Here is a 288,358-nt window from a genome sequence, read left to right on the forward strand (position 1 = left end):
AACCTAATGGTAGAAAATAACACTTATTTTGAAAACTGGCAGATGTTTCAAGAGACTAGTAAAGGAATGAGTGTTTTTCTTTAAAAAAACATAACAATCAAACAAACAGGAAAGTAAAATCCAGTCAACTTGATTAAAATTCCCAGAATGAATTCAAAAAATATTTGTCGATACCTGAAAACTAACAAAATGATAAATACCAACCAATATGATTTGTTCATAACAGTCTATCAAATCAACCTAGTTTTCTATGTCTGGTTCTACAAATAAATAAATACATAAATAAATTGAAGATCTTCACTTCAGCAAGGCTCTTCTGTTTCATTGACATTTTCACAAGAAAGATATGGAGATTTGATCTGGAGAGAAAATCCACCAATTTGATGCAAAACTGGTTGTACTTTGAGGATCACTATTAACAGTTTATATCAAAATGGATAAATACTAAATTTCCATCAAACAAAATTCCCTGTACACTTCTATATTGTAATCTCTTTGCAAAAGGCTTAGAGACCACACTTACAAACCTGGGGCTGCCCCCTGGCTGGGAGGTGCTGCAAAGAGGAGAAGCAAGAGTAGAGTTTGAAATCATTGCAACAGGGGGATGATGATTCTACAAACACTCAGCAAAGAAATCAGCTGCACAGAGGAGAGTAATTGTTGTCATAAACTTGCAGAAAAGAAACCAGTGGGCAGAGTGGACCACAAGCAGAACACAGCAAGTTCATGAGGTTGGAAAAGGCATGCACTCTGCTGAGATGCACAATCAGAAGAATTGCCACCAAGGTAACTTTGGGAAGTTGTGAAAAGTAAAAGAAATAATCTGTGCTTTTAATAAAAATCAACCCAAAAGAGAAAGACTGAAGAAAAATATGGTAACAGTCTCAATTTGTGCATAAAAGTGCTGCAAAAAGAGAACATTGTCCATATTCACTTGGAATAAATCAGCTGAACTGCAGCAAAAGGTATTTAATCCAGACATTGGAAAAAGGAGAGTTAAGGACTAGACTAGAGTGCCTGAGGAATGAGTGGAATCTGTGTTTAGCGCTTTAAGAACAGGTTATGCAAACATCCTTTAAAGTTGTTTTTATAATAGTTTATTGTGCCTTCTGGCAGGAGGATGACTGGGAATCCAGGTAAGGTCACTTTTGGCTCTCTTGGTTGCTTTTTATTTGGGGAGGGGACGTGTTAAGTGTAAAGCTTTAACAGCTCCATGACCTCAACCAACAAGCACTGAGGTTTAGGTATGTCAAGAAATCCCTAAAAACCAGTGCAGGTGCTGTATTTGTTATCCCTCTCATCTTCCTTCCAGAAATGAGACACACTGAGCTTGCCTTCACTAATTCTGGAACCCTCAGTGGGTTTTGGGTGTATTTGTACAAGTTTACCACAGCAAACCTGACAGACCTGATTAAAATTTTGCTGCAGTGCTGAATTCAAGGTTAGGTGAAAATAAAATAGGTCTTTTTCCATACAGCCATAAAAATGTTTCTGTAGTCTATAGTTAAGCTAGCATTCATTATGAACCTCAAAGTCAATCCTGTTATATTTGATGCTAATAAAAATGTCACAAAAGACAGCATAATCAAAAATATACAGTCTTATTTAAGATTGTTCTTTTTATAAAAACCTTGGTATCAACGGCAACAGCAGCATAACATAGCTAAGACATGCATGCAATTACCAGTCAAAACTGTGCTTTAAGGCTTCTGTGCATGTCTACTTTTAAATACATAGATTTTACCCTTTGTCAACTGATAACTACTTAATGAAAGTATTACTTCAGGTAATTTTGAAATGCACTTCCAAGTGCGGTTTTAAAAAAATAAAGAGAATAGTAACAAATCTTTTAGGATTCAGAACTTAATTTGCAATAAAGATTTGTTAAATAAAACAAGCATTCATTTTTTCATTTTTGTCTATATGTAATTTCTGAAGAGACAGAATAAGAGGACTGTTGTGACTTCAATTTATAGGTACTTAAATTCTGCCTCATTTGAAGATTTAGTAGGAGTTTAACATCTGTTGTTGACAAAATAACTTTAAGCATTTCCTACAGCAAATGAATGAAAGGGAACTAAGAGGTAACATCTTCCATTACCTGGGACAAGTACAGCCTAATAAATCATAAAAAGAGATACTTTGGTAAAAATTTATAACATTGGTATTGTACTTCTGGAATACTTCCAATAACAAACCGTTGCACAAACAGATCAATTGTTCATTTCCTAAAGTGCGACACACCAGTGGCACGCAGGAATCACATTTGTAGTTAGGCTGGGAAAGATTTCTGAGATCATGGAGTCCAGCCTGGGCTGAAATCAATGTCAGCAGGACTAAAGCACCCAGTGCCACGTCCAGCCCTTCCCTAAACACCTTCAAGGACAGTGACTCCACCACTCCCCGGGCAGCCCGTGTCCAATCACCTTTTCCGTGAAAAATTCTTCCTAATGTCAAACCTAAACCTCCCCTGCCGCAGCTTGAGACCGCGTCCTCCCGTCCTGTCGCTGTTCCCTGGGAGAAGGGAGCGACCCCCGCCCGGCTGCACCCTCCTGGCAGGGAGTTGTAGAGCGGTAAGGTCACCCCTGAGCCTTCTCTGCTCCAGGCTGAGCCCCCAGCTCCCTCAGCCGCTCCTCACAGCACAGGCGCTGCAGACGGCGCCCAGCCCCGGGGCTGTGCCCGCACACGGCGGGGCCGGGACGCGGCAGCCCCCGCTCCCCTCACGGGCAGGGCGGGCCCCGGGCGGGGCGGGCGCTCCGGGCCAGGTGCGCCGTTCCGCGCCTGCGCAGAGGCGCGCGCCGGCCGCGCTCCATCCGGGCACCGCGCTCATTGTGCGCGCGGCCGCCGCGCTCGCCCGCCCGCTCTAAAATGGCCGCCGCCGCCTCCGCTCCCGCCGCCGCCGCTGCGGGGGCTCCCGCGGCTCCCGGGGCGCCGCCCACCGAGAGCAAGAGGATCAGCGACCTGCGCGTCATCGACCTCAAGTCGGAGCTCAAGCGGCGCAACCTGGACATCACCGGCGTGAAGACGGTGCTCATCGCCCGGCTCAAGCAGGTGAGCGGCGGGCGCAGGCCCGGCCCGGCCCGCCCCGGCGGCCGCTGTTGCCGCCCGGCTCCGGCTCCGGGGGCGGGGCGCCGGCGGCCCTGCCGCTGGCCCGGTGCGGGGGGCGGGACCCGGCCCCGCCGCGCCGCCGGTGCCCGGGCCGGGGTCCGCCCCGCCGAACCCCCGGCGCTGTGCGGCCGCTCCGGGCCGGGCTGGGCGCGGTGTCCCGGCCGGCGGAGCTGCCCGGGCCGGCTGTTGGAGCTCGCCCGCGGCCTGGCGGCCCGCCCAGCGCTCGGCGGCCAGCCCCGGGGCGGGCTGCGGCTGAAGGGTGGCCGTGCTCCCCGCTGCCCTTAGTGCCATTACGGATGGCGGTGTGGCCTTCTGGTGTTACGTTTCCAAAGAGAAGCGTGCGGGTCCTTGATAAGCTGTCCTTCCAAAGTGTCATTTTAACAGCTGAAACTCTCTGCCTTCATCCTTACTGTTCCCTTGCTCTTCTCCAGCTTTAACGCAGAGTGTTCTGCTAAATATTCTTGAGATGCCGAAAGAACTGTTTGGCTTACAGACTTCTGCTGAAGTCAACCTGTCCAGCTTTCCACGGAAAGCCATTAAAAACTATTTTTTTTTTCTCATTTAGGCTATTGAAGAGGAAGGTGGTGATCCAGATAATATTGAAATAAGTGTTTCAGCTGACACACCCACCAAGAAGCCAACTAAAGGCAAAGGTTAGGATCTGTTGATATACTTCATATTCTTAGACAGTTTTTTTTTTGCATGTATCATCTTAAAGAAGGACTGGCGTATATTTTGGGTGTAGTTGTGACTTTACTGTTTATAGCTTCTGTCATATCAGAAGTCCTTTGCCTTGCATGTCTGTTGTCAGTAACTGTATGTAGACAGTGTATGGGGATGCTAGAGAAATATAGATGGAAATTGACTGGATTAAGAGATGTGTGTTCTGATGTAGTGGCTGTAGTGCCCCCAGCTCCTGGAGAGCTGTGCTGTGTGTGCTGTAGGTGAGCTGGGAGGGGTTTGGTGTGTGCTGTGCTCAGACATCCTGAACATGACGTGCTCCAGGTGAGTCCTGGCCACAAGGATCTGTGTGACAGCAGAGGCTCTTCAGCCATCAGCAGGTGCTCACTTGGCTGGAGATGAGGGCACAGCAATATGTGGTAGGGGGTCACTCCCTGAAGAGGGCTGTGTAGAGTGGGTGTGTTAGCATGCTCTCTACTGAAGACAGGGTTTATAAACATTAATTTTCTGAATAGGTGTTGAAGCTTCACAGTGGAATGTCTAATTAGGAGATTTTAGTGTTTCTCTTATGAGACATTAATATTTAGATTTTGTGCTGATCTGTTTGGCAGTGATTTTTTCCAGATTTTTCATCTCTGTTTTCTTTTGCCTGAGAATTTAAATACTGTTTTGTGAGTTTGGAGTAGGGGGATTTTAGTTTGTGTTTGTGTTTTCAGTTGTTCTGGGAGCATCTGTGATCTGTTAGTACTGGGAAAGGACCGGTCTGCTTCATGCACAGCATTTTTCATTGAACAGACACACTAAGAATGTTCACACATGTGCTACAGGGGCCTGAACAGTCTTATAGCACTGTCTCTTGTCATGGGCTGAGTTTTGTGGTGAAAATGATTATTCAGTCAGTCTGGTGCTGTGAATGGTGAAATTAGGAAGAAAATCTGTCTGCTTAGAAAGTTTGAATAACTTCTTGCACTTTTCACGCATTAGAGAAGTGAAAGGAAGTAAATTTTCAAATGTGGTTTCATTTTTTTTTTCTATGCCATTACTTTATTCCCTGCTTTAGAAAGGTAGCTGCTGATTAAGATAACTACATGGAAGCTAAATAAGGAAACTCTTCCACAGTTTTTCATGCAGATCTCAATGGCTCCATGTTCTGCTGTGGCAAACACTTCCCTTATCTGCTGCTTTTTATCCTCCTAGTCTCCAAACTAATATCATGATATGCATCATGTTCTTGAACTGGTTTCTTGGGCAGTGAGGCTGTTTTGTTTCTGCAGAGGTAGTTTGCCAAGCAGTGCTGCTGCCTGGGGCAGGGCTGCAGTGGCTCTTCCTGCCACCTCTCCTGTGCCCCAGATCCTGATGCATGTGTGATCTTGGTAAACCTCAAAGGAAAACACAGTTTGTGAAGTTCTTATCAGTTCACTTTGCAAGCTCAGGAGTTTCTCCTCATTACTTTTTAGATTGCAAAAGTCTTATGAACAAATTTTGTGCCAAAAGCACGGCAAGTTCGTGGTAGAGCATGAAAAATTTCATTGTTTTGTTTAGGGGAAGTATTTTTTTATGGTATTGGTTTATTTCTAACTGTGTGAAATTATATAGGGTTTGATTTTTAACTACTCACTGTGAGGTGTTTTTCCTCTTTACTGATTTTGCTGACAGATTGATCCAGGCCTTTTTGCTAGTGCTTGTTGTCCCCCCACCCTACAGCTTCAGACTAATACTGATGGGTCTTTAATTATTTTACTGCTGGACAGCAGTAAAATTAATGACATTACTGGTTCTGTAGTATCTTTCCTTGTGCTGTTATTGCTGTACAAGGGAGAGTAGGAGTATTAGGTACTCATTTACAAGGAAGATACATCTTCAGGAAGGGCCAGGGAGTGGAAGTGGTGATTAAACCTCAGAGCAGCCAGAAGGGGAGGCCAGTGGGAGGGAAGGAAGGAGGTTGTCCTTCCAGAAAGTCACTGAGTGTGTCTGGTGCCTGTAGGGTTTAGATGTGAAAGTGTTCTCTAACCAGTTTTACTGGAGCTCTTGAGGTCTGTGGCAAAAGTGTGATTCTGACTCCCTAGCACTGTGTTACAACAGCCTGGTCTGGAATATTTATACAGGCCAAACTAGAGTGGGATTGGGTGTGTGTATTGGGGAGGGAATGACACATTTGTTTCCTTGGTTGTTGTTGTTTTTTTTTTTTTTTTTCTTGTAATGTTTACTAAAAGGGAGGACAATACTCAAAAGATTAAGAGTGGGACTTTATTTCATCCAACTTAAAAAATGCTTGCAGAAGGATTCTGTAATCCAGCAAGAATCCTTGATGAATCCTCATGCAAAGTTAGTAGAACTTTAACACTTTTTCCAGGTGCTACTTTTATTAAATAATTAGGGTAGAGAACTGCAGAGCAGCTAATCAGGAGATTATTCAGGTATATAGGTAAGATCACTTGTTTTGCCAATTAAAGTTTGAAAGGAACAAATGTCAAGTGTTCCTTTTTTAAGTGCCTCAGCTGTGTCTCCACCCTAGCATTTAGTAGCTATGGAGGAATTTCTTTTTATAAAAAGATGACCGTTTTTGGAAAAAGCTTATCCTTTCAAGCCTGACCATTCTGCTGCCTAGTCTGGTATCTAGAGGAAGTTACCTTACTACTACTATGAAATATTTTTCTAATGTTTCTGATATGAATGCTCCTTTGAAGGATCTGCAGTCAAAAATGCTGTTGGATATTGAAATATTACAGTTGGTAATTGAAAGCTACTTTCCAGATGAGTTCTGGAATTAGTGTGGGTGAAGAACAGATTTTAGGCTGATAATATTTAACTTTGGAGAATTAATGTGAGCAAAGATGTTTATTTGCTGCTCTGCAAGTTTCTGAGGCCAGTTATAATCCTGTTAGTCTGTGTCTTAAGTCCCTCTCTAGTTTGCGACTGAATTTCCAGTTTGACAGTACTGTTTCTTGGATCAAAAGCTGACAGCTGACAGTGGCTGGCTGGTACTGTTGCACAAATAACTTTGACTTCTATATTAAAACTGTTTAGTTACTTAAATATAAGAACAAAACAAAGTAAACTAAGTTGTACACTTGGTTTTCGCAGACCTTTCTTTCTAAAAACAATGAATGCCTAAGAACTGTACTTTTTAGACACAGCAGAAGACTTAAATGTTCCTGTACTTCATGGTACCATTTCAGAATTAGAAAAGGATTGTTTACTTTTGTTAATATTGCGGAAAATGATACTTTTCAAGTTGCACTAGACCTCTTAATGCTATAGAAGGCTTATTCCATTGTAAGGATTTATCTCCTCTTTCCCTCTTATCCCATGTTTTTGGTGAATCTTTAGCATTAGTGTGACAGAACCCTGTTGGGAGTTTCAGCAGGAATACCAGAAGAAATACAAATACTAATTCTTCCAAAATTTTCTGATAAGTATGTGTCACTCTGCTTCTGCCTGGGATGCAAATACCTAGTTCAAGAGTTGTCCAGAATACACTCTTCTATAATTCTATAAACAGCCTGAATTTCTCACATGGAGGACCATGAATAGGTAGAATAATCTTGTGCTACTGTAAGGCTTATAAATGAAATGAAAGCTAAATCTGCATAATGTAAAACCAACAAAGATGTTATAATTCTTCTGCTTACTTATAAGGAGAATATTTGTTCTCTGTGCAAGAGTCTGTTGCAATTTTATGGTGTGTAGCAATTGCTGTTGCCAGAAAAGGGATTGAGCATGGCTTGTAAAGCAGTGCCATCACTGCAAGGTAAATGAGTATTTGTGTTGTTAAGCACCCAGATCTGTGGTGAATGCTGCATACACACTGACACTTTCAACAGCCACTGCTTGGATAAACCTGTACAGAAACTTGGGTGTTGACAGCTTGTGTGACTGGAGACCAGCTGTGCCTCTTGTCTGCAGAAGGCTCAGCTGCTCTGGCTCTGTGTATTAACTTACCCTTCAATCAGGTCAGCACTGGTCTCCAGTAAGTTCAGAGCAGCAGTCATTTTCTGCAAGGTGTGTGTTGCAATCTGATTTTAGTTATGAGAATTTAAGAGCCAAGTTTGCCTTTAAGCAGCCCACTGTAAATGACAGTCAGACAACTGTTGAATTTTTTGTGGATGCTGGCTTTTTGGCAAGTTACTGTACCAACATCTGAAAACTGTGTCAGAACCTTGAAATGCCACTTTTGAGTGGCGTAGTGTAACTCTAACTGCAGCAAAGTAACCTGAAGCACAGAACTTGAGAGGGAGAGCAAACAGAGACCACTTTCTGGCTTGCAGCTGAAAAGTGAAGGTCATTGTTCAGGTCTGGTTCTGCCTTGGAATACCTCTGGTACTCAGGGTGAATGGGACTTGCTACAAAGACAACAGGCATAGTATAGAAGGGCTAATGAAATCATTACTTCATCTAGCAGCAAATAAAATAGCTTCATTACTGACTGCTGTAACTTGCTCTTGATGAGGAGCAGTCAATAAATCACAGTTCTCTAGCTGCTGTTGCATAATGGTGGGGATAATTAAGGTAGCTTTGCCATTGGTTTGGTTTTCTTTTCTGTTCCCTATAAAGTCTCACTTCTAGTCCACCAGCCATACCTCCTCAGGCAAAATGATTTAAATTATTTAAATAGCTTTCATGATAGTCTATGCTAGAGAGTTGCCAAATGTGTTGGGCATCTGCCCTGTGTGCCTGCCTGTCTCTGTGAATGCTTAGCTGGAGATGGGATGCAGGAAAAACTTGGTCTTTCAGGTTTAACAAACAAACTGAAATGTGAGAGGGTAAAACAGAAAGCAGGAGTGTGTGTAGAAATCCTTGCTGTTTCTCATTGCTTTTTGTTTATGTTGAAGGTATCTGGGATCTGTAGATTCTATCACAGAATGCTAAAAAGCTAGCACAAAATTTGAGTTAGTCTTTGTTTCAGGCATCAGCTGTGGTGCACATCAGAAACTGTCCTTTCCAGTGGAAGTCCTCTTCCTGAGAAGAGCTGGCTTCCCTTAGCATACCTGTGCAGGGGGCTATTTGCACCAAAATCTCAACAAATCTATTGCATTACAAGTACAAAACTGGACTTTCTGTGGGTTTGGGGGTTTTTTGTTTGTTTGAAGTGAAATAAAATCAGTGACACCGACTTTAGATTTGAAAGTTTAAATCTCATGTTTTGCAGTCACAGAAATAGCTTCTGCCCTGTGCCTTTTCCTGAAGATCGGTGTGTGCCTGTGCTGAAAACAGCAATGTGCTTTTTCTAGGAGTATGGTCAGAGTGCTGCCTTTCAGGGAAGTGAGTAAAAGCAACTGGAATCCAAGCAAACCCAAAACAATAGTGTTGCTTCTTGCCCTGTAGTTCAGGACTGTCCAGCTTTGAAGTGCATTTAAGGACTGCATATGAAAGACCACAGAAATTAATGGCTGTAAAAATTGAATATTTCAGCTAACAGAGATGTCCATACTGTGTTGAACTTTGCCTTATGGTTTTCTTTTATATCCCTTTGGAATAACTATAAAGTTGGTTTAGCCATTCATTAGAGGTTGAAGGGAGGAGGGAAGATTCTATGCCAAAAATGAAGCATTAAGTGCAAATTATGACTGCCATCTCATTTGCACTTGAATTGACACTGAGTTTCAGTAGAAGATACACTAAAGACACTTCCTAACAGAGCTGCTTTTGTACCTTGTGCTACTGAAAACTGTTGCATAGGCTAATCTTTGATAGACTGAATCAAAGAGACAGAATGTTCTTCAAAGGCTGTGTTTGTGTGGAGATGTTTCTGTCTAGTGTTCTTGGGTCTTGTTTTCCAGAATAAGGAAATGCAGTGGGTTTCAAAGGGAGCTGTGTCTAGTCATCACCCCCACAGAGACATCTCTGATAGAGAAAAGTGTGCCTGTGCTGGAAGAGCAGAATTCCTCAATGGCACAGGCCTTAATACAGTAAAGCATATGTAGAGAGCATAAGTGCTGCACCTACTCAATTCTTCTGCCTCACTTCATCCTCTACTGAAAAAGGTGGCTTGGAGAGGCTTGTAATTGCCATGCTTGTGGATATTCAAAGATGCAGCTAAATAAAGCCCTGAGACATTCTGTTGTCCTTGGAACTCCACTGTGATTTTCAGCAGGCAGTTGGGTGGGCTGGATGACCTTTAGAGGTTCATTCTAACCTAATTTCTCAGTGATGTTAGTTACCCTCTAAAGCAAGACCTTTCCAAAGTCATGTCTAGTTAACCTCAGTAATTCTGGAAATGTTTAGTTTCTAGTTTAGTGTTCTCCTGAATTCCATTAGCACTCAAAGTAGAAGGATAGGTATTAAGATCACTAACTTGAATGTAACCACTTGTTTATTGAACAGAATTGATTGTTCATTCTCACTCAGCTGACATTTTATTTCCTTATCTTAAAAATTACTCAGTTTTTGGAGGGCTGTATTATAGTGAACAATCCAGCTAAACTACAACAAGTAGAGAATAATAAAGTAAGGCTAAACACAGAATCAGTATTAAAAGTGTGCTCTGCATAGCAGGTCTAGCCTCAGCATATCCCATCATTTCAGGTAAAAAGCAGGAAGCTGATGAATTGACTGGTGATGCTTCAGTGGAAGAGGACTCCTTTGTCAAGGTAATAAAAGTATGTAAAAACTTTTCCCATTTTGTATTTAAAGTCAGTGTTTGACTTCAGTTAATGAAAAAGCTTCCATTTTCTTTGTGGTAATTTATGTGGAAGTTTGGAGCTTTGTTTTTACTGCATTCAGTGTGATGCCTAAGGGTATGAAGCTGGGGGGTTTTTAAAACATGGTATGAATTTTATTGTGCACGTGAGACACGGATTCAGCAGTGAAACACTGATTCTAGCAGTGATTTTTTTAGACAAAGCTAATACTTTTAGTTATATTAAGTATTTGTGTTCACACCAAAAGGAAAGTGAATTGGAGACTCAAGATGCAAGTGATCAAGATGGAAATGATGAATTGAAAGACTTCAAAGAATCTGTTGAAGATGAGAACTTGAATTCTAAAGAACTACCATCTTCAGAAAAGAAAAGATACCATGACCCGGAGCCAGTGGAGACAACAGAAGATGTGGAGAAGGATTCTGAAAGTCAGGTACTTGGCTATATTTTACATGAACTTTTATCAGCAAAACTTACATTTTTTCCTTAGTGTTTTTTACTAGGAAGTCAGAACTAGTTTTTCAGTTTGTCTTGCTTAACTCTAAAAGATAGGGTTTTTTCTTTTTACTCTACTTTAATATTTTCTTTCTATTTGCCTTGATTTGTATTTGAATAGTCCTGAAACAAATGTGGCACTGATTGTTAAAATTCTGCCAGAGTCCATCCAGAGTTAGCTCCTAAGGGATCCTTTTCCCTTGTACTGGCAGTGACTTGTGCCTTTCAGTTCAGTGTTCAGATCCTTTACATCAGGAGAACTGCTCACGGATGTTCACATTGTTGAGTGTGTATCCACTTAAATGTTTAGTGATCTAATGGAATCTCTTGACCCCCTGAATGTTTGAGTGTCTTGTAAATAGTTTGCCTATCTTGTCCCTTTTCTATTTCTATAGGAAAATGAAGGTCCAGACATAGAAGATTACACTTTTCCAGCTGTCCATGTGAGTTCTATATCAATTCTCTTAAGCTGATTTTCACGTCTTTTTAGTTAGAAAAGATCACTTTATACTGGTTTTTCTGTTCCAGCATGCATTTTAGAGTCAGATGATGTAAGACTGTGAAGGTACACTGTATGGGAAGCTTTCATTCAAATGTTTAGTAATGCAGATTATTGTGATACCAGCTAAGTAGACCTATTTAAAGACACAATTCATGTCTACAGTTTAGGAGTATTCAGTGCATAGACTTCACAAAGAATATGTTTCACACTCCCTTAAAAACTTATCAGAGGGCTATGCCAGATGCTGTTGTACAGCCTGTACAGGAGTTTACAACTTCTGTTTTATGTAGAAGTTTGCCCTGTGGGGAGTGTGGAATGGGGCATGGTTGTTTAGGGATGCTTTTTGGTGTTAATACTAATATCAGATATCTCTAAGCTCAGAAATTGATTCTGAGTTCCATGGAACTGATGTCTGGAAAGTGACATCTCATACAGCATCTCTTGCTCTGTAAAGCTAATGAGAAATAAGTAAATACCCATCAAAATCAGAGTTTCATTTTAAAGTAGTTACTGCAGGGAGGCTGCCTAGTTTCTGACTTCTCTCTTCAGCTTTTAAAGCTAATGGACTGCTTGCATTTCTCTGAAAGCAGTAATCAGCAGCTTGGCATCCATTCTGAAGGCTTTGGTAAGACATGGAATAGTTTAGAAATGTCCCATTGAGTTGAGGGGGTAAGACAAGAACTGCATGTCCCAATCAACTGCAGACTGCAAGCGTTGCAGATAAATGCCAAGTTATTTCATAAAGAAGTTTCATAACATTTTTTAGTGATTTGACAAGGGAGGTGCACAAGTTTGGTTCCTGGACAATCTTTGGAAACAGTTTTCATTTCAGTATTTGCGTTCATACAATAGAAATGTTATGAAAAATACAAATTGTTCTGCTGAAGTTTAAAAATAGGAGACATTTAGTGTTGACTTCCTTTTCTTGCAGGATGGGGAAGATGAAGAAAATGAGAAAGGTATGTCTAAAGTTTAATAGAGTTCAGAGGTTTTACTCTGGTAGAGCAGGCAACTTTCTCTTGTAACATTCAATCTCTACTAATACTAGGCTTATCTCCAGCACTAAGTATCAGTTGTCTCCTCATTGAGCTCAGCACCTGGAATCACTGCAGTCAGTTTATTTCACTCCTAAGAGTTATTTACTCTTAAGAGTTGATTACAGTATTATCAGTTACTGTGGTGGATGTATAATCTAGTTGCAATACTATGATTCTTAATAAAAGCCATAGTATTCAAGGACTGATTTTAATGCACGGTAAGTGTTGATGCCAAAGCTCCAACTTGCACTGCAGTAACTGATGTTGAGTGAAATGCTGCACTCTCACACTGAAGTTGAGCACCCCACAAATGTATGGACCATCATATGCTTGGCTTACTGTCACTTAGAAATACCACTTGTACATAGGATGGTAAAACAGGTGTTTGCAAACCTGTGGAGTGGCACCATTTTTTATGCTGTGCTCATTAGTGAAACTATAGAAGGAACATAATGCATTTGGGCAAACAGACTTCCTGGACAGAAGTCATAAGGATTCTACATTTTGTGGACTCGAAAGGACATGGGACACCATCACTTGCCACAAGATGGAATGAACACATTACTGAAGCTACAGGATAAAACTACAGACTCCGTGTTACGAGGGACCCCGTGGCCGAAGTGTCTCACCTGTGCAAATCCAAGAAGATGGAGATGTCTCTGTGGGACTGAGATGGAAAATCTTTCCAGTGGATGAAGACTGAGACCATTTGTCTACGAACTCTGGATTAAGGCTCACCCATCCATGTTCTGCAGCAGCCTTGTACAACTCACTTGACTGCCAAGCAACTGCTTGGGAAGGAAAGGAGCAGCGAACACCGGCATGGAAGACTGGCTGGAATTCTCCAAGACTGTGATTCTTTCGGATTTGGGAAGGCTAGAAGTTCTGGAACCAGGAAGATTCAAAGACAGATTAAATCAAACTGTGAACATCCAAAGCAACTATGTTCTTCTGGTATGCTCAATCCTAAACTGGAAAATGGATACTTCTTATGAAGAACGGGTATCTCCAGGATGGAACCGTATTCTCCCTCCTAATGTTTTGGTATTTGTCTCTAGAAAATGTGTTTTGCCATGAAGAATAAGTGATCCTGGGTAAAGGATTTATATTTGTGTTAATACACCTTGTGTTTTTTTCTAACCTTCCATCAGTGCTAATAACTGGCTTTGTATTTTCTAGGTCCTATTCTAGCTTATGCATATGAAATTGTTTAAACTTCTTGTTTTGCCATATTTATTCCTGTTAAATCCTCTTAGATAAAGCAGGTTCTGGTGATGGTACACAAGAAGTATCTAAACCTCTTCCTTCAGAAGAAAGCCTAGCTGAGGCTGATCACACGGCTCATGAAGAGATGGAAGCTAACCCCTCTGTGAAAGAAGCTGAGGATGATAACATATCGGTTACAATCCAGGCCGAAGATGCCATCACTCTGGATTTTGATGGTGATGACCTCCTAGAAACAGGTAAAAATGTGAAAATTACAGATTCTGAAGCAAGTAAGCCAAAGGATGTGCAGGATACCATTTCACAGAGCCTGGAGAAGGAAAGCAAGGACTATGAGGTGACTGAGAACCATAAAGATGGTAAGAAGGAAGACTCCGTGAAGGGTGATCCCGTCAAGAAGGAAGCCAGAGAAAGTTCAAAGAAAGCAGAATCTGGAGACAAAGAAAAGGATACTTTGAAGAAAGGTCCCTCGTCTACTGGGGCCTCTGGTCAAGCAAAGAGGTTTGTTTTTCTATGTCAGTTCTTTACGATACTGAGTACCAGCATTCAATAAGATCACTCTACATTAAGGGGGTAGCAGCAAGAATCTTATAATTAGTATCCTATGCTCCTGCCTGTAGGTTTTTTGACCGCCATAAGTTACTTTTTAAAATTCAAGATCTTCGTATAGACACTATGTCCTACTGATTGCATTGTCGAATTGTCAGCATTTATTTATTTTTTTCAAATTGACGATTTTTTTAAATGTCCTTGTGATGATGGTAATGAACAGCTATCAGTTCTAAGAACACAAAATGAAGTCAAGTCCCCGTCCTGAAATCTGGAGAAGATTGCCATATATCCACTGAATAGAGTTGTCAGAAAATCTAGATCTTCAGGCATCTTGGGGAAAATCAGTGCAAGAATCCATAAGGGAATCATTTGTTCAAATATACAGTCTGGCCCTTTTTCATTTTTATTTTTTGAAATGTTAACTTGTCTGTTAGTGTTAGTAGTATAAAATGCAACACCAAATTCTGTAGTTTCAACTTTCTTCTGATTTTTTTAATTTGCTTCTCTAGCTCTACTAAGGAATCTAAAGAAAGCAAGACAACATCAAAGGATGATAAAGGTAACTATTCTGAATTAGAGTAGTATTTCTTGAACTAAATGCTTTCCTGATTGAGAAATTGCTTGCCACATAATAAAATGGTTTCTATGATTTAACTCAGCCATCTCTAGTAAATTATGCTAGAGGTACAGTAGGCATTTGCTATATGTATGTGTCCATATATTTTGTTTCTCTTTATGCCAGGTTTGTCATAAGATCAAAAATACTTAATTCTAAAGACTTGATGAAAATATGTTCTTCTATTGCAAAATACTTTTGGGAGCAAATTCATTTAACATTTCCCAGGTGTTTGTTTTGATGAGAAGCTATAATTTTCAGATAAGTCCGCTGTAACTTACAGCAAAACAAGCAAAAAATAATTGCAAGTACTTAGATGTAATGACAATTAATTTTTGTCTTGTTTGTAACTCATTTTTATTTAATTCTATTCTAATTTAATTCTAACTCATTTTTAAATAAACTAAAGTCTCAGACAAGTACTATAGCTGAGATGCCAGCTTGCAAAATTGCACTTGTGGCTGTTTAATGTATTAAATTTGAACCTTGGAGCCTTGGAGTTTCCACCTGTTTCCATAAAACCTTGTGTTGTGATTACAAATTTGAAGAGTGGAGCTCAAGAGCACATTAATGTCACCAGTTATACTGGTGCTTCATGGTTGAAGAGATGCATTTGTGTGAGCTCATGTGTCTCCTTATTTTACCTACTCCCTTTCTGCCAAAAACCTTTGTCAGAATTTCTGGCATAACACTAAGGAACAAATGAAACTTTACCTGATAAATGGATTTGAGAGGAAATTTTTTGTGGCAGACATAATTGGGTCTTCTGTAGATGCTTACAATGAAACTGAAAGCAGATTTGCTGTGTCCTCATTTATGTAGCATATGTGATAGCCTTACAACAGTTACTATCATAGTTTTCTTAATATACACAGCCAAAGCCAGGATAGTGGCTGATTCATGGTGTTTATTGATTAAGTGTATCACAGAACCACAGAGTATTATGGGTTGGAAGGGACCGTAAAGATCATCTCGTTCCAATGCCCTGCTGTGGGCAGGGACACCTTCCACTATCCCAGGTTGCTCCCAGCCTTGTCCAGGGATGGGGCAGCCACAGCTTCTCTGGGCAACCCATGCCACGGCCCACAGGGAAGAATTTCTTCCTTATATATCTAAACTAATATCAAGATAACCTCAGTATGATCGTAACTGGGATGTTGCCTTTTGTTCAGTTAATCTTGATGCATTGAAGAAACAAAACTATCTTCTCAAGATGGTTAAATTACCTTTTAAAACTCTGCATATCACCAGATTTTCCAGCTGTCAAGATGGAGACTAGCTCTGGTCTTGCCTGTAGGACTGGCTACATTTTAACATATCCCAAAGCAGTTCATTTATTTAGCAGCAAACAACAAGCTGAGCTACATGACTGAGGGCTGAAAGATACTGGGAATGAGATGACATGAATATCTTTTGAGTTCTTACTGCTGTGTTGTTGCAAAAATACCTAATATATGGGGTGAGGGGAGTATTTAAGTCACAAAGTGTTTTTCCAGCTTTTATTTAGAATTTTCTTTAGTATGTGGGAAATAATTTTGGTGGGTTGTATCTAGTTCTACATCCAGTAGTATTTTTAAAAAACTGCTCTGGATGAAGCCAATACTCTGAAGTTGTGGAAATTGATCACATGATTCTGGAGGCTGGGATTATCCAAGTCTCCTGTATTTGCCTTTCTGTTGTCTCTGGTAACTTGAGCACTGTACAGACATCATGATGGAGAAGAAATACTGTGTGCAAAAAACCCCTTTTTATGGATGGTAGCTAATGATAAGAGCCAGATATTGAAGCTAAATGTACATACCCAGATGAGGAGTAAAGCATGCCTTTAACAAAGATTTGTATTATTTTTCTGTCTCTATCCTTTGAATACAAGCTAACCAAACTGTTGGTCTCAATACCTGGTTAAATGAATGAAATCTTATAGCATATATTTTTTTTTTCTATAGAAATCTTTTCAAGAAAGGTAACCAGATAAACAATTACTTAGAGGTAACAGGCTAAGTTTCTCTTTTCAGCAACACTTTAGTAAAATATTCATGTTACCTTTGTCTCCTTAATGTTTTGGCTGTTTGTAAAACTTGTTGCAGGAAGCACGAGCAGTGTTAGTGGTAGCAGTGGAAGTTCAACTAGGAACCTCTGGGTTAGCGGACTGTCTTCCAACACAAAAGCTGCTGACTTGAAAAATCTCTTTGGCAAATATGGAAAGGTATTTTATGGGCTGTGATACCATGTGTGTGGCATGTGTCTATTCCTCCTCCTCTACTCAGTTACAGAAATTAATACTTGATTTAAATAAGGGTTTGAGAGGAAATGTCTGACCAGTGCAATCTAAAACCCCATATTGCAGCAGTAAGAGTGTATGCTTACAGGAAGAGCCATCTATTCATTTTATAAGAAATTTTTCTTCCTGTGGAGGTAAGATAAGTACAAAAGAAATTTCACAAATACTTGAAAGTTCTGGTCAGAACTGGCTTTTAAAATAATGATGGCTATGTTCCTTTGTAGCAACTGTAACCATGAGTGCAAGATAGCGTACTAACTGATAAAATTGTAATACAAATAGTGTTTCTAGAACATCCTGCTTTGGGAGGTTGTTTCTAAAATGTGTTCTGAAGGCTTATGAACGGGAAGAATTGGTAAGAAGATGTCATATTTAATGTATGATGCTTTAGGAACTCTTTCAATGACTTGATTTTTTTTTTTTTTTACAGTCTGCCTAAATTAAGTCTCTTTTCCCAATTTTGGTTAATTGAAACATACAAATTCCATAGAACAATGTAGAAATCTTGAAAGCTAAGCAGTCTTCTAAACCCAGGGTTCTCATTTTCCCAAAGAAGTTGCTGATAACTCTGAATTTGTAGTGTTAGTGTAAGCCTGTGCAGGTATGGCACTATTGTATCTTGGGAACTAGTTAGAACCTGAGCACTGTGACTATCAAATATGTGTATTGATTTTGGCATATCTGATGTTTCCAGTGAATTTAGTAGGTGATATTATTTAATGCATTCACAAGTATGGACACCTGAGAGTATATTTTGTTGAAACTTCCATTTACTTGGCTGTTTTCACTGTAAAGCTGGTTGGTACTTACATTTATGTAGCTTCCCAGTTTTAAAATTGATTGGGAAATATTTCATGACTGTACCATGACAGTCTAGACAGCTAAAAAGATAAAATTGATGGCAGCTAGAAAGATAAAATTGTTGCCTTTAAAGCATGACTATGGCAAAAAGACTGGCTCCAGTGGCCATGGAAATTCTAGCAAGGAGGAGCACAAAGGTTAATACCTTCTCAAGAAGCAGATGTCAGAGCTGACTGCTAAAATGGCTTAACTGGCACACTTGCTAGATGACTTTAAGAGTTGGCTCCCTTATTGAGTCACTACATAATGCTGCTTATACCTTCCTGCCATTAATTGGCAGCTGCTGACTTTCTTTGTGGGGGTTAATCTGTCAGAGATGAACCATCAGATTCAGGTCAGTGCTTTTTCTGTGAATGAATTTTGCCAATAACGGAAGAGTAGCATTTAGTTAATGGGCATGAGGAGGTGACTGGTCAAAACAGGATGCAAGCATTAATATTCCTTAATGTGCAAGTTGGGATGAAGTTCTCAAAGCTTTTGAGAATTTGGGAGTGTCAGTCAATCTTTGTAGCGGGGTGGGAGTTATGTTGTTGGTGAATTGAGTGGGTTGGGTTGAATTTGTTTTGTTTTCTTATATACTAGGGTAAAAATCTTACTGCAATACCATACCTTCCTTAGAAATGTCTCTCTTAGAACCTGAATTCTTCCTGTTTGCATAGGTACTTGGTGCAAAGGTGGTCACAAATGCACGAAGCCCGGGGGCAAAATGCTATGGCATAGTAACAATGTCCTCTAGCACAGAAGTGGCCCGGTGTATCGCACACCTGCACCGCACAGAGCTGCACGGACAGCAGATCTCTGTGGAGAAAGTAGGTTTCATTCCATGAAGACTTTACCCAAAATAGACCATCTTTGACAAGAATCTGTATTAACCTATTTGCTTTTGAAAAAAAAAAAAATAGGTGAAAGGTGATCCCTCCAAAAAAGAGTTGAAGAAGGAAAGTGATGAGAAATCTAGTTCGGGTAGGAGCGTAGGAGATAAGAAGACTGCATCAAGTGACAAAGCCAGCAAGTAAGCAATTTCACATCTTCTGAAATTGTGAAAATCCTCGAAGCTGAATTTCCCTCATTAGATTTTTGTGTTCTTTTTCCGAATAAGAACTCCGTCAACCAAAAAAGAAGAAAAGAAATCAGAGAAATCTGAAAAAAAAGAAAGTAAAGAAACCAAGAAAACAGAAGGTAAAGATGAGAAGAGTGATAATGGAACAAGTGGCCCTAATCAAGAATCCACTAAAAAAACTGAAGAAAAGAAAAGAATAAGTATGCCATATAGCCATATTTCCTCCTGTTGAATCTGTGTGTCTGACTTGTCTTGGGGGCATGTTCTTGCTCTTACTGGAAACCAGACAGTTAAACAACTGTTCTTTTTTAGACTCCAGTAACACATTTATTACTTCCATACTTTATACTAATATTTAATTACAGGCATGTGCTGGTATGCTTCTCCTACCAGTACCAGTTCACTTCAGAGATTTAGAAATTTCACTAAGAAGAATTTTTAATAGGCAAATAGACATAGCTGTGTGTGTGTTTTTAAACCTTCTTTTATTTTTTTTTTTGTTTCCCCCCTTTACTAGGTGGTAAAAGCCCAGGTCAAGTTGTAGTTTTAGACCAAACAAAAGGAGACCAAGGCCACACTAGGACAGTTAGAAGGGGAAGGTTTGATAAAGTAAGTATCTATAGATTTGATGCAATCCTTACCTGATTTGATCCTGCCTTGCAATTGATATTTGATATGCACTGAAGAGTCAATAAACTATCACTAACTGTTAAGCTTAGATAGAAGCTTTGTATGCTTTGGGATTGCTAAGTCATTAATCATACTTGAACATAGCATCCAGAAATCTCCCTAAATGAATGAGACTTCTGAAATAACCATTGTAATCTCTATCTATAGCCACAGATATTGAGGAACAAAGAGCGTATTATTCAAGAGAAAGTGAAATTCAGGGAATACAGGGGTAGAAAGGATATCTTGCCTTTTGAAAAGATGAAGGAACAGAGATTGCGAGAACACATGGTTCGGTTGGAAAGGATACGACGAGCTGTTGAACTGCGAAGGTAGTAACCCAACTTTTTGCTAAAGGCTATTGTATACATTAATTGATCAGATACTATATTTAGAAACCTAATCAGAATGCATTCTGTCAAGCCTTCTAACCAGATGTTAAAGTCTGGCACTCTATCTAACATAGATACCTAGGATACCTAACAGTATCTTTATGGGAATTAACAAACTCCAAAATTTTTGTGTAATCTTTTAATAGCTGTATATGTACACACACAGCTTAGAGTTTGTTACAGTGGGGGGGTCTATCTCATAAATATTACTGCATGCCAGTTTTCTTTTCGGAAAGGTGAGAAGTACACTAGGAGACAGGGCTAAAAGTAGTGTTTGGTATTTGCTTGTTTGTTTTCACACTGAGAATGTTATATGTCTAAATGACAAATCAAGCCTGATACAATCTTGACCCTTTAAATAGAAAGACCAAATGGCTTCACTGTTCTGTTATTCTGTTTTCATCTGGCCAAAAGCTTGCAAAGAGCAGTTAAATGAGCTGTGTTGTTAGCTGGGTTTCCCAAAACAATGGGAAACCGTTCCTAAACAAAGGAATTCCCAGCAAGCATAAAGCTTAAAGGAGAAAATGCCTTTTGTGCTTCCTCTAGGCTGTATTATGGGAGGTGAAAAGGAGAAAGCAAAATGAAGCTGTTCATGAGTCAACTCACCAGTGCAACTCAGTAATCATGATTGGCTGTCTGTCTTAATTTTTTGAACAGAAAACCCTAAGTAAATGTTTTGTTAGCTTGAAGATAAGAGCTAAAATAGCTTTTATTTTTTAGATCAAATCATATTCTTGGCTACTGAATACTGTTGTTGCTGTGTGCCACATGACAAATGAGAAATCCAAATTAAGAATAAAATACATCAAGAAATGATTCTTGAAATAACTTTACCTATCAGTTAATGCTAATGGTTCTGTAGATAAGCTAAAACCACTTTGGCTACTTGGGGCTAAAAGGAGTAGACTTGTGGTGCAAGGATTTCTGTGAAGAGCTTACTCTGAATTAACTTTTGAATGACTATATCTAAGGTGATGTTAGTTTTGGATGACAAAATTTTTCAGATGAATTTCTGCTCCCTCTTTTTTTTTCTTCAGGCGAAGAGAAATTGCGGAGCGGCGCGAGCGAGAGCGGATCCGGATAATGCACGAGCGAGAAGAGTGCCTGCAGAGGGAAAGGGAGAGACTGGAAATTGAGAGGCAGAAGCTGGAGAGGGAGAGGATGGAACGGGAGCGATTGGAGAGAGAGCGTGTTCGGATTGAACAGGTGGGCAGAGCTGTACTCTGGACTGGGCAGGAGCTCTTTGGAGCATGGCCCAGTTTGCCCTTGCAGGGAATTTTGCTCTTCACTCTTCTACCCAGTCCTTTTTGTTTCCTAAAAGCCAGCCAAACATTACATAATTCACATTGTACAACAACGGGAATCTTCATCTTGTTTGCTTGGGAGTAATTTGATGTAAAATGCTCGCTACTGTAGCAGCTTTACAAGTCAGTCTCTAAACATGAAGTACAATAGATCACTTTGTCTATACCACTCTTCCATAATTTGACTGGATTTTTCCTATAGAATACCACTGCAAACTTCAAGAAGTGTTTCTGGCCAATAAGTACAGTAGTAATACAAGAAATTACCTGGAGACATTTCTGTGTAACAGCCAACAGCATATTCAGACCTGTTGTCTACTTTTTTAGAGAAATTTTCCCTGTGCTCTTTAATCTTAGATGCTACCCAAGGATGAATTTTATCAGATAACTTTCAGCAGAAAACTGACAAGGGCTATGTTTGGATCCTTGCTAACTGTTCTCTGTGTATCTCTAGTAAAGAGCTGCTCTGTTTTTGTTCCTTTGGTGGCAGGAGCGTCGGAAAGAAGCGGAGCGAATCGCGCGGGAGAGGGAGGAGCTGCGGCGGCAGCAGCAGCAGCTCCGCTATGAGCAGGAGAAGAGGAATTCTTTGAAACGGCCACGGGATGTAGATCACAGGTAATTTTCAAACTGGTCATTTGCAGTGCATAATAAAAAGAGCTGCAAACCCTGTATCAGATTTGAAAATGCATTTGGACCTGAAGCAGGTAGTCTTCACAAAAGAACTGGATTTCTGGTATTTGTTTGGTTTGGCATTAGTTTATGACAAACATGAAACACGCCTTATCTGTCAGAGGGAGCTTTGAAATTAGAGAAGCATCCCATGAATTAATTCTTATTGTGTGGGCAAAAAGCCACAATCTAGAGCATTTGCTGAGAAAAGCTGTTCTGCCTTAATGGTTGAAACTTCTACTTTAAGAATTCATATTTCTGCTAAATGGATGGTTAGTTTTGGGTGTTTTCTTAAATGATTTTGTCTACTACTCTGTAAAGAGTCTACCTTTCAGTGGCTTTCCAAAGGTCAAATGAGCATCTCCTAAAATAGACAACTGACTCTCAACAATTTTCTGCATATTAGGCCTTGATTTGGCTACCTGTGACTGATGAGGGTTCCTTTGTTTTGGCTAAAGGAGAGATGATCCTTACTGGAACGAGAGTAAGAAGATGGCTCTTGATACAGATGCACGTTTTGGCCATGGCTCAGATTACAGCCGCCAGCAGAACAGGTTCAATGACTTTGATCACAGAGAACGAGGCCGATATCCAGAAGGTTCTGTTCCATCATCTTCTTTTGATAGGTAAGTTTAAATAATGGAGCAGGTACTTGTGTGCCAGCATCTCTGTGGATTTCACTCCTGACTGTTAAAAACTGAATGTGGTGCTAAAGGCTTCACACAGTTCTGATATAATAGAATTGCAGTACTGTCTTGACATTTCTTGTCTTCAGGACTGGCTACTTTTATAATGGACTCTAATCTGCTTTTCTCTGAGGACTTTAAATTAGCTACCTGGTGGCTTTTTTTGTGAGACATTTCAAAAGTATTTTTGCAATTATTCCTTCCTCTTTCACATTTAAATACAAGTTCCCGTGGATTACCTGTGTAATTTACTGTGCAATAAATGCTGGTTCCAGATGGAATGTCATGGTTCCAGTAATCACTAGTAAAGCTAAGACCACATAATTGTACCTTCTGGAATTCTGCTTTTAGATTGCAGTGTACTAGAATTGTAAATACAATTCTGACTTGAGAAATAGAGCATTCCTCAGTGGGCAAAAAGGCGGCTCTGTAGTTGCTTAAATTACACTGACCAAAATAGAAACAAATAAATGCATAAAGAAATGTTTAACTGGCTGTTAGAACTCAAGCTCAAAATTACAATTGTAGAAATAAATACAGTTTTGGGTGGGAAGGATTTCTGTTCCACATATATAATAGTTCTGTTCCACAAAGAACTAATACAAAGATGATGCATGTGCTTACATGTGCAGAGAAAGGTGAAAATGGGAAACAAGCAAATGACTCTTTCCTACTTTAACAACTTAGGCGAGATCGTTTTGTAAATCAAGGTGAGGCAAAAAAGACTCGCCCAACAGCACGAAGGGAAGAGCCAGGCTTTGAGAGATACCCCAAGACCTTCAGTGAGTCCAGAAGAAATGAACCACCACAGGCAAGAAGCGAACTGCGGGACACGGACAGGCGCGAGGTGCGGGGAGACAGGGATGAGAGGAGGACGGTGATCATTCACGACAGACCAGACATCCCTCACGGCCGACACCCCAGAGAAACCGCCTCCAACCCACCCCGGCAAACCAACTGGAAGGGCGAGGGAGGCATCAGCACAGACAAACGGGATGGCAGGTAAATGTGCTGACTGACCAGAGAAAGTAGTGGTTCTTGTAGAGTTCATCCATAATTCCTCAAGAATTAGTGTGTAAAGAGAGAATAGACCCTCTCCTCCTAAAGAAAAGCATTGTAGGGTATCAAATGCTAAATCTCATCTAGGAACTGATTGCTGATTTCCAGCAGTCTGTTTTAATCATGAGTAGCAACACAGAGTTAAGGAGGCTTTTGTGTAGAATGCAGGTATAAACAAGTAGCATGTGAGCTTGAATTATTTAAAAAGCCACACAGATTTAAAGGAATGTTTCTAAGTCACTGCAGGTTGCTAGGAACCACAGGAATCTCTGCTGTCTATATGTGCTGTGATTTGGTACCAGTTCAACTATACTGAAACCCAAATTTTGATGAAAGCAATTTTTACAGAGGTGAGCGGCCGGAGCGGTCGGGAAGGGAAGTGTCCGGCCACGTGAGGGGAGCGCCGCCCGGGAGCCGCAGCAGCGCCTCTGGCTACGGGGGCAGGGAAGGAGAACGGGGCGTGATGGGAGACAGAGGTGGAGGACAAGTGAGTCACCTTCTTGTGTTTGTGTCTGTGAAGGAGAGGCTGGAAAATGCAGGCTCATGCTGGAAAAATGACCATATAACATCATCAAAATGATTCACAAGCATTCTGCCTATTTTCAAATTAGTTTTCTTTTTGTTAAAGGCTCTTTTTTAATCATGCAAAAATTACCCTATTCTTCTTGTCTGGCATCTTTATGTTGTCGTAAAGATAACTTTGTTATCTTTATGATAACCTGCATATTGTTCATTATTCTTTTGAACAATACCTGAGAGAGTAGGTGATGAAGCTTTTGAGAATTTGTTGTCACCTTTTCAGGGTTTTAACCATACAGTCTCACTGCCTGCTATTTTCAGTGCAGTTTGTAATTGTAATTTGTAACGTGATACTAAGTGAAAATCCTTCTGCAAGACTTGTTTTTAAAGACTACAGATTAACTCACTCCTGCTGGTAACTCCTGAAGTATTTAAAAAGTATTAATGTGTGACAGTGTTCACAGGGGTCTTAGGATGAGAGAAGAGACGAGGATCTGACTCTGTTTCAGAAGGCTTGATTTATTATTTTATGATATATATGAAAACTATACTAAAAGAATAGAAGAAAGGATTTCATCAGAAGGCTAGCTAAGAATAGAAAAAGAAGGAATGAATAACAAAGGCTTGTGTCTGAGATAGAGTCTGAGCCAGCTGGGCTGTGATTGGCCATTGATTAGAAACAACCACATGAGACCAATCACAGACCCACCTGTTGCATTCCACAGCAGCAGATAACCATTGTTTACATTTTGTTCCAGAGGCCTCTCAGCTTCTCAGGAGAGAAAATCCTAAGGAAAGGATTTTTCATAAAATGTGTCTGTGACATTAATGTTCTCCTTCCTGAGTTTTATGCCAGTGATAATGAGTTCAGGGCAGAATTGGAAGTAAAGTATGTGTTTGTGGAACCTCACTCACTGCATACCCACACAATTGTCATTAAGTTTGTTACCTAGAAGTCACAGGAATATTGTAAACATGTGTGAGCAGCCTGTGGACTGAAATCTTGAAAGACTTGTGTTCATTCTATCAGCTGTAAGCGTATCTTTGTTGACAGCCTGTTCCTTGTAGGTGAAACAGTCCTTTCTTTGTGAGAATGATGTTGTGTCCCTTCCTCCCCAGCACTACAACGAGGACAGACACGTCGTAGAACGCCACAGTCGTGAAGCTGGACCAAGGAAAGAGTGGCATGGACCTAGTTCTCAAGGAAGTGGCTACCATGACACAAGGAGAATGGGAGATGGCCGTGGAGGAGGGGGCATGATGGCCCCACATACAAGGTACAGAAAGCACTCCTTCCTCTCCATCCCCTACTGAGCCCCCTGCAGGCTGTGGTGTCCTTAGGAGGTGCAGCAGTGTGGGGAGCGGCAGGGTGACCCCCTGGCACAGCCCCAGCCCCACCTGCCCAGCCAGCATAGGGCTCCCCAGGTGTGCAGCACAGCACGGAGGGACTTCTTGCCAAGTCTCTTCTCCTGCATGTTTTCAAGTCTCTTTTGAGACTTACAGTTTAACAGTTGATAGGAGATATAAGAATGTTATTACCTGTGCACCAGGAGTTTAGGTATGTATCATAACACTTTTTTTTAAAACTTCTGTTTCCAGTAACTCTTCACCCATTAATAGAGTTGTACAGATCACAGGCAATTCCATGCAGAGGGGAAGTGGCTCAGGATTTAAGCCATTTAAAGGTGGACCTCCACGAAGATTCTAAGATCTACAGCTGTTTGGTTTCAAGATAACTTATTGAAATTTCTTGTAAACTTTCTCTGATTAAGAACAGGAAATCTTGTCTGGAAATCCTGGTTAAATTTTTTTAATTTAACATGATTATTTTCCTCTCAATTTTGGAGGCATTTTCATAGTTACGTTGTAATTTTGGATAGTTTTTGTGTATCTTTGATAAGCATTTTCCCTGAGGCACTAGAGCTGTGTAAAAAGACATTGGAACCAAAATATTTGTTAATTCTGTACAAAAGGATAGTTTGCAGCTGTGTGCTAGTAGTTTGATTTGCCAACATTAGCTCTCTGGTGTCATGCTTTAAGGTTAGCTACTTCTCACAACATCCACAATAACCTCCATTTTGAAGGTTGTCCGGACTATTATCTCTGCTTTCTAATTTGTAGAGAAATAAGATTTGTTCCTTCATTACTGGGTATTATGTAACCTATTTTTGCAGAAGGTACTGTTACATTGAGTGCATTTATGTGTATTCTTGCAAATGTATTCTTTTGAAATAAACCTTCATATTCTGTATAGCTTCTAGTAAGTCTTTAAAGCAGTCTTTGGGGAAGGCAGGCAGAATTAAACAGACATGTTCGCATAGCAAATCAAAGCATGGGTGCATTAGGTTCTAACTAAGACTTGTCTCCTTCACTTAGTGAATTGACAGTAACAGTGTCAACAGAAGCACATTTGCTCACAGAAGAAAGATTAGAACCAAAAAATAGCAAAATACTTAAGCAAGGCCCAAAGAAACAATTTTAGTTTGCTCTTTGTGTTTAGCAAAGGTCTGTGGAAGTTTGAAGCAGCTGGGGTTTGACATCAGAAACCACAAATTCCTTGCAGGGCTTGGGGACTCCTGCAGCTGCTCCTGATGCAGCCCTGAGCAGAAGGCTGCATCTTGTTAACCTTTTGGATTGGGTCAGCATGGAAGAGCCTGTGTTAAACCAGGCCCAAAGAGAAATGCCAGGCAGCCAGGCCAGGACTCATTCAGCACCCAGCCAGGGTAAGGGTACAGCCACAACTCTGCTGTTCAGCAAGGGAGAAAAGTAATGAATCCCTCTTGGAAAAGCTGGGTGCTGGATGGTTGCCCAAATAACAGGGCACTCCTAGCAGAACAGAAGAGCTTAGGAAATAGTCCTTGAATAAGAGCTGGAAAGGTTCTGATCCAGATTGCCTGTGAAAGAAGGATTTCAGTTACATTTTTTAAGGCATGAGACAGTAAGAAGATGCTGATTTCTGCTTGCTGTGTGGAAGAACTGCTGAACACCTGCAGTGTTCCAGGGGAATCAAGAGCAGAGAATGAGTTCAACTAAACTGGTTTTGAGTAAGCAGCCTTTCAGGAAAGATGGAGAAGAGAGAAACTGAGAAACCTGCTGTGCAACAGCATTGTCTCTAATTAGTCCTATATGTATATTCACATCTGATAAATACTTAAGTTTAAACAAAACAAATGCAGTCTCAGCCAGTGTGTCACTTACCTTGATATAGTAATACATCTTATTCAAGTCTTAAAAATCTAGGAAGTTCAATTTACTGAATTTTGCTGCAGGAGTTTCCAAGAGGAAGTACAAATTCCCAGTGCATTTTCCAAAGTATTTGTGCATTTGGCTGCATTCTGTGCTCTATCAGGTGTGACAACACACAAAAAACAGATACCTGCTCCCAGATGAATTTATAGTGGCTAAGGGATTGAATGGGCAATTTCAAAGTTTATAACCTTAAAAGATAAAGCTTTAGAGAGGTACAAAAGTAAAACTTGAGATGTGCTTGGTTCCCTGTAAAAGTCTAGATATGCATTCCAACAGTTACTTAAGTAAATTAAAAATGTGGTTGTGCAGGTGTAATCATTTCACCTAAAATACTAAAACTCAGACAATGGGGAAAAAAACTGATTGAGAACAAATTGCTGAAACCTTTGAATTTCTCAAAAGCTGAAGAGCACCAGAAGTCTATCCTTTTTTTCCAGAGTGAGTTTTTGTTGGGTTATTGTTTGTTGGTTTTTAAGTATGTTTTTTAAAGTATATCATCCAACCTTTATTATTAGGAAAGAACTTAAATATCTAAATGAAATATTTATTTAAGTTTGCTCACTTAAATTTATTTACATACAATGAGTTTCAGAAGACTGTTAACCAAAATAAATCTCAGTTGGGTAAAGACCTTGAACTAGAGAGAGGCTGATAGCAGGAGACACTATTTAAAAGGTAACAGATTTTAACAGCTTTGTGGTACATAAACAAAAAGGGGTATCAAGATACAGAACTGGATTTTTCTGAAAACTATTTGTGTTCAAAATTATTTTAACAATTTACAAGGAAATGTTATTTCCTTATAGTCTTTAAAAACACATTAATACAATATAAACAATTAAGGCTTTTAAAATGCAAAACATTCAGTAGTTGAACTTGTAGATGCCATTACAGTGCTGGATAATGGTGTCACATGATGAGAAGTATTTCATTCACATACATTGGTACAAATGATACTGCATGACTAGATTTAATTGTGTCATGCACCTCTAAAACACAAGTTAAAAAAATTAACTTCTCCCCTCTCTTGGTCAATCCAGAGTCACTTGCATCAGCTTTACTTTGCATTTCCTTTTAAGAGAGATCAAGTAAGCATGGCATGACTAAGACTCACAGCTAAACTGCTGATTTAACACAGGAATTGCACAATTCTGATGGCATCTTGAAGACATTACTAATCTGGAACTATTTTGGAACTTTTCTAAAATATGTCAGGCTTTGTGGGGGAGGCTTTTTTAAAAAAAAATGTCATTGTAAAAACACCCAGTCAAGGCAGTTAAGACAACAAATATTTGACTTAGCACTGGAGAACTTGGGGTGACTTCTGTAGGATTCATTTTTGTATGTCCCATCAGTCATTTCTTCACTAAGCTTACGTGTGTGTGTAAAAGGTGATTATCACAACTAAGGGCTATGCAGCTGGTGACCAGATAAAAGGATAATTGAAAATTATTAAATAAAACCAAACTTTGATAAGAACTTGTTTTGCTGAAAGCTGTAATATAAACCAAAACTCTGTCATTTATCATTAAAGCTCTATCAGGTTATTGTAGGGAAACTGCTGACAGTATTTCTCACTCCCTTATAAAGAAGTTGCTGTAAGGAATTTAACATAATACTGAGCAAGATGTAACAGATTTAGAATAGATTTCTGTGGCACAAGTACTTGATACTTCTGTAGTTCTGAAAACTGCTATCAAAGTTGTAAACACTGACAACACATTGCAGAAACACAGGGAAAAGTTAATCACAGGTGCTCTGATCTGTCCAGTACAATCTGATACCAACCTGCATTAACTGGGGATGTTTTTGCAAATACAAAGCCCATCCAAACCAGAACCTGCTTATTTCATCAATGTCTGCACTGTAACTCCCTCACCAGTCACACTTTCCAGCAGAATGTTATAGCACTGGTCATTTCAAGAGTTATCAAACTACAAGTGAAGAAACCCTTGCTACAATAGGCTTGTCTCTTGAAATCACTGTACCTATGGTTACTTTTTAAAAGGGTTCTCTAAAATTATTTTTGCTTGCCAATCCCTAAGAGAAAGCATGTAAGCAATCCAGAAATGCAAGCATACCTGCTGTAACCCGAGTATATGGAATGCAAACATGTACTTATTGCAACTATTCATGATAAAAATGGAAAAGCTGGATTACAAATAGTTTAAAGTCCACAAGCAGGTTCCTTGGTTCACTGCATCCATCTGCAGTGTCTTGAAGATACCATCTGCTACTATGCTTTTCCAAGCAATGGAAGGATTTTATTTCCACAGCAATATTTTTTTTCTGTAGCTAATAGAATCACTGGTAACATATAACCATGCAATTGGCCAAAATCCCCTTACTGTTACAGAGAACCTGGTTTCAAACTTTCACTGTGAAGGGCTTCACTAAAACCCAATTGTGAACACAACTGTAATTAAGATAAACCAGTTTCTGGCTCTGGTTAATCTGCAATAACAAAAGCCCTCAAATTAACAGACCTGTTGCTGGCCTGATACCAAAATACTGGAGAGAAAATTGTGTGTTTTTGTAAATATTTTAGAGTCCCCCAAAACAAGAGATGAGCAAACCCAAGGGTGTTCCCATTACTCAGCTGATTTAAGTTTTAAAGTGATTTAAGACACACTGGTGTTTCTTTTAATTACAGCTTTGACCTTTTCCTTGGCATGTGCTAATAAGCAGGAACAAAAGCCATCACAGGGTTTCTGACAAAAATACAAGTTATCCCAGCTTTTTTGGAAACACATTCAGAAGAAATCTAAAAATGTGAAACTAAGGAAAAAGTTTCAAAACTGCTTAGCATAAACTTAACTTTTCAAAGTTACAGCTGAAGTTTTAACTCAAAAAGCCCATCCAGATTTTCCTAAAGGCTTCAACAAGAGAACATGAACTTCAAGACAGACAAGTATCCCATTATTTCATCCAGCTCTGTGATGGAGAACCTCAGTTTGTCTCAGCTAAAGGCTTTGGCTCCTGAGACACTGTTGGATCAATCCCCTATGTTTCACAACAGGTGTCACTTATGGTGGATGGGACCTAAACTGAAATTCAGTCAGCACTAAAGGAAGTTCAAGAGAGTAATTAAAAAAAATAATAAAACTTAGCTGAGTTTGTGTCCCTGTGCACCCCAAGGTGTCTGTACATTTGGCTGAGAGTCTGACTCTATCAAACATCCCCCATTTCACTCACTGCCTGTTGAGGAGGGCAGCCCAGGCAGTGCCTCAGCTCTGACCAGAGCAGCAGCTGCCTTGGATTCCAGCACTGTTACACTATTTGTAAGCACTCTGCAGACTGAGCTAGCAAACTTTTCAATTCCTTTGAGTGCTAAAACTTCATCTGAATCATTCCCTAGAATTTCCCAAAAATAACACTATTTTGTTGCATGTTTTTCTATGCTGTTGAGGCAGACATGGGATCTTGACTTTCTAAGGGTAATTAACTGAGTATTTAAAGACTTTAACCTTGAAAAACAAGGAGTTGCCCATTTCAGCACATAAAGCTTCTCCATGAACACAAGTAATCCTACAAACCAGAAAAGGAATGAGGAAGGCAAACTCCAGCAAGTTCTCTAGAGAGCTCTCCAGCAAAGAGAGCTCAGAGTGATAGGAGCTGACATTGACCAAAACTGAACAGTAGGCAACTGACATTTAATAAGAATATTTGGAGCTATCAGAGGATCAGCACAGCTAGTCCTGACTTTACAGCACAGTGAGAGTGAAGAGCAGTGTGTCCAGGGACAGACACTGCCAACCTGCCAGGAAATGAACCTGCTGGGCATTAGCTAGGTGAGAAAATGTCCCACTGCATGCTGTGCCACAGCTATTTGTGTCCAAAATTAAGGACAAAGCCTTAAACAATCTCTAGAGGTAGCATAGGGACTTTTTTGTGTTCCAGCCTCTCTTTCCTCCTCAGCATTCCCCTGTGCCATTTCTTCCCCATCAAAGCAGATCACAGCTGAGCTTGCAGCCACTGCTTTCCTACTGGGCAATCTGAAAAGAGGGAGCTGTACAGAACAGTGACCATCAGACAGACTGTCCATGCCATGGTGTGAGAAGGTGTCACTCACCTCCTCCCCTTTTCCCACTCAGCACTAACAGTCTCTGGCTAGTTATGCTTGATAAAAAAGGATGCGCATTTGTCAAGATGAAATGCCATTTTCAGGCCTTGCATGTGACATTTGCTATCCCTGGCCTGAATTAACATTTTTGAGAGTTGGATTTTTCTTGCTCCCAAGGTGCTCATCATAGCACAGATGGAAAAAATGGGAGCATTTTACTGCAACCAAACTACAGCTTGTTATTTTTGCTTTTCTGTAATATGCTTTCTCTAATGAGGATTCTCCATCAATTAATGTGCATTTCCTGAGTCACCCGTTCAAATGCTGCAACCTTTAAAAATCTACTTTTATATAAAATAAGCTCTTAATTCAGTATGTTGTATTGAAGGATGTACTTTGTATAAATTCCCTAATAAGCATCCTAATGCAAAGAGCTGATCCAAGCAATGAGCTGTTACAGAACTAGTGGAGCAGGAATGAAGAATGGTTCAGTTAAAAATACATCAGCCTTACCTTTCACTTTAGTATTTCCTGCTGAATGCACAAGAAAATTAATTTCAAGAACCCAAAACTGCCTTTTATTACATACTGGAAACTTTTTTCCAAGAGCTTGTGTGTACAAATTTGAAGAAACATGACAATGTGACATACCAAGTGAGTCAGAGCCTGCCTGGCAGTGCCAGCAGAGCCTGTGCTTCCCCTGGAGCTCGTGTGAACTCCTGGGAGCCACAAGAGCAGCTCTGCACAGAAACTCTGAACACTTCATTTCTTACATGAACAACATGGACAGCTAACAAAATGTAGTTTTTGCATTGTGTTTAAGTGAATTTTCAGGAATGCTAATTTCATTCTCTGGTGTTACAACCCTCTGGATCTGCTTTGCTGGCTTGCAGATTCCATGAGTGTCACGGGAAAACTGGTGGAGTTGAGCATTTACAAAGTGCCTTATAGAAAACATTTATCTCTACGGCAGTGCTCTGTTTTTTGCTAATCTTAAGAATACTTGTATGTAGCTTTTTTATGTCACAACTATAATGCAACAACAAAAATTCTATGATTCTGTTTTCTGTGCTAGCATTTATCTAGTGGAAAACAAGTTCTACTCTACTTTTCTGGACACTTTCATATATATTATGTAGGTATTTGGAGCATGTACATGCTAAATTGTATAAATAGATTTAAAGTATAAATCTATACCCTTTTGCCAGAACACGAGTTGGAGGATAAAAAAGAAAAAAGAAGGCAAATGAAGTAAACAGAAGCAGATATTGTCTTCCTGGTACTCCAAGATTAAATGGTGCAATATTGTTTTCCAAGCTCACTTCATATAGATAAAAGCAATTCTGTCCAGGTTTTTTGATCCTCAGATACTGTCAGAGGTACCAACTGTGACAGCTGCTTTTGGAATGGTTACTCCCAGTAGGGCATAAATTAAGCTTCCAGGTGAATTTCATTTTGGGTATTAGGAAGCTCAACTGCTTATAACTTTTGCCACTAACAAAACAAGTTCAACTCATGCAGCCCTAAATTTCAGGAATTCTTTACCTTTTTTCCAAAGCTTCAAGACCTGTAAAGAAAAAAGGATATTAACAGAGGACTGTTTTTATAGCATGCTTTCCATCTCAAATACCCTGAAACCTTTACTCCTCTATTGAAAGAAACTGAATTATCTGGAAGTTGCAACTTCATGATGAGCATTGCATTTAACTCTTCTTCCTCTGTGACCAAATGATCATAATTCCTCTAACTACAGTATATTAAGTTTCAGGCACATCTGTCTGAATCTGGAAATGTTACATGAATTCTTCTAATATGAACAAGTATCTTAGGCAAAGAGATCAACTCCATAGCCACAACAGCTAGATTCCTTCCAAAAGGAGCTGAAGTGGCAATACTGTCACTGAAAATAATAACAAACACTTAGCTTGACATATTTATTTTTCAAGGTCAATAAATAAATGTAAATACACAAAATTTGGAAAAATCTTAGTAACAGAATGTTTTTAAACAACATTCTGGCTTAAAGTCTCTGTTATTGACACTATTGGAATATTTTCTCATCTACTTAAAGTAGCTAAGTCATTATGTTGGTGATCCTCCATCACATTAATTTTTGAAGTTAGGCTGCTGCAAAGGAAAAAAAAGACATCAACCTTTGCTTTGACATAGAAAATTATCTGAACTGCACACATTAAGTATTAAAATTACTTCTCTGGGCATGACTTTTCTAGAGAAGATATTTTTAAATTTACAGTTTACATATTAGAGACCTACTGTTCATTACTTCATCATTATAAAAGGAAAATCGTAACAAAAGTGGAAGAAAAACAAAAGAGGAAAAGGCATGGAAGAAAAGTGATACAAATTGGCCCTTTAGTTGGTAAGACATTCTTCCTTTATCTCATTTTTATTCTAGGTTGGTAGCAGATGTGTGTGGTGACTGGTTGCCAGCAGTGCAGCCAGTGCAGTCTGAAATCATTGTGAAGTGGCTTTTTACCAGTGGATTGTGTTAGACACCCACTTTTGCAGACATTCTCCAAACACCTGGAAACAGGAATGTCATATTCCACCTCTTGCCCAGGTTATTCTGTGTGAACACTAAGGCTTAGAGCACAGATACAGAACTTGTCCAGGAGAAGCAGCCTTTTTCAAAAGTATCTACAAATCACTAAATAGAAATTTTTATCAAAAGGTTCAGCAAGAACTAATTGTTATTGATTTAATGGAAGTGGAGGAAGATTTGTGGTTCCCTCAAAATTCATCAAGTGTTCTGTTTCTGCATTCTATAAATACTACAAGATGCAACATGTTTATTTGGTTCCCATAAATTAGAAAAATCTGGTTTCCAAAAATTCTAAATTAGTGATTTAAAAAAACAAAATATTACACCTGACCACCTTTCAAACCATCTCAGAGAGGGAGCTTCACTCCTCTCTCACCCCTCGGAAGTGTGCTTTTTTAAGAATACATGATTTATAAAACAAACAAAAAAGTGTGTTTTTAACTACAGTACACTTGCTTAAATATACAAGTGGACATGTTAACGTCATGTTGAAGTTCAAGGTACTTCTGGATAAAAGGCAGATAGTTAGTTATTTTAACTCTGCATTCTTATATAGAATAACGATTATTATAGACTTTAGTTCCCTCTCATCATTCATCTATCATATGGAGAGGTCAATAAATAAAAGCTTATCTGGTCCAGTTTACCTACAAGAGAAAAAAATAATAAAAGAAAAAGAAGTTACCTATAAAATTACTTGTTTAACCCTGATAACATCTGAGTTGCCATACCCAGTTTGTAGTTGCAAGAAAAGCAAACAATATTCATCTTGCTTTTTAATAAATGCCCCATTTTCTTCATGACAATTTTCGTATGCTGCCTATCAAGTCACATATTCTTGGGGCAAGAAAGTTGGCCAGGAGATGCAGTGATAGCAGTAACAAGTATAAATCTGGGTTCAAAAAAAGAACATATCAGATCCAGAAGCAAAGAAATCTGGACACACTGAGGAGGCAATGCCCAGCTGTTATTTGGGCTGTCATGTCATGGAGACTATACCCAGCCTAAGATATAGTTTCATACTAAGGAAGTAACACAGAACTCCGTTGTGCTCGTGTACAGACTTCAGGAAAAAGCCTTACACAAAATGAATTATCTTTGTTTAGAGTAGAAGATAAAATAGCTTACTAACTGATGTAATGAGTAATGGATGTCACTATGACACAGGACTTGCCATGAGTTGTGTGTTCAGCTACAAGGTGCAATATTTCTTATGACTAACTCAAAGCACAGCCGCATCCAACTGCGGTTTGGAATTCCCTCTTGAGCAGCTCGCGCCGTGACTTTGAAGGAAGTCTGATTGGTACAAAGCCATCCATCCTCTCTTGGAACGTGAACAGAATCCATGGGGTAATCAGGCACAGGCGGCATGTAACAGGTTTGTCTTCCTTTCGACTCCTTGTTTTTGCTTCTGAGGACATGCACTTGGCTCCAGGTGGAATCCATGCTCTGTTACAAGAGAACACAGCTGTTCTTCTCTTTCTCCCTCTCCTTCTCTCGAGGCTCTTTGCGTTTGCGTTCGTTACTCCCGGATTGTCTTGTGCTGGCTGGAGAGGCAGCACCTTGTACCTGCTGTGTAGGGAAAATAACATGGGAAATAAACCCAGCCCCACTGCACATACAGCCTGAACTCCTCCTGTGTGTTCAAGTTCAAAACAAAAAGTTTAAGTATTATGCAAACCAGTAGAGTTCAGGTAGGGTTTTTGGTATACCTGCTCCAGGACCTCCACAAAAGTTGTGTATTTCTTGAAAATTAAGTCAGCTGAAAATATATTTGAAGTTTCATGTGTCCTTTCTGTTGTGTCCACATATACACATCAGTAGTTTCAATAAAATATGGTTTCAAGCATTTTCTGGCACTTCTGTATTACTGCACTGGAATTTTTTCTTGGTTTCTCTTATAAGTACATAATCCACATTTCACTATTTGCAAAGCCAAAGTGCTGGTGTGGACAGCAAGATAATGGTAAGGCAGCAGCTTTTTGTGACTACAAACTCTTTAATAACTTGGCAAGGGGGTTGGTATACAAAGGCAACATAAGTTTTGTTAATTCATCATCTATTCCCTCTGTTACCCATTCACAGCTGCAAAGAAGCAGGCTCTTAATCCTGTTCAGCAGGTTCTTCAGTTCCTCCTGCCTTTGGCAGGTATGAATCTGTGTCTTAACTAGGTACTGCTGGTTCTATTAAAGGAACAAACAGTGCAAATAACTTTTACCTGTCAAAATTCTTTTTTCATGCTTAACAAACTTATCAGTTAATGGTTCTGAATTACTCAGGCCAAAGATGTAGGATTTATGTTGATTATTTCTTACCTATTTGTAAATAAAAGCAGTTCTGAAAGCCCTCAGTGGTTAGAACCTCTCTAAATCCAAAACACCAGCTTAAATAAATATTGTCTCTGGCACAGAAGATTCAGTTAAATTGGATTTTTTGATAGACATGTTCATGAATCACATTTTCAGAAGATTTTGAAATCAACTGCTTATGGTTATGGGATGGAAAGGTGTACTGGGAGAAACTGGGAACTGCCTGATTTGGAACAACAGAATAGGTTCACATGAGATCAGAGTGTGAATCACCTGAAAATGTACAGCAACAAACTTCTGCAACACAAAATAAAGACAAAGCTTCAACTGTTATCAAAAAGTTTAGCTCAATGCTCTTCTGCAAGTAATGTAAAATACTAGCTAATACCATCTTTGTAACCTGACATATTAATTCATACCATCATTCCAAAATAAGTATAAATGAAACCCTAATTTAGAAGGCTAAGCCTGCTTTAAAGTATTTAAATGTTTGCAGTTTCCATATCTACATGCATACTCCAACAACTGTAGTGTATTCCTAAAGATTCCTATATTCACCTCAGGCTGAAATGTGTACAAGCACAGATGTATCTGTGCAATTATTCATACTTTCTAAAACTGATGATCATATTCTGTAGTACTGTTTTCTTACCTGGACCTGAGCAGCTGCTTGTTCTTGTTCCTGATAGTACTGAGAAGCTCTCCTGTCCTCCTCTTCCTGGAGCTTCTTTGCTAGCTCCAGATCACTGATTCCTTCTGGGATCTGTTCCCAGTTAATCTCTTGATTCTGCTGCTCTTGTTGTAGAGACAATGCCATCAGGTAATCCTAAAGAGTAAACTGGTGAATTAATGCTCTTTCACAGAGTGATGTCATACCAAGTGAATTTTTCACCATGTGCAGATGGTACTACACAGTACCATCACTTTTCTCCCAGCCTTATCTTCAAATGCAGATCAGGAATTTCTTTCAGAACCTGTCCATAACCTCAACTGCAGGAAGGCTGAGAACAGCAACTTTACACGTTTGCTTTCACAATAACTAAGCTGCAGCACAGAAGACACAAAAACTAATTTTAAAATGTTGCTTTCAGGTTTAAATTCTATTACCTAGACAGCAGCAAATTATCTGTCAGATTTTTATTCTGAGAGAGAGAATGATTAATTTTCCCTCAGTATGTAAAAAAATTAATGGTGATGACTATAAACTATAGATTTTCAAGGAACTTAGTCTTGCTCTGCATTTGTGCATTACCTGGTACAACTCAGCCCCACCTCAGACACGATTTCTGCAAACTCTGTGTCTCAGCAAGAACAACAAACACCCACCAGACACACAATGTGCTGTGGGGTCTGTCCTACACTCAGCCAAGTGGGCAGCAGAAGGCAAAGTTCAGCTATGACAATCTTAATGAGATGAAGGGAGTTTGTTGTGTAGGAAGAAATTCCACAGTCTGCTTCTGTTTCCATATACAAAACAGAGGTGACATTTCACCTGAGTGAGGACTTGCCACAAGTGGATTCTGAAAGATTAAAATCCCATTTTCCAAACTACTCAGTTGGTCTTACTTTTCCACCTCAAAACCATATTAATACATTCAAGTGGCACTTTTGGGAACCCTAATCTAATTACCTAAAGGAGTTTCATAGTCCCAGATATGCATGAGTATACACACATAGACATCTGTGGAATTACACATAAATATCACTAAAAATCAGTACTAACTCACAATGGAAAGGCAAAAATGCAGTACCTGATCTATTTGATCCTGCTGCCCTCTGTAGACAGTTTCAGGGTCTGATGGAGGCCTCAGGTGGAATTCAGAGTCACAGAAATTCCCATCACCATCCACATTGTGTAAACTTTCCCACACAACCTTCTCTTCTGTAAGAAAGCCCTGGTCTGTCACCAGCAGGTAAAGCTGACCCTACACAGAAGAACAAGGAAAACTTGTAAAACTAAAAAAAATACTTTTTACAATCTTAAGTAGCAGAAACAATACAAATGTTGCATTCCAATAAAACATTTAGAGTTTTTAGCACATTTGGCAATTAAATAAATCAGCATACAGCATTAAACTACCAGATACTAGTATTCACTGCTAAATTAACAACCACACCATTTCTGTACTCGATCTTGCAACTCTTCACTCTTAATGGAAGTTCATATTGACTAGAAATTATTATAAAACATTGAATATATATTCAATTATGAATATATTAATATGTATCAATCTATATACCTTGACAGCTCTTTAGAAACATACCTAAGAAGTGGATTTAAAACCTGGCAACAAAAACTTTAAATCCTAGAAGTAATCACATTAAATTCCAAAGGCAAGGTGTGGAGACAAAGGTGACCTTTCCAAACAATCCAAGAGGCATCACCTCAAAATGGCCACATCTCAGACTTCATCTTTCATAATGAGTTTTGATGGAATTTGAGGTCCATGTCAATTGAAAGCTCTAAATTTAAGATTGTTGCTATCACTTGTTACCAATAATTATTTTGTTGGCATTTTAGTAATTTTACAGTTCCATAAGGCCAAATTTCCTGATTTTAAAGTCTGAAATTATAAAATGGGCTGGTCTGGAGTGAAGGAGACAATGCTAACAAGGGCAGATACCAAGGCACTGGAAGGATGAAATGAAGCTTAGTATGAGGGAGTCGGAGAGGAGCTGAAATCAAAGGGAAATAACTGAGGGACAGCAAAGCAGCACAAAATACCCATTTAAATCAATCAATTTATTTCATCCTACCTTTTTAATCATGTTTTTAGGATTATACTCCAAATCAAGAATGTTGTTACTGACCATAGAGCATTTTAAGACTGAAGCTCCCATTAGTATGACTGAGTGTACCAGATCAAGACACTCAATACAAAACTTGAAGCAGTGGTTTAGCCATAAAAATCAAGTTTATTGTGACATCCACAAACATTTGGTATTTGTATTCCAGCAGCACACAAAGGGTTCTCAAAGACTGCTGTGCTGAAGCTGTACCAAAGCAAGAGGCAGATCCTGTTCTAATGATTTCTAAGGCTAAACAGGCAAGAAATGGAAACTCTGTCCATACTCAACACATACAGAACAAGCTCCCTGACTCCTCTGAAGTCATAAAATGACTCTCTAAGGGAGATACTGACATTCCACTCACGTCTCGTCAATTCCACTCTGTTTACAGCTGCCCCTGCTGGGGCTGGGAGGTCACTTGATGTAACAAAAATATTATTTGAAGACTCACATACAGTAATTACTCCAATATTACCTAATACCATAACATGCACTTATACACAAGGCCAAACAGAGTGGATAAAAAACCCAAACCAAAACCAAACAGGTAACATACTGTACGTTCAAGCTTTGGAATGGGAGTTAACCAGCACAGGGGGGCTTCACAGACATAAATACAGGTGTCAGCAACAAGTCTGATCACATAACATGATCTAAGGAATCATCTGTCCCTTGGAAACCTGCCTAAAAACTCAAACTCCTGACACTTAAAGTTACCTGAAGAAAATAAAAGGAAGTAATTTCGCAACGTTTCCAGTTTGCACAAAACACCGATTTCACAACATTTTGTACACAAGAGGTCTTCAAAAATATTTTTAAATATCCCAGAATTTTAAAGATAAAATTTATTTGAACTTTTAAGTTTTATTTTGAACAGTACATTGACTCAAACAAAACCTAAAAAAGGGAGTGGTTTGTGTGTCTCTCAGGTTTTCCTCTATTATGCCATACATTTTAATTACAGCCCATAAACTGTGCAGCTTAGTAATACTGAAATTGTGAAAATACTAGTTTTCCTATCTCCAAACTATTATAAGCTTAATTTTTCCACACACAAATATTAAGGTATATCATTGCCTTCATGCAACTAGAATCTAGCATCTAAGGATGGATTAACACTTGCTTGAAATGAAGACCTGTTTCAAATCTTAAATACAATTCATATTCTTTGTAAGAATTTCTCAGTAGAACACTGATTGTAAAAATGTCACATTAGCGTAAATAATACAAAATAAATGTAACACAGGTCCCTAATGAAAGGCAATAAACTGCATTACATATCACCACATTAGCTGAACACCAGCACTGCAATTCCAATACCAACTGCATACCTTCAGACATTCTGCTTCACTTGAACAAAGCTTAGCAAAGCAACAAACACAGGCTCCCTAGGACCTGATAAGGCACCTGATAAGGGACAGAGTTCCTGGTCACATTATTGGAATGAAAGGAAAATGGGAAATCACAGATCAGAGATCCAAAGTCATCCTTCCCTTGTTTTTAACCAACTTCTCTGATCTTTACATCATATTAGTATAATTACACTGGATTCCACAAAAAACCCCAACCAGGACCCTCACAATATTGCTAATATTCATGGAACCTTTGGCAATAATTTCATATAAAGTAAGAGGAGGTGGCTCTTTTGCTGCAAGCCGTAACGTAGCCTCTCATCATAGGTTTGTTCTTCCTTTGCAACAAGAAAATAGAGACTGGCTCTGCAGGCACAGTTTTAATGCCAGGCACGTTCTCTTCCCCATGCTAAAGGCCCAGGCCACACTCAGTGGCACAGCCCGGCCCCAGCAAGGCCTGCCTGGGACCCGACAGAAGCTCTTACCTTCCGAGCTCCGCGCTGCCCGAGCCGGGCCCGCACCGAGCCTGCGGCCAGGAAGGAGCCGCCCTTCCTTCCCAGGCACTTCCACAGCCGGGCCGGGGCTGCCTGCGAGGGACACGGACACGGCCCCGAGGGGGGACAGGGACACGGCCAGCCCCGGGGGGGAACAGAGACACGGCCGCGGGGCCTGGGGAACAGGGGACACAGCCCTGAGGGGGACAGGGACACGGCCAGCCCGGAGGGAGCAGGGACACAGCCCTGAGGGGGGACAGGGACACGGCCAGCCCGGAGGGAGCAGGGACACGGCCCTGAGGGGGGACAGGGACACGGCCAGCCCGGAGGGAGCAGGGACACGGCCCTGAGGGGGGAACACGGACACGGCCAGCCCGGAGGGAGCAGGGACACGGCCAGCCCCCGGGGGGGAACAGGGGACACGGCCCCGAGGGGGGACAGGGACACGGCCCCGGCCTGTGCACAGCTGACCAGGCCGAGCTCGGGACACTCAGGTAACCAATGCGCACAAAAATGGCTTTCAAATACCCCTCACTCTCTGAGAAGAGTTGTCCCGCTTTACAAAATGTTTCTACCCTCAGAAAATCTTAACTGGCCATTTCTAGAGTGCTACCAGATTATCTTTTAGGTGTTTTTTTGTTTTTTTGTTTTTTTGTTTTTTTTTTTAATGTGGGGTTTTTAACAAATACCCAGTCTCCCCATTGGGTTAACACTGGCCACAAAATGCCAGCATGTAATAGACAGCAAAAGTATCTGCTACTTAACTATAGTCAATAGGGAGTAAAAAAATGGAAGTCCCAGTAGACAGAGTTTACTTTAACAAAGTTATGACTAATTATTTATCCTAAGAATCGATACTTAGATATTGTAGACCAATGCCCAGATTTTATAGTTTCACATATAAACCTTGAAATAAAGCTGAGGATAAAGCAAGATAATTCTCCCGAACAGGGATCTCTCAGTCTTCTGGTTTGCACAAAAAACCCTCTCTGAAATGCACAAATATAGGCTACAGGGGATGTTACTAGATCTCCTTTCCCTGGATAATTTCATAATCAGATTAAATAATGAATGTTTTTAAACTACTTGTTCTAATGCCAATTACCAAGTTTCCAGCAATTCAGAAAACAGAAAACCAAACACATGTCCAATAGCTTTGTACAGTAAAGACAAACATTTTAAGCCTTATGTTTTGAATAGTATGTAAATATTCTCTTGGACTTCTGGATCAGATCCCTTTGTTTTTGTGAAGGTGCTTAAATTGGATGAATGAATGTTGCTTTAATTTTCTCTAACAGTTGAAACATTCAGATATACTAACATTAAAAATATTTTTTTAAAGAAAGTATGTACTACTGAATTCAGAGTAACCCTCAGCATAAGAACTCTACACTTACTAAGAAATTGAAAAATAAACACGTTTTTAAGCAGTTATATTCATTGCCTCTACTATGCCAATCTTAAATGCCCAAGGAAAAAGTGCAATTACTGTTTTAAAATACACTTGGTATTGGAATGAAAGTATCTGTTGAGTTCTGAAGCAGAAACACAACATTTATAAAGTAGAAAACACACATACTTAAAAATCCAAACAGGTAAATGTCTCGATACTTTTCAGTAAAGAACACAGGTTCTGTTACAAACAAGTCTGTGGGAAAAACATTCCAACTGAACTAAGATCTTCTTACCAAACTGATCCCCTCTTTACAGTCCTGTTTTTCCTTGATCTAGGGAATTATCATTTGATGTATTTATTATCTGCATAATGAAAAGCAAAGGCAAAAAAATAAAATCACATTTTTAACTGCTGAAAATTATTACTGTATAATTACATGAGCCAAGACTATTAGTATGCAATGAAAGGGACAGGAAGTAGAAAAAATTATTACTTGGGCAAATGGACAAGGTTTGGAAATCCAAGTCCTCACACTAAAATATCAACCTTAAAAAACCCATACTGCACTTAAAAATATCCCCAGTGTACAGGTCCTTGTATCAGCTGTACATTAAAGCTGCCAAATAAAAGTTTAAGTATTAGCTTAATTAGAGTAATAATTGCTAATTTCTTAAGCTGTGTTTCTAAAAATACACTGATTTTATTACATGTACAACTTAATAAATGTGTAATTCCCTTCTGGCTAACTTTACAGCTGCTTTATTTATGCATTTCCATGTATTGGTTTGGAGGGGAAAGAGAGAAAGGCAATATTAGAGAAAGAGAAAAACTAATTGCATCATTCTTGCCCTAGAAGTTCTATACCTCCATTTTCCCTGGCATATGTTGTATCTCCAGCTTTCCCAATGGATGGGCTTTTCTCCATAGTCCACCTCCTGCTGACTACTGCTCAAACTGTGAGGAAACTTCATCTGCAGGGTGAGCATTAAACCCAAGAGATGGAAAGAGTGGAGCAGTTGATAGAAATCTCAACTCTTCAGCAACAATGCATCTGGCACTCACAGGAGTATCCTGGAGGGCCAAAAATTTCTGGAGAGCTGATCTTGGCTAAAAGCCCAAGTTAAGTCTATTTCTGACTTGATACAAAAGACTCCCAAGACTTACAGCTACTGCAAACAGCTGGCTAGGTAGGAGCCAACAGAGTTACTGCTGGCCTTTCAACATCAATTTAAAACTGGCCTCTATTTAAAAATTTAGCATTTCAGAATTTTAAGAATTCTCAAAAAGCACAAGATTAAACCCACTGTGACTTAGCAGCAGCAAACCTTAAATATACAAACCACACTCATTTTAAAATACTTCAACTTATTATTTCTTAGGACTTGTATTTAGTTCTTACAGATAGAAGTCAAGACAGATTTTTACTCACTGCCTTAACCTGTTCTGTATTATTAATATTGGCTGAGGATATTTAACTCATTGAAGTGTTGCATTTTATTTCTATAAGGAAAAAGGATCTCAACTGAGAAGTAAATAAATGTTTACAAGTATGAAGCTGATAAAGTACAGACACATACCAGGTTCTACCCTTTAATGTAATACTGGGCTGCAAAAGACTACAAAGAGCCTATGTTTTACAAAACTAATCTGTATTTATAATCCACAGGTCAAAGTGATACTTACTGACTGTATTTACTACAAATAATATTTTAAAGGATTTAATAATATCACAAAAATGTGTTATTTCCAGGAGGATTTATGTATTTTATATGGAATGGCCTTTAAACAAAGTAAAAGAGCACCTGCACCTCTAGATACCATTTGTACCCAGAAAGTGCAGCTGTACTTTTACTATTTTTCTTTTTTAAAACCAAACCCCACTCCATGTAACAAGTGTAAAACTGAGTACAGGCTTGCTTCACGAGCTGCCACCAGCTAATCCAAAAACTAAATTTGGAAAAGCAGAGAGGAGAAAAACTATACTCAAAATTGGGATTTAAATGAGCTGCATCAGGTAATATTTGACCACACAGAGATTTATTTCATAGCTCTGGGTTATTTAAATGGAAGAAGGGAGGAGAAAGAGCCTTTTCCTTGCCCTACTGCTTTAAGTGAGTGGCATTGTACACACAGATTTAAACCACATCTCAGATGTACTCTAATCAGAAAACCAAATATGTTACCTGCTTGTAGAGTTAATCATTATTTATCAGGACTGTTCAGACCTTAAGCTCAGCTTATGAGTAGTTATTCAAAATGCCAAAGATTAGCACTGACAGTCAAGATTTACAGAGGGAGGAAAAAGGGACTAGTAGTAACAAATGGAAGTGTCATTCACATGAGGTATATGACATTATCAGATAATGGCAAAACCAGGGGTTTCTTAACTTTTTTCCATGTTACACACCTCTTCTTTTTTGCTTTTATTACCATTATTAATAAGCACAAGTGTACATGAAATTAAAGTCTTATTAAAGAATAGATAACCAAAACATAATTTTAAGAGTTCTATACAAGGGTAAAAATCATACACTACCATCCTAGCAGAAGTAAAATTGTTTTAGCATGAAGATGCTCCATAAATGAATGTAAACTTTCCAAAGCAGATTCTCCATTCCATGGAGGAAGGAGTCCCAGAAGCACTAACCAAGCTGACACTTGCTTTTTGTATCCTGGAATACTCCTTTCACAACTGCTGCCATATTGCTTCCCCAGATACAGATAAAAATAATTAAAAGAAATTCTCTTCCCTAACAAAGGGAACCAATATTGCAGCCCATTTCAGCTTCTCAAAACATTTGGGATTTTGCATATGGACCTATTCATCTACTGGCCAAATGTAATGCAAACTTTTAGATCCTCAGAAACAAGAAATTAAAGTAACCTTATCATGCCAACCACAAAGTGCAAGAAAATTTAAGCCGTGTAAGAAGTGTACATAACTATACCTAACCACAAAGAGTTAACACAGGGAGTAAAATGAAAATAAAGGGAAAGGCTACAAGAAGAGTTAAAGTAGTAATGGATCCCAGTGACTAAACCACTGTAATCAATAATTCCTAAGTAACATTTGCTACAGACCTTACATTCACTGTAAGTCATATTTATATATAACAACCTGGAATTTAATTCTATTTCAAGAAAGTAAAAAAGCATGACTTGCTTTGAAACACAAAACACAACAATAAAGACAAAAATGCTGGATGTACCTTGTATTTGGTCATGGTGCTAAAATGGTTGTTCCTGAAGAACACACAAAGCTCTCCCTCCTGGACAGCTGAAGTCAGCTCACACAGTCCATGGTATGTCAATTGTGTAGCTGTGTTATTTAGGAACTGCTCAGCTACAAACCCTACAAAAGCAAAACAATAGTAGTATTTTTCCTATCTTCCCCCTATGTCCCCATACTGCCACAAGCCTTAGGGAACACATAAAAAGAGGGGACAAGTTTCAAAGTCCTAAAACCACAGCATTGCAAACAAACCTTCCCCTGTTCAGAAATGCTGTATCCACTTCTAATATTACTCATATTTTCCCTTGTTGTAATGGAGTATATAACTGATACTCTGATTTATAGGAGCAAATACATAGCTAAGTTGAAATCTGAATGCTGCCACAATAGGGGAAGTTCTTGCCAGGTTTTGAAGAATTGTATTGAGTAGCTCAAGAGCATGCATTAGAGAAGCAGAGAAGACAAGCACAGTCCTGGGTGCCTGCCCAGGGAAAGCAGCTCAGCACACAGAATGCAGCTCTTCCCACTTGTATCTCTACTCAGCATCACCCACAGGGAAAATATCTAACTTGGATTTGGCAGGACACATACTTTGATAAAATACAGAAAAACATGGCTTACCTTCACTGACCAGTTCACTGTTTTCTGACTGTTTACAAGAGATTATCTTCTCCACCAGCTGATTGTAACTGCAGTTACCAACTGCTTTTACTATGTCAGCAACCTGCAGCAGGAAGGAACAACATGGAGGATTTACCTTTGAGAAGAACAGAACACAGCTGCAAGCCAGTGGCAATTATTAATAAGACAATAAGAATTCAATAAAGAGAGGATGTTATCCCCTTTAAAATGTAGGCCAAAACATTTTAGTTCAGAGTGTTACATATTTTGCTATTTCAGATCCTATTTTAAATGCTTTCATTAACCCTTAGCATCAAAAGCTAAGGCATGAACATAAGTTGGATCAGCAGGGCCAGGGGAAGAGAACAGCAACTCTCACCAACAAGGCATGAAAAGAAAAACTCTTAGGCATTATTATTGCAGCCAAACTCACCAGTTTCCCACTCAACAAACAATACCACTTTAGTGTTTATTAAATAATATAATTAAAAATAAATTACATGTTTGCTAAAGATGCAGTTCTCTCCAACCAGTTCCACCATCCTCATTTCTCAATAGCAGTGACTAAGAAACCAGAATTAAAAAGAGGAGGAAAGTAACTTTGTATTCCTTCCAAGTGTTCTCTAATAAGCCTTCAAAAATGATGACTGGAACACTGTATCTGGGGCAACTTGCTACTTCAGTCAGAAAAACAGTTCTCCTTTACAGAGTCACAGAAGGCTTTTAAAGTAGTTTGACTATAGACCCAGGCTCTGCATAGCTCCTGCACTAAAAAAACCACAGTTTGTATTTACTCCTCAATTTTTCTGACTAAATTTCAAAACTTCATTATCATATTCATTATTGACTTGTTAAAATTCAGAGATATCTCCCCTCCCACCAATAACACTCACAATAATATTTTTTAAAAATAATTGAAACAGAGTAAATTACCTGAGGGTCCACTAACCATCCATGGTACAAGGGGATATCCAGCAGATCAAACACTATGCATTCGGGTGTGTATTCAAATACTCGGACACCTGTGAACTTCACATTGACATCCAGACCCGTCTGCAACTTATGCAGAATTGCCATTGCATCACTCATATTCTGACAACAGAAAGAACAGAACAGAACAGATCACCCAAAACAGCTTTGGACACTTGGTGGTTACTCTTGTAACCCTTCATCATTCAGTACTCATCGACTTAACACTTAAAAAATAAAAAATTTAAAGGGTAAATTACCTAAACAAATGTTTCAATGCACATTCACTTCACATATTGTGCCAGGAGATACATGAAATAAAAGAACCTCCCTCCAGTGACCTCTTTTACACCCATAAACTACTTTTAGGCAGCTCTGGTTGCTGTTAGGTCTATTTCCCAAAGCCACAAGCCAGATGTTTGCAAGAAAACTGAATTATAAAGGAATCTTCAAGGGACTTTTCTTGAGGTTTCTTCTCCCCTTTTAAACCCTCCCTTACAAGTCAGGCCAAAGTACTTGTCACTACATAATGAATGAACAGTAAGAGCTACACAGACCCACTTGCCAACTCTAATTTCAGGGTTCAGTACTGAGAATCAGTCTTGAATTGTTCACTACTTTTTTTCTTTAATAAAAAACCCATTTTCTACCTTATTTTGGGCATACCTTTAAATGGCCTGTAGATTCTGCTGTTAAAACAAGTCATGAAAGTAGCACTTATTAATTATAGTAGTGATCCCAACGGAATCCTAAGGAGAATTATCAAGTTATGAAGTTCTAATCACAGAAAGGAAAGATGAGCCAAAGAAAACATGCTTTGTGAGACAGCTATCTTGAACCAACAGATAAAAAAAATTCCCGACATGGCAGGAAAAAGAATTTTCCACTAAGTGAGAAAAGTCCACAAGAACACAGTCAGAAAGTCTTGTGCAAAAGATTTGGGGAAACTGAGGCACTTTGTTGTTTGTTTGGGGGTTTTTGGGTTTTGCAACATTCTGTTGTTTAAGAGGAATTCAGGCTTACAACAATGAGAAAATAGCATGACAAAGACAGAAATGCAGATTGGACAGGAGATGGAGACAGCAAAGATTCACAGACAAACTACTGATGGTTAAAGACAGCTGCTTCTGCTGTCTTCTGATGAGAATCTGCCCTTGAGCATGGCTGCTACAAATGAGAGTTTTAATGCTTGTAGCCCTTTAGCCACTCTGCTCAGTCAAGTTTCCACGATCAGGAATGGAACAGCTCCCACTGCCTTACTACAAGTTGCTTCATCTTACTAACATTTTGCTGTCACAAGGTTTAGAATTTAGCAAGATTTGGAAGTAATCCTCAAGAGTGGCTTCACCTTTTAAGTTTGTATCACTTTAAAAGCAAACCAAGCCACCTTAACAAGAGCATGTCATTAGGAGGGGCCTGACATCAAATATGAAAACCTGTCTGTTTTGAAAGATATTTTGCCATAATCATACTGCTGAATGAATAAGAAGTACATAGTAAGTCAGCACAGTGTCATCCACAAATTCAGACCATACATCTACAGACAATAGCTGCATTTTTGTTAATGTTTACTTTGCAAACAAAGCAGGATTACATCAAACAGACCAGAAACCCACAGAAGTTTCTTGCTACAATTTCAACATTATCACTTCTACTTTAACTATTTCCGTACCTTCAAAGCAACTTGGAAGATTTCTAGAACAAAAGGCTTCTTTGAAATTACATGGTCAAAACTTCAGGTATGTGACATTTATGTTCTAAAGCCATATATCTGAGCATAAAAAAGCTATACAGGTTGTACTTTCACCAGGCATAATAGTTTTCATCAGCCTCCTAACAAGCTGGTTATAGCTATAACCTTCTACAACACAGAATTGTGTGGAAAAAAATAGCCAATTTCATTATTACAAAAGTAATTCTTATAATCTGATACAAATCAATCTCAAGTTACTCAGTTTGGTTGTCAACACTGAATGAGAACAAGAAAAAATGACCTAAGAATAAACAGAACTACCCTGAAACCTTATACCTATTAAAAAATTCAAATTCACTTTTCCATGAGTAACCAAAAAACCAGCTATGACTACAGACAGAACTCGGAAAATATACACTAAATCAACAAATTTTAAATCTAATAGCATTATCTTCAGTACAGAAAGAATTCTGTGATGACATATAAATAGTGGTCAGTGTAAATAATATTGCCTTTCATAACATGGGATCAATCTCTTTTTGACCATCATGATTAAGAACAGAGATCTCTGTTACTCAGTTTACATCCTCAGAGAAACTCTGGCAGGCACCACTGAACAGAGCAACTGAAGGACATGCAGCACAAGACTTCAAAGAGCAACCACCCTGTTACATACTTTTATTAGTACCTCTGTGTTACACTTCCTCAATAAAACCTGTTTTACTTCATTACTGTTATTTCATAACAGGGAAAAAAAGTGTCTTCTGTTAATAAATATTGAGTTTTTCTTCACTAATAGCACATATATAAAATTATTACTCTACATCAAGCCCAGACAAAAACAAACTGCAAACAATGGTCTGTATGCTTGTGGTTTTTAACAAGGTGACAAACCCTAGGTCAGAAAAGTAGTTTTAGTTCCCTCAGACATAAGTAACTGCTTTAGGAGCAGCTCCTTACCTGCTCATAATTAAGTCGCTGAATTTCAGATATCTCTTTAGGTTTTGCATCAAGAATGTAGTCTCCTAAAAGAAAGCAAAAATGAAAATAAATTTATTCCGCAATCAAAGCTTCAACATTTCTGTTAATGTTTCTGACTGAAGTGACTGATAATGAATACCACAACCGAAGTTTTCTACCAAATTAATGGGATCACACTGTTTAATAACCTGAATTATAATTATGGAGTGAAATATGAATACAAAAACTTAGTAAGAGCATATTAAGAAATAAAATTGAAATGGCCAACTGTTACTAAAGCAACATTTCATAATCTCTTGGGGTATCACATCAATCTCTTCAAGATTCAAAAATTAACCTCCCTCTGTGCCTCAGGTTCAAAACATAAAAAGGTCAAACTGTTCACAGTAAAGTATGTAATTCTGTACACATTTAAAAAGACAACCACTTATCCTGTCTGATACTGTGAATGTTTTGTCATATTTTATACACCAGTAAGTCTATAAAACTTGTGCTGGTTTTGACTGGAATATAATTCACTCTCTTCACAGTGGCTGGTGTGGGGCTGTGCTCTGGGTTGGTGCTGAACACAGGGCTGATAACACAGGGATGTTTTTGTTATTGCTCAGCAGGGCTCACTCAGAGCCAAGGCCCTTCCTGCTTTTCACAGGGCCACAGGAGGCTGTGAGGAGACACAGCCAGGACAGGTGACCCCCAATGAGCACAGGTGACATCATGCCCAGTATATAAAGTTTGGGGAAGAAGGAAGAAGGGGAACACTTGGAGTGCTGGATGGTGTTTTCTCCCCAAGTCACCACGTGTGACAGGGTGCTGCTCTCCTGGGATGGCTGAACACTTGCCTGCCTGTGGGAAGCAGTGAATTAATTCCCTGTTTTGCTCTGCTTTCCCTATATTGAGTCTTTACCTCAGCCCACAGTTTTTCTGGTTTTTACTCTCCCCATTCTCTACCTGATCTCTCTGGTAGGGGAGTGAGCAAGGGGCTGCCTGGGCTTAAACCACAACATTTGTATTCCACCTTTGTCTACAACGCAAAGGTAATAAATTAGTTAATAGTTAATCAACACACTGAGGTTCAAGACTTATAACATCTTTAGAGACTAATACACACTTTCCAGGTTTTATTTCAATGTTTTTGTACTTATTCCTTTGCTCCATTACTAAAGTCAGAAAAATATCATTATAAGCTTCCTAATTTATACTCTTTTAACTTGAAAGTGGTTGAAGGCTGTTTTGTTGGTTTTGGCTTTTTTTTTAGCTGTAGAAGAACTGCTAATCCTGTTGAGTGAATAGGAACCTAAATAATTTGAACACAGTTTTATGATTCAATTTAGTAAGATAATTTCAGAAGCTAAAATTTGCCTTCAAGAAAGAATACACATTTAGACAACTGGAATTATGTAGTGACTTCAGACAGTATTGTGTCACCAATGCAATTCTAAGAAATGCTTAGACACAGGGAGCAAGATTTCTTAGTTTTTGGAGAAAATTATGTAGGCAACTTTTTTTTCAACCAGAAGACTCAGCAATTTGCTTCTGAAAAGAACAAGCTACGTTCTTTGCAAGCAAAAATAAAGAAAATATTGAAAGGGTATTTTTCTCCTGCTTAAGAAAAATCAAGTCTAGTCTACTAAGTTCAAACATTTTATATTTGTCAGGCTACAAGGGAAGGAAAAGTGGTACATACAGCTTAAGTACTATCACAACTGCACTTTTAACACCTGGATCACCAGGGTTATTAAAGTTCCAGTCCTGTCAGATACACAGAGCTGCAGTTTTACTGAATACTGAATGTGATACCAGAGCAGTGCCTGCAAATGGGACCCCACTTGCAATCACTGTGAGGGCTACATTAATTTTTCTTGTTATTTTAATTAGGTCATACTTCCAAGGATTAGAGTTACTATAGACCACTAAAGACAGAGTTGACTTACTACATTCTGTCAACTATAATAAAGCAACACTGTAAGAGACATGAATAATTTTAAATCTGTCAATGTGTTGGTGCATTGAGCCATACCAATGGCACGAACCAGACCAATCACTTTGGAAAGCAGTGCAGAAAACTTCTAAAACCAGTTAAGGAAAAGCATGAGTAACTGCATACTGTAAGTAGTTTTCTGGAATCAAATAAAAAGCTGAATAAAATAGTAAATACATAAACCAGCTCTTATGTTGCTATGAACTACAAAGTACAACACACAAGTGGAAGTGATTTATTGCAGTTACTAACCTAAGTACTCCATCAGCTGTTCAGCCGTTATGATTTCCATCATCGGTGGCAGTTTAATCTGTCAAAGTAAAAGTAAATTCTCTTTAAAACACCAAAGCACCACAATTTAAAAACCACTGTATTTCTAGACAGAAGACTTCTGATTACATTTCCCCCACCATTTTATAAGGCCATTAGCATACTGGACCTCTACTAAACAGCAGCCACAAGAAGAGATTAAAAAGGCACTTTGGTTTTTAGAGAAACCACATGCCTGCAGCACTTTCTCCCAGGTGCACATCTGCATAGTGCTCCCTTCTCCCACCAAAACCCCCCTCCACTTCACAAGAACCCACACCACTCACTGCAGTGGCTCAACTACAAGCACTCAGAATTAACAGACTGGGAACTGTTCAGAAAACTTCCCTCAAGTCTTTGACTCCCTTTATTCCAATTCTTAACTGAGTATTGAGTACTAAGAGATTAATTTTGCATATTAGCTCAAAAAGTTCCTCTGTACAAAGTTTCTAAAGGATCTAGTGTCAGTAGCTGCTGGGACAGGGAAGCCAAAGACTTGTGCAGGTACAAGGAAATGACTCTCAGCCTCTCATCCCATGTTCACATTCCAAGGTTTAACCATTTGGTTTAACCCCACACAGAGCAGAGAGGCACACAGAACTCTGTGGTGAATATTCCATTCCCCTCTTCCCTGATTTATTCCAAACATCATCATATGCTAAAGCCAACCACCCTAGCAGAGCTAAAAGCTTCCTGCATTCTCATCTCCTCCAGCATCCTGGGTAAACATTTTGAACACTTTGATTTACTGCACGAAGAAAAGCAACAGGCAAAGCACAAACACATACAAGGACATGCTTCTGGCAATCTGAAGAAATACCACAGAAGGATACAGACCTTAAACATAGTGCAATTTTTCTCTGCATAAATGTGAATTTTATTTTTCTAGGGTTTGGGGTTGGTTTGTCTTGGGGCTGATTTTTAAGCTCTCTTCAGTTTTTAATTTTCTCATCCTATCTCCCTCCAACATCTTGCCATTCAAAGTCTACAACAGATATTTATTTTATCAGGAATTTTTTAATCAAGTCCCTCAATACTGATCACTGCTGTCCTTGACACATATAGAAAGACATGACAAGAGACTGTTAACTCATGGTTGAGATTTAATAGGTTCCACTTACTTTTCTGATTGTGGAGAAGGAAGAAGTAAAAATCCAGGGGATGGAAGAGCAATCTACATCTACTTCTACATCAAGCCTTTGATGCAGCACCCCAAACTCAAATATACAGTATAGCAACACACCACTTTGTTCACATTGTGATGGAGAGGGTTTTCAGTATGAAAACTGAGCTATTTTAATAACTTTGCAGGGAAAATGAGGTGTGATTGGGCTACATCTGTCTTATAAATTTTAATTACATTTGACAAAAGGTAAATGTGTTAAATCTATGTAATCACAAGAAATTTCATTATATGTGGAAGAAGAAAGAGACCCAAGTTTATATAACTTTCTTATTTATACTCTAAGAAATATGTCCCTACTTGGGTTAGAGTTGACATTTGCCACACATTGATCAACCCAGAGATGGTGGGCTTATAAAGAAGCTGGTAGTTCTGGGATCTGGGAAAGGAATTAAAGAAAAAAAATCAGGCATGCATGGGTACATGTTTTTTTTGAAAATATTTAATGAATGACAACTGATTGTAACTTACAGAACTATCCAACTTACCAACTCTAAAGCTCAATTACATGGCTTACCTCTATTTAAGCTCTATGTACAGAGCTTAAAATAGCACAACATATTATCCATATCACTGGTTAACAAATGGAACTTTCCCTCACAACTGTAAAGCTAACCATTTATTTTTTTATTGCAGAAAAAGCAAAGTGGTTTTACTCATATTTCCAGGATCTCTCAAAGCTGGATACTTTAGCAAGCTACATCTCAAAATTAACTGCTTGATTAAATGCTAAGCAAAATTAATTGGTTACTTCATGGCGAAATTTTAGGGCTGGCATGTGTAGTGGGACCTGGATCACACCTTTGAAGTGGGCTAATGGGGTTCCAACACATTCTGAGTACTTCTGAACAGAGCTGACTTTGGGATATACAGAGAACATGACATTTCCCAGCTGTTCAGAGCTTCACTGCAAGCACTTAAGCAACAGGAAATGCACAGTGAAGAGGAAATGGGAGAGAAAAATACCTTAGGAATTAAGGGAGAGCAAAACATTATACAGAACCACAGTCATTATCCAGAGAAATCAACAGAAGAAAACGATGTAAGCAACAGTAGGAGAAGCTGCTGTTGTCCATAACAATCTTTTATTTTGAGACACATTTTCGCAATAGGTTTCAATGTTTAGTTGCTAGATTTCACATCAATTCCACATTTTAGGAAAAATGCATTTCCTCAACTCCCACTCACTTCCTGCACCCCTCTAGTGCAGTTTCCTGGTCCTTTGCCCTGATGGCTCTTTCTAACTATAGCTATAATTTTCTTCCTACATTCAGGAGTGGGAAACTCAGTCCTTCTCACACAACTATGGCATGACATACAGCTGAGGCATACTTTAATTAAAAGACAAGACTGGTAAACAAATTTTCATATGGAGCAGATTGTCTAATAAAACTTACACAGTTTGTATGAATTAGACTATAAACCCCAAAACTACATAATACTAATTTTCCACTATATTCTTCCACACTACAGAAGGGCTTCAAAAAAATTAAGTGATATAGTCATGCACAGAGGATAACACTTCTGAAAATACCATGACTATCAAAAGGGTCCAAGAAAATTTCTAATGGCTTATATAATAAGTCTTATATAAGACTTAAAGTCTCAAAACATGTTTATCTAAAATATGCAACTCCTCTGAACACAGTGTTCCAGAGAGGTACGGGTAGCTTCAAGCAGCTTTGACAAAAAACAATTAATATTCTCTGCAAATAAGCGGCAGGAACAGTTTCATGAACCTGTGACAGGTCAGTGTGTGCTCCTCCATCTCCTCAGTGTCTCTCTGGAGCCAGGTCACCTCCAGCCCCTGAGGGGGCTCGTGGCTGTGCTGGGCACGGCTCCAGCTGCACCTGCGGGCTCAGCTCATCCCACAGGTGCCGGAGGAAGGGAGGCTGCCAAGCCCCGCTGAGCAATCTGTGCCAGCTCCGGCCGGGCACAGCGACAGCGACAGGGACAGCACATCACGTGTGAGCGAAGGGCCAGGGCCAGCCCCCGGAGCCGGCAGCACCGCTGCAGCCTCCGACAAGGCAGCGGAGGGATCGGAGGATCAGCGGGAGGGAGCTCTGCGCTCCGCTCCTCCCCAAAGGGCCACTTTAATGAAAACCTAACATTAAGAATTGCTGAGTAGAATTTTTTACTCTACTTCTTATCTGAACAGTCAGTTTGGATACATCTAAGCAAGAAAATGGTTATATAACATTTACTTACATAATTGTTATGATACCTGAATAGGTAATTCAGACAGTTCTAACAGTTTCCAAAATTTTAGTAGAACTAGGTGTGTAGGGAACACAGCTCCTTCCATTTGTTGAGAGGATTATGACACAAAAAACTTTCAAAGACATTTTCAAATATGCAATATCACTGTTCTCCTACATAAGGACATGCACTTCTCAAGACAATATTAATATTATTTATATTATAATTGTATAATGTTTTCCCTTTGCTTCTTTTATGTTTCACAATCTTCCCTGGACATTTCAGATATGTAATTTCTGTGCAACACGTTAATGTTCACAGAGTTCTTCAGGTACAAGACATGACATCCTACCTAAGAAGCACAGAGCAGAATCACATGGCACCCTCACTAAGCTTTAGCATCTGATGATTGCCACATTCCCCCTGCCCCAAATTACATTTAATGAAATGCCAGAAGTTATCAGAAAGTGTTGCATGAACTACATCTAACAAAGATCACAAAAGGCACTTAGAAAAGCCAACTTTGAATAGCTAAGCTTAACCACATAGTGAGCCACAGGCCTGAGTTAAAACTGAGCAATCTCCAGATTTAAATAAGCTGAAAAACAGTGTGCTACACTATTCTACATCAGAGGACACAATTCATGCTTGTACATACATTTAAAAATGCTTGTTTCAATCTCTACTTCTGCTTCATTTCCATCACACAAATCTAAGTGGTTACGACACTGTTTTGCACAACAGCTGTTCTGCACAACAGCTACTTTTCCAACTTGATATCATGCTTTTGTTTTTCTTCTTACAGCATTTCTCTAACACTCCTGTAGCAGAGCTCCTTGGCTCTCCCTCCTATAAGCTAAACTGCAAGTTACACTTAAGACAGGCAGACTGCAAAATCACTTCAAAAGAAAAGTAATTTCATAATTTTAATATTTAAAATACAGCTTCTGCAATCTGCCACCTCAAAGTATTTTGTATCCTTTGAAAGTGGTGGATAAAAGAGAGACAGCAGTTTTATCACAAGCTTAGTTCCAAAACCTGGTATTTTCAAAATGGAATTTGAACAGTCACAGTGGGTGCTACTATTTCAGAATTTCCAAAACCCCAACCACCAAATCAGTATTGCACTTCAGCTGGCTGAGACCAGATCTATCCACAGGATGACCACAACTCTCAACCCTGTCAGGAAAGAGTTCTAAAAAGGAAAAATGATGGCTGATACAGGGAATAGAACCCAAAGCATAACTGTTTAACTTGTTATTCCCTGTTGCGATTCTAGCTTTCCTCCTTATCTCCTTCCTCTGCTCTTTTTTCCCCATTACGTGTAGCTTCTTTTCACCTAATATGTACTGTGGTATTCTCAGTCTGCTTTTGCCTGTTTTCATCTTTCAGTCTGCCTTCTTGCTCCCAAATTATAATTACTTGACCCAGCCTAGTGTTCATGTTGGCTCAGGAGGAGCGAGAAGGTGGATGTCCATCCTCAGCCCTCTCATGTGGCAAGCTGCTGTCAGTGAGGTACAGATGAGCTGTCACCCCAACCACTGTGAACGTGGTTCTTGACTATGAACTGGGGAAAAGACAGGCCAATTTGTAGAGGCAGTAATTAGGAAAATCAATTACAAGCAACTACAATATATAACCAAATAAGAGGAAAACCCTCAAGCCTATAAATAATAACTTGTGATGACAGTTTCACCAGTTTAGCTGCTTGTCTGCAACTCATGTAAATTCTGCTGACATTTTACATAGACAGAACTACAGAAAACTTCCTGTAATCTGAGCAATAAGAAACAGAAGAGCATTCCCAAGGGGTATTTTGGTTTTTGCCTATTTATAAAACTGGGTATTACCTTAATTCTCACTAATGTAATATTTGATCCCAGCAGAATGTCAGTTAAAGTTCTGGTTGGAGAGCAGCAGAGGAGGGAAAAGGAAAAATGTTAAGGAACAAAACCTCCAAAAACTTGAATTCAAACAACAGGACCAGTGCTGTCCCATTTATATCTTTCATTAAAAGATTAAAAAGTAAGACCCTGTAACTAACAGTTTAAAATGTTTCCCCCAAAATTGATAAGGAATGGCAAGTTTTTCAAGTCACCCCCAGATGCCAAAGAGGGAGCACAGAAAGCAAGTGTTCAATACTGTGACAACATTCACACCCTCCCGACGATAGCAGAACCTACATAAGGCAATACCTTAAAGTCACACCCAACTTCCCTCTACTGCTTTTACTGATGCTTAAACAACAACATCACTGCACCCAGAGTTTTCTTTCTGATGTCTGAGCTGTTCTGCTCAGAAAAATGTGTAGAAATTGTAACTCAACCAAAAGCATTAATCTTCTGCAGTTACCTGCATCTAAACAAATTTCTTCTCATCACATATTTCCATTTTGACCTTTTCCTAAGTCACCTGTCACACTGCAAACAATCTCTTACTCTTCCAACACCAAATTTCTTCCCCTTGCTACTACAACATAAAAGCTATTCCTGTAAAGCTTTCCTATTTCAGGACTCTGTTCTATCAGCTCTTCAGTCTTCCGGAGCTGAATTGCCAGCATTTCCTGAGACGTGTCCCTCATCCTTGTTTTGCAATGCACACAACCTTACAGCTTTCCTCCAACAGATACTCCTTTCACAGAGACATGTTAATAACTACGTTATGGCTTAGATTTTAATTACTTAAAAGATTGGGGAAAAAATTACTTTAAGACTACGGGAAGTCCACATCCGCAATGGCTATGGAGAACAAGAACCTTCAGGTCTCAAGCTGCACTTGACCACTACCTGATTTATTCATTAGTTTAAATACAGTCTATACTGCATAACTATATTAATGTGTCCCTATTACTCAGGCAGCTACTCATACAAATCCTTATTTTGTACAATTCTGCACTTCGTACAACTCTACATACGCTTTATAATATGAAACTAACCTATTTTCCAAAAATATCACTTATGTACTCAGTGCTATAAATAGTAATCTTTACTTACTAAAAACCTGTACACATCAGTAAGCTATATGTTATATATTGTTCAGGTTAGTAAACATCATCGAGACATTTTATTTCTGTTTTAGGACAACGAAGTAAGTCTATATATGACAGCAGCATCTAAGTAGTGTATTGGCAACATACTGCACATACTTTTTGTTTTCCAAGTTCTGTATGTGAGACGTGCTTAACAGCAGAAATAAGCCTGAAATATTTACTAAAAGAATCGGAGAATGGTTTAGGTTGAAAGAGACCTTAAAGATCATCAGGTTCCAGACCCTCTGCCATGGGTAGGGACACCTTTTACTAAACCACGTCGTCCAAAGACCCAATAAACCTGGCCTTGGACACTGGTAGGGATGGGGCATCCATAGATTCCCTGCGCAACTTGTGCCAGTGCCTCATCACCTTCATGGGGCAGAATTTTTTCCTTGTATCTAAACCTGCCCTCTGCTAGTTTAAAGCCATTCCTCCTAGTCCTACTGCCACATGCCCTTGTCAGAAGTTCCTCTCCAGCGTTCTCGACAACGTCCTTGCCCTACACAGCACAAACTTCCCGCGGTGCCCTCACGCCGCTGTGGCTCGGGAGCCGCGGACGCCGCCGGCGCCACACGAGCCGCCCGAGCGGCACCGCCCGCCCGGCCCCGCCATGGCGCCCGCCCGGCCCCCCCCCCCCGTACCTTCCAGGCCAGGAGCAGCACGTTCATGATGGCCAGCAACGGGCAGGGGCCGTTCTCGTTCTGGGTGATGACGGGCGTGTTCTCCTCCTTCCAGCGGACCCACTTGATGTGATAGACCGACTGGCCCGGGAAGCGTTCCTTGGAAGCGGAGAGGAGCTGGGAGCCCGCCGCCGGCCTGTCCCCTTCGGGCTCCGGGGCCGGGCCCCCCGAGGAGGCCCCCGCCACCACCGCCTCGTCGGCGTCGCTGTTGAGCTCGGAGCTGCTCGGGCAGCAGGAGTGCAGGTTGGAGAAGGACTCCAGCGAGTCCAGGCTGCGGGACTCCTCCCCCGGCGGGCTGGGAGCGCCGCTGCTCCCGGAGCCGGCTCCCGCGGGACCGCTCTCCGAGGCGGGCGCCGCTCCGGGACTCTCCGGCACCGCCAGCCCCGCGCCTTCCGCCGCCGCAGCTCCCTCCGCGGCCCGGGAGGGGGACGCGGTCTGAGGGGCCGCGGCGGGAGCGGGGGCCGGCGGAGGGGAAGGGCTGCGCCGCCCGCCGCCCTCCTCGGCCTCCCTGCAGCCCCCCTCGCCCGCCGCCGCCTCTCCGAGGTGGAGACGGCTGGCAGCGCCCCCGCCGCCCGTCTGCAGCGAGCCCGGGGGCGGCGGGGGCTGCGCCAGGCTCTCCATGCCCGGCCCGGCCGCTCCGCTCTCTATTGGCACCGCAGCGGCTGCGCCTCCGCCCGCAACGCCCGCGACGCCATCACAGCAGCGGCGGCAGCTCCGCCCCGCCGGGGACGTGCGGGCGGGGGGGGAGCGGCCGCGGGTCACGGCGGGGCCCGGGGCGGGGAGGCCCCGGGGCGGGGCCGGCCGCGGGAAGGGGAGGGGAGGGAAACAGGTGAGTCCGGCTCTCCCGAGTGTTCTCCAAGGCGCTTTTCCTTGCGGTTTCTTAGACAGTCGTACTATAAAAACTACGGCTGTGGCGAGTGTAATAGATAACTTGAACAATTTGATTGTGTAGAGTAATTCAAAGAGAGGAAATTTAGGTTAGGTATTAGGAAAATATACTTTGCTGTGAGGGTAGTGAGGCACTGGCACAGGTTACTTAGGGAGGCTGCAGATGCCCCATCCCTGGAAGCGTTCAAGTCCAGGTTGGATAAGGTTTTGAGGAACCTGGTTTGGTGGCAGGCGTCCCTGTCCATGGCAGGGGGCTGGAATTAAATGTTCCTTAAATCCATTCCAACCCTTTAACATTCTGTGATTCTGTAAGATTTAATGTGGGTGTATTACTCAGACTTTACCCCAAGGAACCTCTCTTCTCCCTACAGAAATCTTCAGCTTTTAATAACAAATTTTAAATACTCTTGGGATAATAAGGATTTATCCTGTCATTTTATTCTCAGCAGGTCTCTAATTTGAAGTCTGTAAACACTTGCATCAGCTTCTGCAGCCTTACCTGAGCTACATTAACTGTAATTTTACATTCTATGTGCATTTCCATAACACTTTCTCTCATCTGTATCAGTGACAGATGGAAGTTGTTTTTTATTCTGACATGACAATAGGAATGGAAAAGCACAAATAAAAAAGGCTGACAGTAAACTGAGAAACTCGGCATCAACTCTAATATAAAAATAAATAAATATAACAGTGAGATGGCACAGTTGATAGAAGAATCAGCATAAGGACAAACAAGAGGAAACGTTTTGCTCAGATGTCTCACATTTGTATTTCTACGGGAAGATTTTCCTGTACCCTTGAATTGTGAAGAGACAGTCTCAGAATGACAAGTCCCTGTTCACTGGGGACACTGTAACGCTTCACATGTACAGCATCGGGAGAAGTCGGTGACTTAAAACTCTGAATTAGTTTGTGCAAGGAAACAACGTGTATCTGTTTAGGGGATGAAGGAAACCAGAGCAAAATTCTAAAAGTGAATTAGTTCTGTGCAAGGAAGAGCCGTGTACGCGGTGAGGGGACACAGGACACATCCGTGAGGTCTGTCGGTCTGTCCGTACTCCGGTGCGGTGAGGGCTGCGCTGCGCCGGCCCCGGAAGCGGCGGGAGAGGCCCCGCCCCTCGCACGCCCCCGCCCCAGGGCGTGTTCACAGGACCCCGCCCCTTCCGTCGAGCCCCGCCCCCTTGCGCGTGGGCGGGGCGGGGCGTTCCGCGCGCTCTGGGCGTGTCCCGCGGCCCCGCCCCGCCGGCGGCGTCTGGCGCGCGCGCGGGCGGAGGGAGCGGCGGCGCGCGGAGCGGAGGGAGGGGGGGCAGCGCTGCCGGGGAGCCGTCGATCCTCCCGGGCGATCCGCGGCCGTTCCGTGGGCGGGAACAGTCCTCGGGAGCGGCGGGGGACAAAGCGGAGGGAGGCACCCAGCTCGCCCCTCCCCATCCCGCCCGGCGCCGGTCTGGGGCGGATGTGCCGTGGGTAGGCGGCGGCGGCGGGGCCTGTGCCCGGTGGAGATGGATCTGGCGGGGACGATAATCCTGCTGTGCTCCTGCGCGGCGGGCGCTGGAGGTGAGGAGCCGCCCGGCCTCGCGGGGCCCTGCTTTGGGGCCGTCTCCCTTCGTCTCTCCCTCCCTCCTTCTTCCCTCTGTCTTTCTCTCTCTCTCTCTCTCCCGTCTCCGGCGCTCGGGGCCGGGGGCGGCGGGCCCCGCTCTCCGGGGCGCCCCGGCGCCAGGGCCGCGGCTGGGCCGCCAGCCGGGCTCCCCCTTTCCGCCCGCTGCTTCAGCCCGGCCGGGCCTCTCCCCGCCGCCCGGGGCCGGCCTGGCGCCCCGCGCCTTCCCCGGGACTTTCCCCGCCGAGGAGCGGGTCAGTTGTCCTCCGCTCTTCTTCCCCCTCGGGTCCTTCTCTCCGCGCTCGGCTGTGTTTGTTTGTTTTCCCCTCCCGGCTCCGCTTCCGTCCCTCAGGACTTCCCCCCGGTCCCGGTGGCCGCTTCCCGGCTCCCTGCCCTCGCGGCCGCTTCTCTCTCCCGAAACCGGGAAAGACGAGCAGGCGGAAAGTTCAGCTTAAGGAAATAAAAGAGGAGCCCGGGTTCTGCCCGTGACTTCCAGCAGGGTCTCCGCTCCCCCAGGCCGGGGCTAAACTCGCTTGTGTTTATGGGACGTGTAACTGTATCGGCTCCCGTTAGGAATTGTTCCTCGGCGTTAGGAGCTGGGCAGTTTCTCCACTGCGCCTGGTCGTGTTTAATTGACCAAATCATGGCAGGGAAAATAGTTTCGACTTTGTACAGAGAAAGAGTTTCGGGAAGGGTGGACTTGGGAGGGTGTTTCTAGAGAACTGTGGGTGGAACAACTGATAAAGACTTGTTTCCTCTGTTTCATTTGGCACCTCTCTGATTTATCTGGGCTCTGCCTTTGTGTGCATCAATATGTAGGTTTATTAACAAAGAAGCTAGCGCTAAATGCTGGTCTTCCACACTTTCTCAAAAAGTAACATCAAAGTATGGGAAACTTCAGTTGCTTGTATTTGTGGCTAAGCCGTGAGAAAAAAAGCAGGCTGATTTGTATGGTCAGAAGCCATCCTGTTATTTGTATGATTAGGAGTGGGATGCACCAAAGAATTTACGTTTTTCTTCGTGGATTTTTGTAAGCTATCGAGATATTTCAGACTTAATTGTTGGCATGCTTTCAAGGCGTCTTTGTTTTCTGAACTAAATGGTGCTGGCACAGAACTAACTCAAAATAATTAATTAACCAGTTGTGAGGGTTGTTTTCACTGTTTAGTTCCAGGCAGGCAATTGTGCCTTAAAAATCGTAGTAAAAATGTGAGGTGCAGTCCTCTGGATATATAGATGGAAGTTCATGAAATGTATTTCAGAAATTCCTGTTAATTTTTTCTTTGGGAGAGGAATAGGCATCGTCAATGTTTCTGGGGACTAGGAAGCACACCTCACTATTAGTTGGTAGAAGTGCATGTCTTTGGTATGTTACAGTGCAGGTAAATCTTTAAAGAAAGATTAATAATGCTGGATAGAAATCTGGTGATAGTGCCAATACACATCTCTAAAATATCCGGTGGAACATTTCTTGTAGAAGTCTGACTGTAATTATGAAAGATTTGCCATAGTTCTGTGTTAAATTAAAAATAGCCTTTAAGTTTAGGAAGGTCTATTTTACCTGTGTTCACATTTCTAGAGTTTCTTATATGCTGCAAATATTTTTATTTATTGAAAAATAGGTTCTTCATTTGCATATTTTCCCTTCTAGGCAGGCATTAGTATCTGTGTGGAAAGGGCAAGTTCATGACTCTTGAAGAAGTTACAGTGAGAGGAGTGCAAACTGCAAAGGACTGATAAGAACCCAACAATTAAATTTCATTTATGTGCAGTGCATCTGGTCTCATTAATCGTACACAGATCTTGAAGCTAAGTTTCATTTATCTGTAAAGTTGTCTGGGTTTAAGCCACATAGGTATTAAATAGTAATAATTTTGAAAATTTCATTAATCTGCACTTCAAAAATAATTAGGAGTTTGTATGTTTGGTCTAAGATTGGATTATATTTATGGGATACCCGAGGTTGAACTCTTTCAGAATTACACAAGTGAATGTGTACTGTGCAGGCACTCTACATATTCTAGATATAAAGGTATAGATTAATAGAACCAACTGTAGCATTACCTCACAGCTAAGTATGAATCATAAAATCAACTTCTAAAAAAATGGCACAGCATAATTTGCATGGTTTATTTGAAAAGGTTAAGTGAAATCTCTTTGTTTTCTTAAAAAATTATTTTCAGTTCTCGTTTATATTGTTCTTAAAATTGCAAGGGGAATGCAATTCAAAGCAATCAGTAGTGCTGCTGCCCTGTGAAATGTACTGCAGAGTCTGTCCTGGGCTGCTTCATAGTTTTGGAAGGTTGTGTCTGTGTGGTTAAAGCAGAGGCGTTATCAGAAGTTTGGCCTTAAATGCCCAGAAACATTCTTGGTCAGGTTCTGGTATTAGATCACTTTAGTGTTTTCTTCTGCTTTCTTTGCTTCCACTGCATAAATATCACCTTCATGAAACCAGTGGTCCAGCAGGTCAGTTTGGATACTGTTTAAATAGTATAAGAAGGAAAAGCCACACCATTTATTTTGTTTTCTTTCTGATAGTAATTAGGGAAAGCTAGAATTTAGTTTCTGGTATATGGTGTCTACTTGAGATAGGGTATATTGTACCTTGACTTTTAAGAATTCTTTTTTTAAAAGTGAATCTCAGCATCTTCCCAACACCCCTGGAACTGCTTGGTTTAAGGCATCTCTTCTCTCACTGCTGCTGTCATGAATTTTGATGTGTGTGAAGTGGTGCTTCAGTTGGGTGATATTATTGGCAGCTTTTTGCAGCATGCTTTGTTGCATGTGATGAGGATGCATACAGGTATATTAATCAGTACTTAATTACCCATACATAATGATGTTCATAGAGGAATGGAAATAACTAATTTAACCTCTCCTTCTACCTAAGAGTCATTAAAAAAAAAAAAAGGGAAAAAGCAATAGCAAACACAAAGGAGAACTGTTGAGGTCTCTGACAAGCTTGGGTTTAACAAGAGTGACCATGCTTTGGCTAGGCTGATGAAATGCTGAATATCATTGCAAATTTATGATAAATAGTTTCTTGTCCCTGGTACAACATGCTCTTTTTATGTTTCTTGGACTTCCAAGTTGTATCTTAGTGTCTTGTGCTGCTGGATGTTGAACTGCCTATTTCCCAGTGAGCATGGGAGAAATTCTGCTTTTTTTCTGGACACATGGGGGAGTTGTGGGAAGGCATTTATGAGTTATCAGGATCTGAGTGATTTAGTTGTGTTCTTATTATAAATTGAGAAGAACAGTAGCCTTCATAAATATGGCAGCATTCAGCCTCCAGCATTTATTTGGAGTTGAAAATAAAAACATTATGGCTGAGACAGTGCCTAGTCAAGACAGCTGTCAGATGGTTGTTTCAGAAATGCCTGTGGTAATTAAAAATAAATAAAATCAGATGTTTAGGTGATTGCTTTGAAATACTATTGCCCAAAAGCCTCAGAGTGCAGTTTGTTTATACTTTCAAAAGATGCAAAGGTTCATTTTGCAGTATGGCAGGGCTGCTGTACTGAGTTACTGCTGTCTGGAGGTCCTGCCCTGGCCCTGCAATCCCACCTCTCCTCCTGGCATGAGAAGTCAATGCAAAGAAAAAAAAATTAATCAGTTCCTGCAGATGTGTAACTAGAGTTGCTTTATTGAGCAAACCCAGGGCTGATGGGGAAGAAGAACTGGGACTTTCACAGGGTGGAGGGGAAGAAGGTCAATAAAAAGCAGCCACGTGCTGGCACTGGTGTTGCCATACTGTCTGACTGTGCCCTAAATGGAGGCCTCAGTGAAGGGAAATGATCCTGACTTGACTTCTTGATTACATGTTTTTCTTTCACCAAAAACTCACTTGACCAGAAAAGAGAATATTTTTGTCAGCCTGAACCTAGTGCCAGTGCAAGGGAAGAATGGAAACAGAGTAGGTGTAAAAGGGCAGCAGGGCCTGCCCTTCTGCTGGCAGTTTGGAAACAACAGCCTGAATAAATTCTTCAGAGAAGTCAAAGTCAGGAGGTATATGGTAGAATTTCTGCCTTGCTAAATCTCAATGCAGTGTACATTCTTTAATGTCCCATGTAAATGGAGCTTTTTTTGTAAGATAGATAAACTGTATGTTGAAAATAACTTGAAGCAAAAGTTGCTTTGATTATCTTAATTGAAATTATAATAATAATTCTCTACAAGATGTTTATCACATGCTGGCATTTTAAATCTGCCAATTAGTGATGATGCTTGCAGTAATAAGACTTGTCTGGTGAGTTAGCTTGGCTTCTGAAGAATTTCTGATACTCTCTCAAGTTGTGTTCTGTGCTTTATTCCACCCCACTAACAAACTTGAGTTGTGCTTGAGCTATTTGCATTTGTCATGCAAGTTTTAATCTGAGTGGTTTAATGCAAACTTCATCTTTTAGAACAGTGCATGCTTGATTTATCCTCTTATGGGAAGTTAAATGTTGCTCTGTTTTATAATGATGTGTATAGAATTATTAGATACTTATATTTACATGGGTAAACTTTCAGTACTCTTTATTACTAGTCATTTTTTTTGTGCATGGAGCTAGCTTCCATAAAAATGTTTTCCAGAATCTTCACAGACACAGAGATTAGTCTGACCAGCCTGTAATTCTCCAGGCCCTGCTCCTTGAAGATGGGGATGACATTTGTCAGGAGCTTTTTAGAAAGGTGATGGAAGCCTTGAAGTGGGTCCAGGCAGCCCCCTCAGCACTCCTGGACACATCCCATCTGATCCTGTGGGCTTGTGGATATCCAGGTGGCTGCAGTGTTCCCTTGCTCGTGTCATCTGCTGCAGGTGCAGGCTGGGAAGGGTTTGTCTGGGGGGAAAAGCTCTTCATGGTTTTCTCTGGGAAAATAACTGACCAGGGAATCCTTGAGCACATCCCACCAGAGAACTGCTCCATGTGGTTGCTCACCTTGTGCCAGGAAGCTCACAGCTACAATCACAGGGATGATCCAGTTTAGCCTTTGCATAAGGCTGGTTAGAAGGTGAGAGTACATGTCTCAGACTGCATACCTGTCCAGTGGGATTTGTTTGTTCACAGCAACAACAACTGTAGATGCTTCACAGCTCTCTAGGGATCCTGAAGAGTTGTATATCCCCACAGAAAACATCTTTCACAGGGATTGGCACACTGAGACATTTGCCTAAATGCTCTGCTGGATTCTGTTTTAAGTCCTTCCCGGTGTTTGGTTCTAAGCTGGTGAGAGTAAAGCTTCGTTCCTGCAGGGAATTTGTCGCAGGAAATGCCACATCTAGTTTAGCAAGTCTTTGGAAGACTGTACTGTCAAGTTCAAAAGCCATCCCCTTGTCAGTGTCTGATGTCTGTATCCTAAAGGGTTTCTGTCTCCCAGCTTAGTGTTTAGGTGGAGTGTAATGTTGTTTTATTCCACCAGATTGCCTGGAAGGCATCACGCTGTTTTGTTTTGTTGATGGCAACATGACACATGGAATTTGTAGAGCAGTTCCCATAAACTACATTTAGGTGTTCATGGTTCAGTGTTTGTTACTGCGGGCTTCCTGACTGTATCCTTAATTGAAAAGATCATTGTCATGCAATCTTTGTTAAAAAAGCCCAAACCCCAAGTTTTTCATTTACAGAAAATAGGGTAGTATTTGTAACAGAGGTTGGGATCTGGTGTGTGCTATCATAATGATTTCTTGGGGTGTGCCACTTCCAGATTCTGTCAAAGACTTCTTCCTTTTTGATGCAGTCTTCTAATTACACAAACTGGACCAGCTGTTCTAACTGCCTCATGTAACTCAGTTTAATGAACTTTTGCCTCAGAATCCTCTATAGATTCCTGTGTTACTATGGTTGAGCTACTTATTAAGCTACCTTTGTAAAGAAGATAATCCCTTTTGATAGGTATCTGATTTAATTACAAGGAGAGTGTGATCAGTTGCAGACTTTGAATGCTGTAGCAATGTTGACGTTATAGAGGTTTCTGGAAGTGAAACTGTTAATTTTGAAGCATTAAGTCCCTTTTTGGAGAAGCCATAATGCTCTAGGTGCTGTGCAGCTGCTCTGCTTAAGCAAAAAGAGAGCAGCAGGAGTGTTTGTGTTAAGTGTTTGCTATGAGAGTACTTAAAACATAAGGAGTTCTTTAGGTTTTGGAGAAAAGGAAAAGAAAGTGTTGTTTCCCTGTGTGATCATACCAAGTGTATTAATTTTTTGTTGTTGTTAAGAAGCAGTATCTTTGCTTAAAACCCTCTGCTTTTCCTTAGCAGAGAGAACAGTTATAAAACTTCTAATGTCAGTAGTCTTTGGCTGTCTTGTCACAGTAGTTAGCATTTAAAAACTATTCTTTGTGACTCAGTTAAATGCTGTCTCTCATCTTTTCACGTGGTCATGAGACCTGGATCGAGTGCCAAGTGTCATTGGGTCTTCAGTAAGTTGTCACACTTGGAAATATTTTTTTTTCTGGGTGCCTGAAGCTGTTTGAAGTGTCTTGCAATACTGAGAAGAGAAATGGTCTCTAACATTTTAAGGAGTGCATTATTACAAGCTTCCTTCAATTTAAAAATGATTCTGGAGCACAGGGGTTTACACATTCTGCAGTGCACTTACTCTCTAGTTTTGATCAAGTTCTTAAAGCAAGTTTTTAATATAATATTCTAGATTCGGGTTCATTTAACAATTAAAACTTAAAAGTATTAGCTATATCAATTAATTTTGAAGCTTGTCTTCTTAAATGTTGCCACTTCTGGGTCATACACCTGGAATTGGAAAGCGTGTATCTGTAGTCAGGCACATGCATATATTGTGCATGATCTCAGGCCAATCTGATTTGGTACATAGAAGTTCTTGGGTTATAGGAGGTGTTATAGTTCATTTTAGAGGGATTCTGTTGGAAGTGATGAGAGAAACAACAGAAACAGACAGCATCCTGCATCCTCACAACTCCTGCTAGTTACTGAAACCTTTTAATGCTCCTGTGTCTTACTGGGATTAGAATTAATGTGGACTTCCTTGAGCCACACATTTTAAACATTTCAAGGTGCCTAAGACACTTTCCTTTTTGGAAACCTGAGTGAGAATGGACATGTGTTTTGAGACTGAGAGGAAATTAGAATGAAGTTTTGTTATTGGAATGTATTTGCAGTTAACAATGAAGAGTCAACATTTGCAGAAGCCTACAGTACTGTGAGTAAATTTGAATGGGATTTCTCTGCAGTATAGCATTAATTGAATTTTAAACAGATACAGCAATATCATCTTGTGCACATGGCTGCTAAATGCAAGCAATGCAATTGAAAGTATTAATTTACTTGGCCATCTTTTAGATATCTGAAGAAAAATACCACATGTAGTGCCTGACAACTAGCATTTAGGTTGGTTTGAAGTTAAATTGATTATGAGATAGTATTGTTTCTTCTTGCATAATTCAGAGTTCCTCTAGTTTTCTCCACAAGTTGTATTTTGGGGCTCTTTTAGTGATTAGTGTCTCTTCCTCCATCAGGATAGGAGGGTAAAAATCTTTGCCATTTTCTGCCATGAACTCATTTTAACATAAGGCATAAATATTACCCTAGAAGGAATTGTACAAAATAGACTGAACTGAATCTACATCTCTGGAGATACATTTTAATAAAACTTTTCCATGTGGTAGAACATTCCATGTGATACAAAATGTGTTGCTAGGTGTCATGATTTGCTCTTAATTTCCCTGGATATTTCACATGTAGACTACCATCATTCTGAGCAGATAGTGTGGTGTCACGACTGCAGAGTGAAGTTGGAAGCGCAATTTCAGGGAACCTGAAGAGAGATATTCAGCTGTTGCACTTCTTATTTTGAATCAGGAGTGCTTTTCTAAAACATCTCTCAAGCATTCCTTTTGACAATGCAATGTAGTTTGCATTGTGGGGTAGTTTTGGAGTAAATGAACTATACTTGTATTGAAATTCAAGTAGAAGATGCTTTCAAAGGCCCATCTGATGCACTTGTAGCTGCAGATTTTGTGTCTTGTCTGTGGGACTAGAGTAGAATGAATCTGATGTGTACAAAGGAGAAAAATAAATTAAAATGGATAAAATGTGGAATTTGGGTCCTTGTTACCAGCTGCTTTGCACCACATGTCTGCCATGCCTGGTAGTATGGTTATAACCTTGCTTGTCTCTGTTTTCCAGGCCAGTATGGAAATCCTCTAAACAAGTACATTAGACACTATGAGGGACTGTCCTACGACGTGGATTTGTTACACCAAAAACACCAGCGTGCCAAACGAGCAGTGTCACATGAGGAGCAGTTCTTGCGCCTGGATTTCCATGCTCATGGAAGGTTCGTGATATCTTAAAGGTGTTTGCTTTAAATATTTTATTCATGTGTTTTAATTGGAGTGAAATGGAAAGGATTAAATGCATCCACCAAAATAACATCAGCTAGAATACACCACATTGCACTGTATGCAATTTCTGTGAATATTTTCTCTCATGTCCAGTTTAGGTTTGAAATTGTTACTTGCAAGCACTTCTTCAAGCATCTGATGGTAACTATTGCTACACTTTGAAGCTTAAATAATGGAATCATACTGGAAACAGAATGGTAATTGATTCTGAGTTTATAATGCAGTTTTGTGTTGCATATATAATTGGTTTTTTAAATTTTTTTTCCCAAGAATTGTGCCAAACTGCCTGAGAAAATGTAATTGAGAAAAAGTAACATTTCAAATTGCATTTGAAGCTGCAAGATAGGCCAAAAATTCTGTTTTGTGTGTACTGGTGTTACCTGATTTTCTGTGCTATTGTGAAATTTAGAAATTATTTGACATGAGGAAAGATGGTTACTGTTACGAGACTTGCTTTGCCTTGCATTTAACGTGTGAGATCCAGTATGAAGTTAGATATTCAGTGTGACCAACTGAAGTATAATTTGTAGGTTTTCACTTAGGTACATCTCATTGCAATTTGGAATAGCCTGCTTTTTGTATAACTAGGATAACAGGAAGAAAGTTATAATATTTGGGTCCATATCTTCGTTTCTGTGACTTCCTGCTTTGGGGTAACAGTCTCTTAATATATTTCAAGAATGTGTAATGCCCTTCTTTTTCTTGTTATTTCAGTTACAATTGAAGTATTTAGAACTTGATAAATAATTGTTAGCCATATACTGAAACAAAAGAAGTTTTACAGAGAAAATATAAACCTGGGTCTCCTGAATCTGTTTGGGATATTTTTTTCTGAGTAAGTGTTTTGGTTTTGTGCCAGCTTGTCATTTCCTCAGGGAATGAAGTGTTGTTCCTGGAGGTTTCTGATGTAATGACTGAATTTCAGTGCATGCTGCTGGAAGGCCAGCATTAGGGTTGTATTTCTAAATGCCGTGGAACTACAACCCAAATCCTGATATTGAAGCCCTCTCCTTAAAACCATGTTTTCAAGTGTGATTTTTAGTCCAAGGAATTTTATTGTTTAAAGAAGAGTCATAGTGCTGCTTTCTCTGCTGTAACTTCACTGGCAGTCTCTAGTTTTCCCTTTAAAATTGTTCTAAAAAACAAGCCTGCAGAGTAGAATGCTCCAGAGGCTCCCCACAGTGTAAACCTTGCTACTTTTAAATTTCCAGCAAGGTTTCAAGGCAGTGAAGTTCAGTTTGAACCTAATGCTGCCACTTCTAAGCTGCAGGCTGGTGGATAATTTAAGCTCACTGAAGTGTGCACTGCTGCAGAGAGAAACAGGCCTAACCACATTCCCAGCATCATCCTTGTGCTAGCACTGCTAGTGTTAAAGCCATGCCAGGAATAGCATCTGGAACTAATCTGTCTAAAAATTATTTGGGGAAAAAAACCCCAGTGTGACTTGAAGGAGTGATGGAAGAAGGATGAAAACACTCTTGCTGGGACCAGGCCACATTTCAGGCCACTTGAGCAGGCTCCTCTTGTCATTGGTAAAGATCCCATAATAATCTTCTGTAAGACAGAGCTGCTAGCTTAGGCTCTGAGTTCTCTTTGTGGTGAGAGGGGGGTTGTAAATCCTTATCCCGTAAAAATGGTAGTTGCACATAGGATAATGTTTTAAAAAACATTTCCTCTTACTTCACAGAGAAAAACCACACTTTAGTCAATCAGGTTTATAAATATTTTGGTAACAGCTACCTTTACTCATGAAGAAAAATGTTGGTGTTTATATGTGGAATTGATCATAAATCCCTATGGTTTGATGCACAAATCCATTATTAACTGAGGAGGCTGATTGGGAACTGACTGTAAGGTCAAGCCAGTCCATAATCTAGGAGTTGGGTAGTTTCCTGTGGCACATCTAACACTTCCTGCCAAAGAGAGGGTAGTTAATGGGATGTAAATTTAGTCCAAAGTTCCTGTTTATCAATTTGGATGAGTTCTTACAAAATATTTTCATTTTGCTTTAAATATGAATTAGGATCAAGTGAATTGGTTTTACTTCACAGAGTCTGTTTATTTGCTTTGAAGGTATGTAGCAGTTTGAGAAGCTGCATAAGTAGGATTGGCTTTTTGCAGTTGCAGCTGGTTTATTGTGAGTAACTAAGTGATTTATGCCATCACTGAGAGGGACAAAAGTAAAGCTTTTCTAGCAAGCATTGGAGTTAATTTGTGTGAAGGTAGGAAATGAAGCTTTTGCAGAACACTTGAATGATGTAGATATAGGCTGTGGGCTTTTAAAGTGCTGTGGCATTTAAAAACAGATGGTGAAACTTAAAAGCATTCAGTCAATATGAGAGTTGAGATTCTGAAAACTTTTATCTGATTTTTTTTTTAATGGCCTTTTACCACATGGTCTATTAGGGTTTGTCCAGGTGTAGTGGTTCATTGGCACACAAGTGTCCAACTTGCATCCCCTTAATAAATCTAGTAAACAGCTTCTACTTACGAGGACTGAAATGACAGTCTTGTGTTTTGATTTGGATTCTGATGGAATGGCTGTGTTTTGTAGCCAGGAAACAATGGGAAAGCTGTCCTAATATTTACTGCTGTTCTCTGCTGGCAGCAGCAAGTGAAGCTGGGCCACTGTGGTTCTCAGGCTGTGTCTCTGTGAGCAGTTGGAACTTCTAAACTTCATCTTTTGGTGTGTGCCAAAGGAAGCACCTGCTGCTCACGTGGCCAGGCAAGATGGGAAAGTGATTTGGCTGCTTCTTTTTCACTGAGGTTAATTGGTTCTTCTGTTCCGTGTAGAGGCAAATTTGCTTTAAGGAGGAGTGCAGAACTAAGCAGCAGTGGTGAGAGGGAGGATGCAGTACCAGCCTTTTCTGTGGCAGTGCTGACATATGCCAGATAAGCATTCATCAGACTTACACTTTCATTGTCCAGAAAATAGCTGGCAGCTACCAGTATTTTAGGATTGTGTTAGTAGCATCTGTTCTTTTCAGTGGGCTGTTTAGATTTAAGAACTGTATGTTATAGTACCCTTCTGTTGAAAAAGGAAAAAATAAAACCACAATTTAAATATTACTTATTTATACCAAATGAAAGGGACCATTTAACTATGGGCTAATAGTTAAATAATGAAATAGATACTGAAATGGTGGAATTAAACCCAAAGCTACCTTTTTTGTACCAGATTTAGTAATTCTACAAGTGAATGTATCATATGCCATCACTCAGAAACCTTCTCTGTTTAACTTTCAGATGAAAGTTAGATGCCACACAATATACTGCTCAGAATAGAAGTTTTTCAAAATCTTTGTTGTTTGGTAATACAAAATACATATTCTTAGGGTAAATGCAATGAGCCAGACTGAACCAGCCCACTCTTCAGTGCTGAAATACTAACTTAGTAGGACAATTAAAATTGCTGAAACTGAGCTACAAATCCTCATTAATTCTTTTTTATAATAAACCGTGTATTAGATTAATCAGCATTATTGCTTCCCCAGTAGTGTAAAATGTGCTTATTTCTGTAATGCTTCAACTTGGAAGGAATACGAAGATTTGAAATGATCCTGGGTGTGTATCAGAGCTCTTCCACCTGCCAGTTCATATTGAGTGTTCTAGTGTGATTTAATTTAAGGTGCCCTTTGAGTCCAGGAAAGACTCACACAAAGTTAATGAATGCACAGTATTAATATCTGGAACTTGGTTAATATAAAACAGTTTTTGAACCCATCCCACAGCCCTTCCCCCCAAAAAGCAAAATACAGCACAGACTCCCCAAAATATATGGATTGATTCAAAGAAGAAAAATGCCTTTGGCACTGTCTTGAGATACAGTGAAGCATTTTAAATAGAGTAACTTCCTTTTGCATGTCAGGGTAATGTCAGCAGCTTCAAAAAGGAAGTTGGGACATCACTCAAAGTGACATTGGATTTTATACAGTTTGCACCTGATCACAAAATGTGCACTTGCACTTCTTCACTTCTGACACAGCTCTTCCCCTGCAGAGAAACTGGAAAGTTTTCTTCCCTTTTTCAGTAGAAATAGTTGCAATATATTAATCATAGAATATCTTGACCTTAATTCCTATCCACTGTAGAATGTCAGAAATATGCTGAATACTTCATAGTGATTTTGAGGACAGAGCTTAAAAAACTTGGATGATGTCTGATAATCTAACTGTACTTTTTACCTAGTGACAGAACTGGGAATTCCTGAGATGCTAATGCATTCAGAAGGGAAAAGTTATGTCTGTGTATTGTTCAACTCTATTTTCAGTCAGCTTTTTATGTAATACATTACTAATAAATTATGCTTTCTAATTCTTTGCTTGAACCTGTTAATTGTCCATCCACACCCACTTTCAACACTCCTAGATTAGTTGATGACTCTTGCTTGGGAAAAGTGCCCACACAACTTGAGTGAACAGTTGAATTTTCAAGTGGTACTTGAACACATGATAACACCTGCTTATTATTAAATTAATAATTTCTTTAGGATGTTTTACAGTTTAGCTATATTTTCCTGTAGATTTTACCTAAAATTCTGTTTTTTGAGAAATACTGTAAGTTGTTCAGACATATTTGTAGGAATGTATGGTCTGTACCTGGTCCATATAGGAAAACTGTGGACCACAAAATTTCAGTTCTTAATTAAGTCTGAGGAGTTTTTTAAATTCTTGATTCTGGAGTAATCTGTAATCCTTCATATTGCCCTCATTACTCAGAACTGATAAGTGTGTTTAAACAACATAATTGTTGGCCATATTTGAGTAGTTTATGAAAACAAAGGAGGATACCTGCAGAGAAATAATACTTGATAAGCTGATTTTAATAGTGGTGTTCTGAGCATGCTGCCATGATGAGATGGACTGAAGTTACTGAGCTAGTTACTGTTGCATTAAAGAGGACTTTATACTGTCAACTTAAGGTTTTTATTACACTAGATGTTCTTTTTATGGCTTTCAATTTAAGTACTTTTTAAATTGTCCATACAGCACAGGGCTCAATTCATAAAATGGATCTGCCTTCTATGTTCTATGAGCCTGTCAGAACAAAAAGCAGATTCAGTATTACTGGACTAATCTGAAAATGTATGTTGTGTCTTTTTCAATTCCATGTGCACTTAAACACACCCCTGAACAGCTCAACTTCTTAAATAGATTGGTTCAGCAGTAATCACATAGAACCTACTGGTTGGCTTTGTAAGACTTAGACATGAATTCTAGTAAGTGAATTTTTTGCAAGATTCACTTACTGCAACTCATTTTAGGCTGTCCTGAATTTGAAAAGGAAAAAAAATTGATATCTTTAGTTCTTACTGTGACATTTGTAGTATTATTTACTGCTCTGTGGCAATTCTTCAATCATTAACTATCTATTGGACCTTTTAAGTTACATACCTTGACAGATAATTTATCAGACAAGACACCTGTGAATCAGGTGTCACTTCCTATATTTGTTTTGTCAAAAAACCCCAAAACCAAACCCACCTTATGTTGGTGCTTGTAGGTAAAGCAGTTTGATCTTGCAGAGAATTGGGAAGCATGGTCCTAAGTTCTTATACTTTTTTTAGCTGAAATAAAGTTAAAAAATTCGGAGAGCTGCATCTGTGGGTTAAATGTCTTGTATTTTATGAGTTTAAATACAGTGAGCTGGATTATGTGTAGCCCTCAGGAAAAAAAGGCATTTGAAGTTTGTCTGGGAGACATGTGGTACAATAGTGTTGGACAGGTTGGACAGCCTGGCTGAGGTGCAGCATTTCCACTGTTCTGCTTAAATTGGTATTAATGGTTTACAGCTCTACTCCCTGGCCAGCAAACTTCAGTAGACACAGCTGTGCTCTGAGGAAGTCACGTTCTTAAAATGTATATTTAAATGAATGTACCTAAGCTATGTGCTCTTATTATCATCTGGTGGGTTTATCTTCTGTGTCTTCACTTGTTTACCTAAAAAGCTTCTTTCCTAACTACTTCCATAGTTTGAATTAATGTAGTAACTTTGGTTGTGCTTGTATTTTAGTACATCTTTACCTCTTTTCTGATTTTTGACATCTTGTTTTTGTTAGAACATGGCATTGCATATAAATAGCCAACCTCATGTAAATACAAATGGGAAGGTTATTTTCACTAACAGGAAACCAGGATGTCAGCTCTGTGCTGAACTTCCCAAAGAAGTTTTACTGAAAGGAGTGGGGGGAAAAAAGTCAACCTCGGGTAAAGGCTGTTCTGCCTTTAAAATCTGTAGGCTGTCCTCTTCAGGACAGAGGGATACTTTCTCAGAGTGTAAATTAGCCAACATGTAGCTTCTTGTAACCCTGCTTGGATGGTTTCTGTTATCTAACTAGCTTGTGTTTGCAGCTCTGCATATCAAGAGTAATCAGTGGGAAATGCTTTGGAACGAGGGCTGCATCCTCACTGTACTGTTCTAGAATACCAAGTTCAGCAAGTCTGACTTCTGAAGGTCAGGAAGATATTTGAATAACCACAAGTGTCATCCCAGAGGTGTTAATGGAAAACAAGTATAAGTTGCAAGCATTCTAGCTGGGATGGCTGAGTGTTGTAGAGATTGGGATTTGCATAAACACTTACTAGGGGATGATTCTGTGTGCATCTAGGTGGATCAAAGAAAGAGTGATAAACCTGGAGACCCTATCATGTGCTGCTTCAAAGATGAATTTTCTTTAGTGTAACTAGCAGGACTGTGGGAATTATCAATTAAGTGATAAAGTATGTGGTGTGTGTTTAATTGCAAGTTAAAACAATAAAAAAAATCTTCAAGGGAGCTGAGTGGATTGTGGGATGCCTCATGGAAGCAGTTAGAAAGAAGAGCTCAAGTTGTTATCCCTGTCCATTTATAGGCCCCCCTTCCATTTTTCCAAGAAGAGAGTCTGAGTTCTTAGGTAGGAAAAGTAAAGATAAAAGACTTGCACCTCAAGCAGAACAGTATTTTCTAGATGCTCACTTGTGAGGAGGGTGATGGAGCCATGGCTGCGAGGATTTTTGATTTTTCTAGTTCCTACAGGGAAGAAAAGACTGAACCTAAAAATGAACTCTCCTTGTACTGAAGTCATGTTACATACTGCTGCCAACTCATCCCCTTTAGCTTCCTTTCCCCAGCCACTTCTTTCAGCTGTGGAGTAACTCCTCCATCTCCTTTTTTCCCTTTCTCAACAACCTCCTCTGGTCACTTAATGATTCTGTGTGCCTGTCAGCAGTTACAGCAATTTGAGGAAAGGCAGAAAAGGGACAGCACCAAGTGCCATTTTTTTATGCCAGATAACAGCTTTTTCTGCCACTTGTGTGCAAGTCTGCAGACTTGGTACCAGTAACCCAATATATTGGACATTGCTTTGTGGTGAAATCACTGATCTTAGAAGGTAACTCATATTAAAAAGGAATGGAATAATAGATTATGCATTAACTCTTGCATGTAAGCCTTTATATACCCTTTACCAAATGTTCACAGTATATAAACATGGCTTGTTTGTTTTTTTGGTTTTTTTTTCTTTCAAGTACCTGCTCTGATTAGAGCTTAGAATAACATAACTTGAGCCCATGGCAAAGTACTGGGTCTTAGCTAAGTGTGATGCTGTCAACTATAATTTTTTCTTTAATTATGACTGATTTGTTGTGTTACTTGCAAACTGGACATAGTCTCCCTGAGATAAGCTATAGAAAAATAAAAATCTACCTCTTGATAGTCTTTTGGGTACTGCCATTAATATATAAGATGTAGTTCATTATCAAAGCAGATGATATAATTTTATATGTATGTAAAGTTTTTGCCAAAAGTCGGTCTACAACCAAGTGGGCAGCCATACAGTAACTAATATCAGTTTTCAGATCTGTGGAAAACAGAAGCAGTAACAAATAAGCAAGGTCAAAACTTGGTCTTCATTGATTTAATTCTGTTCTAGAGATTGCTACTGCTGGGAAGTGTCTTCTGTAAGGTACAAAGTGTGTAAATAAGAGGCATTATTTTTCTGAAATTAGTTAATCTTCTGCCTGGTGTGTTTCTAGGCTAAAGAATAGCTTAGCTTGCACTAAGAATTTGGTACATGCTGTAGAAATTGTAATTGTCAAAAGGCTTATTTGTAGCTTCTTGTTTCTTCCGTTGTGGCTAATTTAGAAACCATCTTCAATAATTGTACAGACAGATTCATTTAACTTCCTCAGAGTCTCTTGTCCTCAGAACAATCATGAAGTTACTGAGTTTAAGCCAGGGTAGAATTTATGTTTGAAGTTTGGTGATGTGCTAAAGTTGTTAATTATTGGAAGTAGAGATTAATAGATGTTTGTTTACTCCTCCACCCTACTCAGCCCTTTTCCTTCCCACTGTCCCAAGTTGTCTTTTCCCTGCTTTGGTGGGGGAGAAGTAAAGGAGTATTTGTCAATTTTTCATTATTAAGAAGGTGAACAGTTTGTACAGATTATCCTGTTCTCATCAAGCATGTTTGAATGACTAAGAAAAGACCTGTTTAAAAATAGCTGAGAGATGATCAGGTTATCTAATAGTTTAACTAAGTTAAGAAATCAAATAGAGAATTGCTAGTGTGAAGCACAGCTGAGTTTGTATTTGTAATAGTTCTCTAATCCTACATATAGAGCTCATTTTATTAAGAGATAATCAGCGGCATGGGTTAGAATCTTTAGTGTTTATTATGTAGCAATGTGGAAAGCAAGGAGAGGGTAAAAATTAAAGGAGAATAAACAGAGACTTCCTAAATTTTAAACTGACACTTTTAATTTGCTACATAAAAATTTAACAGTCCATTTTGAAGTGAAATACAGGTAATATTGATGGAAGGGTATCCCACAGAAGGAACAACCATTCCCAGCTTCATTAAACTCTCTCTTTCCCCCAAAAAGAGCCCTGGATATGCAGGCAAAGCTCAAGACCGGCCCTAAATCCTGGCCACGTGGCCACCAAGAGTAGTCCATGGCTGCACCACCATTGTCCTGCTGGTCTGTAAGGGTGAGAGCAGCAGCTCAGGATTCCCTGGGTGCCTGCACAAATCAGGCCAAGGGCTCACCCATCTGTGGTTTTGGGGTTACACTAATTGTTAAATTACCAGCTGTCAGGCTGAGATCAAGTCCTGGGTTTTTTCCCTCACTTTGCCAGTATAGATGGGAGTTAATACATCAGAAGTCCTGCATTCTTTTGCACTGTGTATTTCAAAGCAATATGAAATTGCTGATGCAGTTGAGTGTTAGAGACAACTTCTCTTCAGTTTTATTTGCAAGATACATGAATACAACCAGAAAACTGTAATCTTAAAGAAATGGTGTATACACTTCTGAAAGCAAAGTACTATATAGGGTGAGGGTTTTTACCCAAAAAACTTTGATGAGGAAAGGTAACAAGTCTTCTATCAAATACTAGAGAAGGGAGGAGAGATTCTAATGGGTCCCAGATCTCTTGCCATTTAACTTCAGTTCAAATGCACTGAGTCTCACCCATCCTTGAGTGTGGCAACTCAGTCACAGGGAAAGCTCAGACTAAAACGGAGCTTAAATCTGTGTAACACCCTGAGCAGTGTATTGCATCCAAAGTGAGTACAACTTTTTCAAGTATTTAAATGAAGTTGGTCATATTCTCATCAGTGTTGGTTTTCATTTCTTTCTACCTGTTCATTTTTAACTTCTGCTCAGGAGAGCCACATAAAGTGGGTGCAAGTCTCTGCACTGCCCACCACCCCACCCTCAAAAAAATTATTGGGTAATCTTGTGGCATTCAGTCCCAGGTGTCTGAGTTTCTTGTTCATATTATTTCCTCTTCCTCATGAACCTCTGGGTTGCCAAAGGACTGTTGTGGCAGAGGTAGTAAAAAGATGAAGAGCACTAATTCTTATTTCTTGTCTCAGTGATGCTAGTATACAGGTGCACAGTGACCTGTTCCTTCCTTTGTAACAGGAGGATCTTCCTCATAAAATCCATCTCTGCTGAGCTGTGGTAGGAGCACTGCTGGGCTTGGCACAAAGCCTGAGTCTCAGGGATTGCAGAAGTTTAACCTTCCCCATCCACCAGCCACATCTCAGTTTCATAACCTCGCAGCAGATACCTGTGACGCATTGCCAGAGCAGAGTACTTGCTTTGAAGCTTTATTAACACTGTGGCAATAATAATAAATGTAGTTTGATTGTGAAATGCTGTTTGCATTACAGAGTAGTCAACATGAGTCACTACAGCCCTTCCCAGCCTCCAAGTGTAGGCAAGACTTTTTTTGATCTTGAAGTTTGCATCTTAATGTTTCAAAATACTTATAACTATGGTGTCATATTTAATGTGCAGGTGGAAACTGAAGATGCACTTTGTATGCTTCACTCATTAGTAAAAAGTAACTAGATTTAATCAGCTTTACACTACGGCTCTTAATTGCCTGGGTCATTTTGTTGGTTGCGTACTTATTTGGATACTAAATTTCACTGTGAAGGTCAGCTCTGCTGGGCATGGTTACTCGACTTACCAGAGTTACTTTTTGTGTAACAAATTGGTGACATAACTATAATATTCCTTCAATTTCTTCATTGTGCAGAGCAGGAAAATAAAGGAAGAAAATCAAGACTAAAATTGGAATGGCTGAAGTTTCAATAACTTCGTGATCTGTATTTGCACAAATGTTTGTACAAAATTTAATAGAATACCAAATGAAATTCTAAACAAGCTAATGGTTGTCACAGGTATGAATTCATATAGTGTCAGGTATTTTAAAACACTCCAGTTATGTTGCTTGAATGCAACTGCTGTTGTCATACAAACAAGCTGTTTAATATAAAGATTGGCAGTAGGATTTGCATTAAAGTATGTAGGGTTGTAACTGACCCAATCATTTAATGAACAGAGCTGTTTCTGTAATTGTTCATGTAACTCTAACAGTTTGAGTATATTTATTAGATGTTGTTGACCATCTTGTTTTTTGAGTTTCAGTTGAAACATTGATTAACTCACCTACATTTCATTTAAGTTATTTAAATCTTAGGTGTCATCAATAAAAGTAAAATAAGTGAAAGCTATTATTATCTCTTCTGCTTCACAGTGCTGTAAAGTAAAATAGTTGCATTTTTCCTAAACTACTCGAGTGTCTTCTGAAGGACTGGGAACTAGTGTGTAGTCCAAGTCAGCACTTTACAATTAAGTGTTTAAGTGTAATGTGTTTTCTGGCTTAAATCTTGTAAACTTAGCTACTTATATAGAAAGCAGGTAAAGAATCTTGCTTTAAAAATCCTTCTAGGCTCAGATCTAAATCAGTAAAAGCATTTTCTACAAATACATTTTACAAGGTCTGCAGATTGTTTGCACAAAAATGTCCTTTTGAAGTACTTTATTTAGTGCTCTTGTAGCTGAAGCTCAAAGCCAATTTACTATCTTGTTTTATTCATTTTAGACAATTCAACCTTCGAATGAAGAGAGATACATCTCTTTTTAGTGATGACTTTAAAGTAGAAATATCGAACCAAGTCATTGATTATGATACCTCCCACATTTACACTGGACACATTTATGGTAAGTATAGCACTTTAAAATGGATGAAAGTGCAGCAATTTTAAACAGGAATTTTCTAATGTGGAGAAAATTAGTATCAGTATTATTAGATTATTGTTAAACTTTAATAGTGCATCTATCGTATTTGAGCTCCCATCTGCTTTTATAGGAGTCACACTTAAATGAGTATTTTATCTAATAATTTTCATACCCATAAAACTTGAATTTCAAATCTGTTTATAAACATACTCTGCACAGAAGTCTGCATTAAAAAAAAGTTAGAAAAGTTGTATATATTGAAGAAAAAAGAAATCAGGTGCCATTTTTAGTTTAAAGGAGGAAAAGGAATATAGAGTTACTATCACTACAGGTAATATATCTGATTTTAGTAAATACAAAGGATAAAATTGATTAAAAATTAAGAAGAATTACAGAATTAAAAGCAGATGGAAAGAAGAAATGGACTAAGATTTACTCTGCCCCTCTTTGTACTGTTTGTTTGGTTTTCCTGAAGGTATTTCTAAGCCATGGTCTGCAGTCTTGAAGTGAGCATTTTCAGCTTTGAAAAGTAAAAACACAGGGCTTCATATGCATCTAGGCAGACCAACTTGCCACTTATTTTGAGTAGGACAGAAGGCTTTTTGATAGTGTGATTCTGAATTTTCCTCAATGGGGGAGTGTATAAGTATTGTTTTGGCAGAGTAATCTTTCATCCTTTATATGGGAAGGGCTGCTGCATGTTGTAGCAGTCAGTGATTAAACTTTGACAGTTGTACTTTCCCTCATTGTAACTGTTTCAAATACAAATTCATTCTATGCAGATTTAAACCTAGCTACAGTTTTAAGAGGATTATGCTTGAAGAGAACAATAGATGTCTTGAATATAGGGAAGTCCTTCTTTGAAAGTTTTCAAAGTTCTGTATATGCTCTGTTTTATTGTTTATTATTGCTAATTGTGTGAAGGGATGTGTAAGGACAGGATTTGACTGTAGAATTACATGCTGTGTAGGTACCAGTGTTAAAACACAGACTTGAATTCTGCCGTATGTGGTTTTTAAACATTTCATTTATGCACCTGATTGGGAAGCTTCTGAACTTAGTGACTGTGATTTTGCTGTAACTGTTTGTCTTAGTGATGGATAATCTTAGTCTTACAAAGGATTTTTGAAGGGTATAAAAAAGCTAATACACTTTGTCCCTTAACAGGTGAGCAGGGAAGTTTTACTCATGGGTCTGTTATTGATGGAAAATTTGAAGGATTCATCCAGACTCACAGTGGGACCTTTTATATTGAGCCAGCAGAGAGATACATAAAGGACAGAAACCTACCATTCCACTCTGTCATTTATCATGAAGATGATATCAGTGAGTACTTCCATTTTGTGCTACAGATGAAATACTTTTTTTATTAAATGTCAAAACCTGTATGCCATTCGTAAGCGTCAAATGAGACTTTGGCTGGTGTATGACACTGTAAATCATGCTGTCCTCAAGTGATTCATATACAGTTAAGGTGTGAGAGAGATTTATGGCAAACCAAAGTCAGCCTTTATTCTGCCATTTTAAGAAATCCTTAGCAGTCAGGCTTTAGTGGGCAGGCAGTGCATTTCCTACCCCATGGATACATGTTTGTTTGAAACACCTTCTTATAAAGATCCATACTGATTGCTCTTCCATGTGATCTGGAATAAAATAAAAGATAATTAAAGTTCAAGTCACTCAATGATGACATACATCTCATGAGGGTGACATTAGTGTGAAATAAAAGCTTCCCCTGTCTGTGTCTCTCACATGTGCATTCAGAGAGCTCTTAAGAAAAGGTGGTGGCACCCAGTATGTCCCATTTTACACAATAGCTGATGGAAGGGTACAGAGAATTTAATTTGACAAGTATAGCCCCAGAAATCTGGCTTCAGTTTCAAATGCTCAGAAGGATGAAAAAGTACCATGAAATACTTCTGTGTCTTCAGAACTGATCCACCAGAGTTCTCCTGCACTTTACCTGCCTGTTTATGTATGATCAGTCTTCAGATATAATACAAATCAGTTTTGTTTGATGCTTAAGCTATATTGAACCTCAAAAGTACTGCAATAAAGTTGTGATTCCAAGTTTGAATCCTTCAAGGATCAAGGAGGTATCAAAGGTAAATGTTAGCAGAGTCAGTTTAAGACTTAACTTTTGGTTATTGAAGCTAACAAAGTGTCTTTCCAGCTAACTTCAGCATGTCAGTCTTGCTTAAAAATCAATTTAAACCATAACTTAATTTAAAAATATGTCCCATCAGGCCACTGTGCAAACCCTAGAAGACTTGGGTTTGAAATCTCATTTGGAATTGGGTGAGGAGGCTTGGATTAGGTCACTAGAAATTACTTGAACCACTCTGTTAATGATATATGTATAAACCATTTTCATAGTATGTCATAATGATACTACATTGTGAAAAGAAGTGTCAAAGAATAGGAAGTTAGATGAGGAAAATTTCTGATTGTGACTTGACTTTGATTATTATAATTTTCTCAGTGCTGTAAACCAGTGAAAAAAACAGGGTTATTGCATATTGGTCTCCTTGATTACTTCTCTTGTGTGAATGCAGTGAAGAGAAATGATCTTTCTCCACTAAAAACTCAGCAAATTTGAGTGGGATTTTTGTATTTTACTTTCAGTGGCAGTATGTGTGCTGTCTCTGAGTATATTAAAATTGCTGTGAGCTGGCAAATATGTTTGTCATTCCTGTTATCTCATTCTGTAAATATGATTACAAACCCAAAAGCAAATAGAATTTCCATAATTTTAAAGAGCTTGTGAACGAAAGCATTTACTGGATTTGTGAGCAGTATTTGTTTTCTGACTAAGTGTATATTTTCCTGGTGCTTACAAGACTCATGCTTAAGAATAATTTTATGGGATAACATTCCATATTTTTGATTCTCATAGAGAAGCTGCAGCATGAGCTACATTTTCATCTCTGCAGAGCATTGTTGGTCAGTTCAGCTGGGGGAATCAGTTCAAAGAGGGGAGAGGGCAATTTTAGTTTTCCCTCTTAGCTGCAGTTGGAGTATTACTGGCTTTACTGCTTTAGCAGGAAAGTAGTGAGGGAAAAGTAATAAAAAGTTACAAAAGTTACAAGTCTGGTGTGGAACTGTAAGATACATCTTTCATAACATTTCTGTGAATAATTCACACATACTTCTAAGTTTTGTGTTGCATCTTACGGGTCTTATGAGCAGCTCACTGCTTGATAGTGAAATGTTGGACTTCCACTTATGTAGGACTTTGTGTAAATAAGTCACTGTCAGCTTCATAAAGGATTTTATTAACTAACTCTGTTGTTGAAAAGAGGGGGAGGAGGAAAGTGAGCAACATAAGGCAGTGATATGCCCAGTTTTCAAAGGTTGAGACAAGTAAGAAGATTCTCATGTCCCAGTTCCTTATGCTGTGAGTGACTAAAAATACTCTTCACTGTTATTGAATACTGACAGAAATAGAACTGTGCCTTAAAGAAGCAGATAAATTGATTTTATGAAAGTTACTATTGCTGTTTTGTAGGAGTGAGCTCTGTTGGAAGAGTAAATGGATTGCTTTGGGAACTGGAGAAAGTTATGTTGAAATTGGTTCTTACTAATGTCTTATAAAGTGAATGGGAGCAGGGTATGCTGGGATGTTTTTAATTATTCACGTATGGGAATGGTTTACTTCATTTTTTCTCTTGAATCTAGTGCATCAAAACCATCAATTAGAAACAAAATCAGATTGTCAGAGAGGAGGGTCTAAATCTATTCTGGTGAGGCACATGAAAGCAGCACTACAGTATGGCTTCCAAGTCACCAAGTGAGTGAACATTGCTGCTTGCTCAGCAGGGTTGAAAATAGCCCATCCTGGAGCAGAGTCTAAGCAGCACTATTTAAAAACACATCACTCCTCTTGGCTGCTGCCAGGGCAGTCTGATGTGCCTGTGTTCTGATTGTATAGAATCACTTCAGTCATTAGGATCATAGATGCCTCTAGGATTTCTGTTGTCTGAAATATCTGGAGTATACAACTGCTTCTGTCTCTTTCTGAAGAGTGCTTTGGAAGCTAAATTACTCTTGTCTTTCATGAGACCTATTTTTACATTGAACTGCAGCTCCAAAAAGCTCCACCAACTCAGAAAAGCTAAGCTTTGTAGTAGATTTGTCAAGTTGTTACTGCTCTAATCTAAAGCTAGCTCTCATGAAACAGAGTCAAACTGTCCCACTATCTTATGTAGGACAAAAGCAACAAAAATGGTCACATTTCTGACTTGGAGAGACTGAGGGAAAAAGTCATCTTTGCTTTAATTTGGGTATTTTTTTGCTCACCCATGTTTCAGCCTTTTGAAACAATATGCTTTTAGTGCTTTTCAGAAACCACAATGCAACATATGATTAGCATCTCAATGAGTTCTTTTTCAGTAGTTAAACAAAAGTTGTTTTGTAAATGGGGATTATATTGTCAACTTTATAAGGCAGCTTTTGTCTGTTACAGTGGATCTGGTGACCAGTGGAAGGCAGCCTTCTATTCATGACTTGAAACACAAGTTGAATGATTTTAGTTTCTAAACCAGTCTTGATCAAACTGTTTTATAATTTACAGTTAGAAAGATGCAAATTGCTGTTTACATTGAGATATTTAGGAAACATTTCTTTAAGGATGAGGATATATTTACTTTATTAAAATCATCTTTGCTTAAAGTGTATCCCTGAGTTCATACTGTAAAATAGAAAATCATTATTTCTTCAGATCAACAGTATACAGGAAAATCCTCTTCAGACCTTCCAGAAAATTAACATGGTCACTTAATTGTCTTCATGATCTTGGAAGGGGCATACAACTAAGAACAGAAAGTGAAGTGTTTGTAATTTTGCAAAGCCCTATCTGCTGAATAAGGCTGACCATTGCAAACTGTGTTATTAATGAGAACCTGGTTTCTTTTTCATCACACTGTGATGACAGTTGTCTTGGGAGCACAGCATCACAGAGTGCTGCAAATGAAATCTGTAATAAGGATTTTTTTTTTGTGTCTGCTTATATTTGAGTTTTATTCTGCCATTATGGCTTTTGCAAGTATTGGGCACATTTCTATGGCTGTTAAAGAATTGGGTTTTCATAATTTGTAATGGAAGTTTGATGTCATCCTTGCCCAAGATGCCTAAATTCAGTAATTATTAAGTGGTTAACCTAAATGCTTAACAGATCATACTATTAACTCATAATTAGAAGAAGAACCAAACGTTCAGGAATGTGTTTGTGGAAGGTAGGTAGTGCAAAAGGAAAAAAATCTTATTTTGAGCATCTGGAGTATATATCATTAAAAATCATCTGCCATCTAGTTAGAATAAGACATTGTAGTCAGAAGGTATGAAATGACAAGATTTTGCGGGTGGTTTTTAGATTCATTATTTTTTTCTACTCTTTATTATTTCTTAACATTCTGCCAGGATGTACAAAACCTGAAAGTGGACAGTACTGGAAAAGAAAAATTGGCAAATTTTTTGCCTAATAATTTCTTCTAGTTAGAAGATTGAAGCTGTTATTAACTTCTACAGTAGCTCTGTTGGAAAATGTTCCTGTTTTCTCAACTCTGCATTCAGTGTAAGCAATCATTTAATGGTGAAAGCAGGATTTTTCCTTTTCACTTCTCAGGGTTGTGGTAGGGATGGGCTAAGAAGCTCTCAATCCCAAAGAGCTGGCAGAGGGCTGCACAGAGAGCTGGCACATCTCAGAGCATTGAAAAGCTTCTCAACAGCATGGACAGACTTGTGTCTTGTGGGTCAAAACTGGCCAAGTCATCTGGCACCATGCAGTTCTTGCTTAGCTTCAGGTATTTAAAACTGGAACTGCTGCAGGGGATGGTGGAAATAGGAAGTCTCAAAAGATGACAAGGGAATGGTGCCTTCACAGTTTAGAGGTAGTTGAGCATTTAGCAAATAAAAACTTCATATGCAACTTTCCCTGGAAGTTAGAAATGGTTTCAAAGTGAACTATCCTGTATTACCTGTCTCCGTGATTAGTAGGGTGGATTCAAATCTGCCTCTGGGGGATTTGTCTTTTCCAGCACATGCAAAATCTTGGCAATTGCTATTACAGACTGTTTTGTGTTCATTTTTTTGTAATTTTAACCGTCATGGCTTTAAAGTGATTTTTACTAGATTATTACTTTTGAAGTGAGAAATATTTGAATTGCAGGCAGTCAGTATGAAAAATGTGTTAAGGGATTTCCTAACATCTTTGGGAAACGAGATAGAAAGAAAAGAGAGATCATTTTGTGTAATAAGCTGAGAGCATTTATTTCCAGTCCTGTTCTGACAGTTGTCATAATGCTTCAGAGTGGGGCTCCTGCAGGAGTTTCTTTCAGGGTACAGTGGTTTTCTGCAGGGGCAGTGTGTGGGGGAAAGGCAGGATGGGCCATTGCTGTGCCCCTGGGTAACCTGCTCTTGTTTCAGAGATAAACTCTTGGTGCTGTGCAGTCAGGTCCTAGGTGATGAAAATTTACATTAGAATAAATAGAGTAGAATTTTTTATACTATAGAGGGAGGAAAAAAGGGTGGTGGAGATGGAGAAGGGAAGGATCATATCTACAGTCCTTTGCTCATAGCTCCAATTTAATGATATTAAACAGGATCCCCAAAAGTAGAAGGTGACTCCAAAAGTGGTGCTTTTTGTTTAGTAGTGGTTGTAGCCAAATCAGCATTCCACTACCATGCTGGAGCAAATTGTGTGAGGTGACTTGCAGTAAGAGCATATTTTTCTCTCCATTCTTCTGACTGTGCTAGGGCTAATTGTGCTGGGAGAATGTGATGAGATAGCAGTTCAAAAATGGTATTTGTGTGGTGGTGGAAACTGAAATGAGGGAAACCAATATGTAGAAAGTCGTGAAATAAATTTACAAGGTAAGCTGTATATTGAAATAGTTTAGTAGGATCTTGCAGTATGACTGTAAGAAACCAGGTCAAAGATAAATAGAGACAGCTGTCAGATGAAACCATACAGAGCCTGTACTCTAAGGGAGCACATCTGCTGTGCTCCAGCTACTGCCAAGCCTTGACTCCACAGCCCAGACTAGAGCTAGCCCAGGGCAAAATCACCTGAAATGCATAGAATGTGGGCATCAGGTCCTTGGTGCCCAGGCTTTACAATTCTACTCTTCATATATATGTTCTATTTACTCTGTGAATTCGGATTTCCACTCTTTAAAAAATAAATACCCCCCATACCAAACAGAAATAAAAAGACAAATGAATCAACCAAAAAATCCCAAAACACAACAAACCTTGATAAAGTTTGAAGATTTCTGACAAAAGCGACACTCTGAGATGGTGCTAAAACTGGTTTGCCCTACAGAAACTGACTTGTTAATTATTCAGATCTGTATTCCATTATTTCTTACTTGGGCACCAATTTATGATGGGGTTGAATCTGCAAAGAAATCAAAGGGAGAAGTATTCAGTATTTCTCATCTCCAGAGGAAGCTTCTGCAAATACAGGTTACAAATCTGCAGTAGGTACTGTCAGTAAAAGCTGAGCACGTGTGTCTGAAACACATTCCCTTGTGCAGTGAGATCTGCACTGGCAACTGTTGCAAGAGTTGGCCTTGATAAACAGGTGATTGTGGAATATTCTCACTAGTTTGGATCTCCAGCTTGTTTAACTAACATCTAGTGGTTAACTAAACCATGGTTCTATCCATTAGCATTTCCCTTCTTATGTCTTGGTAGTTAAGTAGCATAAAGTGAAAACTTCCAAAAAATCCGTGGAAGATGAATAAAATAATAAAATCCTGTTAGAATGTTGGCAAGTTTTTTTTTAATTTGTTTACCAAATAGCATAAAAACCTTTTCTCTTACCCAAGCAGTCTTTAGTATACTTGATATCTAATAACTTTCCATTGTGATGTTATATTTTGAAGGCTGCTTTTAGCTGAAGTAAGTTGGTACAGATGTGTAAATAAAAGCTCTTGTTCTTATGATAGGCACTGCTCATAATATTTTCTTGTGCTGCCTGAGACAATAATGTTAAGAAGCAAATGTCAGTTTTGTTCTGTTTGTAAAACTAAGAATGTCTTAGTAGAAGTGTTTAATTAAAAAAAGCTGCATAGACCTTGCATCTTTTTATGCTTCCCTCAAACCACATGCACAGTATTGGACACCAGCTGAGTAAGTTGCACTGATGCAGCCGTATTTTGGACTTGTACTTGGAATTTGAAAACTCAACCTGGGCTTCCTCTTTTTAGAATATCCACATAAATATGGACCACAAGGAGGTTGTGCAGATCATTCAGTATTTGAAAGAATGCAGAAGTACCAGATGACTGGTATAGAAGAACCAACAACAGAGGTACAACAAAGGCTAATGGATTATGTTGATTAGTACTTAGTGTGATAACTTCCTATTTCTTGTATGTTGTCTCTTTTACTTTTGGTGAGCTATCATCCCTCCACATTGTGAGATACTTAAATTATTGCTGGAGGTTTCTTTTTAACATAATTTTTCTAAATTCTTTTTCTCATTGCTTCTGTAGCCCAGATGTGCTACTTACAGTCTTAATGAATCCTAAGTGATCTCAAATTTTTCAACAGTTAGAATTTCAGATGGATGTGGAAATCAAGCTTGAAATGAGGAATATACTTGATTGCAATTGAGAAGGAAGAGTTTCAAGATCCCTTGATCTCCAAGTAATACATTGGTTCTAAAGAGTAATAACTTCTAGATTTTCAAGTTATGGTAATAAAACACACTTGGGATATCTGAGTGCTTTCAGTGGAAAATTAAGTGATGTTGGTGGGAGGGTCTTCCTAACAAACCCTGTAAGCTTGTGGGGATTACAGGATGTTACAGGTTAGCTGCTGTGAGAGGTAAGTGTCCTGTGGCAGGAACCTATGTACCTGAGTGGAGTCCCACAGTGGGTCTGCACTCAGGTTTGCACCACATGTCACAAAATACTTTTTTTCCAACAGCAGGTTACTGAGTTTCTTTTAGACTTTGTTGTGTTCTGAGCTGTACCGATTCTTGGCATAATTTTGTGGTGTCAGCTAAATATATACCCAGAAAATGATGCAATAGGTTAAATAGCAACAGCAACTTAGTTTATTTATGTTGTGACTCTAGGAATTATCAACATTAATGCCCTTTTCAGCATTGGTAACAATAGCATGCTTTCCCAGAAATGTGCTTGTAAAACTTCATGGAGAGAGAGAGAGAGGGCCAGCAGGCAGTGAGTGCTGTAGGGCCAGGGTGCTGCTGCTACCTTGAGAGAGGCTGCCTGGAACTGAGGCCAGACAGTGTTACAGGAATGAAGCAGGGATTTGCTAAAAGGCCTTTAAAGGGTACACCTTGGGCAGTACAAGAGTTGGGCTGTAGCTCTACCCAAGATGGACTCTGAGTCATGAGTTTTCACACTTTTATAAGTCCATTTCCATACTGGGGTTAATTGTCCAGTTACCGCTTCAGGTTATGAAGTCCCATCCTCTCAGTTTGCTCTCCGCAATTTGGTGTTGTTTGCACTTTTTGGGCCCAAAGCTGCAATGCTGTCCCTGGTTCTCAGGGTTTTGTCTGACTAAACTGTGAAGAGAACTTGCTAGCACTTTTTATGAATTCAGAGTTACATACTAATGCAGTACAGAATCTGGAAAATAGGAAAGCTAAAACTTAAGGCATCACTACCAGATACCACTCTGCCTAACCAGTGTTCCTTTAGCCTCTTGTTCAGTGCCCCATTTGTTCCATTTCTGTTTGCTGAGGTAGCTCACTAAGGTAATAACAGTTTGAAATAACTGGTGTTAGGGAAGGTACAGTTAAGTACCTACAGTTAAGTACAGTTAAGTTAATCACCAGTGCTGATTTTTTTCCTAACGTACTGTTTGTTTATCTCAGAAAAGTATTATAAAGAAGAAAAATTCCAAAGATCACATGAATAAAAAACATCTATGTAACATTGACTGCCTTTTGTAAAATAAAATGAAGTGCAGAGAGAGCTTTTGCTAAGATTACATTCAAAGTATTTGAAAACTAAGCATAATGTACTTAATTCAAGATTCATCAAACTTTACAAGTTAAAGAAAAAGAATGAAAATCTATTTGTATTAGTGGAGTATGTTTAGAACCACTGTTATTTTTAGGTAATCTAGTGCAGCATGTGGAACTACAAAATTAATGTGTTTCTTCCCTGTGCATATGTAGAAGCCTGTTGAGGAGCCTAAGAAGGATGATCCACAGCTTTCGAGAAAAAAGCGTGCCACTCAGGCTGAAAAAAACACGTGCCAGCTGTATATCCAGACTGATCATTTATTCTACAAGCATTATGGAACCAGAGAAGCTGTGATTGCACAGGTATTTCCAACCCCTCTGTTTTAAATTGCCCACTTTTTCTTTGGGTAGTCCTGATAAATTTTAATGTAACTTATCTTTTTGCTTATTTACTTTCTAATGGCTTGTTTCCTTTGTTAAAGTGGTCTTGACATAATTGAAACAGCATTTTTTATTTTGCTAAAAAGATGCTGTTTCTGTGACAAAAGTCCTGGGCACTTGTGCCTCTTTAATGGCAGCTGTGATTTGTTTAGCACCTCTGAGCAGGACTTGCAGTCTGACTGTTCTCAGTTCTTACTCAGAAAAAGAATATTTCCTGAGAAGTTATGTCCTGTTTGACAGCCTGCCAAGCCTCTGTTTTAACACTTGCATAGGCTTCCCTTTGAAATTCTAGCTCAAAACACTGTGAGCTAATAATGCTGAGATCTATTCCTGTAGTATCTAATAGAGTGGATGGTAAAAAAAGCAGTGGCAGCTAAAGGCAGATGCTTTTCATTTGCCAATATACTTTTAACTGAGAAAAGGGTTGATATTATTTGCTAAAAATATATCTAGCATTTTAGCATACTTCTACTGAAGTCTGAAGTTTCACTGCCACTTGCAGATCTGAATTTTACTATTTATCACACTGTAGGTAGGCAATTCAAGTAGTATTTTTCAAAGCTCTGAAGTCACCTTTTAGTCACCTTTAGCTTTTTAGTGAGTTAGCATTTCTGTGTGCTCTTAGAAAAGGTAAATGATTAGTTTTTCCACATTTGTGTTCTACTAGAAATGAAAGACTAAATCTGTAACAAGTAAATTTTTTTCCTGAAAAAGAAATACAGTGCTTTGAATACAATTTAAATACAGTGCTGTCTTACCAAAGCAGTGAATAAAGGAGTATCACAAACAGCTATCTGGAAGTGGATAGAATTGTGTTAATAAAAATCAAATGGCAAAATCCTTTGGTGATGATGCAGGTAGTGATTTATTTCCATTGCGGGCCCTGATTTAATTCAAAAGGCCTCATAGAAGTTCGCACAGCACAATATCCCATATTGTAGGATTGTAGGCATTGCAGCTATTGCTGTTAAGATAAGCTGTAGTGTAGTGCATGGATCTCTGAACTGTAGTACTTTTGTTTTTGACAGATTTCCAGCCATGTTAAAGCAATTGACACCATTTACCAGTCAACAGATTTTTCAGGCATCCGTAACATCAGCTTCATGGTGAAACGAATCCGAGTAAGTTGGGCTGGAGAGGATTTCAGCCTCACTGATGCTGCTGGGAGGCTGTGTTCTTCAAATGTGCTGCTCTGTTCACTTGTACCCATTTATTGTTTTATGACTGTTCTTTAGCAGAAGTGTCTCTGCAGGAAATGGTGCCCTAAACCATTCATTTGATTTGCTTTTAGTGATTATTGTCAAAAGCCCACTCCTGCTGTTATTAAGCTGTGGTCAGTTTTTCTATAGGAATCAACTTCCTTTGTTTCAGCACCATTGTTGTGTGATGAATAGATATTATTGCTATTCTCCAATAACTTTAATGCTAAAATAGAGAATGGCTATCCGGTTAGGGACTTCCTTGTAAAAGTGATAATTTAGGAGGATAAATACAAGTTTTTGGGTACTCATGGAAAAAAAAGTGAAGGAAATAAGAGAATGGGGATTTACTACACAAATGCAACTCTTCATTTATTGTAGTGCTTTGTTTTCCAGTTATTGGGGTGGTAATTTACAGTCAAGGCTTTTAAATTTTACACATCTTTATAGCAAGGTACTGACAACAGTGAGCCTCTTATCTGGCATGTGCAAGTTGAAATGAATCCTGTCTTACAGTTTGTTTCAATTTCCTTTTAGATTAACACGACCATAGATGAGAAGGACTCTTCCAATCCCTTTAGGTTTCCTAACATTGGTGTGGAAAAGTTTCTGGAACTGAACTCAGAGCAGAACCATGATGATTACTGCTTGGCCTATGTGTTTACAGACCGTGATTTTGATGATGGAGTCCTTGGTCTGGCTTGGGTTGGAGCCCCTTCAGGTAATTCTATACAAGCCTTCAGTGCTATGAGATTAAGTAGGTATGCACTAGAAGAAAGGTAGAAACCACCTTTTAAACTGACAGCAATTACACAAAAATCAAGCTTTTCGCAATTTTGGTTTGGTATGGTTTAATTTTATTTTTAGTATATTGTGGCATTTCAATTAATCTTTGTGTATTTCTGATGAGCAGGATATGAATAGTAAAGAAAAACATTTATTTTGTTGCACAAAGGTGATATTACTTGGATTGCTTTTTATTTATGGTAGGTGTGAGTGACCAGTAAAGTGACAGGTGAAACAAGTATTTCTGCTCTATATAAACAGCTTACAACTATGAAAACTACACTGCAGAACCTTTAGGTTTTCTAGGTAGTATTGAAAGATTTTTTTTTTTTAAATCAGTGAGATCTTATTCTGGGAGATAAGAGAATAACTGGGATGACTCTTCTTGAACTGCTTCTCATTAGTTTCAGTCTAGTTGTGTATTTTGGGTCTAAAGTATGTCCTTTGATGTAAAAAAAGTCTCAATCGGTGAGACTTTGCAAGAGACAGGATACCTTAAATGAGAACATTGAGAGCTTTAACAGAATTGAGTGAGTAATGGTGGAAGAAACATGAAACTGTTCATACAAGGGGTAAGAGATAACAGACCCATGACTGCATTTGGTATGGTAGAGGACTAACCTTAGTGGCTGTGGAAGAACCATAGGAAAAGTAATGCCCAGAAGGTGAATGAGAAATTGGGTCTGTGATGACTATGCTAGTGTACACACTGAGCAAGGACAGGAGGAATTGGAATGTGCAGTCCATAAACTGCTTTCAAAACTAAATTTAATGGCGAAAAACTATGATCTTTGAGATTGTTATCCTTAACACATACTGACATATATTAAATGGGATATATCACTAAATCAAAATTCTACTTGAGAAGGGAAAACTACTTTAGACTGGTCTTTAGACACCATTTACATTAGCAATAAAATAGCTGGATTTTAGAACATTAATAATGCTTCAGTAGAAACTCGAGTTATGGAAAAATTTTGTGAAATTAAAGTCAAAATTTTGGGAATTTTCGAGACAGCAAGTATGATGCACTTGACTGCCAACCTTCTAAACATGGGTCTCATTAGCCAACACATCAAAAGCATTTTCAGCTTTAGGTTGTTTTTTTTTCTTTCTGACAATGAGATACTTACATACATATATATATATGTATATATATATGTATGTACTTATTCTGACAATGACATTTTATATAAATGCTCTTGCTATGAGAGAGGATCTCCAAATTTACCATGTACTTTTTCACTTGATGAAATCCAAATAAGATGTAGATTGAGGCTACTTCTGTTGGACATTGCACCCTGCTAGTCTTGTACTACAGGTATGGTGAAACAAGGGCTCATCCATTCAGGGAGTGCCCAAAATAGCTCTCAAAAGCTGTTCTAAACCAGCTGACTTCTTGTGTGAATGCATCCAATCAGTGTTGAGAGTGCTTGTGTGAATAAATCTAATCTACTTTCAAGGTTGTGCTCATATTAATTATAGAGAGCTGTTAGTCTGTAAACCTGCAGACTGTTGCTCTGGATGTCAATAGACAAGTAACACAACACTTCTTTCCCTAAATGTGTGACTTGTACTTTTGTCTGAATGCAGGGAGCTCTGGTGGAATATGTGAGAAAAGCAAATTGTATTCTGATGGTAAGAAGAAGTCTCTGAACACTGGAATCATCACTGTCCAGAACTATGGCTCTCATGTGCCCCCCAAGGTTTCTCATATTACTTTTGCACATGAGGTTGGGCATAACTTTGGTTCCCCTGTAAGTATTACTGGTGATCTGTGAACTCACTCTCAACCATTTCATAGGGTGTGATTTACAAGTGGAGGCTTTACTCCTTATAAACAAGGACAGCAGAATCCTGACTCCATGAGCATATGTGCACATACATTGTGTACAAACAGAGGGATGGCAACTGTGCATTTTGTGAATTGTTTACTTACATTAGTTCAGTCCCTTACAAAGGTACTTTATTATTGTTCCCTAAATACTTCTCTGTCTTTATGAAGAGTAGGGTCACACACACCTTGTTAAATGTACTTTATCCTGGAGGGGAGGAGGAAGCACTGCAAAATGGATTAAGATGACACTTTGTTCAGCAAGTGGCTCACGTTTGTTAGATGATTTATACTTACCAGTTGATCTAAGAAAATAGTGGAGGGAATTAGGATGCCAAGAAGAATATTTTTGAGCAGGACTGTCACCATTTAGGGATGCAGCTTGTTTGTGGTAAGCTTGAAAACATGAGGCTTTTTGTTTTGCCAGTGTGCAATGCATTTCATTCCTCATGCTGGACATTGTAGATGCAGTCACTGGCTGATTCCTGCTCTGTTTTGAAGTTCTCTTTGTACCTCCCTCAAAGCAAACAAGAAGAATGGACTGTGGTTTCTGTTAACTCCTCCTGCTTTTATTCCACAGAATGCTGATTACCCTTTTGTGATCATAAAGCCACTCTTTTTAGGAGATGGCAGCTTGTCCAAGTCAGTATTCATTCCAGTACATGCACCTGGGGGTAAACTACCAAGAATGCAAATAAGATGAAACTTAAGGAATTAGATTCTTGCTACTGTTGTCTTGAGGGAAACAAAAACAACAACAGAACAAAGAGAACCCAAAATTATACCTTGGGTTTACGTACAGTTTTTGTATTGCAAAGAACCTGAGAGTGTAAGATGATGGTTTATTTTATTTATTCTATGTTAAGGCTACCAAATCCAGGTTAGTTTTGCACCTGCCATCATTTAGATAGTTGTAAAATATTTGTTTTGCAGCATGATTCTGGAATGGAGTGCACTCCTGGAGAGTCCAAGAACTTGGGGCAGAAGGAAAATGGCAATTATATCATGTATGCAAGAGCTACATCTGGGGACAAACTTAACAACAATAAGTTCTCTATCTGTAGCATTCGAAATATCAGCCAAGTTCTTGACAAGAAGAGAAATAATTGTTTTGTTGGTATGTATTTCATCCTCCTGAAAGCCAAATAGCTAAAATATTACCACAATGCTTAATTTTAAAAAATATTTATTTTTGTTTATATTATTTTTTTAAAATTTGCTGAAAGATTCTGCAAGTAAAGAATTGAATTTGAGATTTCCAGTACTGTGTCAAGTTCTGGGCTGACCAGCACAGAAACAGCAGGACACACTGGAGTCAGTCCAGCTAAGGGCCACAAGGATTATTAAGGGATTGGAGCATCTGACATAGAAGGGGAGTCCAAGAGAGCCTGTTTAGTGTGGAGCAGAGAAGGTTGGGGAGGCTCTTCTCTGTCTTTGTAAATGCCCGGTGGGAGGGAGTAAACAAACAGGGTCAGACTGGTTTCAGTCATGCTCATTGTGAAAGGACTAGAGGTAAGGAGCACATATTAAATTGCAGGGAAATCCTATTTAGACATGAAAAAGGATTTTGCATGAATTTTTCTTTCTGGAATCTGATGTATGAGCTCTCACAAATTTTGTGAGCTCAGAGAGGTTTGGATTTTGGAGTAGTTGACCCCAGTACCATCAGCCTTTGCCTCAGGGTCCTGTGACTGTTAAAGGAAAGGATGCAGCTCCCTGGAAGCCTGATCAGAAAGCTTGTTCTTATACTCCCACTCTTATACATCAAAACCTTTTACTCAGAGGCTTAAAATTCTATGAACTGTGGGAATGACTAAGCTGGGTGTCAAGCAGTAATGCAAGTGACTTGAGCCCTAGTGTAAAGTCCAGTTTTACCAGGCTCTTTCAGTCGTGATTAGCTGGGTGCTTGTTAAGGTTTATAAGTATTTGCATATTCTTTGTGCTGCTTTGTACATAAATATACTGGCATTTTTCAGAGTCTGGGCAGCCCATCTGTGGTAATGGACTGGTTGAACAAGGAGAACAGTGTGATTGTGGATACAGTGACCAGTGTAAAGATGAGTGCTGTTATGATGCAAACCAACCAGAAGATAAAAAATGCAAGTTAAAACCAGGCAAAAAGTGCAGGTATTGTGCATGTGTTACACCACACTTTAATTTTGGGCATTTACTGGGGATTTCAGAATCTGAATCTGCTTACCTGCATCTTTATAAAGTACTGATTTTGTTTAATATGCTTTATACAATGAGTGAGATGTACATAAGCATAATTATGCTATGGGAAAAATTCTTTTCAAGTAACATTTAATTAGGACAAATCACAGATTTGTTGAGTGCTTGAGTAGGCTTCAGGGTGAATAGTCTGTTTGGAATGGTTCATGTTTTTTCTTGGCATCCTCAATCTGTGTTTGTTTGCAGCCCCAGCCAAGGCCCGTGCTGCACTGCCCAGTGTGATTTCAAATCCAGGACAGATAAGTGTCGGAATGATTCTGACTGTGCCAAGGAAGGAATGTGCAATGGTGTCAGTGCTCTCTGCCCAATATCTGAACCCAAAGAGAACTTCACTGTGTGCAACAGGAACACACAAGTTTGCATAAAGGGGGTATGGTTTTTACAGCCTTATGGAACTGCTAATTATTGTGAATTGATACGGTTTCTGTACTTACTGCACAGGAGTGCAACTCAGTCTCTTTTTCTGTATAGATGTTTGATTTATTGGTGTCAGTCAGAATAACAGTGAAGGTACATCAAGGATTAAGAAGTACATTACAAATCCCAGGGTACAGTACTGTCTGAGAAACTTACACTTTTTTGTAAAAGTCAGGATTATGAAAGTGTTTTATTTTCTAGTCCCATCTTTTCACTTTTCTTCAGTCTTGGTCAATAATTCTGTTGCCTTAGAAAACTGGATATGCTGTGAAATGAGGTTGAATTTCGTTTATTGGCAATGCAGTTTCTCCAGACATGTACATACAGCACTGATGTGCAAACATAAGGAATTAGAATGTTTCTGAACTGCAGTTAGTTTCCTGGATTAGAGAGAACATGGCAGTTGCCATGCAATATTGATGGGAAGCCTCTTATAAATTGATCTCTGTTTGCTTAGAAGCAAGCAAACACAAGCAAAAAACATCCTCTTTAAGACCTGTAACTTTTTGTGCTGTAAGTTTGTTTTCCACAGTCCAGGATTTTAATGAAGTACTGCTTGTAATATTTTTCAGCTAATTTATTGCCATCTTAAAGATAGAGGAATTGTTTTCATATAGTTACTGATTTTGAAACAAAATTGTAAATAAACTGAACTTGGAGTATAAAGGATCCTGACACAGTGAAATTAAATACAGATTTTTTTCTGACATTAATTTTTATTATTTTCCAAGAGAGATAGTGTGTATATGTGTGTAAGATTTATTTTTCTAACCATGATTTTGAGTAGTCATGTTTCAGTGTGAATTGTGGCGCTGTGGGTGTTTTGCAGGTTATAAAAGGTTATAAAAGAAGATACTGTGTTAAAAAATAAAATCAGTAAATCATCTTTTAAAAAACTAGAAAATATGCCAAAATATTGATGTTGAATAGCTAATAATTTTTTGCTTATAAGCTTTGGAAAAAAAATTGAAGCAGTTGATTTATTAATAAGCATCTTTAGAGCTATAATTATGCTTTCAGATATTAATTGTTAATATCTTTCCTGATGTCAGTGTACTTGGAAGTGGAATTGATTTTTTGTGTTGCTGTGCTTTTGTCTCCCACAGCAATGTGCTGGCTCTATCTGTGAGAAGCATGGCTTGGAGGAGTGTACATGTGCTAGTTCAGATGGCAAGGATGATAGAGAACTGTGCCATGTCTGCTGCATGAGAAAAAGTAAGATTTACCTGAATCATAAGTGTAAATAGAGCAGGAGGGGTTTGAGGAACCTGCTCATGGTGTTTGCACTTGAGTTTTTGTTAGCTTTGAGAGCATTTTGTTCAAACATAGTTTCAGACAGACATTGCATTGTATTGTATAGGAAATAAACAATACACTCTGCATTTTCACAGAGTATTAGAGAAGCATTTTAAGCCATTAAACACTAGGGTGGGTGTTCATGCACAGTTGTTTTAATACAATAATGATTTGCTGAATTTGTATTCACTTTTCAGTGGACCCATCTACTTGTGCAAGCACAGGCTCGAGCCGATGGCAGGAATACTTTCACCTTGAAACCATCACTTTGCAGCCTGGCTCTCCCTGCAATGATTTCAAAGGCTACTGTGATGTGTTTATGAGGTGTCGGCTGGTGGATGCTGATGGCCCTCTAGCTAGACTAAAGAAAGCAATCTTTAATCCAGAGCTATATGAAAATATTGCAGAATGGATTGTGGTAAGTATATTTTTATATTACAAGTCTAATATGAAATGTTCTTGGTAATCAAGATTGACAGTTGAAAAGTGTTGATATGCAGACTGCTTCAGCATTCTTCAAAGTATAATTAGCCCTTGTTTTACTAGATTTTCTGTAAGCACCCTGTGTGCAACAAATAAGTTGGCTAGATTGAAGGAAATTGAAACAAACAAATAAAAAGGCTCTGTTAATACCTCTATCCATTCACATTTTTAATTTACTGTTTTTTCATGTTATGACTCTTCATATTTGAATGCTCTGACTTCTTTTAAGAAACTAAATATTTTGATCTTTAGCATTCATCATTTTTATTGTGCTAGATGTCACTTTAATAATAATGCACTGGAAGAGGAGCTCGAGTGAAACACCCTTGGAGAGCTGCATAGGCAATTTTGTGTAAGCTGTTGATTGTTTTAGGCTTACACAGCTTTGCTGGAGTGTATCTTCTATGAAGAACCCTTTCTGATACTAGAATGGAAGTTTTGGAGCTTTTCTGTGGAAGAACTCTGGGGACGTTTCTTTCAAATGTTAGGCTGGATATTCTAGGTGATGTTTCAGAGAGCTTTTGGATGACTTCTAAAACACAGTGAAAAGCCATATTCAATGTCCTCTGTCTCTTGTGCATGTGTGCCAGCCCCCTCACAATCTTGTTGTTGTGGTTTTGTTTTTTAGGCTTATTGGTGGGCAGTGTTGCTTATGGGAATTGCATTGATCATGTTAATGGCTGGCTTCATTAAGATATGCAGTGTTCATACTCCAAGCAGTAATCCAAAGCTGCCTCCTCATAAACCACTTCCAGGTGAGTAATTCAGCTAATTATAGAGATATGTTTTCTCCTCAGCTGTTTAGTTCTAAAGGGAAATTTCAGGTGTTTCAACCTACAGTTCTTAGGCTGGCACTGTGAGACTACAAATGGAATTAATGCCAGTGAAGCAATTAATGAAAATCTAGTTCTTGTCTTATTTTCCTATAACATAATATGCAATCCAAAGAAAGCTTTAAAGACTTTTTCCAGCATAAGAGTTCCTTTTATTACCTATTCCATGCTACATTTTGTAAGAATTGGCCTGTTTAAGGAAGTACTGTTGAGATACTGAAATGTCTTCTGTGTCTCCTCCATGCAGTTACTCATCTAGTTAAAGCTTTGCAGGTCTAAATCCAAAACTTTCCAGAAAAATAGCTGTATTCAACTTGCATGGCCAGGACAACTCTTTTGGAAATAACTTGAGCTTTTAAAAATTAATTTTAATAATGGCTACTTTTCTTTGAAACAGGCACTTTAAAAAGGAGGAGACCACCACAAACCACTCAGCCCCCACAGCGGCAAAGGCCCCGAGAGAGTTATCAGATGGGACATATGAGACGCTGACTCCAGCTTTTTGCCTTGGTTCTTCCTAGTGCCTACAATGGGAAAACTCACTCCAAAGAAAACCTAATAAGTCATTGTCCCCAGTCTAACTCTCAAAAATTGAAGAGGAAAAAAAAAAAGCATGATATGCCCTCAAAACAAGTGGAAGTGGTTAATTTTTAATGAGAGAATCTTCCAGCTCAAAAAGAAGAAAAGTGTTTTTCTTGAATATTTTTAATTTAGTAGCACAAAGTCCTAGCATATCATGATTCTTTCCCCCTTCTGTGCTCTTCATTGCTGCATTTTCTTCACTTGCAGGCAAATATGGCTGTAGTAAAACTTTTACTCAAGAATTGAGAAAAAGATCTATTTTTCAACTGCCAGACAAGGCTAGGAAGCTAGACCACCTCAGCATTGGAGACATTACTTGTCAATGTATATACATTGTTATATGCAGACATGTATTTCTAACGTACACCCGTACTTGTGTGCAATTGTAAACAAGAGAATTGCAATATGGATGTTTCTTTGTATTATAAAACTTTTCCGCTATTAATGAAGAAATTACTGTTTAATTGACATACTCAGGATAACAGAGGATGATGGTGTGTAGTGGTCAAGGGTCCTGTGATGCTTTACACAGCAATTTTGAATCCAATCACACTTTTTTTATCATTATCAAAGTTGTTTCAAGCACTCATTTCATCTTTATCCAACAGCTGTTAAGATACAGCATACAAGCCTGGATGGTCTTAGACAGATTTAACAGGTGTTCTGCAAACTTTGCAAATGTCAGAATGTTTCAAAAATGTTTTATGTAAGTGTCTTCCTTGTAGCTCAGCGTAAATATTTTTAATTTGTCTGATTATTCAGTGAAATAATGAATAGTTAGATCCAATATTTTCATGCTTTATTAGAAAATTTTGCCTGTTATTCAACTTGTTTTAAAAATTACAACCACTTTATTTGGGCTGTTCAGATATTCTTACAGTTTGGTAATCAAGTTCATGTTCTAAGGGATGTGGAAAGAAAAAAAGCTGTAGTTTTTTATTTTCTTTCTTAATTTATCAGGTGTTTGGGTAACTTTTCAGCATGATACTGTTGATTGATAACCACTAAAGTAGAGTGATTTGCCTGGCTACTGTGGCAGAGTTAAAACTGTAGTTAGGACTACCAATTTTCCCACATTTATACCAGTAGTGAAGTTCAACAGCACAATGTCCCATTCCAGAGTTTTTATTACGAATGTAAATAATTGGCATTTTTGAAGATGAATAAAAGATGTCTTAAGGTGCTTACTGCTATGCAGGAGATGAAAGGGGGCATTACAAAATGTTTAAGCTTGTGATGTATTTATTGCTTGTTTTCCAAAAGCACCAAGCTAATTAGAGATGCAAATGGCTATAATTTTCCTGGCTTTGCTTAGGAGAAAATTTACTAAGGGTTGGACAGGCTTCCTTTGTTTTTTGGGTTTTTTTTTTTTTTTTTTTTTTTGGTTTTTTTTTTTTTTTTTTTTGTTTTCTTTTTTAAGAGTATAAGGTTTACACAATCATTCTCATAATGTGACGCAAGCCAGCAAGGCCAAAAATGTTACAGAATATAATGGGATCTCTTCCTTGTAAACTTGTACAGTATGTGGTAACTTTTTCAAAATACAGCTTTTTGTACATGGTTTAGAGACAAATTTTGTACATGAAACCCCAAGTCCAATAGACTATATAAATAATTCTAAATGATCTTAACTAGTTAGAAGTGTATGTAGTTGCTTTTAAGTCATTTTAAATACATTTGTTTTAAGACTGTGCAAAGATTGGAAGTGGGTTTGCATTTCTAAAATGGTGACTTTTATTCAGCAAGAGTTCTTAGTAACTTCTTGAGTGTGGTAGACTTTGGAACATGTAAATTTTTTGCCTGTAATGTTATCCTGTGGTAGGATTTTGGCAGACAAATGCTGCCCTATTTTATTTTGAGTCTAAGTTAAATGTTTTTTGAAAACAGAAATGTGCACTGAACTCTCCACTGCAAGTCAAGATGTGGTAAAGCCGAAAGGAAGTTCAAGACAATGAAACAGAAATACTACTGTCGATTTCATGTCCACTGTGTTTTATACAGTCTCTTTTTTGTTCACTTTGGAAATTTTTACTAAAAAATGCAAAAAATAAAGTATTGTGCAAAGATATGTAAGGTTTTTTGAAACTTGAAATGCATTAATAAATAGACTTGATGAAATCATCTTCTGAAGATCCATTTACTTGTTGAGCCCTGAAAGCAAAGAGGAACACACACATTCCACTTTGCTTGATTTTTGGCTTTTACTGTCATGCCAAACTGTAGTTGTACTATCTCTGTCAGTGTCCCTCTCAATTTTAACATCCTGCAGTTATATATACGAATAAATGTGTTTGTGTAACCTGTTTAGGGAAAGCCATGAAATTAATTTTAAATTACTTACATGATCACAGGAATAAAATTTTCTTACCTCCAAAATGAAAAACTAGTTGCTGGTGAGATGTTCAAGCCTGGCATCATCGTTACTGATGGATACCTTTAGAAATATATTTGGAGAGGAATACTGGAATTAATATGCAATGCTTAATACACAATAATAATACACAATAATACACAATTGGTGGATGAGACAGAAGGAGCAAATGTGCTTTTTGCAAGGCTAAGCCAGGTCTCTGGGTTTTTGTGTGTGTTGCATAGCTGATTTAAGTGATAAGACTGCTTTTCAAAGCCAGGTCCTGCCTGAGTCTTCCATTCTTCAGGCTGTTTGTTGAAGTGCCTGCCTGGACATCTGTTTCCCGAAGGGAGCAGGGTGCACTTTGATGTTATCAAAGCACACTCAGAGTTCCTTCCTCACAAAGCTCCCCCCACCACCCCCAGGACTTTTTATAGAAGTGCTTCTCCCTGCAGCTAAATAGCACTGTCTGTGCAAAGGGCATTAAAAGAAAATCCCTTGGAGCAGAGCCCTTCTGTAAATCCTCACAGAGGTGGTGGTGGCTGTGTTTAAATCTCTGTAAGAACACAGCCCAGAGGGGTGGAATAATGCCTAAGCAGCTCAAATGCAAGTTTCATGTATATTTTAAAGTATAAGTGAAACAAATCAGTACATAATTTTTTCTAGCTAATATTTGACAATCTTATTTGTACCTACTAATTTATTCATCTTGCATTTTTCATGTTCAGCTATTAAATGTATACATTCACCTCTTGTAGAAGCATATATAGAGTAGCCAGAATGGTGTGAGCATGACAAAGGCATCAAAGTCCTCTTAAGCAATGAAAACACTTTATACCATACCATTGATGTAATTTGGTTTTTAATTAGTGTTCCAATATTTCTTTCAGGAAAAACACAAAAAGGAAGGAAGAGGCTTTTATTTCTGAACATTGGAAGTTCATTATTACAGACAGTGATGAAAAGGACAGCAGCCATTCTGTTACTGAGCTGGGTGTGCTCTGACAGGAGTGAGCACCTGGTGGCTTCCAAGGTCTCAAGTCAGCTGTATGGAGAGAGACAGGAGTAATTCCAGTGAGCACAGAGTAAGGCACCACCTTAGGCACTTGAGATTGTTGGTATGACTTCAGTTTTATGTTCAGGCATGGTGAGACTGAATGTATTACAGCTTGGGCTTTATTCCATGTTTATATCAGAAATTAGTGTAATGGCTGCCAAAACAGGGACAGAATATGTTTGGTATGATTTGTGAAACATGGCATCAGAAGTATCTTCATATCTGCAAGAGTTCACATACTGACTGTTCCTTTAATTTTCCTACTTAGCTTTTTAAAACCTTTCAAATTGTCTTATCTGAAGATACACCATCTTCACTTAGTTGAGAACTGGAGAATGTTTTTTCACAAACTCTAGAAGTCATCCAACTCCCACTTCTTGAATTCCAGCACAATGTAGACACCTCTGAACATCCTTCCACCTGCTTCTCCTGAAGTTTAGATCCCTTTATCAGCCTCCTTACCAAGAAAGCAACAGTCATTTGCAAGAATGCCAATTTTGATTTCTGAAATGTTTCTAAGAGTGTAGTTTCTGTACTGTTGGAGTACAGCCCAATTCTTTTTAGCCTTTGTCTCTTGCTTTGTCATCCTTCAACTTCTGAAAAAAGCTTTTTTTGAGGAGTAGAGGTAGGATTTGGTTCAGAAAGCTTACAGAATTCATAGCTTAGAAAGTTGGTGATAATTGATGGAAATGCAATTTCAGTGACAGTACTAAATTCTCTAAATAGACAAGAATTTTATGAAAAAAGAAAACCCTAAAACAAAAGTAAGTGGCAGGTCTTTAGTAGCTTTTGCAGAAGCAACAATTCAATTCTAGAAACAGTCTAGAGAGATGCCTAATTTGAGTTAGCCACACATACTTCTGTCTCTGTTTACTCTCATTTTCCATTGTGCTTTGGAACACTGAAATGGCCACATTGTCATTTGTTCCTTGCCTGTCATTCTGCAGGACGTGGTTCATTGTAACTTCATGCCCCTAAAAATGCTCTCACTGGGTCTCCAGCAATTGAGTCCCTCCACTGGATTATAGCTACTGCAAATGTAAAAATGTATCCAAACAAAAGGCCTTGGTGCTTACCAAAGTCTCTCACATACTTTTGGCTGAAGTTTCCTTCTGTGTGCGTTCCTGATTTGACTCAGCTATTGTACTTCAGCAATTGATTCTTACACAAACACAGAATGTATTACAGAGCTCTCATAAAGTAATTATGTTGCAAAATTTAAATATTCAAGGTAGCAACCTGAAGCACGAAATGAATCACTTAAATTGTAATTTTTGACACAGAAGGTGGAAATAGTTTTGTGTTTAAAAAACCAGTTTGCTTCATTGAACAGAATCTTTCAAAGCACAAACCTTTGTTTTTAGTGAGGAGCAAGGATCCTTTTGCATGGAATCTGTATTTAAATAGATAAATATTTATCTAATAATGATGCTACTCCTGGGAGTCATTTTGAATATTGGAACAGCTTCTGACATGTACACCTCAGGATGGACAACAATTCTCATTTGAGATCTAAGTATGCTTCAGTTCCTGTTGTAGTTTGTGAGCCTTTCTGATTGAGTATTCCTGTTTATTTAAAGGGATGGTAGTTATTGAAAACAGCTTGTAAAAGGAGTTAATATTCTGAAGAGTTGGCAGAGATACCTGCATTCCACATCTGATCACTGTTCACTGCATGCAGGATCTGCTCAGTTTCTTCATTTGTCAGGCAATCTAAATAAATCCCACTTCATTCCTGATAACATCTGGATATTTTGATTAAAAATTCCCTGCAATATCTTGGTATTAAAAAATATGCTTTGCTTCAAGTCTTAGCACTTTCTTGCACATTTTTTTACCACTTAGAGAACATTTAACACAAATTACATTCAAAATTCAGAGTTCAAGAAACCTTAATTTTTAATTAATCTTCTGCTCAGCATTAAAGTGACAAATGAATACATATACATTAATTTCTGTTTCAGTATGCACAAACCATAGAATAAAAGCAATCTGAGACAATAGTGTTCCTTTCTGTTGTTTATATTCTGACAGAGGAAACAAGGGAATTGTATATGTGTGACCTTACAAAGTTTGTTTTTATGCTCTGAAGTTGTTTGAAGGTTTAGCCATTTTAATTTATTCTGGCAGTTTCAAGTCATGCCAAAATCTGGTATACAGAGATTTAGAATCTAAAAATCTCAGACTTTACCTGAATGGCTAAATATGATTTAAATGCAAAAAATTAACTGAACTTAGTTGTGCTAGAATTTTGTGTAGAACACTAAGCATCATTCAAATAATTAAATTGCTAGTAATTTAAATCAGTTATTTAATTAAATTAGTTAAATAGCAAAGCATTTTCAGAGAACAAGGTTTATTATAGAATTTTTAGATTATACTATTATTGGGGGTTTCGTATGGTTATTACAGCTTAAACATTTTCTATTTTTATATCTATGTGGTAGTGTTTTCTTTTATGAACTATTTAATTCTCTCTTCATTAGGAAATCATTTAGCAATGTTTTAACTGATAGTCATAGCTATTAATTCTTCAATGTATTTACCATGAAATGAATTCCTTTTTTCCCCTTATATCCAACAAAATTAAGTTTTTCAAAGGCTTATGATGATGATTTTGTCAAATAATATTTTTATTTCTGGTGAGCAGATGGTTTTTTCAGATTTTAAACAGTTGAAAATTGACAGTTGCCTTGATGAAGCTGCTCACTGATGATTTTCAGAGTATGCTTCTAGATGAACAAAGAGCATATTTCAGTTTACTCAGATGACAAAAACTAAATATCTTAATGTATTTTTTTACCATCTCTGAAACTGCTAGGATATTTGACTGTTAATTTTTAGAACATTTTACTAGATGTATCATATTTTGAATATTTTGGTGAGAAGTTGCCTTTTTGTGTTCTTGCTCATTTTCTGTTTTGGGTCTGGAAGAGATCTTCACAGCTCACAAATATCTTCTCTTGGGATGGATGAAGGTGAATATTGTCAGTACTTTGGGGGCAAAATGTGTTTCTGGAAAGAAAAGACAGCATGTGAGTACAATGTTGGTTAGAAAGTTTAACATTAGAGTTTCCCATTCTTTAGGCAGTTCTTTAGCCTGTCTTTTACAGGAAGGCAGCTTTCTGTTTTATAGACTTGTGAGGAAAAAGTTGTATCTGCCTGCCAGAGCACAGGGACAGAGAGAAGAGCAGCAGGCAGCCCCTGGGTACTGAGGGCATTGTGCTGTGTCTCCCTGGTGTCACTGTGGGTGTTCTCACAGGCACCTGGGCTTTCCTCTCAGGGGGGCATTGCTCCAATCACTGTTCCCAGCATGCTTGCCCTATCTGGGCTACTGGAATACTGGTATTTAGCTGGGAGGTTGCTAAAAACCAGCTCTGTAGGATGCTAACATCAGCAGCTGCATATGCTACAGAACTATTTGAAAGCAAATGTTGGAAGGGGGTATTTTATTGCTCATAATGGTCTGTTTGTTAACTGCTTTTTAAGTTTATGGTGTTACATCTCTACAAGTCTTTGCCATTAACTGCCACAAAGGAACTTTCATCATGTACAAAGATCACAAACATCTAGAGGTAGAGATACTACATGTTAGTATCTCTAACATAGGGATACGGATATGTGTATAACAATAAAATATTGTCAGTTCTTCAAATGCTTGAGAAAACACAAAATGTTTACTACCTTTTTTAATTATTGGATTTCCAAAATTGCTAATTCTGCAATACACAATGTTTGGTATTCTGAGGAAGGCAGAACTCACCCCTTTTTCTTTGAAGAAAATACTTTTCCTTGAGTGTTCTTTGTTTCTCCTTTTAGAACCACCTAATAATCTTTCATTCCCTCCCTAAACATTAATGCAGTATTTCAGTGATAACTAAATGTCACTGCCCAGATTGCAGAGAACAAAACCCAGCACTAATCAGTGTTCACTAAAAGCTTGGCACAAACTGCTTCCACTTGCAGCAAAAAAAGCTTCTAAGGAGCATTAGGTACCTGAAGCTACCAGCATTATTTTTGTCAGTATAAGAGCCCCCCTCACTTAATAATTTCCTAGATAAGGAAAGTAGAACATCAGCAGTAGTTAGCTTGTGCCAGGTTACTGGCACAGCTGCATCGGATAAGACCTTCCTGAATAGGAAAATGACTTCTCACCTTCATACCTTGTATCTCAAGGTACAGGAACCTGCACCTAAACAGAGCTCCCTAGTTTGCAATTTGTACTTTGCTTTAATTTGCTTTCAATACTGATTTTGGGTCGTGGCTTTTAAAATAGCAGGAAATGTTGAAAAACTCCTTTAATTTTTATGGCAGGAGCACATGCCAAGTGCCAGGTTAGGAAAACACCTCAAAAATACATTTTTAGGAGGATATAACCTAGGAGAATGTGATCCTTCCTCTGCCCCCCAGCACACACAGATTGTCTTATGAAATGCCTCTTTCAATTGTCTAATTTGTTTTTTGTGTCAATATTAAGGAGATGCAGCTCTGCCAGTAAGAGCTGTTCTGCAGGAAGTCTGCACCAGTTGTGGTGGTAAGAAAGGGAATGTACCAAGGAAAAACTGCCTTCTAGGACTGAGCCTCAGTTAAAGGTAAAGTGCTTTTCTCATTAACCTTAATTAAACTGCACAATTAGAATTTCTACAAGGATTAAAGCAGTGAGAATTATTATAATTATTTTATTCTGTCTTCTGGCTGAAATTTCTCTGCATGAGTAGGCAGTTTCAAATGTGTTAGCATTTCTGTATGTAGAGAACAAGGCTGCTCAGATGTGGTGATCCAGTTTCAAAGCAATAAACAGGGGAAAGAAGAACACTAAAAATAATCAGAGGACTGTGTTGTACAGCACATGATCCTTCTAATGAATATTTTCAAGAATGGTGAAGCTGAGTTTCTCTTGGAAGTAAGTATTGAAAGTCAAATAATTAAGATTTTGCATATTTTTTTGTAAGTAGGAATCTGAATATTTCACGATGTTAATGTTGAAATCATTGTTTATCTTGCACAGTATCTTGTTTCATTGAAATTTCATATGGTCCTTATGGAGGGAGGTAATTACATTCATTGGTGTGACTGCTGGGGCTTGGCTGCTTGTGTTTGAACTGGGATAACCTGGGTGCCAAACACCTGTGGAGTTACTGAGTACTCTCATTGCACTTACTTTTGCTGTGTTTCCCCTGCTTTTACTCTTATTTCCTTCACTATAAGTCCTGGTCGACGAGTGCCCTTTGTCCATGGTATTATGGTTTGAAATGTGTCCCAGATATTTCCCCAAAGTGGAGGTAATTCCCATTTGAACTTGATCATTATGATGTCACCAATATCATTGTCCAGGGTGATGAGAAAGGAGTAGGTTTTATTCCCAGTAATACTTTCAACTCTACGGAAAACAAGATGAGAATAATGTTGTCTTAATTATTATGAATTAAAGTGAACAAAACAGCATTTTTTTCCTGTGAAAACCAGAGAAAGAACTATGTTTGCTTCTTAATGTCTCAAGGATGTTCTTCCTCCAGGTGCAAAAAAGTGATGAAATATGACAACATGCTAGGAAAGAAGCAGAAGTGGCAGAAGCTTGAACAGCTGACAAAGCAGTAGTGGTTTCTGACAGCAAAAGGTGTCCCATAATAGCATCTACGTTACAACTTCTGCCTGCTAGAGCAAATGCACTTACACACACTCTTGCCTTTGCTTTCATTAATACAAATAGTGTTCATCATGATAAATATCCAAAATTCTTTATCTTAATTACAGCTGATTTTTTCATTTGTGTTTCAATTGATTATACCTCCCTGTCTTAGCCATGGGATGGACCAAAGTAAGTGGACAGAAAAAATTCCAAATTTACTGTTTGTATTCCAACAATTTTTTTTCTGCACAAACTGCATCATCATTGTAAGAACTTGTGACTTTCAGGGAGAATGAGTGAAGTGAGTACAATTTCCAGTTCATGTTCACTTAGCTGCACTAAACCATTTCCCTCATAGCATGATTATCAATGTGGTATATTACAAATTGTCACATGCACAATTACATGTGGTACAATACTCACAGTGGGATGTGCAGGTTTTTAGCATCTGCCTTAGTCCCTGTCAGAGACATGGTGAAAGCTGGGTCTATGGGCTTGCCTTGGATTTCATTGATGATGTGGATCTTGAACTGATAATGATACACTGTAGGAAGGAAGAATTGGCAAAAAGTGGAAAAATTAATGGTCAAATAATCAATAGTTTTCTTAGGCAAAAGAATTTTGCCTTTCAGAACAGAAAGTTGATGGTTATTTAATATTATTTTTCAACCTAATTTGTTGAAATTAAAACATTGTCATTTTTCCTAGTTGTTGCTGTGCTGTGCTATGTAATCTGTTAGCATTTGTGGTCCTGTTGCTTTATTTAAAGGATGGAGAAAAAGGTAATCAGTGTTGAGTTTCTTTTTGGGATAAAATATTCCTCCATGGGAAATATTTCAGCTTTTCTGGAGTTTAGTTGTCAGAATTTCTGGGAAGTCCTCTATCTAGTGACCAGGCAAATCCTTGTGACTGGGCATGACTAGAGATGTATGATACAGATCAAAGACCTTATGAATGTGGTCAGGCTGTTACTCTGATCAACTGGAAAATTGCCCTGCAAAACAGATGACTCACAAACTTTCCTTGACTGCCTAATGATATGTTGTGCTTTACACACATCTGTTAACAATGTCATTAATGCTTCAAGGTCTGGGGAGTTTCTAGAACACTGTTTAGGAAAGTCCGAACTGAGTATTGTTAGCATAAAAAATGCCTAAGTCATCAGTTTGATATTTTGAAAATTATGAAAAAGAAAACCCCAACAACATAGATTTCAAGTATGTGCATACAGATACTGTCAGCTACATTTGAATGTCCACAACTCTTCTATCTGGTCATTCTTCCAGCAACTTTCTAGACAAAACTGATAGATTTTGATATGAAGGAACATTATTGCATGCTAGTTTTTGAGTGGAGACTCTCTACTCACTTCAGTCTTCACTACATCTGAGAATGGCTCCCCACACCACTAATGGAATCATATTTTCATGCACATGCACAGATAGGGGTTTTTTGTGCAGCTAAGAGTGCTCATGATGGAAAGCATTTGCTGGAACAGCTATATCCTTTCATTATTTTATAGTTGTTGTGTTAGTGAACAATGTATTTTCTTTTGAAAATGTATCCCTCAGTAGAAAACAAAATGGCGGATTCTGTGCCACAAACCTGATGAGGATCAAGGCAGAGAGGGTTGTTTACAGATCACTTTTATAACTAATCTGTCTTTCTCTGGGTTTTCTCTCTGTAAAAACTGATTTTTCAGTATATGATCAGACACAACCTAAGGTTTTGCTGTGATTATGGTGCTTACTTTAAGGAAAAATCATATAAAAACTCAGAGTCCCATCACAGCTTTATTATAAATGTTAATTTCCATGAAACAGACTGGGGGTTTTCTTTGAGCTGGACTGATGTATGCTCCAGAATATAATGTCATTAGCTTGAAAATTAAATGTTAGATTTTCTTAAGACACAGAGGATTTGTGATGTGTAATGTTGAGTTTCCCAAATTTCTTCTATTTGTGCTTCTCACATGATCTTCAAAAATTTTTTTTTTTTAAAGCATTACAAAGATGACTTTGTAAGCATCTTCCCACAGTTGCTGTTTTGTTGGGGAACTTTTGTGAAAGGAGATCATTGTCTGGGGTACTTTATCCACATATGTGCCAAGGATGGGTTTTTATGCAAAACCAGTTCCAAGCATAAAAATGCAACATGTTTAATTGCAATCTAAGCCAATAGGACAGAGATATTTTACCCCAAACTGAAACCAGCTCCATATCCAGAGAGGAACACAACACAGTGATCTCCATGCCCAGGTGTGGGAGCAGCAGGCAATGCATCCCCAGAACCTGTCCCTGTCATTCTCTGGTTCTGGTGAGGACCTGGCTCTGACTGTGCTGGAGCAAGATAACTTCAGGAACTAGACACAGCCTCTGGAGTTTTAAAATCCACTCCAAGTATCTTCCTGAGCCATTTTAAACAGTATTAGAAGAAATTCAGCAGGTTCAGCTGCTCTGAGTATCATTCAGGGCTCTGTAGATCCCTCTGGAGTCATCACTGAATATTTCACAGCTGTGCTAGTGGAAGACTTCCAAAATTATTTTAAAAGTACCTGAATTTTTGGTTTGGTTTTGTGGTTGTTTTTGGTTTGTGTTTTTTTTTTTTTTTTTTTTTTTTTGGGGGGGGGGGGGGGGGGGCTTTGTTTTGTTTTGTTTTGTTTTGTTTTGGTGGTTTTTTTTTTTTTTTTTTTGTTTTGAATCTATGATAATGCATCCGAGTAACCGGACGCTGTGGGGAGACCAGCTACATAATGCAAGCAGCCTTTTAAAGCCTCACCTCATCCCTTCAGTGTTCCTGCCTGGGCGCACGAACATGGGAAGCGCTCCCCAAGCCCAGGGCCCAGGGCGAGGGGCAGGCGGAGGCAGAGCCCTCCGGCAGGAGGGAGGCTCCGGCCCAGCACAGCCCGGCAGCCGCTGCGGGGGTGCGGGACTCCCGTGGCCGGGGCTGTGCCGGGGCTGTGGCGAGAGTGTGGCGGGGCTGTCGAGGCGAGAGTGTGGTGGGCTGTGTCGAGGTTGTGGTGGGGCTGTGCCGGGGACAGGCAGCGCCTCAGCCGAAGCGGAGCCTCCTCCGTGTGTGTGCCCCGTGCCTCGGCCCGCGCCCGCCCCTCTGCTCCCCACACGCCTCATGGCAGCCGGGGAAGGAGGTGGTGAGGGGCAGAGCCGGGCGGCGGGACGCTGTCGCCCCTGCACCCACAGCCCCTCAGGAAAAGACTGCCCCACATCGTGCTGCTTGTTCCCACTTTTAAAAGTACGTGAACCTTTCCAGTGGCGAGGGAACGTCTGCTCAACCGCAGCAGTGGGCTCTGGCGGCTGAGAGCAACGGAGACTGGTAGGAAGGGCCTGCGCCCCCTGGCAGGCCATGGCCCCTCTGTCTGATCATACAGCCAAAAATGCACGCTGACTCGGTAAAGTAACGTAGTAGAGCTAAAGCCAGAGTTCCAGTCTTAATTTTAGTGCTACAGTTCAGCCACGTAAAAGTCCATGCTATTCTGTTCTCTGTCCATTGTTTGGAAAGTGGTAATTTATATGTCATTTCATAGTCTAATTGCAGATAAAATTTGGGCAAACACAGAGCGTTTTATAGGCCTCCCAGAGTAATTATGCAGCTTTTTTTGGCTTGGCTGTATGCCTGCATATGTTAGAATAAACCTGCACAATCCAGTTGTAGGAAAATCCTGCAGATCAGGACCCTGGGCATCTGCGAGCCCTCAGCTCCACAGCTCGCCTGGGGCTAGCAGGCAGTGTGCTTTTTCCCACAGAAATATGAGAGCCAGGGTCTGGATGAAAGGGCATCAGGATAGCCTACTGGGACTCTCAGTTGTCTCAGCAAATTGATTATTCTCACAGATTTTATAAGCTTTAATGAATGAGTATATAGGATCACAAAGCTTAGGCTCAGACTTCTACTTTGTGATCAATCTGGACACTAAAAAGTATTTCCACTAACCTTTGAAGGGCATATGCGCTCTTGTTTTCAGAAAGAGTCGTCTGCTTTTGGGCAGCCTTTCCTCCCTGATGTTGTAGCCCAGGGTGTTACAGCGGTTCTTCTTGCAGCTGAGGCACAGCCCTTTGTTGAAAGTGTTGATGTCGTTGCACCAGTACGCTGTGCTTTGCTTGTCCTTGTGCAGCAGAGAGTCGATGAACAAATGAACTGACCTCTCATGGGCACATTTCACAGTTTGAGTGATGCCTGAAAAAATGCAACAAAATTTTACATGCCCTCGGTTTTTTTTTGGGTTTTTTTTTTACCATTTCAACTGCAGAGTAGTACTGTAGCCAACTATAAACATATGATATTGTTTCCCTCCCCCCACCCTTTGCATCATGGTTTGGCTCAGAAATCATACATTGTAGCAATTTTACTTTTAGGATCATTCAAAAATAGAATGGCTGAACTTCCATGATAATAAACTTAAATAATTTCCTGCTTAAACTGCTCTAGGCTGACTATATCAAACTGTAAATATGAACCTTGATTCTGGCTGGTTTTGTCAATAGACAATTCAACCTGAGTTGATGTGCAGTCTTTCAGATCATGCCACATTAAAGACAGCAGTCTCATTTGGAATGGCTGAATACTCTTGGATTTGGATGCTTAGGCAGCAATATTTTGTCCCTATTAGACTGACTTACTAATGTTGAATTGAATTTTTCTTGCAGTTGCTGCTTGGAAAAAAGGAGCAAAAATTTTATTAAACTCAATAAAAATATTAAATAAGTCTGCCATTATGAGAAATATATTCTTAAAATGCTATCAAATTGCAAAAATTATTTTGTGCAAATAGGATGTTTTATGTCTCTATTGATAAGCTTTGAGCTGATGCTTGGTTTCATGTTTGTCATGATTTATCTTCTAACAAGTAATGCCCAGATTTAGGCATTGTATGAGGATACTTGAGAAGTGCTTCTGCAATGTCATTGCTGGGTGAGCAGGGCTCTTTGAGGGTGTTCAGCCAGCACTTTTGGTTGTCACTGCACATCAGGACCTTTTTCAGTATCTTGCATCAGTTTCTCTGTAGGTTTATGTTTAGGTACATTGATAACAAGCTTCTATAAATAAAAGCTAGCCTGGAACACTGGCACTCAGGTCCTGGAGAGAGCATCATCTGTGCCACTGAAGGACGTGGAGTTGGAAAAGATGAGCTATGGAGGTGAGTAGTACAGACCTGTGTTTCATTTGATTTGATATAATTAATGGCACACTAGACAACCTGGCTTAATTAGAATAAATTGTCTCATCTCTTCTACTGCTGAAACAAATACCATTAAATTATTCAGAGGTGCCTGACAGCAGGATGCTCATGGCCTCATTTTCAGGAGTGCTAGGCAGCTCAATTCCTTGCTGGAGTCAGTAAAACCAATATGAACTCACAACACGTAAAAATCAGATAATTAATCTCTAAAGAAGAAAATACCTTGCATATAAGGGTGATAATGGTAATCCTTAGATGCTGTTTAAGACCACCAGACAGGCTCAGTTCAGCTGCCCTGGTGGCTCCCACTGTGTGCCATTGGTGCTTACCAGCAATCCCCAGCTGTGCAATGTGGTTGTACACGTGCAGGATGTGACAGCCAGGCTGGAAGGTGCCTCCGTTGGGATAAAAGTCAAAATGAGCCACGGGCTGCTTGATGCCAACACTGAGGCCCATGTGCTGTTTGGTGAAGGTATGAATTGCATCCACAAAGTTTGCATCATCTGGAGATAAACGGTCTGTGGGTGACATTCCCTCAAACAGGGGCCCAGCAGGGTCAAGGCCTGCAATAAATGCAAATAATCCCATTGTCATATAGTGCACAAGGGATGTTCTACTGCTCTAAGTCTGGGATAAATGTCTGAAAACAGGCAGCACCTGGTGCTTTACAAGGTCTTTCCCTGATGGAAACAATAACAACGCTTGTTCCACAGAGGGTTACACCTAAAGCAAACACAGGCCCTGGAACAAACACTAACTGGGACCTGCACAAGGACACAGCCCAGAGACAGACGTGTTTGTCAGAGACAAACTGTGCTGCTGCCAGTGACACTTGAGGGACCTTGACATAATTTTGTTCTTTGAAACTCAAGAGGTTGTGTGTTTCAGAGGTCCTTTGGAAGACACCAGTCCTACAACAAGATTGACTTTTAGCCCACATGTGGGACCTAAAACCTTATAAAGCTCCAATTATTGTTTAAAAGCCCTGTATGCCTGCTAGATTTTATTTATAATAATTCTTCAGCTTAAAAAATCTTCAAGGCAGATTATTACAGTATTCAGAGAAATAATACTCCACTTGGGGAGTCTTGCTGATTTTTGTTTTCTGGACTTTTTTGCATGGTGGTCTTGGTTGGGAATTGATTCAGGAAGAGAACTTTGTGCTTAGTTTAAAGCTGCACTCAGCTTTGAGGACAAGCTTCTAAATTTTATATTCTTCAGTTGGTATTGTGTAATAATATAGTTGCATACTACAAGACTAATAACACAGGCAGCAAGTAAAATATTTTTTCTGATAAATGTAGCTGATGTGGGTCTTGTGTAAAATGCACTTCTGCTTTAATTTTGTTTGGGTTTTTTAAGCTGTCACTGTGTATTAGATGAGGTACTGTATATAGTGTATCAATAATATGATAAATGTATTTTCATTACACTCATAATTAGTACAGTTACAAAACATTACAGAAGGTTCAGAATGTCACTAGTTAATCAAGTTTTAGGGTTAACTTTGTTTACTTTAAGCATCTACTAGGGATACTCTGATGATATGCTTGTTGTAAAATGTAATCCAGAATTCTTATTTTTGCCACACAAGAGCTGTTTTGAATTCACTATATGGGCACTGTCCCACAATTGAAAGCTCCAGCACAGTCAGACAATTTCCTTAAGATATTTTTTAAATTACTCGCTAATAATGAGCAGTATTTGAGTGACTTTGGGTCAAGACAGTGGCCAAAGATCCAAGGTTAGTGGCTAACATTTAGTTTAAGGTGTTACTGGGAATGGATAAGAGACAAATTTAAGCAACCAGCAGCTTGAGGCTTTGGTTTATTATTTCTAGTCCCCATGCTTGTGTATTCTGTATGCCATAATCAGACTGAGGTAGGAAAGATCAAAGATAGAAATGCTATGAGACCTAATCTTCAAAAATATTTTCATTAAGTTTCTAAATCTAATTTCTAAACCAATGAGATGAAACTTCTAAACTCTGCTGAATATTGCTATTCAACAGCTAATTGTCAATATGACATTGATATGTCAAATATCTTCATAACTTGATTCAGTTGACTGTTAGTTTTTTTAAAGGTATAAGTCTTTTACCTGTAATTCTTCCAATCTTTTTTGTACCATTGATAAAACTTCCAGCAAATCCTGAAACATGAGCTCCCAGGCTGTATCCAATTAGATGAGCATTGCTTCTGGAAAATTGAACAGATTCCTGGAAGATAGTGGCACCTTGGTTTAGATGAAGAAATGTGAAAAGTAAACAGTGAAATATCTATTACATGTTAGGAATACTGGGAATTATAACACAAGGAATTTGTATGTTGATGGTGGCCAAACGAGGTGCATGAATCATTCAGTAAATTCTTGTTGGAATGTTATTCCTTGATTCTTTTTCATGCAGCAGGAAAATGCCACACATTTGGGCACTGCCACTTATCTTCTATGCACAGGAAAACTATCAACACAGTGGAATTTTTCTTGTTGTTTGTTGTCAGTCATTTGATGCAGGTGTTCACTGCCTTTTGTCAGCAGCATTTGGCTTTCCTATTATTATAAAATGGACTTCTGTTCTTTAACTTAAGAGTAAAATAATCCCCCACAAAAAGTCTTTTTTTTTTTTTTTTTTTGCCTGAGATACCGTCACAAGTCAAACTAAAGGGATCAAAATATTGATCAGGCATGTTAAATGATACAGCAGTGATATTTCTTGTACAAAGATGTGTGTCTGATTTGTAACCAACCAGTTAAAGCAGAATTCTTTCTACCTAATCAATGGTACATCTTAAGCATTTCACCTGAGCTGCAAGGTTTAAAGTTTATCTGACTTGTAAAGAAAAATGTGGCATATTTTGCTTGCAGGAAAGGCAAACTTCACTTTCAATTTCTTTGTGAATGTTGCCTGTCTCCGTGGAGTGGCTGTGCAGTCTCAATACCAATCTCTTCTGAAAATGAAGTGAAACTTGGCAGACTTCTTGTGAGAGAGACAGCTCTTAGAAATCACAAGATCTGACCAATTTTCTTGTCAGATGATACTGAAATGGATGCTATTGAGGCTGTTACTGATCATGCCCTACACTTGAAATAAGAGCACTAATATTTACTTATTGTTTGCTCCTTATTCTTTATTAAAATGTTGTGTGGCACTGCAGGTTTTGTTACATCCATTGAGAATCTTTGAAATAATTATCTGCCTGTAAGCAGACAGAAGCATAGCAGAAAAATAATGGTGGGAATTGGATTGAAGGGGGTTTAACTGTTAGACTCTGGAGGGGTGCTTCTCAATGTGAGAAACATTTGCTGGTTGGAGACACTCAATGCTGTGAAAATTTATGGTATATTTAAATTCTGGAACACATCACAGCAAAAGAGTAACTACCTACAATACTCGAGCAAGGAGTAATTTATTCAAGCCTTGGTTTGTTTGTTGACACTGGGAAATCACAGAATGTCTTTATTGTTGATAATGTGGTATGTCCTCCTGGGAACTGATCAAAGTCCACCCTTTGATTAATTCAATAATTAAACAGCTTCAAAAAATTACTTTAGGCTGCAGCAAGTTAAACTATATTTGACCAAGAGCTGAAATTTCTTCTAATGTCACAATGAAAAATAGTGACTCTGACTTTGCTGCTTCCTCTTTTGTTCCTCTTGTCCCTAACTGGGTGTGGTATCTGACAGCTCCTTCTAGCCCTGCTGTTCCTGCTTAGGCCTTTAAAGGTATTTGCTCCAAACCTTTCAGCCTTGCAGTAAATTTCTCTTCCACCTTAGGCCTCACCATATTTAAAATAATGTACTCAAAAATTCATTGTCAGGTATAGAAGCATAATTTCATTTCAAATTAAGTACTTAATGTTAGAGATTGATACAATAAGAGTCGCTTGGAGTTCCTGGTTTGTATGAGTGATTCTCATTCTGCTGTTTGCTTTCTGCCTTTTCTTAAATTGTGCTGGAGACCAGTGATCCTGTGCAGACTCTGCTGCAGCTTTTTCAGTCCAGCCATGGCCCTGCTCCCATGTAGCAGGAGTTTTGATAAATAGTCACTGCATTAGTGTGGCTCTGTACTCCCTGCTGCCTCCATGTCATCTGCTTTGTGAAGCATGTCTGTCCTCTTGAAAGGTCTCCCTTTACATTCTGGATCTCTAAGCCATTATTTTATCCTCATCTTTGGGAAACTGCAGCAAAAATCAGACACAGTGTCGGGATTGAATTCTGCATTAAAAGCAGAAGTTGAGCACAGATAACAAACTCATTTTCCTGTACTTAGGTCTTGCAAATGGTGATGTCTGCCTGTTCTCTACATATGGAACAGTGTCAGCTGCCTACACATATGCTATGGAAAAATCAAAGTAGCGGGAAACTATCTCACCTCTAAAGAAATATAAAAATATTTTCATAAACAAGACCACTTGCTTTGACCTCCTGCATGATGAGAGTTTTACAAAGTCCTATGAAAGTTTATGGAAGAAAAACATGCACTTCATTAAAGAAACGTGAGTGATGGAAAAGAAAGCATTAGCAAGCCCAGTGTTTCAGAAAGGTTGCGGAAGTGTAAAACCAAACATCTTTTCCAGAGGAACGTGTCGGTGCGGGGTTCTCACCTCCAGCCACTGCAGGAACCGCGCGATCTCGTGTCCCGTGGTGCGCGTGTTCCGTACAGCAATGGGATAGTGCTGGTGAGCCAGGGTCAGCCAGTCTGCAATGACCACGTTCATGGGGTCAGGGTGAGCCTTCAGAGCTGCTGCCATTTTCCAAATCCAGCTTTCCAATATCCCATCCACCTGTTACAGTTGGGAAAAAACCCCAAACAATAAGAAAACCATTGTTATGGGAAAGCAGTCTCTGCCAAATATTTCATGTGAAAAACATGAAACAAAAAGCACAATATGAACAGGGAGAGATTAATGCTGATAACTAGAGTTTAGGGGCCCCAGCCTGCTTCAGTGCTGAGAATCTGTAGGTTTTGTTGGACCAAAAAAAAAAAGAGTAATATAATAAGGGTATAATAGTGTGTGTTTTTTAATAGGATCTCTTATAAGTGAAAATGATGTCCCCAAATACTTTAACTCATCCAGAGATAACTGGTTAATAGGTACTGGTTAAAAGTACTGGTTAAAAGACAGACATAAGTGCCCAGGAAATGTCTGATTTCATTCAAGAGCAGCTATCCCTTTAAGTATAAGCTAAAAAAATTGGAGAAGGGAAGCTGGAGGATTGCAGACCAGCAAGCATTTGTCATCTCTAGCCATTCCATTTGGAGAGCTGCTTGTTTTGAGTCATTCTTTTTTGAATAGCTGGTTACAATTTTCTTGCATCAAAGCATGTTTCTGGTTTTATGGACTAGAATTATTATTAAACTATCAGACTTAATTGTTATTCTATTTCCTCAATTGATAAAATAGCCTTATCTCTTCTATTGTATTAGAATTTGGGAGTCTCAGGTCTGGGTTTCCACACACACTCCTCTAAGGATCCAACACCTCTGCAAATTAAGTTAATGTGAATGATGAATTTCACTGGCAGCAGCTTCAGGCCCGTGGTTTGAGGAGGGTGTAGGTTTTGAACTAATCTAATTTTTTTTGCAAGGGAGTTTAATTTTTTTTACTAAGGGAGTTAAATGTATCTGTCTCATTTGTTAAGGGAGTTACATGCATCACAGGGGGTGTACAAAGTTCCTCTGCATATTTGCAAATGTGCAAGAAAGATCCATTGTGCCACCTTATGTGATTGAATTGGTGCTGTGAGCATTTAAGGATCTGTTAAAATTACTTTTTTTTCTTATCCTGCCTTTTCTTTTGTTTCTTTTCCAACTGAGAAGCTGATGAATTGTCACTCTTACTATTGGCATGCTTTTGAGAAAGATTTTTTATGGTGAATTAGTTTTTTACAGTTTAACTGGAAGAAGTTCAGTGATAATCGATGTTGAAGGCTTTGCTTCCAACTGAAGGGGCTTGTGGAGAAGTTCTTTTTAAAGGTGTATCTGTGAGAAAGATATGGGGATATTGTGGCCACTTTTCAAGAAGTGTGTAAATATCTGCCAGTGAACATATCAGAGAAATGATACTGATGTTCTGCTCTCCAGGGCATAGCACATTAATTCAGCTACTTGTTCAAGCTCTGCTGGCTTTAAACCAGGGCTGAATTTAATCCTTGGCATGGGAGTCTCATGTGAAAAATTTCTTGTAGACCATTCCTTCAGAATCTGTCAGGAATATGCACTTTGTATTTTTTCTAGTCATGATAGGTACCAGTGAAATCTATTGTCTTTGTATTACGACCTTATTTCTGAAGTTGCTTCTATAGCATAATGAGAAGGAAAGTATATGAAATCAGATGTAGCAAGAATTAAAAATAAAGTGTGAGCTCATACCGACCAGCCATGGACTATCATCACCAGAGGAAGAGAGGCATTGAAATGGCATTTGTCAAGAGTCTCCAGCTGATTAACAAAAATCTGGCAGCTGCCTCCAGCTCTGTCTGTATAGAGTCGAAATCTGGTTTCGAAGTTTTGCTGATCTTTCTTTCCTCTAGTAAGTTCACTCCATGATCTCAGTGCCTCTGAAATGAAATTTGTGACCACAGCCGTAATAGGAAGGAATTGAAGACCTGGAGCAGTTACTAGTGCAACACAGTTTGTCAAACAGTAAATGGGTGAGCTTGGAACTCCTCCTGTGTATAATTGTTGCTTGTTCCAGTGGGCCTAAGCTGTACATTTTGGGTCAAAAAAGTGATCTCTTTCAAAGTCTGAGATGGTCTAGATGTGCCTCTGAGTCCCTCTATGTGAACAAGAGCAGTTAACACAGGAATGGGGATCTGATTGCTACAGGCCCTTGCAAATGCACAAGGATTGTAAGATCACAGTACAGGTGTTACCACTTGACCATGGAGTCATGCACAGACAGGGACATTCAGAGGCTCTTATCTCTGCAGAGCATTTCTACTAATGTGCTAGTCATTGCTGAGCAAGCATCATTACAGTAAAATAACCATTTTGTTCAGGGCTATAACTGCTTAGAGACCTGGGTGACTGCTTAAAACTATTAGACCACATCATACTTCTTTTTTTTTTCCTCTGAAAAGGCAAAACGGCATGTTTTTATTTTAGTTGTAATATTTTTTATGACTTTGTTTTCAGGTAAAATAGCTTATTCAAGGTTTAATTTCAGTGTAATGATAAGACATGATAAAACAGCATATTTAATTTGTTTAAGTGTGTAGCAGTTCTGGAAGAAAACTCCTAAACTGACCTGCACTGGATGTGCACTTGTTTCTATTTGTTGCTAATTGTTGTTCATTCCAATAGACAGGCAATGTTATGTTTCACTGCTGGGAAACATTATTGAAGAAATCTATTCAGCCATGTACAAGAGCTGGAATTTAAAAAGCTTCAAAGTTACAGAAGGTTTGGTAGATAAAATTTGTAACTTCAATGTCTAACATTTTCCTTTCAGGACACTTTTAACTGCCATAGGAGTAAGTCTGGTCACTTCTCCCTTACGATGTCCACTTTAAAGAACTTCTGTTGGATTTTTTTTTCTCTCATGCAGAGGAACATAGTTTCTGAAGTAAGTAATGTCAGGAAAGGGTGAATCTACATAAAGAACTGAAAATTAGAAAGAGCTTTAATGATGTTGATATTTTTATTGGCTGATTTATTCAGCCTTTAGTGAGTAGTCTCTACACAAAAGTAAGCATTGTGTTCTATTTTTAGCAGAAAAAGAAAAACAAACAAAAAAAAGTAGCTTGTGCCTGTTCCATTGTACACATCCTTTCTTTGTTTAACGCCTTGTTTTCATTTTCTTTTTGCTCTCTCAGTGTTTGTGCAATGCAAAGGCGCTTTGTCACTCTGTACTGTTTGTACAAAGTATAGAAAACAAGTCTGATAAAAAGCTGTTTTCTTCAGACACTGCTGGAAAGTGCTGTGGTGCTTTAATGGCTGAGCATTGTTTTGCTGGTAAATCTGGGAGAGGGGATTAAAAACACTTCTTGAACTTCTTCTTGGCTGCCAAAAGTTAGAAGTTCCTATAGGATCAGATGTGTTATTCAATAAGGAACTGCTTCAGTCTGTTAATCTGTGTAATGACGTGGAGAAGGAAAGAGTGTCTGAAGAGCCAGGCTCCCACAACAGCCTCTTGCTGCAAATGTCATGGCAGTGACTCAGTGACATGGCCACAGGGAACTGGGAAGTTTCATAGATCAGTTTGCAAGAACAACACAATTCAACTGCTAAAGATTTTTTCATGGTAATTACATTTAAGTGTGCAGAGATCTCTCTGAGCCTCCAAAGAGTTTTGCTTTGGAAAAATACCAGGTGAGCAGGTTGCTGATTAATTTCCTTTTCCTTAGAATATCCTACTCTGACATGAATTCTTTCAGTAGAGGCAGTGCAGTGTGGCCACACTGATCTGTGAGCTTCCATAAATTACCTTCCCACAGAGCAGCTCAGTAATCATGAGTGAGAAAGGCTTTTGTGAGTTCTTGACACCCCAAAGTAGGTTCAGCCCTTTACCTTTACTTTGTATTAACAGTATTTCTGTGAGGTGCACTGGAGGCTGGGTTTGTAAACATCACTTCATTGCAACATAGCAGATTCTTGTGAAATGTTTTGGAGTTAGTTTTGGGCAGACAAACCAGAGCATTTTTATATTTGACTTGAGATGTTTTTCTTATTGAAAAGCAAAATGAAGAGAGATTCCCTTTTGAATAAGCAGGTTAATCCAGCAGGCTGACTTGGATTGAATCACCCCAAAAGATAAGAAGGAATTCCTAAATATAGAATTGTGGAGTCCCTTCTGAAATTTCCAGATGTGGTAGCACTGCTTTAAACTTGTTAATGAAAACTCTTCTGGAAACTATACAAAGGTCTAGATTCTGTCCAGGGTTTGAAGCTATAAATACCCTATGCTTTTCTGGGAGAGAGATCCACAATTGAAATACATTTATGTATTGTGTCTGCTTAGGTATAAAAATACAGCTACAAAATACCTGCTTCATAGCACAAAAATTGCCTAAACATGAGAAGTAATGAGGATGAAGTATAGTAGAAGTATCTAATGTTAAGAGCAAAATTTTAGTATTTACTAAGTCATACACTTTAAATTCATCTTACAGTACAGCATAAAAATTTTGAGTAAAATTAGCATTTCCAAGTAAGGAAAGTAGCTTTTCCACTTCAGAAAAATAATGTTCAGCATCTGTCTTCCTGTCATGGAGCTTGGCTTGAAGAGGATATTTCAGTGGCTCTCACCTAATCCTTAGACAATTGAAAATTTAATTCATTAAGTCAGAACAGAAGCTGAAATTTAGGACCAGGAGATATGTGCATATCCCTTGGAACCATTTCCCGTATGCTGATACTCTCGTGAGAGGTGTACATTTTGATTTTTAAAAATAGGCTGTCTTGCAATAGGTAAGACAGTTTTTGAGTTGTATTTTAGGGTAGCTGTCCTGGAAGTGGGAGTTCATTTTCTTCCTATGGCCTTACATTTTTTGTTGTGATCCTGCAGTGAAATCACTTTCCTGGTGCCAACTTGCTATGTCAGAAATTCAGCATGACTTCTGGAACACAGCATTCCATTGCATGAGAAGTTAAATACATGCACCAGGAACATGTGTTTAAAACACAAAACCAGAATAATGAGAAGATAGAAATATCAGTATCTTTAGAATATTAGCACAGGAAGGCATTGCTGAGTAAAACTCACTTGCTGGGCCATGGGACAGCCCTGCAGGGCAGAGAGCTGGGTAAGAGATTTATTCCCTGGAAAGCAGAGCTGACCTGAGGGGGGTGGGTGTACAATAGTCACATGTGCAACCAGCTTGTCTGCACAAAGTTAGTCAGTTGTGGGTTTATTTACTTTTATGTTTGGTTTTTGTTTATGAATTTTTGGTTGTGGCTATTCCAGCAAACTCTCCTTGTGAATATTTCTGCTTGGCAGCCTTCTGGTACTCAGAAAGAGACAAATGAATGTCTCAGTTTGTAGAAGGGCAGTGGGGAAAATGAGAGGTCAGTAGGGCCTGGAAGATGATTGAGTGCAAAGGAGGTAGGAAAAAAGGGAAAGTGGATACTCCAGCCTTAAGTGGGGGAATCTGCCTGGGTTGAGTATAATTAAATCTCAGGCTACCAAAGTGGCCTTTGTTCCATTCAGGGAATAGGACTAAGCATCTAAAAATCTTATTCTGAGTGGTAACTTGGCATCTAGTCCCTTCAAATTTTTCTACTTCCAAGAAACCTGTGTCTTAGAAGAAATATTAGGAGAATTTTAAAGGATGTGTTCTATTTTGCTTTAATCTCCCTCTCCTCCCATTCTTCTTGTCTCCTTTACTCTTGCCTCTCCAATATGTTCCTGTTTTTTTCCATTATGTCCCTTGATTTTTTTTAAATAATTATTTTTTAAAAGAATAAAATTGTTTTGTTTTACTGTTTTTGTCTGAAAGTCTTAGTTAAACCAAAATAACTGAGGGGAAATCCTGTTTTTGCAGCAGATAAAAACTTTTTGCTTTGACAGTCACTAGGTGTGTTCATCTAAGCAAGAGTTTGATGGTTTCACTGATATGGTATTAAAAGGCTTTGATCATTTTAAGTGTATCCTGAATTTCTCCAAACTGATCTTTTACAGTAGATGCCTGTAGATATTTCTTCTAAAACCTCTGTAGTGCACACTGTTTACAAAAGTTATTTCCATACAATTCTGTCTAGAAATTAGACTTTTTATCAGCTACTGAATGAATTTGTTTTCAAATGAAACTCTTTAAGAGGAAGAGGAATTTACTGGGATTTATTTTAAGTATGTTCTGTGTACATAATGAGTCTTAGAACTTTTATTAATGCTGTCATGCAATTTTTGTTTCAATTTTCCTTGTACAGATGAGCCCAGAGTATAACAATTGCCATCACCTGAGTTCACAAGGCATTTCTCAAGTACTTTTGTTTAGTGCTCTAGTACAGCTCTCTTCTAGTAAAAGGGGCCTCACAATGATGTCCTACAAAGATTTGTCTCTGTAAGTTTGGGGTGAGCCATTATGAGAATGGGCAAATTGTTGCTGAGCTCTGTAGGCCTTTCCAGAAGTCCAGTGAAAGCTGTTACAGAAGATTCCATTTTGTGGAATACTTGATACTATCTGCACAGGACAATGCAAAGTGCTGCTGAAACTATTAACAGCACAGAGAACTTCTAATAAGAGTTTAATCCCTTCTACCCATAACACCAGGTACCTTTGCACATTGTGATTCCAGTCATAGGGAAAATATGTATAAAATGATAAAAACTGCTTTTTAAAAGTCATGATGCTAAGGTCCAGTGAGTTAGATTGCCAGACATGTGATTTGTGTCTTACTCAAAGCCTTAAATCTCAATTTCAAGTGAAATAAAGCTGCCTCTTGGCAGCACTGCAAGGGCACACAGGGCTGCAATTTTAACCTATTACTGCAGTGACAGGGAGAATTCAGTTTCTGGGCCTCTGGCAGAATTTGAGGTTTGGGTGCAGAATTCCAAATTTGAGAAGAGCAGAGAAAAAAATATTTGTTTCATTTTGTTTCCTGGTAACTTCAAAGTTTGTAGGATTTCAAGGTGTTTTGGGACAAAACCTCTGGAAACCAGTAGAGGTAAATACCTATTAGAGGGCAGCAAAGTAGTGCTATGTAATAGGATAATGATGTGTTAGAATATAATATGTAAGATAATTACATAAATTACACAGCTGTAATGGACAATTATGAACCACAGTGTGTTGTGTAAAGTGCAAACACACATATAAAGTGTATATCTTAAAAATATATACACAGTTGTTAAATGCTGTTTGTAAATACTACAATATTTACATGCACTTGATAAAGCATGTGACATTTCCCCCATTATTACAGTATTTAATGTGAGTGAAACATTACACTAGGCATTTGTCTTAGCAGATTCAAGTGTTTAATATTCAGAGACATATACATAAAATATCCAATTTCTAAATCTTTGCTGTGCATCCATGCATTGCTGAGCACTTTTTCCAGGCCCAGAGCATGGTTCTTAATGCAGATGAAGGAGATGTGAGCCCAACAGCTGCAGTAGGTTGGATAACCTTCAAAGCGCTTCAAGGCATAAGTAAACTACTAAATTTCAAGATATATTTAATTATTTTTTTCTAGACCATTCAGAATTGATATATCTCTGATCAGATTGTTAGGGTGTCTCTGGTTAGATCTGCTATTTCAGTTCCTGTAGTCCTAGGTATTTGAATTTTGCAACAGTATGTCACATTGAAGGAAAATTTTTAACATTCAATTTTTATTTATATGGGCTTTTTAGCAGTTGTACTGACATGAACCAAACTGGGAAGATTTAAGTTGCTTTCCACATTTTGAACACAAAGAAATTGATTAACAAAATCACTGTGTTCCAAAGGGAACAACAGTATGATTGTTAATGTAATTGATTTTTAGGCTATCTGAAAGCACACATAACTAAACCTATTGTGCTAAACCTATTGCCAAACAACAGGAAAAATCAGTGTATAATCTGCAAGTATTACTTGGAAATTTGGAATTCCTGTTCCAAGAAGTGTCTCCCAGTAATTTGCTCTAAGCAGGAGTGGACAGCAGCATGAATGAAAGCCAGGAACAGACAAAGGGTTCTGCAGGGGTCGAACATCCCAGGGTAGAACAACCCCAGATGCTTCTGTTCATGCTGGTTTTAGTCTGTGAACAGGAATTGTGAGTCCCCAAGTCAGTCAAACCCTTCTTGTGAACAACGTATGCCTGATGCTAAATACTATAATTCAAGTAAAAATACCTTCTCCCCGCATTTGATTTGTTTTCCTGCTTGGGATGAGGTTTTATTTTATAACTAGCTTCCATAGTTGGAAATACAAACTTTCTTATTTAATCAGCTGCCCTTGCTCATTCTCTTTAGACTTCCCACCTTCACAAGTTTCTGAATATCAGAAGATAAATCATTCCCTGGAGTTTCTTTGATCTCTGCTTGTGATGTCTTGTTGATGAGAAATTTATCATAAACTAGCTGAACTATGAATGAGTTGTTGAAATTTTTCACACATTAGATTTGCTGGTGGATGTTTAATGAAGCAGCCTTGTGTTCTGTCTCCAGGAGCTGTTCAACAGAATCCAGAAGGGCAGCACCATGAAAGTGTGCAAAGCAAAATGGATCTGCTTTAGAGAAAAAAAATCAACAAGCATGGGCAATGTTAAATTTTACTATAAGCTTGTGGTGGTTTTAAGTTAGAAGCATTAAACCTTTGCAAAAAGAGTGTCTATTTTGCTAAGTGAGGCCTCATCTTCTAGGAGTAGGGATTTTGATTGTGATATTTTCTGAGATTAAAACAGAAAATCCTCCATAAACTTAAAGGTGAGGATGGAATCATTAAACAAGGAATGTATTCAATCTGACAGTCTGGAAAACAAACAAAGTCAAGAATTCAGTTGCCAGATGCTGCAAGGGAAGTTGTTCAGAATTGATCTCACAATGGAAGGGTAACAAGAAGCCTGCAAATTTCTCTTTGAAGAGATTAATTTAAAATATTGTGAGCAATGTGAAGAAGTAATGGATGTGTTTATGCTGCCTTGTTCTTCCTAAATGTTAATTTTTAGATTGAGCCTATCTATATTCTACTTGTATTTTAAGATATTAATTTAACAGGACTTTCTGGACTCATATAAATAATCCATGTAATGTACATATTAGTACAGCACAGTAATCCCCCTAAATCTAATAACTGAGAGTTGTTATTTGCATTCTGGTTGTACCTAGAGGCTTGTTCAGGATAGGAGCCCCAAAAACTACCAACCATCCAAGATTAGGGGATAAGTTTTTGTTCCCCTGAGGATCAAAATTATTTAGCAGAATTTTTTATGAATCTGACTTGTGTCCTTGTCATGTCCTTAAACTTCAGTTCTGGGGTCTTTAGGTATGTGTTCTTCTAAGTTAAATTTATATTCTTAACTCTTTGTTTATTATTTTCCATCTTTAAGACAACCTTATGTGTTTGGGTGGCATATTGGGGCTAATTTAAAGAAAAGAAGTGAGACTGTATGTAGCAAACCCCAGTGGGAGCAGCATCCAGGACTGGGAGTGGAGCATTCACAGGGAGCCACTGCTGTTCCTCGGGGTGCTGGGGGTACTGCAGCTCCCCAGGAGTGAGGATCCCTGCTGAGCTTTGCTGTGCAGGGGTGCTCTGCTGCCTCTTGTAGGTGTTGTGACCAAGCCTTGCCAGGCCCTGCACTGCCAGACTTTGCTCTGTAGGCACAGGAGACTGATGAAGATTTTGCTGGTGAGGGAGGAACCCCAGCTCGCAAGGCAGGGCAGGCATTCCTGGTCCTGGGAATTGTACATCCATGGAAGTGATAATGAGAAATTCAGAGCACCCAATTCCCCATACCTGAGCAGTTCAGCCATGATTCTTGCACTGTGATTCAGTCCACTCAGCCAACATGTGAAAAGGAATTTTTCTTTCTGTTGGCTTAATTTGCTGTTGGCTTAGCAAGCTAAAAAGTCTCCTGCAGAAACTGCCTAAGTCAGCATAAGGAATAAGAAAAGAGATCACAGAATTGATCAGGCAAATTCTTCCAAAACCTCCAAATGTGAAAATCAAATGGAAGCAGGGTGCATCTAAAGACTTAAGCAAAAGCTTTGTCACCCAAAAGCAGTGATTGTAGAAAAATTTACATTTTAATTTACTCAAGATTGTTCTGTGAAAAATATCACAGCCCACTTAAACCTTTTCTTATTTTTCTATTAGCATAAGAAAAGGTATCTTTGAAAGTACCTGGAAAGCTGGTTTTATAATCCCTGTATTCATTTGCCTAGCGCAGAGTATGTAGCCTCAGAAGTTAAAAATTCTCCAAATAGTTACAGACCAATTGTATTTGGGCAACAATGTGAAAGTTTCTATGATGTGGCTGAGAAAACCTAATGAGACATTCCTCTGTAGTGCTTGAGAGCACAGCACAACCAAAAAGCCTCATGGATGCAGTGTGGGGGAAAGGAGCAGCTTGTTATCAGTCCAGAAACAGCTATCTCACATGCACCAGCCCAGAAGAGAGATCAGTGCCTCAGTTTTGCTGCTTGGTGAGCAGCTGCCCTGGCTGAACACAGCAAACCTACAAAAGCACCAGGACCTTGTCAGAGGGGCAGTTTTTTTCCAGCCCTTCTCTGCAAAGTGTGGATATGTGCCACATAAGGGTGTCAAGGAGCTGCATTAGGGCCCACAGTAGGAAGGGACAAGGCTGACCTGGGGGCTTGTTCCTGCAGTTCTGTGGGACAGGGACACTCCACAGGCTGCAGCAGCAGCTGGGTGCACTGCAGATCAAAGTTTGGAGCTCTGCTTCTCTGGGAATGGGGGGAGACAGCAATAACTGGGGAGCCAGAAACCCAAGTGCACAAAAGTGGAGATCACCTTTCTGCATTGTTCTGTTAGCTACTCAAGTTTGTCAAAAGCTGCTTTACCATATTGTGCATAGGTGGTGCACATAACACCAGAGCTCATGCTTCTGACTTTGGTTGGCATGTTTTATCTAGAATCTGTCATATTCTGTAATGCAAAGAAAGTGGAACTGCTATTCATATGCAAAGAATTAAAGACACAAAATGGGAGGGAGTCTTCTGTAAAGCAGTAGTTAAAGGTTCTTCTAGAAGGCTTCTTTTTTCCACTATATATAAATTCATTTTTCAGTTTGAAAATATATCTTTTTTTCTCTTTTTAAAAAAAAACTTGTGTAACAATAGAAACCAAACTATTTGGATGCAGACTTTCCTTTGTATGTAAGAACCTAAATGTGCTTTAGAGTGTATTCAGATTATAGGACTGGCATCCTTGTCTGCATCCATCTGTACCAGCAAAGAGGTTACCACCTCCAGCTTTTTGTCACCTCCCACCTGCCAGAAGTTCCCACCCTTACTGTTCTGTTGTCAATGCTCCAATGTTGCCCATTTGCTGCAAGGAAAACGGGCTAGGTTACCTCACATCACCTGTTTTAACTGTTTAAACTGGTCTCATTTATCTTGCTTGGAAGAAATTTGGGCATGTTTATGTGAACTGATCTCCTACAGGAGTTGGATGAAAGTGGTAGCTGTGAGGAAATGATAAAAGTGGGTGGAGTGCCACCCAGTAATCCTTGACTGACCAAGGATGTTGTTCATGGCCTGAGACACATACATGCAGTCAGTTGTTAACTTCTGGAAAACTGCTTTACTGTTAGTTATTCTTCATTCCTTACACTTTCAGGTGTATTGGCTTGTGTGTGATGCTCACTCAGTTTTACTGTGGACATTAGAATCTTTTCACTATAGTATAAATATACAGAAATTAGCTATAAATAGAGAGAAACCATGTATTGTCATCTTCTAGCAAGCAGTAATATTTTGTGCCCAAAAATAATTTCTAATTGTTTGCTTTTATTAAACAACAGAAAGCTCTGTAATTACCCCAAGGCTTTCTTTCATCTCTAAGCCATCATTTTGTTCATCTCTAGTGACCAGACTAGAGTAGTACAGTCAGAAGATAAACAGTACAGATAAATAGAATTATTTGCCTCCTCATGTCATGCCTGGAACACCAAGTAGGTGAATTTATCAGCCTCAGTTATTTGGCAACACATTTGAGTTCAACCTAGAATTCTCAGAGCTAAGTTTTTACACAAAAACAAAGCTATAATAGTCATAGTTTATGTGGCTAAGTCACAGAAGGTGATAATGTATTATACACTGCCAGAACATTTTGTTTTCCATGTCTTCTCTCTCCAGTTCATTGCATAATTTCCTTTTCCCTCTGGTCCATCCCTTCAAAGCTCTGATAATATCCAGTAAACATTTATAGCAGATCCTAATTTTTAAAAACACATTGTGTTTAATATTTGCTTATGAAAATACAGCCTCCTATTGCATTGTGCTGAGAAAATCCACATGCCCAAACAGACAATTCAAATGTTCTCTGTCGTATAGCAAAGCAACTAAATCTAGCCCAGTGACAAGTGTAATGCTGCACATGGGACATTCATCCTGTCCTCAGAGCAGGTTCTGGAGCTCGGGACTCTCCAGTTTCCCTGAATGTCTTCATGACTTGACACTGAAAAACCAAACCAAACCAAACCAAACCAAACCAAACTCATCACCACCTCTGCTAACTTCATCAGTAAAAGTCTGCATGATGCAAGAAGTGATCTCAGAGTGGACACTGCTTTTTAGGCTGGGATAATGTGAACAGTTCAGTGCCAGCTGCCAGCACTGCCTTTGTCCACAGCAGTGTCAGCTCCAGCCAAGTTTGTTGTTGTTCCTGTCTGCATCTTGGCTGGAGAATGACATTTCTGGTTAAAAATAGGAAATAAGCTGAGCATCACCAGCATACTAATGAGCCCCAAATTCCCTTGCAGCTGCTGGTAGGCCAGCAATGAACCCCACAGCACTGTGACAAGGTAGCATGTGCCACAGTCCTCACCACCCAGTTCTCAGGCTCTCCTGAGAACTGTTCCTTCCTCAGCTGAAAAATGCAGGAAAAAAATCTACAGGAAAAACCTTTTATTCCGACAGGGCAACGGTTTTCTTGGGCTTATCAAAGGCTCATAAGTGTAACAAAACCAGCATGGACAGTTGGATACACAATTTACAGTTAAGAAAATGAGCAACAACTGCATTCTGAGCTTTACTGACAGGGAATAATGATAGCAGAAATATTCTGTGTCAATTCACTGTTCTTGTGCTCTTCATATAGCCGTGGGGAGAGGGATAATGTGCATCCATACTGATATCTGGGACAATGTGGGAATTAATGATAACAGGGAGGGAAAGGTCTGTGCATCCACCTTCCCTGGCACAGCACATCAGACTGTTCTTGCCTGTGCTACTCAGTTTTCCCTCTCAAAGATGCACATCATGCACCTCAGTTTTAATAACTATAACTATTTTCTTTCTATTCTGTAATGAGAAAAGAAATGAACACAGGATGATTTTTAGCCAGGCAGTTATGAGTGTTGTTTTGTTCTCCTTAAAAGCTAACATAGTATGTTTAATTTAAGAAAAACTGTTGTTCAAGATCAATAAAATGTAAAATGTGGGCAGTAGGTTTGGAGGATACTGGAGGAAATCTTGGTCAGTGAGTCCTTTTGTATTGACCGAGCATGTGGGTTTGGCCATGTGGCACAGCAGACATGAGATCTAGCTCGGTAAGTTTACTGCTGTCTTTTCTTTTTTCCAAGTCATAATTTGCCTCTGATGTGAAAACTAAAAAAAATCCCCAACTTTGTTCTAATAGAGTTTCTGGTAGCTATAGCTATGGTAAACAGACTGGTAGAATATTTGAATTATTAGATTTATAGAATTACAGATTTTCTATGAATTTTATGTAAATATTTCTCAGTATCAATTGAGAAATTATGTTTATTTTCCTGTGAATGAAAATGCTTCTGTATTTCTGTCAAAATGTTAGAAAGGTACTTAACTAGCAATTTCTATAATTATTTATTCTGTAGACCCTTAATGATTAAAGTGACTTTACCTTAACCTAAAGAAAGAAAGAAAAATCAATAACTTCAATCAACCACTGAGGGTGTGACAAGCCAGTGGAAAGTGCCAGAAGATGGTTTAGGATAATTTCATCATAGAAAGAAAACCCCAGTTTATACTGAGCTAATTGATGAAAGGACAGTCAAAGAAAACTTAAAAAAAGCTAAAACAGCCCTCCAACACCACCACTCCATCCCAATTTTAGTTCAGTGCTGTGTTTGTTGCCCTCCCTGTTTTGAGTGTTACTGGTGTTACCTGGAAAATGCAGACAAAGTGGGAATTTATAACCAAATTCAGTGTGGGGCACACTTGGGCAGCTGTCTCTGTTCTGCACTTTGCAGGCATCATGTCCAGTATTGCTGATGGGACGTTGTTGTGATTGCATCCAACGATTAAATTGACATTTCAGACTGTGCTGTTTGTCAGATTGGTCTGGGATTTGGGGGTTTTTGAGTTTGTTGTTGTCGTGGTTGTTGTTGTTTGGGGTTTTTTGGCCAATTGGGTTATGTTGTGGGGTTTGGGTTTTTTTGTTTTGGTTTCGCTTTTTTTTTTAAACATGTCTCTCTGAAAATAGATAATCCACATGCAACTGTGCTGATAGCTGGTGTATATTATTGCTTCTCAGGCCCTGTATCTATCAGCTGGAGATACATCATGTGTTTGCCATGGGGGCTGGCTCAGTTGTTAGAAATGAAAGTGAAGCTCTTTCCTTCCTTATTCATTTTGTTTTGCAGCACTGTCTTGGGTTTTATTCAGATTTATGGGAGACTGCCTAGACTACACAACTTCCACTACAGGCAGCAAAAGTCATACTCTATTCAGTTCATTTTGAATTAGAACCATCTATTACCCCTCTACTGTGATTTTAATAACTCCCATATTTTTCTGCTATAGATTCACATAAAGGGCAGGTTATTTTTAAAAGATAAATACATGTTCTTCTACCTGGACCTGACAAATCTATTAGCCAAACCTTCCATTAACAGAAGAAAGAGCTGCCTTTATTTTGCACAAGTTCTTTCCTAACCTTTAAGGTAATTAGCTGTAATTATGCTTCTAGGTAATGACAGGGCTGATATTCCAAGTGTTCTGAATTTTAACTTTAAGCAGCACTAACTCTAAATTCTGTGGTGCTGTGCAGACCTGAGGTATTTCTCTGTGTTGTAGCCACCTTTGGGGTTACATTTATTGAAATATGGGGAGAATTATTCCTTAAAATGGATATTCATTTTGTCCTAAGCATTGTTCTTAGTCTCTCAGCTTTATTGCTTCTTTTATTAGCAGCTTTATAATTTACTTAATCCTGCTTTTTGGGAATGGAAGTAGCGATTTTTTGGCTTTTATTAACAAACTTAGTACTCTTACACTGGTATAAGATTATTTTTGGGGGAGGATTATATTTGTGGAGGCTCTGCTCCACACACATTTTGTAGCTGCCACCCTATCTGGACAGAGCTCTTCAGGACAAGTAGAATAATGGGGTAACATAAAAGGTTTGCAGTTGTTTGTACAGCCTCTGTCATAGTGGTTCATTTGGTAAAACTGTCCTGAGAGATCCTCAGCCACCCTTGTCAGCTGAACTTTGCTAGGCTGCCACACTGAACCGAGCTGTGATTTTCACATCAAAATATTTTGATGTGTATTTCCTGGTGTATCAGACTGAGCTTCAGAACATGCTGGAAGCATCCCAGAAATCCTGAGAGGTGACAAGGCAGGGCACTATTTCTCACAGTGCTTCACTATGTTTGCAGTTCCAACTAGAATTGAGTGGAAATGAAGTAACTATAAATTTATCAAAAATTTGTGACTTTTAAATTTAGTTTTAGTTGTTCTTTATCTGTTAGAGTCTATTCAGTGATTTGCAGAATGATCTCTGTTTCCTTTACATATGCAGAATAATTCATTTATTCCCAATAGCGTTGTCTGAGCTCAGCTTTTCCTGGCAAATATAGATAATAAAATGTTATTTATGTGAAATATATGTCTGAAATATATGTGGAAGAGAAAATAAATATAATTTAAATATTTCCCTTCAAATTCTAGATAGAATTAAATTATTCCTTCTTATTAGAGATGAGGAGAATAGAAGGACTATAAACACACCATGAGAAAATGAACTTCTAGTCCACATTTACTTATCTCTTTTGTCCCTGACGTAAAGTTGAGAGAAACAATCCTTGTATTAGGTCAAAAGTTCCCAGTGGAGTTCTGATCATCCATTTATGTTTCTGCTATCCTGAAATCCAGGTGGAAGCAGTCCAGTCCAAAGTTGGTTCATCATCTTTTAAAGGCATTTTATTATCTACTGCAATAAATAAGAGTCCCCAGGCCAGTCCCAGCTAGGTCTGGAATGGAAGTTGAATGGGGAAAATTATGAAAAAATCTTAATGGATTCCTCATTCATTTCTCAGATAGGCTATTAATAAAACCTTAAAACTGTTTGAGTCATAAATTTGCTGTAGTTCTGTTTGGAGTGTATATTCCTCTGAGCACAAAGCATGGGCCATGGGGTGTCTGCAGAATCATCCCAAAGGGCAGACACAGCCTCGGGTGAGGTGTGGGGCAGCAGCAGCCACCAGGAATTCCAATATTCTACTAATTCCTCTGTTCCTTCAGCAGAGAGCTGCTCTGTTCTGTTCAGTGCGGTTTGGCTGTCAAACATACAAATCTCACAGTGGCATCTCAGCCTGGGGCAGGGAGCTGCTCCCTGAGGCACCTAAACCTCCCAGGCAGCAGATCAGAGCTGAGTCAGCCTCCTTCATCTTGTCCTTGGCTCTGCAGGGTGGGATGTGTCAGCAAACAGAGACTTTGGCAGCGTGCAGGGAACATGCCCAGGCAATGGGGATCACTTTGCATTTGCAGGGGATGTGCTGTAGGTGTGCAAACACTGATTCCATCAGAGCAGCTGTCCTGCACCTCCTCCTGCCTTCCCACACCTACCAGGCCTAGCACTGAGCTGCTGGTGTGCTTTGCTCTCTGCAGCTGGGACAGAAAACTCTGGAGGAGAAATTAAAAGTCAATGTAGCTGTGAGATATGTGTAAGAGCCTTTATGAGTTTAATCCTGCTGCTGCTGTATTAGTTTGGGACTAGACAGGCCCAGGGCATGTTCTCTGAACATCATGCATTGGAACAAGAGGCTGCAGTGCTTGTGCACGTGATACTAAAAGTGAGTATTTCAGAAAGATGTTGCTGACTCAAAAGCAGTATTCAGAGAGGACACAGTAGCTGACCTTTTGCCAGCTTGAATAGAAAGTTAACTTTCAGTAGGACTGTGCAGACTGTACTGAAAAGGAGGCAAGAGTATCTTGTGGAGAATGAAATATGAAGCCTGGAGACAGAGACAAGCTTTAAGTGACTTATGGGATCTCTGATAAAACTATTGCTCAGCAAATAAGGACTTTGTTTGGAGGATCCTCTATTTGTATTGTTCTGTTTGACTTTTAATCTAATTGCAAATCCTAAAAGTTGTGGATAAAATGTATTAGTACACAGAGCTGAGGCCCACAGTCTCTGTGGTGGAGGGGATAAAACACCTTGGGAAGAAGAGAAAGAGAGCAGGAATCTGAGTCAACGTTATTACAAAATGAGAGAATAAACATCTCTTCAAACAACAAACCTTATGGAGGATGCCTAAAATTTGCCTAGGTGGCTGGGCCCTGGGCCTTGTTCTAAAAGCTGTCTTGCAACAGATTAATTAAAGCAGACAAGCTTGATGGAATCACAGAATATGCTGAGTTGGAAGGGACCCAGCAGGATCACTGAGTCAACTTCTGGCCCTGCTTGGAACCTCCAAGAATCCCACATTGTCCCTGAGAGCATTCCCCAAATACTTCTTGAACCCAGACAGGCTTGGTATCTTTTTTTTTTTTTTTTTTTTTTGCTCTGGAGACAAACCATTCTCTTTGTAACAGCTTCTGATGTTCCAGACAGCCATTATGACAGGATGAAATACTTCTCTGTATTTAATTATCAAGTTTTTAATTTGAATTTATCAGTAGACTGGTTGAGTAGAGTCTGCAAAATTGTCAGGCAAAGGAATCTTCTAAAAATAAAATGTTGTTAGCAAGATACTCAGTGTGCATAAGATGAAGGAATTTATAAATAGATTTGGGAAGAATTGAGCTCATTATAAAATAAATCGAAGAAAGATTTTTAGGGATACAGCCACATTTCATAGTTATTTTAAAGGAGCCTAAATCTCCACTGTGGAGACTTTGTCTCATTCTTTCTCTGGCACCAGGTGTTCTCCAGCCCTGCAATGAAAGGAGGGAGCCTGTGTGGCAGGAGGCAGGCACAGAGCTGTCTGCAGCACCAATCAGCAATCAAGGGATCTCATTATTAATGAGCTTTTATCTCCTCCCACCTCCTTTTTGTTGCTGTTGGTTTTTTGTGGTGGTGGGTTTTTTAAATCAGAAGTGTCCTAAGTGTCCTGCCTGGAAGGAAAGGTGCATCCAGCAGTGGGGGTGGCTCCCAGGGATCTGTGGCTGGTTGGTGGCTCAGAGGAGGAAGGTTTGCAGTGCAGGCTGCAGTGGGAGCTGTGCCTGCTGTGGGAACAAGGAGTAGCAAAGAGAGAGAGTCAGTGTGAAACCATTGAGTTTTGTGAGAGCAGTGCTACATTTACTCAAACAAAAATTTACCTTCAAGGAGATGGAAGGGATTCTTTATAAAAAAAATTTTTCCAGATGTACCAGCAAGGGAAAGAAAAAAAGAAACAAGCTGTACAAATCATTGTTAGAAAAAAAAAAGTTTTTTCTGTTAATGATGGTGTCTCAAAAAATCTCACAGTGCTATGTAACTGTATTGTATCCAATTACTTGCTGCTTGTTATATGTTTCAGCCACAGTGTAAAATCTGCTTAGACATTGTAAAAAACATTTAAAAAACCAACAAAATTATGCAGATTTGACATATCATCCTTTTAAAAGTGAAAGTCCTGCTCAGCCTGGCTGTTATCCATTCATCTTAGCAATGAGACCTTTTAAAGTTGCTTTTGACTGAAAATTTATCTGGAAATAAAATTATTATCTGAATTTAATTGCATTATTTCAATTTCCATTTCAAGACTCATGATTTACTAATTCCTCCTAATTGGAAAGATAAGCCTATTCTTATGTTCTCAATCCAATTAGATGAAAAGAGCAATGCCTGGGCAAACAGTTTGTCTGTGTCATGAGAGGAGAACAGAGGCATTTTGCTCAAATGGAAGTACAAGAGAGACACAGCTATGAAAGGTTTCTGTTCACTCCAGGATGAGTGAACTCTCCAGGGGTGCACTTTGAAGCAGCCCCCAGTCTCCCCATGCTTTGGTTTGATCACTGGGCACTGATCTGGGCACACAAAGCAGTCTCCTTAAAGCTAATCCACACAAAGGCTGTGCTTTTAGAGAGCAGCTGATGTGCTCCAGCTTCCCATGAATCCCCATCCCAGAACGAGAGCAGAACCAGTCCACAGGGGTTCCCAGCTCTCCCCTGCCCCAGAGGCCTCTGTGGGCTCACCTTGGTGTTTTACACCAAATGTCTCCCTGCTCTGACCTGCTCCTGTCACACTGCAGGACATCCTGCAGTGGCATGATCTAAATGTGGTGAATGATGTAATTATCATCTATAGCAAGATTAATAGCTGCAAGTGAAGAAGAAATAGTAAATAGAGCAAATACAAAAATTTTAAAGATAAAATAGATTAAATAAAACACACTTCTGCTGTCTTTCTTATACACCATATTCTTTTATTATTTAACTTTATACTGTCGTAGAAGCTGAGGGAGGCCATGGATTAAATACAAAATTCTTTGTTTTGTTTTCATATTTGGTCACAATACTGCATTGGAGTGTGCACCAAAGCAGAAAGAAAATGTGGTTTTATTAATTGAATATTGGGGCCTTTTTCTTGCTTATCATATTTGGGGAATTTATATTCAGTCTCAAGTGAGATATTTAATAAAAATTAGTTTTAAACCCAGTGAAGAAGTAAAAAACAAGAAGGAAATAAATCTCTTAAATTGCTTTCAAATTCTCCTGTTGGCATGCCATTTTCTATTACTTTCATTCACATTTAGCCCCTGTATTGCAAGCAGCACCAACAGCCTGCCCTTACTTATTTTTTATTTGCAGTTCTATTTGAGAACATGAATATTTTATCTGACTACTTCACAAAGCAAGAAACTTCTCAGAAAATTGCATCATGTAAGAACTTGGTTGGGATGTTAAGAGTGTAGCTTGATTTCAGGGGCCTAATCTTAATGTAATATTATGTTCAAGAATTGTCTTTCTGCTTTCTGACTTACTGGAGATTGTAGGGAATGCCCATACTTTAAAAAACACCTAATTTTAAAAACTACCTGAATTTAAATCTCTGAGCAAATCTCTTTTTGTGTCCTTCCTCTGATGGGATTATTTCCTTTCCAGGAACAAACTTGATAGAAATGATGAAGTCACTGAAGTTTGGATTATATGTGATTTTTATGGAATGGAGCAAACTGCCAAAAATCACTGGGTTTGAACAGATCCAGAAAACCAGAGTGGTCACATGAGAATCATTCATGTAGACTTTTATGTAAAATTTTATCTGCTTCCCTTGAATGCTTTTCTCCTGACTGTAGAAAGATGCCTTGGCCTTGTTAAGAAAAGATTGTTGTAATTTATCAAGTAGTTTGTTTTTGTGTAACTCCTAATAGGGAAACTGAAAGTGATCAGAGGGAAACATTCTTCTTGGTTTGAAAAGTAAGGAATTGGAACATTTGGTTTTAGTAACAGTGGAAACTGCAAACAGTTCTTGGCCTTTAGAATCCATCTCTCTCCATGATGAGTGGCTAATGATCAGTGTCATTTCATTGTGTGGTGGCTCATGTGTAATGATGCACAGTAGATTACAATATGTGTCAATGCTGATGAAAAGAGAGAACTGATTTTTCTAACAGAAAATGTCACTAAGAGCAGTTAAGATTGTATTCTTCTGATATAGGAGAGAGAATTTAAAGCATTATTTTAAACGTGGCTACCTCAGCATTGTTTTCCTCAATTTTGCATAAGTGATGAAGACAGGCTGGTTATATATCTTGACATTAGAGATTAAGTATGAAAAGCAAAGTCTGCAGTTCTTTTCTTGGTGGTTTTCTATGTGGTTTATAATGCCCTGGTTGTTACCATTGCTTTTACTCTGCTGACCCTCCCAGGTCACCAGGAGATCTTCTGGCTGCCCGGGGACATCAGGCCAGCAGCAAAGTGTGCCAAAGCAGATTCTTATAGGGCCACATTCCTCCTCTGAGATGACAGCAGTTGTACTAAAGTATATTTAATGTCTTAAACATTTGAACTGATACATGCTAAAAGGTATGGGAAAAGTTCAAATATACAGCAGCAACACATGGCTCTCAATTTAGTGGAAGTGATTTTAAGTGAATAATCCTTATTAAGTGAAATTGTGAGCAAAACTCCAATGCTTATACACAGCTTAGCTGAGTTTGGTTGCTTATAAATATGCATTGTACATTTGATTATTTCACTTTTAAAGTTCTTCAGTGAACAGGGTGGTACACATGCCTTCGGTCCTGAGATACCAGAATCACAATCCCTCATGTCACAACAACAGAGATTTTTGTTTTCAGTTCTCTAATTTTGCGCAACTTTTTTGTTGAAACAGGCTGGAAAACATATATAATGTCTTCTAAAATAAGCACTGCCCTCATTCTTTGAATGTATCCAGCTCCTGTTTATTTGGTAAACAGAACCTCTACGTGGATATCCAAGACATCCCAGGACCTTGGTGTACTGTCAGTGCTCATCAACCTTTACTTGACTTTGTAACTTTATAAATGATTTGTCAATGAGCCAACTGGGTTAGAATCATCACAATGAGATAGAAAATTAATCTTTTTTTCCTTTCTGAGAGTTAACTATGAGTTAGTAGTGCTTGTTTCTGTAGAGAGGTTTGTCTCTGTGAGGTAAAGTGGTCCTGGTACATTTGACATTAATTTCTGTCATAGTGTTTAAAAGGCTTGATTTTACTCAGATTTCCAGAGATTTGGTTCCAGAATTCCCATTATCCTAGTCATTTCACAGAATGAAACTACTCAATGCATGTCCAGGCAATTATCTTACCCTTCAGCTGCTGGCATGATACTAAAAGAAATAGATCACATCATTTATTCATTCCCAAAAATACACCTTGTTAGCAGTGCCCTGGAGTCAGGAAATCAAGTGTCTAAATAATGAAAATGCTACAAATGTGCATTGTTGAAAATTATGAAAAAAGACTGATACTCTGTTGTCAGCATCATGTCTCAGTTTGTGGCACTTCCTTTTCAAGACAAATAAAAAAGCAGTGACCTTGATTCATCTCCATAATGGTACTGTCACTTAGAGAGTGCAGGCCAGAATTGTGATGCTCTTTGTATCTGAGTTTTGGAGGAAATGCATTGCTGTCTTTAGTGTGACTAAGAAAGCTATTCAAGAATGGGACAAGGAGGCTAAAAAGAAGGATTCCATTGTCACACTAAATACTCTCATAGTAGCTGGAGGCTCAGGGGGTTTTGGTGTCTAAAAGCAGAGGTAATACTGATCATGCTAAAATAACCATTGATGGTCACAATTGTGACCATTGATAGTGTTTCAGAACTGTGCAGTTTGTTAAAATATTGAGTGCACCTTACGGATGGCATAAAAAGCAAAGGGGCTGGCTGACTAGTGCAGCCACAAAGCTGAAGTGTGGTGTCATGTGGGAGGGACTGATGCACATCCTAGGGCCTTATTCCCACTCTGTGAACTGACACTTGGCTGTATGAAGATGTGGGAGAGTGCATTGCCAGGTGGGGAAGCCGCAGCCTCTGTGACAGACACAAATTTGAACACAGCTCAGAGTGACACAGGCAGCTCCAGTTGGGTGACATTGTCAGCTTTCAGCTGGTGGGTTGCATGTCCAGCTGCTGAAGAGCTGCCACTTGTCTGCACTGAGCTGGGCCTGGGATTTTTTTAAAGCAGCATTTGTTCTGTGTTTCTCATTCTCTGCTTTTCACTTTGAAAGGATTGGTAGCTGGGGACACATCTTGTTTATTGTCTTTTAAGGCTTCCAGTTGTTTCCAGCTTCTTGCCATAGAGAGGATAGTGACTTGTTTTTGGAGGTGAATCCTTTAGGTGCCTGGTTCCCACATAGGAAGTTCTATAATAAATATTTGCTGGTTTTATTTTGGGTGATATGTTATTCTTTTGACTCCTGCTACAATTTTGCTTACCCTTTGTAGAAAATTTATCTCTAAAGGTCATACTGGCAGTTATATCATAGACCCAAAATAGCTGATTTTAACACATTTCTTTCTCTCCTCTTTCAAATAAATCCTGCAACTGCTCTGAAGCAGTGCTTTTGACTAATGAGAGCCATTGCCAGGCTTCCCTGTTATGACACATTGTGAGAAATGTGCCTAACATACAAAAGTGATGGCTCACTGGGCTTTCATCACTTCTTAGCCACTGTCACAATTAGGATCAGTGTTTTATTTGGAGCTCAGTGATTCAGTTCAGATCTCTCTAATCCTCAATGGAGGCTGCTCACAAGGACAAAAATTCAGTTTTCACACAGACTTGTCTCCAAAGTCTTACGTAAAACACTATGGTAAAAGAACAGCACTGTAACTGGGTGGGGTATGAATTGTCTGTAACCTCGTCAAAAGGTAAAATACAGCACCACCACATTAAGTAAGACCAGATGTCTTCCTTTTCTGATAAGAGTCTGTTTAGACATTTGTAGAATTCCTTTGTTTTGGAACAGTTTCATCATATCTCTCCTTCTGTAGGTAATTTGGTACATGGATCAGATACAATTTTATCAAAGGCCTATTCACATGCAATAGAACAGTCTCGTGTTTCTAAAGAGGCGCGAGTTCTCTGATGCTTTCAAAGATGAGAGCAAATTCTGCACCATATTGAGTGCCCTTTGGCTGCAGGTGAAGAATTCAACAGCTTGTGGGAGTGCTAATTAGTGCTAATAATAACTTCAATGACCTGCCTTGGCTTTCAAATGCCTGACAGAAATTGCCCTGTCCTTGAAGGACAGAGATTTTGTTTCTGTGTGAGTCTGATTAGGGACACTCATGCCTACATGTTTCTGTGTTTAGTGATCACACACAATTACCAAGTGAGTGCTTGTGTGTGAATAAAAAAGAAGTGGGTGGTGTGGGGGAATCAAGAGGAAAAAAAGGCAAAGACACCTCCCTAAAATACTACACCAGAATTCCATTACTAAAGGGATTTCTCTTGTAGTCTAAATAGCCTTATTAAAACTAGAAATAGTAATAGGAAAGCATTAGATTAGGAATTGGATTCTTCAAAATTAAACCTTGTCTGTCCAATTTCGGTACTTTTTCTGTTGTTACTCTGCTGAATATGTATGGAGGGTCTGAGGAAAATGAAAGCAGTAGTTTGAGCAAGTGCAAAGCTCCAAAGTATGAAATTTTTATTTCATCTGGATAATAGGTTGCTGATGGTGCAGAAAACAATTGTATTTTCAGGGATATTGCCCTAGACCTTTCTAATATATATTTTATTAACACTAGCCAGAAAAATTAATTACTTTATGAGCTGGAATGATAAATTAAGGGGTTTTCTGACTTTCCTTTCTTTTGCTAAAGTGATTTTTGAAAATCAGTCAAATTCGAGGAGAGGAAAGGGTCTTAAAAATACCAATAGAGGCATAACTGGATGATGGAAACAGTGTTAAGGTAGCAGATTTATTTATTTATTAAATTGAGGATAAAAATTTGAAGTTAACAAAATGTGACTCAGTGTTGAGTTCCTAACTAAACATTTGGCTTCACTGCTGCCCAAGCAACTCTAAGCAGACTTGTTCCCTACCCTGCTGCCACCCACCCATTCCTGACCTCCTGTGGTCCCATCACTGCCCCAGCACAACTGGTGCCCTATTGCAGAGTGAACAAGATCAGGGAGCTTATCCAGCTAAAAAGGTGGGATGACCAAGAAAAAATAGGCTAGTTTTTCAGCTGGATCAGTTTGCAAGCTGACTGGCTGCAAGAGGAATTGTGGATCACTGTGTGGCTGCAGGGAGCTGTGCTGGCCCCCTGGGAGCCCTCTGGGCAGCAGTGGCCAGAGCTGAAGCTGTGGATGCCACCACAAGGGTCAGGAACTCCAGTCCTTCCCTTTACATTAAGGTGTCTGCCATCACTGCACACTGGTGAAGTACAAAGCACAGAAAGTCAAGTGTTTGACACCTTGCTTTTCCCCAGAGCTGCAAAGATGCAGAATGTCTTTAGTCTCATTTTGATCACTGTTAAAGAGTATCTTAGAAATCAAAGAGCAAAGAATATTCACATTTGATTGCCTTATTACAGCCAATTAACCTTAGTCAGGAACACAGAAGTGTTTTGAGGGACTAACGCGCTGCACAGCAAGAGGGAAAATACTGGTTTACTACATTTTCCAGCTACCCACACCATCCCAGAGAGTGCAATACACGACCAAGGCAGAGTCAGCTCACAGAAAGTCTGAGGGGAAAGCTACCACATTTCACTGAAATGAAGAGACGTGTGAAACAAGCACCTTCCATCCGGAGGTTCTGCGATCCAGAGTGTTCTGCAGTACAGCAGTTTAGTTGTGTGGCTGTGCTGACTTTGAAAAACAGAAACACAGGTAGCCAGTAGCCAAATTGTGACAGAGTGGATTACAAAGGAGCTGTAAAAGATCCTTCAATCACTTGTTATAGACACAAGTGTCTGAAAGGGAGATCAGAAGCAATGGAGTGCTGGGTTTGCAGGGTGCTAAGTGCTGCTCTGATGCCTGTACTGTGAGAAATCCTTCTCAGCTCAGAGCACCCAGGCCCTGAGCAGATGTCTGAGAATTTGGTTTCCTCCTGCACATCAGGATTATCATATTCAAAGTATCCAAAGTGATTTTTTTCTAAAGTCAGTGTAGGAATAGCATTGATACTTCATAGATGGAAAATAACTAATAATTTAAATATTTTTGGTAGGCCCATAAATATCAGCTCTTTGATGGTATTCAGGGGAGTAACATTTTATTGAAATGAATAGCAAGAGACATCTTAAAGCCAAGCAGTTATCATCAGTGGAATTAATTGACTAGCACTTAATGTTCTGTAAAGTAGAACATTTTTAATGAATATACACAATCTTCATAACCTAGAATAGAAAGATAGAAAGGGGCATGGGATAATAAGAGAAATACTAATCCAAGGTCTAAATCCTATGAATTTACTAAAATTCCAGAGATGCTTTTGGGAGAAGGAATGTTCAAAAATTCCTCTCCAATGGAATAGTACATCATACTCCTGGTTTTATTTTTATTCTCTAAGAATCTCAGTGGTAGTTGTGCTAATTTCTGCTACCTGAAATTTCAGATATAACACAATGTATTCAGCAGCCCTTCCCACTGCCACTTCCTGTGAGCTGAATTAGGGAGATTAAAATAGTAAAATAGCACAAGTGTCTCCTCTGGAAGCTGGATCAAAGACTGTAAGTTTGCTCCAGGTCCAAATCTCCATTGAATTCTTTAGGATGACACTGACACTACCAAGCCAGAAGGTTCTGACGGACACATTTCTTGGCTGAAGTTTCTTACAAAAGTTGCAGTGCCTTTAAATTAACATATTAAAGCAAAAGATCACATTGTGGTCACAGAGCATGTGAGAAGAGACTGAGGCTGTTTAATGGCATACATCAGGATCAGGCTGAACTCCCTCTCCAGGAAACAGTGTGGGGATTGCTCTTGGGAAAGAGGTAGAGTTCTGACAGAGAGGGAAGGCACATCAAGTTTTTGAAGGCATCTTTGCCCTAAGAAACACGTGGAAACCTCCCAGTGCTCTGTGGGACACACTGCTGTCCTGGTGTAGAGTGGAGGCAGCAGAGTAAGCAGAATCTCATGCTTAGCACACATTCTCTGTGCATTTCACTGTGTTTGAAATGCTGTTGCCTGAAGGATGCTTTCAGGGTTTCTTTTTCTCTGCCTACCTTGGTGTGCAGTAAGTACAGGTCAGCTGGAACAGGGCAATTGTCTTTGTGGTGAGGGCCCAGCTGCTGTCACTGTCCCATGGCAGAGCACAGAGCAGCTGTGGAGCCTGGGGACAACGAGGCTCTCACTGCCCAGCTGGAGGAGAGCTGCCTGAATTGCATTGTAGGGGTCAATGAAAAGCAGAAGTAACTTCAGTGCTGCTCACTGAAATGTTTAGTGTGGGAACCTTTCCAGAGCTTTATTGGGATTTCTGGTCAAAACACCTCATTAGTACTTCAGCTTTCATGACCATTTGATGTCATCTACTAAGAAAACAATGATTTATGATGTTCCCTGCAAAAAACCTGTTCCCAATTAAAAGAACAAGCTCTACTTTCTATTCCTGGGTAAGCAGAAGGTAAGCATGATGGATAGAGACCACAGTAGATTTTCAGATGATGTGCCAGCTGGCTTTCTGTGCAGTTTCTAGTGCTGCAGAGATCCACTCACTAATGCTTCATGCTGGTAGCTGTGTTTTTAATATTTGAGTATTCTCCATTCCCTTCTTTCTTCCTTTTATTCCTCTAATTCTACAGTCCACTCTGCTCATTTCTGTACTGACAGTAGAGCAGGGCAGAGAATTAACTTTCATCCAGTAACAGTTGCCTCCATTTGCTCTGTTTCTCGAAAATACACAGAAACTGCTTTGGAGTTACTTTCAAGTGTTCAGAGAAGACTCTAATTGTCTCCTGGTTGCAGCTGGTCCTTAACTTGAAAAGCAGATTTGGGGAATCCTGCACAGATGTAGTCTGTGAAAGTCCTGTTCTTGAACCTCTGCTCTGGGTCATGCTTCATCCTGTTACTCTCATTTGCATAAACACATTAAATGCAATTAGGGCTGTCAGGTTTCCTTGTAGTTTAGCTAAGCACTGTGGTATAGGTGGCAATTTATATGTTGTCATAGACAAGCTATTTTAGTCAGGATCAGTTAAGAAATTGTTCAGATATTTGAAAGGTCATGAAGGTGCTGGCTCTAGTGACTCCCACAAGAGTGATATTGAAGCATTAATAGGGACTGGAGTCTAGGATGAGACATCAAAAAGGAGTTCAAGTGGATACCAAGGACTTGATTCAATACCCCTAGAAGGTTTTGGGGCATTTTTATGTAATGTAATTCAGTAAGAAAGATGAATAGTTTACAGAGATGTATTTGGCACAATAAATGACTTAGCCACTGAAGGCTAATTCATGTCCTCATGTCCTAAGAGCACTGCTAATTCATATTGTTATTTCTTCCTCAATTTTCAGGCACTGAAAGTAATGTTCTGCTTCAGTAAACAGTAATCAGTTTCAGAAAAGCAGTAGCTCTCATGTCTTTCTGAAAATAATGATAAGGTTTTAAATAGTATCCAAGATTCTTACAAATAATTAAACTTTTAAAACAATTTTTTGAAGATTGTAAGCTCTCTAGTGAAAGCATTACCTGGATAATACCACTCAAAATATTTTTTTGTAGTGAATAATTGTTGCCCAACCATTTCCTCCTCAGAAAGAAAATCAGAGCTTCTTCCATCTCCCTTCCCGTCCTAGAGTCAAACCCTAAAAAGCAAACCTTGAAGGCATGTGTACTGTCATCCTAAGTCAAAAGTACAAGTGACATAAATATGAAAACAAGCAGTACTATTTCACTACAACACAAAAAAAATTAAATGGAAATATAACAAACCAAAATACTAGCCTCTTCACTATGTATATAATTTTTTAACACCTTTTTTGTCAGAAAGTCCACATAATTTTAATTATTTGTATTTTTATAACAACTCATAGAATTCCAGTCAAAGGTAGGTTCTGGACAAATTTTAGTCTCAAGACATGATAATTACCTGGACAGTGAGTATTTTACAGTGATTATACAGTGATTTGCCTGGTAAATAAATTAGAATGTATTTTGATAGTATATATATATATATAAAATTAAAAATATGTACTATATATATTTTATATAATATATAGTATACTATATAATCATATACTATATATAATTTTTATATAGTATATACATATATATATATACTAATATATATATATATATGTGTATATATATTAGTACAACTAAGGAACACACATACACAGCACTGCCACCCCCATTTGACAGAATCTCTAATTTGAGTGACTCTTTTGGAAATGCAGGTTGGCAAACATGGAGTTAAACCTTAACTGATGTCCTCCAACATCCCTTTTGACCCATGGCTGCTGAAAGGGAGAAGAGTGGTGCTTGAAACAGTAAGTAAATTCTTCACTCTGACACTATAGATTACTTTGAGCCTGAGATGCATAAAGTAGAGCACAAGTGATCTAATATAGACAAGATTTTCAAATGAAAAATTTCCTCTCAGTGGTGTTTCTATCTAATGGTTTCCAATGGTAGCATTAAGATATAGGACAGCATGCCAGTATAGCAGAATTTTAGGGCAGCTTTTCAATTCCAGACACAAAGCCAAATCAAACATATGTGTATGTTTTTATTTTTGTCTTGGACTAGCTCTGTCACCATCTCCTCCATGGTTCAGTGCCTCCCTCTGTAAGTAATATAAAAATTAGAAAATGCTTTTTGGATCAAATATTTCAAAACAGCAGAAGTTCAAATGTTTGTCTCATGAAATTTGGGTTTTCAGATTGGACATGTTTGTTTAATTCCAGAGAGAATTATGTGTATCAATACCTTGTTTCCTCATATTCAATATTTCTACATCTCTTTTTTTTTTATTTGTTGTACTTGAAGCAACACCAGGAATTCTGGAGGCCAAAAAGGAACCCAAATATAAACAGTATTATTGATAAAAGATTCAAAAGATTTTACTAGACTGGGCAAGCAAACCAGAGAATTTCTGTAATTTTAGCCAACAACTCCTGTTTGTGCAACCATCTTGTTTTAGAAGCATTTCAGCACCATCAAAAGCTTTTGTTGGCTGATTATAATGGGTATGTGGAAGGGTGTGCAATCCTATGCAGTTAATGCTTTCTGAGGATATTAGCAACTGTAGCAATTTTTAAATATTGAAAGGAACAAACAAGAAAGGTATCATAGTAATATAACTTTAAAACCAGTATATTTTTATAGAAGAAAGGGTACAGAGTGTGAAAGAGGTCATTTTAACTTGGAGCATAGACATTAAACAATTTTTTGCAAGAGTCATAATTCACATTTGGCCTATGGCCAAAGCAGTGAACTTTATCACCCAGTCTTGGCATGTGCAGATAGATGGTCCCTTCTGTCTCTTTTGCCAGTTATTGCTCATGCTGCCAGGAAATCTTAATCATGCTGCTTGGAAGTGGCTGCTGGCCCACCCCCCTGCTGCCAAGCTATTCCTCTGTGTAAGGAGTCCAACTCAGCTTCAGCAAACAGACTCTGAGCTCCCTCTAACACAGGAAAAAAGGTCACTGTGCTAAGGCCACTCAAGGGGACCATATGGTGGCAGGACTTACATCATCACTGTTGCACTGCTGTTGGTGCAACCCTATTAATAACCCTGAAGTTCACACAGACTTGGCATAACTAGGTTTTCTGAAAGGAAATGTGTAATATAAACCTAGAGTGAACCACAAAATAAGAAGAAAAGAGAAATGCTCTCTTTAATAATGAGTCATAGAATGGTTGGAGCTGGAAGAGAGCTTAAAGATTATTTAGTTCCAGCCTTCCTGCCATGGTCAGGGATGGCCCTCAGAGGTCAGACTGCTCAGGGCCCCATTCAGCCTGGTCTTGAACTCTTCCAAGGATCAACTTAACTAAAAAACCTCTTTCAGTGCCTCACCATGCTCTGAGTAAAGAATTTATTCCTACTGTCTAATGTAAAAGTACCTTCTTTCAGTTTAAAACCACTGCCCTTTGTCCTGTCACTATCTGCCCATATAGAAAGTTCCTCTCCCTCCATTTTATAAGCCCTCTTAAGGTACTGAAAGGCTGCAATGAAGTCTCTCTGGAGCTCTCTCCAGGCTAAACAACCCCAACTCTCTCAGCCTGCCTTCACAGGGGAGATGCTTCAGCCCTCTGATCATCTCTGTGGCCCTGGGCCCACTCTAACAGGTCCACATCTTCCCTGTGCTGAGGATCCCAGAGCTTGATGCAGTATGTTTTCATTGACACTTCTTTTCCATTGAAACTTCAAATTTGTGTTTAAAACTAATCCTAGCCTTCTCTAGTTTGAGAAGAAGGAAGACAATCAGTTAAGCAGTTACATTGCAGTGCCACATTACCAAGAGCTGTTCTGTATGTTCAGGTTTCTCTAGTGTCATATGCAAGCACTATTCAGGCAGCAATAGTCTGAAGAATGTAATGCTCAAGTCATACAAATTGCAATCCACTGGTGAATTTAAGCTCCTCATTAAGATGTTCAGTCACTTGCTTTAGTAGAAATATTGAAAGTGGTTTCGTGCATGGATAGTTCCTTTCTCACTTGGGTTCCTGTTATTGTCTCTTTTAATGAAAAAGCAAAGGGCCTTCTGTTAGCTAAACTATATTTATATTTTACATCCTCTAGTGATATTTATATCTGAAATTATATTCATAGGTTTTTCCCAGGTGACAGAAGGAAAAAAAACTGGTTTAGATCATAGAAATTTTGGTAGAATTCTAAGACTCTTGGGAGCAGTGCAAATCCTAAACACAGTCAGGAAATGGCAGCAAATAGTTTTGCAGGACTTCTCCTGAGAATATCATAACATAGATCATTAGTGTAACTGGTATCTGAACTTCCAAATTCCAGGACTTCTTAGACCATTATTTTTGTATGTCACAAAATTTAGCTTCTGAATCCCTGTTTAAGTGATCTACCTGGAAGTGATGTGAATTTAAACTTCAGAGGTGATCAATATATCCATTGAGGTAAATAAGAAATACTGATAGTTTTTAGACTTGTTTCTATGGGCTAACTTTAGTTCTCTATCTCTACAGTTTAAATGGCTTTTGAATTTTCTATGCTTTTTTGTGTTTTAATGGTTTTTCAGCTATAAAGAGGTAGAAATTATTCTTTTGGTAGTTTTTTGGATCTGATAGGGTATACCCCACACACTGCATTTTGTTGAGGAATTTTATATAGACTTTGATATATATTTGCTACACCAATCATCTCTTGCATCTGTTATCCATTTGGGGAATGAAGAAAACACAACAGCTATTCAGATTTTTGTGCAGTCCATTCCTATGGCAAGTGTGTAATACTAAGGTGATGACAGCACTTAAAACATAGCAGAACTGGATGACAACTGAGATGCTACCTTCTCTTTTGGACAAAAAATGTGCAGCTCAACTGCCAGCTGTGAGACTGTCAGGTAAAAAGTGCTAGCTCAACAGCATGCATTTTCATGTCAGCTACTGTATAACTCTGCTCTGCACAAGGAAGTGGAATAATGGAAAATATTCCCACCTACTTTTACGTTTACAGGAGAAGAATCAAAATAAATAAGAGCTTATGTATTTTTCACATGCTTGTAGAAAGAATCATCTTGGCTTAGTTTCAGGGATGTTATTTTTAGGTGCATATTTCTCATTCTGGGATTCTGCTTTTAGATAATGAACCTTTGGCAAAAATGCCAAACTTCTTTCCTGCTATATAAATGCACAAGAAAACCATGGCATTTCAGAAACCCTCTGTGTTTTTTTTAAGAATAACCCTGTGTGTGTTTTAAATTTGGTGTTGTTTTTGCTTGGTAATGCACTCCATCTTATTCTACTATAATTAAGTATAAAATAAGAACCTACAATATATATTTTTGTACATAACTTGATCAACTTACAAACACTCATCCAAATTGATTTACCTGCTGCAGTCTAATTCCTGTAAGTTCTGATTTTGTGATGTGATTTCTTTTACTGTGTAGGTGGATGCAATGGTACAGAAAAAAGAAATTGAAGCAGTTGTTTATTTTCTGGTTACAAATGAATGAGTAGGACTTTTACACAGTGAGAGAATGGTTCTTTCATAGGTAATTGCTTGTGTTAGAATTATGTACCAGACACTTATCCCTGAGGAGGCTTTGCACTCCTGATAGTTGTGCTGTTCTATGCTGCAGTTCCTGCTAAAACAAGAACAAGTGAGCTCCAAGGTGGAAGGATTTCCAGGTAAAATAGATTCAATGCTCATGGAAAGCTGTCTCCACCTGACAGCATTAAAAGGTCTCTTATCCAGAGCTAAAAGCTTTGCTCCCTTCCTTAGTGTGAGGTGATGCACTTGCATCTGCCATTGTGGCAAATGAATCTGCCTCACTGACAAGTGGAATAAGGAAAATGAGTCCCTGAGGTTACCAGGTACAGCCAGCACTCCCAGAACAAGCAGAGCTTGGCTGACAAGGCAAATGGGTACAGAAATAAGGCAAGGTTTGAGAACTTGTTCTGGCCAAGGCTGCTGTGGCTGAGGTTGGATTGGAGCAGGATACCAAGGGAGTGAAAGATGCAGAAATATTAATGCACATGGGCAGCTGGAATTGGAATTGGACTGATTTAAAAGTGACAAGGGATGAGGGTCTTAGTTCAACATAATGGAATACCAAGGTCTGTAGCCTGGTAACTACCCCCTATAGCCAATCTAGTTAGGCTGTAGGGAACCTCTAGAAGAAAATACAGTAGATTTTTTTGCATTTTTAGAAATAAACCTTCTTGGCTTCTGAAATCAGTCTCTTGCCTCAACATACCATGAGTTGGCATATCTGCAAGTGCCAATATGACATGTGACCTATTGTTTGTGCCCCACAAGTAAGAAGCAATGAGCAAACAAGTGAAGTCCATGATACTGGAGTCCTAGGTCATGAGGGGAAAGGGGATGGAGAGAGTGAGGGACTGACCTTGCTACAAATGGTGCCACAGGTCGTGGGGGTGAGGGAATGTGAGCTGCATGAGGCAGGACCTGTGGCTGTGAAAGAACAGGGGGACAGTGACTTCCTCTCTCTGCCTTGTGTATCTCTGGGGAGCTAAACTTTGACCACACACAGTGTGGAATCTGAACAGATCTGAGCAAAGATGATGGGAGAAGCCTCGAACTAAAGTTTGAGCTCTTATTTTAGGTTCTCTCAAAAATACAGAATTGGTCAACTTTTCTAAATAGCTTTCTAAAGTTCAGTGACTGTGAAGGATGTGCAGGCCTTGTCTGGTAAACCAGGACAAGTTATGGCATTAATTGAAGTTTCTCACAGTTTTAATTCAGAGATTTTATATTGTTCAAAGTTAAACCCAAGGGGAAATTTAATGTGCAGGATCAAAGAAAGGTGGTCCTGCCTCCTGTAGATTGAAATCAATATATTTTATATAAAGCATTTGTGTAGCAAATGGTTTCTAAAACTATTAATATGAATTAACAAAAATACAAAACACAGCTGCTGTAAGGGGCCATACTTCTGTGAATGTGCATATCTTACTTTATTTCCAGCCAAGAGGAAAACTTCATTTCTCCCCTCCAGACTTAGAGTATTAGAAATGCAGTTAGATAAGAAGGAAAACTAGTGCTTGCTTTGTACACATCAATAATGAGGTCAAACATGGCACTGTCTTTGTCAATCACATCAGAGAGGTTTTAAGAAATGCAGTTGTTTGATGTCCTGTCTTGCTCAACAGTCACACAGATACTGACAGAACGTGCAGCGTCACAAATGCTTGTGCAGCCATGCCAGTGAGGAGGACCCTTCAACAAAACCTACTGCAGGTGTAGCTCTTTCACTCAAAGATATTCATCCACTTGAGATGAAATCCACTGCATTAGGCAACTCAGCAAATGAAAGCTTAAACACATTTGATTCAGAGTAGGAGACTAAATCTGTCACACAAAATAATTCCACCTCAAGAAGATTATAACATTATCAATTCAGTGAATATTTTCAAATTAATGCATTTTAAAATTAGCTTAATCAGAAGCTTTGTTAAAGGTCAAATTACCTTAATTCTGTAGCCTCAACATGTATGGGTTCCCCTGGGAAACATTTCTGGTAATTATAAACAACTACATTTTCCAATAAATACAGACAGGTATAAATGCCATATTTTAGGAATATAGCACACAAACCCAACATCCTAATGATCAGACAGTCAACACTACTAAATTTTTATAGCATAAACATTTTTTAAAAGTTAATGATCAGTATTTATATTTAATAGTATATTACCTTTTTTCTTTCCTTCATATGTATTTGCTGAGATGATGATACAAGAAAGCAATAAAAATGAAAGTTGCAAACTTCTCATTTTTTGTTTCTTTGAATGAGAGTTCTGCTAATTTCTGCCAAGAGATGGGAAAAGGAAAGAATTAGCAATGCTTTGCAAGAAATTCTTTGCCCATTAATCATTAACTTTGATTTCATCTGTCCCCTGCTCCGGTTTTTCCTTTTATGGAAAGGAAATTGGAATTTGCCTATTTACAACCTCTTAATTTTTATTTTATGCCACGTGTGGCAGAAATAATTTGGAGCTGGATCCTCTTACCTTGCTCAACAGTGCTCAGCTCTGAATACAGACTTGAGGGCATTTGTTCTCTGAAATTCTGCTAAAGGCCAGGGTAACCAACTTGCATTCAGCTGGTCGACAGCTCAGTCTGAACACATTGCAAAATAAGGGCAAGAGCTGAAGGTTCATCTAAATATTTCATTAACATTGACAAATCCCAGCAAGGCAATCATCAAAATTTTATATATATTAACCACTCTCTTATTTCAGTGATTCAGTCAGTACCAGATTTTAGATAATCACGAAGTCTTTCCTTTCAAATCAAGTGAACAATTTTTAACACATAATACATTTACTAATACAGCACAATTAACCAACATCTCTCTCCACTTCCAATAAAAGAATCATAAGAAACTGTAGGTACTAAATGTAGGAGTCATTTCAGAGGAAAGGTTTCTACTCAAATAGTATGACTTATACTGGAAATCAGAGCAGAATTTTAAGAATTTTAGGTTTTTTAAGAACTCTAGTTCAGTGTCAAATTAAATGACTGAAACAGAGCTTAAAAGTTGAAAAAGTATCTTTTGAGCATTCAGTGAATCCCAGCTTCTTTATGAAGCCTCTTTATGTTAATTAATAAATCTAGAATACAATAAATGATAGCCATACCATCCCAGCCTGAGGAATTTTCAATTTTTCTGTTGTTTTTATAATCAGAAATTACTTTAAACTATCCCAGATAAAAGAGTTTTCTCTTTTTTTAAAGACTAAATCTCATATGACCAATATGCTATAGCAGAACTGACATGTGAGACAAAAACCCCCAGTATTTTCAGCAGGGAAATTCTGCTGTCTTGCTTGATGCATTGTTCAGGCATATGAGAGCAGGCTTTGTGGGGAGGGGTCCATACTGCATGAAGGCAGGAGAAAAGTGCAGATCACTTTCTTTCCTTGCTCATTCCAAGCAGCTGTGAGTCCAGGATACAGCAGACAGCTGGAAAACCCCCAAGCAATCTCTAAGGTCAGACCAGCCACTGCAGCTGGCAGTGGTCTTGGCACAGTAACATGTGAAGCACTGTCAAGACTGATTGATTAGTGTGTGTGTGTGTGTGTGTGTGTGTGAAAGTATACTGAAACAGAGGACACACAGAAAAAGGGGTGATAGGATCAAAATTACTCTTAGTAAATAAAAAATACTGATCACAGCAGTATTGTAGTGAGCAAGAAAAGGAGACAGGAGATAGAATTTGGACATGAATTTAGGCTTTGATGCTGGACATGAAATGCTGTATTTTAGTGAAGTTAAGACTGGTGGAAATTACTAGTATGATTTAGCAAAGGCTTGCAGTGAACTTAGAATAATATTGGCTAGAGATGATGTGAAGATGACAGGTCTGACTGACAGGTTGAATGGTAACACTAGGCACAGTAATCAAGAAGGTAGAGAGCATTTAGAGGAGAAAGATTACAAGTTTCACTTTCTGCAGACCGGAATTGTTCTGGAACAAGGTGGTAGACCTGTCAGGGCAGAATTGGCTGTTGGATCTTTGTGAAGAGATTGCCTGAAAATAAAATCTATAGGGATCAATGTTTGGATTTACTTCTCACTATGGAACCCATGTAGGAAGCCAGGATGACATATGAGCATTTTATGAAGGATTGCTTAAAGTGGTAAAAGGAAAACTGGGAAAAAAAGATGGAGGAACCTGCCTTCCTTTGGCAGGTTTTACTTCATTTGGCAATTCTGTGTCAGCTATTGCTGATATTTATTTGTCTTTCCAGTATTCACAGGATGTCAGCAATAATGATGAGAACACTAAGCAGTGTTGTGGGAATAATTGTACAGGTTTGAATGAGAGGTTTCACAGTGCATGTTGAGGATGACTTTATGTAGCACTGAATTGCCTGCTATGGCACATTAGTCTGCAGAGAGCAGATGTGATTGTGTTCCAGGGGAAGGAGCTGCTCCCAATGGCCTGACAGCATTGTCACACCATGTGTCTTCAGAGTGGGCATTTGGGTTTGCTTTTCTTCTCCATTTGATTTACATGAGTAATTCCAATTACCTTTATTGTCTGCTCAACGAGAAAAGAATGGGTCTTCTGCAAATGTAATGATCATTAGAGGTAAGAAACTGCTGGTAAATAATTTTCCTGTGAATCCAAATATTGAAATTATAATCTTTGCTATTTGCAATATGTTTATCTGGTCAACTGATAACTACTTTGCTTAGATGGGTTAATTGCCATTTGTATTGTTATTGCATATATAATATTCTATGAATATATAATCTAAATTATTTTAGGAATTAGTTGCCCTAATGCAAAAAGCATAACAAGAAAGAGTCTTTGGCACATTATGAGGATAGAAAAAGTGGAGCCAGGTATTTACCAGAAGCAACTGTGCAAGTGCTACTCAGAGTTACTGGCAGCATGTTGCATCACCTACTAAAATGGCTTTTTCAGCCACATTTGAACTGCATGAGGTGTAGTGATGGGAGCTGCAATATTCCAGGTAAAAATCACTGCAAAAAAAAGAGAATCCTCTGGGAAAATGAGGGTGCTCTGGGTCTTCATTTTATTCCACTGTTTGATCATAAGAATGGTGAAACTCTGTACCCCTGAGATACTCCCAGTGTTCTGCCAGAGCCTTATGAGCTGTAAGGCTGCTCTGCTGCATCCTGCACCACTGGCAGGGACAAATGTACAACACAGGTACTAGAAAATCAGGGAACTGTCATCTCAGGGACTGTAACACAGCCAGGGAGGCTGATGTAGGAAATGACACCTGGAACATGCAAGCTGCACTGTGTCGTGATGCTACTTTCAAGAGTGAGTGGAAAGTTTAGGATTGGATATGTTTGCTACTCATGCTCTGAATAAGGAAAGTGGATAATTTGGTATTTGCAAAAATCTTGATTCTTAAAAAATGCCTGAAAATAAGTTGTTTAAATTTAAGGTTTAAATATGGTTATGGTTAAATATGTTAAAATACTGTAGATATGATTTCACTTTTCCATAACAACCAGCATTTGCAATTACTTCATTTTCTGCATTGAGATCACTCATACCTACTGTAGTGATGTGTATTCCAAAGTTAGAAATAGATATTCCAAACTGCTCTCTGTGAAACAGACAGAACATGTTTCATATTGCATGGAGGCTACTGCTTTGCCAACTTCACATTAAATAGAATCTTTTCTTAAACACACAGTGGTCAACCCAAATTTGTGGCTTATGTGAATGTGTTTATTTGTAGTTTGCATGCACTGTAAGGGGGCCTGACAACCTTCCCTCTTCTGCTGAGCTGCTGCTTGTACAACATATACCCAGGAGGTAGACTCTCAATCACAGTCCCCATCTGCTTCCTGGCTAATGTTCCAGTTCCAGTTAGACCTCTTGCACATATTCACATCTAAAAGAAAATTGATGGTTCACTATTGGAAGCAGTGTGTGACTAATGATGCATTGTACCAGGCAGCTTTTTGCTTGAATATATCTTTCTAATCAAGTTAAAGAAAAGAACACAGAGCAGAAATTTGTCAGGCATACAGTGCTGCTTTTTTTCCTGAAACCACACTGTTCATCAGGATGCTTTTCAATCACCTGAAGACCTGTTATATTGTAGTACAAGATGTTCTTTCTCAGGTTTGGAAGAGATTTTATGGGGCAGAGCTTCAGCTAGCATAAATTGGCTTCTGTGCAACTCTGATGATTTTTACCAGCTGAGGATCCACCCTGTGTTCCTATAATAACCCCAGCATCTGAAAAAAGATTCATGTGATGGTTATGCTAATACATCTGAGGTTATAGAGCAAGAAAATTTTTATGTGGTTGAATTTTTAATGCACTTTTTAAATCCAAAATTTATTCTGCCTGTTTGATCTTTTCTAGGATTTTTTAATATCAAATAACTCTGAAGAGACATTTTTAGATGGACTTTTGTGTGTAGATTCATGGTCTATGTCAAACATACAGCAGCTGCACTCAGATGAGTCTGAAACCTCCTTTACACCTGTAGCTGTTGAGCCATCAGACTTTTCAGTATTAAATTCAAAACTAGATAATTGATCAGCAAACTTTGTTTTCTGATATGAAAGAAAACCACTAATTTGCATGGGCATAGTGTTGTAAAATATGGATTTCTCATACAAGATGAATTTCATACTCTGTATTCCCTGATAAGGTAGTCTTCTTCCATGACTCATCACCCAGAATATTATCTGACTTTCCTTGGAAGCACATTTGGGAGTAGGAATGGAATTCTTGCAGTTTCAAGTTCAGCAGATTTTGTATATTTGTGCCTTTCAGTAATTTTGGAAATGCGCTGCACTGAGTAATTCTTATTATAAACAGCTGTAAACAAAGAAGAGAACTCAAATACAATTGCCAAGCACAAATATAATTGTATAATAAGTGGGACATCTACTTCAAACTTTAAAAAAGGCAGTTTTTGTTTACTTCAATGTTCGTGGAGTCTTTTTCATAACAAAGCATTACTTGTTTAATTGCCTTAGAAGAATGCTGTTTCTTCTGGGTCTGTCTGTCTTTCTCACATGTACACTGTGTTGATGTGGGACACGTCTCTGAAAGCTTGACAGATCAGAAAAACACAGAATTGATGAACCAAATAAAAGGGGAGAACAAATCCCAATACATCTGGGCTGCCCATACTCTTCCATTTTGTGTAGGATATTGGCAGTCTGCATGATTATACACTACTGGAAGGGGTAGTGCAGCTGCAGACCTTTTATCCACCTGGATTCTGTCTTACTGTGGATATTCCCTGTTAGTGTCCTGTTTCAGGGATGACCTGTAAATGTTTGCATTGAATTTTTTGTTGTTAAAGCAGCTTTTACACAGAGCTGTAACACATAGGAAACTTTCCCCACATCAGCACTGGGGTGTCAGTAGATGTAACTGTGAAGAGCTTTTGGAAACCTCAGTGTGCCTGCAAGGGCATTTCCCTTCACTGCTCTGGGTAAGAAACAGCTGAACATGTGCAGCAAAGCTCCTTGGAACACTGAGATCCAGCCCATCTCCTTCCCCCCTGAGGACTGAGCTTTATGGTTTTAAGCAAAACCAACATTAGAGCAATGCCTTTTGAGGCTGCCTTGCTTGTTCACCTCCCCACATCAAACAGAAGCATGTCTGAAACAAATGAACACAGGAAAACCAATAGTGCTCTCTCCCTTGCTTTTGAGTTACTGTATTTAGGAGGGAGAATTTGTAACACAAATAGAAAGCAGACTTGTTTCAGATATTGATTGATGGCTCTTATGGATATAGAAGGAAGCAAGAACAAGCCAACCAACCAGGGCTTCTTGTAGGTAACATATTTGAAGAGGATACACATGAAGGCACTTACACAAAAGGCAAAGAACTATGCCAAAGTAAAGAAACTTGAAAGACACATTCAAAGGCTGATTGATGATGTCTCTTAGAACTTAACATGCTCACAGGAGCAAAACCCAGATCTCTGTGAAGCTGCTGTCGTTAAAATTGAGTTTTCATGAAAATGGAAGAACAAACAGACAAGAAAGCCAAAGGAGAAGAATAGGATTCATATATACAGAGTAGATGAGGGGGCAGCAGACTGTTTGAGGTGGTTAATTATCAACCCTAAATATTTTGTTTGTTCCAGGACCTGACACAGCTCTTGCTAGTTCTAGCAGAACTTCGATACTGGGGTGGATAGACCCTTGGGTCTGATGTATTGTGGCAGTTCCTACATTACTAAAAGATTAGAGGAGATTATAAGAGAGAAAATTGGCTTAGTTGAGGGATGAAGAAGCCTTAAATACTTTAAGCATCAGTTAGGATAAACATGCATTTAAAATCTTCTCCAAACTTTCTGAAAATCTGGTCTGAAAAAATGCCTGAAAATGTTACAGATTGGTAAAAGAATTGTGGACTTTGTTCACAAAAATAGAAGTGAATGTAGCCTACTAGAAAGAATTGAAATAGTTGTTTCTCTGTTAGTTCTGGAACTGCAAATATTTGATGTCTGGATAAACCATAGGATAATTGATTAAATACATTGGTTTTCCAAAATCCATAGTTGTTGAAATGATTTAGAGCAGGAAATCAGTCAGTATTAGGTTTGAAGTGACTGTGACCATGAGTACAAACAATTTCTTGGTAGTGTCCTGTAAATACTGATGATCCACAACTGAAATGGAAAGAGCTACTAAACACTGTATTTAGCACAGATGTTTCCTGTTATAACAGATCAGTAAAATTTCAGTATTCAGTGGGCCTTTAACACCCACCCTCCATCTGTGTTATTCATTTTTAGCATTGTGGAATAGGCAAAAAAAACAGGCATGTAATTAAAAAGAAGCTCCATCAGGGTGTTTTCTCTAACTCAATTTTTTCGTTTCCCTAGCTGTGTTCCTTGATTTGTGTGTGGAAACATTTCATGGGTGGCAAAATGGATAAGACAAAGCTAGTTCTGCATCTGAGAGTCACAGCTATTGCACTAAGTGCACTGCAAAGCAGCCCTGGAGCACGTGCTGCATCCAGGAGTGCTCACTGAGAAAGGCTGATTACATCAGCTGGGGAAGAATAATATTCTTTGCCAAATGACCAATTTGTGCTTGTGGCTTTTAAGTAGCTGTGGTTCACCAAAGTGCTTGAGAAGTGCCTTTACTCTGAAGAGGAAGTTGAGGAAAGGGCTGGAGGCAAGCAGTGCTGGGGGACTGGATGGGCACTGTGGGAGTAACAAAGTCAATATCCCAGAGAGCTGTCACAGATCCACTCAAATGAAATGATGGTAAAGCTCATCTTTGAGTAAATTTCTTGGGAGACAAAAAAGGAGAAGGAAGCAAGCAGTAAAGTGACTCTGACCATAGCATGCGTTGCAAAAACCTTCAAAATTTACAGTGTATACCAACTTCTCAAGTTTCTTTTATGTATGTTTATTCCAGGTTGAGTGTTCCAGAACCTTAACATGTGGGGTGTTATTTGTTGAATAACCTGTGGGACAGAGCACAGGTGTCAGTCTAGTGAATTTTCAAGTTAACTCCTAGGTTTGTGGTGATTGGGGAATAGGTAAGGAGTCTAAAATGTATTTACTAAGGAGAAGAGCAGTGCCATTGCAAGGGCCTCATCCATGGGATGCAAACCCACACTGCCTGTAGCACATGGACCTGTACCTCCTTACCTGTGTGTGTTCCTTCACTCTGCATTATGGCATGAAATCCAGGGCAGCCACCGCTAGCCTGCACTGCCCTCACCCACCCTTAGGAAGAGCACAGAGACAGGCAGCTGGCCTTTACATGGAGATTTAATAGCTCCATATCCTACTCTGTATTCCTTGGTTTTCTGTCTTCTAATTATAGCTTCAAAATTATTACTAATGTCCTTTTAATTTCCAAATTCCATTTGGCATCTTACATTGATATTTCCTGCAGAGAAAGAATTCAAACGATTGGATAGAAATCTTGTCATATTCCCCCACAGATGGTCCAATCTGCTCTGCAGTTCATGCCTGACAGCTAGTGAATCTGGTAGTGTAGGGACACAATTTTAAAAATGCAGGTTCTGGCATCAGCCTCAGGCAAGCACCTCAACTATGCTCTGTACCCTGAAATTGAGGAATTCAGGCTCTGTTCTCCTTAAAGGTGTGAGGAGTGTGTTTTCCAGGTACAAGGTATACTGTAGAAGATAACTCTGAAATTGAGATGTAACCAGGAATGTTTGTACTGGTGCAGAACACTAACAATGTTTTCATACTTACACCACTGGCTTAGGGCAGTTTCCTAAAAGTGACTGAGAAAAGCAAACTCATTCATGGTAGATCTGAATTTGTTACTCATAGACTTTCATCTCCTCTAGAAAACAAGAGAAGGAAGCAAAAAGATTGAAAAATGTTGCACTATGCAAAATGTATTTGAAACTTTGGCAAAGCACTGGATAAATGCTTTATGCTATGTATTTGTTAGGTCAAATTTTGCTCTCTATCTGGTTAAACCATTTTTGTACAAACTTTATCAAATATTACTGAATTGCATGTATGTGTTTCTTGTCATGGACCCTGGGAAGTCTCATAAAAAATAGAATAAGAAAGCAGAATATATTGTGGAGGGTTTTGTCTTAGTGGCACATTATAGGAATACACAATTTATTATAAATACGGTAATTTCCCTTTGATACAACAAATATGCACCTTTGCTCAGGACCGTGAATCTTAGGTCTTAAACATATTTAGAAATTAATTTGTGAATAAAAAATTAGGATTTTTTCTTTTATTTACTACAGGACCATTTTAATCCTCTTAGTATTTTTAGATAAACTTATTGTGTTTCTGGTGACCATCATACTGTTGTATTAAAATTGTGTCTTCCAGTCTGTTTTTTTCCAGATTAGTGGAATTACCATGTCAGATTCTACAAAAGTTATTGCACTTTATTAAAGCAAAAGAGATAAAACTAATTTTTCCATTTGCTCTGAAATGACAGTCTGAAAACGGCAGCAAACAAATTTTTCAAAATGCTACCTCTGGTTTGTCCTGTCCATTCTGTACGGTATTTGTCGAGAGATAATGCAAAAATTCATATATGTCATTTACTCAAACTTTAAGGCTAAGTAGTACATTTAATATCACATTTTCCATTCATTTTTGATGCAGAAATAAGAAATCAAGAAATGAGGATGAGGTTATATTTTTATAGGTCATATATAATGTAAATTCTGAAATGGGTGCAGAACTCTTCCATAATTCTTTATAGCAAAAAAAGTCTGCTTAAAAGCTTTTACAACTGTCCCTAGGGATCCCAGTGAGGTGATGATAATTTTTCTTATGAATTAATCTTAGAAAATTTCACAGCAGCAAAAAATTGTGAACATTTAAAGAAATAATGAAATTTCAAGAACAGTTCTGAAATATTTCAGCTAGCATAACCTAAGGGCTGGCTTTCAAAGAAGCTGTATATTCCTAGTTTTAATTGTCTTCTAATTCATCTCCTCTGAAAAGAATCAATTTCAAATGAAGGAGAGGCTCCCCAGGTAGTTTTTACAGGAATCCCTCATTAAGAGGAGCATTAGCATAACTCATAGAACCATAATACAGTCTGGGTTGGAAGGGCCCTTACAGACCATCTCGTCACAGCCCTGCCATGGTGGGTGAGGGGGTTCCACAGAGCCCCAACCAACCTGGCCTTGAGCACTTCCAGGGATTGGGCAGCCAGAGCTGCTCTGGGCAAAGAATTTCTCTCTAATGTTAATTTAAATCCTCCCTCTTTCAGTCTGAAGCCATTCCCCCTTATCCTACCACTCCAGGCCCTTGTCCCTGCAAAGTCCCTCTCCAGGTCCTTAGGAGCCCCTTCAGGCACTGGAAGGTGCTGTAAGGTCCCCCTGAAGCCTTTTCTTCTCCAGGCTGAACAGCCCAGCTCCCCCAGCCTGTCTGTCCTCACAGCAGAGGTGCTCCAGGCCTCTGATCATACCTGGGACCATGCTGTGGGCTTGCTGCAGCAGCTCCATGTCCTTGTTTTGCTGGGAGCTCCAGAGCTGGATGCAGCACTCCAGGTCTCTCACAAGAGCAGAGCAGAGAGGGACAGTCCCCTCCCTTGACCTGCTGCTCCCACTTCTTTTGGTGCAGCCCAGAATATGATTGTCTTTCTGAGCTGCAAACACACGCTGCCAGCTCATGTCCAGCCCTCATCCACCAACACCCCCAGTCCTTCTCCCCAGAGCTGCCCCCACTCCTCTCTCTGCCCAGCCTGTATTGGTGCTTTGATTTCCCCAGCCCAGGTGCAGAGCTTGCACTTGGCCTTGTGGAACTTTGTGAGGTTCGTGCAGACCGACCTGTCAGGCCTGTCAGGGCCCCTCTGGATGCCAATCCTTCCCTCCATTTTTTTTCTATTGGACTCAGGCAGGTTGCTCTAAGTCAAAGAACTGGTGTATTTTCCAGGTTATCTTTGCTTTAGCTATAGGTGCTTGATACTCTTTTTCCCTTTCTCAAGGCTTTGTTTTGTGCATTGTAGTCTTCTTGCCCTTTGAGAAGAACAATATACATAATGAAATTAAGTTCTTACTTGGAATTACAATGAAAGGGTATAATTTTTCAGATTTCATAGCAAGGGATATCTGGGCTGTATCACTGGCAAATCACTTCAGTTGTAGTCCTTAGAGAGCCATTGGGTACTGCTATGGAGCATATCACATATAGCCAGTGTTCATCAGGAATTATGACAGCCCAAGGAAGGCAGGTTTTGACATGCCATATTTTGCTTGTATTATATTTTGAGCCATGTATCTCTGTATTTTGCTGACAGATTGTCAGGGAAGTGATTAGTCTGGATTACATGGTGATGATTTCATTTTATAAAACAAAACAAAAAAAGCAAGCAAAGAGGAATTGCTTTTGGCTGAAGATGATCCCATTACTTAGAAGAAAAAAAATATTTGATGTTAAATTAAATGCTTATCAAAATGAATACAACAGAATATGACAACAAATAATAGATGATAACTAGTTAATAACTCTGAAATAAGGATTTAGACAACATTTTCTCTTCATTCACTGCTAAATCAAAGCCATGTAAGCAATGTTGCCTTGAACATTTGGCTTCATAGAAATAGCTGCTGGTAATGCACTACAGGGCCCAGCTACTACACATGTGACAAAAGCTGGCATTCTATAGTGTTGGCAGTATCCTAATGTGTAAAATATCTGGGTATACCATAATTTCTGGAAGGAAGTGCTTCCCTGCAGGGCTGCCTATTTTCACTGAGGCCTTTGAATAGGACTGGTGCTGTTCTTTAAGGAAGTTGGTTTGGCATTTTGTCCAGGGAAATTGGGTACATTGAGACTAGTGGGTGCAGAGAAGGAAACCTCCCAAAAGCCCTGACTTTTAAAGAGTTGAGCCTGTGTCCCAAGGACTGAAGGCAACATGCAACTGGAGAATTGTGCTGGAATGCCATAGGTGCAGCAGTGCTTGCTCCTCCGTGGAAGGCAGCTGGTCCCTGACCGCACCTCAGGACTGCAGAGCTCTGGTCACCTTCTTCCCAAGCAGCAGCAAAATGCCATTATGATTGTCTTCTGCAACAGGCTGATTTATGAAGAGAAAAACTTTCAGTCCCAGAAGAAGGTAAATAAAATTCCTTAAAAAATGTGGGCTGCCCAAAAAGGAACTACTATAATACATATAGGCCATAAATCTATTTAAAGTGCATGGGCTGCAGTGTTTAGTATACTGCCTTCTGGGAAATGGGATTCATTTTTCTATTTCTTTCAAGACTTGTGCTGTTTTGACTGACAGAAGCTCAGGAACATTTCAGGAGTGAGTATGTTCTTTTCCCTGGGCAGGCACTCTTGGTCACTTGAAGGAACACTGATCCTGCTCCTTTGGTGATGACAAATCAGATGGCCTTTAAAAGTATTCCTAATCTATATTTCTATTGCAGACCTGCTGGGGAGCTGCTATGGTGAGCTTTCTAGATTACAGTGGTATAATATCTTAAGTAAAGGCAACATAAACATCACATCTTTTAACTTCAACTGCTAACTTGAAGCCAAAAAACATCCTTTGAGTACAGTTCTTGGGCTTTGTTCAGTCAACCTTGCAAGAAGGAGAATGTGCCTTTTGTATAAATCAGGACCAGACTTAAACATATGGGGCAATTTGCTCACTGCATTTGAAGTTAAAATTTGACATAACAAAGGATATTACAAGAAACTGCAGTGAAGTTTAAAAAGATCAGTAGTGACCTAAAGTTTATTGCCAGCACTGTTCCTGCTGATCAAGGCTATGCTAATGTGGTCTAGGGTTACTTTAATATTTTGCAGCCTCTCATTCCCTTGGTGCATGTTTTAAGCATGCATATCACTCACTTTTATAATAAAATATCTTGGTAAAACCTTCTGCTTTGTGCTGGTCTCCTGAGGTAAAAGGTCATAGATATGTTAAGTCTCACATTGTTTGTTCCAGCTTCATTATATTTGATGAAATATATATATATCTTGATAATATAACATAGAGTAATCCTCAGTAACTGGATTGCTGTAAGGAAGGACATTTTTCATTTGAATAATGAAATTGTATCCTAGTTATTTCTCTGGTCTTCTTTGTAAGACACATGTAGGAGATTGACAACGTTAACTACTATTGCACAGCATGATGGAAAACTTTGAAAAGGACTTTTTGTCTTTAGGGATGGATGAGTGGAATCTTTACAGTCTTCCTGAAAGATGTGCTGTGCAGCTTTTTATTCTCTGTGCAGGAAGAGGTGTGTGTATGTTCTAAATATAATTATGGGTCAGAGTGTAAATGTTAGGTTGTGTGAAGGCCATGACTGAAAGCAGACTATCAATTATGCCAGTGGGAGGTTACTGCCAAGACCAAAAGTAGATTATAGGCCTGGCTAAGGCTGTACTCACACAGCTTTGCTGGTGCCTCAGTGCTGATGTGCTATCCTAGCAAAGGAAAGGAGCCTGACACTCCTGTGGAGGCAGCTCATTCTGGTTGGCTGTGAGTAAAAGATGCTCCTTGGAAAAGAAATGCTGTCCATATAACAGCCTCTCTGCACTCAGCTTCTCCTGATGCTAACAGCCATGGGTCACTTTGGTCCATGTGCATGTCTGAAGCACTCACAGCTCTGACTGGTGATCAGAGAAGCCTTCAGCAGATGAACCAAGCAAAGCCCTTGCCCTGCTCCATGGTCAAGAGGTTGAATAAACGTAAGATTCTCTGTGTAATGTGGGACAGGGATAGAAACAATTATTCACCTGGGACAACCACTTGTAATTCTAGGCCATCCAAATTCCCAGTGAGTCATCAAGTTAAAATTAAAAAGGACCCTTTTCTTTCCAATCTTTGTTTTGGTAAGGAAGCAGAAGCAAGAAAATCAACTCCTGAAATAAACTTAATTTGGTCTAAAACCATTAGATAGAAAGTTCTTGATTTTCCTCATAGATATAAGACAAAATTATTAGTTTTAAAAATCAAGGCTTTTCAATGTACAAACTATGCTAAAATTATTCCAGTTTCTTCACTTTGGCCTCACTAAATCATGGGGTTTATAACTAAGGGACTGCAAAGCACTGAATGTAAAAATATTGAGACATGATGAATGCAGAATCTTTGTTACACAAAGAAGTAGAAAGTATTGATCAAAAAAATGCTCTGAGGCAAACCAATTAGAGACCCATTGACAGCAAAATGACCTGCTCATCCATCTTTCAAATGAAATTTAAAATCTAGGCCCACATTATTTGTGGCCATTTAAAACTCTTGAGCATTTTTACTGAAGTCTGAATGCTGTTCATTTTGGTCTCCTGGCCAAACTCCAAACTGAATAATTATTCTGCTTCTTTCCTAAATTACAGCAGCAGCTTCATTAGAAACAAATGCATTCATAGTTTGCTGACCTAAAGTGCTCTTATATTGCTAGGCACTATTAACTGTTGCTGCATTTCCAGCCAAGGCTGGCTGCATGTCCATGATTAAATGACCTCTGGACAAAGCATGTATATCTTTAGCTTGTTTCAAAGGCTGTGGGATAAAAGATGCTGGATATATAAATGCTATCAAAGAAATAATTTTAGGCCCAGGACATGCAGGTCTTGAAGTGTGTTCACTGAACAGTGGGAACTGCTGGCAGTCAGTGATGGATGAAAGACAGAGACTATCTGGGGACAGAGGGTAGAGACTGTCTGGGGACAGAGGGTGTTTGCTTCTGGGCTGGAAAGCTTGTAGCCACTGATAATCATGAAAAAGGCAGTTTCATTGAGAAGCATTGCAAAATTACAGAACAAAATAGGAAGCAAAGGGAGAGTGGAGATTTACTAAAACCAGAGGCTCAGTGCTTTCTGGATATGTGTTTCTGGATAAGGAGGTTAGCTAGCAAGATACATGATGTGTTTTTTTCAGAAGTAAAAGCGATTAAATTGTTGAGGAGTCCAATGAAATATTCCAGACATTCTATGCATGGTTTCTTATGGCTCTATATTTTGTTATAATTATGTTGTAGCTTCTTTTAAAAAGGTCCACAGTGTCTGAAAGGTGAGGGAAACCCTGAAACAGTGTGAGATAAGAGCAGGATGTTTTAGTCTTTATTTTTCTACTGTGCTGTTTAGCTACAGCATCACCCTTGCTTTCCAGTGCTTCCAGTGTTGTACAGTGCTTGAATTAGTTGCCTAAAGTGGTTTTAACTACCAATTTAGTGGGAGATGCTCAACTGCACAGCTGTTCCTAACAAACCCCAGAATAGTCTGAACATAAACAGCTAACAGAAAATGTTGTTTATGGGAAACTGTTCCAGTTGTGGGAGAGCCACATGGCAAGAAAGCTCTCTAATCCACAGGATGGTTACAGTGACAGCAAGGAACAGATTTGAACCCCAAGGTCTTGGCTTTCATTAACCTTTGTCTCTGTGCTGTGAAGTAGAAACACTGTGTGATCCTTTCATATAGCTTGGAATCAGACTATACTGTAGGGCTGAGCAATTTTCTTTCTGTAGATGAGTTCAACAAGTACAAAGCAGAACTGTGCTCCCATTCTCTTAAGTGTAAGTGGGTTCTTTCACTAGGTAGTAGATTCAAAGTCAGGAAAAATCACAAATTTCTTTCCAGCACAAAAGCTATTACTAAAAGATACTTCTATTGTCTTAGGAGTCAGAGCCTTGGAATAAAGTGCTATATTTGGTGTGCTCTGTGCAGTGTGCTATATTCAGGTGTTCTTGGTAAACCTGAGTATGACTATTCAGTATCACCTAGTTGTTGTGTGACTGGTACCAGAACTCTAAATCCCTATATTTATTGTTTCCCAACAGTGAAACATTTATACCAGAAGTGTTCCGTTCATAAATTATCTGAAATTATTGTGATCATGCTTCAATACTTTACTAGGATTTATTCTTAGACTTCTTCATTCCTGTTTGGATGTATTAGTGCTCTTTCTTTTTTATTTTCTGTCTTAAGAACTGTAATGGGGTACAGTGTTCTTTACAAATAGAAAAGTATCTATTCCCTCCAAAACATCAACATTTGTCATCAAGTAAAAGAATAAAAACCAGTTACTGTCATGGACATCATCAATCAAAGCAACTGCTGACCATTGTGGATGGTCTCCTAATCTCTCTCAAATGAAGAAAAAGTACATTTAGAGAGACTGAAGCATCTTTGAACAGTCTGCTATGAGTCAAACGGGTTTGTTTTGCAACAGATTTTATTTGCTATGAATAATTTGATGAGCTTGATTTAATTGGCAGACACAACAATAACCACCCATATCACATTTCCCATAGGCTCCAAATCATGTTTGAGCCCTTTTGCACAGTTAAATGGTTACTAGTTTTCTTCTTTCAACATCTGTTTTAGTCAGCCTTGCCAAGTATCTCTTCATTGCTGTTATAACAAGATGTTAAATATTTAGAATTGCGAAACAGCTTCACAATTGTGCCTGAACACCTTTTAACTGTCTGATTTTGGATTTTGTAACTTTGTATATAATTTGCAGAACTTTAGGAGAAAACACAGAAATCTGTTAATAAAAGAAAAAGGGAAACACAGCGAGTACATCATTAATAGTTTCAACAGAATTACAGATTCTCACTTAGATTTCAGTAGAATATAGACAGCTAAAGCACTTATAAAAATCAGCATTTCTTAAAATTGAAACAAAAACAATCCACAGCTTTCTCCTGCCTTGCAATAATAGTCCAGAGCACTGATGTTAATTATATTGGAAAACCTAGTAAACCCAAGTAAAATGTACATGTCTGCATGTCATTGTTCTGGTGTGGTGGATAATGGAAACCAACACTGCAATACTTGAGTCACAGGATGAGTCAGTTCTTTTTGACTTGAAGGACCAGCACTGGATATTAAGAATAAAAGTAGATTTCTAAACTTCTCATACAAACCAATTAGTCTTTTCATTAATATTCTTAGTCATAAGCAACAAGAGATCTTATGTTAATTCTAAGCCTTAATTCTAACCCCTCTGTATAAAAGCAGCTTAGTAAAAGACTTCAGTCTAAACAGAATTCAGACCACAATGTACTTCTCATTGTATACAAAAAACATGTGCTTACCCAACTTGGCCTTACTTGATGATATGTCCCAGTTTGGCATAAACTATTTTATAAAATGAAAATTGAAAATAGACGTTAATGAAGACTGTCTCTTTAGAAGCAGTGGATAGGTTATATCACAAGCCAAGAATTCTCAATTTTATACCCTCTTCCACAGAAGGCACAGCTCTGTCACATATTTGAATGGCTTTTTTTTTTCAAAATTGGCATGTTTTTCAAAATATTGCTAAATAAGATCATTGTGTACCACATTCTTGTGCCAAAATATACAAAATGCACTATATCAGTCACATGTGTAGCTAGGCATCCAGGACAGGACTCAGAACTGGCTTTTTTAAACTGGAAATAACAAGCCTCTATTATGACCTAAATGCTATTCTGTCTGTGAGACAACCATAACGTTTATTTACCCAAACCCAGCAGAATGGCTTCCCTTAAATTATAGCGAACTGTCAGAGACAGAAGAGAAAGACAGAGAAGATTTAGGCCCAGACCATGGGCATTTTTAAATCAAAGGCTGATCTCTCATTCTCTAAGAGACACCAGTATTTTGCCTGTAATGAGCAGTTACTCTGAAGCTGGCTTTGTGGCTGACTGAAAGAATAAGGAATTGTGTATGAAGGAGACCAGATTTCCTGCTATGACAAAGGATACATAAGCTGGTGTGTAAAACAAAAAAAAAGTGCAAAATAGTCTTCTATATACTGGATCTTGTACTAGAACACAGGTCCATGTAATTTGATATGAATTTTGAAGGAAATAGGATTCAAAATGAAGCCCTAATATGGGATTTAATTGATCTGATACACAGTAAAATACAAAACCACTGTTCAAGGAAAAGGTTTGTGACTTGTTAGCATACCATTAGTTGTGACTGAGAACATAATAAGTTTATTTTACAGGATTTCATGAAGGAATAACCTGCAAAGCAGAATTTTGTGGAAGGAAATAATCCTGGGTTTCAGATAGAAAGGTTTTACCTCATTAGTTTTCTTGCCTTTCAAGGATACATTATCACAGCTGTGGCTGGTGTGAGTGATGCAAGGCATGAAATGCTGTGCTTGTGGAAATAGAAAGAAGATATTACTGTGCCTTAGTAATAATTGCACAGCAGTAGAAAGAGCATGCAATGGATAAAAATTCATCTTTGGACAGAAGAGTGGGATTATTAAACAACTGCATGTTTCCTTAAGGATATGAGATCAAGCTCTTGTTTATCACTGTCTCTAACTACACAGGATTGCAATATCAATTTTAAAGCAATAGCAGTATCAATTTTCAAAGAAACAATTGCTTATGAAACCAAATCTGAAGGTAAAGAAATTGCAGAATAATACAACAATGTCCTAGGAGAGTTATCTATTTAAATAAGTTTATTGAGGAGCTAAAGGATCAGTCAAGCACAATGCAGACAAACTTAATAATCTCAAGTTTACATAAGTACATATTGCATGTGTTAAGAACATGTTCACAGTAAAACTGAGTTAGAGGATTTGAAGAATTCTGGCTGCTTTCATCTTGAAAAAATTACTTGAGCAGCTGTGTCAGTGGGTTAGAGAACTGAACCCTGCAGAGGGTTTGAGGTGAAAAGAGGCTTAGCTAAGAGTTTCTGAAGAATAGATTTCCTAGCCTAGTGAAATAATATGAAAATTATACTTGTCAAAAGTCAAGGAGAGTGGTCTTGTTTGCTTTCCTGGGAGAATTTGTATTTTGGGTTAGATGAGGGAATCCAGGGGTGTTTAATCGCAGTTTTGGATATTTTGCTCCAATACACAATGCTCACCTCACTAAACTGAAGGCCTGACTTTCCACAACTTTTACAATTTCCCTTCTGTTAGGAGCCCAGTCTTTGAATGTTTGCAGAGCAGAATGTACTGAAGTCTCAACCTGTGAAACACTTTTCTAGGAAAGAGAATATTCACAGCAGTGGTGAAGGAAATAAAAGCAGGGCAAAATACAGTGATAAGAAGAGGCTGAAGAGAAGTGTTAAACTTTCCTCTGTAGTTTGTGGGGTAATTGCAGGCCACTCTACGCTCTAGACACAGCTCTACCTCTCCAGGTTTCATGAAGAGACAGGACAATCAGGCTTAGAGTTTAATTTGCATCCCTGGATTTTACTCCCCCACTACACTGCCCTCGTGTGGTCTTAGTTCCAGCACAGAAACTGTGCTGGAAGCACAAAGGAATTTCACTGGGGGTTTTGGAGAAGTGTGAAGCAGTCACATCATAATTTGGACCTGATTCAGGATGTTTTAACCAATCTACTGTTCTGGAGTAAAATCCCATGGTGCAGATGTGATTCTGTTGTTATTTCATTAGAACAACAGTTCTTAATCTGATTGTCAGCCCCTGTGCTCTAAGAGCACTATGATCTAAATGCCAGTTTCTTACCTTTTTATTCTCTGACTTTATGTCTCCTGGTTCTGTTTGTGGCTTATGTGAAATGAGTGGGTGGTTTCAGACCCGTGCACAGGAGATAGGTGGTTATATAATGAAAATCAGTGTCCAAGCATATGGCATAATTTGCACTATCAGATCACTGGAACAGAGAGGAGAAGGCTTTGAGGATAGTGGCACTGCACCACTTTCTCTCAAACATGACTCCTGCACTCGAGTCACCAGTTAAGTTAAAACTCCCCCTCACTATAGAATGTGCTGGATGTGTTTCACTGATCTCTAGAAGAGTTTTGTCTCTAATGCATGAGTCCTTTCCAGCTCTGAATTGTCGGGAAGCATAAAGGAAATGTGGCAGAAGGTGACTGTTCATGGTGGCAGTGCCATCCCAGGGCAATCCTGTGCTGTCACCCCAGCAGTGTCTGAGCAAGGTCTGACTGGAGCCCACTGGAGCCTGCTCATGGCTCTCTGTAGGATTGCAGGCAGTTTTCCTCTCTTTAAAAGACAGGATTGCCTGGCTCTCTGCCTTGTGCTCTTGGCTGGGTTGCACCGAGTGCTGCAGAAGTAAGACCCCTGTTTTCCAGGGATTGAGGCTCACACTGCCTCCAGTATAGGCAAATGTAACTGTAAATGTAAATAGCAATGTGCTGTCTCATGCTGAATTGTGGCCTAAATACTTCTACACCAGTGATTTGCTAGGCAGAGTTTTGCTTTAGCTGCTGCCTTAACTAATACTAAAATGCAGCATGGAGAGGGCACTCAGCCAGAGCTCTGCGTTCTCTTCCTGGCTTGGCCACGCTCATGCTCCTTCTGATTTGCTGCTGTCACACAGGAACAGTAATGCTGAAATTCCCTTGTAAAGTGCTTATATAGCTACAACCACTAGGTACACATTCATTATTATAACTGTAGACTTTGGGAGCCAAATTTTGACCTTTCCTTGCACTCATATGTCATCAAATTGCCATAAGCCTGTCTGAAGAAATAATTTAACCAGCAGGCTGTAGTAGAGCAAGGGCTCCAAAAAAATGCTCACATCAGAGATACAATTTAAGGTTGTTGTCCTGCTATCAAAACAGAACAGGAGAGAAGAGATATAAACAACAGCAGGTCTTAGGAACCATTTCCTACAATCCCTTCTAGGAGAGGTGAACTGATGGAAGTTCATTTGTGTGTGATTTGAAGAAAAATCTCAAGAAAAGCAACAAGATAAAAGAAACAAGAGCTGTGAAACTGAATATGATGAGGCCTGTTAGCCACGTGACCCTGGCTATCTCTTCAAATATTTTTCTGCTTGTTAGCGACTGCCCCTTTCCTTCAGTTCAGGCACTCATTTATTTAGGCAAACACAAACAACAGCTATGTACTCTTGTCTAAGACACACAGCTAGGAAAGCAGAAAGAACAAAAGTAACTTTGCCATGAGAAACAACAGTCTGATCTTGAACAGGCTTTAGGGATTCAGAGAACAAAGCAGCTGATGCCTCTGCTACCAGGCAGAGTTCCTCTAGCTTTACAAGAAGGAAAAGGCGTGGGCATTTTTGGCAACCCATCCCATGCTCTGACTTCTACACTTAAGAAAAGGCAAAGGGTGCTGGTAGAATACATCAGAGCAATACCCTTAGAAATTAGTAACAGAATGTGGAAAAAATCAGTTTCAGTTGTGAGTCATGATTTCTCAACAGTGCATCAATTACACAATAAAATACTACTCAACATACCCTGATGGGCCTAGTTAATCACTGAGGAAACATTTCAACAGTAACAAAAAATGAAGGTACAATTATTTGAATATGAGCTGATAATGATTGGTTTCTGGAAAGAAGGTTGGATGTTGGCAACTCTTTCCAAAGAGGATTCCAACCGGAAAAAATATAATTTGCAAATAGCCATGATCTGTACATTGCAATTATATCAGAAAAGAAAGCATCTGAAATACATGGCTGTGGAAACAGAGATTTTACAGCTCTTCTTCTAATTGTTTCCCTAATTTTCTGCAAATTTCATGTTATGACCATTGTTCCCCATTGTCAGCCCCAGGCCCTTTTCCCACTAGCACTCTTAATTGTCCTTATTGCTCCCTTCATGCTAAATTATATACAGGTTGCCACAGGTTCTTCTAGCATCTTTGATTGTCTAGAATCACAGTGATTATCAATAAATAGGAGAGTGGACTAGCAATGGTTAAGGATTAACTGGACCCAGAAACATGAGAGTGCAGGTAGCAGGACAACTTCCCTGCTCAGGGATCCTGTGTGGACAGAGACCTCATATTTTGTAGCTAAACTATGCAGTGAATTATTGTAGAAGGTACATTTCATTCATTAGCTGTGGAAATAATCTGGTGGTAAAAAAAGATGAAGAGTCTTCCATGCATTTTGGTGTTGCCTAGAATTTGTAGATATTTGTGGGTTGGTTTTGTTTTACAGTGTAGTTTTTTAGGTGATATGTGTAAATGTGTATGTACCTTTCCTCTTTAGAGATGGACACTTTTTTTTGTTACCCTCCTCCTTCCCATTAGCCACTGTCAGTGAAAATGATAAATTCTAATGTAAAAACTCAACTACCATGTATTAATTTTAGATGGCACCCCTGTGCTACATTGTGCTAAAGCCTGTTCTCATTGTATCTGGAGACTTTTTTGCTTTAAGACTCCTGACAGTAAAGCTTTTGACTAAATCCACAACAAAGCTCTGTTTAAGTCAGCAATCTGTTCTCCATTATCCAGTTGGACTTTTCCTTTGGGTTGTGCCCAGAAGTTTCACTGCAACTGTTTGGGCCTAAAGTAGACATCAAAGTGGAAAGTAGACTTTAAGAAGGAAGAAGGAGCAAAGAAAGATTACTACTTTTATTCATAACAGAGGTGCTTTTGTGTGTTCTCAGAAAGGAAAGGGAGCAATTTTAAATCCAGCTTTTCAAGGTGAAACTTTTCAAGTTCTTTCAAATTCAGATCATACTTCAGTGTACTTCTAAGGCAGGTCCCCCACTTTTAACAGAACAGCAAATCACTGCATCACATTATAACTGTGCAGGTGGGAAGCTTTTCTGATGCTTTGTCCCAGTCCCACAACAAATCAACAAGGCTGGTCACAAACTGACTTTTAGCTGCAAACCCTGTTGTAGAGCTTTGTGCTCCCCAGAATGGGCTTGCACTGAGCTGTTTTCCACCAGTGAGATGAAGAACTTGCAGGGAAGAAAATGTCCCAATACATTTTTCCACTTGGAAATGGGTCAAATTTGCCTTGATTTCCCTGCTGTGAGTCAGAAATGGCTCAGTTACATTACTGTAAATTGGATAAACCTTACTGGCATCAGTGGAATGACTGAATTTGGCCCATTGCTTTACTACTGTGCTATTAAAACAGTCAATCTTAGGGCTGCAAGGAATAATATTAAAAAAATAAAGTTTACATATGTTGGGATGTGCTCTGGATAGCAGTGTAACAAGACAGAATATCAGACTTAATCATGTTTTGTGCCACAGTGCTGACAGCATATGTGTGACAGCACTGCAGAAAAAAACAGCCTCCTCATTATTCTCAGTGTGTTTTGCAGCACACCACAGCATCTGGGCAATGAGACTCTCAGAACCATGTAAGGACTGGAAAAAAATTTGCCTGAAATGAGGTATAAAGATGAATAAAATATTATTTCCTTGTTTTAGCTTGAAGAAATGTTGTTGGATTTTTTTTTTCAAAAAAGCAGGAAGATAATTTGAAAAAATTTGTATCTAATGTGAACAGTTCCATGTAACCTCAATTAACAAAAATAATACATCAAAATTTATGATGGATTATGTGTCTCCTTGGTTCTGGTTGCATTATACATACATCTGAAGTGGAACCAATGCCATTTATAAATAATTTAATGAAAATCATGACAAGTATTATTTTTGTCACATGGAAAACTGGAAACATTAATTGAATAAGGCTGAGAATCATGAAATGCAATCTTAATTACTAGAAACTAGAATAATCAGCTGAACTGAGGCAAACAGGACAACAAACTTTTTAGGAAGGAGTTTACAGCTGCTAGGGTGGAACTAACATCTTAGAAGAGTTAGCAGAGTCAGTACTTTGAAGGACACAATATTTTGAAATAAACCATTAAAGTAGCATAGGATCTCTTAATTTTGCATGTCTTTTGAATATTCTACAGCCCTCATAGCTTCTCCCCATATTTTATGTTCCTGTTGTCTGCCAGCCCCATGGCTTAGCAGTAAATCTCCAAGCCAGTACTTCTTCATGGTGGTGGCTGAGCAGTCATCAGGTGAAAATATGGAACAGATGCTGCCCCTGGATCCTTGCAGGCATTTCTGTCCTGTTATCCCTCTGCTAGCCATAACTATCAAGGTCTGCTTAACAATGAATAAAGATTCCTGCATCTTGGACTCTCCTGGGAGGAACTTCTCTGGCTTGCCACACAGAAACCTTCTCCTGGTTTCCTGACTGTCCCCTACTTTAAAATGAGGGCATTTTTTTCAGCTTCTTCTCTGCTCAGGTTTTTACCTGATGTGTTTAAAGAAAAAAAAGAATACTTTTTGTACTATCAGGATAAGCAAAGAAGCTGTTGGAGTCTTCTCTTGTAAGATGGACTCAGCTTTCCCTTGACTATTATTTCTTGTTTGATTTCATCTTTCTTTAATACTGGTACCAAAATTGTACAAATCTTTCTGTCTGTCTGTAGAGTGGGGCACTTTTCAAACTGGGTCACCCTCTGCAAGGCTTAACTTTTACTCCAAGTTCAAAGTCAAAAGCATCAGAAAGCCTAGAGTTATAACCCTGAGGATAAAATACACAGAGCTAAACCATAAATGCCATCCATCACAGCATCTCTGTTACTACAGCAGGCCAAAGTGACACTGTCTGCTTTGCCAGTGCCACTGCCTTTTCCTCTCATTGTGTTAGTTTCTCTGTTTTACAGTCTCTGGTACCTCATTTCTAACTCACTGTATGAACTGAGCCAAGGAATGGGAGCAGAGAGCTCAGCTTGGTGTTTGCCTTCCCTGCAGCCCCTGCTCACTGGGATAGAGGAGTTTCTCAGACTCTGGAAATTGCAGCAGAGCTACAAAATAAGCAAAAATGTGAACTGGGGAGAGCTAAAATTCTGATCCCTAATTACAAACGTGATGGGCAAACTTTGACTAATTAACACTCTGAAGAAATGAGATGTTTTAATAATAATTTTTTAAAAGTTTGGCCTTTTGAATACAGAATAATAATTAAATTACGTAAAATATTCGCCAGCATCACAATTTTTCTTTGAAATTTAAAACGATTTGAAATGAGAACGAAATGAAGAGGTTGTTTGATTAAAGCAATAAAACTCATGGGGAAAAAAAAAATATATCTCCGTGAGGTGCCACCTTGTGCCTGCGGAGCGCCATGGCCAAACCTGTGCGAGGGCGGGGCCGGGCCGGGCCAATGCCGCAGAGTTTGGGAGGGAAAAAAGCCGGAATAAGGCTTTAAAATCTGTGTGGTAGCTGGCACCTGTCTCTCAGAACACTGCATCCCGGAAAGGGAAACAATTATTGTTAAAACAGTTAAACCGAGTCTTTCTCCCTCAGAAATTATGCATTTGCACAGACTTCGGAGGGGACAGTTCTGATTTCCCAGCTGTCCCACGTGCCGTTTGTAAGCCACCCTTCCCTTCCCTTCCCTTCCCTTCCCTTCCCTTCCCTTCCCTTCCCTTCCCTTCCCTTCCCTTCCCTTCCCTTCCCTTCCCTTCCCTTCCCTTCCCTTCCCTTCCCTTCCCTTCCCTTCCCTTCCCTTCCCTTCCCTTCCCTTCCCTTCCCTTCCCTTCCCTTCCCTTCCCTTCCCTTCCCTTCCCCCTTCTATCAGTGCACAGAGCAGTGGAATGCTGACAGGAATGGGAATTCTTCCCATCTTTGTAGTCTGCTGTAAAACATTTTCTTCTAGGTTTATTAAAAATTAATTTTTATGGTTTTGTTTTTAAAACGTAAGCACAGATTTTTCTGCTCTTGGCATATTCTGTGTGTATCAAAGTTTCCCTTCTCTTTTTATTTTGTGATTTGTAATTAAGGTTTTTTAGTGCAATTCCAGCCTCGGGGAATACAAGGAGAGTAGAATTTGGTCACATGAAGTGCTGAATTAGTACAAATTTCAGCAATATCTGAAATGTCTGTACTCCTTAGTTTGAACATATGGGATCTTTATTAGGTTTTATTTCATTCTGTATACATTCATCAGCTCAGAGTCACTTCAGCAATGGCAACTTACCATTACCAAGTCACATTTACCAGGAGCACTGATGTTTTTATGCTGTCAAGAGAAGAAGATGGATATACCAGGACTGTTAAATTTGCTGTTCATGTGTAACATGTTTGTTGTGAAGATAGTTTCCATAAGAAAATGTGTGTTTTTTTCCCTGGAAACCAAAATATTATTGAACAACCTTGCATACTAAGGATCACATAAAAATTTCTAGTGGTTTATATGGTACATCTCTTATTTTAAAAAGTATTATTCCCACAGTGAGTTTCAGTGTTACTCAACAAGGGCTTACAGTAAGTTTTAAGGACAGAAAATAGAGTTGTGCCTTTATATGGACAGAGGGCTGATTTCCTGGTAGTACTGATGAGCTTGTGTTTGTACAGAATTGATCAGTAATTAAATTCAGACTTTGGCTCAGTTTGAAGTGTTTTATGGAAGTGTGAGTCCATGGTGTTTTCAAGATAAGAATGTGGGAATCAGAAAAACAACCACTTTGCAGAAATGAGAATCCAAATTGTGTGGACTTCTATTTGCAAGTGTGAATCCAAGAGCGATGTTAGTTTTTCATGTCCCCTTCCTCCCCCAGCTCCTTCTCTTTCTCTCTGTCCGATACTCAACCACTCTCATATTATAAATGGAAACAAAGGCTTCATACTGAGTGTAAGTAGATGCTCCAACCCTTCTTCTTCAAGAAGCCTGGGTCAGATATCAATTTTTCTTCTTGGCTCTGGCCCATAGTTTGATGTGGTGGAGTGTGAAGTCACCCATTCACTTTTAACCAGTGCTATGAATGCAGAGCAAGGGCATCAGTTTGTAAAGACTACCTACAGAATGTGGTATTGTGGTGCCCAGAGAATAATCTAAGGCTGGAAAACACAGAGGAGTCACTTTCTAGTTTACCAGAAGTCTTTTAAATATTGCTATAAAGCAGAAATCCAATGACTACTGTGTTAAGGACTCAAAGCATGCTGGCAAATTGCCTGATAGGGCAAGTAAGGACATCTCACAATCCAGGCTTCACAATCCATCTTAAACAAGAGGGAGCAGCAATTTCTTGCTTTCTGTCATTTGGCAAATACGCAGTTCTCAGATGTAACAGTCCTAAGTATTTTATTGAAACTTCCAGACATCAGCCTGCACTCTCCATATGTTCAGGGTTTTACAAGCTGTTTCCATGACAAAATGAGATTGATTCTGGAGCCAGATAGTTAATTGGTTAAGTCCATTTTATTTACCAAAAAATGTAGGCAAAACACTGTTCTCTTCAATACAGTAGACAGATTCCTTTTTTATGTTTCCAAAGCTTCTTTTCCAAAAACTACTCTGTTATAAAGCTTTCTCTGAGGAAGATGGTTCCTTCACTAACTTTTTGTTGTGTTTGTTGTTTTTGGTTTTCTTTCTTAATTACATTTCATTCATTAGGACAAGATTTTTTTTACCATATAGAACTTCTAAATCCAACCTTTTAAAATGCCTGTTCATTTCTGCTGTCTTCTGTAAGAGTGAAACTCTTAGTTAGCCTATATTTTGCATGAGATACTAATAATGGATCTATAGAAAGAATAATGTCCACTGTCTGTATCATTCATGCACATGTTGGAAAGTTGCTATAATCAGAATGTGTTTCTGGTTTTTGTTGTTTGGTGGGTGTTTTCTTTTTTCCTTAAGGATGAGCAAGACAGGAAAAAAATACTTACTATCCACTGACCAAGTGGTAAACTAGGATATGCAAATCCAAACATAAATCACCCCATTACTGATCACAGTGGTGTAATTGCTATTGTGAAGAAGCTAATTTTGGATTCTTTAAAATTGAAATCCACCCTCTTTGACTTTCCAGGGCTTTATAGCCAGCAGACACAGAAGTGAATTTCAGGGAGGTATTTTTTCACTCATGCTGCTTTCTGTGAAGCCCAGATCAAAGCCTGCTCTGGAAAATGGAGTAGGCCAAAGCCACAGTACCAGCTAAGGTCTTTTCTCATCCTCTTGTTACAAAGTCCACTTTGAACACTTTTTTACCTCATCTTTTCAGTGTGTGAGGCACTGGAACAGGTTTTCCAGAGAAGATGAGGATTCTCCATCCCTGGAAGCGTTCAAAAGCACTGGAAGCAGCTCTGAGCAACCTGGCCTAGTGGAAGGTGCCCCCGCCCATGGCAGGAGGTTGGAACAAGGAGATCTTTGAAGCTCCTTCCAACCCAAACCATTCTGTGATTATATGAAATACAGAGCATTATTTCCCATTCTGGTGAGCAGTGTTGTCTCTTGGAGACTGCCTCTGAAGAATGTCTCCATGACTTTTGAAGCTATAACTCTGCCCTGCAAAATTTGAGAAGAATAAGTACTCTGGGGTTTTTAGTTTTTAAATCAGTACCTGATGCTCCAGATAATCTAAGTTCTGCATAAGATACTTTTTTTTCACTAATTACTAATGGAGTGTGATATCTAACTGGCTGTTAGAAATCCATTGATTGAAGTAAAATGGTTACACATTTATCTTAAAATTTAGGGAAAATAATGTATTTGTTGGCAGAATTTTAAATAATTCTGTAAAAGAAAAAAGGGAAGACAGAGAGTTTAGTCATTCCTTTAAACTGATCTCTTCTGGAAAGTTCTTTGCATCACCATTCAGCTGACTGGAACTGTGTGGAAGAAAGTTTTTATTTAGAAAGGTGCAGCTGAAGGCTCAGTTTATGTGCTGATAGGTGTGGGGTTTTATTGAAGTGAAGCAGCAAACTCTTAGACCACTGTAGCTCATGTTATTTCCCAAAGCCTACAGAAACCCCTCCATCTCCCACCCACTGTGTGTGTTACAGAACAAACAGGAAAAGCAAACAAAAAGTGCTTTTGACTGGCCAAATCCTGCAGTACTTGTTTGCAATAGGTGGCCAGATCTACATCTCCCAGGATAAGTTACTGAAATTATATAAAATGATATATTCCCAAGTAAGGAGCACCCAGTTCTTCACAGGTCTGCCACTGACTGCACTGATAATCTACAGAAGGCCACACAATATGAAACTTTCTTGCTCTGTCTTTTTAATTCAAATGGAAAAAAAATTAGTTTGCAATGAATAGAAATGTTTCTATGGATTTCAATGGTCTTTAAATTAGGAGCTTGTTGTGTAATCAAATTCACAACAAGGATGAGAAGACACATGGTAAACAGAATGGTTTTTTCTATAGCATAGAGACTGAATTAGATTTAAAAAGAAAATGTGGTTGGCAGTAATGTAAGACTATTTTATGATGTTTGTTTATGACTTGGGAAAGGAGCAGTGTTTGGCAAGGAAATGTTTTGTCCTAAATCCTGGCAAGCATATTCATATGGCAAAAATGCTGTTTTGTCTACTTTTCATTTTTCTGAATTCTGTAGACAGCAAAAAATACTCAGATATGTTTGTGGACATGTATTCTATTGGGACAATGTAGATTCATCATATGAATATGAAATCTGAGGATTACAAATTAGGTATAGCAGCTATTTCACATGTACATGTTGGAAGCTTAGAAGTATTCTCAGTATGCATTCTGAAGAGAAAAATACACAATTCAGTAGAAATGCTGCCTCAATTTTCCTTTCACTTACGTGAATTTTGCATTTGTGCAACCTTAACGCTTTCATTTGGCTTACTTCTAATTTATCACATTGCAAATGAAAACTGCATCAGGTCTCTACACTTTTGCAGACTTTCACTGATTTTTTGTAGGTTGCTTATGTGGTTGCAGAGATATAATCTTAGGAGAATACTAATAAAATTATAATTTTCAAAACTCTCTCAGTTCCTTGAAGACATTTTGCATAACTTATTTGGCACCTTGGCTGGTTGGTGCTGTGGGTTACAGTCCGCTGCAGATAATACAAATGGTCTGCAAAGAGGTGGGAATTAGGTTTTTTTTTTAAATTTGAAATTGTATTTACTACAGATGATTTTCTTAACTGCCTTTGCAAATACATCAAGAGCCTCATGATAATGAGACTAAGCCATACAGTGGTTTTCTAGATGTCCATAAGCAGAAGCTGCATTGAAATGATTTTTTCTCTCCTAGAGCACCTGTAGCAAGCCTCAGTGAGAAGGACTCCTAAGGCAGGTCTACATGAACAGTTTTAAACCTTCCCATACACTGTATGAACAGCTGCCCCCAAGAATACAGCATCAAAGTTTCCAGAGCAGGTATTTCTAAACTATCACTACATACATTACATTTTTGTTTTATGTTCTTAAGACATGAAAGAGAAAGTGCAAATTCATGTTATAATAGGGGTTGAAAGCCTAAACAAGCAGCGCAAAACTTTGTTAGAACATTTATACTTCCCACCCTAACAGCATCTGGGGGAACATCCCATGTATGTTAGGTAGTTCACAGAGTCTGAGCTCTAAAGAAGCTGGCAAGTGTCCTTTGAAGGTGGTTTTAGAGCATAACACATCTCAACTAACCAGGCTCACAGGCACAGGAATTTTATGGAGTCCTGGCTTCTACTTCACCACTTGAGTTCCAAGAGCATTTGCAGTGTATTTCATACTGATGGGCAGTGAATAATTCTGCCCTCTGAGGCAGAATTCTGTCCCTGGTAGTGATTTTGTAGTGAGAAATGTCCAACCTTTAGCATCCAACACAGAGCAGTGAAAATTATATGCACAAGTATTTTAACAGCTTGTGTAGCAGCTGGCAAATTATGTGTAGGAAGGTTTGTTCTCTTGTCTGTGTGTGTGCTAAATACTTACTGGTTCCCACCTTTTACATATGAAATACTAAATAATGGAATTTAAAGAAACAGAAACTCTTAGGAAAAATGTGCTTTTGTGTAATATATGCCTCATATTTCATTGCGCAATGAGGATACACCTCAAATGTCAAGACTGCACTTAAAATTCATTCCTCACTCCCACACAAGGTGTCAACTTGGACTCCATGTGAATCCAAGGGCTTTCAAACATATTTTGAAAAACATTGGCTGGCCAGCTGTCTATATACAGCAAAGGAACTGAGTAACACATCAGTAGTAATAAAACTCCTATAAAATATTTGTATTAATCAACTTTAAACTTTAGCAAGTATAAGAGTCCTGTGTTGGAACCCCTAATAACTATTTTCTGCTACATGGAAAGGAATTACGAAAATAACTTTTAGTGCATGGTCTAAATATTTTAGTACCAGTAAATAAGTAATGTAGCAAACAGAAGAAAGTACTACTCAAGAAGCCATACCTTTAAATTGAGTTTATGATGAAATAATTTTGCATCAAAGTAAATTCTTATGCATTTCCAAAGGGAAAAAGAAACAGCCCACATCCCAATTCTGTAATGAATTATAAATGTAAAATTCTGAAATTAACATTTCAGAATTTCTTGTGTTAAAAATTTAAAGCAATTCATCATTGTATAGAGAATACAGAGTTTCTGATAAGTTATTTTACAAAACATTGAATGCAGAAATTATTCAACAAGAGTGTTTGCTAATTCCCAAAATGTGAGGTACACCATATAGGCATCTTGTTTCAAACCCTGTTTCAACTGTTCCTCAATACTCATTTGGGTTTCCTGGACTGACTTTGGACACCACTTGCTCCTTGCCTTTTTCTGGCAGTGTCTGGCCCATTGATGGAACAGCCACTAAATGTCTAAAATGTCCCAGCTCTGCTCTGCTGGCCCCAAGAAGCCGCCATGGGGCCCAGTCCTGTCTGCACTGTGGTTGCTCACAGCTTCCTTCACTGAGCATTCCTTCTCTTAGTGCTGACAGTAGATTCTCAGAAAAGACTTAGGGAAGTTCTAGAAAGTTGGAAAAAAGTAATTGAAAACAGGGAGAGAAGTATTAGAAAACATCAGGAACATCCCCAGAAAGCAGCATGTGAATTGCTGGAATACTCTCTGAAAATTGTGTAGGAGAAATTCCCAGAAAACAGACAGGACATTCCTAGAAAGTATCAGGATTTCTAAAATGTAAGGAAAGCCTTAGAAAGTAGCGGGAAAATTCCTAGGAAGCAGTGAATGAATTGTTAGAAAGCAGAAGGTCAGTTCCCAGAAAGGATCAGGAATATGGTTAAAATGGACTGGTGTAATGATCAGAAAACCCTAGAAGAAATCAAGAGAGTTCTTCCAGTGTTAAGGGTGTTGCAGAAAGCTGCAGGAAAAGTGCCAGAAAATACCAGCATTGTTTAAAGATCCAGTTATCCTTATAAATCTTCAGGGATTTATACCTTTATACCTTCAAGGACCATATCTTGCTTGTGTTGAAAACTCGATGCTTCCTTCTGGCCTTAAACAGTCTTCTTTTTAATTGTCTTATTGCAAATGTTCTTTCTTTCATCATGAGGAATTGCAATTTCACAGTCAGCAGCTTGTGGTTTTAGATGAAGGAGAAGTAATTGAACTTCAAGAAAAAGATAACCTTGCTGTCATCCAAATCTCCTTAATAAATAAATAACAGGGAAGAAGGAAAAAATACAGGCTCTCAGCAGACTCAGTGAGAGCTTTCCATAAGAAGTTACTGATTCTTAGTGAATCCCATGGATCTATTAAAATTTACTCTCCCTTTTTCAGTGTATAATACCCTGGCTTGCATGCAAAGTACATGACTAGTCTGATTTAAAATTAAGAGGATGCCAAAAGAGTAGTCATGTATAGATACATCTAAAGGGGAAGATAAATCTCCAAAGTAGTGCCTACCAAGACCTGAATATTTGTATCTATTTCTATGAAAGTTCATCTCTACCTTTGCTTTCCAAACTCCTGTTGGCTGAGATGTTTTTCCTTTTATTCCCAGCAGCTTGGGCTCCCTATCCCATCTCTGCCTGGCCCTGCTCTTGCTTGTGCTCTTCCAAGCAAGAGTTTCCCTGGCTCAGTTTATCTGTGTCTGCTTTCCTTTCACCCAGAGCTCCCCAACCACTGTGGAACACGGAGATTTAGGAGACAAAGGCACTGAGTACCTGGGGGTAAATAAATAAAAGGACATCTCCTTCAGGGAGAAATCCATTTCAGCAGGTTTTGTACCTGAGCAGGCCCTGCAGGTTATGCTCATGGGAACATTTCATAAATACACATTTCTTGGTGAATCTGATAATCATATTGTCATACCAATGACAGATGAATGCACCATAGGGCTTGACCTGGCTATAAGCTTTCAAAATATTGGCCATATTGAATAGTTACAAACAGGCATATGAATCTCTTGGGGCATATTCCTTCTAGATAAGAAGTTCTCCACTGTAAATGGTTTGAATGTTTTAAGGCACCAGACTTTGAATTTAACCTTTATAGGAAATGTATCTGGTTTTAATGTTAAATTAAAACATCCCATGAAATCTGTACTTTTCACTGTATTTCTTATTTATGTAAATTTTTGGAGAGCATCCATTGCTCTAAAACCAAGTTAATTGGAAACAGAGTAAGAAGCATGAGCACAGTCCCAGCAGAACATTCTCTGTTTGATGCTGAGCTGTTAATTTTTATTTTTTTCTAAGATATTGTCCAAATTTCCATCCTGTGAAATCTTCAGATGCCAGATGAAAGCACAGTCTTTTACACTGAATGTCATATTTTTTCCAAAGATTATTCCTATTCAGCAAATACTATGTAAACATTGTAAGTTTGACATAAAGCTAAGTGTGCTCTGGTGACTTGGGGCTTTGGCCTGCATTTGCAAGGTTTTGGGGACATTCAGAGTTCATCTAAGGCCACAAATCTATGTTGATTTGTGGGGGGATAGAATGTAAGAAAATAAAGATAGTGCAGAAGGCAATCTCACCCGTGAGGAGCTGCAGCTGTACTAATCACCAAAGATTAGGAACAGCCCTGCCCTTAATAGGCCTCAGCTGTGTCCAATAAGGAGACAAGTGCTACAAAAGAGTTGGAGTTAGCTGGTTGTGCTGAGAAGAAGGAGGAGTCAGTGCTGTGAGGAGTTGACCATGAGAAATCACCAAGAAGGTATGGAACTGTTGCAATAAGATGACACCATTGATTCACTCATCTATGGCCCATGGAATGTGCTTCTTTAAAAATGACAACTTACCAGGTAGGTCTGTGGCCTTCTGTGATGTTTCAGTGGTGCTGAATTCTGACACAAGGCTTTGTTCCTTGCTCCCCAGCTTAATACAAGGATAGCTCACTACAAGAGACCATTTTCCCCACTGCAGGTTTGTGTAGTTTTGTCAAAACATTTTCCTGCTTGGCTGAAATTTGGCTGAACTTCTTTCAGCAGAAAGTGGCCTGACATGTTTGCCCAGAAAACAGCACAGCAGCACCAACAGCAGGCAACTGTGGCTAAAGATACAGAGAATTTAGGAACTCTGTCTTGGCTGTTTTTTTCCTCCTTGGGTGAAATTGCTTTTTCTACACTGAAATGCTTTTGCCAGCCTACTTATATTGGTTTTAAGTTCAACAAATACAGGTTATAGAATGCCAGCACAGTGAGGCCAGCTCAGGCTCTAATGTAGTGCACACCTTAAACACAAAGTTAACCAGTTCTGTGTGCTCAAACTGTGACAGGTGCTGGGGTATTTTGCTCAAGGCAAACTCAGGCAGAAGAGCAAACCTGTGGCAGGGGTTTGAGGACTAAGCTCTCCTATGTGTAATGTGCCACTCAGCTAGCAGAATTGCTAGAAAGTCTCAAGATTATCTGAGACAACTGAAAAGTTGGTTTTCAAGCATCATAAAGTTTCCCTTCAGTAGGCCATGGTGATGACAGCAAGGGAGGAAGTTTGGCTGCAGGACTCCTGTGGCAGTCTGCAAATGCTAATTTGCAGAAAAAGCAGCTTTCATGGGAATGAGATCTATTTGCAGATAAGGGCTTTTAGTCTGTGATACTGATTTTGAAATCCTTGCAGGGCTGAGACCTTCCACATGCTGGAATCAGTAATTTCTCAGCCTTCAGTTGTTTAATCAAGACTTATAAATAGTACCAACAACTAACAGGATTTGTACTTTGTGATGGGAACAGAAAAGTTAGCTCAGGATAGCCCAGCCCCCAGCTGGGGCAAAAGGCTGGTGTGGACAGGGTGCCAGCAGGTGTTTCTTGGCCAGTTAATTGCAGGAACAGGTGGGGCTCATAAGCCCCAGCTGAAGCCCTGTTGATCAGTCTGTGTAACTGCTGAGACCCAAACCAGTATCTTCAGCCCAGGGTGCAAGGAGTGTGGTGTTGTCTCTGGAGAGCTGCAGCCTTTTTAGACAGCAAATCACGCTCAGCTGCCTGAGGACCCAGGTATGTGCATTCAGCTAAAGGCTTTAGCACTTCCAATTTTAAGAATTTTTGCTCCAAGTTTTCTTCTCTCCCTTTTGGCCATAGCTGCATTATATTTGCTTTGCATTTTAACAAGTATGGCTGGTCAGGCTGAAAAAGCAGAGAGAGCTCCTGATTTCACCAAAGAACTGCCATGTTTTATGGGGGCGTCTGCTTTCTGTGTCCCTGAGTTTGTATGGCCTCTTTCAAAATCCATGACTGATTTTGAGCTTTTTCTTCAGAGGCTATCACAGTTTTAGGGATCCTTTTTTTTCCCTCTGGGTCCTGTAGATTTTACCAGGCACCTGACTCCTTTTTGTGGCTTGCCTTCTGCAGTATGGGCACTCAAACATTGAAGAGACTACCTCTATTTTCTTCTCAGCCTTGCTTTTGGATAATGGGTGAACCTTTAAAAAGTGTCCACATTACTTCATTTTTAGTCACATCTTGGGATAAAATTTTCATTTAATGTAGAACAGACAGTACTTGATTTGTGGTCTTGACTTTTGAAGAATTTGAAGGAATTAATGAGTAAGCTATAGGCTAGTCTTTAGAAATCAGTTCAAACTAGGAAATGAGATATAAATTTGTATCACTTGCATTTGAAAACTGAATCAATTAGGTCTCTTGAATTTGAACTCAAAAAGACCTGAGCATTTAAATCAATTCATAATCCTGAAAGTGCTGGTTGGGTGTTTTCCCCAATGAGAGAATGAATGTGGTATTTGAAAGTGTCTTGGATGAGGTCAAATATGGTTTACATATATAAGAGGAATTAAGTAAACTGTGTCAAGGTTTTCTGCAACATGTTTCACTGAGACTAAAACATGTCATCATGTCTTTATGATGTGATGTTTACAAAAGGTACAAATTGCCTTCAAGTGAGGGCTATCTGCTGAAGGTTAGCTGTTAAAAATGTTTCCCTCTCTGTTTATGGTTTTCGAAATCTGACCTGTTGATGGGAATGCTGGCAACTACTCTAAGTATTGCACATTTCCCAGGAGTTTGACTGAAGCACCCTGTTCTATTGCATTCTTTACTGCTGACAGGGTTGGCTATTACCATGAGATAAACAGATTAAATATTGACTCCAAAATTTTAGTTGCCATGATTATAAGCACACCACTACTGAAGTATGCAAGTAATTCATGTAAGTCTAGATCAAAACAATCTAGTAGGAAAGGAATGATCAGTTATCCTTGAAATGTGCAAATCCCAAAGAAAATGCAGTTATAGCCTAGGAAATGTTGAGATAGTTAAAGTACGTAGATGATTTATGTGTGCCCATGGAGAACTAAATTCAAAGCTTGCTAAAATCAGTGAGCTTGCTTTTGGTGGTAGTAAAGTCCTAAGTTATTGCACTGTATCAATTTCTATAGCAATATATAATCAATAAATTGTGACTGCAGTTCAAAATCATCACTCTACGGTCAGCTCCAAATGGTTGGGCAGATTTTAGGGAAACTAAATATTCTAATGCATGTCTTGAATTTGGGGATATACTCAATTTGGTATGACTCAAGTTCTAGAGCACTAGATTTTATTTTCTGCTGTGAACGTCAAGCCATGGATAAGTGTGTTTTTTATAATTTGCAGAATTCAGAGAATTCTGGAGTATGTTTTCATACTCTTGTGTGTATTTCAAACCATGAATGTTTGCTTTTAATTGCTATTATAAAAGTTAAGGCAAATTTGTGAGAATGACTGTGATTTGATTTGAGTTTTAAGTCTTGCACTGAACATAAGGCAAAACAAAAGAAACTTCTGGATCACAAATATGCAGGTTGCATTGCATCATTATTTTCAGCTGTCCTGGGAACTCGTTAGTTTCTCATTATATCTTTTGTCTAAACATAATTTTCTATCAAGTATTTAAGTGGTGAGCTTGATATGCTGCTTCTCATAAGCATATGCTTAAGTGTATATATAATTCTCTACTGGTAAAGGGGACTGTGGAAACATTGCTCTAATTAAAAATCATGAGCTAGTAAAAAAGGAATTAGAGTGACAAGAAACTTGTGGTCCCACAAGATCAAATACCATTTGTAGCAGCATTGGGCAATGGGCTAAGACTATACATTTGTATACTTTGGTATTTTATAGCTTTTGGTATTAGTCTGCACAATTAGGCCACCTTTTCTCATGATATAATCAAGTCTTTTGATAATATGTCATGTTCATAGTGCTCCCAAGCTGACAGGGATATAGAACACATGTCCCAAGTGGTCTCTTTTCATTGCCTGGTTTATATAATTTTTATTCTCTTTGGTCTCTGGAAGATATTTTCTGGCCATGTGTTATTGTTTAATTCAGTGACTTTTTGATGGACTTGCTTTGCAATCCTGGGCTCCTAAATTTGCTTATTGTAACACCTATCTATAAACTGCCCAGAAACCAGAAAATGTCAATACATTAGCATATTTTAAATAATTTGTGCTCCATTATGTGGTATTCTTGTTTCCTCTACTGCTTTAAGGCAACAACTTCAATACTAAGAAGGTAGTTTCTCAGCAAGGCTGGTGGTGAGGCAGTTAATAAGGGAAAAGTGTAAAATATCACAGGTGTGCTTTAATTCTATTATCAGAGGCTCAAAAGAGGAAAATTTGATCACATTACAGTTCCAGTATTCTCTTTTTGAAGAATTGAACAGGACAATGTCTTGGTTTATTGTGGAGCTTTCTAGTGAATAAAAGACACAATTCTGGATGAAGACCCAGTTTTAAGTCATCTTTAGTAGAGCTAGTAGAGCCCATAATTTTGGCCTAGCTATCATTTAAATGTTCATGCTTCTATATACTTCATTCATGTCAGCAGCCTGCTTTATCCCTGCTGCTTTGTATTTAGTCTATTCTAAATGTGGCTATACAGAAAAACATCACTCAGGGTTCATTGGAAAGTGCTTTTTCTAGAATAAATCTTAAGGAAAACAATCATGTGTAGGTTTTCATAATTTGCCTACCAAATTTGAAGTGTCATTGGAATTTCTCTGTGCCCATTAGAAATCCTTGTCACAGCTCTGCCTGCTGCCTGTCTCCACCATTTTGTAGAGTACTTTTGCAGTATTCTGAAAACGTAAATTATTTTAAGGGGCTGTTCTGTTTTTCCTGGGCAAACCTCGCCTCTCTAATTTTTTGGCCCTTCAATACTGCAATAGAAAAAAGTAGTTATCTCTTAGGAAAATCTCACATATTGACCAGGGAGTAAACCATTAGCTCAGGTCATTGCTGACCTGAGATATTCTGATCAGTAATGAGCATTTGCTTTGCTGTCAGGATTTTATTAAGGTTCCCAGGAGGACAAAAACACCAATCAGTTTAACAAGGAGCTCCCCAGCTCAGTGTGGAGCATTTAGCTCACATTCCAGCACGGGTCACTTTGCCATGTTCTGGCCCCTTCCCTGCAGCTCCGTTAGCTGGCAGCTGGTGGTGCAGTGGAAGCAGCTTCTTCCCCCACAGCCTCTTGCATAGAGGAGAGCAGCTACCTTTTGTATCTTTAAAAATACTTCAAAACTGGTGGCACTTCTTTATATAAGCACAACAAATAACCTAAAAATAGAACTATAGCTGGAATGTGAGCTATTCAACATGAATTAATGTGTTTGCTAAAAGTCTAGGGATTTTTGATGGTCTTGTGAGATACACATGACCTTTTCATGATGCTCCCCAGAGATACCAGTCATCCTGTCCAAAAGCAGCATGAAGTTTTTCAGGCATACACAAACAATGTAATTAGGGCACTTTGGGCCTGGTAATGGGGTATGAACATTGTAGTCCTGCTCAGATGGCCTTTCAAGTGTACCACAGTTTTCCAATATTGTAGCTATTGGTACAATTAGTGCAAGGCTCTTTTATCGCTGGATATAACTAAATTTTGTGTTTTCAGTGTAAAATGCAAAGAATAATGTTCTTCTGTTAGTAAGCTTATGCTGTGTACTTCTCTAGGGAACTGAAAATGTATGCCTGGAGCACAGTGATCTCAGTTTACTGGAAATCCATCCAGTCACCAAAATGAGCCTTCACACTCAGCATTAGTTATAAACTCTGTTAGCATTCTCAGAGAGATCAGGGACTGCAGAAATGGTGCAGGTTAATAGATCTCCCCTACAACAGAGGGCTGAGTTCAGGATTGAGGATTATGATGGGGTAGCACAGGAAAGCTCTGGTCATTATCATCCCATAGGACTATGAGGACTATGGGGCCTCATCATTGTGCTTAGCATCACACAAGCATGTAGCAAAAAATGAAATTACTCAGTCCTTACATCCCAGTTACTGTCCTCACCACTTGGGCACAGAGTGACCCAAGGGTGCCATGTCCAATATGCATTGCATTTGCTCACTCCATTTCCCACTTTGCTGCTGACTACAGAAGCCACACCTCTGTGAAAATACAATAGATCTTATTCTGGCAAATTATTTTTTGAAGAGCTGTTAAGATTTTCAAAATGTCCTAATTAAGACATTCAAATAAGCAAGCAGCCAGATGAATACACAGTCCATGTATTCAAGACTGAGATAAACAAAATGTTCAGAATTAATGTGCTCTTGTCATACTCATCACACTTACAATGTATATTTTATGTCAAAATAATGTTTCTCTAGCATTTATAGCACTGTGTCAGTCTTGAAAAAAATAATACCCTAAGCAGTGGTGATAAACAACATCCTGTCCAAATAAACTAAAAAAGGCTTTGCTTTAAAAAATCTACTAGTGAGTATGGGCTATTATTAATTCTTACAAGTGCTGTGGCTTTTGATACACAACAGACAAAATAATCTAGATGGTGCTGCAGTGTTGATACTCTGAAAAAGTGTTCTTTAAAGGGCTGCCTTGCACCAGGAACTTCTCTTTGATGGGTAAATGCTTATGGCAACAGCCTTGACAACTTATATTCGCCTCTTCTGTGTGTGTCTTAATACCTGTCAGCCAGAGATGCTCAGCAGACAAGTTACATGCCTGAGGTATCTCCTTATGCTTAAATGCTACAATGGTATTTTTTTTTTCGTCTAAGGTGTTATCTGGCCCTCAGAACAGCTGGACGCCTTTAGTCAGCAGTGAACCCCTCCTAGGCAGACTGGTGGTCCTGTTCCTGCATAGCAGTGAAGCTGAGGTAGCACTAGAGCCTTTGTGCTAGACACTGCTTTTGATAAAGCTGCCCTACAGAACAAAGGAGTGTTCTGACAGTGAAAAACTTCCCAAAGTCACTGCAGGAGGATGGTTTGGGGGATGAAGCCCTCCAGAGCTGACTCAGCTGCATTTTTTTTAGAAGCCTGGTGCGTGGCACTTTGCTCTCCCACAGCCCAACACCCCACAGGCCTGTGGGGAGCATCACTGTGTTTACCAGGGCACAGGAGGGAGATGATCATGAAGGAAGATGTGTTTATTATCAGACCAAATAAAAGCACACAGGAAAAGGCCTCCTTTGTGTTTATTTAAAAATAAATATTGAAGAGTTGGAACAGAGGAGAACACCTTCAGGGGCCTCAGTGAAAATTATGAGTGGCAAAGTTCATAGCCAGAGACTGATAGATTACAAATCTATTAAGAAAAATAAGTTTGATAGTAAAACAAGCTAGTTATTTTTGGAATGCTTATCTCAGTCATGGTAACATTAAAACACCATCAGAGAGGCTCAGGGCATAGTTCTTTTACAACTTTTCACACTTTTCTAAGCTGTACACAGCTGCTATTTGGACATGCAGTTAAATTTCTACATGTGAAGAGAGCTTCTGACACTCCTTGTTCTCCCTGGATTGCTGTACTCTGAAGTTCACTTAATATCTTTTAGGAATATGTTTGCCTCTGGCTTTCTAATTGCTAATGAAGTTACCTGAAGCCAGATGTACAAAGAAGAATTCTGTTCAGCCTAAAAATTTTCTGTCCCAAATCTAGGAGGCAAGCTTGTTGTGATTTATGCATCATATCCTGTAATACAGTGTTTCTCAGGGTCCATCTTTTACCACAAATAAAATCCACCAATACCTGAACTATGTCACTTGTTCCGGGATTTCCCTAGCAGGAAATCCAAATCCTGTGTACTGCAGATCTGCCCTAGTGAGATAATTATTGTTCTGCCAGGTTGTTGTAAGCAACACATCTGATCAAAGGCAAGGGAAAGGAGAATAATTGCCACGTGAATTGTTGGGAGTCCAGTTTAACGGCAGTATATGTTTTAAAATTGCATGGGACCACATGTATGTTGAAATCTGCCTCAAAATTGATTTTTTTCTTCATGTAAATGGAATATTTTGTGTGGGGTCTGATGCTGAGTGAATGTGAAATACTTAGGCAAGACAGGAGCCCAAGAGAGAACCAGAGGCTTGCTGACAGTTGTCAGAAAAGCAGGTGGAAAAACTTGGAAGAAAAGGCTATAGGTCCACTTTCAGGTGTGGTAAATATTTTAGGTGGATTTTAGTTGTTTTAAAATATATGATTGACTACCTCTGAGTTTCAGAGAACCACCTGTGATAACAAATGGGGCTTAAAAATGGCTTCCATTTTAAGGAAGGATTTTGTCTTTTTGTGTCAGAACAGATTGAAATGTGTGTGTTCATATCCATATTTTGTTCAGCTATCATGTATTTTCTTGGATTAGAAGCCTCTGAGGTGCTAAGGGTATTTGCATATATGTTACACTTGCAAATGGCCTGTGACATTGAAACATTCATAGCTGTGAAGACAATGTGGTTCTGAATCAAAGTTTTTCTCTTCTGCTTTCCTTCTCCAAGATTTTCTGGAGGAGCCTCTGCACTTGCTTTATCCCCTGAGATTCCACGGAAATCTGGCAGCTGGATTCAACTCTTTTTATTTGTGTTTCTGATAACTGTTCTACAGTACAGGCATCTTCAGAATCAAAAATGTGAATTCTGTACCCTGGAAAACATGATCCCCCCAGGGGAATACATGTGTATGGGTATGTATGGGATGAAAGTCTCTCTGCACTGAAGCCAGACAGGCTTGCTGCTGTGGTGGCAGAGTGGTTGTGTAGCAGGAGTCTCCTGTAGAGTGCAGCCATCGTTTGCTAATATCTTGAACATCTGAGATGGAAATGAAGATGAAAGTTTTTGACTTTATAACTAGAAATTGAATGAGTTACTAGTGTGCTTTTCCTTTTTTCCACTGAGATTTCCATTCTTCTCCTTCTGTGCCCCACTTTTGATTTTCCCCCCTGGTTTCAATAATTTAAAGATGTTCAAATAATCAAATTTTGTTCCGCTGCTATGGAAAACACCACCACAATTTAGTCCCTTTATTCTGAAATAAATTAATTTTGTAAGTTTATTTAAAAGGCATTAACAAAACACCTGCCTCTTTAATTTAGCAGTGCTTGCTGCCAAGCATGTGCTGCTGCTTGGGCTTCATGTTTGTTATCTGATGCCTCAGTCATGCTACAGAAAGTGTTGCATCTGTTCAGTTCTGGCTGAGATTGTTCATTTCCTTCTAGTCAGATGCTGACTTTTCAAGTCGTAACATATTGTTTACTTTGCTGCTTTTTCATTCACAGCCCTGTTTATAATGGGAAGGCAGGCAAGGTTTCCTGAGAAGAGTTGTGCTATGAAACAAAGTACTGTTATTTCTGAGGGTATGGAAAGTATTCTTCACCTATTAGATTATTATGTGCCTAATGCTGAGGAAATAATAGTATTAATGTGCTTAAACTGGTCCTCTTAATGGTTCTGAGAATGTCAGAATTTATACCCAAGATGTATGTCTGATAGGTGATCAGAAATCATTGCTGATATAAGCTGCTGGTTATTCATATTCCCTATCTTAGAGACACCTTTGGAAGGAAGCTGTGGTCAGCAAAGAGAGAAAAATTATATAAATGTGTCATGTCCAGCTTAGTACTATATTGATTTATCTAATATTTGATTCAAATAAACAAAGAAACTCCACGGTAAAAATATTTACCTACTACTTTGTCCTCTGAGACTATGCTATTAGGCTGTGCAAACAAGCAAAGGCACTAACACTCACAGAACTATAATTAAATATATTTGTTGAACAAGTTGTAAGTGCAAAATAGAAGACAAAAATCCAAAGTACTAACTGATGGGTGCTGCATTTTCTTTCCTGGATGATCTGACTTTATTTTTAATAGTGGTTTGAAAAAGAAGTTTTTAAAAATTGTGCATGTTTTAAAGAAGTATTCTGTGATGCAGAGAATTGTACTTAGCAGAAAAGAGCAGCTGTTACTGGAAGTTACAGTTAATTGTTGTATTTTCCAGCACAAGGTTGTTTGGTGGGAACAGTGGGGGAAAAATGCAAGCAACTGCCAAAAAAACAAGCATGTGAGGTGAAACTTGAATGTGCTCTCATGAGAACTTTCTAAGATTCATAAGTAACTGAGGAAAGCAGGCTGTGTTTAAGTCTCTGGAGATGTATGTGCTGTATGGAGACACAGCACAGCACACAGTGTTGGCAGAAGAAGGGAAGGACAACAGAAAGTCACAGAGAGTGATATGATAGGAGGGTAAGGCTCATCAGGATGGATAGAGGATAAAATGCTGCTGCCACTTCATATGCTTTTGTGGGGGGGTTGTGTGTTTGTTTGGGGGTTTTTGTTTTCTTTTGTGATTCTCAGAGTAAATTTGAAGCACCTCTCCTTTCCCTTGCTCCCACAGCACAGGTTTGCCTGTGCTTTTTAAATGAAACAAGAAAAGCATGGCCCTGTTACAAATCTGTAGAGGAGAAGATGGATAAATTAGCCAGGAGCACTTTGTGAGCCCTGCAGGCCAAATCTGATGTGATCCATGTGCGCCCAAGAGGAACTTCAGCAAAATATCCCACCTGGGCTCTGGCTGCTGTTAGGCAGTGGAAAGCTGTGGCAGGAAGGGGAGAAGGGGCCCTGTGGTGTGGGTGCTCCTGGCCTGGCACTGCCCTCTGCTCTGCTCTGGCACCGTGCTGAGCTGCAGAACATGCCACAGGGGCTGTGCTCTGGGAATGCAGCTTGTTAGTCCATCTGTTCTTCCAGCACAGGGCTGTAAAACATTGTAGGTCGTAACAGGCAGCTATTTATTTCTTAAGTCCTTAGGTGCCAGAGGGGAGGTTTCTGTTATGTATATAAAAATAGCACTGGAATGCATTTATTAGGAATTGACTATATTTATTTTGAACCACAATATTTGAACATCCAGATCCACAGACAAAACTCCAAGAAAATGCAGTTTCTGCTATACTCTGCGCTCAGTTCTCTGATCACTTATCCTTGCCTGTATTGCCACCCATTGTGAATAATTTCACTGACTTCAATAAAACAACATGCAGTAGCCAACTTTTAACTCAGTACTATTTGCAGCTTTCCAAATTACTCCAGTTCTCAGTTTAGCTCTAAAGAGCAAACACATTGCTCCCAAAAAAAAAAAAACCCAAAATGAAAGTTGAACAATACCCTGAAATTAATTTTTTTTCAACATTAAAATCAAGACTGATTACTATTAATTCATTAATCAAAATATCTTTCAGCTAGAAAAAAATGTTGCTAACTGTTATTATTAGTTTAATGTGTGACCACTGAATATCAGTTGATATTAGGAAATTGCATAGTTCATGCAAAGTCAAAATACTGTTTTGTTTCTTATAAAATAGCTAATGCCTGTATAAGTTTATGGAATGAGGTGATTTTATTGTTCCCATTACATTATTATGTTTTTGTAGTAAAGAATCAGCTGAAGCCCTTGTCCTGAAAGCAGGAATTAATTCGTTGAAATTTAAATTTTCAATCACAGACAGGTCTATAACATCTTGTTACTGAATGAAATTTTGGCTTTTGTGAATCCAGGATGAATTGTGATATTAATACCATGTGTACCCAAAGAATTTACAAAATATTGAATGATTAATTAAAAATTAAATTCTTTAAGCAAGCACAGAATTGACAATAATTTGAGAGCATATTTAAGACATTGTTATGCTAGCATGCTATGTGTCACTGCTTAAGATTTTCATGTTAATAACTTCAAGGCAAGTAAATGTCACTCAGACAGAAATTCTGTGCATAGGAATGACACGAGTAGGAGAAACAAGGTATTATGTTTTCTAGACAGAACATGTTGTGATCAAAAGGATTTTGAGAAAATGAACAACTTTATGTACCTTGGCCAATGCACAGGAATACAGCAAGTGTGGGCTAGTCCCTGAGCAGGCTGGATAAATAAACTGTCCTTTTCTCATTCCTGACCTGTATTCTCCTTTTCCCATGTTTTCCATGGTGGATTGAAGAGGCAGTATAGTGATGCATATGGAGCCTACTGACTATGCAAAATCCTAACACAAGTGATAACCTGCCCCTACCATTTTGGATGAAATTGGTTGCTTCTAGTTAATTAGCTGTTCATTTTCTGCACAGATATTTCATGTTAGATGTTGGTGTCAGGGGAAGGGCTGACACCACTGAGAGCTGAGGGCAGCCCTCAGACTGACTGTACCTCTGTAATCCCTCTGCAGACAGAGGAGCCACCTGGGAGTGCTCCTGCGCAGGGGTGGCCAAGGGGGGAGAGAGAGCACTCACTGCAGGGGAGGGGTAAACCAAAGGAACAGTCTGCAACTGCATTTGCACCCCATCCTGCTTTATGTGGTGCAGTTTATTAATACACAGGACAGAGGATCTAGCTTGTCTCTGCTACCAAGAAAAGGTTTAAAATTAGGACTAATTTTCACATTGTATTTTAGATTCTTCTCTGCTCAGACTGAGAACTGTTTCTGTAAGCTCTCCCTTCTTGTTCCTAAGACTCTCTAGCCAGTGATACAAGGATGCATGGATCAAATGTGCATGGATATGGCAGAATTTAACCCACAACAGAGAGACTGAATTAAATGAGCATTTTGCAAAGGGCTGATATGTCTCTGGGCAGCCTGAGTTCATTACAGTATGTAAGTTTTCTTAAAAACATGATTAAAATTTGAATTATAGTCCCCCAAGTATGCTGCAAGATCTGACTTGGAGCCGCAGCAAGCAGAGCTTTGCTTCATGTGCTATTTTTGTTCCTTTTGCTGCCATGAATTTGGCATGGCATCCCAGGGAGTGGGATCAAGACAAGCAGTGACAAAGGCCTGATTGCTCCAAATGCTGAGGCAGGTTCTGACCATGGTATTTTGTAACATCTTCTGCACATACTGCACGGAAGTGCACAGCCTGTTAGTGGCAGCACAGAGGGCTCCTCACTGCAGAGGTGAAATCAGAAATGCGGTGTGGAATTTGAGAGAACAGAGTTCTAGGAATCCAAAGGGAAGAGCACCCTGAAATGAGTGAATTGAATGGTGCTCTGAAGTTTAGCCATGAAAGTAGCTCAGGAGCATTGCTGAATCAGTTGTCTGTTTATTCATGATCACCACCACCAAGCATGGACAGATGTATACATAATAGAAATAAACTTTGCTTTAACTGAATACATTCAATTCACAGTGATTAAGCAGAAATAATTTCATTTTCAAGGCTGGATATTTAGGAAGGGGTATATGTGCAACAGTTTCTCTTTAGTGAGAGATAACCACACATCAGAGCTCTGATGTGGATCTGACCTTCCTTGGGGAATTCAGATTTAGGACTAGCTCTGAGACCAGGTTCTAATTTTAATTAGTGCTCCCACATTAAAAATTGGTCCCACAATGCAGATGAAATCCACCTATATAAACCAGCAGCAGCAGGACACTTTAAAGCTTATACAGACCTAGGCTTTGTGCTGACCTCTGCACAGCATCAGCCCCTTGCTGGGCCATCTCCACAGGAATGAATTGTATCCAGAAAGCACAGCGGAAGAGATGCAGATTAGTATTCTACATAAGGCTTTTAATATTGGGTAGCATAAAGGCCAAGTAAATAATCTAAAAATAACTAAGCATTAATGCTATGAAGACCCTGTGCAGAAGTTACCCTTTGTCTCTTTGGTGCTGATCTTACAACAAGCAGTTTTTATCTTTTGTGATCATATTGTGAATTACTAAACCTAATCACTGAGGAGTTGGTTTCTAGCTGATCAGTAGTGGCTCCATAAACTTTAGTAAAGTTATTTAAAACTTTCAATTGGCATTTAGCCAATTTCAGAATTGTTTTAAATGTTTAGACAAGCCACTCTCTTAAGAAGTGAGTGATGCTCTTGCACATTAATTCAGCACTGAACTCATTAACTAGCTATGCATGCAGTTTTTTATCAATCTCAACTATTTTCAGTTCATTAGACAGCATGATTAAGATCATATGAGTTGAAGTAACAGACCAGTGCATCATCTCACCACAATTGTATCTAGGATAACTTGACCTAAAAGCCATATGGAAAGGACAATTTAGCCTTTCCATACTCAAGATACCAGTTTTGAATATGATCAGCCCAATGTTTCACGGAAAGACTTCAGTTGTGAACTTCTGTACAGAATGTCTGTTTTGAAAGGTGAATTTCTAATTGTGACAAATGGATTTCATACAGTGGTCCAAACAACCATTTGCATAAAAACTGCACAACACAATGACAGAAAATTCTTCTCTTCTTATGCCATATTGGTCAATTCATATTTAGTGTGCACATCATTTTCTTCTCCTGGCTGATGATCTGAGTGATGAATTTCAATAAAAATGATATAGGTCATTGCTCCAAGTACACCTCCCAGCAGAGGTGCAACTACAGGAACCCACCACCAATTATTACCAGCCCTGTAAGACACAAAGAACAAGAATTAGTGTTATTTGTTACTCTGGTGAACACCTTTCTGTGAATTAGTCACTGAAGACATCCAGTGGTGTGCCACTTGCTATACTGTAGACATTTCTATTTTGTCTCATGTTTCTGTAAATGGGTGACACCCACCCTACCCAGGCTGGTTCTGATTGAAATGCTAAATAACAAGCACCAGACAGGTTGGTCTGTGTGTTGTACTTGCTGTATTTTAGAAAATAAGGCCTTTTTACTGCACGTCTATTTGGGGCCAGAGGTTGATTTCTGCCTTGTGAAAAGCACGTTTCACTGACTATCAGGGAAGTGAAAGGGCACGTATTTATTGTCCAGCAATCTTCACTTGTGCTGTCCCCAGATGCTTGTGAATAGGTTTTCAGGATGTTACAAAAGTGGCTTATTTCATCTACATGAAATAAGCCAAGTTCACACCTGAAATAGTATTATACCATCTTCCTCTTGCCAAATGTAAAAAATTAAACTGAATTTTGAGTAAATTTACCTTAAGCAATGTAATAAAATAGAGTGACTTTAGAGCTTATTATCCTTGACTGGAGTGGTCAAGATTTATATTTCATGATGTAGTATCTTATCTCTATGTTTAAAATCTGGTGTCCTTGCAAGAGGCAAATAAATGCTTAGAAGTTTTATACACCTAAAACTTTATCTTAGAAATTTTGTTTTCACTAAGAAAGTCCAGCATGCTGATTCCACTGAAATGTTTACATTTGCACAATTACTAAGATTTCATTTTATATGTGTAGTTTTACAGGTGTATTTAAAGTAAGACTTCCATCACTGAACTGTATAAAACAATAAATAACAAACTTTTAATGCAGGAATATTGGGCTGGCAGAATTGCTCTCCTTTTCCTAGAGGTCCACTTTCAGACAGTAAATAACTGAGTATCTATGTCAGCACAGTGTCTCTTAACTGTACTGATGCATTAAGATGTTTTGATTTGATAACATGCTGTATTAATTGACTATGTGAGTCTCCAATGAAAATCCAGCTACCTCAATTTCATGCATATTGAAAATAGAGAATTTTTTTTTCTCCCAGAAATACAAAGGGACAAATTAATCTGCAAGAGGAACTTTACAGGAAGCTGCAGGGGAACTTTTAAACTCTCAGGATAATTATTCAGCAATCAGTTGTAGAGCTTTATGCAGAAGTGAACTTGTGTTTGTCACAATGCAAGAATAGAACTGGGAGAATATTGTTGCCCTGTTGATTATGCTATTACTCCTTGTTCAGAAATGTCTTGCATGTGTATGTTTTACCTTTGGAATTATTTCTGTTTTGCCCTGAGGATATAAAGTAACTTCTGATGTTGCTTTACTGAGTTTATAAATCTGTTTGTTTTTGAATCATGGAGGGTTGTTGAGCACTTGAATTTCTGGAACAAGCATGGACTAATGTTTTATTGAATTAATCAGCAGAACAAAAGCTTTATCAAGTACTTGCACGTATTCTTCTGCGTGATGTGTTTACACGGGGGTGTGTAGTGAAGGTGTTTCTTGGCAGGGTTCTCTCAGCCTGTGCCATGAACTGGCCTTGTCAGCTCCTGGGTGACCTTCTCCAGATCACGGTCTGTGTCTGCAGCAGCTGCAGTCAGCTGTGTGCGGGACAGCCTGTGCTGATGCTGGCTGTGAAGCCTTTGAAGAGAGAGGCTGCTGCCAGAGCTGCAGTGAGGTCAGTCCGGACCCAGCCGAGCAGGGGTTTCTGTGGCACTCAGTGCTCTGCCATTGGCACAGGAGCAGGAACTCGCTGTGACAAGCACAGATGGCCAAAGGCCCCTCAGTGCCCTCAGCCTCTGGCTGTGCCCACACAGCTTTTCTTTAGGAGGGCACCCAGCGCCGCCTCTGCCATCGGCAGGTGCTGCGTGTGTGGGGAGGAGGCAGGAGGGGCCTGGCCGCAGAGCTGAGCTTGGCTGCGGGAATTCCCGGGAAAGGACAGTGTCTAAGCTACAGGGATTGGCAACTTGGGCCCACCTTTCACTACCCAGCTGCTGCGGGAAAGGGAGATACCGCTGTTCGTGAGGTAATGCGGGCTGCAGGGCTGCACCCCAGGAAAGGGAATTCGTGAGGTAATCCAGGCTGCAGGGCTGCACCCCGGGAAGAATGCTAAATGTTTCAGAGCCGCTTTGGCACCCAAATGCCGGTGCAGACAGGAGACTGGCCTCCTGGCCCTTCCCGCGGTGCAGTTCAGCTCGGCGCTGCCGCCGTGTCCCCGGTGCCGGCGGCCACGAGGTGTCAGCGTTACCGCGCCGAACCACGCTGGGCTAGCCCGGGCTGCCTTCGAATGCCGCCACCAAATACTGCTCTGGAGAGCCCCACCTCTCTCTCTTATTGCGGTTTCAGGCTCGGTTTTCCTTGTCAAAATCCAGTCTGGTGTTTGGAATCAACGCTCTGGCTGTTTTCTCACTACAGACAATACTTTGCTCCCCAAACTTTTCTAAAGTTTACTAGCATATTAAGCGTATGCTTAGGGAAGACTCCTGGTTTTCTGAGGGGAGCCTTTAACCAAAACAAGCTATTTGCATGGGCTAGGGAAACCACACCACAGCTTGTGTCTTCGGGCTTGGCTTTGGGGGAAATGCTCCTTTAGGTGTCTTTGTGCAAAATGTACTAAAAGAAGCATTTAGAAAATCCCAGCTCAAGTGCAGTCCTGTCATCTGGACAATTCCATGGTCCAGCAGAAGGGCTCCCCTCCAGTCCAGTTCCATGCCTGAGAGCATCATAAAACCAGCATTTACTATACCTTCAAGCATGTATTCCTTCAAAGGGAAAAGAGGGGTTTTCTCTATTGTGAGGTAATTATATCCATGTTTAGAGTATTTGCTTGGGAACAGTGTAGAAAGTCTTGCCATTATTTATCTGATCTATTCCAAAGTGAAGGTTTCCGGTGGTCCCCAGCTGTTCTGTAGGCAATGCTTGAAAATTCACTGACATGGACTCAATTGCCTTGGGAGATGCTTCCATCCTCCCCCATTCAGTGTCTCCTGAGTATTTCCTACTGCTTGGTTTGTACAGCACTCCCCTCATGTCTCTGTGGAGGTTTCATGCTCAGCTCCCTGTTCCTGGACATGTCTTTACTGCAGAGCTTAAACACCTGTCTCAAGGTTGTGAATTCCATTTAAATGAAGATATCCAAGGTTTATTTGTCAACTGTTGCTGCATCACTTTGAGTTGCTCAGGTACAGCAGAGCAATCAGGCAATTTAGGATCCTAACTACAATCATTCAGGCTTTTCCCGTGGCTCTTCCAGCTGCCTAACAAGACTCAGGTTCTTCCTAAGTCTCACCTGGATCTGTGCAGTAAATAAATAAGAACATATTCCTGTTGTATCATTCACTTGGACTTGGTTATAGTGGTAGCCTTTTAACTGAAGGCAGGGAAGAAGACTTATTCCTCATTTTTTTTTTTGCATCACTTATATTGCTGTAAGTTTATTCTGTCAAGGATCAGAGATTTTGAATCTTATTTTTTATGTTCACATTTTAAAGTTTCTTAACCAGGTCTTTCCAGTGGAACTGCATTCCCTCTCTTATATAAAACCTTAAACTACACTAGGAGAGAGTCTATGTTGGTGTAGATGTGAAGTTTTCTTGTCATTGTTTTCATGTAAATGAATATGACCATACTTTCAGAGAGAAGGAGAGGTCACTGGTATTCTGTGACTAGATCACAATACAATCAAGCTTCCAACTTTCAGGAATGTAATGGCCAACTTCATAATACATTACCAATTATAGACTGACACCATGGCTGATACCACAGCCAACAACTACTTGTGATTACACAGGTGTGAGAGAGGAGAATCCTGAATGTGGGATGTTGCTCTGTGTGTCCTTGTTTTTAAAAAAATGCAGTGCCATGGTGCAGTGGTAAGAGCTACTGGGGAGGAAAAGTTTGGCTGTAGCCAGACCAATGAGCTGATCTCTCACCAGAGCTGGGCTACATCCAGCCTTGGCTCTGTGCTGTGTGCCTGTTTCAGCTATGCCATGCATGGCTTTTTTTTTGTATGAGAAAAGCTTTGCTACAGCTTTCCTCAAATAAGGTACATGATTTGTGTAAATAGAAATCATACTGAATAAATAGAGATTATTTGTGCTTCTTTTATTTCTTACTAAAATAAAATCTCTGCTAACCAGAGCTCTCCAGTGGCCTACAGTACTACTGGGGATTCCTACTTGTAAATAACTGGGAAAACAAACAATACAAAAATAAACCAAAAGATCTGCTTCCTGGTGACAGATTACTCTTGCTTAGATACCCCAGAGTGCCTCTTACCCTGGCTACGTGTAAGATGTGGATTTGATGTGCAGCTAATTAGCTGTGCATTGGGCCAGCCAAGAGTGTGTGTGTGTGCACATGGGGATTGGAGAGGGCTCTGAAATGTGGGAAAATGAAGGGAGCTTTTCCATTCACTCCTTCACTCCCAGTCAGGAAGTGAGGCTTTTAGATTGCTGTATATTTCTGCAGTAACTCAGAGGTAATCATAGGCTAAATCAATCTGATATGTCTCTGTTTTTTACAGCACCCAATAAATATTTCCACTTAATTCTCTCCTGACATTTTCCCCCCCTGAAAGCTGCAGGACAGAAGAAGAAAGCACTCATATTTTCAGTGACCTCTTAGAAGCTCTAATATTTTGGGAAAGGTCTTCTTGAAACAATGATTGATATTAGAGATTATGCATGTTTGATTTGCCCTAGGAGCAGGAAATCCTTTTTAAAGCCCCGTTCCTAGAGGATATCTGGCTTAAAGTGCATGAATAGCTGCTTCTGGTATGCAAAGAATTACCTGTATGTATATAAAGTATGACTTGGTACCATGTTGAATCAGGATCTTACTTTCCTAGAAACATTTTTAGCCAGGAGCATCTGACTTCATCTCCAGGCATACTTACGTGAATACTTCCATCCCCCATCCTGCAACGGCTGTGAAGAGCCTTGGGCCAAGATCCCTGGCTGGGTTCATGGCACAGCCACTGTTCATTCCCAAGGAGCAAGTAAGAACAATTATAAGAAGTCCTACTGCAATTGGCTCCAGGCCCTTAGGAACACTGATATTTTTGGTGTCAAAAATAGCAAATATAGCCAGAAGAAGAACAGCTGTTGACATCACCTGACCAAGGCAAAGAAAAGAATATTGAATAAATACATGTAGATTCTTTCCAATAATGAAAAGAGAGGGGCTATGGCAGCTTTGTGGATTGGAGTGGCTTAGAGCTGGTATTTAGTTTTATCCCACTATATACAATAGCAAAATTTGGAACTCAGTGCTTTTCTACTTCACAGTAATGAGAAGTTTTGATATCTGAGCTGAAAGACAAAGACAAGAAATGTGCTGAGGAAATTTGGAAAAAAAGTCTGCAACAACAAGAGGATTTAAAAGGCATTTCCTGTGTGAGGTCTAATGTTTGTTTCCACTTTTTTCCTGTCAATTTTACACTTTTATTGACTCAATTTTTGGTAGTTCTGCTACTATAGCAATGCAAACAGTTTCATTGATATAGAAGTGTTTTATGTGACTGTAGTTTATGCTGAAAATTTAGACTAGATAAGCACCTCTTTATCCAGGTGTTGTAAAACATCAGAAGAAAAAGTGAAATCTGTCAAGTCAAAACTGAGCAGCTAAAATTAGGGTTGCATGTATAACTGTACCATGAACTCTGTACTACATATGCTAATTGAGCTGATGAAGGAAATTTTCTTGGAATTACTTCAATGCAAGTACAGCTCTGCTTAAATAAAATGTTTTGTCAATGTTGATTTTGCTAATAATTAACTTGATAGGAAAACAGACAAAAGCTTCAGTGATGTCAAAACATTCAATTTCTATACTGATTTGAAGACGCTTAAGTTTGAGGGATTTAAAAATTATTTGGTTTTCATCTGCTTTTAAGCTTGTTTTGAAGCATGCATGGGTAAAAAATATCATAGGGAAAAATCTGTTGACTGATCCAAAGATCAGAACTGTCTTTCTTACAAAACTTCAAAACAATGTTTAGATTTTTTTGAAGCCAGATTGCACAATCTTTTACGTAATGAATTTCTGTGTTCAGGCCATCTCTTGTTTTTCATACCTTACTCATTCAGTATTTATTTCATGTATTCCTGAAGAAGGTGAGTAAGTTGATTAGGAATATGTAAAAGATATGAAACTTCATTTTTTGCTGTTGCGCAAGTGGAATTAAAGGACAAAGCTTAGAAATGAAGTTGAGGATTTTTCAGATTAATTCATTTGAAAAATAAATACTACAAATCTATCTGTAAAAAAGAAGGTTAGAGAGGAGGCTTGTGGAGGCAGAAAACTCAGTTGTTCAGGGTATGTTAAACTGTCTGCTTAAGCATTATTTAAGGAATAATAGGTCCACAAAATGGGCTGGATTTTGATGCAAGTGGCCATGACTGCTGAGATTTATGGAGAAACATTGATTTATGCTGAGCAAAACCTCTTACATATATTGCTTTAAAGACATTTTGAGTGAAACAATTAAGATGATGTATGAGAAAGAACAACTTGGAATTATTTTGCTTGTAAAATATTACTAAAATGTAACCCCCTGCAAACAGCATTGCATTCTCATTCTGTTGTACAAGGGAATATCTGGCTGAAATGGTGAGGTTTGGCACACTTTTTAGATCTATGTGTTTTTTTACTGCTTGGCTTACAGGTTTTTTTACATTTAATTTGTAGAATTAAGATAGCAAGTGCACTTACCTGATCTGCAAATCCATTTACAAGGGACAGATAGGGAGCTGGATATGTTGCAAAGATCTGTGCTGTTGCATTTGGTCCTGTGACTTCAAGTTTTCCATTGCTGTACTCCATAAAGGCATCTGTAGAAAAAAAAACAGCAACTGCTTGCACTTCTCCATGAACTTTTCTAGGTTTTCTAGGACTGGAATCTATGTGATAGGTCTGTGCACTTCACATTATCAACTGAAACTGATCTAAGGTCCCTTCCAACCCAAACCATTAGGTGATTCTCTCATGGCTTTTTCCTAGGAGCCCCATTCTTGGATTTGAGGTGATGTACTCCTCATACCCTCCTGTCTCATTTCTCCTCCTGTGCCTTGAAGTACTTGTTTCATGTACCACAGATTTCCAAATGGAGCCGGTTTTCCCCTGCTCATAGCTCCAAGCTCAGTGCCAAGGAGCATTTTCTGATTCTGAGTACAGATGTGTTATCTGCAAGATGTGCTACATTTTTTCTGATGACCCAAGAAATGCACAGCATCCTGATTGTGCAGTTGTGGATTCCCAGCCAGCAGGAATGACTGCTATTCCATTTGACAATGGTGCAGTTTTAGAATTAGGAAGATATTAAATAGATACTCAAATCTTCATAAACAGACATGAGTAACAAACTCTAATCCATTATTTTATTAGTGGATCTGGTGATGAGATGATATTTGTGAATAAAGAAATAGCTCCCCATCTCCTATGGAAGTTGTGGTGAGGGTGATAAGCCCCTCCTGAACCTAGAAGATAAATCTATTTCTCCTTTTTTCTGTTTATTCTAGCTTTGCTTAAAGCCACAACATGAGTGCAGAGAATTTAAGTTGTTTGCTTAGACCAGGCTCTCATTTGAAGTGTCAGATAATTCTGTGGCATTTAACTATTATGGGGGGAAAAAAGGGATGATCTCCTATGTCTGTTTTTCTACCAGTGACTACTTTTCAGTGCACCTCAAAGAGTATGAAATTCCTACAATTTGTAGGAAGTAAAAACTACAGAAGAGATTTGGAAATTAATTGGGGCAAGAGGAGGACTTGAGCAGAGATAGGGATATGAGAAAATCCAGCACTCCTGAATATGAGGAATATGTCCCTAACCTAGACCTAAGCTTCCTACTTTGGCTCCCTTCCCTACTGCTGCCCTTGTGGCAGAGCACAGTTTCTCCCCTGTCAACCCTATGTACCTGTTGACACTGCTGCATCATGGCCACAGCCATAATTCTCACTGTCAGGCTTGAAGAGAACTGATTCAGATGAAAATCCTGTTCTAGCATTCCAGTATCCAAATTCTAACACTAACCTTAAAAAAAGTAAACAACTTTTCCCAAAACAGTTCTCACTGTTCCTAAAGATTTTCCTCTTTGGGATTACTGTGGATACTGAGCACTGAGCTGACATGCAAGGAGCATTTCCATTTTTGTCCTTCCTGCTGCACCTAGACCCAGCCTGGTCTGCAGACATAGTGCCCACAGGAGAGAGATGTTGGAGGAGATGGGCTGGGCCAGTGGAAGCAGAGTTTTGGAGCAGGGGGTTAAAGCACAAGTGATCCAACTGAGTGGATTCAGTCAGGCAGTTACTGTTTTTTCCTTTGCTGGCACACTGTGTAAAAACCCCCTGTGCCTCAAGGATGGGGGAAGTTTTTCTTTTTCCCTTTCAAATATGTGATCTGTTTATCACTGTACCTGGAGTTCATTGCCTTGGAGAGTCACCTCTCAAGGGTGGTCTGAGCTTTGGTCAGGAGGGACTTGATCTCATATCCTGTACCCTCAATGAACAATGTTGGTGATTCTTGCCTACAGGCACTTGTAGCAGGTCTTTAATGTTTCTAATTTGCCTGGAAGATGGATAGCCCTATATCCTGGCTATTAAGTAATTTAAAATCCTTACTGAGAAATACATGATCTCAGAGTATCTGATTTCCCATGAATAATTTTTCTAAATATCAGAACATTTCCTGGAGTATTAAATGTTTCAGTAAATTTGTAGGGTACCTGGAATGTTCAAGCCTTTGTTTTTCCCTTCAAACTCTTTATGCTCTTTCCTTTCTTCTTTTTGTAGCTTTAGCTTCATTCCTGCCATTAGCCCTGTGTGAACAAGAGTCCTCTGCCTGCCTGACATTCATTGAAAAATTGGGGCCTTAGAGACTGCCTGACCTCTAGTTTGTCCTGTGAACGTCTAAGGTGTACTCACTGTAATAAATCCCAAAGACAGCCGCTGCTCCAACGAATGCTCCCAGGAATTGTGCTAATATGTAAATTGGTAATTTGGTCCATTTTAATCTTCCAGTCACGCACATGGCTAATGAAACAGCTGGGTTTATGTGACCACCTGAAAAATAAATCAAAAATTAAGTCATGTGGATGACTCAGATACATGAGAATAGGTGAAGGATTTGTAAAAATGTGGGCACTTTTGAACACCAGAACAGTACATGGTTTTCTAGATGTTATTTTGCAGTTAAATGGTGACTGCAATTAAACTGAAACAAGTTGGATTAAATCAGAGGAGGGAGAGGAAAAGCCACTAAAATCCATCCTTACTCTTGATGCATGTGGACTGTGCTCTTTATCAGACTGCTGTCCTGCAGTATGTAACTTATAGAGAACTTTTCTAGAAAAACAGTAACCTGCCCCATAGGCTGGGATGAGAGGGTCCCTTATTCTGCACATATTTCCTCTCCTCGAGGCCTTTGACTTTATTTTCAGGGGAGAACTGGGGCAGAAAAACATTCCTTTAGTATCCCAAGCACTTATTAGGATAAAGACTATTACTGGCTTGAGCTTGTACCTTGAGACAGTTCTGGAGTGCCCTGGATTTAAGTCATGTTTGTGTCCCTGTCTACAACCTGGGGTTACTTAGGAACTCAGTTTTCATAAGACATAATCAAATAATGTTAGGGCTGTCCAGTTTCATGTTGGCTGTTGGTGAGCTGTGCCTGGATGGCACCTGAGGACAGCAGTGCATAGTCCTTCACTGTGTTTCTATCTGGTTCTTCTGCTTTCCAGAAAGGTCCATGATAAGGAAACTGATAAAGTAGCTGTGCTGAAACAAAGTTCAGTTTCCTGTGAAACTTCTTTCCTTTTTTAATTCAGGAGTAGCTACATCTGAACTTATGCATGAAAAAAGATTTCAGTAACATTGGAATTCTTCATGACAATTTTAGTTTCTAAAATATATTTATTATGTCATAGGGTCTCTTCCCTCAACATCTTTAGTCAACAAAAAAGGTGTTGTATGCTCTTGGAAAATTTCATTGCTTACAGATACATGGTTGCTACTTAAGAAACACAAATTGCCAAATAAATGAATAGGTACTTCTTTGTAATAAACCCCCAAATTTTGTAAAGACATAGGAGCCTTTGCTTATCTTCCAGATAAGGTCTCATTTTGGTCTGTAAGAATATCAGGGAAAAAAAAGTGGCCTTTGTCTTTGGTAAAATAACTGAAAGAGCATGTCCTTTATCTATCAAAGATTAGTGATGGAGAAAGGGCTTCTGTGTACAGTTTGTGTTTGTTTGCACTTCAGGTCAGTGAGTCATTATCTTATGAAATCCAGGCACCTTTGATACATAATGAACTGACAAACACAGATAAAAAGCTGGATAAAACCTTCTTTGTAGCATTTCCAAATGCTGACCTAGTAGTGCCAGTCTTGAATTAAAAGCTGAATTCCTCACTGTGTTTCAAATTCTTCTGCACAGAGCAAATAGATAGATGGCACCTAATTTAACAGCCCTTCATGGGAATTTTGATTAATTGTTGTCTTTTTTTCCTTACTCTGGCTGGAATTAATAATTTTCCTTTCTTTCAACACCTGATTTTATTTCCCCACCTGTATATAATACAGGGTGACTATGATGGCCAGGACAAGTTATAGTAATATTACAGAGGCCTAATTAACATTTAATATGGAAAGGTAAAGTCTAATTGAAGGCTCTCATGCTGACATAGGGGAGTTACAAGATACTTGGTTTCTGTGCCACTGGTTTAAAACAAAAAGTTCACTTTGGACACTGTGTTCCTCCTTCTTTTGTGGTTGCAGTGATCACAGTCATCACTCTGAAATGCTAAGTTGGATAAAATAGGGGAAATGATCTAGATATTGAGGAAAATTAAAAAGGGGAATTTTCCTAAATAAAAAGCTGAAATTCACTAAGCATGCAGACAATATATATTGTTAGCGTTAATTTAGAATTACATAAAGAACTGATGAAAAATATTTTAGCAGTACCTAAACATGAGAATTTGACTCAAGAGCCACAGAAATTGCAAAAAAATTCTATCTAGGAACTTGCATTCTGAAGCGTCCACTAGTAATTGTGTGTTGGATAATAACAGCCTGTTGAAATATCTGTTCCTATTTTTTCACAGAGAAAATGCACTGCCTGCAGAATCCTTTGTCGTGGGAAAAGCACAGGAAGCACAATACTGCAACATCTGCAACTGCTCTGCCCTGCTGGGATTGAACTCTAATTTTCTACATAATGATGGAGATGAATATCCCTTAAAGGTGCAAATGTAGGACAGGTCTTCACAGGTTTGTTTTCATGAATCTGCATTAGATGAGTTTAGCTGCCTCCATGTAAACCAAGAGCTGTAGTTAAAAGTTGTTCAGATAATAGGAATGTGCTGCTGAATTAATTTTGTGTGATATTAAGGAACAGTTCTGGTTTGTGTCAATGACAGTGACAAGACTGCCTGTTTTGTAGAACCTGGAGCACTTTCTAATGTGAGACTTTCTAATGGAAACCTTCTGCATGATGCCTCTGTAAAAGAATTTGTAAAGAGAAGAGAAATGGCCATTGTAATTTCTGTTACAGCAACTATTTCTAATGTCCTAATTACACCTAGAGAAATTTGTCCAGACCAACTTGACCCTCTTATGAAGGGTAAGAAATGCCTTTATGAGACCTGGAGTACAAGGGCACCACGTGCTTTAAAGGCCAATATAAACTCTGCATACAAAATAAAGTATTGTGTATTTTCGTGCTTAGCATTGTTCTTACAACCCATCATTTTCTATTTTAAAGGAAGACTGCAATTGTTAAAAGCATTTATACTAATGTTTCCAATCTTAGTTTGGCCAAATTGAATGGTGGAACAAGGAGACAAGGCAGCCTCCAATATGGCACCTGTGGACACTGGTTAGTTACCCCAGCTAACTTAGCCCCAGCTAAAGAGAGATTCCTGACCAATCAGCTTGAGCAAGTGTTAAAGCAGAAATAAGGGGGAAAGGATACTGACAGTGTCATTGAATATATCTCTGGTTCTGAATCTTTCTGATGTTTCTGCTTTCTAAGATCTGGTGCTTCTGTGATAATCAGGAGCAGACTTGCTATTGCCTGTCATAGGACATGAAGAAATAAATTGCACTCTGTAAGGTGAATCCTGTTCATTATACCCATTAGAGGGTCATTCCATTAGAGGGTCATTCTGCTTTCTGTGTAGCTGGCCACCATTTTGTCTGCTGACTGCTGGATTGCTCTTTGTGGTTATTTCTTTTAACACAGTGCCTGTTCTGCCCAGGGTCATCTCTATTGACGGGATTTTCAAAGCAACACCAAGCAGATTTCTGGTTTGCATAGAACACTTTCCTTAAAAGCCAGAGGTCTGCCAAGGTTTTCACAGTGTAGTTGAGATCAGAATTTGGTGGGATATTTTTTCAAACACAAAGAATAGAAGGAAATAAGAACACACAAGATTTTCTTGCAAAACCCTGGTGCGGATTCTGCTGTAATGGTGCTTACTGTTGCTAACTTATGATTGTTTATACCATGAAGTGGAAGCCCTTTAACAAGGGAGCCTTAGCACTGTAGCAATAAATGCTATAGAAGAAAAGTGACTTACCAGAAACGCCCCCGGACACGTACACTGCTATGGTGACTGCCATGGCAAAACCCACTGACACCGTCATGGGCCCTCCATGCACTCCGCGGCTCAGCACGGCCTGGCCCACACACCCACAGCCCAGAGCCTGTGTTTGGAAAGACAGGTGTCAAATCACATCTGTGTCTGTCAAATGTTACTGCTTGTGACTTCTGCTCTCCTGGTATGGCTGCAAATGCTGTTGAGTACTGAAACAGTGCTAGAATTTATCATGTGTGCCTTTGCTGCAACACACTTTTGCTTTTTATTTTTCTCATCTCTGTCACAGGGAAGAATGTCTGCTAATAAGGACCTCTCCCCACACAGAAAACTGTTCTCAGACACAATGAGGGGATACTCATCAGAACTTGAAGCCCAACAAGATTGCACTGCCCCTTCAACAAAACTCTGCATCTGAAAGTAAAATTAATTCTCTGAGGTAAGTTCTCACTTCCAGACTGATGTGATAAGTGATGAAAAATTTACTGTAAAAGTTATGAAAGATAGTTCAAAAATATTTTAATGTTTAGTGCTGAAAATAGGGATTGAGACAACTTTCTGGTATTTACATTGTGTGTTATTGTTATGCTGACTTTATATAATATATTGCTCTGGCAAAAATATTTCACTGACTGCAGCTTGAACAATTAACTGAAGTAGAGATGTCTAAATAATTCACATTGAAGAATTCTAAATGGATTTAAACTAGTTTGGGATTTTTCTTGGTTCTCCTCAGAATCAAGTTCAGTAACAGGTTTAAATATTTGCTTAAGATGATGTTTATTCAGTTCAAAAGCCTCTGCTTACCTTCAAGCATATATTTAGAGTCTATTAAAGATGACAGGAAAGATATTCAAAGGGACAAAAACCTTGTAGTTAGAGATAGACTAGCTGATCCATTTCTATGTCTTTGAAAATCTGCTTTTTAAATATATATGCCTATGTGCTCTGCTGAAAAAGGAGCCAATGGAAGCTCTCAAATAATTTCTATAGTCTGAAAATTTTTGCTTCTCTGCAGCGCTAAGTGATGTGACTCATACAGTTTCTAGGACGTGAGTAGATATATGTTGAGCAACCTTATTGCTTATTTTCAGTTGCAAGGCAACTGAATTCAGAAACTGCAAAGTAATGGGAAAATCTGTCTTGCCTTAGAAATAGACTGTACCAAAATGATTTGGTGATCAAGGTTTAACAAGCAAGTCCTGCTCTAATAGATGCAATTTAAACAGGAAAATCATCCTTTTGTTTCCATTATTTCCCCAAGGGTTTTAGCTAATGCCAAAATGTGACAGAAAAGCTGTCCATGAAATGATTCTCTTAACCAGCTTTTGGATGCAGACGGCATTTCTAAGTGCCCCAAGACTGCGTCATATGCCCAGGTGCAGCTCTTGCCTGAGGTCATAATCATGTAAGCAAACAAAACACTCACTGGTGCCAGAGTGTTGCAGCTTGGGTTATGTAAGGGTGGGGTGGTGTTAGATAGCCACAGTTTATTGGACTGTAATTAAAAGCTCCAGGACACAGTGCAGGCTCCAGTCAGCTGCTGTGCAAGAGATGAGGCACGCCTGCGTTAGCCCTGCTTTCACCTGCACTGCACGTGATCAGCACAAATGCACAGACAGACAGCAAACTGAAATAAAACAATAAAACACAGTGGGGTTGGTCACAGCTGAAATGGCATCTTTTTTTAAACTTCATATGAGACAATTCCTAGTGTGTTTTTATGTTTAATATGGAAAGAATGGGTATGCTGGAATTCATAAGAATGTACAGGAGGTGGAATTAACATACTCTAGTCATCACTTTCCAGATTTCTTAAAGGGAGTATTCCAGAAACTGCACCAAGCAAGATTTTGGGGAAGATATGACTCAGATGAAGAGCAAGCTCAGTAGGCTGCTCTGGGCCCCTGCACATACTGGGATGCAAGTTGAATACAGGCAACCAGCTTAATCTACAAGTAGAGTGTGCACTTGTGTTCTGAAATGGCACAGGCAAAGTTTTGCAGACTCAAAGGCCATTCTTTTGAAAACATTCTCTCTTTCTGTAAGGATGATGAAAAAGAGAACAGGGGTAGAGGAGATGGTGATAGGAGATAGCAACATCTATGTATATCAACTACAAATTCACAAGAAAAGAGAAGGAAATAACAGAAGGAGACTGTGGCTTCCCTTCCTTTATCACCAGAACTGAGGAGAGCCACACAGAACAGCTGTGCAGTCCTCTTGCATTGTAGCTCCTACTCTGCACATCTTAGGGAAATACACAACCACAGATGCTCCATTTCTGTGCTAACCAGTCTCTCTACTACAGAGAAAACATGTGAGCCAGCTGCAACACGGCTGCATTCAGGGGACCTGCTCATGTACAATGACTAAATGCTGCTGCAGGCACAGTCAGTGTGTGCCCATCCAGGGATGGGAAAACTGGAGCTGAGCCTGCAGGTCTGAGCTGTGGCACTGTAATACTCTCTCCATTTGCTGACCTTTTAAAAAGGAGAGAGAAAAGTTGCCTCATACCTACTGTAGTTAGGTTGGTGCAACTGGAAACTATCACCCAATCATGTAATTACACAAACAGCAATGTAATACCTTGGAAGTCTTTGTTTGAGTTAAGACCATCTAGATCACTGAGTTGTAATTAAATATTCTAAGATTTTAGGCCAAGCTCAGCCATCGGTTGCACCCACATCACTCATTGATTGAAGCACATGGAGTAAATGGGAGTTTAATTTACATAGATTACAGCCAGATCTCTTTATCTTGTCTATCTTATGTTGCCAGATTTTCCTCTTAGCAGTTGTCTATAGCCTGATCTGCTTAAAATTACTGGAGTACTTTCAGCACTGACTTTTTTTTTGTTCATAAAATCATTACTGCCCTGAAGAACATGCTTGGGTGTGGAATAGCTGTCTGAACCTTCTCTACCAAAAAATAAACTTGCTTCATAGGCCATTAGATCATTCTCTTTGTCTTGGATAACAAGGCTAATGTTAGGAAAGGAAAACAACTGGCCTTCAATGAGTCTAAGGTCCTGTTACTGTCTGGAAGCTTGCAGGACTTTGTGTCCCACATCAGAGAGACTAAAGATCATTTTGCCTCCATCTTACTATTTTCAGGATTTCTCCAAATGTTTTTAATAGTATTTTTCAGTGTTAATAGGCTTTCTGCAAGATCTGAAACCAAAATTTTAGAGAATCTATTTTTCTACATGGTCAGTAAAGTTTTAGACATCTTAAAGAATGCTTACATAAAAAAGCCCCCTTCTTATCACCCAGTCCCAGGAGTGGTGTGCATTTATAGGCAGACCCTCTGTCACATTAAAGAGGCTGCTGAGTTTTGAGCAGTGTGGAGGGAATGAGCTGTGCTGGACTCTGTTCATCCCCGGCTCCAGCTGTGGTGACACACCTGCAGGGGGTTCCACAGGTGTCCCTGCAGGCACAGTGTGGCCTCAGTGGCTGCACAGCTCATGATGCTGTGCATGAGTTCAGGAATTCAATGTGTTATAAGGAATACAGTCAGCAGGTACAAAAAAAAAAATTAATCATAAACTGCTCACTTTCAATCATGAAATGCTAGAAAAATAGTGGCTGTATTTGCAGGTAGGGATCTGTGCCTGTGAAAACTTCACAGCATTCTTCATGGTGTACTGTAGTCTTGTGCAGTTCCCCTACCCAACATTAATATTTCCAAATAGGATTAGCTACTTATAAAAGTAGTAAATAAGCTTTTCAGTTTGAGGTGTGGTTATTTGGTCGTATCTTCCTAAGGGAGTGTGTTTTAGAACTCACTTTCATTTCCATCCCTTCATTTACAAAGCAAGTCTGCTTAAGAATTTACCTATTGAATTTCATAATAAGATGTTTTATAATATTAGAAACTTTTTCCACATAGAGATGTATTTTTGCTGTGTATCACATAGGATCTTAATTCAGAATGGGTTCCGAAGTATTCTTTCACCAGGGACAGTAATGGTAAAAGCAACAAAAACAGAGACATGTTAGATTTTCTAAAATTCAGGGCATTAGCTCTGCAAGAATTCAAGTTACAGGAAAACCCATTTCAGGAAAGACCAGTCTTCATCCAATTTAATGTTTAATATTTGCTATATTTTGTTAAATCAGAGAGTATTTAAACTTTTAAAGGTGAGATAAAAAATACAGCTTACGAGTCAAGCTTACTAGTCACAGCTCTTATTTTATCATTAATGAAATGTTTTGGTGAGGTGGGGAGGATTTCTGTATGTTATGATTTAATCAAGTTTAGAGCAATAAAAATTCACTGTATCTGTTCTCCTGATGTTTTTCTGGGAAACAACCAATATCTTCTTGGGTTCAGATGGATTTTAATTCTTTTTCAGACTTGCTATCTCATAAATAAGGGGTGAAAGAACCCCCAAGCCCTTACATTTAGTGAATTAAATAGTATAGACATAAGCCTTAAAATTATTGCCATTTTGAAACCATTTTCTAGTGACAGAAAGAGACATTACTACTTGGAGACATGATTGTAAATTTAATAAAACTTTGGATGATTTGTGTATATAAAGTTTTAAAAACATATAAGTATAAGGTTCAAATTGCTTTGTGGGGAAAAAAATAGTGAAAATATTGAGGGACAGACTATGCTGTGTTATATAAACTGATGCTTTTAAATTTTATTATTGCTTTTGCATATGAAATAGGAGACAAAAGTTTGAAATCACCTAGAGAGAATGCAGAAGTCTGCATTTTCTCATATTTTGTTATGATTAATATTGCACACTCAATCCTGAAATGCTAAATGCTTTTCTTTCCTGAATTATAGAGGGCAACTGGTTTGAGTCAGTTTCTTTACTGAAGACTGTTTTTATTTTCTTACTAATTTTTAGAAATTCAGGAAAGAAAATGAAATGTAATATTCAGACACAAACTTTCAGGAGTGAACCACTGCCTGTTGTATCAGGGCTAGAAAGAAAAGGCCAGGCAAAGGAACAACATCTTACCTAGCAGCCTTGAAGAGAAAAAGAATCTGTTCAGGTGCTGCTTCCCTCCCACCTTATTCAATTGTTCTTGAGCTATGATGCTTTGCTTCCTACCCCAAGTGAAAAGCTTTAAATCTTTCTAAACTCCTAAAATATATTTAGTCTCTGCACCAACTCTGTGTTCTGTAGCATTGAGAAAGTGTGCAAGAGTGGGCATTGCAGACTCTGAGAAAGGAGGATTTCTATCCTGTCCCTGGAGTGTAAAAGGTACATGTTCCTTTTCTTTTACTCCTTCCTTTGGCTGCAGAAGCAGTGGGGTGGATCTCTGCTGGGCCCTCATGGTTAGAGGTATGTGCTTAGGAGTAATTAAAAGCAAAGCTGTTTGCTGTTGGAAAAAAAAAGAGAGGAAGATGAATGCTTTTAATAGTAAAGAAACGTGTGAGGAATGGGTTAGAGGAACTGAGTCACATTTGCCTTTAAACTGGACCATGAATTGGAGAGCTCCCTAGAATTCACTTAAACTAGAATGGTTTACTGAACTGTTGAGATCACAAAGATATAAACTCACTGCATAGCACAAACTACATTTATTGTCTTTTATTCTGTTCTCCAACTGTTTATGACAGCTTTAAAAAGTTATTACTTTTATTACCTTTCTTTTATTTGGTGAAACTTTTGAAAAAACACCTTGTAAATTTGTGTCTGTAAAACATAAATTCAAGTTTTGAACTCACAGTTGAATGTTGGAAAGATGCAAGTCTGCTATAAGTCTCAGGCAGAGGTGCCTATGCTTCAGCCCTATAGATGAAACTTTCTGGGGAGAAGGGTATCCACAGAAAAAGGTTTTGGGAAATTAAGTTCAGCTTACTGAAACCTTAAACAGTGAGTGTTATGTGCTGGGGCTGACATTGCAGAAATGAAGATAATTTTCTTCAAAGTTTTCATGTAACACAACATCTGAGTCACCTAAAAGTTTGAAATGTCATATACTGGGAAGCCTAAGTTTGGATGGAAAACAAAAGATTCCCCTGGTTTTTCAGAATGTTTTACCGTCATAAATATTCTGGGGTAAAAGAATAATTAGCTAACCTTCCTTTCAAATTTTTCACACTGCTTAATATTCAGCTGAATTAAAGAATGACTTCTAAAAAAGAAAGGCTGTCTAGAAAAAAAAGCTGGTAATAATAAGATGATGAAAATAGCAACAGTATGCAAGAACACCTCCTTAACCTCAGTACAACTAAGGGTCTTTGTTACCACTTTGTCTTCTGTTTGCAATGCTGATTTAATACAGTTTGTATTAAATGGAGTTTGTATGTCTTCACCAGAATCATTAGCAAAATGTAATGCCATCAAGTATATGCAACTATATAACATTAGATTCATGATGGCATTTATTATTTTTTGGTTGTACTATATTTTTGCTGCTAGAGATCCAGATGTATGAATCTCTGACATAAGAGCTGCTCTTCAAAGTGCAAACACTGCTAGGGCTCATGGTATTTGTAGCATTGTGTAATATTTTAAAAGCTGAGTGACAAATCAAAATACCAATTATAAATAAGTTTTAATACCCTCTTATCTAGCTTTGACAAACTTAAGTCCACTAAGAGCTAATTTTGCAAGGTTATGTATTCCAGGAAATTCACTACTGATGGCAAACAAGGCAGCTGTTAGAAAGTGCTGATATTTAATTTTTTACCTTAGACAAAACTTGCTGTAATTTCATCCTATACAAAATAAAATTCTCCATTGCACAAAAATTTAGGACTTGGGAATTTATCTTTGTTTAAAATGTCTAAGCAGTGGTTTTGTGTTAAATGTTAAACACTTATTTAAGGAGCAAAGGATCAAAAGCTATGTTTGCTGTCATGTAATAACATCATGTAGTGAGAATTCTAATGCATGTTTAGAATAAGGGATATATGTTACCCTGCAGTATTGTAATTAACGTGCACTGGAATGTAGGACTACAAAAAGTAGATATAGAAAATTGGTTTAAATTTTAATCTTATGGACTGAGCAAATCTGTGTAATGCCAATCTTGAAGACTTTTCTGAAGCAACTCAACTCTGCAACAGAGCAGGAGCAATAACTTGAATAATGAAGTGGTCAGAATATGAAAACAAAACTAAAACATTTTGATGATAAATAGCCTTCCTCATTAGCTGAGCTATTTCAGGGCTGTCATGTATTCAGTTCATGCTTGTGTCTTGAATCCTCTAAGCACACACAAACATTTGCTTCAATGGGAGTTGCAAGAGGCTCCCCACCTCCAGCTGGAGACCAGGATTATAGGAATAGATATATAAAACTATCTATTAGGAGCATGTATACTTCCCTCTTGTATTTATATGCTAAATGGAAGCCTGTGTTTTGTCTCAGCAAGGAAGTCAATGCTGCTCTGGCCTCTGGAGATCCTGGCTCCTGTGCAGCTCCTTTCTGGGAAACTCTGTTCAGTAAGATGCTCTTGAGAGTGAAAATGAAATAGAAACTGTGTTAGGTGAGCAGTAGCTGCTAAAGGAAGCCACATGGCCTATTTGGCATCTCCCTTTGGAACTGTTTCAATTCAGATATACTTAATGGCATAAGTCAGAGAAAATCCCATTTTGGTTGAGAGCAATGCAGTCAAGTTCCAAAGAGGAAGTATGGAGAGGAGCATGATTAAAAGCAGAGAGGCAGTTGGATAGGTGAGTTCCATGCAGACTCACTAAAAGCCACATAAACCATCTATCTGCGGCAGCATGGCTTCCTGACTCTTTTGTGCTAGCCCACAGGTGTTGTCCCCCAGATTAACTCACAGAAGTCCCAAGAGGAAATGTACTGACCCAGGAAACATGATTGAGAACTAAAAGCTCGCCAGAGAGCTCTTCCTCAAGGGAGACCTTGGAGCCAGTTCCAGCTGAAGAAGGCTGAGACTGTCTAAGGCTGGGCTCTCAGCCACCATGGTGCAAACAGGCAGGTGTTCTCCCAGCTCAGGATGCTTCCAGGCTCCTGGAGTTTCATGTTTCTTACAAAAATTGGGTGCTTTGCTAAGCAGAGAGCATGGCTCACATGGGCTGTGTTATCAAGTTGTATAATGTAAGCACCTGAGAACCTGTGGATCTCTCAGGAGGAATTATATGGAGCATCTCCAGTCTGATTCACTGGACTGAGCATCCGTTGATGGTCAGCACATTTCCTGTGATTCTGGAGCGCACCTTCTACTTAATTTTCACCTGGAAAGAGTTTTGTCTACGTGCTCTGAGTCCATGCTGCAAGGCAAAGTGCAGCATGCTAAGTAGGGCTGACCAGAAGATTTTATCCAAACTCTGTGCCCAGTGCCTTTCTCAAGGCTTGTTGTGTGAAATCTGTCCGACATTGCAGGCCACACCCTGAGGTGAAGGCTGGGTTTTTCTCTGGTGAGTTATTCCACTTTCTAGATTTCCTGTTTGGAAAACAACGTTGCAAAACTGAGAGTTACCAAAGATGGTAGCTTAGGCTCCTACTAGTACGTGGCCTCTGATGTTATTCTCTAGAAAATTTAGAAATAGCTGATTTGGAGGGACAGAATTTCACCTGGCTAACTCCCAGCAGTGAGTCCCAGATTTGGGTGTGGTCAGTTAGCATTGGCTTCCAGACAGAGCCTGTGGCTAACAGAAATGCTGGCTCAGCCTTGCTCCCTGGCACAGGTGCTCTCCACAGTTTCTAAACCCCATCACAGCAACCTGAGGTGGCTTTCAGCACAGACATGATTGAACTGTGCTGTAGGCCGTGAACTCTCCTCTCCTTTGTAACAGCTTTAACACACAGTTCTTACACTATCCTAGTACTAGAACTTCTGCGTACATGCTGTTTGCCAAGGATTTCTGTCCTCTGATTCACCAGGATGCCTCTTTCATTAGCTCCAATTTAAATTAAGGGTTTAATATTTATCTGTGCTTTAGGTGAATACTAGCTGACAGTTTTAAAGCAACAGCAATAAATAGAATCACTGAACAAACGAGATTGTAAAAGACCTTTGAGATCATCAAGTCTAACCTATCAACTACCAACACATCAACAACTAAACCATGGCACTGAGTGCCATGTGCAGTCTTTTTTTAGACACCTGCAGGGATGGTGACTCCACCACCTCCCTGGGCAGGTGATTCTAGTGCCCAATCACTCTTTCATTGAAGAATTTCTTCCTGATGTGTAACCTAAACTCCCCCTGTGCAGCTTAAGACAACAGCAGAAAAGGCAGTGTTTCTTCACAATAAACACTTGGTACTGCTGCTAACTTGTGCAGTCTAAACATAAGCTGAGGTATGAAAGCACTGAGATAACTGCAGTTTAATCCAGGTGAGGCTCTTTCTTCTTCAAACCAAGACTGGAACTAGAAAGGGTAAGAGAAATGAGAAACTCAGATTGTCAACAACAATTTTGCAGCTTTCTACACTTTCTACCATTTTCTACTACACTCATATGGTGAATATACTAGGAAATAGGATCTGGGTTTGCATTTCCTTTCTAGCCTTGTGCAGCATAATATTAAATAATAGCATTTGCTGTCTAATCTGCACTTTAATATGTTTTCTTCTCTTGCCTAATTTTATTAATGGAAGGAGGGGGAGGATCTTGTGGCGAGCGCAGAGTACTGGAAGTCAGGTGATGTGGGTTATATTCAGAGTTCTGCCACAGGCTTCCTGTGCAGGCTCCTGTAATCAGGTTTGCTAATATACAAAATTAAGATAATGACATTTCCCCTCCTTACCAGGGTGTTGTGACATTTAATTCATTAATGTTTGTAAAGTGCTCTGTGCTCCTTGCTTCTAAATGTGCTCCTTACTGTAATAACGTCTTATGGATGGTATTAAATTTGAGAATAATGTTATTTTAGTGCCGGTGCACTTCAGTTGGCTGAACTGTAGTAAAGACCATAATTTCCAGTATTTTATGAGCTACTGGAATTTTTAGATGACTTACTTGAAATTTAGCTAATACAGTTACAGTTATAAAACCTATGACAGTACTGTGCCTGCTACTTTTTTTTCCTTTTTCACTATGATGAAATATTTAGCAATAAGCAAGACTTTGTCCAGACAAAAAGGAGAAGGAAAGAAAGAAATTTTGGCATAAATAGTCTAGTTGCTTGACTTCTAGCACTGCTACACAGCCTGCTCTCTCCCCTGGTGAGTCACAGTCCCAGTGCAAAATGCACAGAAAAACTGCGCAAGAAATTAGGTAAAGAAGTAAAAATCTGGGGTTAAAAAAATGGGAAATTTAGGTGATTTATCTAAGTTGTAGCAGTACTATAGGACCAAGCAATATATATGTAATTTATGTTATGGAGTTAAAAACAAACAAAAAATTTTAAACTTAAACAATCTCTGAAGGTTTGGCAATGCAACTCCAAATAAATTCACTACAAATCATAAAGCTAAATTCCTATATTACACAGGAAAACAACCCAACTAAAATTTTCTAAACATGCAGTACAATATGTTTGTTAATGTAAACAGAATATGTGCATAAAATGAACTGCTGAGATTTTAAAAAACAGGAAAGTATTAACAACATTCATTGTGCTTCTCTGGATTGTTCAGAGCTTACTCCTTCACTGAAATTCCACTCGTAGATGAAATCTAATGCCAATCAGACAATTGTAGTACATAAAACAATCTGGTTTTTATAGGCAATGATAATTACATGGGGTGAAGAAGGGAATTACAAACTTACCGTCAGAGGAGCAATTCGTTCAGGCTGTGCATGCTCAGGCTGTAACCTCGCTGCTGGCACAGTACAAGGAAAATGTACATGTCCCCTCACAAGCACTGTCCAACATTAGATTAGTAGGAAGAAAAGAAAGCAGCTGACACTTACTATCAGTATAAAAGTTCCCAGGAACTCTGAGAGGGCTTCTTTAACCAGGCTGTTCTTCAAGGAAAATTTCTCCTTTAAACTCCTTTTGTTTTTCCGGCTCATTTTGGCTTCCTCTATTGCTCTGGTGCCCTAGTTACAAATACACACAGAATTTGTTCTGTATTCGTCCCTGCTCCAGCTGAACTTTGACACTTTTACTTAAACATTGAAATATGAGATTTCATCTTGTACAGCCAGTGAAATCATCTGACTGCAGGCATTGACAGAACCAACTCAACATGCCCTAACAATTCATCATGGGTTTGTCATTCTATGCCTTCTCTAAGTGCACTTCTATTTATACTGGTTAGATAATGCCAGTAAGTTTGCAATCAGATTTCTTCTTTTTTTCTTACAGAATGGATTAATCATTACCTTTCCTATGTTACTTTTTTTTAAGAAATAATTCCTTGTAAGAATTAATAAACTGTTTCTATCATCCTGATCAAAAAAAAAGGCAAAAAGATAAACCACAAAGTAAGGAACCAATATATAGTTGCAAATTTCTCTCTGACCTTGATTAGGGTTTAAACCGTGCTACTATTGGTTGTCAAAGAATTTTTCAAGGGGAAGTTGTAAAGAGAGCAAATGCTTGGGAGAATGCTGTACTGTACCCTGTACACAAAAGCCCTTAATTCTGAGCCATTTCAGTGGCTAATGAGGAGTCTTACCTTGGTGTGGTGTGTGTTGAATTTGCATATTCACTCACAATGGTCTTTTTTGGACTAAATGCCTTGCTCTCTAGTGAACTTCCCTGTTTACAAAAGAGCAATGAGGCAGAATAAATGAAGAACATTTAATGAAATCTGCTTTGGTCCAGTGGCTCCTTACAAGGCAGAACAGGGAAGTGAAGCACTGAGTTACTATATATTTCCTGTGTGTTTAGCTTAAAAGTGCATGGGTGCTATAATGTAGAGTATTATAATATTATTTTCCATGATCTTAAGACTTGAAGTTGCCAAATATCTCAAAGAACTGCACCTCCTAGAAAAAAATGTGACACCTTTATTCCTTCAGCGTCTTGAACATTTTTATCAGATATGATACAGACTTTATACTCTCTGGTTGATTTCTGACTATTTTCTGCTGTTTGACTTGACACTAGAACCTCAGCCCAATTCTGGTAGATTATTTTGGCATGTATTGTAGCTGCTCAGTGCAGCTGAGGTTTGGATCTGTCCTAAAGAGGGCAGAGCCTTACAAGGTTAGGGAAATGTGCTACTTGTTATCCCATCAGTGTTCCTCCTAGCCTCCAGCTAGGTCCTGATGTGTGTTCCCTGCAGCACTTACCCACCCCCAGCTTCACCCCTTAACCCTCCAGTTCTCCCCACCACCCATTTTTCATCCTTGACTGCTTTTCTGTGTGCTTTTACTCACCTTTCTCTACCTCTGCATCCAAACTCCAGTGTGTCCTCAGGTGGTTCTGAAAGCGCTGCCCTGTGGAGCAGCACGGAGCTGATGCAGCAGCAGATGGCAGCATCCGAGCTGGTGCTGCCTGAGCCGGGGACACCCGTGCAGAGGCGGTGACACTGCTGCAGGACAGCTCCAGTCCTGCTCCACAGGTCGTGCCTGTGGCACAGACACTGAGCCTGCCTCTGGGGAGCCCCTGAAAATAGCCTGTGAATAGCAGCTTGAAAACATTTACTCCACGCCACCGAGAAACAAACATATTACTCAGGACCTCAATTATCACAGCGGGCTGGAGTGTATGTTTGTTATGTCTGTGAGAGAATTCTTTCAGGGTAATGTATACATTAGAACTGAGGGAGGATGCTTGGGAGGATATTCATTACAGCAGGAATGAGATAAACCACTTCCTCTCTTACAGGAAAATGATAAATAAATAAAGAAACATGTTTATGGAAGCAATTTTTAGTTGTTTGTCTATAGCGATTCCTTCTCTTGTGCAGATGCAAGTCTTGCTCACCTAATATATGTAGGTACCTCTGAGTTTTGTCTCATAGCAAGTATGAAGACATTAATGCTACTTTTCAACTAATAGTGGGGTAATAGCATGTCAGAGACAGAAATTTATACTCATTTGTTCAGACCACGTTGACTTCCTTATATGAATTTTCTGTCTTTGCAGGGTGGAGAACTGCAACAAAAGCATTTATTTCACATTTGATCCTATTAGATTTTTTTCAATACTTTATAAAAATCATATTTTTAATTCCATTAATAAGAACTTGGATGCAAAGTTAGACCAAAGGTTCTCCTCAGCTCTATAATGAGATTCAAGCAGGTGCTCTAAGAAAGTATTGAAAAACAGAGTACACGGGGGATGACTGCTCCCTTGGTAAATCCTTCCAGTTTTGACATGTGGCAATTCAAAGGCACTGCCTCACTTTCCAAAGAGAAAAGGGGGCAGCTCAGAACATTTGAATTCAGTTTCTCCTTTTCTTATACTTAGAAAGAGATTCTATGACATTTACCAAATCGAAAAAATATGTATGTAGCATTTTAAGAAAGACAAGTAAAGTGTAAATATAAACACCATGAAAGCTTTGGCTTTAATTGCTATCTATTTCATTAATCCTCTGTATAATTGCCTTTTAGTTGTATGCAATGGAACATCTGGTTGAAGAAGGGAAAGAAAATGCACTGTGATTACTGTTTTCTACTGTTCCCTCACCTGGGCCCTGCTCCCAGAGTCAGAATGAGAAGGCTACCAGCAGTGCCACCCATAAATATTGAAACTGTGTCATCTGAGGGAAGAAAATGAAGACATCTTCCAAAAATGGAAGTTATATAAGTAAGTAAGGAGCATACATATTAAATGTAGAACCACAAGAAAGGTCACCAAAAAGATTTTAAGGTTTTGCCAAGAATGTGAAAGTAAGATTCTAAATGTTTTCAAATTCTATTACCAGAGGAGTCGTGTGAGACTCTAAGTAAAGCTGTGGAGGATGGAAGCACAGAAGAAGCATTCAACATGGCTATGTCCACAGCTAAAAGAATTATTTGCCTTGCTAGATTTGGTGGGCTGGGTGTGAGCAACTGTTCTAAAATAAATTGTCATCAGGAAACACTTCAAGAGAAATTGATAAATTAACCAGTAACTAATTGCTGGAGCTGTGCAGTGTTTCCACCAAGGGGTTAAAATGCTCAGCTTCTCAAGTGCTTGTGTCAGTGGGTTGGTTTTCTGCTGATCCTGATCCTAATGTCAGCAAAACAGGCCATAGGAAATATACCACTGATCTGCTGGTGCTTCAGGAGAGTCCTTCAAAGGTGATCACAGGAGCTACAAAACTGTCAGTGTGACTTCTGTGCCAGGAAAATTAGATAAACTGCTGTAAAAAGTAAAATCAATAGACACACAGATAAAGCTGGTGCTCTGTAGAAGCATCAAATGGATTCTGTTAGGGGAGGTTATGCCTCACAAATCTGCTGGCATCCTTTAAAGACATCAAAAAGCACATTGATATTATTTTCATGCTTGAATGTGGGATCAGTGTAACCTTAGATTGCAAGACTAAAACTCTGGGGACTCTTACCCCCGAGGCAGTCTGGACTGAGCTATTTCTTCCCTTCACCTGGATTCAAGCAGAGCAGGAATTCACATGATGTATATAACCTAACCATTTTTATAGTAATCTTCACTCCTATAGAAATAGCAAAGTAGAGAATAATGCACATAGCTCCCACAGTTTAAATCCCACGGGTAACAATATATAGTGTACTGAATTTTTAATAGCACATTATTCAGAGTATCACATAAATTGTTATTACTGATGTAATAAAACCTAAACCAACACAGCTGGAGAGACCAAGGTTGTAAATACACCATATATTTTTTGTATTGTAATAATACGAGCCAAATTATTTTAAAGTTTGCTGATTTTAGTTGAATTAGACTAACTCTGTGAACCTCTAATTCAGGTCCCTGGTCAAATGCCTTTGCCTAATTTATATCTCAATTTTCATACAGAAACTGATGCATGGTATACAAGGGGCATTCTCTGTTTTACAGATTGGTTCTCCTGCTGGGGAGGTCAAAGAAAAAATTCAGGTGAGGAAGATCTTAACACACTGTAATTCAGCATTCTAAGTGTTTTAGTTTTTTAGTACATAAACCTTCTATTTCTTTATTTATTTTATTTCCTGATCATCCCTCTGTCTCTGCTGTAGTCCCTGGTGAAAAAGTGCTCAAGGTGAGAAATCTTTGCAATGGGCAGCTCAGGTTTAGCTAAGCCCACCTTGGAGAAGGGGCATGGCACACAAGGGGACTGCTTGAGAATTTGTTCTTTCTTCTCTGTGATCTCAGTGTCCAGATAAAACATTTCTGTCTGTATCATGAATATGAGATCAAACCCTTACCACATATGTGTACTTCAGGCTTTTTGCTCATAATCTTTAAGGCCTGACATGTATATGTCTGCTGTTGCTGACACTGATTTCAGGGAGAACTAAACTGCACTTTCTCTAAAGCAGGACCCAGGATTTTGCTTTGTTCTTGACTGGCTGGGCAGACCATTAGGCCTCAGTGCATAACTGGTGGTACTGCATACATACATGTTATGTATGGTTGTATAACTGATGATAGTAAATTTCAAAGCTTGTTGTATGTGTAACTCAGGTCCTCCCTGAGAGTTTCTGAGCCAGTTTAATCTCTCAGCAGCCGTGCTGGCACAGAGGGGCACAGATAACATTCCTCTGCAGAGGGCCCCGTGACAGGGCTGTCAGTGCTGGCACCCCGTGGAAGTGTCAGGGCAATGCTGGACAGATGCTTACGTGCTCCACTGTTATCAGCTGCACTGGGTGTGCTGCCCTCTCAGCCCTAGGAGGAGCTTAGCTAGTAGGTGATGGTATGGGCAAACCTTACTGAATGCATCCAGAGAATGACTGTTGCAGTATAAAAACAATTTTGCTTTTAAAGGATAGATCAATTTAGTACAGAGGAATGCCGTGTTTAAGCCAATTCCCTGCTCTTTTTTCCTGCATATTCACTTTTCTCATACAGCTTTGCTATTAAAAACAAAAGGCATCTTTGCTAAATATATTAATGCAGCATGAAGAAACATCCTAAAAAGTACATCCAGCGGATCCAATATATCCAAGTATATTGCAGGAATCTGAATCCTGTGTTTTCTTAACCTGAATGGGACATGTTATCAAAACCTTTCATCATTCTGCAGGGCACAGGGTCCCTGTAGCAGCCCTGACACTTATTAAGGCTACTTGTAGGGTTGTGAAGAGGAGGAGATCTGAGCCTACCTAACTGATAAAAGGAATGTAGCAGGAAAGCCAAAGATAATGACAGATTTGACTCTACTGACACACAAAAGTGAAGTTGTGCATTTGGGAAGTACAGGGAGCTAACTAGGAGAGTTGATTCATGGTTCTAAAATCTAATTTTCACTAGAAAAGTGACAGTGTTTCCTGTACCTGACTCACCAACCCAACTTCTTTCACCTGTCTCCCACTCTACTTGGGCCTCCAGGGGAGCCATCCAGCCACAATGTGCTGGAGATGAATATTCTGTTAGAGCTGCTACTCCCAGTGCTTTGTCCCCTCTCTCCCTCAACAAGAGCACTTGCTTGTTTCACTCCATACTCCACTCATCCTTTAATAGATGAGTTATCAGTCTGCCTGGTTTTCATTTTTTTCATCCCCTTTCATTCAGAATTATCCACATTTGATTGTTTAAATCCTCTGTCTTTCCAGATACAAGTTTTTCTTCTGGGATTACTTTTATGTATTAAATATTTAGAACATATGATACATTTATCTCATGCCCCTGTATAAGAATATTAGATTGGCAGGCCCAATTCCTTTGAAATTCCACAATCAAGACCTTTTAATAAAAAAAAAAAGGTGTTCTGAGGTTCATAGCTGACCCTTTATAGGGTGTACTTGGGAGCAGACCCAGCAGCAATCTTTTGTTACTTCTGCATGGTATCTATGTTCATTAAGGTAATGAAGCTATTAATTGAATATGTAAGTTCAGGTAATTAAATACAAGACTTATTTCTTTAGTTTAAAGGGTAATAATAAAAAATTTAAACTTGCAAACTAGATCACACATTTAGTGATGATGAATGTGAGCAGGAAAGTGCAATATTCCAATATGAATTAGTTAATTGCATCCATTCATTAGGTGATATACATTAGCAGAAGGTCAATCCATTTGAGGCTCAATGTGTTTTACAAATAATAAATTTCAACAGGTAAATTGAAGAGAAATTCAAAACAAAGTTTTTTTTAATATATTCTAATTCAGAATAAAATCCCTACACCCAAGAACATGTTCCCTATAAGTTCACAATTACCAGCACATGCTCTTTGCAGCACTGCTGGGGTCACTCTGGCCAGTGAGGGACAGGTGACATTTCAGCTGCTGGCTTAAACTGAAATGCTAATTTTTAAAACTGACTCACTTATAAAGTAAGTCCAACATTGAACTTTTTCAAGCATTTTCTGCTTTATCACTCTCACTGAATTATGAATTATTGAAGCTTGCTTAAATCCCTAAATTTGCATTTCAGTTTTGGACTAAATTTACCAACAACTGGTAAATTTACCAACTGTATGTAGATCTCTGTTGCTTGAAGAAAGTATTCTGCACTTTAGGCCTCTTCCTTTTGCAAATTTTGTAAATTTACCATTTGTTAATTTTGCCAGCATTTAACAGTTCCACTGGATATGAAATGGCCAATATGACAGGTAAAAAAGCTGATCTGTTTGACTTTTTTTACCAAAAATGATCCATTTAACTAATTTTTAGTGAGAAAAGTGTTAAATCAAATTTTCTTCATTAGACATTTATGAATATTCAGTAATAAAATGGTTGTTCTTAATACCAGCATTTTTTGTGGTGTTAGAGGTAATGTAGAAATAAGGAAAGTAAAAGTAGATTTTATTCTGTTTATTTATAACTTAAGATATATCCAGGCTCAATTATTAATAAATTTATAATTTTAAAAGAATTTATTCACTGAGATACATGAAAAATTCTGAAATAATATTTTAGAGGCTCCTCACAGCATTGTGGGTGTTGCTTCACAGGTCATATTGCTTAGGTATATAATAATACATTTTTGCTTTCTGTGTATAATACACCTTTGTCTGGAGCAAGGACTGCTCCCATCCTGCACACAGCTCAAGGGCCATAATTCTTAAAGAGATTTCAACCAGTGAGCCTTTTGCAATGGTCAGGCATAGAGACATTTAGAGAATTGATTCAATTAACCTAGAGGAAAAAAGTGCTATAATGTGTGATTTATGTTTGCAGATAAATTAAAATACAAGTATCTCCTGAAGAGCATTTGCTGCCCTCATGGTCGGTAATGAAAATAGCAGGCAATTAAAATAGAACACCTGAGGTTGAAGCTTTAATGTATAGATCAGAAAATGAAGTTCAGATTTCCTAAGTGGAAGGCTGAGCTGAAAAATAACTTAGGGGAAGTTTTTATTCAATCTCTACTTTTCTTCCAAAAGCAATTTATAAAGCACACAAAAAACAGGAAGAGAGATTTACTGAAGCAAGGGGCAAAGGGTACAGAGGAGTGGGATCTCTCAATCAATACTGAATTTGTATGAGGAACCAGGAATATCCTTGCTAAATGGTAGTGGAACAGCTGAGAGAAAAAGTTATATATATAAGAACTTATGGGTCATATTGAAATAATTTTGGGGTGGATTTTGCAGTTGATCTTGAGAGGAATCATTGGAAGTGTCTGATAGAGTGATGTGACTCAGTTCCTGTGTGTGTGTCAGTGCTTTCTGGAGCTCACTCAGGAGCAGAAGAAATGTTCATGGATTAGAAGTAGTGAGAATGAAGAGCTCTTGCTTGGAGCCTTGTTGGAGTTGCTGCATCCACTGACCATTTCAGTGGTGTGTTCCTGTGTGCTTGGGCACAGCTAAACTGCCCAAAAGATGTTTTGAGATACAAAGAGTTTCACCTCATCCTCTAGTTTTATCATTTCCTTTAGACAACACGTACACAGTAACATAGAGCAGAAAAGTACCAGTACTCTGACTGAGAAACCCAGGAATGCCTTTATTACATCTGTATTGTCTTCAGCATTGCAGCTTTGTCTTTTGTACCCTGTCTGGCCACCACAGGTCCAGATTCATTTAGATTGCTCCAAATAGAAAAAAAAAAAAAAAAAAAAAAACTCTCCAGGAACGATTTGGATGTTGGCTGCATACTAGCTTAAATACTAAGACTGAAGCAAGAAACAGAGTCACGTGATTGTTCTTCATTTTATTGATAACCATTTCATTACAAAGTGTGAAGACTTTGTCATTGCAATCTGAAAGAGAACATATTTGTTTCCTGATTTGCTGGTTAAGTAAAATTTTAATTAAAACCCAATCATGTGAGAGAAAAATAAGCCAGTCTGACTTGACAGTTGATTTAGTTTCACAAATTTACAAAAAAAAAACCAAAAACCCCAAACCAAACCCCCCCCACAAGACCCCTAAAAAACCAAACTAGAAACTGCAGCACTGCAATAAGTAGTTTTCTGTTGTATGGAGGTATTTAGGGACCATTGGACTGAATCCTGAGTATTGTTTCTGTTCTTTATTTTCTTTTTTTTGATTCATTTTTTCTTTCACAAATTAATTAATTTTCTTCCGTACTCATTGTTTTTACTGAGTTATTGTCCTAACATCCAAGGTAATCCCTTCCAGAGTAAATTATTTATTAAATGTTAAACATTTGCTTGCATGTTTTGAAGCTATGCCTTGATTTGCTATCATAAAGTAACCAGTGTGGTGCTGAAGCCTGGAAGCAGCTCCCCAGGCTGGGACCATCAGTGTCCCCAAAATCTGTAAGATCTCATTCCTCACTCTGCTTGGTAGAGCTGCTCTTGTCCTTGGTGAGAGCCCACCTTGGCCTGGGCACCAAGGGCTGAGGCACTGGTTGTCTTCCCAGGTGGTGGAAGAGGAACTCCAGGCAGTCCATCGCCATCTGGAAGAGCAACAGGACACGAGTGCCACGTCTGCGAGGGTGGCTGCACACCAGGAGCCTCTGGAATGGTAAGTGCAGTCCCATTCTCCATCTGGGAATGCCAACAAGCCCTTGGGCTAAAGGTCTCTGAGGGCTTTTGCAAAATGAATTGCTTTGAGATGTAAGAGGAATGTGGTTTGTACAGCAAGAAGTGGATGAAGGTCACTGAAGCAGCTCCAGATTATGTGGGTTTGAGCTGCATCTCCACACACACTGGAATCCCTTCTCACCAAAATCTCCTCAATTTTATTGATCTAGTAATGAAACTGTCATACAGTTTCCTCATTCCTGAAACTTGTTTAAATGTATTTTTTTTTTTTTTTGAAGGAGCACATCCCCACTCTGATTTATTTTAAAATAGCTTTTAGAAGGTGTCATCCTTGTGATGAAGTGTTAGGTCTGTGTTGCCAGTGTGCCATTAAAAATTGAATTTCTGACGTTTAAATGTCTCACTCATCCCAAGTGTCACAGTTTGACAGCTCTGCATGTCACATTACAGCAGAATATTATGAATCCATTTCCTCTGTCAGGTCAAAAAAAAAAAAGACTGAAAATGAGAGAAAGCAAAATCTGCAGTCTTCTTCATTAGTGAGATGGAAATTTACAGAAATAGACATGTTAACCCTGAAATTACTTAACTGGCACTCTCTACCTTGTGCTGTCTGTCTGTGCCCAAGCAATCTTTGTTCTGTGCTCCTGTACAAACACCAAGAGAGTGCTGGGACAATCTTTTCAGTTGTCTGCAAACTTGTCAAACGTGGAGTGAGGGATATAAAGGGCATCAACAAACAAATAGTGTTACAAAATCAAAACATGGCCAGACCCCATTGTTTATTTTTGACTATATCAATGAAAAGGTCGTGTGGTGTATTTCTTGTTGCTTTGTTTTGCCAACTTTAAACAGCTGTAGCTTTGGTGTCCTTTCTTTGTTCATCTATCTGGTATGTGATAACTTCAAAACATGACATCTGATCAGGTTCAAAACATTGGGAGTGTTTGCATCAGTAAGCAGAACTTCACTGATTTTTCCTAAAGTAATGAAAACGGCCTGAGCTTTCTATGTTTTCTGCCAACAAGGTGTGACCAGGGAGCGTGCAGGGCTTTGACAATAAATGTCTGATGTCCGTCAGCTCTTGGACTTGGCTCCATTTGGCCGCTGCCTTCCCAGTGATGGGCTGTACGGCACTGCCCAGCCTCTTCTCTTGCACGACGTGGCCTCCCGCTACGAGGGCCCCCCAAAGCTAACAGCTGGCATCAGGTGCCTGTTGCTTGAACAGATCACTCTGCCCTTTAAGCCCGTTCCTTTCGCAGAGAACTTTCAGGAAAAGCGCGGCCGCGCCGGGCCTGCCCTGCCCGTGAGGCGCCGCTCGCCGCGCGCTCTGTGGCGGCCGGCAGGGGGCAGCACGCGGCCGGCGATGGCGCCGTGGCGGCGGCAGGTGGGGCCCGCGCGGGGCCGCTCGGCACCGGGGCACGGCGGGGCGGCAGCGCCGAGGCTCGGGGCGCAGCCGCTCCGCCGCCAAAGGGAAAGAGGATCGGCCCGGGGAGCAGCGGCCGCGCTGCGGGCAGGGCTGGCGGGGACGCTCGGGGAGCGCCCGGGGGCGGGAGCGGGGCAGGCCGGGCGCGCGGCCGCCAGGTGAGGCGCGGAGCCCCCGGCCGGCAGGGCGGGCAGCCCGGGACAGCAGCGGGCGGCGGCGGCCGGACGGGGAGCGGGCACGGACACGCTGCCGCTCAGGCTGAGCCCTGCCCGTGCCCCCTCCGCGCCTCCCCGGGTCCCGCGAGGAGTCGCCCGCCCTGCCCCGTCGGCTCCGCGCCCGAGCGCAGCCGCCGGTCCGGGCCACCGTGTCCCGGCCCGGGCCACTGGTCACCTCGGCCCGGCAGGGCTTCCCCAGTGCAGCCCGGTGTCTCCCCCTCCGCCGCTACCCCGCCGCGGCCGGGGATCCCCAGCCTGTGTCGAGCTGCGGCTCCCCGCGGGATGCCCCGGGCGGAGCCGGAGCCGGAGCCGGGACTGGTCTCTCCCGGCCGCGGCGCCTCCCCGCCCGGCCCCGGAGCCGAGGGGGAACACGACGGTCCCGGTGCTCCGCTCCCCGCGGCCGTTCCCCGGTTCCGCTCCTCGGGCAGCGAGCCGCGAGCCGCGCCCGGGAGCTCCGGGCTCCCACGGGGTACCGGGAATCCCCCGGCCGGGACGGGCCGGGGGGGCCGGGGAGGCTGCGCCGCAGTGAGCGGGGCTGTGCCGCTCTCGCCCTAGGTAGGATGGACCTGCCCCCCTGCCTCTGCCCCCATGTCCAATAAGAAGAGACCCGGCTTGACACCTGCCTATATACAGAGGAGGAGAGCAACATCTTCAGCGCTGGGCTTTGGAGGGGGGGGACCAACCCAAAACACAACACAGCATCAGGGCAGAGCGGGGGGCTCGGTGGTGTTATAAAACCCCCCCCAAGACTATGACTTCCAGTAAAATTGAGATGCCAGGGGAGGTGAAGGCAGATCCTGCAGCTCTGATGGCATCTCTGCATCTGCTGCCTTCTCCCACTCTCAACCTTGAAATCAAATACACCAAGGTAAGTTGTGTTCGTTTGTTCTGGCAGAGAAATTCATGGTTTTCTCTCCAAAGGAGGGATTTTGCTTAAAATCAGTTTCATTCTGCCCTACCCAACGTGAGTGTAGAGATATTAAAAAAACAACTGCTAAAAGGCTGCCTTGGATCTGTAATAAAAGAAAAAGACTTTTAGCCCTGTAATCAAATGAAAAACCACAGGATAATAGAAAGCAAATTATATCTGGCTTTGCCACTTTTCTGAAAATGTGCTGTTTTCTACTAAGCCGTGGGGTTTATTTTCAGTGCAAAATCAGTAGTTCTCGGGTATGTTTTGGTGGCTTTTGATGTACTTCAGAGGACATTACTATACGTACCTGAGTATCTCAATCAGAAAAAAAAAACCGTTTTGTTTCTTGAATTACCCTGTGTGCCCAAGGGATTCTTTTACATTTCCTGGAGGACTCTTAATACTACCAGGTTCTTACAGCACTGGAACAGGTCTCCACGAACTTCTGTGATTCTTGAATACACCCTTGAACAATATTGCGAGAGGGCATGTTTTCCTTCAAACCTTTAAAGAGTGATTTTCATAGAGAGAGGGTTAAGAACAAACCCACTGTAGAAATGTAGAAAAATCTGCGGGGTTTTTGTGGTGTCTTATGAGACTAAATTGGTTTTGTTGATTAAAATGGGCTTTAAAAACAGTCATTTGTTTGTGAATGCATTATGCATTTTAAAATTCGTTTATATATTTTTAATCTTTGCATCTTCAGTATCTTTAAAGAATGTTTTAATTTCTGTTGGAGAGGTTTCAGATCTATTGTATAAACAGATTACAATGTGTCAGACTTTGTTTCTAATTACCAAGTAACTTAATAGGAAAATAAGCACATCAGCACTGGAAAAAGGTGATAACATTTTTATCTGCTGGAAATACAACTTCAGGAGCTTTAATGCTGATAGGAGACTCATTTTGGCTGATGTAGTGTAATTTTTTCTTCCATATCATCACTTCAAAAGCTTTTCATATTTTGTCTTTTTTTTAGTGAATGCCAAAATTAATTTGTCTTCTAATTTGTTACAGCAATTCCTTGTTCTAGAAGAATGTTTCAGAGGAAAGTCAACTATTTTAAATTTCCTTGCATTTTAATGCAAACTGCAGCATGCAAATCTAAAAATGCATATGGTTTCTTGGTCATAAATTCTTTTAATATAGTTAAATAAGTAAGGAATGCAATTATTGGATGCTCTGTAGTGCTACACCTCGGGAGCAATCATACTCTGCAAAGAGTATTTGGCATGAATTTTGTTCATTGCTGGTTTCAGTGTGAGCTGTGCTTCAGGAGGGTTTAGCGGGAAATACTTGGGAGTAGTATCACAGCCAGTTTGCATCATAAATGTACTTGCATTTCTCTGTCCTAAAACTGGAAAATTGTTTCTAAAAACCTTTGAAAAGGACAGCAGTCATCAGCAATCGTAGCTTTCTTTCTGTGAGAATGTACAGTGACCTTTAATAAATCAATACATAATTCCATCATCTCAGATCTAAAATGTTATACATTTTATACTAAGGGAACAATTAAAAGAAAGTTATTTCATCTCAATATTAAGCCAAAACCAACAGCAATGTGTTTCTTCTAAGCTCGGATATCAGGTAACTCCTGGTTGCTTTTGAGAAAATTTTGGTTTAGGACAGGTATCAAATGTTTCACTTGGCATATCCTCTGTCTCTGTTTTTCTGTCTGTCTCGCTCTTTCCTCCTTTTTCTCTTTCTCTGCAGGAAATTCAAGTGATTTATAGATAATTGGAGTCTTCAGCTTGGAGTTTTGTCTTGGGTAGGACTTTTATCCTGGATCCACTTTCCCACCTATTACAAAGAAAAACAATCAAAAAATGAAATAATGGACTGTAACTTGATTCTTTATTTTGAGGGAGTGGTCACTTCATGTCCTAAATGACAAACAACTTCCATAAACAATAAATAACATTAGACTAAAGCACTTTAGCAAGGAAAAAAAAAAAAGAAAACAACCCCCGACCTTGTAAAATCAGACATCTGTAAGCATTCCTAGCAGTCTCTCTCCTGCTTGTTAGCTGGGAATTTTAAATACACAACCAGGACACAGAATTCTTGAACTCTTTATTACAGGTGTCTGTGAATGTGAAAACATAACATAACCATTTGGGAGTTAATTCTTTATGAAAAATAGAAGTATCTATGAATATTTAAACATAGTGAAAAAAATTAAATATATTTTGCCAATTAAATTCTATTTCTGTAATTCTAAAGTTGGTAAATAGACAGGCTCTTTAGGGTAGAACATGTTAAAATTCCAGGATTCCCTAAGTGAGTTTTGTTAAAGATTTGTAATATGTACTGGGAAAAAGAAAATTACTAATTAATCTTTTAATAACTGCATTACCCTTGGGTTCCTATGAAAATTACTTCCAGCTACATAGATGAAACAAATATCACCTGTGTAATTCTCATTTATTCGATTATTTAGCAGAATTATTAAAACTTGTGAAATATTACTCAGTAAGTTTATTGAAATAAGCAGAAGACTATATGTGAAGTCCTTCCGATCCATACACCTGACAGAGCACCCAGAGGCAATGCATGTTTGGATAAGTCAGAAAAATATGATTTAGTGATGAAAATTGCCCAGTGCTGTGGTTTTATGTAAGATGTGCAGCAGTAGCTATTGGGACTTCAGTATTGGAAGTCAGCCTATGCTGCTTTAGAAAAAGCAGTCATTAGAAATATTTTTCCCAGTTTTTTAATACCTTGGCACAGTCTGTGAAAAATAGTGTTGTAGATGTGTGTAATAAGAACTGGTGAGCAGGATGTGAACCAGACGTGCAGGTGAGTGTTCAAGCACACAGGGTTAAGTTTTGTGTGGCTGGCAAGGACTAGTACAAGAACTGCTACATTTGGGATTATCTCTCTTTTCACTGTGATGACTCTGTAACTCTTTACTTTTTTTAACATTAGCATTTGGGGAGAGATTGCATCTGTAGAGTAGGGCATCTTGGAGTATTGCAGGGAATGAGGTTGTTCCCCAGCCCTGTGGCACAGCAAGCCCTCCTCAGGCTTGTCAGGAGCGTGCTGGCAGTGCTGTGCTCCATATGTAGGGGGCTCATAGGTAGGAAGGGGATCCAGTCCTCCCTCTGGGAATAAGTCACGCTTCTACAAAAGTCAGCTTTGTGTCAGAAACTTTCCCAGAATGGCTGTTCCAGAAATATCAGATGTGTGAGATAAGCAGTGGTGTGATGTCTGCTAAGGACATGTCATTGGCATGTTTAGGATGGGGAGCACAGCCCAGAGAACCTGACAGCTTCTGAGGGTGGTCAGTGGGTTTGCACTGTTACACTGATGCCTCTCTCTTTTAAACTTTTATGAAACTCCATTTTCCCTCCCAAGACTGTCTCCCAAGTACCTGACGGTGGATGTGGAATCAGCCCAGTGGACTGAGCCCTTTGCAGCATTTCCCTCCTGCTGTCTCCATTTGAGGAGCTAAAGGTGTTTCTGCAGGATGTGGCTGTCCTCTGTCCTTCCTTTGTTGTAGTCATGTTATAATGGCATAATCACATCTGCTTTACAAAATATTTTCGTTGTGGTTTTAATAAGTTGACTCTTTCAAGGACAGCCTGGTATAGAATGAGGAGCCCAGGGCTCTGTCCTGTTGTGGCTCTGTCACTACATCAGGTAGCTGAGTGAATAAACGTTCTCAGTTTGCGTCATGTTGAGCACACTAATCCAGATGGATGGTTTATGTTTTGATTCTTACTTGCCAACTGATTTAAGTGTGAGCAAGAGCTGAAAAACTTCAGCATAAGGAAAAGCTGAAGAATTGTGGTTTTGAGAGCTTTTTAGAAAGAGGTGCCCTCAAGGGATGAAGTTACAGCGCAGTGGCAGTGAGGAGGCACATGAAACATTTCTCTATTAACAGCCTGTGATTTAGCTGACAACCATATCTTCTTTGTCCTGTCTAAATGGGTTTGCCTCTACCCTTACACCACAGGCTAAAATCTGTTCAGTTTATGCACACAGGCCAGGTAAACTACCCAGCACTGCAACAGAAAGCTGTATACAGGGGTTGTATGAAGTATAGGCAAACTGCTTCTGGGTAGATAAAAGATAATAAATACATCTCAAATTGTCATATGATAAGCATCTGAATTTGAAGTATTTTATTGCTAGGTTTCAGTATATTCATTCCCATTGCACTTCCTTGGCATTACCCTTTCCATTAAATTTCAGCACATGTTTTCCAGATTTTATCTAGATAAAATTCTAGACTGACATTACAATAGAAGGCAGGAAATCTATTTTATTTAGATTAATATGCAGAATCTTTGTTACTTTTTGAACAGAAGACAAGCTTTGGCAAAACTCAGGTAAGTGAGGCATACATGCACTTTCCCATCTGTCTTTCCCTGAATGAGCTACTTTGGTGCCTTTTGAAGTCAGATCCACTGAGCAATGCCTGAAAAAAACAGCTTGGCTTTTGGTCACCTAGGTGAGCACAGTTCTTTTACAAAAGATGGGGCACAGTAAATTAGAGATGTTTACATGAAGAGTAGACAAATAGAACAGCTGCTTTACCCCTTTGTGGAACACTTCAGCCTCTGATGCTGACACTAGGGATGCTGCTCTTTATCATCACAAATGATGTTTCAGTGTGTATACTGTACGAGGATTTACTATTGTTAAAATCTCCAGTTTGAATTCTCTTCCAGTGTATTCATACCTTATTTTTAGTATTACAGTCCATCAACTCAGATAGTGATCAGAGAATATTTATGCAATTCCTTCCAATTAGTAGCCTGAATGTGAGATTATTCTTTCCTCCCAAACCTTTATGGTCTTCTGCACAAACCCGGTTTACCCAAGTTTTGCATGAGGGCACAAGAAACAAGCGTAGCCTTACGTGTATCCAGTCCCTGCCTTTGCTTATTCCAGTACAGCCACAGCAGCCATGAGCCTTAAAAACACAGAAAGCACGAGGCTGAACTGGCCCCAGCTAGAGAACTGTGGCACTGAGGGTAACTATGGCAGCAGTGACCTCTTACTGTGCTGAATCTGCTGGATCTTCAGGGAAAATGCACCCTGGTTTAATGCACCAAGCTGTACAGTAATATATTGCTGACTCTGTCTGGTTGGTAGGATCGGATGATGCACCAAAAGACTTTCTCATTGATTTTCTCATTGCAAAAATGTTTAACACTTCAAGTATTCAAATGCAAAAGATCCATGTAATAATTTGCATAGCAAAACCAGAAGGCCAGTAATAATCAGAGCACTTGCTGACTTGAAAGGCAGATAAATTCATACCCCAGCTCTGAAGCAAGCAGAGCAGAAACTTGAATATGGATCCCTAATTTCTCATGGGGAATAATAGGTCCAAATTTTGCCAACTTTGCCTGTATTTGGGAAGAATTTCATGTATCTGCTGTTGGATAATTTACTTCTAAGTACTTATGAGGTCTCAGACATCAGCTTGATAGCCCAGTAGGTCGGACACTGTTGAAGGAAAAGTAGGTTTTGAGTCTTTGCTTCAAGAATAATCATGATGTTGGACAAGAGCAAGGAATAACACACACACTCACACACTCTTTCATTCTGACAAAAAAAAAAAATCCCTCAATAATTGTTTCATTTTGTCCTTCAGAAAGATTTCCCACAGAAGTTGACCAGTTCTGATGCATTTCCATATTACATTTCTATCTTGTAGATCTGCATTTTCTGATAAATACCACTGTCCAAAAATTCTTGATGCAGCTTGTCCACCTCCCTGTGGAGATGCAAAATTGTTCCCAGCAGATCTTAATGGGCTCTGCCAGTTTGATGTTACTCAGTGCCATAAACTGCCTGGAGGACCACACCATGAACCCACCAGATGCAGTTATTCTATTTTCTTTACAATGCATGTGAACATTTCCCTTCAGAGAGCTGTTCATGGACATTGCAAATTGTGGTACAGAAGTTGTCTGAACCCTTCCTTCCAAGAGCCTTGGCATTTCCTGCCTTTGGCAAATTTCATCTCCCTTGAGTTGCCCAAATGTCGTTTAACTTCAGCCCCAGTAATATTTTCTACAATACTCTGATTAGCCTGAACAGTTTTATCTACAAACTCTGTACCTTACTATTAATGATCTGCAAAGGCAGGTGAGCCAAGATATTGATTGCCAGTCACAGTAATGAAGGGGCACCTTGCTATTAACCTCTTCCCAGGGAGAATTATCCGTTTATTTTCAGTCTTTTTATCTTATCTCTTAACCACTTTTTAATCCATGGCAGGACTTTATCTTTCACCATATGGTTACTAACTTTCCTTAATAGCCTCTTGCTAAGGACTTTATCATCAAAAGCCTTTTTAAAGTCTAAATAAATTGTATCCACTGATTCATCTCAGCTTCTCATTTGACTAACTATCTTCCAAGAAATCTCACACATTTACAGAGATAAATGACAAAAGATGAGTTCAGTGGTCCATATCATAAATTCTTTGTCAGGTCTTGCATAAAGTCATATTTCTTCTTTTACAGTTTTGCAGCTATCTTTTGTAAGACTGGACTGTGGCATTTCTCTATTTATTTTTTGAAAATTCTTTTATTCTCCCCAATTCTAAAAAAAAAACCCACAACTTTTTATCTGTTTGGGGTTTTTGTAGGAGTAGAACTCATTCCTTGAAACAAGTAACCAATATATCAAATCTAGTTCAGCTGAAAGAAGCAACAGACAAAAAAATTCAATTAAACAAAGACAAGATATAAGGAAGCTATGTAAATGTAATATAAGCACAGATATGTAGAGGTTTAAAAAATCTTCAGAAAGCTGCAGATTCAGAAAGCTTCAGAAAGTTCTATGCAGTTTTCTAGTGAGGAATCCTCAGTCAAGGGAGAAGACATCTCTACCTAAAGCACAGAAAGTAAATGGATAGCTGTGTGAAGATTTACTACCAAGTACTATGCAGAGAATGATGAAGTCTAAACATTGATTGCCATCCAAGGGCTCAGTCATTCATTACTGTTATGTTAAGCAAATGAATTGCTGTTCAATCTGCATGTTCCTATCTGGTTTTCCCTGAAAGACAAGTTCCCTATTTCAGAATTTGTCCAAAACCATATTTCTATTCATGAGTCTTTTCTGTAAATAGCAATCTACCTTTGTGACATGAGTACAACACACTTCATTACTAAAAGTGTGATATGTGAAGCCACATCAAAGTGTTGCTGCAATAGCATTGCTGCAGTAGTCTCCCAAATGAAAAAAGAAAAAAGAACCTAATCCTTGATTACTTGGAGTCAGTGCCTTTCATGGAGAGCCTGGTGAACTATATTGGTGACTTGAAACATAACGCATTCCAGCTTTGTTGGACTGAAAATACTGCAGAGAACCAACCACATCATGTTCTGTGACCCAAGTGAAAATGTTTAAGGTCAGCTCAATCTCAATTGGCTTCAGCTGGAGGCTGAAACGCTGGGACCACACTGACCACTAGAGTGTACAGACCTTAATCTGTGAGGGGTTTATAGGTAATGAAGACTTTGAATTGAACTCAAAATCTAAGGGGATGCTGTAGGGCAGCTGTGAGGGGCCCACAGCAGGTGGTGTGGTTACAGAAAGGATATGTTTGCTAATTTCCATGTGGATTTATACTACGCCCTAATTTAAAATAAGAGAGTTACAAAAAATCCATTTGGAAAGTCACAAAAATACGGGAAGTGTTGCATGATAAAACAGGCTGGAGCCCCTTTGCTGAACTTGGAAAGAGGATGCCAGAGGGACACTGCCTTCTTACCATGCTCTGGTCCTGAGGCAATGATTACATTAAATCCCTTGGCTTTTACTCAGAAACTATCAGAAAGTGCCTTTCCTTCCAAAGACATGTATTTACACAGGTAAGATCTTATCTCTATATGAGACTGATTTCTTTCCAAAGCAGAGCTATTTACCATTCTGTGTAAATACAGGTATTTTTAGACTGTCTTATAAAGGCTGATCTTATCCTATTGTGAGTAGGTCAGTATGACTTAAATTTGTCATTTGTCAGAGTGTCAGGTATACACTTCATCTGAAATAGATCTCTCCAATTGGAAGATCCTTCCAGGTCTGTGCTGTGGCATTGTTTTCTCATGCTTCATCATCCTCCTCCTCATCACCGCCACCATCACCCTGGTACACTCTGAGTGGCTTTTATGCAATTCCTGATGCATTTTGAAAACTGGAAGAATTGATGCAGCAGATTTCAGGATGCATTAGCATTCAGAATTTCTTTTTATTTCAGAACTTTATTTCAACTCCTTGCAGCACAATTGGGAGTGAAGCACTGGGCCTGTCCTGGACTCAGCCCTTAAATAATTTTTGGTGTACTGCTGTTGTTAGATATTTAATAAAGATGATTCCCCAGAACAAGTATTTTTACCTGTCATTTTCTAGTCTTCCAATTAGTGACTCTGCTTTTCTAATTTTTGAACAGAAATATAATCTACCTTGGGATAGCCAAATAAGGATCTCCCCAAAATAAGCAGCCACCTCTGGAATTATCTTCAGTCTCCCTTCCATAGCCAGGTTGTGTTCAGGATCCAGTGACCCTTCCACAGACCGTATCTGCTTATTTATTTAATTTAGGCTTCTCTTGGCTGTTTTAGTTCTGTTACCTTTCCAGTAATTTTCTTCAGATTATTTAGTATGTTTAGTAGCAATTTTTATTTTTTGTGTCTGCAGTCTTTGTGTTTTCCAGCCTACTTTTCCTCTCCTATCTTCCTTCTTTGCCATCCCATTAATTTTCTTGCTTGTGCTTCCCGTTTTTAACCTTGGGAATGCAAATCTTTTTGAATCTTTCACATTCTTAAGCCTCCATGCTGATTCTATGGATTTTAATTTCCGAGCTTCAAGCAGGGAGTTTCTAAGTTACTTCCTCTTTAAAAAAAATCTGCTTCTTGAAGTTTAGTATCCCAGAGAGTATGGCTTCTTCATGCGTTTCTCTCCTGCAATGAAGCTGGAATTATTTACATGGTAACCATTTCTCAGGGGTTCAGACACAATTTTTAGTCCTTGACAGGACTATGTCAAATGTTGTTTACATTGGGATACAGAAAATTCTGTTCCCTACACACTATTTCATTGCAGTTTTCACTGAACTAATAGGGAGTTATTTTGGCTCCAGCCTTACTGCCTTCATGCTCTTTTTCCTCTTCAGTACCACTTCAATGTCACTTCAGCTGCTCTTATTTTGAAGTCAGTACCTCACTCCAGTACTATCCTTCAGATCTCCACTGCTTGTCTACCCGTGGGTCTGCGTTTTGTGTTCTGTGTTATTTCTCCCCTCCAAGCAGTGCCCACGCAAAGCGTTGCACACACAGAGCTCTCCCCTCTCTGCAGCCTGACTTGTCCTCCCTACACGGCTTACACGTAAAAAGTGTGGTATGCCTCTGATAATTCTCATCCCCTTATGCTCAAAAACCGCTGTTTTTTCCTCTCAGTGATACAGTCCAGATCACCCGTTTTCACACTCGGCTTTCTTAGGCTGGTTTATAGGCACTTGTGCTTTTACTTCCCAGCTATAAGATGACCTAGATGAAAATTGTGATCTAGTTAGCTGAAAAACCTTGTAAAGTCTTTTCAGCACAGTTGCAAAAGCATTTCCCATGACACTGCACCTCACTTTTATTTACCATTCTGCTCGTGTAAAATGTCCTTAAAATAGAATTTAATTTTAAACTGGGTTTAATACTTCTTTATATTGTCAAATTGATTTGAGAAGGCATTTATGTAACTGACAGGTGGATACATAGATTTCTTTTTTTTTTTAAGGAGCCACTTCATTTTGTTGTTTGAAACATATTTGGAGTATATTTTAAACGTTCTTTGCACCCAGACATAAAAGCAGTGTCCCAATTCTACTGGATATTTTCAAAGCTTACCATAACATATGCATTTTACATTTGCTTATGGTTTTTTTCAGCTGAAACAGAAATACTTTACTCTTGAGTTTGTCAAAACTAGCAAGAAATTACCACTACCTTCCAAATCAAGGAACTTTTTGTTTTTCTCCAGTTGCTTCAGTTGTCACACACTGTTGCAGCAGTCCTGTACCAGAATGGCCTGCACAGACCTTTAGAAACAAGCACGGTTGTTTTTCAGGATATCTGGCTAAGCCTTTACCCCCTTTTCCATCAGTGCCTGACATTTTGTTGGTCTTCCTCTTTTTGTCCTTATCACACTTTCTTTACCACGGCCACTTAACAGCCTCTTCTCTTTTGTGATGTTTATTGGATCTGTTTTCCTGAGAGGTAAAAATCAAGCTCTGCTTTTTTCACTATTAATTTGAAACAGTGATCTAAGAATAACACTAAATCTGCTATAACTATGCTGATGATGGCCTAGGAGTCTTGGTGGTGCAACTCTTTGATAGTGGTTTTTAAATCCATTTGTTACATTACTTAAGATGTTTTTAGCTGGTATCACTCAACTGCAAGTGTTAATATTCTGCTCCATCACATCTTTCAGAAGGCATTAATTGATTCAGCCTCACTGTAAAACTGTGACAAGGTTCCTTCACAGATGGGGGAGTTTAAATTTGTGGGAGTGTAACCATGACTAACTCAGACAGTAGGTCAGTGTCAGAGGCAGGATCTCTTGCTAAACCAGCCAGACTACAAGAAGATCAAGCCTCTATTTTTGTACATGGTATTCTGGGAAATGGCAATACAGATGAATTTTGGAGCTGGTGTTTACCTGTGGATGCATGTCTGCATTTCTCTATGTTATTAACTGCACACTTCTCTGTGTACTCACTATACACACACACGTGGTATAGATGAAAAGACCCCTTTCTTTGTGCTCTTTGCTCTCTTTCTGTGTCACTTCATCAGGAGTTGTCTCTGTTGCTGTTCTCTGAATGTTGTCAGGGAGGCAGTGCCCTCCTTGCTGCAAAGTCTGCATAATGAGTTCAGATGGAGCTGAAGTTGGTGATGTTGTTCCCCTCTGTACTTCTCTTTAGGAGGAGGAATATTCCATCAGTACAAAGCAGTCACAGTACTGGAACTCCAGTTCTGGTATTGCTTCTATTCTCCTCAAAGGTTTTGTTTTAGTAAGGCTCTCCAGCATGCAGGGAGAAGGAAAGCCCTCCTATTTAGATGCCAAGCAGGAGCCCAGTGCAGAACATGCCACTGACTGGTGCAGCACAGCTTGTCCTCCCTTTAATGTCTGGATTCTGCATGCAGCACCAATGTGTTCGTGCTCTTGCTCTCTCAGTTAATTTCTTTCCTTGAGACAGCAACAGGACAAATCCTCTGATAACTTGTTTCCTGTTTAGAAGCCTTTACCTGCTTTCCTGGATTGGTTCCCTGTGGCTGGGAACCCTTGTAGTCAGCTCTTCCAGCTGTTTGCCTAAATGGTCTTCAGGGAGACTAAAAGCAATGAACCAGGAACAGCAACATTTGACTTCAGCCAGGTCCCATGGGAATTCAGTTATTACTCACTGGATTGGATTGGTAGCATACCTTCTACCAGGGACCTGCCAAAGGCTGCAAGCCATGAACCTTCCCCAGCAGCTGTCACTGGTGTGCTCCTTGCAGAGCTGGGGCACTGGGGGACATGTTTGCTGTAATTAATACTGTGCTCCATACCTTTACATACCATTAGTACCTGCAATATCTGGGTGAAAAATTTCTCAGATTTAAGTCTTGATAGTGATTTTAGCCATTTAGTGATCATGTATCATTGTGTTTACTACAAGCATAAATCCTGTCTTATAGACAGCAGGGAAACTAATGAGGTTTGCCCATATTCTGGCATCATTACAAGGGATTCCAGCAGAGAAAAATGGAGTTTGGTTAAAATGGGGAAAAGAAACGCGAATTTTAGAGGAGATGGGGAGAGTGGATCTCGGGACTGCATATGAGTATTCAGGTTTTTTAAAGAAGGCTCTTTATTGACAAGACTTACAGCACGCTTTGCTCATTTAAGGAGAGCTCAGAATAACCAAGTATTGGGGTTTGCCCTAATCCACTTTTTTAATACTGCATATTTGGTAAAAGTTTAGGGTCATGTTTTTCATTTACATACTCGAAGTCATTAGTCTGTTTCTATTAAAGTTAAATATAAGAGCTAATTTTTCATTCAGGCCTTCATCTCTATACAGACTTGCTGGTCATATACAAAAATGTTAAATTCTATCAAACATAGGCATTATTTTTTATATCCTCAGGTATTCTATTTAATTGAGACTGTAATCAGCTCCTGCAAGAATACTCCACATCCAGTTTTAGTCTTAGTACCACAGTGTATTTTGAGGTGTAAATCTGTCAGGTATCCAAGCACAGCAGGATATTTTGACAGTTTAAACCCAGTTCTCCCCAATCAGCCTTATGAATAATAAAAAGCAGAATGACCTATTCCAGTTTTGTACATGTAAAAGGCAATGACTTAATCAACAATAAAGAACTGGAGGAGAAATTAGAACTGAACTCTGAGGAAAGGTACTCTAACGGTTTCTTCTCTCCAGAAGAATATTCTAAAGTAAATAAATTAGTATTTACCAAGACTTTTTATTGAAAAGAATTTCCAGCCTGAGAGATTTCATTGCAGCATTGAATAAGAGTTGTTGGGTTCCTTTGCATCTTCTTGAAGAGCAAAAGGAATTTATAAATCAGACTTCTGGGAATTGTTATCTCACAGCTTCTTCTAACAAACACAACAATTTGTTTCAAAGGCTTTCACCAAAGATGTCATAAGTGGTAATCCATATGTTGTAAGTGGGTACTTAATGTGATTTAACTTAATGCTGATGATGCAAAGCTATTCTCCCCCAAAGCCCATTAAGAACATCCAATTTTCTGGTAGACTAACACTCCTGCTTACTATCGTGGAGATAAGTGACTGTTTAACCAAGACAATAAGTAATACTTTAAAACCAAGGCTGCAAAACTGAGGGGCCACAAAACTGTTCTTTGTGCAAGTTCAGACTCTGAATGTGTCACAAGCTGAGTTTTTTGTTTTTAGCAGTAGTTTGAATTTCTTTATGTACACACATGTACACACAGGCTCTTTGCATCATCTTAATACGTGTACTGGTGAATATCATTATTATTATATCAGTAGGCATGGTCTAGTAAGAAAAAGGCCAGTGCAAACCATTTGTGTAAATTAAGTAAAGAAACCAATAAATAATGAGGTTTATTTCATGTTTCTCTAAAGTGCAGATAATTCTAACAGTTTATCCAAGATAATGCTTCTCACAGCACATGCTTTTTGTGGCTTCTGTACATGCAGAATGGCACAAAAGGAAATGTCTCTGGCATCATTAACAAAACATGCTAACAGTAATATTTGAAAAGCTTCAGGATGCAAAGTAGAAGCGAAGGCAAACTTTTCAGGAGCTTAACGCTGCTCACTTGGGTCTAATATAGACTTAGCACTTTGCAGGTCAGTGGCTCTGCTATTTGTCTCTGACCTAAGAGATCTGGAGTTCTTCACATCAAAACCAAGTCTTGCTGAGCTGAGATCAAACGTGTTAAGGTAAGGATCTTGCCAGTGATTTATCGTGCCAGGGAGGGTGATCAGGCCATAAGGGGCCACTGCAAATGAAGCTGACATTCCAGCAATTTCTCATGTGTAGTTATAAGGTAATTTTCTCAGGCAGAGCTTTAAGTCAAAATAAATTTGCTTATTGTATTTTTCTGTATTGCCTATAATGTCTGAAATCCTAGGAGGAATATTTATTTATGCAGCACAGCTAATTTCTAAGTAAGAACTTGTTCCTGGTGATGAACATTTAAAATGGCAGTTACCTACAAGGGAGATTAAATTCTTCCAAATGGCAGAACATATTTCCCATGTACAGATTAATAGCTCACACTGTTTTCTGTCACACATAAGGAGCACACAAGACTGGCAATGCACAAACAATGCAAAACATAGAAGAACTACACAGAGTAATATGAGTCTTGTTTGTACAAACCCCTCCTCATTCCCACCATTTCAAATGAGCACTTGTGGAAGGGTTTCCAGGATCAAGTTCTTAATAGCCGCAACTTCATTAAAGCCCAGTGACAGCCCAGTAATTAATTATGTAAACAAACACTCCTCCTCTCCACTCTCGATTTAGTGGATTTTTAAAAATCTTTCATTATTTCACTTTTTAAGGTGCAATAAGTGACATCAAGGATCATTCTCCATAAAAACCACTGCCATTTTTACCCAACTCATCCTGTGATGGCTTGTCTTTGTAATTAGTGAAAATGGAAAGCACAGTTAATGTTTTAGTCATCCTGGTTTCACAAGCAATGTTTTCTGATGCAGTTAAAGAGAGTAAGTGTTCTCCAGCAATTAAAGAGTCACGCTGATGAAAGGATAAGTAAAGCTTGGGAGCTTAGTTTCTTAGGAATACATGAACTATTACCTGAGCTATGTTATTTCTCCTGTATTGTTCTACTAACAGCAGACAAATTCTTCATTAACTGAAAAAAGTAAAAATTACTTTGAGGAAAGCCTTTGTGTGCTGCAACGAAAGTTTTTTCCCACTGGTTTAATAAGGCAGCTAAAGGAGTAAAATGTTTGTGGTGGGTATAGTTCAACAGACAATACAATCTGAAATTTCTTCTCTTTAGATTAATTTTCTTGAACAACCAGGCACAAAATAATCCCTCTAATGAGACTGAATGGAAATAACGGATGCTGTACCAGCATGTGGCACAGTGAGAAACTAAAATAGAAAAGGGTATCATCACAGTTTGGCAGCCTGGGCTTTGTGCAGGAAATACTTGGGGGGGGAGGAGGAGAGTAAGCACGCTACTGCATGTTGCTAAGACTTATTTAATCTTCTTAACTAATTACTCACACTTCCTAATTCAAAATCATACAAACAAAAATGTTTAGATAAGCTGGGAGTTTTTTCAAATGGGTACCCCCTACAGCTTAGAAAACAAACATGACAGGTTTCCCCTGTCTGATGTGCTGCCATTTGCAGAAGAACAGACCCAACTCCCAGAAAGACAGAAGACTAATTAAGACAGGAAGACAGGCAGGTCAAACATTTGGCGTGAGGGATGAGGGACATAGGGGAGAAAAAATCATGTTACATTCCACTTTCACAGCAGACTGACGGGAGGCTTCAAGCCTTTCTCTGATTCCATTTGCTGCTCAGAGACCCTGAATTCCTCTGGTTTTGGTTTCTCCTCCCATCACACCCCTTTCCTAGCATCCCATTCCCTAAACCTCTTCTGTCTGTGAGCTGGCTCAGTGGGGGACTTGCCCTATCTGCCTTGAAGCACCTGAAAATCCAGGTGAGCAGAACAGGGCAGCAGCCCCTGCAAGACAGGTCCTGCTCTGCCCTCTCCTCCTGCCTCTCTGGGACTGAAAAGATCCCAAGCTCCTGCCACCATGAGGGCTCGAGCATGGGAATCCTCCCCCAGCTCATGTCAGCCACACTGAAGCCTGACTTAATTTACACAGGCTGAAAAACCTTGATGTATTCACCTCTTTCAAACACTTGGCTTCTGATCCAAAGTACACTGGTATGAAGCACTGGCTTTAATTTTGGTAGAGTTGACTCCGGCCTTGCTACTTGGGATTTACACCCAGAGAAGGCAAACACCCTGGTCTTCTCATCAGACATCTGCCCTTGGCACAAGACTGGGCTTGCACAAACAGAATTGTGCCAGAGCTGGCTGCATGGACAGCAAAAACACTCACTTCTTGGGCATTTTATTTCTGATTCCACTTTTTTGATCCTCCTGCTGTACTGTGTTTGTAAAGGTTTAAAATTCTCCAACCCTCTCAGTGCACCCACAAGTTTGCCCTCTAGATTTCTTGAGTGCAATTTCAAGCTTGAATTCATGAAGGAAAGCCACATTTATGGTACACCAGGTCCAAAAACTCTGACATTATTCAATCAGGCTCTGAGGTCCAAATGAGACTTTAAAAAAGATGAAGCACCCCACAGCACACAGAGCTTTAGAACTCTTTTCCCTTTTCCTTTTTTTCTTTTTTTTTCCCTTCTTTTTCTATTTTTACAGTGTGGGAGTAGTGAGAGTAAGGAGAGAGAAGGACAACCCAGCAGCCAAAGAGGAAAAATAAAAATCAACATGTTCTGGTTTTGTTTGGCCTTTCAGACCTCACAGGCTCTAGAGCATGTGTCAAGTTTCCAGTGAAACAGCTTTGTTTTCCAGTACAAACATCCCTCTGGATGCTGTTGCCACTGATTCCTTTTCCTCAACTGGGGCCTGATTCAGCTCCCACTGAAACCAGCTGGATTTTTTACTTTTGTTCTACTCTGGACCTCTTGGACCTCTTGTAGCTGAAAACCAGCTGTGCCCACGGGAGCTTGCTTGCCTGAATTAGATTTGGTGCAATGTTGTTCCTCTATAGTTCACTGTTACTCTCACACAATTGCAGTTCCTCCACAGCTGAAAGGCATCTCATTGAAGAACCCAAATCTGGGTAACTGTGAGGGTGATTCTGCTCAGGGGTAATGAATGACCTGAGAACCACCTGTGCTGAGGTGGTGAGCCAGCCAGGCTGCCTTGGCTCGTGCAGGGCTCTCCCCTGAAAGCAGCACAGCCACTGGCACTGCCCAGACAGGCTCATTCATGGCTCAGGAGCAGAGTCCTGCAACCTCCTTGGGTAGGTTGGCCTTGAAGCCCATTACTCACCTTTTGTAAACTGCCAGCAAGAAGCTGTGACTCTTGCTGGTCACCTGAACAACTCTCTTAAAAATAAAATTAAATGGCACTGCTGATCCGTCGCTGGTCATTCAGCCAGAAGACTGCTGGCATTGGCTTTTGCTTTCCTAGTGCCTTCTTATAAAGCAGGTTTTTGCTGATTCTATAGCCAGCTGTTGGTTTCCAGTCACTCCCAGGAGTGCCTCACAACACACTCTAGAATGTGAGAGATTTGCTGTATCAAGACAGCCATAAAAGTGAAGGAAAACAAGGCCTGTGAAAATAAACAAGCTGCACCTCTGATTGGCAATCCCACCTAGTTCATTCCCTTACAATCGTACTAATCATTAGGACTCGAAATGTTTCCCAAGGAGAGGAAATGAAGTTGCTGAGATGGGAAAGGATATGAAATTTCCTGACCAGACTGAGGCACAGGTGCCTGGTATCTGGGATGTTATGCAGTATTTACCAAGGGAAATGCTGCTGCTGGATTTTTTGCATGCCTCTAAAATTGTTGTCCGTCCCCCCTAAAAAAGAAGTGCCATTATGCACTTCTAGTGCCTCCAGCTCTGAGAAGATGCTGAGGGCCAAGCAGCTGTGATTCTCTTATAAAGTACTTTGGCATCTGATGCCCCCTCCCCCATCCCAGCAGATTTAGTGTCAAAAGCTCTCTAAGGAAAAAGCCACATATGAAAAAAAGATCTTTGATGGAATGAAACTATAACCAGCTACTAAATCAATTGAGTTAGGAAATTCCCATTCCTTCCTCCGTTCATCCAGAACCAAATCTCCTGTGGGAAGCCATTATTATTTGGATGTTAAAATCCTCTTCCTGTACCAAAAAACATTTCTAGGAGCTGCAACAACACAAAAACCTTGTTTATTAAATCCATGGGAAAATAATTCCACCTCCAAAGAGCTGAATGCAGGGCCACTGTCTGTGCACTGCCTGAAGTTCTGAGTTGAACAGCTGGGGAACCTGAAGAAAATGTCTCATGACATCATCACTAAGCAATATCGAATTAAGAATGTAGATCATCATTTCACTCACACATCATTTAAGAACATTTTCAAGAAAGGAAATGAAAAGTTACATTGTTGCCACCTGTGTTGATTACTCTTATGAATTAAGAGAGCCCAAAATCTTTTTTTTCCCCGTATGTTTTAAGAAGAGGCAATACAAAAAAGAGGCAGTGAGCATGCAGGAATCCCCAGTGAATGTAAAAATCAGTTCCATTTCCCAAATCCAGGGCTAGCCCCTGGCTCAACAGCAGAGGCAATTTGAAGTGTCATGAAACTAAAGCTCCTTCAACTAAAAGCTGCAAAGGAGATATCAGTCCTGTGGTTTATTTTAATTAATTGTATTTATACACAGACTCATAAAGATAGTTGTTTGGTACTTCCTTGCTGGTAAATAGAGTTGAAAGCACATTTTCTCCCTGCTCTGAATTTTGATATTGCTGCACAGCAGATCAGAATGTCCAGCCTGGGTTTGTACACATCCCTTCCTCTTTGAATACTTATCACTCCAATTACCTGCATGGTTTAAAATGAACATTAAGTTGCTAAATATTACTAAGCCAGCTGGGATGGATGGCTACTGAAACGAGATTGTAGTTGTTTGTTTGCAAAGCTAAATTTGCTTTCTGTTATGCTAAAAACATTTACTCTTGGCTTGATATCAAATCTGATGAGCATCCAAGATGCTATTGAACTCAGTGTGTAATGCTTGTGAAATACAGGTCTTGTGCAAAATGCAATGTATGATTTTCTTCCAACTACATGTCAGCAGTTTCCAAGTAGCTTGGAATTTTTACATGGTAACTTTGGGGTTTACTTTTCCTTTGTACACTTTTTGGTATGATGAGGTATCTCCAAGGCTCTGAACAGTCACTTGACCTGTAGGATGAGTCAGATTGATTTCCTGATCAGCCCTGTGGAACTCTGGCAACAGAGGCCATATATAATTAGCCACAGGCAGGATTTGAACCTAGTGAATACATGGTAGGACCACTATCTTGCAAAGTTCTAGTAAAAGATCTGTGAGAACATCAGTGTATGAGCAAGAGGTTATTGTCAGTACCAGGAGGGATGTGACTGTTCTCTTTAGGAAAATCCATGCCCTTTCCATCTTTCATTTGAAAAGGAACAGAAATTGCCCAGAGATCTGTGTGATGAGATCTCCTGGGAATGATGACACTCCAAGGGGCCTCATGTTCACAGGGGCAGCAGGGAGCTCCCACCCAGGCCTGTCACACTGCTGTGTTTGGAACAGCCCCTCCCACCCCCCAGGCTCACACACCCCAGCACCTGCATCCCCAGCTCCTCTGCACTGCTGGCCCCTTTGGCATCACTGGGAACAAAAAAAGGTATTTGGTTTTCTCCTTCACCCCCTGCACACCAGCCTCAGCCAGACTCCACTCACAGGGGCCCTTGGCTGCTTTGCCACTTGGGTTTGTTCTTGGCTAAATGGCTGCACTGACAGGGACACCTCAGTCCAGCAGCAAAGTTGACCTTTTATCTTCTTGCTCTGACATTACTGCCATTACTGCCTCTACTGAGAGTAAATGGCAAACAAAACGTTTGTGTATTCCAAGATTTTTCAAGTGCTCCCTTCTTCCCTTTGCCTTTTGGCACAATGCTATTGATAGCACCCAACAGGCCAGATTATTTAACTACCACAATACCACATAGCAAATGCATGACACACTATAGACTTTTTCTTCTCCCTACTGCATATCACAAAAGGTAACACTAGGACTCAAACAAAAACAAATTACCTCAGTAACTCCTGGAAAACTCAAGTGGTTAATCAGTTACCTTTTATTTACATATATATGCTTAATGCTGAATTAAGTTGTAAAAACCAAAGGCTGATTTATAGCCCCAGTCAGCCTTAATTAACATTGATTCCAGGGGAATAGTAAATGTGAATAGCCTTCACAATTGAGGTTGAACAATGAACTCACTGGGTGTTGTCCAATTTGTAGCATGATTTACATGGAAGCAAGCCCTTCTTTTTCTAAGGTTACCCCTTTTTTATCTGGTGTTTAGGATGGGTTATATATAATCCATAGATAGGAACATTTGCTGTCAAATATTCCCCCTGATTTAGAGTTAGCCTTTAGCATGATCACTATAAATAAGGGAGAAAAAAACCCAATTTGAGGCTTTGCAGGGATTCCTTTTTCTTGCAATGTGTCATCGCTTCTCCATTTCATGGCATTTTTACGAAGTGGCCATAATGAAAGTCAGATTAAATGTACAGGATATATACATTTAATCAACAGCCATTGGAGTCAGTAGTGCTGGAAGAGTTATAAAAGCCCCTGTGAATGCAAATTTATTGCAAAAGAATCTGTGTCTCGGTGGTAGGAATATCTGCTGAATGGTACTACCTGACACAGAACACCTAAAACTTTCAAAAGTGAATTATTTAAGTGTAAGGCTTTGCTTGTAAAGCCGCCAGCTGCTGGATTTCAAGACTTGAAACTGTTCCAAAACATGGGACTAGGTACTTTATTTGTGCACTAGAGTAAATACTCTGATTTTACTGCCAATTTAAATGTGCTCAGTTTACAGTAATGAGCTTGTATAGGCAATACCTTGTTTATAGAAAGTGGAACAGGAAGAAACTAACATTAACCATTAACAGTAGCAATTTCTCTTGCTTTCAGCTCTAACTTTATGCCAAATAGATCCTTCCCATGTCCTATCTGAAATATTTACTATTACTGTTCTTTTTCTAAGTCAGTGGGATAAATGGAGCATTCAATAAAATCATACAGCTTTTCCTTCCAGTCAGCTTGAATTGCAGCACTCTTTTGTAATTCCACGGCACTATTTCTCATTCTTACGGTGAAATGTATTTCAAGAACAAATATATGTCCTGTGTACTAGCAAACCTGATGATAGGTGTTAATCCCAGCAGAATGGAGTTAATTTTTTTTAATCCATTTAATAAAGAACAGACCACTGCTCTAAGGGAAATTTACTGAATTGTGGCTGCCACGATTTCTCAGGTTCTTGTACTCAACCAAACCGCTTTATTCTTTCAGTGTAGCTCACACAAGAAGCCCATGTGTTTATGTACATCCTGTCACCTTAAACAAACATGCTTACATCTTCTCTGGCCATCTGCTCCTGAAGTTGGAAGTTTTCTCCCTTCCCCTCCCTCCTCAGCACCCCCTGACACACTCACTGGGTACAGAGTTAACTCTGAGAAAACTCAGTGGAAAGCACAAAGTAAATTCCTTCTCTACACAGGTCACAGATCTCAGGGTTTCTTTGCTTCACTTAAGGTCTAAAAGTGACAATGATACACCAGAGGGTTTCAGCTTATGGCATTGGTCACTAGAGATCATACTGGTGATTCTTTCTCTATCTCATTTGGGTTAGCTCCAGAATGTCCTAACAGGGACGAGTACTTGGGTTTGCTGAACAGTGTCATCCCTGAGCAGGGAGACACCAGCACAGTCTGGGACACTCACAGTCCAAGGACACAAACAGGTTCAGGATAAAGAGGGTGTGCAAGGAAAGCAATGGCAGTGTTGTGGTAGGTCCTGAGTTCAGCAACTTTGAAAACCTAAACAGAAGGAGCAAGGAGGAGTAAAGAAAGGACAGACTCTGGAATGGATGGAGGGGCACACAGCAAAGAGGTTGAAGTTTGAGGTGTTGGGAAGATGAGGAAGCACAACAGAAATGCATCCGTAATAGCAAAAGCGCATGGAATTGCTGGTTCCTGTGTACAGTTCTATTGGCAGGGTCTTTTCCAGGCAGGCACAGGTTCCCCCACACATGGCCAGAGTGAGCTCTGGAGCAGGAGCTGTGACACTGCAGCTACTGTGGCACCCAGCCTGAGCTAACAAGCCCTGCTGAGAGGACACAGCTACAGCACTCCCTTTGCCTTGGAGAGTAGGTTTGAGCAAGCTCATGTCTAGTAACTGAAAACTCTACAGATGTGGTTTTGCCTTCATGTGTACAGAGATGGGCCAGTTTCTCTCACCTGTGTATCTCTGATTGGAACTCCTCAAGCTTTCAAAGGTCCCTGTCTTTATAAACACAGCCCTGTATGCAAAAAACAAAAAAACCAAAACAAATCAACAAGCCAGGTGGTGAATATTCCTTCTCTCTACATGTGAACTCCTGCTTTCAGTGGAGTCCGGGGGAAAATTCCTGTGTATTTCAATGAGGCCAGGACACCAACTTACACATTCAAGTTGTATTTCATGGAATCCACTAAAAATACATTGATAACTGGACTCCAAGGAATCCAAATCGTGCCTGAATTTTGAACACTTTCATTCTTAGAAAGATTTAAAAGACAGGAGTCTGAATACCTGGAAAACTTTTCACTCATTTTCATGTATTGACTTCTTTAATACTTGCTAATAAATAACTGCATCCTGTTCTTAAAAGTCATTCAGCAGAAGATAATGGACATGTATGCAGCTACCAGTAAAAATCTACTTTAAATAAACTCATTTGTCATTACCTTACTCAAGACAGCCGTTGTCAGCACCATTACCATTTAAAGTTGTTTTGCCCCTGACAATTAAAATATCAACACTGAGAGAATGTAACAATTTCCATTGTTCCTAGCAGATAAGCAAGTTAGTTTTGTGCTGCAAGCCGTCACTGTAGCCATAATTAACTGACTGTGTATTGAAGAACTGTGATGTTTGAGATTATTCAGTCTTGACTGGGATGTATCAGTGACTAAATGTTTACTTACTGAACTGAGTGATTACTCCAAATCCTTGTCTTGTCTTCAGCAGTTTCAAGGCTTTTTCTCTGGTACAGCTATTTCTTTTTTTAGTTTATTTGTTACAGTTTTTGAACCAAATTTGAACATCAACCAATGTTTAGACTTTGATGTTGCTTCTATAATGACACTGCTATAGAATACAGAAAGGCATCAGGGGCTGACCTCAGCCTGAACTCTTGAAAACTGTAATTTTCACACAAAAATAAGTTTCAGTTCTTTTGTATTAGAATCTGCAGTTTTTCTCATGAGTTTGTTGTTATATATGTTACTGTTCGTTCATGCAAGAGACCTGATGACTTTTCTTCCTTTTCTAGATTTTCATCAATAATGAGTGGCAGAATTCTGAAAGTGGAAGAATATTCCCAGTATATAATCCAGCAACAGGAGAACAAATCTGTGACATTCAGGAGGCTGACAAGGTAATGTATCCCACGAATGGCTATATGTTTAATGTATAAATTAAATGCATAACAGATAATACAAACATATAAACAGATCAAAGCAACCAGTCCAGAATAGCCCTGTTGGACAGTTCTTGTATTAATCATAGTTCCAAAACCCATCACATGTGACTAAGGTTGTATAATAGCAAATCCAATAAGCCTGCTTGTGTTATTTACCTTGTGTCTTCAATTTTCTTCTTCCTTCTTCCCAGGTTGATACAGACAAGGCAGTGAGGGCAGCTCGGCTGGCTTTTTCCCTGGGTTCTGTTTGGAGGAGAATGGATGCCTCAGAAAGAGGCCATCTTTTGGATAAGTTAGCAGACTTGGTGGAAAGGGACAGGGCAATTCTTGCTGTAAGTGAAACATAAAAATCAGAAGTCAAATCAGTTGTCAGTTCTACGTTCTGAGAGCCAATTCATTCATGAATGGGTTGATATGAATTGTATGTGAAAACCACATGCAGCTTCCTGGCTGAAATGGCTCTGTCCACTTACAGCATGGTGCAAAACCCATAAAGGCCAACAAGAGGCTCCCAGTGGGCTCAGATCAGCTTTAAATTGGATATCCCACAACAGCAGGGGTGTGCACACGTGTGTGCCCGCCAGGCAGGCCTGTAACTCTTCTAGAACAAGAGATGGCAGGCTGGGGTGATCTGTGCAGGCAGGAAGGGAAGGACAAGTGAGGTGCTCAGGGACACAAGTGAGGTGCTCAGGGACACGAATGAGGTGCTCAGGGACACAAGTGGGGTGCTCAGGGACACAAATGAGGTGCTCAGGGACACAAGTGAGGTGCTCAGGGACACGAATGAGGTGCTCAGGGACACAAGTGGGGTGCTCAGGGACACAAGTGAGGTGCTCAGGGACACAAGTGGGGTGCTCAGGGACACAAATGAGGTGCTCAGGGACACAAGTGGGGTGCTCAGGGACACAAGTGGGGTGCTCAGGGACACAAATGAGGTGCTCAGGGACACAAGTGAGGTGCTCAGGGACACTGGGCTGGTGACACGAGTTCCAAGTGCGGCTCTGTTCCTCTCTGGGATGAAGCCATCCCAATGGTGCCTTTGTTAATGTTGTTTTCCGCATGTCAAGTGCTTTGAACTAAGCCTGTGAACATCTTAATTCCAGCTTTGTCAACACTTAAATCATCTTACCGCCGGCACGTACTGTAAAATCGCCATGGGGAGAAGGAAGTGCACAGCAAATCAAGTTTACTCTGCCTGTCATTTAATTTTTATTTCTGGAGCCAAGTTCTTTACTGAGCTGCACTGCAGGCAGTGCCATTAATTGCTCTTGGGGATATAAGTCAGTGCAGAATTAGGCCTCCATTCTTCTCTATAGAAACTCATTTGATGGTTGGTGTGTTACACAGGGGCGTCCTTTGCCCATTCTTAATGATTTCTATTGGACAGCTATTGAGAATTAGTTAAGCTACTCAACATCTTAGGATATTTTATTGGATTTTTTTTTCTAAATGATCTTAGGAACCCCTAAGAGGATAGCTTATAAGATACTTTTAAAAATAGGAATATTAACTAAAAAAATAAAGATAGCTTGTTAATTTATGAGCTTCCCTAGAGGAAAGTTTGTTTATTTGATGGCAGTAAATAAACTGGCTGTACAGTATAGATATCTCAGACCTCAGCAGGAGTCTTGGCAACCATATAGAGAAATTTTTATATTCACATCAATTATATAAAGAGGGATGTGTCCATTCTTCTCTTTATGGATTCAGATCATTAATACAGGGCTACAAGAAGCCCCTTCTCAGCTGTTATCATTAACATAACAGAACCCAGTTTGACAGGCATTTTTATCTTGGCTCCTGATTAAAGCAATTCAGCATTTATAGATCTGGACCAAACACAGTGGCTATTAGGTTCAAAGTACACAAAGGCACATGTACATGCATGTGGATATACACATAAATCCACAAGACAGACAGACAGACAAACACACAAAAACATACACAAATATTCCTAAAATCATAGCCATTCCAGAATACTCCAGAAGAAACCAGTTTGGGTTTTTCAAGGAAAATACTTTTTGTTCACATTTGTGAAAAGTAACAAAGGGGATCAGATAATTGTTCTGAACCTTCTGGGTTCAAATTACACCATGGTGCAACTGATTTGTCTTCATTAAAATCTTTGTCATGGTTCAAGAGCTGTTAAGATGGTGAATACTTAGGTACAATAGTCCAAAAATGTTACAATACTTACATCTCTTAACTTTTTCTTGTTCTGCAGACTATGGAATCACTGAACAGTGGCAAACCGTTTTTGCAAGCTTTCTATGTAGATCTCCAGGGAGTCATAAAAACCCTGAGGTATTATGCTGGTTGGGCAGACAAAATCCATGGAATGACCATTCCTGTAGGTAAGGGGAATTAAAGCACAGCTATGCACCTAAACCTTCTCATGGCCAGACTAAAGCTTTGTGGAAGGCAGAGGAGGAGCCTGGGTTGCTCCTACAGTGTGCAGTGAGTTGCTGAAGCAGATGTTGGAAAGTCAACAAGGGCAGGACTGGGTGCCCTGCTCTTGGTCTGCCCCACACCCACATGTGAGGAGGGCTTGGTTTCTTTTGCATGCATCCACCTGAGAAGGAGACAGCTCAATACCTACCTTTAACTATTGACACACATATTAAAATGAATGAGGTATAAGCCTGAAAAATACCTTGGAACTCATGAAAATAGTGTTGGGTGCCTGTTTAAGAAACAGTATCATTATATTATAGATCTTGTTTGTATATGACTCCTTACTGCTGATGCAAATAATTTTACCTTGGACTAACACTGGATCTAAGTTAACTTATACTTTGAGAGTGTTCTTAAGGTTACTATAGAGAATTACATACATATGAGATATATATTTTGTTATAGATGCTTTTTCAAATTGTTCAATGGGATGAGTTTATATTGTATATATGACATAAACTTTAATGCATGCTAGGAAATTATTATGTTCTTATTCTTTTGCTAAAGAGATGCAAAAAAATCCTTACCATTATTTTTCTTTAAGAAGTTTCTTCCTCCTCCCCTTCCCTCCCAGCTGTTGAACAAATACAGGCTGCATTGTTTGATGCAAACAAATCCATTTGCAGTCTGGACTAGATGTACCAAGTCCTATAATTACACAACATGGCAAAATAGGAGAAATTATTTTATGTAGGTGCAGTCATTAAGATAAGTGTACTCATCTTTCACCTGCATAAAGAAAATCTCTGGAAAAACATTAAAGAAAATGAACATTCGTTATGTGGATTCATGGTGCACATGTTCATTGCACTTGCATGTTTATTCCACTTTACCCGGCAGGGCACACTCAGGGCTACATGCCCATTGCTGTTGCCCAGCTATTTCCCTGGTGTTCCACTGTGGGACAGCATCTGCAATGCACTCACTCACCTCTCTCTAGCAAAGCCCCAAACTACCCAAGTGAGGCAAGCAGATAAATTGAAAATATGCCTCCAAAATTTTCAGGAGGGAAACATCATGTAACTCTTCTTGCAGTTTTACTCATCTTCGTTTTTCATCTTATTGAAATTGCAGCATGCACTGATTGGTGTTTATCTTCACTATCCTATTTTCACCAAAGAAATGACAATAATAATAATATTTCAGGTGTAGACATTCCTGCAAGGAGTCAAAGTTTTCCACAGTTATTTAGGCTGAGATTCGTAAATCCCAGTTTTGCTGCTTGCACTTCACATTTAATCATACAAAAGTGCAGACCACACCATAAATTCATGTATTCAGCAAATTTCCTGTTCCCTAATCTCTTTCTCCCCGGTCAGTGAATGCCTCCTTCTCACTCTTTAGCCCCACAGGTACACAGAAATTAGGTCAGCCACCAAAAGGCACTGCCAGATTAAGGAGAATAAATATTCTCTGCTTATTCTTGGTTTCAAGTACCTTATAGGATAAAACCTGATTTTTTTTTTCAGTAATGTGGACTATGCTGGATGAAAGGAAGGCACATTTTCAGCATGCTTTTCTCAGTGCAAACTTTGTGCTAACACAGTTTTCAGAAGTGTAGAATCATAAGTCCATTCACAGATTTTCAGGGGATCAATTATTCTTCCTTTAACACATCTCTATATTCCTCTGCTTTTGCACCATAAATTTGTCATTCTCATGAAGCTGTTTTAGGGCAAAGCCACTGTTAAACAGCAGTGCTCTTTACGTTCATTTACCATCAGCTCACCAAAGATAAGCAAAACAAAAAAAACCCCCCACTATTAAATCTTGTCTTTCTATTCAGTGTTCTAATAAATCTGAAACCTCCCGATCTTTTGTTGTTGCCGTTTTTTTTGAAGTTTTCTTTTCCTTTAAAATAAAAATAGGCAATTGATAGACAAGTAGAAGAAGAAGTGTGTTTTACAGTCACATTCCTTTTGGCCCCAGAGCTGCAAAACCTTCAGACTGCCCTTTGCTTGCTCCCAAGCGTAAAGCCTTGATGATTTAAATTAAAACAGAATGAGGCTAGACCAGAAACTGTTAAACTAATAAACTGAATGCAAGCAGAAGTGTATCTTTAAAGCAATATATGCTATGATATAGTTTAAAGAACCAGTTCAGCTCTCCTCACCCACTTGTTTGCTGTGTCCTGCTATATGAGGCATGGGACTGTATTATGGTTGTTATGCAAATAAAATATCTGTGCTGGAGACTCCTGATGGAAATCTAAGCAAACACATCTGTGGAAGATATTGCTGTCCCAAAGTGAGATCCCTGGATAAATGAGACTTGCTTTCTGATTAAAAAATGAAAGTCTTTGGGCCAGGTGCTAAGCAGCTGCAAATTGATCTTGCTCTATTAATATCAGTGAGGACTGAAGAATGTCAGTTTACTTCAGCTGTGTATATTAAAAATACCCTTTTAACACAAAATTTTAGATTGGATGTGGGATCAGTGTCAGGTCCCTTTCAGGCAATGTTCTTCTGGCAGCCAGCTAGTAAAGGAAAAGAGAAACAATCATCAACCACAGTATCTTAGAACAAGGGTCATTAGCACAACTTAAAAGTCTCAAACATTTAAAAAGTCTCCTGTATAATTTCTAAGCACAAGGGACCTTTTGATGCTCACTGTTCAGAATAATGGAATTAAGCTCATTGAATTCTTGAGCTATTTTGTTATGATAACAGCTTGTTCTACATTGTGGACAGGGTGGCTCTTAGATCCACCTTTGGCCTGTCCAGAGACGTCCAAGGCTTCTGAATAACTTCAAGTCACATATGTTCCCAAAGATATTGTTAGAAAGCAACCTCAAAAATGCCGTCTTGACAGAAAATCTGTGGATGATGAACTTTGGAAGTAGGTGTCAAAAAGGGCAGCTGTCTAGAGTCTAGTGGGAGACAGCAGGGAGAGCAGCTCTGCATGGGAGGCACCGCTCTGCGGAAGGAACGTTCTGCCCACGCTGGGCAGAATTAACCACCATTTGTCTGCCTTGGCAAGAGGCTCAGGTTATCTATAACTCTGTGTGATGAAGCACGCAGACATGTGGCAGTGATTATGCAGTGACAATCTAAAGTCAGACAGTGCTAATGTAACTGTGTTACTGTTATGTTGCCACCATCCTTCTGGCTGAGAACCCACCTCTCACAGTACTACCGAGTACAAGCTGGTATTTTTAGCTGACTCCTCTGTGTTCTCTTGAGCACTCAGACAGTTTTGCTTGTATGTACTTCTCTGTATTTTGACTTCTACTTTGCTTCTGTTGGATCTGATGAATCTTCCTATGGTCTGTAAACCACTGCTAGCATCTGTGAAAGATGACCTGGAAAACCAAACTGATCGTCTTAGTCTGTGACACAAATATTCTCATCTCCACTGGGGAGCTGTCAAACATCTGGAGATCAGAATGTTACAATGATGTTTTGTCAATGCAGCACAAGCTAGCTGATAAACTATTTTCTTCTGCCTTTTCCTGAATCTCTTTTCTCTTTCCCTCCCTCCTTTATTTTCTCTGTTCTGTCTCTGTCTTGGTTGCAGACTATTATTACCTTTCTCATAATTATTCTGTATCTGGTCCCCAGCTGACATATTAGCTACTCTAGCTCAGGTTTCTACTGAGCAAATCCTGTAAAGTAGATGGATAGAAATAAGCAGACCTGACAATAAGTTATTTCTAATCAAATTCAAGTTGAAGTCTTTCCTTAAACCCAAGAAACTTTTAGGATTAACCTGTTTATTGTTACCAGATATATCTTAGAGGATATTGCAGCAGGTTCCCAAAACACACTGTCCATTGTGAAGTCAATATTGCACAAGGGTGGCTGCAGCTCTGAACGGGGCAGAGGCTGGGGCAGCCACTTCCCAGCCCAGACTGGGAGGGAGAGCACATACCCTGTGTCAGACAGAACAATGGGAGCAAAAGCCCTGTAATCTCTCCTCCTCCTCCTCTTACTCCTTTCCCTGTCTAGCCTTTTCTTATCCTGGTAAATCATCTCCTGCCATTAAGCCTAGGTAACCTCATCATTCTCACATACTTAACTGAAATTATTTTCCCAAGTTAAGAGATTTGCGTTTTTCTAGATGACCAAGCACTACAGGCCAAGGGGCACATTCAGCTCATGCCTTTAGCATAGCCTTTCCCTCAGCTGTAGCCTCCTTGAAAAACATCTGACCTAAATTCAGAGATAGTTTGAGTCTGGGCTAGTTTATACAGCAATGAGATTCCATTGAGGTAGAGCTGCAGTAAATCGACTTTGCACAGATGCAGGCTGAGCACACTAACACAGCTACTGCTTAGACAGTACCTTAACTGATCCTTTACTAACAGCAGGTCCCTTTCTGGCTCTTTGTTAACTGGGAAGAAACCTGCATGTGTAACCTCAGCATGTGCTCCCAGACCACAGGAAGTACATGATGCTCAGTGACACAAGTCACAAACTTTCCCTCTTCATTGCACATCTAGAGATTGTGGTACATTATTCTATCACTTCATACTGCTTGTGTCCTCAATGGCAGATAAGTCAGCTGAATGTTACTGTCTTACTCCACACTTGGGCTGCAGATACACCTTTAGATTGCTCTGTTCCACTCATGCCTTTCAGGAAATTGCCTTTGTGACTCTTCATTTCTCTCACCCTTAAATCAGCTGAGGCCGTAAGTGCTTCCATGCTACTGCAATTTTATGTGCAGTACAGCTCTCTGCCAAGGAACAAAGCAGGTTACTTTCTGATGGGAAGCCTGATTCCTTTGTTCTGCAGAAAGAACAATTAGGTTGCTCCTGAACCTAGGCTTCCCATGCTGGCTCACAAAAAAACACTTCCATGACTTCTTTATTTCTTTTACTGCCATCAAAGGCTGATGCTTAGAGTTTTTTCCCTCCCTCTATTTTAATTTTTTTTTTGTTCTGCCAAGTCAAACTGCACTTGAGAGTAAGCGTGCTCATCTGTTTCAGATGGAGATTATTTTACGTTTACAAGACATGAACCCATTGGAGTGTGTGGACAGATCATCCCTGTGAGTATCTCTACTAGTGCTTTCTATTTATTTTCATTTGAACCAGCTCTCTTTAAAGACACATAAAACATGGACTTCAGCTATGTGTGTTTTCCATTACGAAAAAAGCTGAGCTCATATTGTTGACATATCTTCAACAGCCTCCCTGCAAATGCTTATTTGAACATGCTAATAGGGTTTAGGCTCTGTTATTAGGAGTTAAGTTCTCAAGTCATAGAATTCACATGATTAAAACAAGCAAAGCAAAACACAGTGTTAATATGCTGTCAGTGGTTATGGATGTTCACACAACTTATGGAAAATTGATGCTTTGCTGTGGTAGTCTCTTTATTTATTTAGTTTTTACTGTGATTTAACAGGCTCCTCAGTTCCTGGGAGAATGTGATGTATTTTAATTCCATTCTTTCCTGCTATTTCTTTTACAAGGCTGGAGGAGAAAAGGAAACTCCAGGAGACATATCATTACAATTAACATTGTGTAGCTAACAGAAGACATGAAATGTTTGTTTTATTTGTTGGGAGAGAGAAACACATCATTTCATCAAATCCAATACTCCCCCTACACCCCAGCAGACACCCTCATAATAAAATCTTGCTGAACACTGCATGGGAATTGCACTGAGAGGGTAACTTTTTCAGAAGAGCCAGTTAACCAGCTTTGGCAGAAATTTCAATGGGAGGCTCACATACAGCTATTAAAATATTGTGTGGAAGCTTTTTTGCTTGACAAAACACTGAGGGACTAATCAGGCCATTCTCTGAATTTTTTTGTTGATGTTGATTTTTTATTTTGTTCACATTACCACCAAGCCACTAAACAGAAACACGGAGCAATTCCATTATAAGAGGAGCAGCCAGAAAAGATTACTTTAACAATATAAAGCCCTTTTCCCCTGTTTATATTTGTTGCTATTTCATGCCTTTGTTAAAGGGTGGCTTTTGTGTTTGGCACTCAGCAGAAGCCCAGAGAAACGTGCAATGACTCAGAGTCTGTGGCTACAGCTGTCCTGCAAACACCTACACACTCTCCCTACTTGGTCCTTATGAATGAAAGATTCCACAGCTCCATCCCTGTTCCTCTGCCAGGCACATGGATGAGCATTTACTAAATGACAGCCCCAACATCTAACCCAGCATTGCTGGACATGTCTTATGCTTGTTTCACTGAGCTTAACTGACAGACCTGCTGAAGAAACCTGGCCGCAGGCTGAGGATCATGCCAAAAGCAGGATTGATTTAGTTTAGATGTGTAAACCTTTGTTCAGGGTACCCAGCCATCTACCATACATGTTTGTTCTTCCCTCAGTTTTGTTCTCCAAAGCCTGAAGATGGCTGTCATATCCATCCATTCTAACACCACTGCTGATCTGTTATGTATTTCCTCCACGCTACCAGTCCCAGAGGACAGCCCAGGCTGCTGCATGTGCTTGGCCACTGCCTGAGCAAATACATTATTCAAAAATAAAATTAAACAGCAAGTCTAACACTGAACTCCTCATCCTCTTTCACATCCCAGCTTCCATCAAAACGTGCTCTTTGGCAGTGCTGTAGCATAAACAGGGCTATATAGTGCCCTATAAAACTGCTGTGAGCTCTCCTTGCAATGCCATTAGAAGTGCAGGCTGTTAGCACACTGCTGGCCCGACAGCTCCCCTCCCAGGTTTATGTACTGGAGATGGAATTAAAACATCACTTTGTCTCCGGAGTTTATAAACAACAGAGGGAGTAAAAAATTGGGTGTTCTGTGAAGGAAAGACAGTTGTGTATTTTTTCAAGCTAGCCAGGGGCTAGAGAGATGTCTGAGAGTGGCAGCTGATATGCATCAGGCAGCAACACGTTCTGGCCAGTGGCTGACTCTGAGACTGATATTTGCTATTCTCCTTCTAACAGAGACTGTTGTGTGCATTTGTAAGAGTGGTTGTGAAAACACAGTTATTTTATTACTCTGACATTTTCACTAAAATCAGCAGGACTATCCACTTAACCTGCTTGGATCAGGCCTTGGTGCAAAAGGCTTGTTACTTTTATCTTTACCCAAGACATGTTTGTGCATTGAACTAATATAATCCACTACATCATCTGCTGCAGTTCAATGAAGTTATAATGAATGACAATACAAAATTTTATAGCAGCAAAGCATTTCTCAACTTGTTTTTTACTGTCCTTTTAATGTCTTCCATATAGATTTCTCCGTAAAAAGTCTTCAGGAAAATTAAATGCTTTGATTGAACATTGACATTTATGGACTTTTTATTGTAATTCTATCAATTAAGGATTATATAAATTTGAGTATAAATTTTATATCTTAAGATGGGATATGAAATTTACATCCAAAACTGCTTAAACATGAACAGTTCTTTCCAAATGTATCAGAAGCAAAACCTGTTTTCATGGGGGAATAAAAATGCCAATAGCAAAACAGTAAATTAAATTAAAAGTTGTGACTTACAAAATTAACAGATAACAGAACTTTTTTATGGAGATTGCAGGTGGGGGTTGTATTTCTTTAAACAGGAGAGAAAGAACTAAGAACTCACTGTTGTTGCTTTCTTAATGGCAGCTATTTAAAAAAAATCCTTGCTTTGTGCTGGGAAAGATTTATGTTGAGGATCAGCCTGAGAAATAAGTGAGGTATCAGCTTGACATCTTGAAAACAAAACACCACAGCAATATTTTTCCATCTATCAACTTTTTTTTTCCTACAGTGGAACTTCCCCCTGCTGATGTTTGCATGGAAGATTGCTCCAGCTCTGTGCTGTGGCAATACAGTAGTTATTAAACCAGCAGAACAAACACCCCTCAGTGCTCTCTATATGGGTGCCCTCATCAAGGAGGTAAGAACAATTGAGGGGAGTGATGTCTGTCTGTCCTTGTGGGGAGGGAGCCACCAGCACACCCCTGCTTTAACATGCTCTAACAGCTCTCCTAAGTCATGCTACAGCTCTCCTACGTCATGCTTACCTTCATTCATTCCTATTTTGACAGGCTGGCTTTCCACCAGGAGTTGTCAATATTTTGCCAGGATTTGGTCCAATTGTTGGTGCAGCCATAGCCTCTCATGTTGGCATTGATAAAATTGCTTTCACAGGATCCACTGAGGTAAGAGGATTCACACATTACTGTAAAACATGAATAAATACTTCAGTCCTTGTGCTGCATTTCTTACTGTCACTGGGTAAAAAAGCTACATCTAAATAACAGTGGTCTGTGCTTCCCAGCTAAACTTATGTACCACAGGACTTCCCAAGCACAAGCAGCTCCTTTCCTCCAGCCCCTGCTGTGCTCAGCACCTCAGCACAGGAGATATGCCTGGAAAAATATTGCTGGGATTTCCTGTGGGCTTAGGAGGATGTGAATCACATGCAAGTAGGCAGAACATCCCGTGTATATCACAGCACACAGAAGTGCTGCTTTAACATCCATAATTTGTGTATCCTGCTGTACTTGGGGGAAAGGGAGAGGAAGGGAGCAAATTGTGCAAATATACTTCAACTTTGATGCTGCATACAAGTACATTGAGGATGAGGAGGAGGCCTAAAAAGGAAGGAATGCAGGGAGAAAAGGAGATTGTCCAAGGTTTCAGTTCCCAAAATGATGGAAAGAAGCTGGCCAGAGGATGAAGGGAGACAGTTGCCTCCTGGATGCCAAAATGCCTTGCTAGGAGTCTATGCTGCAGATGTTAGAGAGGAGGCTCACTCTGAAGATGAAGGCTGCAATCTTCAGCAAGACTAACCCCCAAAACTCTCATCACATCTTGCTCTCAAATATGTGCCAAGCTGGCTGTTATCAGGGTTGGGGTGGGGATGACAGAGGTACTCCAGACTGAAGTCACAGGAGAAGGGGCCTTATCTCATCGTCTGAAAGCAGACAGAAAGGAATCTCTGTGGGAGTTTCAGGGCTGGTTATATTTAGAGAGTGCTAAACCCAGCCCTTTTCAATTCAGAATCTGACAAACTATTGTATGGAGGGAGCTAAACCCCAGGGATCCAGTCTCCCTTTGATATGTTTGACTCCCACTCGTGGCAGTGGAAGGCTTTGTGCATCCCAGGGATCCTGTTCTCCACAGCGAGGCAATTTGCTTTTTGATTTGTGTCAATAAATTCACTGACCATGCAGCCCTGCTAGGTATGTGTGGGTATCTCCCTGGTGGGCCCAAGGATTGCAGAGATCAGCTCAATTATTTCAAATAAATTATTCTGGTGGAATTATTCAGTAATTGAGTTTGCAAGTCACACACAAACCTAAATTACCAGTAAAATGTAGCTGCAGTCCTATGCCTAATTTGCACACACAGGTGTTTTGCAATTACTGTATGCCTGCACATGGTTTTTAATGACAACTTCAGATTCTAATATACACAAGTTACATTCTAAGTCAATGGCTACATCAGATTTCAGATTATTCTATGGAATTACTCTAGTCATTACATCTTCTGTATCCAATTAAGATTAGCATCCTGGAATACTGAAAATTTTAATATGAGCTGATTACCCCCCATAAATTAAGTTGAAACAATTGTTTTTATAAAGATATGTGGTCTCTGTTTAAGATAAATATTCTATTATACAGGATGTTGCACTGTTTGGAAGAGGAAAAATACAGATGGGTTAGGTTTCAAAGTTGTCTCTTGTAGCCAAAATAAATTTTATTGTAGTTCCAGACAGCTTTAGTTTTAATAGGCGTTTAAACTCAAAAGCTGTGGGTTTTATACTAACTCAGTGCCTACCTTTAAAAGCCTTACTAATAGGAAGTGAAAAGCATTACAGAGATGAAAAAGCAATTCTCTAAGAACCTAAAGCAAGAACAGATGGATCGTTTTAATGCAGAGTTAGTGTAAACTATTCCATATTGTTTCTGATTTCCTGTAACACTGAATTTTTGTAACAGCAAGTCAACATTGTAACGTTTTAAACACCACATTCTGATATGAGCCGGACTAGAGTCTCTGACTCCCCCAAAGCAGATTTCAATTTCTAGTGAAATAATAATGGAAATATTTTGTCTCTCTGGTACTTGTCTGAAGCATGTCAACCGCACACTCCAGTGATGGGGATTTCCAATAACCATTAGGTGTATAAACAGCAGGTATTAACTCCATTCCTCCATTCCATCCATGTGCTAGTTAAGGCAGCTCATGATGGGCAAGTTAATGATAAAACCTATCAGTACAAACACCAAGATCTTCAATTGAGATTCTGAAGCACAGTTTTTTCTCTAGTTTTCACTATGAGGTTTTTTTATGTAAGTTCTTTACCTTTGAAGTATACATATAGCTAATGAAAACTCTCCATTTGCCTGTAAAAATCACAAAAATGGGCTATTATCTTTTTTCTGAAGTTTTCTTGAAAGCCAGAAAACAGGCTGCTCCTCCTACAGAAAAAAAAAAAAAAAAAAGAATGCTAATATGTTCCAATATTTGGTGAACCCAATCCATAGAAATGCAAGCCAAAAGGCCAAGTTCAGAACCTTCCCTCAATAAAGCCTGACACAGGCACAGCACAGAGCCCTCCAGCCTCACACCTTATCTTGCAGCAGGAGCTGTACCAGCTGCTCACAGAAGAGAGTGATCCATGTGTAGAGTGATCCTTTCCCTGCTGCAGCCTCACAGCTTCTGACAGTCCATGACTTACACACCCCCAGAGCCCAGCGGTGCATGGGGACACTTGGATTCCATGTGCCAGTGGCCTTGCCACCTGTGCATTAGTCCAGTACCTCTTGAACACTCCTCAATCCTGTGCCCATGCAATGACAACACAGAAATAACTTTCAACTTCTGCTTCTGGTTTCTAGTTTAGAGCTATCCAGAGTGCACTCTCTTCTCTGGGTTTTAGATTCTCAGATTCTCTGAATTTTTTTAAATACAGCCATTTACTCCACCCCCCCTCCAAAATAATCCATGATAAAGCATAAAGAGCTCTTTTTCTCTGGTGCCATTGCTGTTTGATTTCACTTCTCTCCATCTTTCCTGCTGCCCCTCCTTCTATGGGTTAGCTTGCACACATTAAAAGAACAGGCTGCCAGCTCTTTCATCCCTCAGCCTATCTGCTTCCTATGAAACACTCTCCCATGGATCATCTTCCTCTCCCAATCCCCTAGTACATGGACCCCAAAGCTCTTCCCTCCACAGCTCACTTGGAAGGGGAAGGGTTCTGCAAACACCTGGCAGGCTATGGATTTCACTCTGACAACTGTCACACTGAAAGAAATCAAATCATACTGAGTATGAAAGCCCACCTTAAAATATTGTGGCTCCTTAGGTTCCAGGATCTTCCTTGGTTTCTCTGCTTGCTTCAGTTCACTCTTCAGCAGCCTGTTTGGTACAGGCATTTTAACCAAAATGTTTATTTTTACTGTATTGGTTTTAGTCAACCAGGGCTAATCCATGATCCTCCTTAATTACAGCAACCTCCTCTCAGGCTTCACTGACACATTTTTTCCTCATCTTCCACAATCAGATGAAATTTAAACTGCCATAACCAAACTTTCCTCCAGCCAATATGACCATGTTAACAGTTGCTCCTACCTTTCCTTGAAAGTCCATAATCAATGTCCATAATCAATGTACATTACAATATCTCATTACATCTTACTGAATTTCTCCTTGCTCCTTCTGGTCCTAAGCTGTAGGGTGGAGCTCCCACTCACTGGGAGCATGGGAGAGGTAAAGCTCAGCTGTGTCCCCCTATCCCTGTTGTTTACTTTACATGCCTTTTCCTTTTGCACTGCCCCTCTCTGCCTCAGCTTCACTGTTCCACATATTCTTGTCTGAATTCCTTTAAAAAACATATTAGTGACGATTTAATTAGAACTAGCAATTTCTGAGTTTCAGAACAGGTCCAAGCTCAGGATGTCTGCCATTCCCATGTGTCTGCTGTTAGGCTGCAGTGCTCAGAAGTACAGGAGATGTTCTACAAGTCTCTTGCCCTGTAAAATAACAGTGGGTTTTATGTATTTCCAAGACAAATGCTGATAAGGGAACAATTTTTACACATACCAGAAATGCAAAGAGTATCTTCATATTACTTTCTTATTCTCTGAAAGAACTTTTGCTGTGCAAAAAAGGTGAAAGGCCTTCAAATATCAGAGCAAAGCAGCCATCAGAAGCTGGTTTACTTTTAATTTGCCTTTATTTCCATTCAAATCTGTGAGCTCAGTTAAGGCTTTGCAAATACAGCCATTTTCCTGCTGAGAGCTGTCTGCCCAAGTTGCTCCCTGTGTGCTCCACCTGAACTGGAACTGGTGTGGGGATGGTGTACCCTGAACTTCCTGGTACACAGGGAATAGTTGAGGGCAGTATGTCCTGGGTTTAAAGTTAGAGATTATTATGGAGAGTAAGAAGCTATAAATATTTTAGAATGCAGATTTAAAGCCCTGCCTGGGATAAAAATTGTATTTTGATTGTTGCAAAAGTTTATGAGTTCTAATAACTTCTGTTTAAGACCAAATGTGTAACCTCCAAATCAGACTGGCTTACAGCTCCCTCCAGTTGTTAAATGCTCTCAAGATGAGAATTATAGATAGCACAGGAAACATTTGAAGTTCTGGCCAACAAGAAATGTATCCTAAGTGGCTGGTTTCCACTTTGTTCAAACTACGACCCATTAAAATGCAGACAGATTTAAGATAGGATTCAGGTCTGTGTTCAGGCAGCTCTGCAGAGTAACCCAAATAAATATCCAACAAATTGGTTTGGATGCCTGTGTAAACAAAAGGTCTATAAACAACTGCAATAAACCCCAGCAAAAGAGTCTGCATTTTGCTTGGCAGAATGTTTTCTTTATGCACTTAGATTAACAAACCATGATCTCATCATTAGTCAACAAGATACTAGAGAGACCATCAAAGCGAACTACGGGAGAGTTGAGATTGATTCATGCCAAACAAATGTTTGTAGCTAACAGCTGTATTACCACTGATTCTAATTTACTCAGCAGGATTCTCCTTTCATTTCCAAAGTGAGATGAATGTCCCAATGCATGATGTAGACATTCTGTCTTCCTGCTGCACAGGCAGTGGGTTGTGTGAGCTCTTCTGGATCACACAATCTCTTGTTGCTTTTAGGCTTCATGAAGAATTGCAACCTGGCATTTTCTGCTTTAGCAATAAGAATCCTAAAGGTGATCTGACCTGTTCTGAGAAGTCTGTGAGCTTATGGTGCTACACACATACCCTGTGTAAGGATTTAGGGAGGCTGCATTAGCATTCATTCCTGCTCCTGCAGAATCTTTTGGATCCTATCTTGGACAGCTTGTACCTCCTGAATGAGAAGTTGTTTCCCTTCTCCTTCCTTTGTGTTTTTGGTAGCATTTAGGAAGCTGTTCCTGGGCAACTGTTGTGCCTCTGTGCCTACAAAAGATGCATATCAAAAGGAATCACCTTCTTAAATCCAGAACAAATAGGATGGTGTATCAGTCCTATCAACGTTAGCAGGAGTTTTGCCACAGACTTCCAAGGGCCAGGATTTAACCAACGGAACAAGTCAGCCATTTATAGCTTAGGATTCTCTCCAGGAATTGTGTTTAGGATTGCCTTTTCACTTGTGCTGCCCTATTCAGTATGCTCTTTTCAGGGCTGCTCCTCACACAGGGCATTGTACAGTCAAATAAAGCTGCTCTTCTTTGTGCCAGTATTCCAAATTCACTTGTCACTGCAGGAGACACACCCTGAACATGCCAGGAGGCTCTAAAATGCTTGTCAGAAAGATTTGAATATAATCTGGAATTCATAAAAAATAAGACAAACTGAGTGAGCAGCAGCATGGGTTTGAGGGTTTTGCCAAAACAATGACATCCAGTGTCTCAATAGCTGGAGAGAGAAAACTGTACTTCCAGAAAACATTGAAAATTTCTGTCTGGCCACATCATCTCCACAAAACTTAATTAATCTCTTGTAACTTAAACTACTTACTGTCCTACAGATATTCTCTCAAAGTCCCAAGAAAGGTATAGAGTATATTATTTAAAATGCCTAACTGATGATGTATATCTCCTCTGCCATATTTTGCACTGTTCATGGAGTATTTTAATCCATACATCTCCCTGTGCAGTTCTTCCCTTCACTGTCCTGTCTGTGGCAGTGTCAGGAAAATAACCTGCTGTTCAGCTAGGCTGCAGCTCCCCTATATTCAGGTGTTCCCTGATGATTTACTGTTTATCTGTAAGAAAAGGAAGGTTCAGAGCAAAGGAGAACCCAGACATTCTGAATGACAGAGCTGAAGAGGCAGTACCACAAACCTTGGAGGTTTGCTTTAGACTCATGAGACTTGGAGTGCTCTAACAGTAACAGGCAAACCCACCTGTACCCTTTAGAAGTACAGATTTCTGTCTGAAAACAGAAAATTAGGAGAACATGAAAGGCAACAAACATTTTTAAATTTCTGGACAAAGTATTTAAAATGCAACTGCTTAAGCCGCCTCTTGAAAGAGACATTAAACTTCGATGTAGAGAAGGCATAAATAAACAACAATAAAATATTTTAGATCATCATACATTCTCACTGCTCAGTGTCACACCATCTACAGTGCAGAAACAGACCCTTCCAGGACTATCATTCAAATAGCTTTGTTGCACAGGAGTGTCTCAAACTACTTTTTTAATCTTTGTTTTTGTTGGTCTGCATAACAAATTGTTTTCTTTGAGATGGACCAAATTACATCTGCCTCACCCTCCATGCAGCTTACAAGGTTCTGGTACTTCACAAGCTATCCGGGGATACTCCTGATATCAATCTTGAAGCCTATTCAAAACAAGGTTGGGGAGTCAGGGCTTTCTCTGCCAACATTCCTGCTGAATAATCACACAGCTCCATTATCTGTGGGGGAGTCCTCTCTCCAGCCTTCCCTCTCCGGGCTGTGCTGCCTATGGGGAGCTGAGGGATGGAGCTGAGACACCGCGGGAAGCGTGTCCTGAAAGGCAGCAGATTGCAACACTATCACTTATCCCTTTCATGCTGTCTTCCTCCATAAAGAGAGGGCCACTCACAAAGGGCCGCCTTTGTCACTAAATAACCACGGTGCTGGTGCCTGCCCTGAGACTTTTCTCAACTTGTGAGTGCACAGGGCACAACGGGAGCACAGTGAACAAAAATGCTGAGCAGCATGAGCCCCACCATCCTGATGTCTGCACTGATCCCTAACAGGAAAGACACAGTGAAGCCTTCTATTAAGTTTTTACTGGGAATCTTGACAACTTCCCGGTATTAAAAATACCTCAGACAACACTTTTCCAAATTAACACCACTGTCTCAAAGCCCTTTGAACTTGAATATTTACCATATACTATGCTTGGACTTGCATAATTGTCAGTTACTTGTTAGCACGGAATCCTTTCAAGGTCTTTACATGTACAAAAGCATTTTGACATTAGAGTAGAACAGAAAGCAGGGAGATGAGGACTGGACACATTGCTCTGGCTATCTTGGTCTGTCCTGCTCTTTGTGAATTTTTGAGAAATACCTGGCTGTTGTCCTGTGAGAGAGGGAGGTTCAAGGCAGTGAGGGTGTGAATGGCATTGGCTGGCACGGGCTATAAACACAGAACTCTGGTTTCCAGGGTACATTTTCAGCACAGTTTGAGAGGCTGGAATTTCCAGATGACGTGCTCCATGTATGTGGTGGGGGTGGAAGGCAAAAAGGATCCTTTTTTTTCAGGTTCACTTCTGGCTGTCAGTCAAACATAGCAATAAAATCAGCTCCAATTAAGGGGATATGCAAGGAATTTCATGATAATGTCAACACTCCATTCCATCAATACAGGGGTAAAGAAAAAAAGCTTTTTCTTTTTTTTAAAAAAGAAAAAACCTCAGTCACACTCAACTGTGGTATCACCAGATAAACAGTTAATCACAAAGGTTCATGAAGTGGTTCACAATTCCTTCATTAGCCTGTGAAGTTTTTCCTTTGTTTCTTTTTTTTTTTTTCCTTTGGGGGCCCTGGTTTCTGTTTCATTTGCTTTCTGATTACTCCAGTGCTGACATAACTTTCTCTAGCAGACTGCCTTCAATTCTCTAAGAGGTTCAGCTCCTCATCCATTAACCCCTTGCTGCAGGGATCTCACTCATATAACCTTAGAAATAGAAAACAGAGAGACCAGAGTACTCCATGGAGAAAAAAGCCCAGCTCTGGACTCACTCCCATCTCACTTCACCTCTCCCTTTCTGTGTGACATGAAAACATGTCCCAGTTAAAATAAAGCACTTACCAAGGTTCTTAGGCTCCTCAATATTCAATAGGTATTTTTAGTCCTATTTTTACCATGTAGGAGCCTAAATCTGTGATTTCTTCCTGAGCTGCAAAGCGGTCACAGTTACACTACAGCCATACGAAAGCTGATCTAGTTTGGATTTGTTGATCCAGGGAGAGGAGAATTTCCAGGGAGCACAGCTACCCCTCCAACTGTACTGATGTGGAAGCATAACTGTCAGATTGCTACTCCATTTAATCTATGCTCATGTTCATTGGTGAGATCTGCAATTTGTGGCTGCTCCAGCTGACCCCACAATCTACAAAGACATTTTGGAGGTGATTTTGACCCCACAATCTAAAAAGACATTTTGGAGGTGATTTTGACCTCCTCAACCCATATTAGGAATATCTGTGGTGCAGCTGTGGGTCAGGTCTGGGATGGTGCTTTTGTAACTTCTTGCCTACTTGGTATTCTGCTCTATGCTGTTAATCCTGCAAAGGAGGAAGATGATTTCATCAGAATTTGATGTATTAAGCCTTGTGAGCATGTCAGTGGTTTGGGTGGAAGTAATTGTAGTCAGATCCATTTCAAATTTCTAATTCAGCCCTCCTAAAATGCCCTCAAAGAAAGCCCCAAGCCATTTTAGCATAGCTGCATAGGGGTGAATGGTACACAAACTTAGTGCTGTGCCTTATCCTCTCTCAATTTCTAGGAAAAAAAAAAGGAAAAAAGGAAAGCTGTCCACTACTGATGAGAATATGTTTGGAACGAAGAACCTGCTGGATTATTTAAAGCTCTGCTCTACTGATAGCCAGCCCTGGCTGTTAAAATGAACTGTATGACTACATTCCCTGTAAAATGTGTCTCCATTTCCTTTCAGGTTGGGAAGCTGATCCAAGAAGCAGCTGGAAGGAGTAATTTGAAGAGAGTTACACTGGAGCTGGGTGGGAAAAGCCCAAACATTATTTTCGCAGATGCTGATTGTAAGTCAGCACTTCCATATTTTTGCTAAAAACATGTTTGCATGATGTCTTTTTCCTTTTTTTAGAAACTATTTTTAGGGCGCATCTTTCATATAAAGTGAAGTGAAGCAGTACAGCTGTATCTAATGGCACCTTTCATTCTTACAGAAGCAATCTAAGATGTGCTATCTTTTATAAAATACAACTTTTGGACCCACAGATTCTCATAGTCAACAAGAGAGCAGAAAAAGAGTTAAAACCAAGCATATAGACATGGTGTTTTTCACAGTCAGTCCCACACACATTTGCCATCTTATGCTCTGCAGCAAGGTGATTTAGTGCTTTAAATCTGGAAATTCTGTGATTTTTTTGGTTCAAAGTAATTATAAAAAGGACAATTTTTATGTACACTTGACTTGTTAATCTAGTCAGTGCAGTGTTCCTTTGTTAAGTAGGCGTAAAGGGAGATTATTCCATTTTTAAAATTTTTACTACTAAAGAATTGTGTATTGAAATATCCTCACTGCCACTGTCTGCAGGGAGCTGAAAATTTTGGCAGATGTCTGATGTTGTGCAGCTGAGATTTCTGGCACCTGAGAAGGCACAGGACAGCTGTTTAGCTTAGGATATAAACACAAACTGGAAGTTTCTGCTTAAATGATCAGCAATGAAATAGTTACAATGTTGATATCTAAATTGTCAGCAGGAGGTTTTGAAGTTAACACCCCTTAAGATGAATGAGATGGTTCACACCTTGCTCTGAGCTCTGGTTTCAGGCTGGCTGCAGGCACACCGTACTCAATGCCCTTTCTGAGAACTTTGCAACCCCAGTAAATAGACACATAAGGATTTGGTCATCTCATTTAAAAGGGGGAAGTGAATAGTGAAGAATGATTTTGAATAGCAGCAATTACAAGAGATGGTTACAATCCTGTATCCATTTTCAAAACATATCAATATCTGAAAAACTAGGGAAAGCTTGACAACTTCCATCAGCTTTTCTACAAAGAAATGCTTTGCCAAGTCAAGGATTAAAATTTCAGCCAGTCATCTGGTAAACTATAAAAGCTCTTGTCAGCTGAAGCCAGACACAGATATTCCAGCCTTCTACCCCACTTACTCATTTCCTCCTCCCACCAGACATCACCACACCTCAAACATCCCTCACCTGCTAACTCACACTTGAACACCTGAACATTTCCAGTGGAGTGACCTGTGCCAGGGGCAGGTCTGTGTTATGACCTTCCATGACAGCTGCTCTCTGGTCTTCCCACAATTACAACCTCCAGTACTTGGCCTAACATTTAAACTTCAAAGCTCTGATTATTTAAAAACAGCAACTGGCTCACCATTCCAAAGGAGTTGTTTGTTCTGCTTGAGGAACACTGTGTGCCAAAAGTTAGCAGAAAGCATGATAAAGGTGTTAAAGGTTTAGAGCACCAAAAAAACAGAGAAGAATGGTTAGAGCCCCTCATGGTGAAAAACTGTTAACAATAGAGAAGAAACATTAGTTAATCACAGCTATCCACTGGTGCTTTCAATCTCCATGGAGCTGCCAGGGAAAATTTAAATGTGGTCCAAGGAACACCCCATTTAATTTTTCTTAAGACCACACTGAGGGCATAAAAAGACATTTCTGTTAGACAGAGTTGTCTAGAATGTGCTGAAACTAAAGCACTGTTGCTTTGTTTAGTCCATAAAAGATTATACTTAAGCAATGTTCCACAGTGCTACAACTGGTAACAGAGATAATACAGTGCTGTGGGGCAACACTGCTTAGGGATTAATTCATTATTCTTGTCTAGTCAGTTATTACACCCAAAATAAGAATGTGGCCTTTAATGTCTAAATAAGACCAGATCCTCCCTCCTGTTTGGACAGAATGTGTCAGTTGTACCTCCAAGGAAGTTAGAGTAGAAATCAAGGGTTGATTGTTCTTTAACAGACCGGTAATTTTAAGGCCTTACCCAGTCATCTGCATGGGCCAAAAGGAAATTTCTATGTTGCAGAAAAAGAATCTGGCTTTTTGGGAAGGACAGGTCTTGCCATTATCAAAGTCAAATTTACCCATGTATTTGTTTTGTTTTGCTGTAACTCTCCCCCATGAAGTATTAATAACCCATTGCCAACCTGGGATCACAGACAAATTATATTCTCATATAGTGACCCAGTCAGATGTATTTATGTGGGGCACATCCTGCTTCTGAGGTTCCCTTAGGTGTTTTACTTGGTAAATGATATGTTGCTGGATAAAAGACATTGGTGTAGTTGTTCTTGCATACCATACTCCTACTGACTGCTAAGGCCCTGTCTTAGCATTTCCAGTGGGAATCATCCTCATTTCTGACCTGACACAACTACTGGATATCTTGATTTAGTTTTATTTAACCAAATAAATGCTCCTAGTGAAGTTTTGGGAATGTGGCACTGTGTAATACACACAGCACTGGTGCAAAGGCAGATTTGCCCAGTGTTCCAGTGCAACATGTGCTGTCTTGTTTTTCAGTGGACTATGCTGTGGAACAAGCTCACCAAGGAGTCTTCTTCAATCAAGGTCAATGCTGCACTGCAGGCTCACGGATTTATGTGGAAGAATCAATCTATGAAGAGTTTGTCAGAAGAAGTGTAGAACGTGCAAAGAGGAGAGTTGTGGGGAGTCCTTTTGACCCAACTACAGAACAAGGTCCACAGGTAAAGGATTAGGGCATTGGCTCTACAGCTCAGGAGGTGCCTGGAAGTATTTAAACTCCACTAAGGCAGAGCTCAGTCAGTGAACACTCACTCGAAGTCCAGGGTAGCTGATACAATACATGCTTTCAAGATTAAAATTCTAAAGTAGTAAATAAGCTGTGCAGCTCTGAGGTGTTTCTTGTTAAATAAAAAAAATCTCAGTTTAAATATCAATGTTTGCCTTCCAGTTTTAAGAGCAAGATCTGGATCTTCAGCCCCCAAAATACAGCTGTAAACTGTGAGAAGCTCTCAAAAGTCTCTGTGACCACTTAACTGTCTACAACAGTAACTGTGCTTGGAAATCCAGAAATTCTAAGCAGAAGATGGGCATAATCAGAAATAAATCTTTAGAAAATGTTACTGCCACTGATAATCAGCTGGGCTTATAACATTTTCAGGAAGTTAACCTGGGGCAAAACCTAATGATCTGCTTATTTTGTGGTTGTAAACTAGATTGTTTAGCAGGAGCATGGGTTAAGCCACAAACACAAGGTGACACATCTTCAGAAGTCTGAGGTCGCAGTCAGCACCTGCTTGCAGATCTTTGGCATCTGCAGCTCAAAGAGCTGTGAATGGAAGCAGGAACAGATTCACTGGAACATGACTTGTCTAAAAACACCTATTTGGACTTGGTTGTCAAGTACATGGTCTGCACATCAAACAGCTTTTTTTCTCTTTCAGATTGATAAAAAACAATACAACAAGATCTTGGAACTGATTCAAAGTGGCATCACTGAAGGAGCAAAACTTGAATGTGGGGGAAAGGGGCTGGGAAGAAAGGGATTCTTCATTGAACCTACAGTGTTTTCCAATGTAACAGATGACATGCGGATTGCCAAGGAGGAGGTATTCACATGTGTGGGCAAGATCTTTTTAAAATGTCCTAAATATTACTTTTTTTCCTTTTGTTTAATTCCTAAGACAAAACCTTCAGAAAATTATGACCATATTAAAAAAAATAAATCTTTTCAGAACTCCTTATGCACACAGCAAGTGACATAAGCTGGGTAAGGAAGCTCCATTTTTGTCACTGACTGTAAGGTCTCAGATATCAAAGAGGAGATATGGGTAGAATGGACAAGTTCCCCTGAGGCACCTGCTTTGGAAAATTCATGCAGTTTTACAGACAGATATTATCACCAAATTTTGCTGTGGGAAATTTAAAGAGTACAATAGGAGAGAGAAGATAACTAAGAAAGCAGAACAAAATAAGAATAAAACATCTCTGAGGGGGGTAGTTTATTAATTATTAATCTTTGTTGCAGATTTTTGGGCCTGTTCAAGAAATACTGAGATTTAAAACCATGGATGAAGTTATAGAGAGAGCCAACAATTCTGATTTTGGGCTGGTAGCTGCTGTCTTTACAAACGACATAAACAAGGCCCTGACAGTCTCTTCAGCAATGCAGGCTGGGACAGTCTGGTAAGCAGAAGTTATCCCACTCTTGAAGATACAAGAGTTTGACTCACTATCATCATTTCCCTTCAGTTTTGCACCCTTTGTTAAGAATATTCCTGCAGCCCATCCTAGGGTGGATCTCTGGCCAAGCCATGGCCAGCAGTGGGGGTTCTGTGGCTGCTCAGTGCTGGGGAATGCTGCTGGAGCTGGAGAGCACCTTGCTTCCCCGAGCAGGGCAGCCACTGCTGAGCAGCCTTGCTGAGAACAAGCAGGGTAAACCATCCCCTAAACCTGGGGAGCACAGGACACCTGGCAGGGCTTACTAAAGGCACAGAGGATTGTGCTTTCTACAACATTAAGGAGCTGAGGGGACACCTCCTCTGTGATCTTTAGGAATGGGGATGCCAACTCTAGAGTTTAGTAGCTTGCAAACTAATATGTCAAATCTGAGTAAAGATCTGCAAGAAATTAGGGAGAAAAAGAGCAAAGTCAAATCTAACAGCTCTTTGTTATAAACTGGCACTGAGGTTTGGCAGCAGATTAACAGTTCATTACTGAAGATGTGTCCAAGGGTATGGTGCTCTCCTCCTGCCTTCACAGGTCAAATCCAATTCTCCTGAGGACTGAGAAGCAGATCGTTGTTTTTGTAGCATAAATCCCTCATTTCTTTTCAACACGAAACAAGTTTGTTATTACTAAGAGGTATAGAGTGTCCTTAGCTCCACAAGTTTCAGCCTCTCTCTGAGTTACCCAAAGGTCTTTCTGGCAGTGCAGCTGGACTTAATGCCTCTTCCTGTTACAGGATAAATTGCTACAATGCCTTAAATGCCCAGAGTCCTTTTGGAGGATTCAAAATGTCTGGCAATGGGAGAGAGATGTAAGTATTCCACTGCTGTTTTCTAAATTGTTTCCAACTCTACAACTTCATAAACATTAGTGAATGCTTCCATGCAAATTAAGATCCAGTAATATTCCAGCCTGAGAATCAGGGCATAATATAAGGTGACCTTTAATCATCATTACTGGTTCTAAATGCAACTGATTTGTATTCTAAGACCACCTTTTTAAAGTTTTTTTAATCAACATTGCAAACTAATTTATTGGAATTCTCTTCTTATCCTAAAGAAACTGAAAATTTTCTGAACTTGTAACCTGTGTTTTCTGGAAGGTTTTTTAAGCCATATTAAGCATCACTGTTCAGAAAGACTCTGCTGCTGCTGAGTGCTTGTTGACTGTTTTGGTGTACTTGTTTCAGAGTTGTTTTGACATGTATTGTGCCTCTTTTGGTAGTTTTTCCTTTTCTTTCTTCAGTTTTCACTGTATTTATTAATACAGATGCATTTGAATTTTATAAAAAAGCTATCAGCTTGCAGATTTTTAAACAATGAAATCAGGCAAAGAGAAGGAAACAAATGTGTTTACACCTCTTCGAAAAAATCTACTTGCCATTATAAAGCTTTCTGTCATTCCATTTAGCACTAAGTGCCAAATATTTTGAAATGGAGATGTATACTCAAATATTGTCCCGTGTACCTAATTTAAAGTCTTACCAGTTTCTCATTCTCATTACAATCACAAGGAAGTTTAGCAATTGCATCAGCCCCAGATTGGTTACATACCAGGGATTCAATTAATTTCTGTGCAGGAGGTATGTGTACCAGATATGTCTCACCTAAGTTTTCAAAATAGCTTATGGCTAATGGCAAACTCAGCAGTAAAACTAAAGTAAGGTCAAACTCTTTAAAACTTTAAATATGTTGAAGTATACAACTTGATCTATAAAATAAGCTTTATGAAGTCTGAAGTATTTTCCCTCGTTAGGGAGTACTTTGAATAACACATTCATACTATTCACATTCATGAGTTATGAGGTGATCTCACACTGGCATAAATATGTCAGGTCATCTAACTCTTATCATTGTGAAAATATTCTAAAACTACTAAGCTTGATAGAGCACATGAGTAACCTGACACCCAGGGGTGACCCCACTGCCTCCAGGGAGGTTCAACTGCAAGCAAAATATTCACATATCAATGTTGCAGAGCTCTTGAAAAAGGGGAAACCCAGGCAGCACCCCAGCTCTCATGGAAAAATCTGTGGTAATGGCACACTTGATTCCCACTACAGCATTGGAAGTATTCATCATAAACAATAAATGTTTGGAATGGCAATAATCTCCATCTTGCAAAGATGCCTGAAAACCTACCTTTGAGTAATTATTCCACTCCTTTCAGAACCTCTTTGATCAGATATCACCTTCTAATTCACCTCCTCCACCCTGCATTAATACCTGCATACTTTTTATTAAAATGCCAGTTTCCTACATTCTTGTTTTTAAGGCATACATTTTACAGCATAAATAATGTTGAGTTGGGCAATTACAGAAAAAAGTGTCTATACATAAGTGTGTCATTGCTAAGGTGACACCATGTTACAGGCAGATCATAACTGGGCCACTGTGCTGCCTGTGCCAGCACTGCATTATCTGGGACTTGTTCTGGTCCTGCATTTAAATTCACAGGTTATCATCACACATGGGCAAAAAATCAAGACAAAGTTGGGAACTGTTATGCTCATTTTACATTCCTAAAAAAGGTAGCAGGGTGTCTGTATCCTGGTAGAGGACACAATACAGGTGATTTCTGGTTGCATTAAGACTACTTAAAATATTCTTGTATCCTTGAAGAGGTCCAGAAGACATGGGGTTTGAGGTTTTTTTCATTCATGTTTCTTTAAAGCTTCTTACCTGGGAGATGTAAAATTTAAATCCTGTAACTAAAAATTGGGTGGTTCACCCCAGATAGCCACATGTGGCCATTTTATATCACATATTATATTATTTTATATTTATCCCCAAAATTCTGGCCTCTGTCCAAATGCCTTCAAGGGAAGGAAGTGCCATTATACTTCAGAATTCTCCTTTAATGTCATAGGAATTGTTATTGTATGGATAGCTCTGAGACATAGCACTGCACACCTGCATTCTGAAAAACAAGTGCAAGCAGAACAGCTTGGAGTTGTAAATCTCTTATCTTCTTTTCTCCTGGACTGAGGGAGGAAAGAGAATACGTAATATTTCTTCTTAAAAAGCATTTTGTTCCCCCTCCCTCACACCTACACAATCAAGGGACAGCACCGTGCAGATCTGACCCATGGGTTCCTTCCTCTTCACAGACCCAACCTTTGCTCTCACTCTGCCCCCAAAGTGCAACCCCAGCAGGCCCAGAGTGGCCATGGAACAGGATGGCTTTGCTGCCTGTATTGGGCTGTGGGGACAATCGAGCCCTTTAACTGAGCACACACTGACTCTTGTGCTCTGAATGTCTGGCATAACCCATCTTCCTATTCAGCAAGTGTAGCTTTTGACTTTTGAAAAATATTTGCCTTAGAATTCATCACAGATTTTTTTCTTGCTAAATAGTACCTGGTATAAACTGATGCTGCAATTTCTTCTTCAGGGGCGAATGTGGATTGAGAGAATATTCTGAAGTTAAAACTGTGACAATAAAGATCCCTCAGAAGAACTCCTAAAACTACAGAGGACCGTGTTGTGCAGAAGAGCACATTATGCCACCTTCTCTATTCCTTACGGAGACCAGCACTCAGGAATAAAAGTGTTACACAATATATATTTAAGAAATTAAGTTGCAACATATATACTGGGCACATAACTGAGTACGTAATGCAAACCAACTTTGCATGTTTTCATAAAACTCTCCTGAGAATTGTTACATCTTTATAAAACAGATCTTAATGAGATAAAATTGCTACTGGGCATCATTTAATAATGGTTCCAGCTATAAAACTGTTAAATGCAAATGCATGCACACACATTTATCTCTTCCTTAAATAAACAAAATAAGTCTTACTGCTTTCAGGTTGCCTTCTCAAACAGACCTGCCTTGTACTGACATTGTAGTTTCAATCAGGGCTCTACAACCCAGATTTTACCCAGAACACTAGCAATGAACAACACAAACAAGTGTCATTGATGTTCTTAAAAAATAAAAGACTCTGAATGGTAATGGCCTCAAACCTGGTGTAGTGGCAACTTTCCAATTAGCACGCCCACAGAAAGAGGTCAGAGTGGGGAGGGAATCAATCTGCTGCATGGCCAATGAAAGCCAAAAACTTATCAGTGAGATTTGGCTTTCATGGCTCACAGCAATTTGGATTTCAAAGCTTATTTTTGTAATTACTTTATGTCTTGCTATAAGGAAAAAGTCCTCCTTCACTTACAGGAACTTGAAGGGTTTTACCTGCCTGCCAAAAGAG

General features: G+C 39.5%; 6 protein-coding genes across 10 annotated transcripts in view; 3 read left to right on the top strand and 3 right to left on the bottom strand.

The window, feature by feature from the left end:
* The first annotated feature begins 2,857 nt into the window (after nt 1-2,857).
* Nucleotides 2,858-26,607, top strand: SLTM (SAFB like transcription modulator). Of its 3 annotated transcripts, none has more exons than XM_058811303.1 (21): nt 2,858-3,051; nt 3,674-3,761; nt 10,315-10,379; nt 10,678-10,863; nt 11,321-11,368; nt 12,359-12,386; nt 13,721-14,189; nt 14,750-14,799; nt 16,944-17,062; nt 18,658-18,807; nt 18,901-19,010; nt 19,098-19,258; nt 19,576-19,667; nt 19,896-20,059; nt 21,157-21,325; nt 21,914-22,038; nt 22,551-22,718; nt 23,466-23,780; nt 24,174-24,324; nt 25,476-25,633; nt 25,956-26,607. In XM_058811303.1, exons 1-21 carry the CDS (start codon nt 2,869-2,871, stop codon nt 26,062-26,064), a joined length of 3,108 nt encoding a protein of 1,035 aa, XP_058667286.1. In that variant the 5' UTR covers nt 2,858-2,868; the 3' UTR covers nt 26,065-26,607. The 3 variants fall into 3 exon arrangements, with proteins under 3 accessions (XP_058667286.1, XP_058667287.1, XP_058667288.1); XM_058811304.1 differs by having other exon boundaries at nt 24,186-24,324; XM_058811305.1 differs by having other exon boundaries at nt 19,098-19,177.
* A 1,521-nt stretch (nt 26,608-28,128) lies between these two features.
* Nucleotides 28,129-60,069, bottom strand: MINDY2 (MINDY lysine 48 deubiquitinase 2). The gene is made up of 9 exons (XM_058811577.1): nt 59,410-60,069; nt 52,299-52,356; nt 50,048-50,112; nt 47,359-47,517; nt 46,426-46,528; nt 45,782-45,924; nt 38,292-38,465; nt 37,193-37,366; nt 28,129-35,803 (listed from the first exon to the last, which is right to left on the bottom strand). Exons 1-9 carry the CDS (start codon nt 60,067-60,069, stop codon nt 35,684-35,686), a joined length of 1,656 nt encoding a protein of 551 aa, XP_058667560.1. The 3' UTR covers nt 28,129-35,683.
* A 1,620-nt stretch (nt 60,070-61,689) lies between these two features.
* Nucleotides 61,690-103,205, top strand: ADAM10 (ADAM metallopeptidase domain 10). The gene is made up of 16 exons (XM_058811367.1): nt 61,690-61,893; nt 70,077-70,227; nt 81,671-81,789; nt 82,975-83,133; nt 90,018-90,121; nt 91,964-92,113; nt 93,220-93,312; nt 93,928-94,111; nt 95,770-95,933; nt 96,944-97,127; nt 97,987-98,137; nt 98,429-98,612; nt 99,766-99,874; nt 100,153-100,373; nt 101,067-101,193; nt 101,669-103,205. The coding sequence occupies exons 1-16, from the start codon at nt 61,839-61,841 to the stop codon at nt 101,761-101,763; spliced, it is 2,250 nt and encodes a 749-aa protein (XP_058667350.1). The 5' UTR covers nt 61,690-61,838; the 3' UTR covers nt 101,764-103,205.
* A 1,902-nt stretch (nt 103,206-105,107) lies between these two features.
* Nucleotides 105,108-172,108, bottom strand: LIPC (lipase C, hepatic type). Of its 2 annotated transcripts, none has more exons than XM_058811310.1 (10): nt 172,000-172,108; nt 155,686-155,798; nt 122,457-122,644; nt 120,688-120,867; nt 118,184-118,301; nt 116,413-116,646; nt 114,838-115,080; nt 111,313-111,433; nt 110,422-110,640; nt 105,108-108,275 (listed from the first exon to the last, which is right to left on the bottom strand). In XM_058811310.1, exons 2-10 carry the CDS (start codon nt 155,762-155,764, stop codon nt 108,170-108,172), a joined length of 1,488 nt encoding a protein of 495 aa, XP_058667293.1. In that variant the 5' UTR covers nt 155,765-155,798; nt 172,000-172,108; the 3' UTR covers nt 105,108-108,169. The 2 variants fall into 2 exon arrangements, with proteins under 2 accessions (XP_058667293.1, XP_058667292.1); XM_058811309.1 differs by lacking the exon at nt 172,000-172,108 and adding an exon at nt 156,002-156,097.
* A 29,031-nt stretch (nt 172,109-201,139) lies between these two features.
* AQP9 (aquaporin 9) lies at nt 201,140-226,166 on the bottom strand. Of its 2 annotated transcripts, none has more exons than XM_058811563.1 (6): nt 225,924-226,166; nt 215,102-215,228; nt 211,445-211,582; nt 209,235-209,353; nt 207,418-207,635; nt 201,140-202,484 (listed from the first exon to the last, which is right to left on the bottom strand). In XM_058811563.1, the coding sequence occupies exons 1-6, from the start codon at nt 226,023-226,025 to the stop codon at nt 202,322-202,324; spliced, it is 867 nt and encodes a 288-aa protein (XP_058667546.1). In that variant the 5' UTR covers nt 226,026-226,166; the 3' UTR covers nt 201,140-202,321. The 2 variants fall into 2 exon arrangements, with proteins under 2 accessions (XP_058667546.1, XP_058667547.1); XM_058811564.1 differs by lacking the exon at nt 225,924-226,166 and adding an exon at nt 225,780-225,882.
* Nucleotides 226,167-237,259: 11,093 nt separating this feature from the next.
* The window catches only part of ALDH1A2 (aldehyde dehydrogenase 1 family member A2), a 52,385-nt gene continuing 1,286 nt past the window's right edge, over nt 237,260-288,358 (top strand). The window contains exons 1-13 of the mRNA XM_058811035.1: nt 237,260-237,479; nt 260,213-260,317; nt 260,554-260,694; nt 262,587-262,716; nt 267,747-267,808; nt 270,514-270,642; nt 270,794-270,907; nt 279,872-279,974; nt 282,460-282,644; nt 283,365-283,529; nt 283,949-284,106; nt 284,885-284,959; nt 287,542-288,358. The exon at nt 287,542-288,358 is cut by the window's right edge and continues 1,286 nt beyond it. Coding sequence (XP_058667018.1) covers nt 237,363-237,479; nt 260,213-260,317; nt 260,554-260,694; nt 262,587-262,716; nt 267,747-267,808; nt 270,514-270,642; nt 270,794-270,907; nt 279,872-279,974; nt 282,460-282,644; nt 283,365-283,529; nt 283,949-284,106; nt 284,885-284,959; nt 287,542-287,614 — 1,557 coding nt within the window. The 5' untranslated portion in view covers nt 237,260-237,362 and the 3' untranslated portion in view covers nt 287,615-288,358. The remainder of the gene's footprint in view (nt 237,480-260,212; nt 260,318-260,553; nt 260,695-262,586; nt 262,717-267,746; nt 267,809-270,513; nt 270,643-270,793; nt 270,908-279,871; nt 279,975-282,459; nt 282,645-283,364; nt 283,530-283,948; nt 284,107-284,884; nt 284,960-287,541) is intronic.

The sequence above is a fragment of the Ammospiza caudacuta genome, chromosome 10 (assembly GCF_027887145.1).
Source record: "Ammospiza caudacuta isolate bAmmCau1 chromosome 10, bAmmCau1.pri, whole genome shotgun sequence".
Taxonomy (NCBI): domain Eukaryota; kingdom Metazoa; phylum Chordata; class Aves; order Passeriformes; family Passerellidae; genus Ammospiza; species Ammospiza caudacuta.

Excerpts from the sequence above, each read along its gene's own strand:
- LIPC (XM_058811310.1), bottom strand. The coding sequence starts at position 155,764 with ATGAGAAGTTTGCAACTTTCATTTTTATTGCTTTCTTGTATCATCATC. Across the intron at positions 111,434-114,837 it reads AGCGCATATGCCCTTCAAAG|TGTATCATTATCAGTTCAAG; the intron begins GTTAGTGGAAAT and ends TCCTTCCTACAG. Across the intron at positions 108,276-110,421 it reads GCAGGGGAAACACAGCAAAA|AAACACATTTTGCCCCCAAA; the intron begins GTAAGTGCAATG and ends TTTTCTTTCCAG.
- AQP9 (XM_058811563.1), bottom strand. The coding sequence starts at position 226,025 with ATGAGCCGGAAAAACAAAAGGAGTTTAAAGGAGAAATTTTCCTTGAAG. Across the intron at positions 207,636-209,234 it reads TAAATGGATTTGCAGATCAG|GTGATGTCAACAGCTGTTCT; the intron begins GTAAGTGCACTT and ends TGCCTTGGTCAG. Across the intron at positions 202,485-207,417 it reads TGGGGGATGGAAGTATTCAC|GGCTGGTAATAATTGGTGGT; the intron begins GTAAGTATGCCT and ends TGTGTCTTACAG.
- MINDY2 (XM_058811577.1), bottom strand. The coding sequence starts at position 60,069 with ATGGAGAGCCTGGCGCAGCCCCCGCCGCCCCCGGGCTCGCTGCAGACG. Across the intron at positions 46,529-47,358 it reads GATGGTTAGTGGACCCTCAG|GTTGCTGACATAGTAAAAGC; the intron begins GTAATTTACTCT and ends TTCCTGCTGCAG. Across the intron at positions 38,466-45,781 it reads GCACCATGACCAAATACAAG|GGTCAGCTTTACCTGCTGGT; the intron begins GTACATCCAGCA and ends TCTTCTGTGTAG.
- ADAM10 (XM_058811367.1), top strand. The coding sequence starts at position 61,839 with ATGGATCTGGCGGGGACGATAATCCTGCTGTGCTCCTGCGCGGCGGGC. Across the intron at positions 83,134-90,017 it reads TTATCATGAAGATGATATCA|AATATCCACATAAATATGGA; the intron begins GTGAGTACTTCC and ends TCCTCTTTTTAG. Across the intron at positions 99,875-100,152 it reads TGTCTGCTGCATGAGAAAAA|TGGACCCATCTACTTGTGCA; the intron begins GTAAGATTTACC and ends TTCACTTTTCAG.
- SLTM (XM_058811303.1), top strand. The coding sequence starts at position 2,869 with ATGGCCGCCGCCGCCTCCGCTCCCGCCGCCGCCGCTGCGGGGGCTCCC. Across the intron at positions 14,800-16,943 it reads AACATCAAAGGATGATAAAG|GAAGCACGAGCAGTGTTAGT; the intron begins GTAACTATTCTG and ends AACTTGTTGCAG. Across the intron at positions 22,039-22,550 it reads CCACGGGATGTAGATCACAG|GAGAGATGATCCTTACTGGA; the intron begins GTAATTTTCAAA and ends TTTTGGCTAAAG.